Here is a 288,358-nt window from a genome sequence, read left to right on the forward strand (position 1 = left end):
GATTTTAATTGTCTTAGTGTCTTTGTTGTCTTAGTGCCTTAGTTGTCTTAGTGTCTTGGACTTTATCCAAATATTCATTCAGATTTGACTCCTCCTTGAAAATGCATATGCATAGAATAAAAGAGCAAATTTCTTTAAATATTTTTATAGGGCTATTATTCAAGGCATATTCTGTGGAGAGTGAGCGGACTCTGTATTCTGAAAGATGATATTTAAGATTTCATTATTTCATGTTTGACTAACATGTGATAAAACCAATTAGCATTATTCTATTTTCTAAGTGTCTTCTTGCCTACATGCTGAGTTAGAAGGGCAAGAAAGAAAAAGCTACGACGGAAACTGTTCTCAGAAATATTCTGCTACTGTGCCTACATATGTAGTCCTTTCTTAGCTGAAGAGTACACCTTACATAATTTTAAGTGGAGTAGACATTTAGCAAGTTTGTTGCTATTAAAACAACAAATGAGATAATTTTAATCAATAGGAGAATGTAGATGATGGATTTTGGGCTTTAAAGATCTTTTGTAGAAATATAAAATAGCATGATTATTATATTTATTTAAAATGTATTCATTTCGGTTAAAAACCATCTTAATTCAATGCTCGCACTCATTCTGAGTGCTATATCATGATTTTCCCATTATAGATAATTGAATAACACTAACTTATGACTTAAGCCCTTAAAGAAAATATTTTCAGTCTTAAAGTTAAGTACTTTGATGAGTTGAGAGAAGAAGGCTTCAGTCGTTCAAACTTCTCAGAGCTAAAGGAGGAAACATGTAACCAGCGCAAAGAAACTAAAAACCTTGAAAATGGAATGGATGAATGGATAACTAGAATAATCAATGCAGAGAAGACCTTAAAAGTATTTTAAAATATATTATATAACTTAATAAAATATTACCCTTTGTGGTGAAATCTATATATTTCTCTGTGGTTTAAGGTCAATATTTAGAAGACTCTTTTACTCAATAATATTGATGTTTATCATTGCTTGAAGGAGACTAAAGTAACAGTTGCAAGTCTGTCTTCTAAATTTGTAGTTTGTGAAGAAACATGGAAGGTAAGTACCAATGAGACTGAAGTATCTGTGCAAATTGAAGGAGATCATAATTTAAATGCCATGTATCACTCATCTTCAGTGAGAACACAGATAGATGAACAGATAGAGACACTACATATACTCTACAGATTCATGTATTCATGATCATTACTTACATATGGATATGTTTTACTTGGTACCTGCAAACAAGACAAATGCATTTTTATTTTTGTTCTTTCCTTCTTGTTCCTCTTCTATCCCATTTTCTCAGGAGCAGGAGAATAATTTAAACTGAATCCTCAGGCTCCAGCGTGTCATCCTCATTGGTCGATAAAATGCCCCTCTCCTATTTTATTCCACCCCTGTCTCTGATCTTTATTCACTTTCCTCTTCCCCTTTCCAAAGATACCATCCACAATGCATTTGATTTGCTTTCCAGAATATATCAAGTGACTAAAATTTATTTTCTTTTCTTTTTTTTTTTTTTTTTGAGACGGAGTCTCGCTCTGTCACCCAGGCTGGAGTGCAGTGGCCAGACCTCAGCTCACTGCAAGCTCCGCCTCCCGGGTTCACGCCATTCTCCTGCCTCAGCCTCCCAAGTAGCTGGGACTACAGGCGCCGCCACCTCGCCCGGCTAGTTTTTTGTATTTTTTTTTTTTTTTTTTTAGTAGAGACGGGGTTTCACCGTGTTAGCCAGGATGGTCTCGATCTCCTGACCTCGTGATCCGCCCGTCTCGGCCTCCCAAAGTGCTGGGATTACAGGCTTGAGCCACCGCGCCTGGCCTATTTTCATTTTTGAAGTTCAATTTTATTAAGAAGTTAGAAGTGTGAATGACCATGTCTAAACAAATGATTTGTTGCTCATTTTGATGAAACTAGCCTGTAGCTATCATCCAATTCAACATTTACCAAGGCCTTACTCAAAGAAATGCAGAAGCCACAATGTACTACTTTAGTCACTTTCCAGAAATTTTCTCCTTAATTTTCACTGTAATTATAATTCATTTTGATTATTCACATATTAGGGATGTGAAAACTGAAGCCCAGGATTGTTAAATAACTTTTTATAGTTAAATAAAGCAAAAGACAATAGTAGTGCTGAGTAATTTCATGATAAATTCTTTTCAAATGAATAAAATCTTTGCATGAATAAATAAACAAATGAATTTGACACATCAGTCCTTAAGAGGCTTATGTTCAACATCTGGGAAAATATTTACCACCTAAGGAAAGAACAATTGTGAAAGAACAATTGTGAACAATTGGAAAATTCAAGGCTGACTAATAGTAAAGGTCAAGGGTACTATTTAGATAATTAAGGATATATTGAATTCCCTAGGGTGAGATCATCTTGAACTGGAGTTTTCAAACGCAGGCATTTATAAGTTTGTGAATGAAGTCTTCGAGGTTAGGTTGGAAGCACATAGACACTATTAGAGAAGAGTAATACTGTTCGCTTGTTTGTTTTCTGCCGTGTTCAATATGCACAAAGCGAATACTGCTGATTGAAGCTCACTTGGTCCTAAGTCAGTAAAACGGATGGCAGGATAGCAAGCAAAACCTTTATGACTCACAATGCTAATTTCATAATCACTAGCAATAGCAACAGCTTCAGTGACTGGCGTTGACTACTAAGATGCGCAAAATGAACCATGGAGGCTGTTTTCTACACAGATGTGCTTTTTCTCTCCCTCACGTAACCATGGTCTAACAAAGTGAGATAACTCACTGTTTGACTGAACTTAACCTTTACTAACCATCCAATTATTCAAATTGTATAAAGGTATTTATACGAAAAATCTGTGCGCCAGGCTCTGGTATGGATAAAAATTAGTCCATTGAAACACCTCCCGACAAGTTTCCTACATTATTTCTGTACATTACTATGTTTGTATAAAACTCTTTATTAAAAGAAGAATGATAATATTGGTTTTGCTACATGTAGAGTTGAGTGAATTTATTTGTATAAATTGACAATTTATATAATATTGGAATATGCAATGAATAAACTGTATGCTTATAAATATGTAATTATTTATATATTTTAACCTTCACATACATGGTTAAAACCTTGTGGACATAACTTTATATCATTCCTCTCACCTATATCTTAATTATTATCAATGGTTTCATAACCCTTGATAAAGTGAAATAAACTTTTTCTAAAGATGTTAAATAGCATACCAGTTTAGAAATGGGATCTGGCATCAGAAAAAATGGGGCCTGAATTCCAGCTATGTTATGTACTAGCTTTGTTGGAATATGATACACTGTTTAATTTTTAACACATAAAAAAACAACAAAAAGTAAGAAGTTCATATTTTGGGGAGGAGGTTAAAAGAGATAATACATGTAAAGAAATGCATTATCACTTATCACACTATTTTATACAAAAAACTCAAAGATGATACCTACTAAAACTATTTTTATTATTATTCCATATATGTAGACTCTAGCTCATCCACAACCAATAGCCAAATAACAATTTACAGGAAGTGTTTGAAGTTGAAAAACACTATTTGGAAAATTCAGATCTTACAATCTGCATCTGAAATACAATGATATTAAAGTACAGACAAAAAAAATCAATTGCCCATTTCAATTTACTGTCTGAGACGTGGCCTAACTTAGTTAAAATGTAGTCAGACAGACAGACGAAATATGCACATTCATAGAAAAGTTATCATCTTGGTTTTGTATTATTCATCTCTCTCATTTGTTCTTTAGCACTTGACGTGCCTTTAATGCATTTTTAGCTGTGCATTTCATTAATTGAAATTTCAATAAATCTAAAGTTATCTAAAAAGACTGGAAGCTGCCAAATTTGTTTTTTTCTTTGAAAACTACATTGTGCAGTAATATTCATAGCTACACCCACTCTCCAGCAATTTTGAGTTGTGTGGAATGAGTCATACAGACATATGCATGTATATTTTTATCTGGTTAGAAAATGTCATGCCCATCGAATTTTCAGCCTTCCAAATACATGCATTTCTGGGCCTGAGTTATCTTTCTCACATGCATGGAATGCAAGATAGGAAATCCTATACTGTAATGTATGTAAGTCAATTTTTAAACCACCCAGTCAAACTTATTTGAAAAACACTCTTTTAAGAAAACTTACCCTAGTGTTTACAATTTGTTAAATATTATTTTTATAAAATGTAAAATTAAAAATAATGGCTCATTACTTAGAACACAAAATACAAAACTGCCTATTAATTGAGATATTTTGGTATCTGTATTTAATTTTATAAACCATGTAAAATAATAACAAATGTATGCAAAAATAGATATCTTATGTTTGGATTTTCTAAGAAAGTTAAATGAAGAAATAATCAGATTAACAATTTTGTTTGAGACGGAGTACCACTCTGTTGCCCAGGCTGGAGTGCAGTGGTGCCATCTCAGCTCACTTCAATCTTCGCCTCCAGGTTCAAGTGATTCTCCTGCCTCAGCCTCCAGAGCCGCTGAGATTACTGGCACGTCATCATGCCTGGCTAATTTTTGTATTTTTAGTAGAGGCAGGGTTTCACCTTGTTGACCAGGCTGGTTTCAAACACTTGACCTCAGGAGATCTGCCCGCCTCAGCCTCCCAAATGTGCTGGGATGACAGGCGCGAGCCACTGTGCCCAACCAATATTTTTGAGCAATAAATTGTTAAAGTTAAAAACTCTAAATTGGTTAATGAAATAACGTCAATTATGCAGTATTTTATTGTAGAGTACACAGCAGATTGATTTGACTTATATTTAGTCAAAGCAACTACTTATAGGTCAGTGTTGATTACTTTTATTTTTTGAAAATAACTACATACGATTAGCTTTCATTAAAGTTCGTGTGACATTTCCCCAGTCTTGATACTTCTTTTTTTTTTTTTTTTTTTTTTTTTTTGAGACGGAGTCTCGCTCTGTCACCCAGGCTGGAGTGCAGTGGCCGGATCTCAGCTCACTGCAAGCTCCGCCTCCCGGGTTCACGCCATTCTGCCGCCTCAGCCTCCGGAGTAGCTGGGACTACAGGCGCCCGCCACCTCACCCGGCTAGTTTTTTGTATTTTTTTTTTTTTTAGTAGAGACGGGGTTTCACCGTGTTAGCCAGGATGGTCTCGATCTCCTGACCTCGTGATCCGCCCGTCTCGGCCTCCCAAAGTGCTGGGATTACAGGCTTGAGCCACCGCGCCCGGCCGATACTTCTTAAAATCTGAGAAACACATACACTTTCGTTGAAGACCGGCTCACAGTTCACACTAACCCTTGAGTTATTTGAAGCAAACTGATGTCACTGATCTTGTTATAAGTTCTAATTGTCATAACCATGCTGATGTAAATCCCCCTTAACAAACAAATACAGCTTATTTCTTCAGACAGAATATCATCAAAACATAGTGAAAATAGAGTCTGTGCACCCACAAGCACATACTGTGTCCCCACCATCCCTTACTTTACCCCCATGCTCTAGACTAAAAGTCAAACTTTGTTGTCTGTGACTCAAGTTCCTTTGCAGTCTGGCCACAGTCACCTTCCCTGTCTGGTTCCTACTAGCCTGCAGGCATGACTCACCAAAACTCACTCAAACACTCAACACTTCCCAGCTTTTGCACATGTATAGCCCTTTGAAGCAAAGCAAAATTGTTAATTTGGCTGAAGTAATAGTTGTATGGATGGAAATGTGTGAAAGATAGGGCTGGAAAGATAAATTGCATCCAAAGTATAAAAGTTTTGACCCTTTGGCCATAAAATTTGTGTTGCTTTTATTAATCAATGCAAATATATTTATGATACTTTAATGAGGAGGTGACTTAGAGCTGTGCTGTAGGAATATCAGCTAGGCAGTAATATATGAGAAAGCTTAGATAGGATAAAAACGTGATAAAATACTGAATGAGGAGAATGAATTTCAATAGAAAGAAGGTGAAAGAGTACACGATAGTGGTGAGAGTATAAATTCATATTTCAGCTCCCCTGCATGCTAGATGCATGGATTTGGACAAATTATTCACTTGCTCTAAGCCTTTCCTCATTTGTAGAACGAAGATAATAAAGGTACTTCCCACATATTTGTATGGGAATGAAGGTTTAATGAAAATAAAAACCTACAAAGTATTTAACACAGCTCCTTGCTCATAGTAAGTGTCAAGGAATTTTACCTATTTCATCATTATTATTATATCAAATGGATTTGACATCATATTGACTCTGATTGACAAGACAAAGTAATTTTAAAATATTCTAAGATATCTAATCAGTACACTGAAGAGATATGCACTCCAATGTTAGTTGCAGCACCATTCACAATAACCAAGCTAATAAGCAGCCCAAGTATCCATCAACAGATGAATGGATAAAGAAAATATGTACATATACACAGAGGCATACTATTCAGCCATAAAAAAAGTATGACATCCTGTGATTTGCAACAATGTAGATGGAACTGGAGGTCATTATGTTAAGTGAAATAAGCCAGGCATGGAAAGACAAACTTCGCTTGATCTCACTTGTTTGTGGGAGTTAAAAATTAATACAACTGAACTCATGGGTTAGTAAATGGAAGGATGATTACCAGAGGCTGAGAAGGGTACTGGTGGTGGGATGGTTAATGGTTACAAAAAATAATGAAATAGAATGAACAAGGTTTAGTATTTGATAGCATAACAGGCAACATGCTATACTCATGTATAATTTATTATAGATTTAAAAATAACAAAAAGAGTCCAATTGGATTGTTTGTAAAACGAAGAAAGTATAAATACTTGAAGTGACAGATACTCCATTTACTCTGATGTGATTATTACATATGATATTCCTGTATCAGAATATGTCATGTATCCCACAAATATATATGCCTACTATGTACACAAAAAAAATTAAAATGATTTCTAAGGTTTCTAGCTTTAGTTCCTGGAATAAGAATGATCTCAATAGAATCATTTATGAGAATACAGGGGGAAAAGGAGCTGGAGAAGGGAAGATAATAAATAAGCTATTTTTTTTCCTTTACAGCTTTTATTTCAGGGGTTGGCAGAATGTCCAGGTAGGACACATCCAATAGGAAGTTAGAACTGTGCTCAGTAGTGAGCCTCCTGCTCACCACGGTATAAATAGACTATGACAAAATCTGATCAGGTAATTGTGCTTTGATTATTATTTAGTAGATAGTTTTCATTAAAATGACCATTACGGTCATATGGGAATTTATGTATATCTTTAACAAAATACAATCAAAGAGCTAAACTATTTTACAAACAAGTCTTGTAGTTTCACAGATTCTGAGTCATTTCCTACATTTATATAATCTTATTGTATGTTTATTTGAAAGAGGAATTCAGACATAATTTTGTTTATTTTCATCTGTAGAAAAATGTTTTAATTACCTCGGAACACTAAAGATGACTCAGGGAATCTCCCCATAATCAATCCAAGGAATTTTCCCAATGTTGATGACTCCAAAATTGAACTGTGTTGTTTGGTTCTAGCTGGGTTCTCAATGAAACTAACATTATTCCTATTTTGGTGATTTGCCAACACAGTCACTGTAACGTTTATTCTCAAAGTTCCCTACTTCCCTCAAACTCTCCATTCCATTATTTTGCCTGTCCATTTCAAATTGCCACATTTCCTATTTCTTATGAAAATTTAGTATGATTTCTCAATCTGGCCTGTTTTATGTAGGAAGATTGGTGTGATCTCTCTCATCTAACCAAATGTTTACCTTGCTTTAAGATAACTTTATGATTGTTTTTCTGTCCATTTATAAGGTACGTGTTTTGAAAATACACCGGTCCCATACTGAACTCCTTCAAGATCTGGCTTCCCAGTTATGTCTTCATTTTAGTGTCTTCAGTCTCATTGCCCCTGCCCTTAAACATATCACGTCTATGGTTTCTGAAACATTGTACAGTGAAAATGTATCATATAATTTAAAAATAATAAAATAATTTCCCCCAAGATTAAAATTGAAAGGATAACTTGGTAGTGAAGCAAAACAAACAAAAGTTATTCACATTAGCCTTCACCCCTACCCCTAGAAAAAAGTGTTTCTTCTTCCCCTTAACATCTCTTAACATCTTTATATTTTTTTAGGTTTTTGTTTTTTGCTTCATAAGATGCTTGTCCTATGATGCTTTGTGTTAATTTAATTTTACATTCTTTGTCTTGCTACATAGCAAGCACCTTGAAATCTGATTTCATTTTTCATACATTCTTATATAGGCATTGATTATAATATAAGGGTTGGATGAAAGGTGCTGGAAGCTTGTATGTGTTAAAATTTCTAGTTTTAAAAGAAAACGTGACGATGAAGGCTATACACACCACAATAGCTGAGATTTTTATGGTAACAAAGAACACAGCAATTCCCATCATCATATTTTTAGGCATGCTGGGGAAAGAAAGATAAATAACTCTTTATTCTTGTTTGAGTCCTGTCATCTGATTATGTATGCCTTCTGATTTAATCATTCCATAAATACATCAAGATAGGGCTGGGAATTCGCCCCTCCTCCCTATCACCATTATAGATTGAATTTTTACCATTAAAAATAATTTCTTTTGGGCTGGGTGTGGTGGCTCATGCCTGTTATCCCAGTGCTTGGGGAGTCTGACATGGGTGGATCACCTGAGGTCAAAAGTTTGAGACCAGCCTGGCCAACATGGTGAAACCACATATCTACTAAAAATACAAAAATTAGCCGGGTGTGGTGGCGTGTGCCTGTAGTCCCAGCTACTCAGGAGGCTGAGGCAGGAGAATTGCTTGAACAAGGGAGGTGGAGGTTGAATTGAGCCAAGATCACTCCATTGCACTCCAGCCTGGGCAACAGAGTGAGACTTTGTCTCACAATAAATAAATAATACATACATACATACATACATACATACATACATAAAATAATAATTTCTTTTGGAGAAGAGGAAATGGAGGGATTTCTGTTCGGTGGGTATGGAGTTTCAGTCATGAATGATGGAAAAGCTCTAGAGATCAGCTGTACAAAACTGTGTTTACAGTTAATATTATGCTATACACTTATAATTTTGTTAACATGGTAGATCACTTAGATGTTTTTAATACAATAAAAAATAGTTTTTAAAAACATGTAGGTCTTTTAATTTTCACAATTTACTTATGAAATGCAAATGACCCTAAAATGTAGTGCATTCTATCTGCAGTAAATTATATTAGTGCTCAAAATGTGGTCCAAAGAATTGTGTTCATCTGTGAACTAGTTGTTATGGATCTGTGATAAGTAAAAAATTGAGAGTAAGTGCTTAGACATTTTTACAGTAATTTACATTGTCATATTTTCAAATTTTATTCAGTAACAGTGTCACTCTGCAATACATTAGAGGTAAAAAGAAAAAAGAAGTGGTCTTTCCTCACAGATAATTTCGGAAGCAGCACCCTACAGTACTCTCACTGGGGACTTGGTCCCAAGCCCCTGTAATGCTAAAAATTTTGTATATAATTTGATTTTTAAAGGATTCTTAGTACAAGAAAATGGAAATAATTACTTTCTATAATGGAGAACATCTTTGTGGATTTCAATGCCCCAGAAGATAGCATAAGCTGGAAACCTAAACAGATATAAAAGATGTAAATCATTTTAAAGTTGGTGGATCATTATGCTGTATCCAAGATTTTGATGAAGAGTGGTTCAGGATTATTGTCTACCTTTAGAGAAAATATGAGGGGTCATGGACTTCTTTGAGAAACTGGTGAGAAATATTGATTCTTCCTTAGAAAAAAAGTTGTAAAAGGTGCATATAGATAAATATCTGCATAATTTCCACAATGTTTGCTGTTTTAGTAGGGAATAGTTTGGTTAAAAGTAATGCCCAGGATGACTATTGGCATTCAGGTTTCTATCTAATGGGTGTTTGTTTGAACATTGAACTGGAATTATTTTTTCACTATACAGTAAATGTGATGAAACATGCTTGTTCTTGCTACAGCTTGATTAGACACATAGGTTGCTGCTTAGGGGAATGGAAAATGCAAATATAAGGGGTGAGAAAGCAAGAAGCCTTGCAAAGTGAGAGAAAACACCATTCAGCAAGAACTCATTATCAGCAAATATCTTAGAAAAAATTATCCTCTCTCCATAGGCTCTGCTCTTAATTTCTCCCATCTCCACCCATCAGTTAGACTCTGTCTTTCATTTGTACATAATAGCATCCCTTCCTTATAGCTTCATTTGCTTAGATGACCTTTACTCATTCTATATGACAGCATCATGATGATGGTGATGATGATAAAATTAACAATGATAATAATTGCTAGCATTCATTGAGTGTTTTATTTATTAGATAGCAGTCACTACACATAAACACATATGTATATAAAATTTATCTTTACCGCATGTTCTCACTCATAGGTGGGAACTGAACAATGAGATCACTTGGACTCGGGAAGGGGAACATCACACATCTGGGCCTATCATGGGGAGGGGGCAGGGGGGAGGGGGGAGGGATTGCATTGGGGAATTATACATGATATAAATGATGAATTGATGGGTGCTGACGAGTTGATGGGTGCAGCACACCAACATGGCATAAGTATACATATGTAACAAACCTGCATGTTATGCACATGTACCCTAGAACTTAAAGTATAATAAAAAAAAATTATCTTTACAACAGACCCATATGCAGGTTATCATTTTACAGATGAAGAAAGTATTGCACAGAAAAGTTAATTAATTTGCTCAATATCACACAGCTGTTAAGTGGTAGAAGTAAATCAGAGATAATCTTTACTGACAAGATTTTCAGGTGTTTTGATTGATGAGCGTTATTTCTGTTGTGTATAAGAAAATAAAGCAATGTTAAGTTTGACAACTTGAGGCAGATCCTGTAACAACAAATTAAGAGCAAAATTCAGTTAAAGTGGATAAAAAACCTAAATGTAACACCTGAAACCATAAAATTCCTAGAAGAAAATATATACAAAAAACTGCATGACACTGGTCTGAACAATTACTTTTTGTATATCCGAAAAAGATCAGGCTACCAAATGGGACTATATCAAACTAAAAAGCATAGTAAAGGATCAACAAAATGAAAAGACAGTGTACAGATTGGGAGAGAATATTAGAAAACCACATACCTGATAAAATGCTAATATCCAATATATACGAAGAACTTACACAACAGAAGAGAAAAAAAGTAACCTAATTAAAAAAAAAAAAGTCCAATGACCTGAATAAACATTTATCCAAAGAAGACATAAAAATGGCCAACAAGTATATGAAAACATGCTCCATCACCAGGGAAGTGAAAATTAAAACCCCTATGAAATATTACCTCACACCTACTAAGATGACTATTCTCAAAAATCAAGCAATAACAAGTTTTCATGAAAGTATGAAGAAAAGGGAACCTTGCATACCATTGATGAGAATGTAAATTTGTGCAACCATTATGGAAAACAGTATGAAAGGTCTTAAGAACATTAAAGAGAGAACTGCCACATGACTCAGTAATTCTTCCTTTGTGTATGTCCCAAAGGAAATGAAATCACCACATCATAAAGCTATCTGCTGTTCTGTGTATATACTCAATGAACATGAAATCATCATCTTATAGAGATATTTGCACTTCTTTGTTGATTGTAGCATTATTCACAGTAGCCAAGATATAGAGACAACATGTCAATTGATAAATTAACAAAGAAACTGTGATATTATATATATATGTATAATGGAGTATTATATAGCCTTAATAAAGAAGATCCTGCCATTTGCCACAACATGGATGAACTTTCATTACGCTAAGTGAAATAAGCCAGATTCAGAAAAAATTCTACATAATCTCACTTATGTGTAGATCTTAAAAAATAGCTAAGTACACAGAAATAGAGAATGAAGTGGTAGTTACCAGGGATGAGGTAAGAGGGAATGGGGAGATGCAGGTCAAGAAATGCAAAGCTACAGGAATATAGGAAAAATAAATCTAGAGATCTAACAGAGAATGTGAGGACTATAGTTAATGATATAGTATTTAACTGAGTATTTTTACTAAAAGAGTAGATTGTAGGTATGTTTGCCCAAAAAACAAGAAGGGTAACTACAAGACATAACTAATATTTTAATTGCTTGAATATAATAGCCATTTCACTATGTATAAAGATACCAAAACATTATGTTTTACTCCTTAAACATATAGGACACATAAAAACAATGGAATGCGGGACCATCTGTCATTGATCCCATTTTTCTCTTGCACCAACTGGAAACTCTTAGTTTGTGATTGAGCATGAACCTCAACCACAACAACGATTATTTCCAAAAGGATAAAGCTGATCAATGTCTTGCATATTGATCTACATGTTATCAAATAACTTGCACTGGGTTTCCTTCTTGTACTGAATTGTCAACTCATTTAGATCAATTTAATTTTACTTAGTGATAGCCTTGCTTAATGATGCAAATTGTAAATATAACCTTTTTCTCATGACAACAGTGCTGCAGTGACCTATTCACAAGCACCCTGCTGCCAATCCTTCCCTTCTAATTCCACATACAGACACAAGGTTTCACTTACAAGAAGATTACTTTCACCCTTGTGCTTCCCTGCTCAAAACCTTCAATTATTTTCTCGTTTTCAGGATCAAGGTCAGATTTCTTAACCTGGTGTCCAAGGCTTTCCACAGTCAGTTCAACCTTGTGTGCTCCACTTATATCTGGTTTTTCTCTTGCATCATCCTTCTGTTTTATGATCTCTGTACATTTCTTTCTTAATTCAACATTGTACCATGCAGAGTTAAAGAATAACATTGAAAATTATTTCCTCTTCCTTTCAGAATCTCCGTATTTTCTAATAGTCCTAATATATATTCGACCATCTTGTCCTCCACTTGTTTAACAGTCCTAATATAAACCCCATTATCTGTGAGTGTTCCAGGTTATGCTGACTTTTTCCCTTCTTAGATTGTGGAATTCATTTTTGACATCATTTATTTGGCATTTGGTTTTATACTATCGATAGCATTCTTTCTTCTTCTTTTTTTTTTTTCTTTACTCGTGCCTTCTTTTCTTAATTTGACGGTCAGTGTCATGAGGGCAGAGAACATATCTTAGACTCCTGCTGTATTTCATATGATCCATACTTTCAATAATGAATGCCTGATAAATAACTGTTGAAAGTATACACTTATGCTGTTGGGGTGAATGTTTGGTGAGAAGTTCCCAGAGCAGCACATTATTCCAGACAGGAAACTTGCCAGGCTGAGTCATTCAGCAGCTGCAACATGTTTGCAATTTATTTTCTTATCTGGGTGTGAGAATTAGGAATAAAAATGTCTCAGTTTGAAGTGTAGTGAATAAGCTTGGGTTTTGTACCTGTTGCAATTAAATAATTTATTTTTTTAAAACTATTGCTGTATATGATTCTTCCTTTTGATTTTAAAGCAAAGATTTAAAATTTCCCATACCTTGCTAGCTGAAACTGGGTTATGTTCTCACACCAAGACCAATAAATGGAAGGAAGGATTAGATCCCTAAAGATGTAATGTATAACAATGTGACTATGATTAACAAGACTTTATTGATACTTAAAATTTGCTAAGAGAGTAGAGTTTAAGTGTTTTCATACCCCCAAAAATTGATACTATCTGTTGTGATGAATATGTTAATTAACTTGATTGTGGTGATTATTTCACAATGTATATGTGTATCAAATTGTCAAATTGTAGGCCTTAAATATATAAAATTCTAATTGTCAAATATACCTTAATAACATTAAAAAAAAAAAAAAAAAAAAAAAGAATTCTTGTTACCTGAGGTGGCAGGATAGATATCAGAACAAAACAGACTCTTCAGTAGGTTAAAGGGGAAATGACTGCTTTCAAAATAACCAAACCAATTTTAACCAATCCAACATTAGCCAATAACCCTCCTCAAAAAGGTAGGCAATACTCTCACCCCTCCTATTTGTTTCCAAAGGACTGAATAAGGAAAAGCATTTCCTGACTCTGGGGGATATCATCCAGCTGATTAGTGGTTGGAATCTTCTGCCAGGACATTTTAATAGTTTTAACGACTGTAAAATATATATATTGTTTGCATTAAAATATTGGCTGTGACTAAGCCCAGAGATTTCTCTATGATACCTTTTAAAAATTAGACTAGATGCCTTCATAAGCCAACTGGTAAAGGAGAGAGATCAGTTATCCTCACCACCCCTTTTTGCTCCTTTCTTTTACCTAACCAGGTCACTTGAAATCTTTCTCCAGTGACCCAGAGCTATGTCAAAACCTGCTCTTGGATGCGTTCTCTTGCCAGTCAGTTACACTGGAAGGGAATTTGTTCACGTGTTAGGTTTACCTTACACAAATGGATTAAAAATAAATGGTAGACATAAGGATGTTTTGGTTTTGTGTGCCAAAATTGTAGATATCAGCTACAGAGTGTGTATAGTAATTTAAGTGATGCTAGGAGTTTTCTGGCATCAAAAGCAATTGAACATACGTTTGAAGCTGTGAAAACATATTTCAATTAACCAGGTAGTGTGCGTATGTGGGCGTGTGTGTGTGCGTGTGTGTATGCATGTATATGTGTGTACGCATGTATGTGTTTTGAGCTAGAATGAAGGAAACACTTTTGAGATGCATATTTTATATTGTAAATCTAATTAGGCTTATATATACTATTGCCATCCATCAGCTTATAGAAGTTTTACATCAAATGCATGCAATATTTTCTACATAGAGAAAATAAACAGTATGGTGTTTTAAGCCACTTGGAAATAATTTTGTTTCTAATCAACTGCTTCTGAAAAATATTTTCTCAAGGATTACAAAAAAGTAATGTGACTAAAATATTTTCCCTCTTCATTATTTTCTTCTTAAAATCTGTTTCCGTCCTATGATCTGCTTACTTGAGCTCAGTGCTATACATACAACATCCACAGTCACTACAGTTTTCAAAATTGCCTATATACATTTTATGTGAACATATCTTTAAAATTTAAACTCAGTTTATGTCAGATGTATGATCATGTATTCTACCTAACTACATTATTCTTTTTCTCCATTTCCTTTGGATAGACATATAAGAAAACTACTTGTGTCAAATCTGTCAAGGAGAAGCAATACTAATTAAAGTAAGATTTTCAATGGAATATAAATAATTATTTCTAAGAATAAATTATGATTTCTTCATCAAGTCAACTTATAATAGGTTTAACAACATATGAATTTTAGCCAAAATACTAACTTGACACAAGAATGCTTTGTGAAGCTTTCTCCAACACAGTTACATCTAGCACAGTATAACCATTTTCTAATTTGGATTTCTACAAAGTATTTATGCGGCTGGTGCTTCAATCATTTTACTTACCACAGTGCACTACATTTATTTCTGCATTTTCTTAAACTACAAATATTGGAAACTTAGGGATCATTTCCAAATTATCTCTGTGTGTCCAATATTCAGCGAAGTGCCAAGCTCACCTAAGTGCTCAATTCCCATTAGAAATGCCTTGCTCATTTCTGGCTCTTTTGTTTGAACTATGCTGGGTACTCAGAATTGAAGTAATGCTGAACTGCCCATGTGAGGGGATAGCAGTAAGAAGTCAAGGCCACCTTGTTCATGTTTTACTCCTCTTTTTGGTCTCAGACATTATCAGAGTGCTTTCATACTTTTCCTTATATCTGAATTCATTCATTTAAAATATATTTATTAGATGTCTCCTATATTCTCTTCACTACTGCAGGCTCTGGGATCCATCAGTGAATGAAACAGACAAAATACTGCTCTCATAGAGCTTACATTAGTAGGTAGACAGCAGAAGAATGATCAAATAGATACAAAATATAATGTCAGGTAGTGATAAGTATCATGATGAAAAATAAAAAGGGATAGAGAGTTTCCAGAGATGTTATTTTTAGATAAAGTGGTCATCACTCTGAAGTGATAATAGCTGATCAGAGACAGTGTATATCTAGTGATTGAATGTTACAAGCATAGAATGGCAAGGTCAGGGGCCAAGACAGAGCATGTGTGGTATGACTAACACACAACAAAAAGAATCATGTGGTTGTAGCATAGTAGCAGAAGGAAGTATGGTAGAAAGAAGAAGTGGATGTTTGATATTGTGGGATCTTGCAGGAGTATTGTAGGACTCTGATATTGTAGGGCCTTGATATTATTGTGACATATACACACATAATTATGTATTGACATATTTGCATGTTATTTTAATATAAGAAACTACTTATGTTTGAATAAAGAACGGACAAGATATGATTTATCTTTGAAAGGATTATTCTGACTTTGTGAATTATAAACTGAAGAATAGCAAGAGTAAAAGCAAACAGCCTAATTAGAAGGCAGTTGCCCCAATCTAAGAATGAAATGATTATAATGTGGATTAGGATAGTAATTGTTAAATTACTAAGTAAGAAATGGTTAGTTCCTAGATTTATTTTAAGGTGAGCTAATGGGAAATGTGAATGGATTATATGGAGGAGATGGAGGTTGAGGAAAGTAAAGAATGGCTCCATAAAATTTGGTCTGAGCTACTAATAGAAAAAATAGCATTATTTAGAGAGTTAGGAAGGGTTAGTTAGGGTTAGTTAGTAGGGTATGCAGGAGGAAGGCAGGGAGGAGTTGGTTTTAAAGTACAGCAAGAATCATAAATTCATCTTGGGAGAGTCTCTTAGTCCATTTTGTGTTAGTATAACAAGATATATGAAACTGGATGATTTATAAATAACATAAGTGTATTTCTCACAGTTCTGGAGGCTGGTATGTCCAAGATCAAGGTGTCAGCATCTGGTGAGACCATCTTGCTGCATCCTTAAACCATGAAAGGTGTAAGGGCAGGAGATAACTGAACACTGCATGAAGCCTTTTCTATAAAGGCATTAACTCCATTAAGCAGCGAGGAACTCTCATCACCTGGTCTTCTCGTAAAGGCCCCTCCTCTTAATATCACCACATTGACAACATCTGCATTTTTGAGGGGACATTCAAACCATAACAAAGATTTATTTTAAGTTTATGATGCTTATCAGACAACTAACTGGAATATCCTAGATTTCAGAAAAAAAATGGGAGAGGCTGGAGGTTAAAATTTGGGAGTTATTAGTGACTTCAAGCCATGGAATCAGATGGACTCACCTAGGAACTAATTATAGGAAGAAAAGTGGGGGAGACAAGAGAATGGAGAAATGAAGTACTCCAACATTTATGGGTCAGAAAGAGGAAGATAATCCAGTAAAAGGAACTGAGAGGAAGAGAAGAAAAAAGAAAAAGAAAGAATAGAAAAAAAGCATTATCTAGTTAGAACCTGCTTTTCTTTTTGCTTTGAATGTTTTCTTCTCATTTTCTATACATCTCCAAAAGTGAGATTGATCCTGTGATTCAACCTACGTATTAAAATTATCCAGGCAGGGCATGGTGGTTCATGCCTGTAATCCCACACTTTGGGAGGCCAAGGCTGACAGATCACTTGAGGCCAGGAGTCTGAAATCAGCCTGGCCAACATGGTGAAGCTCTGTCTCTACTAAAAATACAAAAGTTAGCCGAGTGTGGTGGCATGTGCCTGTAGTTCCAGCTACTTGCGAGGCTGAGGCAGGAGAATCGGTTGAACCCAGGAAGCGGAGGTTGCAGTGAGCCTAGATTGCAGCACTGCACTCCAGCCTGGGTGACAGAGTGAGACTTCATTTCAAAAATAAGTAAGTAAGTAAGGAAGGAAGTAAATACATTTGTTCAAACTGTGGCCAACACATCCAGTTTCCCCAGTGTGTAAAGTGATGTCTAAAGTATCCATCATGGGTCATGCCATCCCTGATTCCATCCGTCAGTTAGCTATCTCAGCTGACAGTTAGCCCCTTATTTTACTACAGAACCCTAGAAAGGAGCTGTAGGGTGGAGGCCCAGATGCTTGGATTACGTCCATTACATTTATTCAGACCCAGACTCTGAAGAACATTTTATCTTATTAAGGTCAATTTTGCTAAAATTTATAAATGTTTTGAAAGTAATTACAGTAAATGCCTTCTTATTTGGCCTCTTAACAAGTAGCTAAGAATGTTTCCCATCGTTTTCTTAAAATATAATGACTAATATCCATAGATACCAAATGCTCCCATACATACATAGGCTTCTCTTCCACTGTATCTAGAATGTTTTCAACATTTTTTGTTCCCCTACCCATTTGTGCCAATTGTACTAATCAGGGCAATACTCAACTTAATGAAATACTTGTAAACTGGTAAAATATGAAAACAAAATTAGTTGCTTTGCTAAATATTGATGAATGTGAGTTATTATATACTAAAATAATTTTGACAATTTTGTGTTGTAGAAACAACTAAAAACTACAGTGAAATTGTAAAAATTTGTAAAGAATTTGTAACTAAGTTATGAATCTAGATTTCTCCACTTGCCTCTTTAAGCACCCATGTAATGGGAGGAAGAAAGGGAAGAAGGAAGGAAAGGAGTGAGGAAAGAAGGAAGGAAAGGAGGGAGGGAAGAAGGCAGGGAAAGAAGGCAGGCAGGCAAAAAGAAATACATAAAGAAAGAAGAGAGAAGAATTTTGAAAAAAAAAAAGTGAACTGTAAGATGATGCATTTTGGATATGATTCATGTAAAAGAGATAATTTAAAACTTCAGTCAAGCCCAAAGAAAACATTACATGTTGGCATTTCTATATCAAAATATTGGCAAATAAATGGATACACATGTGATTTAAGTTAAAATGAAAATATTTATGTATTGTAAGTATCATTTTTATTGGATGCACCGTAAAATCGATTTTGATGTCAACCACTGTTTTTCTTATTACTTTGGTATTTATGAATATGTATTTATTGTGGCTCAGAAGAATTGATTAGTTTTATTTTAAAATGGCCAAAGTTCCTGCAAAACAACCCAAGCAAAGTGCCTATATCTTTTCAAAATAGCTTAGTATCATGATATAATTTAAGAATCAGCTGATCTGCATATTTTGAAACTTCCTTACTATTCTCGATATTACATATTTAATTAAACTTTAAAATTAAATTTAAAAATATGGCATATTTAACAAATTTGACTTTAATAGTATAAAATCAACATCACTTATCAGTGTCCTATTTAACTTTGAAAACTATAATAAAAATAACGTAATTCAAAATGCTTATTTGGAAAACAAAATGAAACAGCTGAATCTTCTAAGAAAAGAAAGGGAAAATAAATTTAGAAGAAAAAAATAACAGAAATGACAGAGAGGACTATGAAGCAGAAGGTCTCTTTCCAGTGTCATTTTCAAATTCTCGGAATAAAATGGATGTACATTTTGTCATGTAGAGAATTGTGTGGCTTTCTATTTCTTCTTAGTATGAGTATCTGTGTTAACTGACTTCTACATGATTTAATAAAAAGAGAACACCCCAGTTCTCAGCTTAGTTTTACCATAAGCTCCCTATGAGATAGTCACACTTTTCAAACATTTACCCCAAGCCAGGCACTATGCTTCCCATTTAATCCTCTTAATAATCCTTCCAGGTAAATTTTGTCAGTCTTTTTTAAACATAGAAATACAAGCTTAGAAATGGACTAACCACACAATCAATGGTGAAGCAAGGGTGCCCGCAAATCTCTGCCTGATGACAAAGGCTATATGTTTAACGCCACCCCTTACTGTCTCACCTCACTCATTCATGTGTCCGTTTCTTCTTCTTCTTTTTTTTTTTTTTTTTTTTTGTTATACTTTAAGTTCTAGGGTAACATGCACAACGTGCAGGTTTGTTACATATGTATACATGTGCCATATTGGTGTGCTGCACACATTAACTCGTCATTTACATTAGGTATATCTCCTAATGCTATCCCTCCTCCCTCCCCTCACCCCATGACAGGCCCCGGTGTGTGATGTTCCCCTTCCTGTGTCCAAGTGTTCTCATTGATCAATTCCCAACTATGAGTGAGAACATCTTGCCATAGTTTGCTGAGAAGGATGGTTTCCAGCTGCAACTGTGTCCCTACAAAGGACATGAACTCATCCTTTGTTATGGCTGCATAGTATTCCATGGTGTACATGTGCCACATTTTCTTAATCCAGTCTGTCATTGATGGACATTTGGGTTGGTTCCAAGTCTTTGCTATTGTGACTAGTGCTACAATAAATGTAAGTGTGTATGTGGCTTTATAGCAGCATGATTTATAATCCTTTGGGTATATACCAGTAATGGGATGGCTGGTTCAAATGGTATTTCTGGTTCTAGATCCTTGAGGAATTGCCACACTGTCTCCACAATGGTCGAACTAGTTTACAGCACCACCAACAGTGTAAAATTGTTCATATTTCTCCACATCCTCTCCAGCACCTGTTGTTTCCTGATTTTTTAGTGATCGCCATTCTAACTGGTGTGAGATTGTGTCTCATTATGGTTTTGATTTGCATTTCTCTGATGGCCAGTGATGATGAGCATTTTTTCATGTGTTTATTGGCTGCATAAATGTCTGCTTTTGAGAAGTGTCTGTTCATATCCTTCACCCACTTTTTGATGGGGTTGTTTCTTTTTTTCTTGTAAATTTGTTGCAGTTTTTTGTAGGTTCTGGATATTAGCCCTTTGTCAGATGGGTAGATTGCAAACATTTTCTCCCATTCTGTAGGTTGCCTGTTCACTCTGATGGTAGTTTCTTTTGCTGTGCAGAAGCTCTTTAGTTTAATTAGATCCCATTTGTCAATTTTGGCTTTAGTTGCCATTGCTTTTGGTGTTTTAGATATGAAGTCCTTGTCCGTACCTATGTCCTGAATGGTATTGTCTAGGTTTTCTTCTAGGGTTTTTATGGTTTTAGGTCTAACATTTAAGTCTCTAATCCATCTTGAATTTATTTTTGTATAAGGTGTAAGGAAGGGATCCAATTTCAGCTTTCTACATATGGCTAGCCAGTTTTCCCAGCACCATTTATTAAATAGGGAATCCTTTCCCCATTGCTTGTTTTTGTCAGGTTTGTCAAAGATCAAATGGATGTAGATGTGTGGTATTCTTTCTGATGGCTCTGTTCTGTTCCATTGGTCTATATCTCTGTTTTGGTGCCAGCACCATGCTATTTTGGTTACTGTAGCCTTGTAGTATAGTTTGAAGTCAGGTAGCGTGATGCCTCCAGCTTTGTTCTTTTGACTTAGGATTGTCTTGGCAATGCGGGCTCTTTTTTGGTTCCATATGAACTTTAAAGCAGTTTTTTCCAATTCTGTGAAGATACTCATTGGTAGCTTGATGGGGATGGCATTGAATCTATAAATTACATTAGGCAGTATGGCCATTTTCATGATATTGGTTCTTCCTATCCATGAGCATGGAATGTTCTTCCATTTGTTTGTGTCCTCTTTTATTTCATTGAGCAGTGGTTTGTAGCTCTCTTTGAAGAGGTCCTTCACATCCCTTGTAAGTTGGATTCTTAAGTGTTTTGTTCTATTTGAAGCAATTGTGAATGGGAGTTCATTCATGATTTGGCTCTCTGTTCATCTGTTATTGGTGTATAAGAATGCTTGTGATTTTTGCACATTGATTTTGTATCCTGAGACTTTGCTGAAGTTGCTTATCAGCTTAAGGAGATCTTGGGCTGAGACGATGGGGTTTTTTAAATGTACAATCATGTCATCTGCAAACAGGGACAATTTGACTTCCTCTTTTCCTAATTGAATACCCTTTATATCTTTCTCCTGCCTGATTACCCTGGCCAGAACTTCCAATACTATGTTGAATAGTAGTGGTGAGAGAGGGCATCCCTGTCTTGTGCCAGTTTTCAAAGGGAATGCTTCCACTTTTTGCCCATTCGGTATGACATTGGCTGTGGGTTTGCCATAAATAGTTCTTATTATTTTGAGATACGTCCCATCAATACCGAATTTATTGAGAGTTTTATTTATTTATTTATTTTTTGCATGAAGAGCTGAGAATTTTGTTGGAGGCCTTTTCTGCATCTATTGAGATAATCATGTGGTTTTTGTCTTTGGTTCTGTTTACATGCTGGATTAAGTTTATCAATTTGCATACGTTGAATCAGCCTTGCATCCCAGGGATGAAGCCCACTTGATCATGGTGGATAAGCTTTTTGATGTGCTGCTGGATTCGGTTTGCCAGTATTTTATTGAGGATTTTTGCATCGATGTTCATCAGGGATATTGTTTTAAAAGTCTCTTTTTTTGTTGTGTCTCTGCCAGGCTTTGGTATCAGGATGATGTTGGCCTCATAAAATGAGTTAGGGAGGATTCCCTCTTTTTCTATTGATTGGAATAGTTTTAGAAGGAATGGTACCATCTCCTCCTTGTACCTCTAGTAGAATTTGGCTGTGAATCTGTCTGGTCCTGGACTTTTTTTGGTTGGTAGGCTATTAATTATTGCCTCAATTTCAGAGCCTGTTATTGGTCTATTCAGGGATTCAACTTCTTCCTGGTTTAGTCTTGGGAGAGTGTAAGTGTCCAGGAATTTATCCATTTCTTCTAGGTTTTCTAGTTTATTTGTGTAGAGCTGTTTATAGTATTCTCTGATGGTAGTTTGTATTTCTGTGGGGTCAGTGGTGATATCCCCTTTATCATTTTTTATTGCATCTATTTGATTCTTCTCTCTTTTCTTCTTTACTAGTCTTGCTAGTGGTCTATCAGTCTTGTTGATCTTTTCGAAAAACCAACTCCTGGATTCATTGATTTTTTGAAAGGTTTTTTTGTGTCTCTATCTCCTTCAGTTCTGCTTTGATCTTAATTATTTCTTGCTTTCTACTAGCTCTTGGATGTATTTGCTCTTGCTTCTCTAGTTCTTTTAATTGTGATGATAGAGTATCCATTTTAGATCTTTCCTGCTTTCTCTTGTGGGCATTTAGTGCTATAAATTTCCCTCTACACACTGCTTTAAATGTGTCCCAGAGATTCTGGTGTGTTGTATCTTTGTTCTCATTGTTTTCAAAGAACATCTTTATTTCTGCCTTCATTTCATTATGTACCCAGTAGTCATTCAGGAGCAAGTTGTTTAGTTTCCATGTAGCTGAGTGGTTTTGAGTGAGTTTCTTAATCCTGAGTTCTATTTTGATTGCACTGTGGTCTGAGAGACAGTTTGTTATAATTTCTGCTCTTTTATCTTTGCTAAGTAGTGCTTTACTTCCAACTATGTGGTCAATTTTGGAATAAGTGCGATGTGGTGCTGAGAAGAATGTATATTCTGTTGATTTGGGGTGGAGAGTTCTGTAGATGTCTATTAGGTCCGCTTGGTGCAGAGTTGAGTTCAATTCCTGGATATCCTTGTTAAATTTCTGTCTTGTTGATCTGTCTAATGTTGACAGTGGGGTATTAAGGTCTCCCATTATTATTGTATGGGAGTATAAGTCTCTTTGTAAGTCTCTAAGGACTTGGTTTATGAATCTGGGTGCTCCTGTATTGGGTGCATATATATTTAGGATAGTTAGCTTTTCTTCTTGAATTGATTCCTTTACCATTATGTAATGGCCTTCTTTGTCTCTTTTGATCTTTGTTGGTTTAAAGTTTGTTTTATCAAAGACTGCAATTGCTACCCCTGCCTTTTTTTGTTTTCCATTTGCTTGATAGATCTTCTTCCATCCCTTTATTTTGAGCCTATGTGTGTCTCTGCACGTGAGGTGAGTCTCCTGAATACAGCACACTGATGGGTCTTGACTCTTTATGCAATTTGCCAGTCTGTGTCCTTTAATTGTACCATTTAACCCATTTACATTTAAGGTGAATATTGTTATGTGTGAATTTATTCTTATCATTATGATGTTAGCTGGTTATTTTGCTCGTTAGTTGATGCAGTTTCTTCCTAGCATTGATGGTCTTTACATTTTGGCATGTGTTTGCAGTGTCTGGTGTTGGTTGCTCCTTTCCATGTTTAGTGCTTCCTTCAGGAGCTCTTGTAGGGCAGGCCTGCTGGTGACAAAATCTCTCAGCATTTGCTTGTCTGTAAAGGATTTTATTTCTCCTTCACTTATGAAACTTAGTTTGGCTTGATATGAAATTCTGGGTTGAAAATTCTTTTCTTTAAGAATGTTTAACATTGGCCCCAACTCTCTTCTGGCTTATAGAGTTTCTGTAGAGAGATTCATGGTTAGTCTGATGGGTTTCCCTTTGTGGGTAACTAGACCCTTCTCTATGGTTGCCCTTAATATTTTTTTCCCTTCATTTCAACTTTGGTGAATCTGACAATTATGTGTCTTGGAGTTGCTCTAATTGACGAGTATCTTTGTGGTGTTCTCTATATTTCCTGAATTTGAATGTTGGCCTGCCTTGCTAGGTTGGGGAAGTTCTCCTAGATAATGTCCTGAAGAGTGTTTTCCAACTCTTTTCCATTCTATCCGTCCCTTCAGGTACACCAATCAGATGTAGATTTGGCCTTTTCACATAGTTCTATATTTCTTAGAGGTTTTGTTCATTTATTTTTACTCTTTTTTCTCTACACTTGTCTTCTCGCTTCATTTCATTCATTTGATCTTTAATCACTGATACCCTTTCTTGCACTTGATCGAAATGGTTACTGAAGCTTGTGCATTTGCCATGTAGTTCTCATGCCATGGTTTTCAGCTCTATCAGATCATCTAAGGACTTCTCTGCGTCGATTATTCTAGTTAACCATTCATCTAATCTTTTTTCAAGGTTTTTAGCTTCTTTTCGATGGGTTTGAACTTCCTCCTTTAGTTTGGAGAAGGTTGATCGTCTGAAGCCTTCTTCTCTCAACTCTTCAAAGTCATTCTCTGTCCAACTTTGTTCCATTGCTGGTGAGGAACTATGTTCCTTTGGAGAGGGAGAGGCACTCTGATTTTTAGAATTTTCGGCTTTTCTACTCTGTCTTTTCTCCATCTTTGTTTTTTTATCTCCCTTTGGTCTTTGATGATGGTGGCGTACAGATGGGGTTTTGGTGTGGATGTCCTTTCTGTTTGTTACTTTTCCTTCTAACAGTCAGGACCCTCAGCTACAGGTCTGTTTGAGTTTGCTGGAGGTCCATTCCAGACCCTGTTTGCCTGGGTATCAACAGCAGAGGCTGCAGAAGAGTGAATATTGCCACACAACAAACATCGCTGCCTGACGATTCCTCTGGGAGCTTCGTCTCAGAGGGGTATCCAGCCATGTGATGTGTCAGTCTGCCCCTACTGGGGGGTGCCTCCCTGTTAGGCTGCTGGGTGTTCAGGGACCCACTTGAGGAGGCATTTTGTCCGTTCTCAGATCTCAAACTCTGTGCTGGGAGTACCACTACCCTCTTCAAAGCTGTCAGACAGGGACATTTAAATCTGCAGATGTTTCTGCTGCCTTTTGTTTGGCTATGCCCTGTCCCCAGAGGTGGAGTCTACAGAGGCAGGCAGGCCTCCTTGAGCTATGTTCCAGCTTCCAGGCTGCTTTGTTTACCTACTCAAGCCTCAGCAATGGCGGGTGCCCCTCCCCCAGCTTCGCTGCTGCATTGCAGTTAGATCTCAGATTGCTCTGCTAGCAATGAGGGAGCTCTGTGGGTGTGGGACCTTCCGAGCCAGGTGCGGGATATAATCTCCTGGTGTGCCATTTGCTAAGACCCTCGGAAAAGTGCAGTATTAGGGTGGGAATGACCCGATATTCCAGGTGCTGTGTGTCACAGTTTCCCATGGCTAGGAAAAGGAATGCCCTTACCCCTTGCACTTGCTGGGTGAGGCAATGCCTCGCCCTGCTTTGGCTTTTGCTCAGTGGGCTGCACCCACTGTCCTGCACTGACTGTCCAGCATGCCCCAGTGATATGAATCTGGTACCTCAGTTGGAAATGCAGAAATCACCTGTCTTCTGTGTCTCTCATGCTGGGAACTGTAGTTTGGAGCAGTTCCTATTTGGCCATCTTGGAACCACCCCCCCTCCCCCATTTCTTCTTTCACGAATTGAAGACAGAGACAATTGCCTTCCCAGGAGTAGGTCCAATCCAAATGTCACGCAGTGTTTATTGTTAATAACATCTCTCAGAGAATATTAGAAAACATTAGGAAAACTGGGAAGAGGTGCTTTCCCTAGAAACATGGAATCATGTTCAGTCCTGAAGCTAGGCCAGTGCTTCTAGTCGGCCCTGTCCTGCTAAGCCACGCTCTAAGCCAGGGCTCCTTTAGGCTACACAAATTGTCTTACATTATTCTACTGCTTAGAAGTGGCTCAAATAGTTAGCAGATTAACTTTTCAAACAATTTACTTTTGCATAATGGAAGAACCAGAAGTTGCATAAGTTCCAGTTCTGATTTTAACAGGGGCCAGAGGACTGATGGCCAGTGACCAGCTATCAGCAAGCATGCCTGCTTCAGATACTTGCCCAACTCAGGAGAATTGTCTAATGACAGGAAATGATAAAACAAATACTGCAGAGAGTCACTGTATTGTCTTTTAGGTCAAAGGTAGGAATTCCCTTTGAGAATAAATTTTGAACACCTGCCTGAGTATTAATATGTGACCTCAATGATGAGACATACATAGTATTCCTTAGAAAAAATACTGGATTTATTTGAAAAAAAAATTTGAATGCAACATAAGGAAACCATAGTGCCTTTTCTAATGAAGTTTAACAAATCAGTTTTAAAAATTTGTCACTAAACTAAATAGTTCATGATTATATTAGCAGCAGAAACATCAAGGGATTAGAAATTAGAATGGATGGCCGGATAGAAAGTGGCTTAGGGGTAATTATTAATTGACATTTCACTGAACAAGATTAAGATGATGGTCCCCAAGAGTGAGTTTTAGGGCAACCAGTGTGAACAGTAATGGTATGTAATTGATTCCCAGGAAGAGACTTCAGATATTTGTTAGAAGCGTTTTCTTCAGGAAACCTAAGAATACAGTAAATCTTTATAAATATTTTTTATCAAACATAGTGTGTTAGTTTTCACTCAATGAGCAGAGAGGCTAGAAGAAGATAGGGGATAAACAAGAAACATACTAAATAAATAATTTTAAAAAGTGAAGAAGTATATGTTCAAATTACCAGATTGGTGTGCTTGATTTCACAGTGTCAACAGATGATATTTCTTCTAGTTTCCCACAGTGTCCTAAATGAGAACGTTTTCCAAGCTATCTAAAAATTAGGTCCTTCAAATTTAAAATTCAAGTCCAATCACAAAAGAAAATGAAAACAATATTTAGAGGTGAGCCTTTATGATATTTCTGACTCATGAAAGTGCTGTGATAAAGCTGTGAAAGAAGATGCTCCAGCTCTGAAATTCTCTAGTGGTGATGTTCTACAAGATTTTATTAGGAAAACATGTAACTCGGCAAGCAAGTTTAGGAATCTGTATTTTTGTGTCTCTTTTGGACACTCACGATGCACAAAATCATGCTATAAAGAAAATGGTCTAGCCTTGTTGGGTTTGGTATTTCCTGTATTTTTCTTCCCTTCAGTAGACTACATGTTTTGTTTTTCTAATGGAAATTAAATAACAGCTTTCTGAATATTTAGGGATGAAGTGGTGATGTTTTAAGGATAAATCGTTATATGTCTTACTGTGTACTTGTCTGTAAGCACTAATTACGTGGGTAGCAAATATTTTTGCCTATCTCTTCATTTATTGTAGTATGTTTGGCATCTAGTAGACTACCTAGCATGTAACAGATGGTCAATAAATAGCTGTCAAACTAAATGAAATGGGGAAAGTTATTACTTGATTGATATTTAGTCAGATATGTGGTCCTATTAATGAATTATTTACATGTAACACACACAAACATACACACAAGTACTCACACATGGAGCTGAGATTTCAATTGTAAGTTAGAGTTTACAAAATAGTCTCATGCATTAAATTTAAAAGTGTGTGCTCATATTTTATTTCCATAAATACCTGTGAAATAACTTCTATTCAACAGAGTACTGGAGAAGATGGTTTGCTTTCCAGCAAAACTTGCATTTTTTTACTTGTAATATTATGAAAGTAAAGTAGTTGCTGGAAAGTGACTAAGTAGAAATGATTTCTCAGTCTCCCTCCATCCCTTATATTTTGATGTGACTATTTTTCACCAATGTAATATGAGTGGATGTGAGACCTATCACTTCTGAACCAAAGCTTTTTTTTTTTTTCTTTTTCTTTCTTTTTTTTTTTTTTTTGAGATGGAGTCTCGCTCTGTCGCCCAGGCTGGAGTGCAGTGGCGCAATCTCCACTCACTGCAAACTCCGCCACCTCCCGAGTTCACGCCATTCTCCTGCCTCAGCCTCCAGAGAAGCTGGGACTACAGGTGCCCGCCGCCACGCCAGGCTAATTTTTTTGTATTTTCAGTAGAAACGGGGTTTCACCGTGTTTCCCAGGATGATCTCGATCTCCTGACCTCGTGATCTGCCTGCCTCGGCCTCCCAAAGTGCTGGGATTACAGGCATGAGCCTCCGTGCCCGGCCTGAACCAAAGCTTTTAAGTAACGTGTGTCCTTCTCTGTGTTCCCATTCCCCTTCTGCTACTGCATAAAATAGGCAAAACTGCCATGTGGGGAAAACTTGAGTCCATGTATTGTGTGGAGTAAGGTTGATTACCAGCCTAGAGAAACCACATTAGGCTGTTAAGTGTGCAAGAGAAAATAAATTGTTGGGGTAAGCTATTGATACTGGCTTTATTACAGCAGCTAGTGTTACTCTGACTAATTAAAAACAGATAGCACAGGGATAGTTTAACATATGCAAGCCAATAATTGTGAAACATTACATATGCAGAATTAAAAACAAAAATCACATGATCATCTCAATAGACGCAGAAAAGGCATTTGAGAAAATCCAGCAATCCTCTATAGCTAAAACCCTCAGTAAAATTAGCATGGAAGGGACATACCTCAATGTAATAAAACCCGTCTATGACAAACCCACAGCCAACATAACACTGACGGGGAAAAGTTGAAAGCATTTTCCCCCATAACTGGAACAAGACAAGGATGCCCATTCTCACCACTTCTATTCAATATAGTTCTGGAAGTCCCCTAGTCAGAGCAATCAGACAAGAGAAAGAAATAAAGGGCATCCACATCAATAAAGAGTGAGTCAAAGTGTCACTGTTTGCTGATGATATGATTGTTTAATCTAGAAAATCCTAGACTTCTCCAGAAAGCTCCTAGAACTGATAAATGAATTCAGCAAAATTTTAGGATACAAAATTAATGAACACAAATCAGTAGCTCTGCTATAAGCCAATAGCAACCAAGCTGAGAATCCAATCAAGAACTCAATCCCTTTTAAAATAGCTGTAGATAAATAAATAAAATACTTAGGAATATATTTAAACAAGGAGGCAAAAGACCTCTACAAGAAAAGCTACAAAACATGGCTGAAAGAAATCATAGATGACGCAAACAAATAGAAACACATCCCATGCTCATGGATGGGTAGAGTCAATATTGTGAAAATCACCATACTGCCCAAAGCAATCTACGAAGTCAGTGCAATTCCCATCAGAATATCACCATCATTCTACACAGAGCTAGGAAAAACAATCTTAAAATTCACATGGAACCAAAAAGAGCCTGCATAGCCAAAGCAAGACTAAACAAAAAGAACAAATATGGAAGCATCACATTATCTGATTTCAAACTATACTATAACGCCATAGTCACCAAAACAGCATGCTACTAGTATAAAAATAGGCACATAGACTAATGGAACAGAAGAGAGAACCCAGAAATAAAGCAATATACTTATAGCCAGTTGATCTTTGACATAGCAAACAAAAATATAAAAAAAAATTGTTGAATAGAGAAGAGGACACCCTATTCAACAAATGATACTGGAATAGTAGGCTGGCCCCATGTAGGAGAATAAAACTGGATCCTCGTCTCTCACCTTATACAAAAGTTGACTCAAAATGGATCAAGGACTTAAATCTAAGACCTGAAACTGTAAAAATTCTAGAAGATAACATCAGAAAAACCCTTCTAGACATTGGCTTGGGCCAAGACTTCATGACCAAGAACCCAAAAGCAAATACAGCAAAAACAAATGCAACAAAAACAAATAGATGGAAATTAATTAAACTAAAAGCCTTCTATACAGCAAAAGAAACTATTAGCAGAGTAAACAGACAACCCACAGAGTGTAAGAAAATCTTCAAAATCTATACATTTGACAGAGGACCAATATCCAGAATCTACAAGGAACTCAAACAAATTAGCTACAAGAAAAGAATCTCATCAAAAACTGGGCTAACAACATGAACAGAGAATTATCAAAAGAAGATATACAAATGGCCAACAAACACATGAAAACATACTCAACATCACTAATAATCAGGGAACTGCAAATCAAAACAACAATGTGATACCATCTTACTCCTGCAAGAAAGGCCATTAAAAAAAAAAAAAAAAAAAGATGTTGGTAGGGATGTGGTAAAAAGGGAAAACTTTTACACTGCTGGTGGAAATGTAAACTAGTACAACCACTATGGAAAACAATGTGGCAACTCCCTAAACAACTAAAAGTAGAACTACCATTAAATCCAGCAATCCCACTACTGGGCATCTACCCAGAAGAAAATAAGTCATTATACAAAAAAGATACTTGCACACTTATGTTTATAGCAGCACAATTTGCAATTGCTAAAATATGGAACCAGACCAAATGCCCATCAATCAAAGAGTGAACAAAAAACGTGGTATATGTATGTATGTGTGTATATATATATATGTGTGTGTGTATACACATATGTAATATATATGTAATATATATGATATATATCAAAAATATGTGTGCGTATGTATGATGTCATGTATGATAGAATATATATGTATGTGTATATATATATATATATATATATATAGTGTGTGTGTGTGTGTGTGTGTGTATATGTATGGTAGAATACTACTCGGTCATAAAAAGGAATCAAATAATGGCATTTGCAGCAACCTGGATGGAATTGGAGACCATTATTCTAAGTGAAGTAACTCAGGAATGTAAAGCCAAACATCCTATGTTCTCACTCATTCATAAGTGGCAGCTGAGCTATAAGGATTCAAAGGCATAAGAATGATACAATGAACTTTGGGGACTTGGGGAAAAGGGTGGGAAGGATGAGGGATAAAATACTGCAAATTGGGCATGGTGTATGCTGCTCAGGTGATGGATGCACCAGATTCTCAGAAATCACCACTAAAGAACCTATTCGTGTAACCAAAACCACCTGTTTTCCAAGAACCTATGGAAATAAAAATAAAAGAAACTGAAATTTAAAAACCTCTTTCACATTGTATAAGCCATAAAAGACTCATAAGTTTGATTACATTTTAAAAGACTTTTATGTGTTGAAATAAAATAAAGACAAAGGCAAAAGACATAAAGAAACCAACAAAAGTGAATCCCACAAATGTGTTGAACTAAAGGAGGCAGACACAAGAAAATGAAGCAGTATGACTTCATTTTTATAACTACAATAAAAGCAACACTAATATGTGTTGTTAGAAATATCAAGGAGTTGGGTTAGAATGGAAACCCAAGAGGTGATTATGGGGTGCTAGCAATTTTCTGCCTTTTGTTAAAATGCTGGTTACAAGGGTGTGTTTAATCTGTGAAAAGTCAGGAAGTTGTATACACTTTTATGTGTATATATGAGTTACTGTACCATACTCAGTGTTTTAAATATTAAAAATAAAACAATGGTTTACTTAAGGGTATTTTACTGATTTGGGGGTTTTTCTAATGTGCTATAATTATGTAAATATTATAAGAAGAACCTAAGTGATGTTACATGGGACCTCTTTGTGCTACTTTTGTAACTACTTGTGAATCTGTAATTACCTTAATTAAAATTTTATTTAAATAGAAAAAAATTAAAACATGAAAAAAAGCTAGTGCTATTATAGCGTATTAGAGAAATTGAAATGGGAAAAAAGTCAAATGACTTAACTAATATTAGTGAGTGAAACGCCAAAATGTCAAATCCAGGTCCTTTCATTATAAAGCCAAAGTTCTTCTGAATGCTTCATGCTGCCTCTCAGTCAGATATTCATCTGGGGTGGCCAGGCAGAGTTATTGATGGAAGAGCTTATCCTTTCCAAAGTACCTTGCATTTGTGAAGTTGCTTTCACAATTCAACATGAGGGTAATATTTTAATGATGATAATAATAATATCATCAATAATAATTTTGGTACTTTTTAGTTGATAAAATATTTTCTTAGATATCTCATTTAGTCCTCATAATAATTCTGCATGCTATATAGATTTGCCATATGTCTGTTATAGGTGATAAAACTGAACCTCAGATAAATATATTTGTCCAAATTCATATCATCCAGTTTAGAACAGTAGAATGAAGACTCCGGAAAAAAAGATCTTCAGGGGGAATAAAAAGAGGTAAAGAGAGAGGCTGTCTCAGGATTTCCAATATAATAAATGCTTGGAAGAATATTTGAGAATATAATCAAGAAAATGAGAGGTAATTAAAACATGAGGTGAAAATAAAATACTTAAAAGAAGAAAAATGGAAAAGAATTACTCTGCTTAGCTCTCTAGTTCAAAATATATACCTAACCATAATCATGTATGCACTATTTATTCATTAAAATATAAATAGAAATAAAACCATATAGGGCCTATGAGATAGATTAGTAGGGCAGAGTTGTAAAAGAACTAAATCTTCCTCCAAAATAGCAGAGACTCTGAGGATAATATTTAAAATAAATGAGCAAAGGGATATCAATGTATGTATGTTTTTTTTTTTTTTTTTTTGAGGCGGAGTCTCGCTCTGTCGCCCGGACTGGAGTGCAGTGGCCAGATCTCCACTCACTGCAAGCTCCGCCTCCCGGTTTTACGCCATTCTCCTGCCTCAGCCTCCCGAGTAGCTGGGACTACAGGCGCCCGCCACCTCGCCCGGCTAGTTTTTGTATTTTTAGTAGAGACGGGGTTTCACCGTGTTAGCCAGGATGGTCTCGATCTCCTGACCTCGTGATCCGCCCGTCTCGGCCTCCCAAAGTGCTGGGATTACAGTGTATGTTGTTTTTATAGAAGGAGGTAACTGCTAGACAAAATGGTTAAGAGAGTTAAAAGTTGTTACCTCTGAGGTGGTGCAACTAAGCGGTGAGAAGCAGGGTTTAGGTTTTTGGTTTAGCTTTCTGTGATACTTGGGTTTTTGATTATACACAACTACTGCTCTGATTAGAAATGACATTTAAATGGCTATAAAAAGTCAAATGCTTAATACTATTGAGAATGATATATATAGACATGGTGTCTACTCTTTATCCCCTGAGGGCGAGGTCAGCTGTTAGCTCAGTTCCCATGCGGCTGGGGATGAAAGTGGAAGCTTCCACACAGAGATGCAGGATTACAGGGAAGAGACTATAGGGAAACATGAATGAACCCAGAGGGAATATTTAGGAGCAATTACCATCATCCAAGTCAGGGAGTTTAGGCCTGAAGTAGTTGTTGTGGTAGAGTCAATGAGAATGGGAAGGATTCTGCTATGTTTTGAAGGTAGAAACAAAGGATTTGGAGATTGATTTGATATTGAGTGTAATAATAAAAGGTAGTAAACAAGGACTTTAAAGTTCGGGTCTGAACAATGTGAAGAATGAAATTGCTATTTTATGGATATGAAAAAGAACACGTGAGGAAGATTTGGGAGATGGAAATCAATATTTCAATATTAGACATGATAAATTTGTTATACCTATTAAACCTCCGATATGGTTTGGATTAGTGTTCCTACCCAACTCTTAATTCACATGAGAGGAGGAGGCTGCTGGGAGATGATTAGATCTTGGGGGCAGATTTTCCCCTTGCTGTTCTTGTAATAGTGAGTGAGTTCTCACGAGATCTGATTCTTCAAAAGTGTGTGGCACCTCCCCTCCCTTAACTCTCCTGCTCCACTATGATAAGACGTGCTTGCTTGCCTTTCGCCATGATTGTCATAAGTTTCCTAAGACCTGCCAGTCATGCTTCTTGTTAAACCTGCAGAACTGTGAGTCAATTAAACCTCTTGTCTTCATAAATTACTCAGTCCCACGTGGTTCTTCATTGCCATGTGAGAACAGAATAATACAAACTCCAACTGGAAATGCCATGTAACACTTAGATATATGAGTCTGTAATTCAGGAATACTTCTAAAATGGAGCTATTGCCAGGAGTATTAGCATATAGATGGTATTTAAAGCTGTGAATGGATGAGGTCACTTAAGGAGTGAGCACAGAGAGTGAAGGAATCCAGTCTGAGGATGGAGTCTTATTTTCTCGGAAGGTTAGAAGTAGGGAAGATGAGAAGGAGCCAGCAAAGGTGACAAAGAAGGAATGGCTAGAGAAGTAGGATAACTAAACAAAGTGGGGTGTCCACGTAGTTAAGTGAGAATAGTTATTCAGGGAGGTAAGAATGAACAACTGTTTCAAACACTCTTGAGGACTTAAATGAAGACTGAAAATAAATGATACTTGCAGTACAGCAACATGAAGATTACATAGCATTTTAGATTTGTTAGTGGGAGCATGTGAAAACTCTCTCATCCGTTTTGCTTCTCATTTCCCTGGAGAACAAGAAGCAAAATAATCAGCAGAGTGAGGCAAGGAGAAGTTGTGGATACTTGATGAGAGAGAAGAGGTGTGAAATAACCATCTAGCAGAGTGAGAGAGAGAAAGCTGCCTACAGAAATATGGTAGGAATTCCCTGAAGTGATAAGGTCATGATACTATGTATTCTGTCTAGCCACATGCTGCTGTTCCCCAGATTGTCAGATTTGGCTTCAAACAGTATTGGTGTTTTCCTAAATTAGTCTGACAAAGTAAGAGAGGAATAAGGGAGAAGGGGTCTCTTCAGGGAGCGATTATGATTATTGGAATCTGGATGAGGTAAAAAAAAAGACAAGAGCATGGTCAATGATGCTCATAGTTAATAGGGTCTCACGTATTCATGGAATTATGGAAACTGAAATCCTAGAAAAAAGGGTAAAAAGATAGAATATAGAAACAACAAGAAGGGATAAGCGGTGATGTATTCAAGCAATTAACTTCAAAAAGATGAGATAATGAGGTAGAAGGAAAGGACAATGAATGGTCTCAATGCCACAATGGGCAATAAGTAAGAGACCGACCTACCTTTCCTTCAACATCCATGACATCTGAGTGCTCCATGGGATGGATACAAGAGAAAAAATGGCCAGTTTAGGAGGGGCATAAGACATTTAGTCTTCTGCATGGATGAACAAAATTCAGAGTAACTGACAAGAGAAATCACGCACATATATCTTAGAATATATGTTTGAAATTGGGATTTAAGTATACAATATGTCACACTTTTTAAAAATTGTATAAATATATATAATAATTTTTTCTAGAAATAAACACTTCTAAAGATGTTTTTCTGATTTTTCTTCTATGTAATCTATATAATTCTTAATAATATAGTCATATCACTATATAATCTATATATGTATCTGCATATCTATGCATTTGTTTTCTTCTATTATTTTATTAAAAAAATAATAAAAGAGAAGCAACAAAAGTCCCAGGAAGCATTAATATTAAGCATACCACTCTTTGTTTGTCATGGCTACATTTTCTCTGAATTTCTTTAACTTAAATCTTACCCGTTAGCATAAGTTTAACATACTCTTTCTATCATTTAAATATTCACCACTCAGCATTTTGGAAATGACTTCGTAGTATTTTGTTAGCAATAACTTTCTTTGGCTCTTTTGCCAACTAGTTGATATCCAGATGCTCGTAAGCACAATAATGTGTTGGCATAAACTAATTATCTGCCATGTGCAACTATTTATACGTCCTCACTACATTAGTAAGATATGAAAGCGATTTACAATTTCCTTTAAATAGTCACATGCACCTGCAGGCAGTTTTGGTTCAATAACACAGAAATGAGTGATAAAGATATGTTCTTTACGGCTTTGAGAGTTCAAATGACTGCGAATAAAACATTTCCTTTCCCTTTGCAGCGTTGCAAATACTGTGACTTTTTTCATTTTCTTTCTTTTTTTTAATCCTTAATTAATTCTGGAGTGTTACATCTTGGAAGCAAAGAAATTGGAGTTCTACAAACTTACAGAATTTAGACTGGGTAGATTGTGACATTAGTATTTTAAAAATCATTTTGAGAGAGGTGGGAAACATGTGAGGTTCACGATTTGACAGTGGCTGAGATGAGGGGAATGCATAGAAGGACGTCGCTATTGGACACATTCCATCAGCCCTATTCAGACAGGATTTGAATCCTGTCTCTGCAGGGCCAACTTATTTATTAAGCACAGTAGGCATAATGCCAAGATCTCATGATTTTGGGGGGTCTCACAAAATATTTTAATTTTAATTTATTTTGAATTCAAGAAAAAAATTGAATATAATAATAACACATATGTAAAACTAAATCCAGCCTGGGATATAATTGTCTTCATACTTAGGCAGTTATAAAATACAATTTTTTTTTTTCAATGAAGAAAGGGGCCCACAAAGACAAAAGTGCCTAGAGCTCATGAAAGTGATAATGCTGCTCTGAGTGGGCTCAGTTGTCTTGAGTGAATAACTTGGAATAACTTAAACAGCTTGAACCTTTCTCTTTTAATCTTTAAAGCAGAGATAATATCTGAGAGAGCTGTTACAAGAAATCCATGAGACACTGTATGTAGAGTTCTCTGTAGAATGTCTGCATAGAGTAAGGGCTTAATAAATGTGAGTTATTGTTAAGCTTTGCTAAAAATGGAGACTTTGGTACTATTACCACAGTCAAAGTGGCTTAAGGAGTTCTTTCTTTCCTTTTCTCATATCCCTAAAATGACATTCTTTGCTACATTGCTACTTGATGAAACTGATGGTAAGGTTTGGTGAATTCAATCAGGAACAGTTCCTTGTAAAGATTATTGATGGCTTTATAAATTTACTGCTGATCTTAACCACTCAGGCATTAAACTGAAATATCTTGGGCAACAACCAGATTCCTCGGTTTATGTAGAGCTTATGTACCTTGTGTACATTTACATTTATTTTTCATTTGAGTATTTACAAATGAGTAGAAAACTATGTTGTTGACCATATTCTTAAATATGGAACTATAGACAATCTGTCTTAATTTGAGAAAAAGAATGCTTATAAACACTTTTACCATGAAAATTTTGGTAGAATTCCTATGAAAAATAACTAAATAAACAAAAATAAAGTCTTAGTATCACTCTTTCCCTGGCACCCAGTAATAATACCCAGGGTTTCAGTCACATATAAAGAACTGGAATTAGGACAGGTGTGATGATTAGGGGTAACCCCAGAGCTTTGGGAGGCTGAGATGGGAGGATCCCTTCAGCTCAGGAGTTCGATACCTTCCTGGGCAACATAGTGAGACCTCACCTCTAAAAAAATTTTAAAAATTAGCTGAGTTTGGTGGCACATGGCTGTAACCCCAGCTACTTGGTTGACACAGGAAGATCACCTGAGCCCAGGAGGTTGAGACTGCAGTAAGCTATGATCACACAACTGCACTCCAACCTCAGTGACAGAGCAAGGCCCTGTCTCAAAACAACAGCAACAACAACTACTGGTATTGTTTCCAATTTTTTCTGCTGATTTTAGAAAACGACAATGTGGGGTGAGGTGACAGAGGATCCTGAGCATTATGTAGTCGGATATAAATGTAAATCTATAAGTGGAAACAATGTAGACCTTCCCAAGGTCAGATGGTCTGCTTGATTTTATATTCTTGCAATGTTATAGCCTTCCCAGCCCTGGTTATTAACTCATTAATCTTGCTCTCTGCCCCCAGTAGAGAATCTAATGGAATCTGTTGATTCCTTGGCTAGTAGCATAGACTTGTTAACCTTTCAGCTGTCTCTTGAGCTGTAATTTGTGGCTCTAAAACTGTGATATTTCTGTCAGCAAACAGAGAGGGTCTTTAGGAACTATATTAATTTAATCAAATTTAACAATCAGCCTGTCGTACAGCATCTTGCCCTGAAGTCTGTTTTTCCCCAAACCCTGTGTGGAATATAATCACCTTGCTGGTTGGAACCAGTTTCTGACAGACTCTGGCAACTTACAGGTGGATCCTAGTGAATTTTCCTCATTACATTGCTAAAATATCCACCCCACAGGAGTTATAGCTTTATTACCATAACATGCAACTTATGTACTGGCAAAATGACTCACAACATCTGTACAACTGGGACCCCTACTCTCCCTTATCTACATGTGATGATGTATTCTCTTCCCTGTAATATAATCCCATAAAATCTTTTGTTTCTTTCCCTCAGGAAAACACTGCTTTGGAGAATACTCTCAATGTCCTCTTCCTTAACACTCCTATTGATGAAAACTTGTGTTCTCATGATCAGTCATTTTTTTTTTTTTTTTTTTACTCACCAGGTGAATGAAATATGTTTTTTTTTACTGGTAACACTCCCATTTCAGTCCTATTCATGCTAGTAGGTGCCATTGAAACTTCCCCCACAAGGTTAACAAGAATTGCCTGCTGGGTTCAACACAGAAGGCAGAGTTGCAATGAGCCAAGGTTGCACCACTGTACTGCAGCCTGCATGATAGAGTGAAACTCTGTCTCAAAACAAAAAACAAAATTGCATGCTGGGTTCTGGACATAAATATAGTTAATCATAATGGCATATTAATCAGGCAGCACTCTGGTCCACCTCCTTGTTGCTAAAAGTCACGTAGCACTAGATACTGACCATTTATATCCCCCTTGTTCCTACAGATAAGAATTTGAAAATGAGGGTCTTAAAAGTGCTTAAGACTTGATTTGCATTCTCATTGTTTCTATAGATGGAATCTCTGACATTGGACTCATAAGGCTTTTAAGGGTTGCTTAGAATGATTTTCAGGACTAGAATTCCACTAATCAGTTTGAAGACCTCTACAGAGGCGTAAGAGCAGCATGAGAATACAGCTTCTTCATCTCTCATCTCCCTGTCCCATGACTTCATCATGCACTCTTAGACCAATCAATGATCTCCACACTTCAGTCTAACACCCTTAGAAACCTTAACCCCAAGTTCCTTTGGGAGATGGATTTGAGGATTCTTCCTATCTCCTCATTCAGTGACCTACAATTAATCCTCTTTCTCTGCTGCAACCCAGTGTCTCAGTGTATTGACTTGCTATGTATATCAGTCCATAAGCCTATTACAGTCACATCTTAGTGGTGATCCTACTAAGAGGCACCCCTTGTCAGTATCTGCCCATGGCTAGTGCCCCTTCCATTTTGGAGGGCCCAGAGATAAGCTCAAGTAGCTGTTTGGCTCCTTTAAGCCAGGGGCCATCTCTGGAGCCTTCCTTGCCAGTGGAGCATTGCCAACATTTGGCACATAAGCTTGCTTACAGGAGATAAATGGTTTCTAAGTCTGAAAGATGTCTTCTGAATCTGGTGAGTAATCTCAAGTGCAATGAACACCCCTTTTCCCTTCTCCTGATATGTTGACCTTTTCAGAGGTCTGTTACCTGTTATAAGGTCCTGTTGACTCTCCTTAGCCTGTAGGAAGACCCCTGTTTAAGAGGACTTTCTCCAACTGAAAAGATAATAAAGAGCACTGTTTGGAGGAAGTACTCCTGAATGCTTTGAGTCTCAGTTCTGAATCTGGTTTTAGAATTCAGACTTGTGGCCGGGCGCGGTGGCTCAAGCCTGTAATCCCAGCACTTTGGGAGGCCGAGACGGGCGGATCACGAGGTCAGGAGATCGAGGCCATCCTGGCTAACACGGTGAAACCCCGTCTCTACTAAAATTACAAAAACTAGCCGGGCGAGGTGGCGGGCGCCTGTAGTCCCAGCTACTCCGGAGGCTGAGGCAGGAGAATGGCGTGAACCCGGGAGGCGGAGCTTGCAGTGAGCTGAGATCCGGCCACTGCACTCCAGCCTGGGCGGCAGAGCGAGACTCCACCTCAAAAAAAAAAAAAAAAAAAAAAAAATTCAGACTTGTAAGAACACATGCCTAGTCTTGTTCCATTTATGTGTGGGGAGTCCTGAAGGAGTCACTAGCAAATGCTCAACAGGCCTGAGTTGTTGGCAACCATTTTGTCTCTTTTTCTAGGTTAAAACTCAGATACCGAGAGGAGTGACTGGTATTGTGTCTTTGTTACATCTATAATTTTGTCTTGGCTGCTATGAGAAATGATAAGTTGATTTTTCTAAGCAAGCTATTGGGCTGTGTATTACAAAATTGGACATCCTTCACCTAAAAATCCATGAAAAAGAAGAAAATGATTTACATTTGTAATGCAGCCTGGTCCCAGTACTTATTAGAATATGGGGAAAGATGGCCAGAAATGGTTCCTTTGGTTACAGTACCTTCTTTCAGCTAGACTTGTTCTTTAAAAAGAAGACAAGCAGCCGGGCGCGGTGGCTCAAGCCTGTAATCCCAGCACTTTGGGAGGCCGAGACGGGCGGATCACGAGGTCAGGAGATCGAGACCATCCTGGCGAACACAGTGAAACCCCGTCTCTACTACAAAATACAAAAAACTAGCTGGGCGAGGTGGCGGGCGCCTGTAGTCCCAGCCACTCGGGAGGCTGAGGCAGGAGAATGGCGTGAACCTGGGAGGCGCAGCTTGCAGTGAGCTGAGATCTGGCCACTGCAGTCCAGCCTGGGCGACAGAGCGAGACTACGTCTCAAAAAAAAAAAAAAAAAAAAGAAGACAAGCAAGATGAAGTCTCTCATGAATATAGTGTTTTATATTGCTTTGGAAAAACAGGCAATAAAGAAAAAAATGTAAAATTCAGATATCAGAGAATGTTAATAAACCTGTACTAGCAGAGTCCCAGTAAAGAGATGGTGATACTTTGCTAATTTAGTTAAATAAGTGGTCAACTCCACTTCCCCTACTATATGGGGGAGCCCTGACCACATCACCAGCTCCTGAACCATAGTTCCTGCCTCCAAGAGGCCAGAAATGAGGAGGATACAGGAGTGGTCATTTCTTACACCTATCAGGGAACCCTTCAGCCAGGGTGCCACTTCAGCTTCAGTAGAGGAATTCTGCCTTTGGCAGCTACTTATGGGAGGTGTTGATGTCCATGTGGGGAAACCTATGGGGCTGATTTCCATATACTCTTTGTTCTCTACTTCTGACTTATTCATTTTGAAAAACAATATGCCCACTTATTGTTTTCATTTAAATTTCCAATTCATAACCCCACCTGGGCCAATGCTCAAAGCTTGTGAAATATACTTCTAATATTTGAGGAGTAGAGAATGGTCTTAGAAAGGCTAGAGATGAAGCAGATCATTTGCATATTGACTTCCTTGATAACCCTGGTATAGGCAGCATCCCAGATTTCAGTGCCTATAGTCAACCCTGTTGGAGTGTTAACACTGGAGACAAGCCTAAGATTGAGCATTATCGTGATTGCACTCTGGCTAGACTCCATGAAGAGGCACTGAAGCAAAGAAGTCTTAACAAAGATCAAGAAGTAATGCAAAAGCCCAATGAAAGTCCCTCCAAGTTCCTGGGATGCATTTTTAAAGTGTTCAGGCAATACACACATGTTGACCTCACTGTTCCAGAACATTTAAACATAATAAACATAACATTTATTAGCCAGAGTGCTTCCAATATTCTGAGAAAGTTGCAAAATGTCAAAGGGGCATTGGGCATGTCTTTGTCTCAATCAGTGGGGATTTCTTTCAAAGTATTTACCAGCACTGACCAGGTTCAGAAGCAGAAAGAGCTTCAAAGAATCCAGCAAGTCACCTTACTGACAGCTGCTCTAACCCAAGGAACTCTTTACCATGTCAAGGACCCTGCTTGGGCACCCCACTTAAGAGAAGACCCGATTTTCCCCATGCTTCCAATAAGAAGGTGCACTCCACTGCAGATCCTGACCAATGTGCTTATCGCAGACAGGAGGATCACTGGAAAAAAGATTGTCCAAACCACAAAGGGGCAAATACTGAGAGAAATCAACCTCTCATTCACCAAATGCATTTCCTGCTACCTTCAGGCAAGGGACTTGAGGCTGTGAACTTTGTTGATGAGGGACAGGTATTACAGGACCGTGGGAGCGCCTTCTGATCCAACCAACAACTTTCAGTTTTCCCACACAGAGTGTTTCCCAGGTTGTTATGACAGTGGAAAATAGACTTCCTAGTAGATACTGGAGCTACTTAATTGGTATTAAATACAAACCTGTCCAAACTGTCTTCAGAAACCACAAAAGTGACAGGAGTCACAGGGAGGACCCTATAAAGACCACTTCAATCCCTAGATTGCCAACATAGTTTCTTATATATGCCTAAATGCCCCATTCCTCTCTTGGGACCTGATCTCTTGACTAAACTGAATGCAAAGGTTGCCATTTCCTTAGATGACTGAATATCAGCATGTCCCCATATGAAGTTTGCACCTAGCAAGCTGAATTGTTACAAGAAGCTCATAAACCTGAAGAATTGCTACAAAGGGTGAGCCACCATACTTGAGCCAATGGGAGACAAGAGAGGGATAAGTCCAAAATTCCAGTACAGGTTAATGTATGTGTAGAAATGGCACGCCAAATCTAAAATAATATCCCTGAGGAAAAAAGCACAATAAGATACTGAATCTTTGTTACCCATTTTCCTCCAATTTAGGCTCATTACACCTTTCTGGTCCTCATATTACACACCTACCTTGGTGGTCCGGAGGCCTGGGACTAAGGAATATAGGGTTGTTCAGAACTTGAGAGCCACTAACCAAATTGCAAAGGACATTCACCCCATGGTTCCAAATCCTTATACACTATTCACAACTTTAACTGGTGAACCTTGCTGGTTTACAGTCTCAGATCTGAAAGATGCTTTCTTTTTCATTCCTTTGAGTTTAGAGTCACAGAATTGTTTGCTTTTGAATGAGAGGTTCCAGATACTAAGGAAAAACAGCAGTACTGTTGGACAGCTCTCCAAGCCTTTAAAAACTCTCTAATCATCTTTGGGGAAATTCTTACTAAGCACCTTCAGGACCTTCAGCTAAAACATGGGACTCTACTCTAATATGTTAATGACGTATTAGTTGCTGGTACAAACAAGGAGACTTCTAACCAGAGCACCATATTAACTTTAAATTTTCTGGCCAAAGAGGGATATGAAGCATGCAAGAAAAGGCAAAATGTTACAATCCTCAGTTAAACACTTTGGGGCTAATCTTTTGCAGGGACAGAGAAATCTGCTCCTTGACTGGAAGTAAGCTCTTTCTAGAGCTGCCAGGCCTATGACATGGCAGCAACTAAGGAGTATTTTAGACCTGGCTGGATTATGCCATATTTGGATCCCCAACTTCAGACTCATAGCAAATTTGTTGCATATTTTTTTCTTTTTGTATTTACTTTAAGTTCTAGGGTACGTGTGCGGAACATGTAGGTTTGTTACATAGGTATACATGTGCCATGTTGTTTTGCTGAAACCATCAATTCGTCATTTACATTAGGTATTTCTCCTAATGCTATCCCTCCCCCAGCCCCCTACCCCATGACAGGCCCTGGTGTGTGATGTTCCCCACCCTGTGTCCATGTGTTTTCATTGTTCAACTCCTACCTATGAGTGAGAACAAGGGATGTCTGGTTTTCTGTCCTTGTGATAGTTTGCTTAGAATGATGATTTCCACCTTCATCCGTGTCCCTGCAAAGGACATGAACTCATCCTTTTGTATGGCTGCATAGTATTCCATGGGGGTATATATGCCATATTTTCTTAATCCAGTCTATTTTTGATGGACATTTGGGTTCATTCCAAGTCTTTGCTATTGTAAATAGTGTGGCAATAAACATACGTGTGCATGTGTCTTTATGGCAGCATGATTTATAATCCTTTGGGTATATACCCAGCAATGGGATCACTGGGTTAGTATTTCTAGTTCTAGATCCTTGAGGAATCGCCACACTGACTTCCACAATGATTGAACTAATTTACACTCCCACCACAGCATAAAAGCATTCCTATTTCTGTGCATCCTCTGTATCTGTTGTTTTCTGACTTCTTAATGATCGCCATGCTAAGTGGCATGAGATGGTATCTCGTTGTGGCTTTGATCTGCATTTCTCTGATGGCAGGTGATGATGAGCATTTTTTCATATGTCTGTTGGCTGCATAAATGTCATCGTTTGAGAAGTGTCTGTTCATATTTTTTGTCCACTTTTTGATGGGGTTGTTTGTTTTTTTCTTGTAAATATGTTTAAGTTCTTTGTAGATTCTGGATATTAGCCATTTATCAGATGGATAGATTGCAAAAATGTTCTCCCATTCTGTAGGTTGCCTGTTCACTCTGATGATAGTTTATTTTGCTGTGCAGAAGTTCTTTCATTTAATTAGATCCCATTTGTCAATTTTGGATTTTGTTGCCATTGCTTTTAGTGTCTTAGTGATGAAGACTTTGCCCATGCCTATGTCCTGAATGGTATTGCCTAGGGTTTCTTCTGGGGTTTTTATGGTTTTAGGTCTAACATTTAAGTCTTTAATCCATCTTAAATAAATTTGTGTATAAGGTGTAAGGAAGGGATCCAGTTTCAGCTTTCTACATATGGCTAGCCAGTTTTCCAAGTACCATTTATTAAATAGGGAATCCTTTCCCCATTGCTTGTTTTTGTCAGGTTTGTCAAAGATCAGGTGGTTATTTCTGAGGCTTCTATTATTTCTGAGGCCTCTGTTTTGTTCCACTGGTCTATATATCTGTTTTGGTAAAAGTACCATGCTGTTTTGATTAGTGTAGACTTGTAGTAAGTTTGAAATCAGGTAGTGTGATGCCTCCAGCTTTGTTATTTTTGCTTAGGATTGTCCTACCTATGTGGGCTGTTTTTTGGTTCCATATGAATTTTAAGTAGTTTTTTCCAATTATGTGAAGAAAGTCAGTGGTAGCTTGATGGGGATGGCATTAAATCTATAAATTACCTTGGGCAGTATGGCCATATTTTCACGATATTGATTCTTCCTATTCATGAGCATGGACTGTTCTTCTATTTGTGTCTTTTATTTCATTAAGAAGTGGTTTTTAGTTCTGCTTGAAGTGGTCCTTCACATCCCTTGTAAGTTGGATTCTTACGTATTTTATTCCCTTTGTAGTAATTGTGAATGGGAGTTCACTCATGATTTGGCTCTCTGTTTGTCTATTATTGATGTATAGGAATGCTTGTGATTTTTGCACATTGATTTTGTATGCTGAGACTTTGCTGAAGTTGCTTATCAGCTTAAGGAGGTTTTAGGCTGAGACAATGGGGTTTTCTAAATATACAATTATGTCATCTGCAAGCAGAGACAATTTGACTTCCTCTTTTTCTAATTGAATACCCTTTATTTCTTTCTCTTGCCTGACTGCTCTGGCCAGAACTTCCAAAGCTATGTTGAATAGGAGTGGTGAGAGAGGGTATCCTTGTCTTGTGCCAGTTTTCAAAGGGAATGCTTCCAGTTTTTGCCCATTCAGTATGCTATTGACTGTGGGTTTGTCATAAATAGCTCTTATTATTCTGAGATATGTTTCATCAATACCTAGTCTATTGAGAGTTTTTTGCCTGAAGGGCTGTTGAATTTTGTCGAAGGCCTTTTCTGCATCTATTGAGATAATCATGTGGTTTTTGTCATTTGTTCTGTTTATGTGATGGATTACATTTATTGATTTGCATATGTTGAACCAGACTTGCATCCCAGGGATGAAGCTGAATTGATCATGGTGGATAAGCTTTTTGATGTGCTGCTGGATTCGGTTTGCCAGTATTTTATTGAGGATTTTTGTATCAATGTTCATCAGGGATATTGTCCTAAAATTCTCTTTTTTTGTTATGTCTCTGCCAGGCTTTGGTAGCAGGATGATGCTGACCTCATAAAATGAATTAGGGAGGATTCATCTTTTTCCATTGATTGGAATAGTTTCAGAAGGAATAGTACCAGCTCCTCTTTGTATCTCTGGTAGAAGTCAGCCGTGAATTCGTCTGGACCTGGAATTTTTTTGGTTGGTAGGCTATTAATTATTGCCTCAATTTTGGAATCTGTTATTGGTCTATTCAAAGATTCAACTTCTTCCTGGTTAGTCTTGGGAGGCTGTATGTATCCAAGAATTTATTCATTTCTTCTAGGTTTTCTAGTTTATTTGCATAGAGGTGTTTCTTAGGTCCACTTGGTCCAAAGCTGACTTCAAGTCCTGGATATCCTTTTTAACCTTCTCTCTCGTTGATCTGTCTAATATTGGCATTGTGGTGTTAAAGTCTCCCATTATTATTTTGTTGGAGTCTAAGTCTCCTTTTAGGTCTCTAACAACTTGCTTTATGAATATGGGTGCTCCTGTATTGGGTGCATTTTTATTTAGGATAGTTAGCTCTGCTTACTGAGTTGATCCCTTTACCATTATGTAATGGCCTTCTTTGTCTCTTTTGATCTGTGTTGGTTAAAGTCTGTTTTATCAGAGACTAGGATTGCAACCCTTGCTTTTTTTTGCTTTCCTTTTTCTTGGTAGATCTTCCTCCATCCCTTTATTTTGAGCCTATGTGCATCTTTGCACATGAGATGAATCTCCTGAATACAGCACATTGAAGGGTCTTGCCTCTTTATCCAATTTGCCAGTCTGTGTCTTTCAACTGGGGTATTTAGCCCATTTACATTTAAGGTTAATATTGTTATGTTTGAATTTGATCTCATTATTATGATGTTAGCTGGTTATTTTGCCTGTTAATTGATGCAGTTTCTTAATAGCATCTATGGTCTGTATGATTTGGCATGTTTTTGCAGTGGCTGGTACCGGTTGTTCCTTTCCATGTTTAGTGCTTCCTTCAGGAGGTCTTGTAGGCAGGCCTGGTGGTGACAAAATCTCTCAGCATTTGCTTGTCTGTAAAGGATTTTATTTCTCCTTCACTTATGAAGCTTAGTTTGGCTGGCTATGAGATTCTGGGTTGAAAATCATTTTCTTTAAGAATGTTTAATACTGGCCCCCAGTCTCTTCTGGCTTGTAGGGTTTCTGCTGAGGGATCCACTGTTAGTCTGATGGGCTTTCTTGTGTAGGTAATCCAACCTTTCTCTCTGGCTGCCCTTAACATTTTTTTCCTTCATTTCAACCTTGGTGAATCCGACAATTACGTGTCTTGGGATTGCTCTTCTTGAGGAGTATCTTTGCAGTGTTCTCTGTATTTCCTGCATTTGAATGTTGGCCTGCCTTGGTAGGTTGGGGAAGTTCTCCTGGATGATATCCTGAAGAGTGTTTTCTAACTTGCTTCCATTCTCCCCGTCACTTTCTGGTACACCAATCAAATGTATATTTGGTCTTTTCACATACTCCCATATTTCTTCGAGGCTTTGTTCATTTCTTTTCACTCTTTTTTTTTTTTCTCTAATCTTGTCTTCTAACTTTATTTCATTAATTTGATCTTCAATCACTGATATCTTTTCTTCTGCTTGATCGAATTGGCTACTGAAGCTTGTGCATGTGTCATGAAGTTCTCATGCTGTGGTTTTCAGCTCCATCAAGTAATTTAAGGTCTTATCTACACTGTTCTAGTTAGCCATTCGTCTAACCTTTTTTCAAGGTTTTTAGCTTCCTTACATTGGATTAGAACATGCTCCTTTAGCTCAGAGAAGTTTGTTATTACCAACCTTCTGAAGCCTACTTCTGTCAACTCATCAAACTCATTCTCCATCCAGTTTTGTTTCCTTGGTGAGGAGCTGCGATCCTCTGGAGGAGAAGAGGCACTCTGGTTTTTGGAATTTTCTGCTTTTCCACTCTGGTTTATCCCCATTTTTGTGGTTTTGTCTACCTTTGTTCTTAGATTTTGATGAACTACAGATGGAGTTTTGGTGTGGATTACCTTTTTGTTGATGTTGATGCTATTCCTTTCTGTTTGTTAGTTTTCCTTCTAACAGTCAGGCCCCTCAGCTGCAGGTCTGTTGGAGTTTGCTGGAGGTCCACTCCAGTCCCTGTTTGCCTGGGTATCACAGAAGAGCCTGCAGAACAGAAAATATTGCTGCCTGATCCTTCCTCTGGAAGCTTCATTCCAGAAGGGCATCCACCTGTTTGAGGTTTCTGTCGGCCCCTACTAGGAGGTGGCTCCCAGTCAGGCTACATGGGGGGTCAGGGACCCGCTTGAGGACGCAGCCTGTCTGTTCTCAGAGCTCAAACATGGTGCTGAGAGAACCACTGCTCTCTTCAGATCTGTCAGACAGGGATGTTTAAGTCTGCAGAAGCTGTCTGCTACCTTTTGTTCTGCTATGCCCTGTCCCCAGAGGTGGAATCTAGAGAGGCAGTAGGCCTTGCTGAGTTGCGGTGGACTCCACCCAGTTTGAGCTTCCTGGTTGTTTTGTTTACACTGTGAGCTACTCAGGCCTCAGAAATGGCAGATGCCCCTCCCCGCCGTCAAACTGCAGTGTCACAGGTTGATCTCAGACTGCTGCACTAGCAGTAAGCAAGGCTCCAAGGGTGTGGGATCTGCCGAGCCAGGCATGGGAGGATATCTACTGTCTGCCAGTTGCTAAGACCATGGGAAAAGCACTGTATTTGGTCAGGAGTGTATCATTTGTCCAGGTACCGTCTGTCACAGCTTCCCTTGGCTAGGGAAGAGAAATCTCCTGACCCCTTGCACATCCCGGGTAAGGTGATGACCCGCCCTGGTTCAGCTCGCCCTCTGTGGCCTGCACCCAGTGAGATGAACCAGGTACCTTAGTAGGAAATGCAGAAATCACCTGTCTTCTGCATCGATCTTGCTGGGAGCTGCAGACCAGAGCTGTTCCTATTCAGCTATCTTGGAAACGACCACAAGATGCCTTAAAGGGGGCATATGATAACCCAGACTCCAAGATGTGCTTATTTCACATTGAACGCCTGTATCAAAATATCTCATGTACCCCATAAAAATATACACCTACTGTGTACCCCCCAAAAATTAAAAAAATATGTATAAAAAGGGAATACAACAAACAGTTCGAATGGACTGGGAATTGACAAAAGGATTTTTTGACCATTAAAGAAAAGTTGATAACACCTCCGGTATTAGGACTCCCCATTATGAGGAAGCCCTTTGATCTATTTTTGCATGAAAGACAAGGAACGGATTTGGGAATAATAATCCAGGATTTCGGGAACATCAAGAGGCCAGTCTATACTTCTCAAAGCAAAATAGGTACTGTCACAAGGGGATGGTCATCTTGCCTTAGGGTTATTGCTGCCACCTGTGATTTTCTTTAGGAAGCAGAAAAATTTACTCTGGCCCAGCCAACTACAGTGCACACACCCCACTATGTATTTCCTTTACTGTAACAAGAGGAGGCTATTGGCTGATCTCTAGAAGCCTATGTCCACAGTATGCTATTGTCCTGAATAACCTAAATGTGATATTGAGAGCTTCTGTTACTTAAAATTCTGCCACCTTGCTTCCTCAGATGGCATCTAAACCTATGCATGACTGCTTACAAATTATCCAACAAGTTAATTCTAGCTGGCCAGATTTTATTGACATACAATTGGAAGATCCAGATGTGGAGATTTTCACAGATGGAAGGAGCTTTATGGATCAGGAAGAAAAAAAAAGGCCGAGTATGCTGTGGTGATACACCGACAAGTTTTGGAAGCTGAGGCACTTCCCCCAGAACATTAGCACAGAAAGCAAAACTCATTACCCTCACCCACATCCTCCAACTAGTTAAAGACTCACAAATGACTATCTACAGAGATTCCAGGTATGCCTTCTCTGTTATCCATGCTCATGGGGTTATTTGGGAAAAAAATAGGGTTTTTTAACTTCTGGTAACAAGAAATTAAATATGCTAAAGATATTTTAGCTCTGCTAGAGGCAGTCATGGTCTCCAAAGAAGTGACTGCAGTTCATTGCCCTGGGCATCAACAGACAGACAGTTTGGTGGCAAAAGGCAACAATCAGTTAGACAAGTCTGCAAAGACAGCAGCAAGAGAAAAGGTCCTCCAAACTTTACTAATGCCATTAACACCTGGAATAATCCTTGACCTTGAACTACCTACATACTTAGAAGAGGAGGACCTAAAAGACCACTCGACTGGGGTTTAGACCCCAGTTGAAAAACACAGGATGGATGGATGCATAACCAAGAGGGGATATTCCTAGTATCTGAATGCCTCATGGATGGCATTGTTGGACACACTCAGGGAACCACTCAGTATAGGTGGGATGCCCTTCTCCATTAGAGTCAGAGATATATTGTTCACCCACGTATGCATAAGATTTTTCAAATGGTCATACAGAAGTTTCTCTCCTGGGCCTGGAACACCCAAAAGCTGGTCCTCCACCTATGATACAAAGGGTCCAGGAACAGAGTGAAGGGCCAACTTGGGACTGGTAGATTGACTTCACCATGATGCTGAGCGTGGCAGGAAACTTCAAATATCTGCTCATGTTTGTAGATTCTTTTTCAGGATAGATTGAGGCATTCCATTGCAGAACAGGTAAGACATTTGAAGTCACTAAGGCTCTGCTTTAAAAACAATCATCCTTCAGTTTGGCTTGCCCATTTCTAATCAGAGTGACAACGGTGCCACTTTTGTGGCCAAAGTCACTAAGGATGTCTCTCAAGTCCTTGGTATAACATGGAAATTCCACACAGCCTGGAGGCCCCACAAGGAAGAGTGAAAAAATGAATCATGCCCTGAGAAAAGGCTTTAGTTAAGATTTGTCAGGAAACCAACTTGACCTGGGATAAGGCTTTGCCTATTTCCCTGCTCAGAGTAAGAGTGGCTCTTAAAAGCAGGCTCAAATTTAGTCCTTTTGAAATACTATATGGGATGCCCTTCCCATGCTCCACCCTTTGAATAAAAGACAACAACATACATAAAAAGGAGTGAGACACTGCCAGGTGTGTGCAATCCTGAGGCCTGATTCTACCTATCATTCATAAATTTGCTTCTAGCAGACTGCTGTTTCCTACAGATGTGCCCTTTCATCACAGTCAGCCTGGAGATTGGGTGTTATTGAAGACCTGGAAAGCCAGAATCCTGACAACTAGGTAAAGCCTCAGTAGAACAGATCACATGAAGTCTTGCTGGATATTCACTACTCCATAAAGCTCATGGGGATTAGACCTTGGGTTCAGCACAGCCTCATCTGACTCAACAACCAAAGTGCAGCCTGATTAATGCTTAATTATAACTACTTTTTTATGCCCAGAATCCAGCATGTAATTCTTGTAAACTCTATGGGGGTGGTTTCACCATGGTGAGCTTTCTTTGGGGAAAGATGCTAAACCTTAAAATATCTCTGGCTCTGACTTGGGTCAGAGCCAAGCTCTGAGCCTACCAGAAACCAGGCTCAAGAGTTTCTTTCCATATTACCTACAAGTGTTCTAGAAATAAAACACCTTTTCTGCTCCATGCCATTTCTTCCTGTGACGTAAATTTTACTTTCCAAGGGAGGCCTTGTCTAAACTGAAAAACTTAGGTTCAGGTGTGAGTGCACCTTTCCTTTCTGCACTAGCTTCAGCCAACTTGTGTCACTATTGCTACCTTTAGTCCTGTCACAACTAAAGCCCTAGCAACACTTCCTTAAATACCAGCTGCTCTTTCCTTGTTTTCTCATTTTCAGACTCTACAGATCCTGTGAACAGTTCTAGATCACCCAACTATGCAAAACCAATTTGATCCTTTAGTGAATGTCAGGTTCTTCTGGTAAACATGAGTAACCACCACTGATTAGAGGTAGTCTCTATCCTACAATCTCTTCACTAGATGTTAACTCACAATGAAAGCAGGTCTCAGGCGAAAATCTTCCAAGCAGAATACATTTATTAACAAGCAGGTATAATCACGGAACTTCTTAGATTGGGAAAAGTTCCATTCATTTGCCCTTAGTTCCATGGAACAGCATCTTCCATGAAATATTTACTTTGAGTGTTACAAAAGAGAGTCTGATGGCAAGATCAGCTGGTCTTGTAATTGGATCCAGTGGCAAGATGTCTCCAGGTCAATGTCTCTAGGGTTGACTTGTGGCACTCTGGGCATTGCTAAACTTGCTGTTTGTAGACCTTATTCATGCAAGGAGTTTGGGTCCTCTTAAAGTCTTCCTAGCTTCCGATCCCATTACTATTACCACCAAAAGGTTACTTATTATAGGTCTTATGCTAATTAATAAGCCGAAAACAGGTTGATTTATGCTGAAAAATTTCTTAGGTTAATTAACTAAATATTAGTTAAATTTAAATTGTTTATATACATATGTCTACTACTTATACTAAAATGTCTACAGTTTGTTGCACCCAGAAAATATCATAAACAAACCAGCTGGTGGTGGTGTTAGAGTGTTTGAGAGGGTGCCTCAGTGAGCTCCTAAGTAACTTGTAAATTCAATGGTTTCTTGAAGTTAGTCAGCTTTATGGCTCAGACATAGCCCTAGGTAGAAATAGATGGCAGGATTGGTTTCGACGCCAAAGTCCCTTAAAAAACTTCAGGCCATGATTTTCTAATGTCAGTGTTCTTCTTTATCCATCAGACTTTAGTCCTATATCCTAGCTAAATAATAATAGATCATTCTATTTTAAGCAGAGATACTAAGGCAAGATTTGATGGATGTCAGTTTCTGAACACTGGCAATAACCTACATGCAGTTTTATCCTTTGACGCTAATAGCCCACTGGCCTCTATCATTACCACCTACATTGAATGGCTCATGCCTGTAATCCCATCACTTTGGGAGGCTGAGTGGGTCGATCACGTGGTCAGGAGTTAAAGACCATCCTGGCCAAGATGGTGAAACCCCATCTTTACTAAAAGTACAAAAATTAGCCAGACATGGTGGTGGGTGCCTGTAATCTCAGCTACTCGGGAAGCTAAGACAAAGAATTGCTTGAACCCGTGAGGCACAGGTTGCAATGAGCCGAAATTGCACCACTGCGCTCCAGCCTGGGAGACAGAGTAAGGCCTGGACTCAAAAAAAAAAAAAAAAAATCTTCCTTATTGTGAACCAAATACATAATTTCCTTTTGTTCCTTTTGGTGGCCTACCTTGATTGAATTTCTCTCCCACTTTTTTACCAACACAAAATATGTCCTCTTCCCATAAGTGTAGAGAGGCAGTGACATTGTCTTCAGCTCCTTGTTCTCCATAGGCTCTTTATGACAGTAGCAATAATCCAAATAATTGGACTATAGATTTAATTCTAGGGATAGGAGATGTTAGCTTTGAAAGTAACAATATACATCACATTCTGAGTTTGTTATACATTTATTCTTTCTTTTTTTTAAACAATGATTTATTGCATGCTTACAATGAATCAGGCAATGCACTAATTCAAGGATGCACAATGTTAAGTAAAAATAAGCGGGAGACCTGAACTCATGGAATATATAGCACTGTTGGTTAACAGATGTTAATAAAATAATCACACACGATGATTAAAAAATGGAGACAAGATATCTTAAAAAAAAAAAGCACATTTAACAAGGGAATATAAGAGAGACTGGGGTGGTGAGGTTACTGTGTCAGGGAAGGCTTAAGGAAGTGCTTCCTATTTTTTTCTAAGAGGAATGGATAGGTGCAAATCAGGTAAAGGAGGTAGGAGGCTTCCGTCAGAGGGAACATGTGCTATGATGCCCTATGGCAGGAAAAGAAATACCATTAGGGAGTCTGGCACATTTCAGGTACTGAAAGAAGGCTGGTGTTCGTGGAGCAAGGAAAATAATGGCTCAAGACCAGATAGGAGCCAAGGCATACAAAACACTAGCCATATAAAGAATCTAGTCTTGAATTTAGGAGAAATAGAAAGTGTTTGAAGAATTTTAAATTATGCAGTGACATGATCAGCTCTGTATTGCAGCAAGATCACACAGCCTACTGCATTGAGGCCAGGCTAGAAAGGGTCAAAATGGAGAAGGTGAGAACAGGTGAGCTACTATAAATGACCTTTAAGAACTTTTTGACACAGTCTTTCATTCATTTGTTAATTTACTCACATTTATTCACTTGCCTATTGTACTTTCTATTAATGATTATTGAGCACTTACTGTCTGGAAAGTGCTGTGAGGAATATAAGGAGAGAGAAACAGTGTCTGCTCCCACAAGGGCTTATTAAAGACAAGTATATTTTTCTTCTCACAATTTGAATGTTAAATTGTCTCAATGGTTTGATGTTGATTGACTAGGTAAAAGCAGTTTAAACCCATAAATTTTTGCTCCAGTGAATTGTGCAATGAAAACAAAATAGTCCATATTAAACCTGTAACTAACTGGCCTTTTCTACTTTGTCAAAAATCTCTGAAAACGGCCTCAAAGTTTTCATTATATTTTTAGGTCAGAGCCAATTTCTTTTGTTTTTCTTTATGTAGTGAAAACATGAAGATGCTTTCCTAACATGCATTTCTACTCAGAACTGTTCTTTTTTTTTAAATTGTCTCTCTTTCACTTTAACATCTAGCAGCTGCTGTCACATCAGTCCTCTTTTCCTTATCCCTTCTTTTTAAATCATTTTCTTTCCCATTTCTAATACCTGTCAGATGATTTGATAATCAGAGTTCCTGTTGGAACTCAATGAATATCATCCACCTACCCAATGTCTGTGCCACTGTAAGGAAGAATGAAACAGAGATTTAGAAGAAATGTTTGTCAGGAACAATCTCAGAATTTTTCTCAACCCCTCTGGGTGTTTAAGTGGAGGAGAAATAAAGATAAAAACAGTTAATAAATGGGAAAAACAAGTATAAAGACAACTAAAGACCAATGAAATCATTTAATTTAGGCTTAGACAAAAAGGTATTTATGGGCTGTGATTTTTGAATCTTTTAAAAAATCTTCTTTGCCAGAAAAGATTTTATATGTCACTTCACCAATCGATATTTGGTATCAAAACAAGACAAAAAAACAAAACAAAACAAACAAACAAAAAAACCCTTGCTGTTCTCTTCATATTTCAGCAGTAAGGATAGATCAAGTTATTCTGTAGTAGATACTACTCCAAATTTTAGAGGCTTAAAGCAGCAAATATGTATTTCTTGTCCATGCTATACGTTCGGTGCCAGTCAGTTAAGAGTTCTGACCTTTGTCATCCTCATTCAAGGACGCACTGAGGGACCACCACTATTCGGAGCATCATTGGTAATAACCAGATAACAGGGAAGGAGTAAACATGGTGAATCAGACACTCATTTGTCCAGTTTCCTTCTGGAAATGGCCTAAGTCTGTTTAGTTCCCCATATCATTGGTCAGAGCAATTTTCATTGGCAACTCTAATTTCAAGGAAAGTGAGAAAATTTGATCTGTTCATACATCTGTGCTGGAAACTGGCAATAGTTGTTGGACAGCACTAATGTCCATCATTAGCCTTTTTAAAAACATCTCTTTCCCCACCAAAATGTTTTGGAATAGTTTGTTATTTTGTTTGTTGTCCCATTTAAGGATAATTTATTAACTCTTAATTCATAATGCAGAAAATTTTTATATTTCTCTTTTCCAACTGAATACATACTGGATATGCAGAAGTCACAGGAAAAGGAAGGGCAACTTTTAACCGTATTTGACTATAGGGCATGGGTAGGAAGGGCAGCCGGACGCCTCCACATTGACAAATGAATTTAGCTCTCTAGGTGTTACAGATTTGGGCTTCATTTAAACATGTGGTTTTACAAAAATATTTCAGGCAAATCAATAGCCAATTCAAAAAAATAAAGCCCCACTTGACTTTTCAATTCAATTAATATAATAGATCAATACCATACATTTGAGAGGATGTAATAGTATTGCTTATACAGAGGACTTTACCCAGAAACACAGGCAGGGATGCCCATCCATGTGCAGCATAAGCACTCACATTCTCATCTGCTTAAATAGACACTGTCTTCTTATCTGTATGCACTCTTACAAACACACGTTTTTCCATATGCCAAAAGACAAGTGCATACACAAATGCAGATATATGCTATGTAGGAATACTAATGAGAAAGAGGGAGGAAAAGGGGACATTAGAGAACTAACGAAAGATGGAAACAGTCCAAGCTGGAATAAAAAGGAGGGCATAGGATGCTAAAAGGAGGACAGGAGGAAAAAAAAGAGCAGAAAAAAATGGGGGAATGAGGGAAACAATGTATTCACGAGAAAAAATAATCTAATGCAGCATAAGAGAATGTAGGTATATGTGCTGGGTTCTGACAGGTCATTCTCTGAAGGTGGGAGCTTGAATGTGGGTGGGAAAGAGTGGATGGGAACATGTTCACACTCACGGGAAAAGATAAGAGCCAAAAGATTCAACAAATTCAAGGGCTGTGCATGCAACAAATCTCATCAACTGAATGTGGAGGCAGTGATCTAACAGCTTTCAAATACTTCAGTAACACCAGCAAACACTGTGTAGTGTTGTCTATGATTCATGCGTTGTTCTGTGCACATATATCAACTCATAAAATACCTGTGATGACCAAGAGTAGTAGGTTCTACAAATACTTTTGTTCTTCAGGTAAGAAAACTAAGACAAGATAAGGCTAAGGAATTTGTCAAAGGTTGTATAGTGAGTAAGTAGTAGGATTAGGATTTAGAACCAGAGTCTGAGTTCTTAACCTCAACTCTCTGTAACATCTCATTCCTCTGAAGGAAGGATTATGATTCCATATACATATTGTTTTAGTTCATTTTGCATTGTTGTAAAGAAATACATAAACCTGGATAATTTATAAGAAAATAAGTTTATTTGGCCTATGGTTCTTTAGGTGCTGTACAAAAAGCAGGGGACCAGCATCTGCCTCTGGTGAAGGCTTCAGGCTGCTTTGGCTCATGGCAGAAGGCATAGGACAGAAGGCATCACATGGAAAGACAAAGAAAGAAAAAGAGAGAGGAGGTGGTGCCAGGATCTTTTAACAATCAGATCTCAAGGGAGCTAATAGAGGAAGAACTCATTCATTACTCAGGGAGGGCACAAAGCCCTTCTTAAAGGACCTGCCCCCATAACCCAAATACCTCCCACTAAACCCCACTTCCAATACTGAGGATCAAATTTTAACATGAGATTTAAAGGGGACAAATATCCAAACTATATCACTTATGAAGGTACAGATGCTCATGTCCTCAAGAATTTCCTGAAAGATGACATATGCTTGATTCGCCTGTGCATGTAGAAGGTAAAGATAGCTTAGATGAGTCTCCTTCTGCTTTTAAATAGCTCACAGTTCAATAGGGTGAGTGCTATGATCTGAATGTTTGTGTTCTCCCCAAATTCATGTGTTGAAATCCTAATCCCTGTGGTATTAGGAGATGAGGCCTTTTGGGAGATGCTTAGGTCCTGAGAGCAGAGCCCTAATTAATGAGATTGGTGTCCTTATAAAAGAGACTCCAGAGAGCTACCTTCCCTTTTCTACCATGTGAAGACACGGCAAGGGGGTACCACCTATGAACAAGAAAGCATGCCTTCACAAGACACGGAATCTTGCAGTGCCTGAATCTTGGAGTTCTTGACTTTCGGAATTGCACAAAGTAAATTTATGTTGTTTAAAAGCCACACATTTTATGGTATTTTGTTATAGCAGCCCCAAATGACTAAGACAGTGTGATAGAAAAGTTAATAAATAAGTTCAGTTGAATATTTAGGCTTAATATTAAATGCCTGTGCTAAGTTCAGCAGGAGTACAAAGTAAGGCATGGTAATTTTATCTGGAAGAAGAAGTAGTTTACAGGGCTGAAACTTGGAGTGTTCTTCAGGTAGATAGGGCGAACACGGCATTCCAGTAGGAAAAGACAGTGAGAAACAAAACCATAGAGGCATAAAACCACTGGCTCTTGAGAGAAATGCAAAGTTATGTTTGCAGGAAGCATAGAGGAAAGAATGATGCTTGAAAAATGAATGCTGGTTATGGATGTGTGTGCATGTGTGTGTATGTGCACATACATGCGTGGATGTGTGTGTAACAAGGAGTGTGCAGAGAGAGCAGAGTTGAGGCTGGAGGTATAAGCTATAATTTGAACTCAGATGTGATATGCAAAAGAGTTTGCACCTTATACTGTTTTCAAGAAAACATTTCAGATGACTGAGTGACACTATCAAAATCAGTTGTAGAAATATTTTTGTTGTTCCAGTGGAAGACAGATTGGAGAAAACGGAGATCAGAGGCAGATAAACTAATTAGTAGGCTACTGTATATTAATATTCCAATATTCCAAGTGAGGATAGAGATAAGGCTATGGAATTGGTAATGAACAGAAAGGTTCAGATAATGGATAGATAGGAGGTACTTTCTCAGCAATAGTAAATGTGTGTGTGTGAGTGTGTGTGTGTGTTTGTGTGTACGGTACTGGCGGGTGGTTGAGAAAGAGTCTACACTAAATATCTCCCAGTGTTCAGGATTTCAGTAGAGGAAAGGTGATAAGATAGAGAACACTAGAGTAGATACCTTTTGAGGAAAAAAGGTATCTAAGCACTGATAGTCAGTGATGGACAGAGATAGAGCTCTAAGAGGTAACAGCATATGTCATAGTTAAGACTGCCCAAGGTCAGGCTCTGGAACCAAGGCTCCCAATTTGTATTCCAAAGTGCTTAACTTTACAAAGATCAGCAATTATTTATTGAGCATCTATGAGCAAGCCACTCTCTCAAATACGAAATGTCTCTACCAAAGAGGAATGATCTATATTTAAAGTCATTTGATATCTATAATTAATTTGCTATAGCATTATTCACTTTTTCTTAGAAATAATTGGTTTCTATTTTCTCTTTCATTTTGCACTGATTGACCATAAAATGCCCATAGCCTGATTATATTTTTCATTTATTTCTTCACTATATATACCCTCTGTTCCTCTTAAGATGCAAGAGTTTTGATGCTATAAATAATGATATTGGAATAATCCTTCAGTTGGACCAATCTTATCCCACCTGAGGTGTTTATAAATGTGTTCCAATTAAGTCCTGGACTCTCTCTGTTTTCTGATTTTGTTGTTATTGTTGTTGCCTTTGTCTGAATAACTGCTCATGATAAGGTGTTATTACATAGAGTATAGTAGTTATGAAAACTCTGGAGCCATATTGCCAGGGCTCTACTCCTTCTGCCAGCCAGCACTGTGAGATCTTGAGTCAGCTTAATATTTCTGTGTCTAAACCTTCTTATCAGTGAAATGTAAATAATAATAACTTCCTACTTTTGAAGATTAAATGAGTTAATACAAAACATTTAGAATGGGATCTAAGCTGTTATACCAATGAAGACATTACAGGTCTTCTTTTATTCTTGTCATTACTATGAATATTATTTAAAGGACATGTTTCACAGGAAAAGCTGCTGATCATGTAGCAGCTTATACTTCATTAACAAGCATAGTTTTCAATGAGGACATTTTTGGTTTGAATTAGTAGAGTTTTATCTTTGTTTTAGGAAGCAATTCATTAACCTAAAAATAAATTATACCTATAATTTCACAAAAGGAAAGCAAAATAATTTTCTTACAAATAGTTCTTATGTGTGTCATGATGTAAATTGTTTTAAAAATCTCAGAAATCACCAGGATATCCTGAATGCTTTGATATATTCAATTTGCAAGTTGGATGAGAATTTGTAAAATTACTTGATAAACAGAGTTACTAATTCTATTTGCAAAAGGTAATGTGCATAGTTTATCCAAGCAAGTATACACGATATATTTAGCTCTAATGAAATATGACCTAGATCCATGAATGTAAGAGAGTAGTTTTGGTATTATTTGTTTGTGAAACTAGTTACTTCCACTTCACAGCTGTTTCTTCTTTTAGAACCTTCGTGCCTAAGCCTCCATCTAAATGGAGGGAATAATATATGGGAAAAATAGTTCCTGACCCAGTTCTGATTTTGAATTGATAATTGTCAACTAATAATTTGCACCAGTTTTGTTTTGTTTTGTCTTTTGGTAATGTGGTGAATATGTGAGAACTGACATATACTCCAGGTCCATTTTGAAATTAGTAAATCATTCAATGGGAAAAAGTAGAAGATAATATTTAATTGTTTGAAAACAGAATAATCTGTGATTCAGTTCCTAATTTTTCATAAATTTGTATTCTCGTTCAAATGAATGAATCACAAAAGAATGTATGTACTTAAAATATACATAAATTTATTATATGAAATATGTACTGAGAGTTTAAAAGTTAAATATAGTGAGATGCTATTCTTGTTGAAGTAATTATGATATTGCTCTTCAAAGCATGTAAAGATCATCATGATTCAATTCATGTAGTAGTAAAATTAAATGTATTTTGTAGAATTGTGATATTTAAATGCTCTTATTAAAATATTCATGTCTATTTTTATTAGTTCTGATATATGTTTATCTATCTACAGATATATTAGTATATTTGCATATATGTATGTATGCATATAAGTGTACAAAAATATAGGTGTATTATATATACATATGTAATATATACTTATATACACATATCAGTCTATAGGAAGCTTAAAGATTAAGTCTTCAATAGGGCATATAAAGTAGTAGCTCTCTATAGCAGTAATGCTAGGCTGAGCTCTAAAAATGGAAGCTGTACAAAATATCTGTTCAAGAACATGAGCAGTTTTTATAACAAATCTTAAAATTGTACAATATTGTGAGATGTCAGCTCATAAGAAATCAGACAAAACCAAGATCTCCCAATTCTTCAGTTTTCTTTTATTCATTGTCTTTATGTGGAAATTTCCTTAGGGATTTCATTGTTGGGGTTGGAGAATATGTAAAAAGTGACCACCTCCACCCACCAACCTAATTTGTTGATCAGTAATTCAAACTGGTCTGAAACAGAAGATTTTGTGCTGCCCAAATGGGAATGGATTTACTGGCAGCCAATTAGTTGTCAATTCTTCCTCAGGATTGGTTGCCTTAGGACATGCTCTAAAAGGAGTGGGTAGGAAGAGCTTAGTCAGGACCCACACAGGCTGTCTCAGATCTCAGGCAGTTAACCTGCACTCTATCACAAAGAGCAGAGAATAAAATCTGGTTGTTTGTCAGACGTTTGAGGAAGCTGGATAATCCACCAAATTTCCAGAGAAATTTGTCTGGGCTAGTAATACAACAAAATAACAGCGTAGATATGGCTAAACAGTAGAAACCTGCTGCCCACAAGCAGCTTTTCTAGTTCCATTTCCTTTAATATGCTTTGAAGTTTAAGTTACACCTATCCAACATTTAAAATTGTAGAACATTTTGTGAGAACTGAAAATCAAGGTTGTATAATGAAAAAATTTAAATTTAGTTTTTACTTTGGGTCTTTCTCCAGTAAACGCATCTCTAAATCTGTGCGATGTAGTAACATACACTTACAGAACAAAAATCAAAATGGTGAAAATCATTCAAAGCAGCTTGAACTTTGTGAAGTGTCATGCAAGAGGGTCATATGTCACTGAAATTACACATTTAATAAGGGTGCTAAAGGGAAAAGCTAATTTCTCAGAACAAACCATTCCCATTTAGATAAATGTTGAATGAAAAAAATTAAAACTAACATTTATAATTTGATATTAGAATTCAGGAGAAGACCATATAAGTATTAGAATAATATATGAATATATTTACAAAAATTGTGACATTCATTAAAGAAAAATTTTGTTGGAGAATAGCAATTAAGGCTGGGAAGAACCATACACTGCTTAACTTCCATTATCAAAATATCAACAATTTATTAATAATACAAATGGAGAAGTGATAGAGATCTTAATGAAGACTGACTCACAGAAATGGAAAATAGGAAAATACAGCAGGAAGTGAACTGTTCATGTCAAGTATAAGACACTTAAGGTTCTCTGGCTGCAAGGTTTTAAATGGCATGCTTTTTATCTTTGTGAATTTCAATTAGACTCTGCAATGGGCAAGTCAGGAAAGGAATATTAATGATGGAGGAGAGAGCTGGGTGGTGTTCCATTCTTCACAGAGCAAGCTAAATAAGAGAGCAAATGTTTGTTTAGGTTGTAACATATTAAATGCTCATGGAGAAAGTGGTGATTAATAGGTTAAAAAGGACAGCTGGAAATATTTACAATGTAAAGATTTTACTCTCCTCCCATAATCTTCAAAGCAAAGCTAAAATTTACTGTAGATTAGCAGTGCCTGTAAGAAAAACTGCTCCATCTAGGAAAAACATCTGAATTTTTGGTGCATAACTAACAAAATTGAAGTGTTTGGCACATATTGACTCTGAATGTAAAATGACAGAAACATATCAGCATATTTAACTCTCTCTCTCTCTCTCTTTTTTTTTTTTTTCCTTTAAAGTGTCTAACGTTTATAACAACTTCTGGAGGAGATAAACACTGATTCTGCTTTGCCTTAGTAGAATGTGCATAACATTCTGTCTTATGTGCAGTACAAAAAGGAAAATGTCTCTCTCTCTCTTTTTTTTTTCTGTTCAAGTTGCACGTTTGGATTTTGTCACCTCATATAAAATAGAACAGAAATAAGATAGATCAAACACACAATGCTGAAAGTGTAAGATGGGACTGGAATTCCAAGTCCCTTTGCCAGTGAAAAGCCCTAAAGGGGGAAAACCTCAAACCTTGTTACTTTTCCTTCCCCCTGGGGAATGAGTTGCAGAGGTAGTAGAAACGCAGCAGGTCCCTTTATGCTCCGGGGTAATGTAAACTTTTGGAGCTGTTGATTGAGTTTGATCACATGCTAGGGAGGGCGCCTGTGATAAGAGGTTGGAAAAGGATTGCTGGAAGTGAGCGGGAGGTTTCCCAAGGTGTGTGTGTAATCTGCAAATGGACTTTACTGACTGGCTCAAGGGAATTCTCCAGCTCTCAGAGCTTTCAGGGGAAATCGGTCTTGATTACAGGAGTGTGAAGGAATGAATGATATATCAGGAGGGTTCAGAAACTTCCTGCTGTCTGATTTCACGCAACATGCTTTGAACTTGGTCCTGCGTGGATCCGCTGATGACTAAGTAAAGGCGTGATTAGTCCCCTTGCCCTCCAGCGGGAGCAGAACCTCTTTACCTCTTAGCAGCCACGTCGCTCCACAGCAGGGTGATGTTGGGGGACGGGCGGCAGGGCGCGGCCCCAGGGATCTAGGGCATCACAGCCATACTGCATTTCCGACTTCACACCAACACCCACCAGCAGCCCTGCCAGGAACCTTGGGGGCTCTCGGGAGCCCCAGAAAGCAACCTCGGGGAGCAGCCCGGGGCGGCGCGTGGGCTCCGCTCCTCCTCCGGCGCGGCGTGGGCGAGGGGAGCTGCGCTCCGAGCGCACCCAGGCACCCGACGCCGCCCGGGTCTGCGGCGCTGCTAGTGCCAGGCGGGCGACGGTCAGTTACCAGGAATCGAGGCGGGGGAGTGGGTGTGTAAGGGGGGGTCCCTGCGTTCCCGGGAACCTCCTTATCCCTGCTACCCGGCCTGACTCCTCCTCCTCCAGGCACGGGGCTCGTGCCCGCCACCGCCGGCGCGCACCGCGCCTCCGCCCGCGTCCCCCCAATTCCCCCCCCGCCCCAGCTCCTGTCATCATTTTCCCCCTCCTACTCTTCCTCCTCCTCCTCTTCCTCCTCCTCCGCCCATACCGCCACTACGAACGCCTTTGCCTCCTTCTACACATCGCGCCGCCGCCGCCGCTCCTAGCGCTCCTCTCCGGCTTCTACCAGCCCATCGCTCCACTCTCGCTTGGCTGCTGCAGTCTCTCTCTCTCTCTCTCTCTCTCTCTCTCTCCTCTCTCTCTCTCTCAAGTTTCCTATCTCGTCAAGATCAGGGCAAAAGGAAGAAAACACCGAATTCTGCTTGCCATTTCAGGTAGGGTCGCACACGTTGGTCCTGATAGAGACTCTTTCCTGTTTGTCTTTGCCTCGCGTGCATGCCTCATCTCCCCCACCCCACTTTCAGAGGCTCCCTGGAAACGGAGGAGGCTCAATTCCCGCACCTCCCTCCTCCCCAGCGCACTTAAAAAATAATTTCGATACTTATCAACAGAAGCATATTTGCAACTACAATAAAATCCAGGACACCTGCCCAGCAGCACGTTAGCCTGGCTCTTTTATAGTCTTCAACTTTGCACACTGTGATTACCGCTGCCTGCCTGCCTGGTGGTTTGCTGCCTGAGCCTCACGCTCCTTCTCTTATTGTGATCGTTGGCTCCGGAGCAGCTGTCAAACGCGTCGTTTCGCAGCACTTGATCCGAACCTGGCTGCCTCCAAGACTTGGTCTTGGGCAACCGTGGGTGGACAAGGAGGGATATTATTTTATTTTATTTTGTTAAGGGGAGTGAAGAAACGAAAACATGAGGATTGCAGTTCACTGTAATGAAAAGAATAATTGCAAAAGTGGGCTGCCTGCCCCTAGCTTTTCCCGCTGTGGTTGCGGAGGTGGTCTTGGTTGAGGGGGTTGTGGCGTGAAGTACCCATCTCTCCTCTCCTTTCCTCCCCTCCCCTCCAACCCATTCCCTTTCCAGCTGCTATGTCAGTTTAAAGTCCAGGGTGTTATTATTACATGTGTGCGCAAAACAGTGTTTGCTGACGATGAGGTTGGGGGACATTCCTGGCAGAGAGATGTCTGATTACTTGGTCATCTTGCTGTTAAAGAAAGAAAGAAAGAAAGAAAGAAAGAAAGAAAGAAAGAGAAAGAAAGAAAGAAAGAAAAAAAGAAAGAAAGAAAGAAAGAAAGAAAGAAAGAAAGAAAGAAAGAAAGAAAGAGAGAAAGAAAGAAAGAAAGAAAGAAAAAGGAAAAGGGTGGGGGTGGGGGTCGATAAAAAAGAAATCTCAATCATCAAGTCCCACACACTGTCCAGGAAGTAATCTCCGTAGCTTTAACACGAATCCCTAACTAAAAGGATATTCTTTGGGGTTACTTGGATAGTGGAACTGAAGGCAATTTTAAGTGTATTTTGTTTTTCCTTTCATGGCTTTGTAAAGAGCGGCGGTGATGAAGACAAAATTGAACATTTACAACATGCAGTTGCTGCTTTTTGTTTTCTTGGTGTGGGACCCTGCCAGGTGAGATATTTATTGTATTTGACTATTTTAATTCAGGGTAAAGATGTGTTTCTTGTATGCCATTAATGCTTTTGAAAATCAAGGGTGTTTTAAAGAATTATTTCTCAGAAAGGGGGTGTATGGGGAAAGTGAACTACGAAGTAGTAGATTATAAAAACTTCACTGCTTCTCGTTCTTAGTGATAAGATCCAAAAACAAACAGAAGCATTTTCCATGCAGAACATTCACAGAAGAAAAGAAAATCCTTTCAATGGCATATTCCTACAAGGAATTGAAGGAATTGAGTATAGGCACTTATAATATAACACCAGGATTCGGTAAGGAAGCCAAGTTTTCCTTCAAGCTGACAGAAAAGTACCAGCTAAGTGATTTGAGTGTTAGCTATTTTTTTGTTTTCCTTTTTCTTTTCTTTCTTTCTTTCTTTTTTAATGGTATGGCTCCTTTAGTCACCATAGAAAACTCAAATGATGTGTGAGTCTTAAACCTCTAGATGGAGGTAGAATGCAACTTCACAATCACAAACAATAAAACAAAAGCTAGATTTATTAATCATCAACTTTTTGCATTATTAAGATTTTTTTCTCAAATGCTTACAATCAGGAGTACTAATTTAAAATATGTAATGAATTTTCTTTTGCCTATACTATAAAAACATGAAATTAATTTTTATTGCTTTCAGTAACTTCATTTTATTTGTAGTCTTTCCTGATTTTCATCATCAATGGGCATCTTTTCTTTAATGCCTTTAGGATATGATTCTCAAAATACCAGAAGACCTAAGATACAAGTTTTAAACGAATGTTCTTGTAACTATTTTTAAAAAACTAGTAAGTCTTTATTATACCTTTATTTATCTTTTAATTTTTTATTTTATTGTCCAAGTAATGGTCAAAGTATGAAAACATTTCTTAGAATTGAGATGCCATCTATCTCGTAAAGCCTTGTTTTTATTTGGAAAATATCTACTAATTTAATGACTGAATATTGATTTGAGAAAGAAAATACAAAATGTGATTAAAAAACACTTTCAAGGGAAAATCTCTATGTGGAACTTTATGAAAATCTTACTTATTGGTTTTAAAATTAGCTTAAGTAGGCAATACAGAAACTTTTGAGGCTAGAGGGTATAAAGTGATATGCTTTTTTAATTTGTAGATGTTTATCTTCATTTCAATATTTTAATATTTTCACTGCTTTTAAGACAACATTTGTTTGAGGTTGGTTACCAGTTTTTGATGTGTTGTGACTACTTATAGCTACTAGCTCTGTTATTATTTAAATGCAAATGGACACTTTCGATAATATTTTATACAATGCACCTTGATCAGAGTGTAATTACATATTACTTTTATTTTAAAAGAGTGGACAATCCATGATCAATTAATAATCACTGAAAATTTCAGTGTTTAACCATATTTCTCTCAACTAGTTTTCTGTTCTATATTTGACCAGTAATGCTTATGCCAGTCTTGTATTCTATTATATAAATGATTCCTTTTTGGGGCCAGTAATTTAAATATCTGATTCATTCTGAGGAAAAAAAAAGACAATGAAAATGGACATTCTGTTTTATACATTTAGTTGCTTCTGCAACAAATTGCTGCATGTCATAGAATCAGGGTTTGGCTTTATGATGGAGAAATAATGGAGAAAATCACAATTTCTAAAGCTTTTCTGGTGATATTTTGAGACCATTTGTTCTTTCTACAAATTTATCACCAAAATCAAATAACTAGGCATTTTAATCTTTACAATATTGCTCTTCTCAGAGACCAATCAGGAAGAACTAGGCTCTAAGGATCTCTGCAGCTGTGTATGTGTTGCTGATGCTTTCAGAGCCCACCTCCACCGCCTGGCTACATAGAGCCTGGCACATAGCCAGTGGAGTTTCCCTGATGTCTATATTGCACTTGGCCATTGGGTGGAGGTATACCCAAAGTAAGGAAAAAATCCTGATTTAAAAGAGAAAAAGACATACAAAAAAGAAAGACTCTTATGAGAGAGATAGAAAATATATTTACCTTCAAAAAGCAATTTATTTTCCAATTAATATTGAAAACAGTTATTTCACGAGTCTGATTACCGGAATTTTCTAACTGTAGAATAGCAATGCTAATAGTGTTTGCATGTGTTAATCTACAGTCATAACATATCCCAGGAGATGGATTTAGAAAGAAAATGAATAGTCCACACAAATGTTAAAGGGGTAAGAATCTCAAATAATGTTAACATCAAACTTCTGATATTCTACTGTTTAGAATCTATTTCAATTTCGTGTTTACCTTGTTTGCAGACATACCAGTATTTATAGAAGTTAACACACACACACACACACACACAAAAGGAGGAAAACAGGTAGTACTAATAGCCCAAGGAATGTTAAAATTTAAATTAAGGAAGACAAGCAGGTTGGCATTTGCAAAACACACACACACACACACACACACACACACACACACACATATATATATATATATATAAGCTTTTAAAATTATCTGTTTAGGTTGGTGCTGGCTAACATCCAAGAAGATGAGGCTAAAAATAACATTACCATCTTTACAAGAATTCTTGACAGACTTCTGGATGGTTACGATAATCGGCTTAGACCAGGACTGGGAGGTAAAAATAGTTTTCCTTTTTTAAAACTCTCATAAAATAATGCCTTTAAAAGTTAAGGGTAATATTCCTATTTTAATACATTTTATATATGAATGCATCACTGTGTATATAAAATTATAGAAAATAGAAAGTAAGATATATGAAAAAAGATTATCTGTGATTCCTTTTATACATACATAATGTGTTTAACATATGTTTCATAGAATGACTAAAGTCATATGGAGCCCAGGCTTTCTGCATGAATAGTCTTTAAATTAACTTATTTTAAATGGCTAACTTTCTTACACTTAGAGTATGTTAAAATCTAGCATTATTGAGCAGATATACATATGAAAGTATATTTCATATGTAAAGAAAGTATATTTACTTTCTTTGATCATATTTTCATATCAGCTCAGATACACAGAAACAAGGAACATAAAAAATATAAGAATATAGTGGTTGTATTTTAACAAATACACTTTTTAGCATTCTATGATGATGCTTCTTTACACTTGCATGTGATATTTCTAAAATATGCACAAGTTTGTTGTTCTTGAAACTTTCAAAGACATTTCAGATATATATTAGACATAAGTCTAAATTTTTAGATTGTGGCACAGTTTGATTTCAAATTTAAACATTAATTTTTTATTCAGAAAAATGTATTTTTACTCAAAAAGGGAAAGAAAATTTGGCTTGGATAATATGTTAAGTTTTAATGATCATATTTATCACTTGTTGGTTTCATAATCATTAAGATGTTTGGTTTCACAGTTAATTCAAAATTAAGACAAATTAGTTGAACAGTTGATAGTAATCGAAGATTTATACAGTTAATCTGGTTATTGCAAGTTTTGGTGACTTTGCAATCCTTAGTTGCTGGAAAAGATTTGTGTATATATATATTTGTCAACTGTATGGTTTGGATTGTCCATGGGTAAGAAAAAAGTTGGAAGAGGCCCAACTGGTTCAATAATATGCCATTTAATTTCTATTAGTTTTTTTACTTGAATCCCTGAGTGATATCTTACATTTTAAAAGAGAAATCCCAGAGAGGAATAATGTTCACAGACATGACACATTGTATCCTGAAGGAAGGATTCAGTTGCTTAATATATGCTTAGTTTCTAGTAGGAAAAATAAAAAGGAAAAGAATATCTGATTAGTAATTAATATGCCTAATAAACATGAATATAAGGATTACTATCCATGTTAACATATGTGACAATGAACTATTGACCAAACTTGTATAAGAGAAGTAAGCCTAGTAAGTTAGAAGTAAGGCTCTCATAATTCACAATCGTGGTTTAAGAGGTAGTTTGCACTAAGGCAGATTTTTTTCCGAAGGCATAGATTGTATTATTTTAAAATAAATCATCTGCTGTCAAATTTTAAAATATCCAAGTTAGCCTGTAGCCTTTGTCTCTTTGAATTTTTAAGAGGAGTATTTATCCTCTGGGTATATGGTTGGGTAGTAGAAACTACCTGTTTGAGGACTTAGGTATTGCCACTGATCTCCTTATATTTCTTTTGTAAAATCTTGCATCATTTTTATTTCCAATGCTTGCATTCAAATAGAGATTTACATTACCTTGTTAGTTGGGTTAATACAATACACTAAGTGGCTTTTCTTGAGTTATTCTCTTCCTTCCTCAATCCTCTGACATTGAACATATGCTAATATCTCACAGGTCAGTCTTCTTTTAGCTTTATACTCCTTTTCATATGTCACTCTCTTCTCTTGATCGAGTGCCAACGGTGGCTCCCCATTTCCTTTGGTTGATGGTGGTGAGGGATAGTGGAAGGAACATATTCCTTGGAGGAAGACAGGTCTAGACTGGAATTCTGCTCCATTCATACACAGAACTGTGCCTTGGCCATATCAACTCTGTTTCTGTGGCTGTGATATAGTTACCTTTAGAGTTGTTGAGTTGATTATATAAACAAAAAGTGTACACAAAGCATGTGCTACATATTGGCAGTTCAATGATATCAATTCTTTCTCTCCTCCCTTAGATTGCTAATTTAACAAGGATTTCCGTAGGCTACTTCTCTGGTTTCATTTACCACTTTACCCCACCTCCCATTCTTCCTGTCCTTCAAACACGTCTATTTATTTTCTCTTGATAATTCATTCTCATCTATTCCCTTGGCTTTTAGTCATATGATCTCCTCTGACTGGAATGATTTTTTCCTCATCCCCTCTGCTGATCTAAACCCTACCTTTCCTATGAAAATCATCTTAACACCAGTCCTTTTTAGTAAAGATCTTTCTTAACTGAATTGAAGCACCCAGATTAAATTTTCTCTTAATTTTTTTTAACCAGTCATTGGCACTATGTCTACTGATACATATTATGTGCTATCATATATGATATATTACCATTTTATGTTTCGCTTGTTACCTTATTAAGATTTGAAGCTCATTGAGTCAAGATATTGTAAAATAAATCCTCTTTTCTCAGCAGCTAAATATTGATTTGCATATTGTGGTCATAAAATAAATGTTGATGCTTGATTAACTTTTCTGTGACCAGCTCATTGTCCGGAAAATGGGACTACCTATATCTGGCTGGCCTTTTAGTTAGGAATGTTGAGGTTGTAAGTTGAGTATCGCTCTGCAGAAGAGCAGTGCCACTTAATGAAGAGAACCTTGCTTTAGACTGGAGATTTAGCAAAATCCTGGCTCTGGGGCTAAGCAGTTGTGTGACCTTTCAATCCTAGCCTCTCTGGATCTATATTTGTCATCTGTGAAACAGTATTTCTAATGACATTCTTAAATTTTTTATGAATTTTAAATATGACATATGCAATGAATTTAGCATAGAGACCGGCATTTAGTGGACAGTTAATAAATGATAATAACTAAAAGACTTTGAATAACTTTCTAAATGTACTGTTGCAAGTTTAAATTATTATCATCATTACTTCTGCATCCAACATTTTCAGTCTGAATGCACACATGTCATTTCAAATAGAAAGCTCAGGGAAATTACCTGTATCATTATTTCCCAGAAATGAATAATAAGGAAAAATGGGCTCAATTCGATTTTAATGTATCAAACTGAACTTCTCTATTGATCGATAATCTAGTTAATTAATCTCAGTTACTATTTTCTTTCCTTTATAACTATGACATAAATGAGTACATAGAAAAGAGGAACCAGTTTTGAACTATGAGTTAGAAAAAATGTTCTTTTCACCTGGCTCTATCATTACCAGCTCTTATTCTAGACATTTTGAGCCTGGATATTTTCTTTGGGAAAATGGGAATAATAGAATTTTATTCTAAGAGGAGGACAGTCCATTGTGATTCATTTATATGACAAAAATTATATAATGATTGAGTAAAATTTCTTAAGGTATTTAATGATTAATAATAGATCCCTTTAAAATTTTAAGTCAGATCATGCCCCTCAACAGCTCAGATCCTTGCAATGGTGTCCTATTCATTCAGAATAAAAGCTGAATTTCTTGTGGTGGCCTGCAAGGCCTTGCAAAGTTTTTCTCCCCATTCTTTCTTTAACCTCACTTCACACAACTCTCTTGCTAACATTGCTTCAGTCACATTGGCTTCCTTCCTGCTCTTTGAACACACTGAGATACTCTGTGGAGCCTTTTCTCTGGTTGTCTTCTCTTCTCTGGTGTATCCACTGGTCTCATCTTCTCAAGAGGTCAACGCTGACCAATCTAATGAAACTCCAACCTGTCTACCCATCAACAATCCTGATCCTCTTTGCCCAATTCCATTTTTTGTTTGTGCTTCTTTAGCACTATATATACACAAATATATATATATATATATATATATACACATATAGTTTATTTATTGCCATTATATTAATTGCACGTTTTTATCTCTTTTGCTAGAATATTTGCTCTATGATGTCAGGGATTTTTTGCTTGTTTAGTAGCTTGATTCACTGATATATCTATCCTAAGCATCTGGAACCATGCCTGGCACATAGTGAGCACTCAACAAGATATCTCTTGAATGACTTTCCATTTTATTAGTTGATTTCATTTTTGTTTTCAATGTGCCACCATGAAAATGATCAACTATAGAGTTTACTTCATCCTTAAAATCAATGGAATGATTATTTAATTACTACACCAACCTCTCACTATTAACACCAACATATTTTAAGTTGATTTCTTGGTGAATTGGGATAATTATTATACCAATTACTCAAACTCCTGACTTACAGTACCTGTGATTCTGCCACAAACTGTGTGATTTTGAGTGATTCATTTTTCCTATCTATGACTTAATTTACTCGCCTGTGAAGTGGGAGGAGAAGTTCCACTTATTCTATTTATATCTCACAGGGGTAGTATATGGCTCAAGAACATTGAAATTATTAAGAAAGTGCAATGTGACATAAAATTGATAGGTATTAGCATTTTTAGGTATAGCAGAGGAGAATTCTTCAAGGAGAATATTATGTTAGAAAGCAATATTATTTGAAAAACACGTCAACAAAATATTGGTAGATATGCGTTTGGTAGTCTCACTTCATTGTGGGCCTGAAAATTTGACCTGGCATTGTCTCAAAATCTTATCTAACAAGAACGTAGATGCAGATTAGCCAGAACTAATAATTGTATCAAGTCTTCTCTTTGTCTTCAATTTAGTCATTAGAACTAACAAGTTGGGGTACCTCCCATGGATTTTTATATTTCAGAGGAGGCTTTCACACTGTTAAATGAATAAAAGGAGCAACATTTGTTTTTTTGGGGTCAATTTTATAAGGTCATTGGAAAACTGGATGTGAAGACAGACCTCATATATTTACGAAAGCTGACGTCCGCATGCTCAAGAGTAAAACTATTAGCTATGACCAGCCTTGGAATCTAAATTATAGATTCAGTCTGGAAAATCTAGATGGAGTGCCATGCTTAACTGCACATTGAAAAGCTGTTTTGAAGAGTTTGGCTAGTTAGAACCACCCTCCCCCAACCTGGTACTTTTGTTTCATACTCTGAAACCTTGAAGATGCTTTATGCTTAAAAACCATGAAAAACGTGAGGTCTGAACACAGCCTTAGTGTCTGATGGTCAGTTTTCAACTTCACTCTTGGATATTTATCCTCAGGCTGTGGAGAGATATATGATAAAATATTTCCGTTGATGTTATTACTCCTCAAATTTATAAAAAATGAAATAGAAACTATTTTTTTATTATTTTATTTATTTATTTCTTTATTTTTGAGACGGAGTCTCGCTCTGTCTCCCGGGCTGGAGTGCAGTGGCCGGATCTCAGCTCACTGCAAGCTCCGCCTCCCGGGTTGACGCCATTCTCCTGCCTCAGCCTCCCGAGTAGCTGGGACTACAGGCGCCCGCCACCTCGCCCAGCTAGCTTGTTGTATTTTTTAGTAGAGACGGGGTTTCACCATGTTAGCCAGGATGGTCTCGAACTCCTGACCTCGTGATCCGCCCGTCTCGGCCTCCCAAAGTGCTGGGATTACAGGCTTGAGCTACCGCGCCCGGCCGAAATAGAAACTATTGAGTGGGAAAAAGTTAATACTGAAAAATCTGATCTCTCCCAGAACCTAAGAGGAATTCTGACCTCAAAAGAGCATTGTATTACTTCATAAGGTAATGGTTAAGATCAGTGCCTGCTTTTTAATTCTGTTCCTATTGTATATACCCATATAACTTTCAGCACATTGCTTAACCTCTCCTTGATTTGGTTTCTTTATTTGTACAATTACAAGGCTTATTGGTTTTTTGAGGGCTTATTTTACTTTTTACAACTAATCCCTTTGGATAGTGGCTGGCAAACAGAGTAAAAACTCAATACATGTTGAAATTATTATCGTTATTGTTGGTTCTACTACCACTTCTACTAGAAATGAAATAGAATATATCAACCCATGTCACATTTAATTTATAAAAGCTTTGACTTCTGAAACACGATAAACTTGGAGCACACAGGATCCAGCTTTAAAGAAAGAAGTTATTTGTGTGTTTCTTATGCATTCAGTCTTATTGTGGGCACATCTTTGTACATGAACAAAATCCCTGAAAACAAAACCAATGAAAAAGATAATGTATTTATCTTTCATGATTACTATCATGACATATAACAATTTGGCATCATCAATTCAAGATAATGAATTTGCCTAAAGAAGCAAAGGTGTATTTACAGAATAAAAGCTCATCATATGATATAAATGATGATTTTAGGGACACATTATAAAATTGAAAGCATAGTCACCACCCTAACCTGGGATGTACCAGACACTTCAACAGCAAAACCTCTGAGTCTTGAAACTTTAGAGTATATATCCTAATGCTTGATCACATCATACTTATCTTTATGATTATGGGGGTGGAGACATCAAGAGGGAGAGAACATGCCGAAAGTGTTTTGAGATCTCAGTATATAAAACTGAGGAGGCGAGGGGAAGATAGGGAAAGGTAGGTTGCAAGATGGTTGGAAATAAGAGATCGAGCTGAGCTGTTAAGTAGTTCTAGTCTCAGATGAAGGCAGAGTAAACTCCAGATGTTAAAGCTTCTGCTTCTTTGAAAAACTGTGATGTTTGGCATTCTCCTCAATCAGGCAGCTGCAGTCAAGGCTGATGCTCCTTCAGAAGCATGAGGCAGCTGAGAATCTAGTCTCCCTGCCTTTCAGACTCAGATTCCTGGGGTCTCCTAAAGTTTACTGAGTAGGATAACCTTCAGAATAAGCCTTCTGCATAAGAAGATTTCAGAGCCCTTTCATGCTCCGCAGGAGAGCCAGCCACTAGACTGCCCAAAGGTCACAGGGAACACTGCACTTTATTATTTCATGAGTGAGAAAATGAATAAATTGGGATGATTTCACACAAGTGTGTAAACAGCTTTTGATAAAAGTGTAAATGACTGATATCAAGTCGTTTGTCATTTTCTATTTATTTAAATTTACTTTGTGGGAGGCATGAAACATGTAATGGCTGCCTGAAGTGGGATGCCATTGGGGAGGCTGGAGACTTGTGGTCACAGCTTTCAAAGTCAATTTCCTGAATTGTGTCTGGGGGCTATCCCACTTCTCTCCATATGGCATGAAAATAGCATGCTGATGGACTTTTAACACAGTGCATGCTAGGTTAAACTAGAAACATATTAATGTTAGGTACAGCTTTTTGTGATGCTTTTTAATATTTTGAGGCATGACTAACAAGCATCTTAGTGTTTCTGTACACCCTCACTAACACTGTGTGTTGCTTGCCCATTCTTTGTTGCAGAATGAGACTAAGATAGACTTCTTAGGAAGTAATTACGGTGAGGTAGTTTTGCAGAATTTTGTCTCAGTTGGTTGTTTTAACCAGATATATAGCATGTGATTGTTTTATAGGAAAGGCAGACTGAATATATGAGAGCACTGGATGCATTATATTGGATAGTAGCACTTTCTCTCCATAGAGCAAGTGTCAGGCAAAGTTTAAGGTGATGTCAGTAAAGTGCATGGCCCAGAGAATATTACCTATTTTTTTGAGACAGAATCTTGCTATGTTGCCCAGGCTGGAATACCGTGGACTCAGTCTTAGCCCACTGTGGCCTCCACCTCCCAGGTTCAAGTGATCCTCCTGCCTCAGTCCCCTGAGTAGCTAGGACCGCAGGTGTGTGCCACCACACCCAGCTAATTTTTAAATTTTTTGTAGACACAGGGTCTCACTATGTCTGGTCTTGAACTCTTGGCTTCAAGTGATCCTCCTACTTGGGCCTCCCAAAGTGCTGGGATAATAGGCATGACCCATTGTGCCTGGCCACTACCCATGTTTTAATGAACTAACACTAGGGCTTTGTTTTCATCCGAAAACATTTTTGGTTAATAGCAGTTGGTTTTTTCAACCATCACTGTTGTGAAGGTGTTGTCCTCAGTCATAATTTTGAGGGATGCTTATTTTGGCTGTTTCAGGCACAAGCATGCCTCACTCGCTGTATTTTTTGCCTGTAGCACTTCAGCTCAGATGCAGTCAGTTTTTCTTTCTCTCCCCCTTAATACACAGTGGATAAATTGGACCATAAGCATGACTGATCCATTTGTTTTAGTGTTCTATTTTGATTGCTACAGATAAATCACCTTGTAGAAATCTATATTGGTAGTGAAGATAGTGAAATGAACAGATTGGCCAGTAAACATTTCATTACTTCTCAATGCGTTAACACAGAAAGAGTCAAATTAAATTATTCTAGTATTTCGTTCCTTAAAATGTGTATTGAAAGTGTGTGATATGCCAGCCATTCTACTCTGCAGGATATAAAGACATACAAGGTGTGGTGTTGGTCTTCCTGGAAATGAAGTCTCTCATGGGGAGATGAGCCATATACCCTGTCATTCTCAAAATAGCTTGAAACCACACAACACATGGTCCATTATAAGAATACTCTATTGAAGTTTAGAGAAGTAGGAAATGATTTTTGCTTGTACCATTTAACTGGAGTTAGCCAAGTTTTGTAGCTGTAAGTATAGCCATTCATTCAACTGTTTCTTACTAAGGGCTTAGGATTTGCTGGGTACTATTTTAAATGCTAGAAATACTATCATGAACAAGACCCAGTCTGCATAAATTCATATCACATCATATTTTGGCTTGTTCTGGCTTTCATGTGTTCTAGGCACTGGTTTCTTCTTTCTCTTCTTAATTAAGAATTCTGTATAACTACTCTGTTTTCTTTATTGAACTTTAAGTATTCTGTCATAAAGGGAAGAGTGATTTCTGGTATATTTACTGTGAGGCGGAGAATTATGATATCTATAGAAGACAGTAAGACTCAGAGAGCACATTTTTCTATGTCTGTAGCAGGGATGTCGAGGGTGTTTAAGTGTGGCATTCTCAAAAGTACTAAGACAGTGTTAATTTCAATAGAAACTTCCATATACTACTCAGTTATCTTCTTTAGAAAAACTTATTTGTTTTGAGCTACAGGTGAAAGAAAGAAAACTAGACATGAACAACAAAATGCAAAACTTATGAAGAGTTATGTAATGAGAATTATGTTTATTTCTTCTAAATTTTTAGTGTTGTTAACACAGAATTCTGGAATTTTTTGTTTTTCAGTTAAAATACCCTCAACCCATGAGGTACAGATCTTATCATTTACAAATAAGGTATTAAAAAACTAAAATTAATGTTTAAATATTAAATGATTATATACAGAAGCTCATCAAATTAGGGATATCAACTTATCACCATATACAGATCCCTTCAAATTCTCCACTCGATTTTGCAGTTTGAGTAATTAGCATTAGTGGTAGTTTTGGTATCTTTGTGTTTTTTGTACTTAAAAAGGTACAATAGTACCTTTTTAAGGTGTAATCTTAATTTGATATATGAGTTAAATCTATTTCACCTTCTCTATATTTCTTGTTGTTTATTTCAGTATTAAAACATGTTAAAAAGTAAAAATAGTTTCACATAATTTTTTAAAAATATCATTCTGTGATTTAATAAATATTTTTATTAACATTCACATTGTCACAAGCTTATTAGGGGAATGAATGTAAAATGTTTCAGGGATATGTGTGATGCCTTTTTTTGTATAAAAGCATATCGTTTTCTTAGAGAATGTGATCAATTAGGGCATTAATAATTTGATTTAAAACATCATACAAAGTAAGATGTTCCTTCTGATATATATATAAATATTCATATAGTATCCATCAAAAAATATACTAAAAATAAGGTTGTAATATTTTTAAATGTTTGGTGGAGATGTAGCAAAATCTAATAGCTTGATGACTATTTGAGGAATATACTGAAATACATGAATATTTCAATATAATGGGTAATACAATTGGATTTTGTTTATGAGCAGAGGAGTAGAGTTACATCTCAAGGTTAAGGAAAGTTGAAGAAGGGATAAAAATTATAAATATCTCCAAGTAGTATTACAAAATGCATTATTTAGGATATGTTTTTTAATGGGACCTAACATATTTTAGTAAGTATTGCATAGGCATTTGGTTTCAATTAAGTTGGCAAAAGGATTGGATGCTTTTAAAATTAGGTATGTTAAAAACTTTCCAGGACAGAAGATAACTCCAGACTTGAACTGGAGGAGTTTAGAGGAGGAAGACAAATGTCACGGGGGACTTTTAGAAAGAGATGGAAGATTTCCTGTTTACTCTTAATTACTTGTGAAGATTTTAGATTTTGTAGCAAAAGATGCTGAGTTACTAGGATTTTTTGGTTGGAGAGTTCAAATTTTTTCAATTACATGCATTTTTAAGGGTCATTACAATAGAATTCCATAAGTTAGCAATAGTCAGAGAATCAGGGTAAACAGAGCAAATTCATTGTTGTTACTGTGATTATATAGAGAAACTTCAAAATTTTCAAGAAAAAAATAGTGGGCTAAAATGCTACTTAGGTTTGCAAAGAAGATTAAAATTTGGATACCACAAGAGAGTACTTCCTAATTAAAAGAAAATGGAATTGCAAGGCTGGTGTTCAGGTCAGGTAGGGGGGAATATGGGAGGATAGATTTAATTAGTTATCTAGGGCATGTAAGGGTAATCACTGAAGCAAAAAATGGGAAACTGATGATTCATGGTTAGTAGAATTGCAAAAGAATTGTCCAACACATATTCGAGTAAAAGAAACTTCAGAATCTTAAGAGACTAAATGGGGCAGGTTTACATTGTAAAAATATTATAAAAGAATTAGAGTTAATGTAGAGTCACTTTTAAGGAAGCAGAGGATTTCTAAGACAACAGTAATTAAAACTGAGGATCCTTTTATCATTTTGAGTAGTTTTGGCTTAGTGGCAATTATAGAGTTGCAGGATCAGAGATAACTAACAAGAAAACCATATATAGAACCATGTTATTAGTAATAATTATATTAAAATATGTCACCATTTAAAAAGATTAAATGTCATAAGTTGACTTCTTATTATTCAGGCACATACATCAGAATAACAGTTATCTGAACTCTTAAGGGAGAAAAGACAATGTAGTAGTGAGGAGAATATTCATGCTGTAACAGATTCATTTCAACTTTCATACTTTCAAGCTTCCCTGATAATCTGCAGGGTTATAGGAGGTATTTTTGGCTGCTGCCAAATTGATGGCACAATTCATATCTTTAACAGGGAGGGTCATTTAGGATTTACATTATGATCTGTGAAATATAGGGGTGATGAAAATTTCCATGGAATACAGTTGCTGACTCAGGATGAGGACATTTACAATCAGATGCTTATTACACAGATGTTGACTGCGTTTGCCATTCTTTTTTAGCTGCTACCTCACCCATTCTGGTCTTTGTCATTTTTGGTGACAGCTTCTAATACAGTCATCTCAGCCTCAGATATCTGACTGCCACCAGTTCCAGGGGGCAGCTGCAATTTCTGACTGTGTTGCCACTGCGTTGGAACAGCTGGGATGTTAAGCAAAATCTATCAACACAAGGAAATTGGGCAGGTGCACATTTAAGTGACTGGATCTGAAAGTTAGTGGGGTGAAAGCAGATGTCTCTTCATCAAATCCCTTCCCTTTAGGGAACAGTTTGTGGCCTCTTATATCTGTAATTTTCCCCACCCGCTTAGAGAGGGCGGTGTAACACTTTACATACTTCTGTCTGAAGACGTTGGAAAAGGATATAATAATCTCAAGTGACTTTTCATACTACAAATTTAATGCCAATTGGAAACAGGAAACGTTGCTCTCTAGCATTGGAATAAAATTATCAAATATAGGTAAGAGAAGAATTATCGTAGTAGCCTTCATCAGTTAGGGCTGTGTTTGCCTGAGTGTAATAGGAAATTCCACCTACAGTGACTTCAGTGGGGGTTAATTTTTCTCACGAACAAGAATTTTACAGATAGGTGGCTCCTAGCACTGAGTTCTTAAAAAAGGTGGCTTAAATAACCTAGACTCTTTATTTTTTCATCACCTTTCTTAGTGTTTCCTTTTCTTTATGCTTGTCACCTCATGATCTCAAGATGACTGCTGCAGCTCCAACTATCCTATCTATGATTAAGGCCAGAATAAAAGGAAGGAATGGAATCATCTGTTCCTTATGTCAGAAAAATAAGACTTCCAGGCACTTGCAGCTGATTTCTGCCTTTATCTTCATAGCTCTTTTCAGCTAGGAGGACATCTGGGGAAATTAGTGTCCTGCTTCGCATTGGGCACATTTCTACCCTAAATAAAATTGGATTTATTAGAAAGGAGAAGGATGTATTTGATCAGTAAGCTACTGGCAATGCCTGTCACATCTGCTAACTCTCTAATAGAAGTTACTTATTCTCTCTGTGCCTCCATTTCCCGCTTTGTAAAGTGTGCATATGAATAACCTGGTTGGTGATTATTAACATGCATATGTTGATTCAATACACTTATGTGGAACTCAAGATGCTGCATTTCTATCAAGCTCCTAGGTGATCCCAGTGCTGCTGTTCTGTGTGCCACACTTTGTGCAGCAAGGAAGTGATTAGCTCAGGCTACCATGTCGTACAACCCCAGGGGAAATTCATAAAGAATATAATGTAGTGAAGAGAAGGGGCCCTTTAAGTGCTCACTAAATATTATTATGATATCAATTTTTTGACACTTAGAGATTTATACTTTTTATTTCTAAATGTTGGTGGTGATAAACTTTATTTTTAGCAGAGTATAATCATAAACACATTTATTTTGTATACTTTTACAAAATTATTGGTAAATATAAGACTGACCCTTAATTTAGGTGGATAGGCTGTGTAATATTAAATATAATTTCTCTATCCAGTCATGACTGCACTTTACTTATATCATCCTCTATGAGTAAAAAGACATATCTATATCTGTATATAGGTATGTAGAAAAAATTAAAACTAGTCTGCAATAATGCTCAGTAATATTTGAACCTTGCTTTATAAAAACTGTATTGGATACTGCAGTTAATGAGTTGTGGGAAGAAAAAATCGAAATGAAGGATTTGAACAAAATCTGCATAAAAAATTGATTATAAAAATAACTAATTTAAATCTGAATATGGTATTATGATAAAAAAAATTACCACACATAAAGTTTTGGCAGAAATATAATAGTACTCTCAATTTAAATTATTTTATGTTCTATTTAACATGTTCTAAATTTTCCCTTTGGAGAGAGAAAATGGGTGATGTTCTTTAAAACAATATTATATATGATTTGTATCAGAGCCTGACAAAGACCACTTTATAAATCTGGAGGATCCTGAATTGGTGAAAAATATAGTACTTTAATTTTACAGACTTGCTAAGAGAAGAAAGAGCCTTTAATTTGATCAGAGGATTTTGTGATGGCAAAGCTCTGTGCTAGAGTACAAAACAAACGCTAGTTTGTATATAAATTTTTTTTTTTTATATAAAAGCTGTGTGACCGTGGACCAGTATTATCTCTGTGACTCAGTTTCTGGAACATGAGTATGAGGGGACTATAGTTCAATAACCTACAATGTCCCTTCGATCTAAAATTTCTCGTGTGGTTTTGTGAGTGTGTGTGTGTGGGGGGGGAGCTTGTTTCAAGGCAAATAGAGTAGAGAATAGCGTTTTGGAACAGAAATCTAAACCAATTTTTTTTTTTTTTTGTAGAGAAATAGACAGAGTATAGAGTTGAATACAAGCTAGCAGAATAAGGCTGCAAACCTCTAAAGTCTGTCCAGCCTGGAAGGACACAAAGGCTGCTTTGGTTTTCTGACTCCTAGCAACTAGGAGTTTGTACAAAATTAGGTACTCCCATTGCATGAAAATCCCAATTAAGAGCTTCTTTTAAACCTGAGTAAGGTTTGATTAGGAAGTGACTGGTGTAAGTAAGATAGTAATAAATGCATTAAATTATATTTCTCAACTGTTTATGCTTCTAAATGTTGCTCTATATTCTTTATACATGGCATGTGAATGGCAACATCTTTTCAAATTCTCTGTCCTGTTGGACTTCATAGATCTATCTCCACTTGATACTCCTCTTTCTTGTTTTGTTTTTGTTTTTCCCCCTTTTCTATTCTTTATTAGGCTTTTTTTTCCCCTTTGGTTTCTCTTTATCTTCTCTCCTCTGAAGTATATAGGTGCATTCCAATGTTCTATACTTTTAACTCTTACCTTTCACTTTAATGATTTTCCCAGAACAGTTTAATTCAATTTCATGGCCTTAAATATTAACCTATATGTAGTTTATTCACAAATTTTAATTTCTATCCCTGATGTTTTTTTTTCTTTTTCTTTCTTTTTTTTTTTTTTTCTGCTTTGCTTATTTTCGCTCAGATGAACTCCTCTCTATGATTATCCACTACTTTCATGATTCAGGGCACTTAAGGTAGCTCCTGTAGCCAATGGCCTCTGTTCACTTTTTTTGGCTCCATCTCTTACTACTTGTCACTAATTTTGTTTGTGGTGGTCCAGATTCACTGAATTAAGTTCATTTTTTTGTTTTAGTAAAATTTAAAAATAGACTTTGGACCACTAGCCTGTGAGTCATTATGTAGTCTATTGCTTCTATTAGGAACCACATTTTCCTATTTTTAGGTTTTAGATAGATGTCACTACCATCTAGAAGCCTTAAATGACTACCATCCACTTAAATACACACATTTCCTTTGGAACAAATCTACCGTTACTATATTTAATATAACTCTAACATGCAGTTTTGTAATTCTATCATACACCTATTGGAATCTAAGATCTCTAAATACAAAGACTTATGACTCTTTGCCTGTTGATTTATCCACAATACTATATGTAGTATTGTTAGGATATAACAGTAATCATATATGTTGAATAGATAGACAAATGATGAACCGTGCCTTTTCTTACATGGATTTCTCAAATTCAGTTTCTAGGAACTAAACTCATAATTCTGCCACCTAAAACTGTTTTTTCAGCCTGTAGTTCTCTTGCATGGCTAATGGTATCTGTATTTGTCAAGCTACAATAACTAAAAATCCATCTGAAAATGATTTTTCAAATTCTCTTCACTCCTATCCAGTTTCTTGCTTCTAATCTCCATCCTCTAATCCACAGGTATCAACATAATGTATTGGCCTATTCTTGTTTTTAAATAAATAATTAACTTAAAACATTTGGAATCCAATAAAATGTGAACTTCTGTCTTCTCTTTTAAAGATGACAAATCTGGTGACCCCAAGCTGAAATTTCCGATGACAGTAGCTCATTGAAATTCGGTAATAGCTTCCCTGATTACAGGGGTGTGCCCTTTAGATTTAGCCAGAGATCCATCCAGTGTATGTCACTCAGTCGAGTAAATTGCTTGACCAGGAAATATTGTGCTGCCCCAAGGAAACGTTTGAGTATATTAACCTAGCCCTACCCTATTTTCCATATTGCCAGATTTCTAACTTTTAGTTAGATTTGATTATGTAGTTATTTTGCTCAACATCTTTAATAGCTTTCTTCTTTCCCAGTTTCCAGAGTGGAATCTCCAGTCTGTGTAACATAGCCTTCAAGAGCCAGAACAAAGGGACCCAAACTCAAATGCTCTCCATGGGCAGAACAAATAAAGGAATGAGTGGAGCATAATGGAGATTGAAGAATTGGAGAGCACATTTCTTGTACGAAGGGTGTTGAGTTTTATCTGATTATTGCCATATAAGTGTTTAAAATCAGAGTTGCCAAATATTCCAATTATTTTTCAAAAGTTGTTGAAGATCTCCATTTTTATAGAAAGTTTTCTTAAGTCTTAAAGGTCAACCAATTTTCATTTAAATCAAAGTAAACAAATTCTGTGCTTCCCAAACAAATCACACTTGAGTATTAGTTTGCAGTCTCTGGCCCTAAACCAATACTTCTCATAAAAGGTATGAAAAAATCAGTCAGAAAACTTGTTAAGTGCAAATTTAACAAATCTTCAAAGACTCATTCAGTTTTGGTTTGGTCTCAGAACTATATTTCATCAAATGTTCTTGATTCTGATGCACGTGGTCCAAACACTGGACTGAGTCATCTGTTTTCAAGGTTCTGGTTAAAAATGATGGTTTCTTGCTTCTTTCTCTCATAGTTCTTTATTTGAACTCTTAAGTTAAAAGGGAAAAATAAATGTGTATAGTAAGATTGGTCTGTTACCAGATGAGTCTAGCTAGCATTTTCCTCAAAACCTCAAAGAGAGGCCTTTGCCCCCATTGTTCTGAGCTGGCTATCAGTGTTATAAGGTCAGAGTCCTACTTTTGTTTAGTGATTGGATTAGTCAGAATTAACTGACTTACGTTTCAGTAATAACTATCCAGTTTTATCTCTCTCTCATGTATCTTGTTCACAATCCAACCTTGTCCACTGAGGTTGGATGGCATGTACGAATGGGCTCTCTTTTATATCGTCCCCACTTATGGTCTCAGGCTGATGGACCTCCACTATCTAAAACATTGCTAGCCACTGTGTCCAAGGGAAAGATGTAGCTAGGTGCATACTGTCATTTAAAGTTTCTGCCCATATGTGACACAATGTCCTTCTGCCCACAGTCCATCGTTCAAAGGAAGCTGTATAAACATGTTTAACTTCAAGGGGACAGGAAAGTGCAACCCTACCATTTACTCAGAAGTAGAAGAACTAGCAATATTTTGCAAGTAGCTTAATGACTACCACACTTGGCAGGTAGAACCCATTTCTCAGGGTGCAAGTCATCTTCCATAGTGACTGATTATACAAACTGTTTGGTGACACAGGTCATATCTCATTTTAAGATAAATAATTCTGCAACTATGTTTTGTCTGTAGCATGCATAGAATATTTATGAAGTTAACTATTATATAAAATTAATTATTATGAAGGTATGATGTTAATAACAATGCTTTTTTGGATATAGTCAACTTTATATACCTTCTCTTTTCTTGGTGTTAGAAGTCAGTGCTGTATGCTCTTTATCCCAAGCTCTCAGGAATAAAGAACTTTGCCATTTGTGCTGTGAAGAGATAGTTCCAGTTGAAGATATTTAAAAAGAGATAGTCTTTGAAATGTTAGTCTGAAATTTCAACCTCTGTGACACTAATTGCCAGGGAGAATGGAGTTAGATAGGTAAGGAACAGAGACCATGTATGGTTTGCTACTGTGTCCTTAGTGCCTGGCACAGTATGTAGAATTCACCATTTGTCAACTGATTATGTATGTGAATCCAACACTCATGTATGTAAAAACAGACATATCTGTACCTTGGAGAGCTACTTTTTTTGGGTTCTCAGAAACATTTTTGACATTCAACAATCAATTTTGTCTATATATTTTAGTGATTTAGACTTCTGACATTGCTAAAAATGAGTCATCCTTTTCAGAAACAATGTTTGTTGCTTGATAGGTGGGTTAAATTGGTCTGCTGAACCTTAAATTCAGTAGTATATAAAATTAGAACCATTGGGTTGAACTTGGATTTAATATAGTGAAATGAAATAATTCAGTAGCTCTTGCTGTTACTGCATTTCAGACCATCTGAGCAGTGATCATGAACAAAGGCTCTATGGTTTCAGTTGTCTGTAATGCTTACAGCACTGCCTTCTAACTCCACAACAAAAGTTTTGGAAGAGACACTAGATGCACATGATAGAGATAAAAACAAAACTATAAAGATGTATTTTAAATGACTGAGAAGCATAAGCCTAAAATGTCTCTCTATTTTGAGATTTTGCAAAACTGTTATTAGTTTCACACAAACCATTTACATTTTTTCAGTTGTCTTGCAGAGGCTGTTAGTGAAAAGTTGTAAGATAATGGAATCATACTAAATTATAATTTCTAACAGGTTTTGAGATTGAGGTGCCATGCTAAGTACTTTACATATCATTTAATACTCATTATCACTCCCATGAGATAGATACATTGATGACCCCTACCTTATAAGCAAGGAAATGAGAGCCACAAACCAATTACTTGCCTTTGGTCACCTAATTATTTTGTGATGGCATGGATGTTCAATTCAATATAATTTTCTCAAGAGCCTTTCTCCAGAGTCTCATCGATCAGGAATTAAGCACCTTCAAATCCAACAAAGGTGGGGTCAAAGAGTATATGTATGCTTTGGAGGAGGTCACTGTTTGTTACATTTGTGTAATCATTAGCTTCTGGATAAGTACCTCTGGAAGGGGAAGGATGGTGTGCAGTTTCATTCTTCTATTTGTTTAAGTGTTCTCATTATTGCATTTCTTGGTCATCCTGACTTTGACATGTATCCAGACTTGAAAATAGATTTAGACATGAAGGATCAGAAAGGACAGTACAGTGGTTAGCAGAAAATCTATTAGGGCATTGTGAATTAAAGCCAAAATCTGTTATTCTCACTACTGATTTTACTCCCTTACTGTGTGAATCAGAGCTTTTGCTATTATTATGCTGGAGAATAGCTAATGAGAGGGAGATAAGAAGACCATGTGATCTAGATAGATAATCTCAGCATTTCTTGGTACATAGTACATTGGTACTTGGGTTATTTGTAAAATTAGTAATACAATGATGCAATTGTTCATATAAATTTCTACCATGCTAAGCTTATTATAAGTGATATTGAAGGAATATGGTACATGAAGAAAGTATAAGTATATGAAAGGCAAATAGATGAAGGCATATTAAATGCAAGAGCCCTCTTTCCAGATGCATTTGGTTACAACTGCTTCATTTCCCTTTGTTCCATTTGACCCATGTACATCTTATGAGACACAATATAGTGTACTTTGGAAAAGACCAGGCTTTGGAGCTTGAAAAACCAGGTTTTGTATTCTGGTTTGAGCAAGTTCTTACCATGTGCTTTCTGTACACATGAGTTGCCTTCTTCCTGCCTCAGTTTCTTCATCAGTAAAATAAGTATAAAATAATTAACATTTATAGCAAGTTTACAAATATTAATGAAATTATTTGTAATATTCCTGTAAAAGTACCCACCACATGTTGGGTGTTCATTAGTGGCCAGTTTCACATGTGCTCTTTGATTTTTGCAAACATGTGATAATGTGGAGATTTGTTCATAATTTAGGAAATAATGAGTGAAAATGAGAGATCCTTTAAAAATAGTACATGAGATAGTTATTTGTACTAAGAGAATTCATGGAGTTTGATAATCTTTATTTAACTGTGTGTCCTAGGGTTACATGTGATTGAACTTCTCCTTTGTGGGATGCCCTTTGAGTAGAAGTTTATTGCAAAATTATCCAATAGAATTTTTAAATTGCATGATATTTCTTGTCATACACTGGAATTAAATGAGAAGGAATTGTTGGATTTTGAGATTACATATATGAAAGTATAGAACCAAACAGGAGAATAAGGTGTTTCTGAGAAAACCTGAGCAGTTGAATAAATGATAGCTTAACTTCATCTGGCTTTTCTTTAGAAACTTAGACTTCCATAAATATGTTTTATTTCCCTTGTATAAATATTAGACATTAGTGATCTAATTACTTGTTAGATTTATAATCGTGATTACTTATGATTTCTTCAAAACTTAAAAAAGGTAACCTTTTAAAATGATTGAAAGTGTTATGCAATAGACAATTTTTCAAACATTTACTGAAATGAGTAGGAGATAGAATTCTAGGTTATCCCCAAATTTCATGTCATATGTTTTACATGCTCTGTATAATTTCTGGAACTGTGACTGTGATTTCAGTCTGATGATTAGGTTTTGCTATATGGTACAGTTGACTTTAGGAAAGGGAGATTATCTGGGTGGGTCTGACCTAAACACATGAGCCTTTATAATCTAAATCAAGAAGTCAGAGACAGAAAAGTCCTGGATATTTAAAACACGAGGGAGATTCTTCATTGCTGGAGGGGGCCACATGACAAAGAACACAACAGCCTCTTGGAGATGAGACTTGACAGCCAGCAGGGAAAATGGAAACCTTAATTCTACAGCTGCAAGGAATAGATCTGAAAGAGCCAAAATCTGAAAGAGCTTAGTACTGCTTCTTCCCCAGAGGTTCCAGAAAGGAGCACAGCACACCAATACCTTGATTTCAGCCATGTGAGAACCTGAACAGAGAACCAAAATATAGCATGCTGGACTTCTGACCTACAGAACTATGTGCTAATCAATGGGTATTCTTTTACATTGTTAAGTTTGTAATAATTTGTTACACAATAGAAAACTAGTATATCTACTATTACTTTTTTTTTTTTTTTTGAGACGGAGTCTCACTGTGTTGCCCAGGCTGGAGTGCAGTGGCACGATCTCGACTCACTGCAAGCTCCACCTCCCGGGTTCCTGCCATTCTCCTGCCTCAGCCTCCCAGTAGCTGGGACTACAGGCGCCCGCCACCTCGCCCGGCTAGTTTTTTGTATTTTTAGTAGAGATGGGGTTTCACCGTGTTAGCCAGGAGGGTCTCGATCTCCTGACCTCGTGATCCGCCCGTCTCGGCCTCCCAAAGTGCTGGGATTACAGGCTTGAGCCACCGCGCCCGGCACTAATTTTTAAAAATACATTTTTTTCAGTGTTTAACCTGTGCTAGGTATACTGTACTTTACACCCACCATCTCATTTAATTATTTTAAAGTACTGTAAGATAGGCATTATAAGCCACATTTAACAGATAAGAATATTGAAGCACATACAAGTTAAATAATAAGCATAGGGTCACAAATTATTAGTGTATAACTCTGAATTGAATTTAGATCTCTTTGATTCCAAGGCTTGGGATCTTACATGCTCCTTTATTATGTAGGAATAGATATTTCATGAAGATGATAACATGCCATTTACAGAATATGATATGGCATTGATGTGACTTTACCTACAAAATATCTTATTTCTGAGTCTTCAGCAAGAGAAAAAGCAATTTTATTTTTATGTGACAAGATTACTAGTTGTGGATATTACATTTTTAATCAATTAAATGTAAGTGTGTTCTTCCTTTAAAATTGCTGTGGAAAAGTTTAATTATTTCCAACAGGATTTATGGCTATCAGTTTTATGTTGAAGTTGTCATTAACTGAATAAAACTACACATTCCAAAATGATTAACTCTTAAAGTGAATTACTGGTACATTCATAATGTTTAGTTTTATTTTTATCATCCTTGCTCATATTGAATAAATGCCCTTTAAAACCATTTTAAGATTGTTAACGTTCTTGTATCTTTATTAAAATTCTTATTAAACATTCTCAAAATGTTAACATTATAGATAAAAGGCTAAACTATTACACCTTAGATTTTATATAATAAAGTTTATTTTTCCTTAAGCCTTTTATTGCAAAATTGTTCTTTAAACTAAAAGTCATTATGTATTCTCAAATAGACCACTATCTTGTCTTATGTTTTAGTAGTATTAGTATGTTGCTGCCTCTTTCTTCTCTGAGGACCTCCTCTCTTTCCCTTTCAATCCATGTGGCTATCTCTTGCTCTCATTTTTATTCTTGGTGCTCTCCTCCTTTACTATGGATTTAGCTGCCCTTCTGTGTACCTGATTCCAAAGTCTTTCTTAGTCTGGAGACTACCTTTGCGGGTGTTAATATCTCCTAGTTCTATCCATTAATGCTTAATTGTCACCTGTCTCCACTAACTCTTAATACTCACCTGGCCACTTTATTTCTTCTCTGGCTTATTGAAATACATCATTCACTTATTCCCTACTTTCAATATTTCTTTCTTATCTGTCTTATCCATGTCCCATGTATTCATATTTTTTAAGAAACATGATTTAGTGTATGTCTTGCAGGGAATGGATATATCACTTGTTAGACTAGATGAAGTCAGAGAAAGAAAAATCAAGATTCAAAGGATATTAACATAGGCAAGGGGGTAGAAACTTTAATTTTATTTAAATAAGAAAGATTTGAATTATATTTACTATTGTATATGCTATGATTACCTGAGTAGATTGTACATTTTGTTAGTAGAGATACAAAGTCTTCTTGTTTTATCTCTACAGCACTTGGCACAGCATCCTGCATATAATATCACCCAATAAATGTTTAATAATTGAATACACCAGTTTAACTTTACTGTCTTTTGCTATTTTGCAAACCATTGCTTTACTGAATGTAAATCAGCTAAGAATTTCTTTCTTAATAATGACTAGCAACCATATGGCAGCTGCTTAAAGCCTGTCATTAAAAGTTTAGAGACATAATCTCAAATCATTTACTTAGTTCTTTTTGTGGTTTTGTTATTGCCATTTCATTTAAATATTTTTGAAGCTAATTCTATTTCCAACTTGAGTTTTTCTTATTGAATGAAATGTAAGTTAACATCTCCATATAAAACAGTGTATTTAAATTTATTTTTAGTTTTTGTGGTTTTTTTTGACTTGATTGAAATATAATTTGTACTAGTCTGTTTTCATGCTGCGATAAAGACATACCTGGGACTGGGCAATTTACAAAAGAAAGAGGTTTAATGGACTTACAGTTCCACATGGCTGGGGAGGCCTCATAATCATGGTGGAAGACAAAGAGGATTAAGTCACGTCTTACGTGGATGGCAGCAGGCAGAGGGAGAACTTGTGCACGGAAACTCCTGCTTTTAAAACCATCAGATCTCATGAGACTTACTCACAGTCATGAGAACAGCATGGGAAAAACCTACACTCATGATTCAGTTACCTCCAACTGCATTCCTCCCACACAGCCAAACCATGTCATTTCACCCCAGACCCTCCCAAATCTCATGTCCTTACATTTCAAAACCAATTATGCCTTCCCAACAGTCCCCCAAAGTCTTTACTGATTTCACCAGTATCTCAAAAGTCTGCGACAAGTCCATTCCTCCTATGAGCCTGTAAAATCAAAAGCAAGTTAGTTACTTCCTAGATACAATAGTGGGTACAGGCATTGCATAAATACAGCCATTCTAAATTGGAGAAATTGGCCAAAACAAAAGAGCTACAGGCCCCATGCAAGTCTGAAATCTAGTGGGGCAATTGGATCTTAAAGCTTCAAAATTATCTCCTTTGACTCTACGTGTCACATCCAGGTCATGCTGATGCAAGAGGTGGGCTTCTGTGGCCTTGGGCAGCTTGGCCCCTGTGGTCTTGCAGGGTATAACCCCCCTCCTGGCTGCTTTCACAGGCTAGTGTTGAGTGTTTGCAACTTTTTCAGTTGCATGGTACAGGCTGTTTCTGGATCTACCATTCTGGGATCTGGAGGATGGTGACCCTCTTCTCACAGCTCCACCAGGTGGTGCCCCAGTAGGGACTCTGTATGGGGGCTCTGACCCCACATTTCCCTTCCACACTGCTCTGGCAGAGGTTCTCCATGAGGGCCCTGCCCTGCAGCAAACTTTTGCCTGGACATCTAGGCATTTCCATACATCCTCTGAAATCTAGGCAGAAGTTCCCAAACTTCAGTTCTTGACTTCTTTGCACCCATAGACTCAGCACCATGTGGAAGCTGCCAAGGCTTGGGGTTTCCACCCTCTGAAGCAACAGCCTGAGCTATAACTTGGCTTCTTTTCGTCATAGCTGGATCAGTTGGGATGCAGGGCACCAAGTCCCTAGACTGCACACAGCAGGGGGACCCTCAGCCAGGTCCATGAAACCATTTTTCCCTCCAGAACTTCTAGGCCTGTGATGTTAGGGGCTCCCAGAAAGGTTTCTGCCATGCCCAGGAGACATTGTCCCCATTGTCCTGTGATTAACATTCGGCTCCTATAGAAATTACTAATGCAAATTTCTATAGGTGTCTTGAATTTCTCCTCAGAAAATGGGATTTTCTTTTCTATTGCATTGTCAGGCTGCAAATTTTTCAAACTTTTATGCTCTGTTTTCATTTTAAAACTGAATGCCTTTAACAGCACTCAAGTCACCTTTTGGATTTGCTGCTTAGAAATTTCTTCTGCCAAATATCCTAAATAATCCTTCTCAAGGTCAGAGTGCCATAAATCTCTAGGGTAGGGGCAAAATGCCACCAGTCTCTTTGCTAAAACATAACAAGAGTCATCTTTTCTCCAGTTCCAACAAGTTCCTTATCTCCATCTGAGACCACCTCAGCCTGGATTTCATTGTCTGTATCATTATCAGCATTTTATTCAAAGCCATCCAACAAGTCTCTAGGTAGTTCCAAATATTCCCATATTTTCCTGTCTTCTTCTGAGCCCTCCAAACTCTTCCAACCTCTGCCTGTTACCCAGTTCCAAAGTCATTTCCACATTTTTGGGTATCTTTTAAGGACCGCTCCACTCTACTAGTACCAATTTACTGTATTTGTCCATGTTCACACTGCTGATAAAGACGTACCCAAGACTCAGCAATTTACAAAAGAAAGAGGCTTAATGGGCTTACTATTTCCCATGGCTGGGGAAACCTCACAATCATGGTGAAAAGCAAGGAGGAGCAAGTCACGTCTTACATGGATGGCACCAGGCAGAGAGAGAGCTTGTGCAGGGAAACTCCTGTTTTTAAAACCATCAGATCTCTTGAGACTTATTCACTATCATGAGAACAGGATGAGAAAGACCCACCCTCATGATTCAATTACTTCCCACTGGGTTCCTCCCAAAAAAACTGGGAATTGTGGGAGTTACAGTTCAAGATGAGCTTTTGGGGAGGAAACAGCCAAACCATATCATAATTAATACACAAAAATTAAACATATTTTATATATACATTTTTATCAATTTGGTCTTATGCATATACTTGTGATGCCATCACCACAATCAAAATGGTAAATGAGCTTTAAGAAATGCTGGCTTTAAGGCCGGGCGCGGTGACTCAAGCCTGTAATCCCAGCACTTTGGGAGGCGGAGACGGGCGGATCACGAGGTCAGGAGATCGAGACCATCCTGGCTAACACGGTGAAACCCCGTCTCTACTAAAAATACAAAAAAAAACTAGCCGGGCGAGGTGGCGGGCGCCTGTAGTCCCAGCTACTCGGGAGGCTGAGGCAGGAGAATGGCGTAAACCTGGGAGACGGAGCTTGCAGTGAGCTGAGATCCGGCCACTGCACTCCAGTCCGGGCGACAGAGCGAGACTCCGCCTCAAAAAAAAAAAAAAAAAAGAAATGCTGGCTTTAATATTATTTAAATTCCTGGATAAATCATATTTTCAAAGAGCCAGGAGGAATTAATATATAGTTTCATTGCTCCCTAGATAGTAGCACAGAAGGAGTAATCCCCTTTTTACTAGTTGGTTTCCTTCTCCTTTCCTGTCTCTTTTAGGAACGTGAGTGGAGCTATCACTGCTTTTACAATTCTTTAAGTTTTGATTTATTTTGCATTGTAATGTAAAAATAAAAATCACTATGAAATAATTAACTTCTCTCCTAAAGGTAATTGTTATTGAAAAACATATAGAGTACTGAACAATAGAGAGCTCACTAAAGATATTTCCATTATTAGTTGGTACAGGCAATTGTAGATATGTTGTTGTGGTTACACATTTCTGAGCAAAGAAAGATATGGTACTTGTCAATTATCTTACCTTTGACAGTTTTAGAAGGGGCTGACAGTACCTTCTCTTGAGTTCTACAAAGTTAACTATAATGATTATAATGAAGATGGGCTCTAAAGTGTCAGAGAATGTGAAGTCCTATAAAGATTATTTAAGAATATTTCCTTAAATTTAGGGTAAGTGATTTTCATTAGACTTTACAATGTAAGTAGACTGTGTTGGATAGTGTTAGGCTCCATAATGATTTAGTTTAAGAATATCTCCCTAAATTTGGAGTGATTTTTATTAGATTTTACAATATATTTGGAAAATTTTGGTAAACTTTGGCAGACCAATGTCAGACTTTAGGTCCAGAAGAATATTTTTGGTTAACAGTTCTGCTACTTACTGTCTTTATGACCACATGTACATTATATTTAAACTCTCCAAGTTTTGATGTCATGTCTGAAAGTGCAAATAAAATTACAGATCTCAATATTTGGTATAACAGGTGTGTGTTTATGATGGTGGAATGAGTGGACGAAGATATGATCTGTATTTGAAAGTTATCAATTTCCTGTGAAGGTAATTCATCGTTCCTTATGTATAGAACATTAATGTGGCTGAGATGAATGGCTTGATCACAGATGGTTAGTCAGGTATCCAAATGGACAAATTCTACCAAATGGCCAAGTTAGTGCAAAAGATCGTCATAATTGGCATACATGTGGATAAAAGGACTCTCTGATAGAAGATTGCTCAGAGATATTTAATCTGAAATGAATCCTAGATTAATTGCATCAGAGACAGTGGCTAGGTATCAATCTAAGGCCAAGAGCGTGTTAGTTCAACCATTTCCATACAAGAACTAACACAGCAAACATATGATCCTTGAATTTCTAACCATCCAATGCATGCAGTTAAAATAATGATTATTCTTAAAGAGGTGCAAATTCTGTGTGACAACATCCTTGTTGACTTCATAAATTATTTAGAGTCCTACCATCTATAAGAAGACAAAAGAAAATAATTTTTCAATATTGCCCATCAGAATTCAGTTAACAATATGATATACTATATGAAACATCAGTATTGCAAAATAAAACAAAATGAAAGCCCTTTGCTTTCAAAGTCAGAAAATAATTCTACTGACACAGTATAGCAGGTTAAATAACAGTATCCTTTAAGGAGCTGAGTTCAGCATTAGAGAGTGGAATTTAGAAATCAGAAGATGTAACATATTTTTATGTAAAGAATCATCATTGCCTCATGGGACATCCTGAAGCTCAGAGATAATCACAGAGAAAAAAAACTACGTTAATAACACAAGTTGTTTGGTTAGAGCTGGCATTGCTTCCCTCAATGAAGCAAAGATCATCATTGTCATTATCATCATCATCTTCATCACCTGTTGAGTACTTACTATGTCCAGGAAACACTGTAAGCGTGTCTCCTATACTAAGCCATTTTATACTCATACTAACATTATGTCCTAGGATTATTTCAATTTTACTGTATGAAAGCTTCACAGCCGGGTGTGGTGGCTCACGCCTGTAATCCCAGCACTTTGGGAGGCCGAGGTGAGTGGATCACGAAGTCAAGAGATCGAAATCATCCTGCCAACATGGCAAAACCCTGTCTCTACTAAAAATACAAAAATTAGGTGGGCGTAGTGGAACATGCCTGTAGTTCCAGCTACTCGGGAGGCTGAGGCAGGAGAATCACATGAACCCGGGCGGCAGAGGTTGCAGTGAGCTGAGATTGCACCACTGCACTCTAGCCTGGCAACAGAGCAAGATTTTGTCAAAATAAATAAATAAATAAATAATAATAGTAATAAAGAAAGAGGCCGGGCGCGGTAGCTCAAGCCTGTAATCCCAGCACTTTGGGAGGCCGAGACTGGCGGATCAGGAGGTCAGGAGATGGAGACCATCCTGGCTAACATGGTGAAACCCCGTCTCTACTAAAAACACACAAAAAAATTAGCCAGGCGAGGTCGCGGGCGCCTGTGGTCCCAGCTACTCAGGAGGCTGAGGCAGGAGAATGGCGTGAACCTGGGAGGCGGAGGTTGCAGTGAGCTGAGATCCGGCCACTGCACTCCAGCCTGGGCCACAGAGCAAGACCCCGTCTCAAAAAAATAAATAAATAAATAAAAGAAATAAAAATAAAAATAAAAAAAAGAAAGAAAGAAAATAAAAAATAAAAATGTTTCACAAAGGCAGACATTTTAGTCTATTTGTTTACTGTGTATTCTTAGACCCTAGAACAGTTCCTGGCACGTTGCATTTGCTCATTAAATATTATTTGAATACATGATTGAGGAAACTGAGGGACTAAAGTTAAATAAATTGCCCAAGGTTATACACATAGTAAGTGACAGAATTCACATTCAAATTGAGTTATTTTCACTCCACATAGATCTAATAAAACGAAATGCAACATACTAGATAAGAAGCATGCCTAATTGCTCCTCTGTAGCTGTTTAGGGCTTATGGGGCCTATAATAAGACCCTTTTTCTCCTCCTGAACCCCAAACCAAATAAAAAGTAGACATAGAAAGAAGACTTCCAGAGATCACGTTATCAGTTTTATTACTAACAGGCTAGATTGGAGAATGTGGCTTAGATGTATGGTCAGAGTAAGAGTCGGGCTCCTTAATATTTCACTTTAGGAGTACTGGGGCCTGCAGAGAGACAAACATATTCCTGATCACTGTGTGGTGTATGTAGAGCCCCAATAGCACAGCCAGAAAGGAGAAAGGGATACTCTTTCTGACCTATGTCCAGATGGCAGGCTTGTGTCCAAACTTGTGTGCTTATCACAGAAAGCAAAAAAAAAAAGAAGAAGAAGAAGAAGAAGAAGAAGAAAAGAAAAGAAAAAAACCCCAGAAGATAGGATACAGCTCTTCTGGACAGGGGGATCTTAAATCAGAGAAAGTGGCAAAGCTGATCATGTTAGCTTTCTTTTCCCAAACCCTCTAGTCACAAAAGTTACTATTTCTCCCTCAGGAGAGGTATTTATGGGTAGTGAATAGGGCTGGATACGTTACTTCAAAAATGTTCTCTCTAGGGAGGGAAATGTCCAGTGAAATGTGAGAAAAGAGGTATAAGTGTTATTCCAGCAGTAGATCAAACTTCCACAGAGCAGCAGTTATGTCTTGTTCATTATGCTCATCTCAGAAAATAGAATATACCAATCTTGAGGCCATTAGATTAGTTACTGATTGTCCTGCGATAATGTCTGCAGACCCAGGCTTCATGTGAATCTCAGAAGTGATTTTGATATGCGGAGTCTTGGTTTCTCAAAGGCATACTTATTCTGATGCAGCTGTCATGCACCCTGTAATTGCTTGATAAACATCAAAGAGAGGAGCTGTTAGATACTATACATTTGGGAAGCTGTAAAACAGTGGCTTTTTTTTTTTTTTTTTTTTTTTCTCAGTGAGTCTACCATATTCCCAGATTATTGCAAGTCTGTTTTCTTCCTGGGCAGGGGTGTGGAGAGACTGCAGCAAACAGATTCTTAAATGGGAGATTCAGAGAAAATCAGAAAATTGACAAGTAGATTGGCTTTGGTAAATCCATAGAGGGAAGCTAGACAGAAGGATAAAATTAAAGGTCTTGGGAAAAGGGATTAAAAGCAGAGCAAAAGAAAGTTGATTTTGATTTTCTGAGATGTCCAGCATTATCAAAGTTTTCTGAGGAGCACAATGGGGCAATGGTTGAAGATATTTAAGAGTTTAAGGAGTGAAAATTAACATGGGCAGGGGCATTGTGTGCCACAGTCCCCTTAATGATTAACAGGGGTATAGTGTTGACACCTTATGTGCATTAAGAAATACCACATTTCACCAAGTTCTGTGAAGATGGATATGAGTCTACGTGCCTCTTGAAGAGGTACTACATTTGCCATTATGAGAATAAGGACTAAGAAATGTAAACAAGAGTGTTTTAACTACATTTTGTTTCAAGTGGTCTAATATGTAACCTGATGAAGTGTCTAGTTAGAAAGACCCTTAACAAGTCTTACTAATGAACTGCCATTTTAATCAACCCAGTGATATTTTAAGGTAATACAGAAAATTATAAATAAATGAAAGCAAGATGGAAAACATACAGCGGATTAGGCTGTGATGTATTTTCTTCTAGCTCTGATAATGTTGTGCTTAGCATAGCCCTGATTATTTGGGGGTTCCTGGGCTTGGCAGAATCTTCGGCAAAGGAGAATCAGAAATGCTACATATTGAAATGAGCTACCCTGCAGGAAGTGCTAAAGTGAATGCTTTGCACTTGTAACAACTCTTCTCTAGTTTTCTTTGATTTAATAATAACTTTGATTTAAAGGGAAATTTGAGAATCCATTTAAGAAAAGTTATTTGCAGTTAAAGGGTCTACTGGGGGAAAGATGGAGCATAGCCTGACCCCAAAGGATATATTATCCCTTTACTGAGTTTGCAAAGGAAAGGACAACTGCTGTTTAAGGCACCATTTAGAAACACAAGCTGTTGGAGTATTTTTAAAGCATGATGGATGTTTAATTCTAAAAAATATTGTTTAGTACACTGAAATGCAAGGAGTCTGTTGACTGCTTATATATTCCTCTATGTTTATACCACAAGACGTGAACAATTACAGTTATAAGGACTATTCAGGTTAAGAAAATGCTGGCAAAAAAATAAAGTAAGACATTGGGATTGAATCATTTAATATAAATTTTTAGCACTGATATGACTCACCAGGAAAATGAGAAAGAAAGTGAAGTGTTGACGTGGGTGGAGGGTGCCTCGGAAGGGAGTAGACAAGGATATTTTTATCAGAATGCACATATTAAGAGTCTACTCAGTTCATGGCTGCCTGTGAGGTCTGTATAAAGTGACTTAGTATGTATAATTATATCCAGATCTCTTCTTCTCTCATGGAAGTTTAGAATCTAAGACACAGGTGGAGCCAGCCATGACACAGATGGGGCAAAACTGGATGACAAATTCAAGCTTAAAATAATGTAATGTGTACAAAAAGAGTGGCAAGCGGATACGCTGGCACCACGAGTGAGGGAAGTTAAAGGATTTCCTTGCTTTATCAAGCTGGGACTAAGTGTTAGCATTCTTGAAATTGTGGGTGATTTCAAGAGGAACCAAGAAAGTAAGTAACTGAAGGTCAGCTGATTCCAAACAAGCAGCTTAAAGGATTTTTTTAAAAAACCACCTGGCTGACTTTAAAATGATGAATTTACCAATACTTTGGTTTTTGTGTTATTTGGCGGTCAAGAACAGAGATCAATCATTAGAGATACTAAGAAGCAATCTCCAAAAGAGAAATGAGAATCAGACTCTGATGAGATGAATGAAAAGGATAACCAATTCAAATTCACTGTCATTGTCTGTGTTTTTCCTGCCTTTTTCTATAGATATTATAAGCCAGTGTCTTGTTTTGAAAAATTTTCTAAATTAGGATTAGATTCTGGAATAACATATATTTTGATAATTACGTTATGCTTCTCAGTCCAGAATGCTTAAATCCGTTCCTACACATCACAGAAACTCATAATTATGCAGAACTGTATAGTAAAACAAGTTGCTACTTTCAACATGTCGCAGCAGTTAACATCCAATCCAAGCTTTAGAAGTGAATATGAGTTTCAATATTGGCTCTGTCACTTACCTGCTGTGTAACCTTGGGCAAGTTACAAACTTTTCTAAATGTTGGCTTCTGCATTTGCCAAGAAGAGGAGTAATACCTTACCTCATAGGGTTTATGAGACAAAATAAAATAATGTGTGCAAAATACTTCGCAAAGCACTGGCAGGTAGAATGCAGTCAGTAAAGGACACTTTTTTTTTTATTAATTCTTCATAAATTTATTTATTTAATGCATATTTATTGAGGGTCAAGTATGTGCTAGCAATTGTTCTGATCCATTGAAATTTATCAGTGAACAAATGAAATTCGTGTCCCTGTGAATTTACATTTTAGTGAATGGAGTGGAAATAAGTAACAAACATAGTGAAGAGGTAAAATATATAGTATGTCAGGAAGTGACAAATGCTATGGAGAAAATAAAAATAAATAAAATAGCAGGGAGATAAGAAGTGGGATAACTGGGCGCAAGATGAACAATTTTTTAAGTTTATATGAGGCTGTTAATATTAGTTTGATTGTGATGTTGAGATTTTGATGAGGGCTTATAGAAATTTGAAGGAGTCAGCTATATGGATGCCTGAAAAAAGGAGCATTCTACAATATGGAAGAGTGCATTCAGTTCAAAAGATGTGAAATAGGAGTGTGCCCAGGAAAAGGAGGCAAAGACACAGAGGGTGAGATTAGCAGATGAAGTCAGATATGTAACAGAGAAGACAGCTCAGACTACTTATGGCCTTGCTGGCCATTGTAAAAGCTTTGGCTTTTACTTCTGAGTAACATCAGAAATTGTTGCAAAGTTCTAGGCAGAGCCATGGCATGATTTGATTTTCTTATATCTTATAAGACCCAGTCTCTTTGCAGTGGTGAGGGTAGACTGTCTGGGCAAGGACATTGATTAAGAGGGCACTGCTTTTATCTAGGTGAGAGACAGTGGTGGCTTGGACCAGGGTAGGAGCAGTAGAATTCTTGACAGGTGATAGGTATCTGGACATACTTTGATGATGGAGTCAGCAGGATTTCCGATGGATTGGATTTGGGCATGAAAGAGGAAAGTCAAGGATAATTATAAGACTTTGGCTTAAGCATCAGGAAGGATTATCATAAATACGATTATTTTTATTGTATAATTTGTGGCTTCGTGTTTTCCACACTAAAAAGAGAACAGTGAACACACTTGTACTTCTTTATATTCTCCATATAACTTATTAAAAATGATAGGCACAAAATTGGTGCTGAGTAAACAATAGCTGAAATTTTAAAGGTTATGGAGACAACTCTACTGCTGAGAGAAAACAGTAAGATGTGAAAAGACAGTGAAGCCTTCCAGAGAGAATTTTTTTTTCCTTTACAGCTGGGTTAAACTTACTCTGGTCTTGAATTTTCATTTCCCATTAAATTGTCTGATCCAAGCACTTTACCATAGACATTCTCCAAAATCAATATGGATGCCCACATCCTTCTTGATTGCAGAAAATGGTCTCCCCTTTTAAGAGCCTTAGAAGTGATGTAACCTCATTGTTCTCTGGCTACATAGAGACAAGTACTCTACAGTCAATGGAAATGGACAGTGCATACAATCACCTGACAAAATAAGCCCCAAAAGATATGTCTAAAATTTTTCTTATGTGGACAGAAGTGGATCTCAGTTCTTTTCTTTATGTGGTAATATATCCTTAGGAACTGAAGAGAATTGCCACAATTCTTTCAGGAAATTATGCATTTCATTTTTGTATTGGATTTATATTCTTGTGAACATTTACAGATGGAATACATAAAAACATTCACACCAAGAGGAGAAGCAGACAATATTATTTCTCAGAGGACCAGAGGAAAAATAAATTATGTAGTTTACTTATAATTTTTTTTCATAATCTGTGAGTCACAAATATAAACAGAATGTGGAGGCTCAACAGTTATAAACAGAGTTCAGAAATGTCATGCCAATTTCAAACAGGAGAACTTGGGTAAGGAGTATCATGGAATACCCTGATTTAGTTGTAACTGTACCTGAGAGTACGAACTGGATGTGTTTTCATTACATGAAGTGTAAAGCCTCATTTATAGTGATTCTCTGCCCTTAGAGCAAAAATCTAACCGTCCCACGTTCTGAGTTCAGTGAAGGCAAACATGGAGTGAATTCTTTGATCTATTAGCTGGGGTTGTACCATAGGTGCCTTTAAAAACTGCCTGGAGAGCTGAAACAGCAGCTTAAAAGACTACCAGGAATGGCAGGAACAAGTAAGAGTGGACAGGTTAAAAAAAGAAAACAAACAAACAAACAAACAAACAAAAAACAGTTTTTGGTAAAACCCCAAATGTATCGACCTGCAAGTTTATATAACAAATACTTTTATAAGAAGAAATGGTGGAAATTGAATTTAGGGTAGGAAATAAATGATGAACTCTTCCTAACAGTGTATCAAAAGAGATAAAAGAATGGATAAAATTTGACTGAAAATGAAGAAAGAATAAAGGAACTTGAATGTTTACTTTAAAATGTTTCCTATGGATATGATCATGCTGTGAAATTAGAGATATGTTTTAGACTAATAAATAGTAAATACAACTTTTTATTTTAGACGTAGTCTATAATCATTTTTCTTGGAAGATTATTTTCTTTTCTATGTCTTCAATGTTGTTACCCATTCATATATCTTTAAAAAATTTTGTCTGTAGAAAATATATTTCTTGCCTCTACTTTTTTTTAGCAGGAAATGTCTAAAAATATTTTATTGTCTGAAAAAGGTATGGACTAAATTAGGATTCGGTGACAGATTTAGAATAAAGTAAAAGTGTTGTAAATTGCAAAGAATGCTGAGTTTGAGAACTTCCATTAAATTAAAAAGAATATTTTATGATCAGATCTAGGTGTAGCCTCCAAGACAATTTTGAAGAACCATTGGAACATTCTATCATTATCTTAATTTCATAGTTATCTTTCTTTCATCCTTTCATCTCTCTCCCCTGTCTAGTGAATTTCTTTTGTTAAATTTCTTCTACCAATTTCTGCCCTCACTTTGAGCTCCAAATTCTATACTGCATCTATTTTCTAAGTAAGCTCTAGATCTCCTAGAATTTCATCAAAGTAATATGAATACTTATCATAAGTGTTAATATTCACTATGGTTAATAGACCCCCTCTTTCTTTTTTTTTAAGCCTCCAACAATGAGACCATGTAATGAAAAAGTGATAGAAGGTAAAGGCTCCTAAAGCAGAAAAAAAAAATAACAAAACGACACATGCATTATAGATATAAGGATGGTCTGGAAAGTCTTTTTCTGGGAAGCTTCTCTGGCTCCCCAGCTTTGAGTTCAGAACCATGTGCCTCCCCTTTCCCTATCTCCTACCTCCTACACCACACCACTGCACTTTTGAATATTTTTATGATTTATGCACACTTCATGGATATAATCTGTCTACTTGTTTCTTTTTCCTTCATGACTATGGTATCTACATACTATGTTTTGTATTTGTCTTTTATCTAAGTATATTAAATAGTATAATAGACACTCAATTTTTTTAAATTTTTTTTTGGAAGGAGGAAAAACAAGAATGAAATAAGAAAGGATGTAAGAAAGAGCATTCATTTATCCATTTATCAGTGTCTTCATGTAGCCCTCTTTGGAAGTTTCGGATTTAAGATAAAGTGGTATAACTATTTTAATTTAAGTTTGAGGCAGTTCAACCTCAAAATTAAGATCTAGATATGATAGAGACATATATAGATAGATGCATGTATATTTATATACATGTATGTATGTGAATATACATAATATATGTATGATCTATGATATAGACCAAAGATGATATATACATAAATCTATGCATATCATATATATAATGAGATGAAAATTTTAAATGTTATGTTTTCATAACTAGCATTGACTACTTAACTGGACTGTAAGTTTCTTTAGTATTATGTCTATATTATAATCTCCAAAACATTTAACATGAGGCTGTCCCATGAAGACTGTGTAGCACATATATATGGTTTGACTATACTGGGACTACTCAAGATACTGGTATAAACTAAATAAAAATCCTTTTACTGGTTGTGTTTGTGGTTTGGATTTTATTACTGCAGTGATTAGGAGAATGGGATTTCATATCAGAGTAAAATATTTCAATGCAACTCCATCTCATGGAATTGAATTTGGATGATGGTAAAATGAATATAATGACAGTTCATGGGGGATCATAAAGATAAATTTTGATCATATATAAATATAATCTAGTTCAGTAACACAGTAAATGCTTAATAGGTGAATAGGTGGTAAATTCCTTTTACTATCACACATTTGGAATTCAAGAGATATGACAAGTACTTAACTGTTGCTACTTAAATTTCTAAAAGTTCTTAATTACATGTTAAGTATGGAGTAATCATAATATTTTCCAATATATATACATTCAAGAAACAGCATCCAGTAATATGTGGTAAAGTTAATTACTTTAGTAGATTTCATTTTTGCTTTTATACTATTTTAAGCTAAATTTATTTTTAAGAAGAAAGTTATACTATCATCAAATTAGAATATCAATAAGCTCTGTGTTATAAGTACTGAGTTTCCTTTTGAGACTAATCCAGGAGATCCAGGGAAAGATAGCAAGGGTTTGTACTATTGCCAACAAGGCTCTGAATGCATTTTACTTTGGAATGATGTAGATGAAAAATATTGGATTGTTGAAAGTGAAAACTGAACTCTACTTGAAACAAAAGCAACCGATCTTAAAACCTACGTTTTTTAGCATCTAAATCTAAAACATTGCTTTAAATGTTTTCCCATATATGATTAATGTAATTCAGCAATGTACCATCATAACAATTTTCCTACATGTAAATTATACCAATTATCTATAAGTTATAAATTTAACTTATTTCATATTTAAGTGTGATAGGATTTGTATAGCCTTATACTTGATTATAATATGCTATCCAAGAAGAAGGAGATAAAAACAAATTTCCTACATAAAAACCATATTTCAAATATAATATAACTACAGGCATACCTTAGAGATATTCCAGGTTCAGTTCCAGACTACCTGAATAAAGCTAATATCTCAATAAAATGAGTCACATAAACTTTTGCTTCCCAGTGCATATAGAAATATGTTTACACTACACTATGGTCCATTGTATGAAACAGCATTATGTCTAAAACATGTACATTAACTAAATATACTTTATTGCTAAAAAATGCTAACCATCATCTGAGCCTTCAGCAAATTACAATCTTTTTGTGGGTGGAGGGTCTTGCGTGAATGTTATTGGTTGCTGGCTCATCAGGGTGGTGGTTGCTGAACAGTGGGGTAGCTGTGGCAGTTTCTTAAAGTAAACGATGAAGTTTGCCACATTGATGAACTCTTCCTTTCTTTTTTAAAAAAAATTATTATTATTATTATACTTTAAGTTCTAGGGTACATGTGCATAACGTGCAGGTTTGTTACATATGTATACTTGTGCCATGTTGGTGTGCTGCACCCATCAACTCGTCAGCACCCATCAACTCGTCATTTACATCAGGTATAACTCCCAATGCAATCCTTCCCCCCTCCCCCCTCCCCCCTCCCCGTGATAGGCCCCGGTGTGTGATGTTCCCCTTCCCGAGTCCAAGTGATCTCATTGTTCAGTTCCCACCTATGAGTGAGAACATGCGGTGTTTGGTTTCCTGTTCTTGTGATAGTTTGCTAAGAATGATGGTTTCCAGCTACATCCATGTCCCTACAAAGGACACAAACTCATCCTTTTTTATGGCTGCATAGTATTCCATGGTGTATATGTGCCACATTTTCTTTCACAAAGAATTTCTCTGCAGCATGTGATGCTGTTTGATAACATCTTACTAACAGTAGAATTTCTGTCAAAATTGCAATGAGTCCTCTCAAACTTTGCTGCTGTTTTATCAGCTAAGTTTACATAATATTATATATTATTTGTCACCATTTCAACCATGTTTACAGCATCTTCACCAGGAGTATATTACATCTCAAGAAACCACTTTCTTTGCTCATCTATTAGAGCAAACTCTTCATTAAAGCTTTTATCATGGGATTGCCACAATTCTGTCCCCCTTTAGTCTTTACTTTTTTTTTTTTTTTTTTTTTTGAGACGGAGTCTCACTCTGTCACCCAGGCTGGAGTACAGTGGCCGGATCTCAGCTCACTGCAAGCTCCGCCTCCCGGGCTTACGCCATTCTCCTGCCTCAGCCTCCCAAGTAGCTGGGACTACAGGCGCCTGCCACCTCGCCCGGCTAGTTTTTTGTATTTTTTAGTAGAGACGGGGTTTCACCGTGTTAGCCAGGATGGTCTCGATCTCCTGACGTCGTGATCCGCCCGTCTCGGCCTCCCAAAGTGCTGGGATTACAGGCTTGAGCCACCGCGCCCGGCCTAGTCTTTACTTTTAACACTTGTTCTTTTGCTATTTCTCCACTGAAGTCTTGAACCCCTCATAGTCACCTCTGAAGACTGGACTCAGGTTTTCTTAAACCTGTTAATGTTGATATCTTGACCTCCTCCCATTAATCATAAGTGTGCTGAATGACATCTCAAATGGGGAACCTTTTCCAGAAGATTTTCAATGTACTTTCCCCAGATTCTTTCAAGGAATTACTATCTATGTCAGCGATAGCCTTACAAAATGTGTCACTTAAGTAATAAGAATTAAAAGTCAGAATTACATGCTGTGTTAAGCAGACATGAAAACAACATTAATCTACTTGTACATCTTCATCAGCACTCTTGTGTGACTAGGTGTATAGTCACTGAGCAGTAATGCTTTGAAAGGAATCTTTCTTTTTGAACAGTATGTCTCAATAGTAGTCTTAAAATATTCAGTAAAACATTCTATAAACAGATATGCTATCATTAAGACTTTGTTATTCCATTTATAGAGCAGGGGAAGAATAGATTTAAGAGCCCTGAGATTTTTGAGATAGTAAATGAGCATTGGTTTCAACTTAAAGTCACCAGCTGCATTAGCCTCTATCAAGAATCTGTCTATTCTTTGAAGCCAGATATTTATTTCTCCTCTCTAGCTGTAAAAGTCCTAGATGGTATCTTCTACCAATCTAAGACAGTTTTGTGTAAATTTAAAATCTGTTGTTTAGTGTAGCTGCCTTCATCAGTGATCTTAGCTAGATCTTTAGGGTAACTTGCTGCAGCTTCTATGTTAGCACTTGCTGCTTCGCCTTGTACTTTTATTTTATGAAGGCTGTTTCTTTGCTTAAACTTCACAAACCAACTTCTGCTAACTTGATTTTTTTTTTTCTGCAGCTTCATCTTTCTCAGCCTTCATAGAATTAAAGAACGTTAGGGCCTTGCTCTGGATTAGCCTTTGGATTAAGGGAATGTTGTGGCTGCTTTGAACTATTCAGCCCACTAAAATATTCTCCATATCAGCAATAAGACTGTTTCACTTTCTTTTTATTTGTTTGTTCACTGGAGTAGCATTTTAAATTTCCTTCAAGAATATTTCCTTTGCAGTCACAACTTGGCTAACTGGTACAAGAGTCCTAGCTTTCAATCTCTCTTGGCTTTTGATACGACTTTCTCACTAAGCTCAAGCATTTCTGGCTTTTGATTTAAAGTGAGATGTGTGACTTTTCCCTTGAACATTTTGAGTCTATTGTAGGGTTATTAATTGGCCCAATTTTAAATATAAGAATATGATTTTTTGTCTCTGAGAATGGGGAGGTCTGAAGAGAGGAAGAGAGACCTAAGAATAGCTTGCCAGCTATTCCTGACTGTGGAGCAGTCAGAACACACACAACATTCATGAATTAAGTTTGTCTTCTTATATGGGTGTGGCTTGTGGTGCTCTAAAACCATTACAATGGTAATATCAAAGATCACTGATTATAGATGACAATGACAGATATAATATTAATAAAAAAAATTTGAAGTAATATGAGAATGACCAAAATGTGACCCAGAGACACGAAGTGAGCACATACTATTGGAAAAATTTTTTTTTTTTTTTTTTTTTTTTTGAGGCAGAGTCTCGCTCTGTTGCCCAGACTGGAGTGCAGTGGCGCAATCTCGGCTCACTGCAAGCTCCGCCTCCCGGGTTCACGCCATTCTCCTGCCTCAGCCTCCCGAGTAGCTGGGACTACAGGCGCCCGCCACCTCGCCTGGCTAGTTTTTTGTATTTTTAGTAGAGACGGGGTTTCACCATGTTAGCCAGGATGGTCTCGATCTCCTGACCTCGTAAAAATTATGCCAGTAGACTTGCTGGACACAGGGTTGCCACAAACCTTCATTTAGTTATGTCACACTCTCTGTGAAGTATAATAAAACCAAGTATGGCTGTAGATGATAGAAAATAGTGAAAGATAAAGTGGTTTTTCTCTAGGGTTGCTTTGTGTATTCCTTGATTATCTAGGATGCTATATATATCTATGATGCTATATATGTGTGTGTATATATATCTACGATGCTATATATGTGTGTGTATATATATACACACATATATGTGCAGAACCGTATGGAACAAAGTACTAGGAGATATGGGTGGTGAATAGAAAGGAGGACTACATGCCATTTAATATCTTCTCATGCATTGAATGTTACAATGTGAATTATTTTATTTGAAGAAACAACACAATTATTTTATTTGAAGAAACAACACAAATCCCAGAATCCAACAGTAAGACTAATTAAATATCTGAGGGATGGCAAGGATAACTCCACAGAGGAAGGATGATTTGAGCTGATTTTTTAAGAACAAAGGTTAAATGAGGAGATATTTTATGTATGAGAAAGAACAAAGGTATGTACTTTGTTTTTACTTGTATGTACTTGTATTTTGTGTACAAAGAAACAAAGGTATGAAGGAGAATAACATGGAATTTGGTGTGGCTAAGCCACACAATACAGAATATCATTGGATTAGGAAGTGAACATGAACAAAGACCCATCATGAGAAGTTTTATGTTCCATGCTAAGGTAGCTGAACCTTAGGCAAAGAAGAGCCATTGAGAAAATTTTGATTAGAAAAGTGATGCCACAAGATTTCTGATTGGGAAGGAACAGTTGGGACAACATAATGAAAGGTGAAGGAACTGGCAGGACTAGAGGCAGGAAAACCCTTAAGAGGTCATTCCAGAGGTCACTGCCAGTAGAGATGGGGAGGAAAGAAAAATTCGAGAAAAATATAAAAAATTTAACCAGCAGAACCTGGTCAAAAATTAAGATGTAGAATATGAATCAGAAGCTCAGATTGAGTCTAAAAGTTTGACAATTGCCTCAATTATGGTGCCTTTTACCAAGACTGAAAATAAAGGAGGCGGAATTTTAAATGTTTGAAAGGCAAGGCATTAACACACATTTGAAATTATTGGGGTTGTACTTTCAATGTTTTTTCTTTTCTATTACACTGAATTCTTTCCTTCTACAAAAAGTAAAGAAATAACAGAAAATTATTTTGCAAAGTAAGCAGAAATATTGTTGTCAACGGTAGTATTGTGTTGGGCTGATAGAAATGTAAAAAAATCAATTAGCATGCTTTATCTTATGAACTCTTTTGTAATAAAAATATGGCAACAATTTTTAGTCCCTTACTATTAGTAATATACATGAATTGAGTTTCTTAATACATTAAGAGTTTTCACTTTATGTTGATTTATAAACAACATCTTACAAAGATAAAAGTTTGTCCCATTACATATTGACTTTTAAAGTTCTTTCTCATTACTATGGCTATTAGAAACAACATGTAAATTTGTAACAGCAAAGTTTTAATTTTTACATTCTCCTAACTCAGCTGTTACACTGGTTTCTATCAGTACTTTAGAGAACAGCATGAGATTTCAGAATGGTGACTAATAAACTACAAATTACTAACTAACCTGGGAATATTAGCCCTATATTATCCAGTGCTCTGACTAAAGTATGGACTCGTAATGTTCTTGCATACTCCATGTGCTCTGATTTCCATCTTTAACAGCTTAAGATAAAGTGGGATTCTATTCTTACTAGGAGAATGCAGTGTATAATAGAAGTTGTGTCTTTGAGAACATCTTCACATCTTCACTCTTCCTTACCCTTGTCAGAGGCCCAGACTGAGCATGCAGCAATTGCTTGATGAAAGGTTGCCTTGAGAAATGTAAATAACTGAAGGAACCACACATAGCTTCCCCTTGGAAACATTCTCTCCCTTGCCTGTCAGGTTGGGGATGTCTCCAAGTTGTACTTTGTAAGCTCTTGGTAGATATTTGTTAATTGAACCAAATAATCCCACTAAATAGAAGCAAATCAGCGTGCATTCAGTCTCTGCTTCCCTTTCCCAGTTGAATTTTTTCATTGGTGCTTTGATGAGAGAGAGAGAGGTCTTCAGCTCCCTTCCTGGAATAAGCTGAATCACTAGATATTGAAGAAAGACATTTCAAAGAAAGAAGGCACTCTAAATCTTCTACCTAGGTGATGGTTTAAAAGCTGAAACAGTCCCCAAATGTATTGGTGATATATAGACCTTGCATTCATTCTCATGTTATATTTATTTGTAATTAAAAACCAGAGACTATCATGATGAGATGTCTTTAGTTTCTCCTTCATGAATTTTTTGTATCCTGTCTACAAGTGTACAGGCAGTCTTTAAAAAAAAAAGTAATTGGCAAATAATAACTGTATATATTTATCCCTTACACTGTGATGTTTTGATACATGTATACATTGTGGAATGAGCTAATCAGGATAATTAACATATGCATCACCTCACATACTTATTATTTCTTTGTAGCAAGAGTATTTAAAATCCACTCTTAGTAATGTTGAAATATAAAATACATAATTATTAATTATAGTGTCCTTGCTCTCCAATAGATCACCAGAAGTTATTCCTCCTGTCTAACTGAAACTCTGTACCCTTTAACCATCATTTTCCCATTTCCTGCCTCTTCTCCCCATCCTCAGCCTCTGGTAACCACCATTTTACTCTTTTATTCTATGATATAGACTTTTTTAGATTCCACTTGTGAGATCATGCAGTATTCGTTTTTCTGTAGCTGGCTTATTTTACTTAGCATAATGTCTTCTAGATTCATCCATGTTATTGCAAATGACAGAATGTTGTTCTTTTTAAAGGTTGTGTAGAATTCTGTTGTGTATATATACCACATTTAAAAAAATTATTTCTCCATTGGTGCACATTTAGGTTGTTTCCTTATGTTGGCTATTATGAATAGTGCTGCAGTAAACATGGGGTGCAAATATCTCTTCAACATGCTGATTTCAGTTTCTTTGGGTATACTTAAAAGTGTGGTTGCTGGATCATATGATAATTCTGTTTGTAGTTTTTTGAGTAACCCCCATACTGTCTTCCTTAATGACTGTACTAATTTACTTTCCTAGAAATAGTGTACAAGGGTTCCTTTTTCTCTACATCTTCATCACTTCTTGTTATCTTTTATATTTTTGATGATAGGCATTTTAACAGGTGTGAGGTGATATCTCATTATGGATTTAATTTGAATTTCCTGATGATTAGTTATGTACAGCATTTTTCAAATATATCTGTTAACCATTTGTATACTTGTTTTGAAAAGCATCTATTCGGGTCTTTTGCCATACCCTTTTAAACAATTGTTTTCCTATTATTGGGTAGTTTGAGTTTCTTTTGTAGTGTAGATATGAGCTTCTTATCTGACTTATGATTTGTAAATATTTTCTCCCAGTCTGTGTTTTTTTCTGTTCCATCTATTAATTGTTTCCCTTGCAGTGCAAAATTTTTTTAGTTTGAAGCAATTCTATTTTTTATTTTTGCTTTTGTTGACTGTGCTTCTGCATCATATCTAACAAATCATGGCCCAGACCAATATTGTATAGCTTTCCCTTATGTTTTTATTAGTTTGATAGTTTAGAGTCTTATATTTAAGTCTTTAATCAGTTGTGGGTTGAGTCTTGTATCAGGGATAAGGAAAGGGTCCAATTTCATTCTTCTGCAAGTTGATAGCCAGTTTTTCCAATATCATTTATTGAGGAGTCTGTCCTTTCCCCAAAGTGTGTTCTTGAAACCTTTGTTCAAAATCAATTGACCGTGGATATGTGGGTTTATTTCTGTGCTTTCCATCCTATTCCATTGGTTGATATGTGTAGTTTTAAGCCAGTACTATGTTGTTTTGGTTACTATAACTTTATAATGTATTTTGAAGTCAGGTAGTGTGATGTCTCCAGTTTTCTTTCTTTTGCTTAAAATTGCTTTTGCTATTCAAGATATTTTGTCATTTTATTCACATTTTAAGATTTTTTTTTCTATTTCTGTGAAGAACAACATTGAACATTTGATAGGAATTGCATTGAATCTGTAGATCACTTTTGATGGCATGGATATTTTGACAATATTAAATCTTCCAACTCATGAACATAAGGTATCTTTTCATATATGTGTCATTTTCAATTTATTTCAACAATATTTTATAGTTCTCATTGGTCTTTTAACTCCTTGGTTAAATTTACTGCTAATTATTTTTATGCTATTCTAAATAGGATTCAGATTCTTCATTGTTAGTGTATAGAAATGCTACTGATTTTGTAGGTTAATTTTGTAGTTTGAAACTTTAATTTATTTATCAGCTCTGACAGTTTTTTTTTGATGTATTATTTATGGCCTTCTATATATAAGATCATATTATCAGTGAACAGAGAAAATTTCACTTCTTCTTTTCCTACTTGGATGTCTTTTCTTTTTTTAAGGTCTTCCTTAATTGCTCTGGTTAGGACTTCCAGTGCTGTTGAATAGAAACGGTAATTGTGCACATACCACAAGAACAAGGCATTCTTGTTCAGGATTCTCAAATAGTCTATACTTTAAAAATAAATGTAATGTAATTATTTGGGAAAAGCAAATGTAATAAAAGAAAACTACAACAACAAATATAATACATAAATATGCAACATGTTTTAAAAGCACCAGAATCTTACACTAAGAGAGCATGTAATATATTAAACATGAGTTTATATTTCACTTTTCCAAATCATTGTAATTTATCAAAGACAAAACTTAGAACTATAATAAAACATGATTATACTTAAACAAAATACATGCCCTTTATTATTGTTCTTAACTCTTCCTGCCTTTATGGATCCTTTGTTGACCATCCAAATACAGTACTGTATTGTTTGAGTCATCCTTTTTATCAAATGTATGTTGTCTGCCCACTGGTAGTAGGATACTAGTTAAGGGGCAAGAGTTCCTTAGTGGTAGAATGGAGACAATTTTATTATCTAATTTAATGTTTTTAACTTTTACTAAAGAACACTAAGTACCATATACACAGAAGTCACTTAATAAGTATTTGTTGACTTTAATTCAATTGATGGATGACAAGTGGCACATGTAGGTGTTATGGGAATCATCCCAGAAAGCAAAATGTCTTTGTTGTTGCTGAGAGCATAAGTCAAAGCACAGCAATGACTAACTCATCTTAAAATGTGTGCATGACATTCTAGTTATGATACAAGATGATCAAAATTATTAGCATAGTGATGTTGAAGGAATGTCATCTACAGCCTGATTTACTTTCAGTATTTTACATTCATGTCTTTACTGATATAGCTGTTAATATCTAAATTACAAGAATGAAGACAGTATAACTTATTGCTTGGATGGTTAGCACCAGTGAATATAATTGATATTTCTCTTGTGTCTGTAACTATTGTCATTTTTCCTTCTTAAGGTAAGCAAATGATGTTTGTAGTTGCCTCTCATTTTCCCCAGAAGCAGACTCTAAAACACGGATTTGTTTGGGAAATGATATCAGGAGGGCCTAGAAGAGGGAGTGGCAAAGTGAGCAAGTAAGGAAAGAAAGCCAATGCAAGGTATCCTAATGAGCAGCTTACTGCTCAGGACAACTGTGGTTTAGTACCACTGTGGACTCTTGGGGATTAACGTGGAACATGCCTTAGAGTTGTCTCTACTTACGGGGAGAGAAAGCTGAGTTACTCTTCTCCCATCTCCCATTAGTCACTGATTGCTAGTTGCTCTCAAGAACATAAACTCTGTACACTTCCAGGCTACCCTCACCACCAGAAAAAGCCCTCAGTCAGAGCATCACAGCTGCAGTAGAATGCCATTGTATGTATAGGAATTGTAATTGTCAAGGGAATATGAACAAGGAGCTGACACTAAATACTAAATTGGTCTTACGTGGTGTATTAGTCCATTTTCACACTGCGATGAAGACATATCAAGACTGGGTAGTTTATAAAGAACAGAGGTTTAATTGACTCACAGTTCCACAGGGCTGGGGAGGTCTCAGGAAACTTACAATCATAGGAGAAGGGGAAGAGGCATATCTTACGTGGTAGCAGGTGAGAGTGCAAACAAGCCAAGGGGGAAGAGCCACTTATAAAACCATTGGATCTCGTGAGAACTCACTCACTATCATGAGAACAGCATAGGGGAAACCACTTCCACGCTGAAATTGCCTCCCACTAGGTCCCACCCTTGACACGTGGGGATTATGGGGATTACAATTCAAGATGAGATTTGGGTGGGGACACAGAGCCAACCCATATCATATGGATATACAATATTTCATATTTTATTAATAGGATTGCCTAAACTATAAAACTTTTGACCTAGAATCATTATTTATTATAAGAATGATGTACATATATTTGGCAGCTAACTAGAAATTTATCTCCAGGAACATCTTCAACTTTCTTAACACTAGATTTAAAAATCTATTTCCATTTGTTTAAATACACTTCTTACTCTTTCCTGATAAAATCAAGGATGTTCTCTCTTCCCTCCTCCTTCCGTGTATTAATTGCCAATCCCTTTTAGTTAATGTCCTGGCTACATGCTAGAAAATTTTACTCTGTCATTGATCTTTTCTCTCTCCGGTATATTCAGTTTCTCCCTTTCAACTACAGTCTTCCCCATCTGCCTTGCCATATGTTCAACTATCTTCTGCCTTAAACAAGCAAAATAAAAAGCTGTCTCTTTTCCTCCACCTTGCCCTTTTGCTAGAGTTCTCTTACCCTTCACAGTCAAACTTCTCAAGGATTGTTTAATATCTCTTTAGTCTTTCCGTCTTCTCTAATATCTCTCACACCATGTTGGCTTCTGCATATTCTTTACTCCACTAGTGACTTTAAGATCTCTAAACCCAGCAAATATTCCAGGCCTCAGACCACTGGATCTCTCAGCAGCATCAACTGTACATCACTGTTTCCTTCCTAGGAACGTGAATTGCCTTTGTAGCACTCATCTGTAGTGTTTGAGATACTGTATTCTCCTCTACTTTTGATTTCACTATCTATCTGTATACTATTTTCTAGCCTAATTTTCTGGCTTCCTTTCATTTATAAACTGTTTAAATGTTGGGATTGCACCCTTTTTTATTTCTGGGTATGTATTTCAATATTAAGTATATTCATTTACTTTTTGGACTCCAATTATAATAGTAATGCTAATAATAGCTAGCATTATGGAACATTATTATCTGGCATTGTTCTATACTCCTTTCAAGCCTTAATCCTCACAGGAACCCAGTGAGGTGGCTTCTTTTACTTTTCTTGCTTTAGAGATAAAGAAACTTAGGTGCACAGAGGTTAACTAAGTTGCCCAGTTACTATTCAGTGGAACCATGGACTCTGGAGTATGCATTCACAGCCTGGAACTCCCCAATTAAATACAGATATACATAGACGGCAAAATCTTTTATATTACCTTATATGTGTCAGCTATAAGTGATTTTATAAAGTAACTCATTTAATCTTTATAACAAGACCATAAGGTAGGTATAGTTATTATCTATGTTGAATTATACATATTATGCAGATCAAACTTGTTGTCCAAGATCACACAATTACAAAGCGTGCATGTTAGCTGTGCCTGTTTCTTCAGATTCACCTTGTACTATGCTTCTACTCCCTTTCTGTTCTCTTTCTGTACTTTTTTTCATTTCCTCATGAGATCCAACTATATTTTATATCACTGTCTTTGAATCTGCAGTTTCCCCTATGCTGGGTTAGGCTTAATATTCTCTTATGTGTTTCACTCAAGCTTACACATTTTTAAAAGATCTTTATAATGCACCATTTTATATCACTGAAATATAATTTGTTTAAGGAATCCTACCCTTCCTCTACCCCAAATTGAGTCAGGCTAAATGGTTGGTTCCCTCAACAAATGTTAATTCAGAGCCTACTGCTTTCCAGAATTGTTATGTGTTCTCGGAAAATATCAGTAGAAAAAACTATCTTTGTTTTCTTAGAGTTTTTATTTTAAAATATGTATGTAATATGTAAGAAAACTATAGGAAATGTTGAAAATTAAAGCTATTGTGGAAAAAGTGGGGAAAAACAGGGCAAGTTAAGGGAGATCTAAAGTATTGGGGATAGAGAGATGGTAAAATTTGAGTTACAATGTCCGTTTCGGGCTTATTGGAAGAAAGTGATCTTTCAGCAAAGTCTTAAATAAGTTAATATTTTTGAAATGCTTAGAAAATGTCAGACATGTAGTCAACCCTATATAAATATTTGTTAAACATGAGTAAACAGCCAGGGCTCTGTGGCTTATACCTGTAATCTCAGCATTTTTGGAGGCCAAGGTGGGAGGATTACTTGAAGCCGGGAGTTCAAGTCCAGCTTGGGCAAAAAAGCCAGTCCCTGTTTCTAAAATAAAATAAATAAATAAAAATTAGCTAGGTGTGGTGGTGTGCACCTGTAGTCCCAGCTACCCAGGAGGTTGAGATGGGAGGCTCACTTGAGCCCAGGATTTGGAGACTGCAGTGAGCTATGATGTTGTGATCATACCACTGCACTCCAGCCTACGCACCAGAGTAAGACTTTTTCTCTAAAAATAAATTAAAACTGTAAGGTGAGAGAGTAATCTATGCATCTGTGACAAGGCCTACTAGGCAGAAGAAAATGTCTGTGAAATATCAGGCATGTTTGATGAACAGTCAAGAGATCAGTGAGGCAGCAGTTAGTGAGGGCAATAGCAGAGAAGAAACAAAGTAACAGGCTGTGGTTATGAAGTGTTGTGTGGGACACGAATATAAGGCCACAGCTTTTAATACTTGGAGTGAGATATAGAGGCATTCAGGAGTTTTGTGAAGAGAGCTGGCACAATCTGATTTCTGATTTAAGAAGAGACTGTGGAAAAATACTTATGGAATGGAAAAGTAAGGACCTCCAAAAGCCTGTTCCTCCATAAAAGCAACAAGAACAGTGGCAGAAATTATATAATCAACCTTTTCAGTAGTCTTGAAATTAACCAAAGTCTTGCAACAATTTGAGGAGCATTTACAAGAAAAATGTCTGAAGCTTGTTAAACACATTGAGCTTTGTGTCATTTTAACTTTCATTGTTTCATATTCTTTTCTGTATTCTCCATGCTCAACTTGAAAATCAAGTCTTACAACTCTGTTATTTGTGAAAAGTGGCAGTGTAGCAGCCATTGGATTTGACAGCATTGGGTTGGAGCTTCCCCAAAAGTCCCATCACCAGCAAACTGTCACTATTTGACCCGTCTGTCCACTCTCAGGGCTCATTTTTATATGACTTGACTTAGCTTGCTCTTGTGGACAGCTCTATTTCCAGGACATTTGATGAAAACAATTAGCAGGTATTGTTTAATGTCACAGTAATTTTAACAGAGATATAAGCTGGGGTTAACCAGAAGCTGGGCAAAATCTAAAGAAAAACTGAGCACTGAGATGACAATAGGGGGCTTTACAACCTCAAACCTATTCCTGGGAATCTAGAAAACCTTGCAGAAGTGCCTGAGAATGACTTAAAATGGCCTTAATCTTTAATGTCGGATGGCCTTGAGATTCTGCAAAAGCAGGAAGTGAAGGCTAAGGCAGAGTTGTAAACTGAGTGCTGGAGTGTTAAAGATATTAATTCCCCCTAGTCCTTTCACTCCACAGAACCTTTGTGCAAAGGCTGGGAAACTTATTGGTTCAAAGCATTTAAGAAAATCACTGTGCTATTATTTGCTGGACACTAAGCTAATTGAGCAGAGACTTCAATGGCTGCAACAGACAAAGAATACAGGCTTTACAGAAATAGTCCTATAAAGTCACTAAACAAAAAAATAGCAACAGAAACAAACAGCAACACATACATACACACGCACATGCACATGTACATACCACACACCTGGAAGAGTGGAAGAATTCCTTATCTTTAGAGTTATCATATAGTATTTAAAGTTTTAAATTTTCAACAGAAAACTATGACCCATGAATAAAAACAGGAAAATATGCTCCATATACAGAAAAAACAGGAGTCAATGTAAGTTGTCCTTCAGGAAACTTAGATAATTACTAGTCAACAAGTTTAAATGATCTTTTCAATGAACTAAAGGAACCAATGTCTAAAGAATAAATGAAAAGTATAAAAACAATATCTCACTAAAAGAGAATAATGACAAAGAGATAGACATCATATATTTTTAAAGGATCTCATAGAAACCCAGGATATAAAAACCAGCTGAAATAAAACCTTTGCTAGAGGGATTCAGTAAAAAATTGGTACAGTCAGAAGAATCAATAAATCTGAAAAAGGTTAATTGAGATATTATTCATTCCAAGGAACAGAAGAAAAAAAAAACACAAGAAGAGAGGTATACAGCCATAAACATCTAGAGAACACATAAAACATACCAACATTTGCATAATAGAATTTCTAGAAGGAAAGGAAAGAAAGGACAGAAAGAATATTTAAAGAAATAATGGTTGGGAAGTTCCCCAATTGGTGAGAAACATTATTCTGTACATTCAGGAAGCTCAACAAAATCAAAAGATAAACTGAAAGATGTATCTACAAAATACTAGCAAATTAAATTCAGCAACATGTAAAAAATTATACACTGAACCAAGTTATATTTATGCCAGGAATGCAAAGTTACTTTAACACATAAAAATACATTGCTATAATAAACAATATCACAGAAAAAGGGCAAATGCTTCATAATCATCTGCATAGGTGCAAAACAATAATTTGACAAAATCCAACACTCATTCACGACAAAAAATTTTACAAATTTGGAGTAGAATAGAATAGAATAGAATAGAATAGAATAGAATAGAAGGGATTTAATTTATAATAAAAATTTCAAAATAGGCAGATCCATAGAAACAGAAACTGAATTAGTAGTTGCCAGAGCTTATGAGAAGGGAGAATGGGGAAAGACTGCAAATGGATACGGGATTTGTTTGTGGTAATAAAAATGTTTTAAGTTTAGAGAGTAATATGGTATAACTTTGTGATGATACCAAAATCCACTAAATTGTATTAGAAGGGGGTATTTCATATTATATACATTATATCTGAATAAATCTATTATTTTATTTTTTAAAAAAAGAGGCTTTAGGGGTGAATGAGTGCAAGCAGTATTCCCAGAGACAGATGATGGTAGCTTTAAGAGTCATAACAACGGAGGAGGTAATAAGTCTTTGGATTATACCTATCTTTGAGAGGAGATTTACTGTTGAAAAGAGAGAAGCTGTGAATAAAACCAGTAATTGTGACCTAAGAGTTAGAATAAATAAAATACAATAGGGAAGGCTGTAAGTGCCGTGATTTTGGAGAGGAAAATTAGTTTTGTTTGAGAAATGATAAGTTTAAAAACTCTATTAGGCAGCCAAGTGGAGATGCCAAGTAAACAGTTGTATATAGAAGTCTGTATTTTGGAAGAAAGTTCTAGACTGCAAATAGAAATTTAGAAGTCCTTGACTACATGAAATAAATCATCAAAGAAGTGTAAATACAGAACACCAAAAACTTAAATTTGAGGCATTCCATTATTATTAGGTTAGGAGTTAGGAGTGAGTGAAGGATTTAGGGGAAAAGTAACCAGTAAGGTTGGAATAAAATAAAGTGATTACGATGTCCTGGAGAAGAAGTGAAGGAAATATTTCCAGGAGTAGTTCCCTTATGTATGCTCTCATAGCATATATCATGTCTGCAATTGTATATTTATTTGATTTTTGCATAGTATCTCTCTTCATTAAGCTATAATAAGCTTCATTATGATAGCAGAGGTTATGTCTACTCTAAATAACTGTGAACTAAGAGTAAGAATTTATTTAGTTAACCAAGATTTGCTAAGAACATATACTGTGTCAGGGGCTATTCTGTGCTGTGGCTTTATTTTTCTGAGCAAACAAAATCCAGTCTTCATGGAACTTAATTTCTATTGGGAGGATATAGACAAATATTATTTCACAGAACTTTCTGTGATAATGGAAATGTTCAACTCTTCTATCCAGCTACTATGCTACTCTATGTGGATGTTACTATACATAGCCACATATGGATAAAATATAACCAGTGTACTAAGGAACAAAATTTTAAATGTTATTTAATTTTATTTAATTAAAATTTAATTTAAATGGCCACATGTGTCTCATGTCTACCATATGAGTAGATATATATAACAAAGAGAAAACAATATTAAGTAAATGAACCTATAGAGCTAGGGAGATATTTGGAGTGGTTGTAGTTTAAGATAGAATGACAATTTTATTCACTCACTCACTCACTCACTTACTCATTGCTATGTTCAGTTGTGTGGAGACCTATATACCCATCTACAGTGAACAACAGGAAACAATAAACCTGATTAGCCTTATAGATGGTGGAGAAAAACTTTCATCTTGTCTTAACTGCCTGATCTATATTTTGAAACTGCAGTAGCTTTAAATCAGAAAACTGGTCCAATCTTTCTACTTCTCAGTAGCTGTCTATTTACACTTTCAGACTCCAAGAAAATAGTAAGACTAGAAGGTCAGAAATGGATATGAGACATTAGCCACAGAAAATAATACCCTGAGAATTAATCCAAAAAAAAAGTCTATGGATAGGAACAGAGAGGAAAGAATCTTTTTTTATGGAAAATTGCAACTTTCCAAGATGTTCAATCTTAAATGCCTACAAAAGTCAAATAATTGACACACATATAGACCACAGAGAATCAGATAATTCACTTCCCATTTATTGTGAATACCTCACTTTGGGAAGCGATATATTGAATTTATTCCCTGAATTTATTCTTAAATTTAAAAAGACAAGTTTTTAAAAATAATAATGAATGCATGATTTTTCTTTTCACTATTATTTAACATAATTATTAAAGATTGGCTAATGCAGCAACCTAAAATAAAAGTAAGGGTAGAATAAAAGAGGTTGGGGTTATTTTCCTAAATATGCAGATGATTGCGTACTTAGAAACTTTACTGGCTCATTGCATGTGAATCAAATTATAATTAGTTTTCTTGGATTCTACATCATTGATGTGGAGAACATTTTCCTAGAGGAGTTATTTTCCATTCCTAGAATGGCATCATTACTGACTAGATCAAATGATAAATAGTCAATATGAGTTCACTTCTTCTTTCATATGATGCACACAAAAACTTTCAGAAGGCCGGGCGCGGTGGCTCAAGCCTGTAATCCCAGCACTTTGGGAGGCCGAGACGGGCGGATCACGAGGTCAGGAGATCGAGACCATCCTGGCTAACACGGTGAAACCCCGTCTCTACTAAAAATACAAAAAACTAGCTGGGCGAGGTGGCGGGCGCCTGTGGTCCCAGCTACTCGGGAGGCTGAGGCAGGAGAATGGCGTGAACCCGGGAGGCGGAGCTTGCAGTGAGCTGAGATCCGGCCACTGCACTCCAGACCGGGCGACAGAGCAAGACTCCGTCTCAAAAAAAAAAAAAAAAAAAAAAACTCTCAGAAATATCTTTATGATTCTCTTTTCAACTCTACATATATACTATTACCACTCTCTTCAGAAAATCAGTTTTAAAATGGTGTGTATGTGTGTGTCCATGGTGGAAGAGAAAGAGAAGGAGGATCTGGTACAAAGAATATACATATCAAATGTCCAGCAATCATTTACAAAAAGATAGGATTTTACTGTTGCCAAATCTTAGAAATTTTTGTTTGGAAAATTTGCTTGCTATTGTGTGTTATATTATCTAGTACAGTTCAACCACTATTGTGTTTGTCAAAATCTTTTTTGACAAGCTTTTAAAAAGAATATTTTCCACTTACTGTCTTCATGTCCTTACCCTCCGTTTACTTTCCAAACCTCTTCATTTGTTTTATGCCTTTATAGTTTTACTGAACCTACTCCTTTCCAGGCTCCACACATCCTCTAACAGTCAAACCAAAGGGCCTATTCCTGCAATATTACTTCAAAACAAACAAATTTTTCCCTTGACTTCTACCATTTCCTAATATTGATCGCATTTTTTTTCTTTGGTCTTAACAATGGCATTATGTTCCACACTGAATATGTTGTCTTCAGTCTACTTTGTCTTGGCTTGCCCTATATAAAGGTAATATAATATATCTGGTAACAGCCCTAGCCACAAAATTCTCCAAGTCAAAGTCCTTCAGTGAATCCCTTGCTGCCATGTATATAGAGACAATATTCATATTACTGTGGCATGTCAGGTCTGTTTGATACAACTCTGCCTTTCTTTACAACCTCATCACATCCTCTGTACATGCATGTTAACCATGTTTATGAGTGAAAGTTAACTGTTTGTGGGACTTGACTTTTGCACAAAGGAGTTTCCCTGCCTTGAATCAGGACCACTGAAAATTACAAAAGAGTGAAACCTCCATGTTTTTCTCCAACATGCTTCTATGGGCATTGAGATATTATCTTTTTGGTTTGGTTGCAGCAGATGTTTCTTGGATTACAATTTCTTAAGTGTTTCTTTTTCTATTATGTTGTGAATCTTTCACAGGTAGATGTTTTGCTTTACTCACTTTTTATCCCCAACCATCTATTTTAAGTGAATCTTGTAAAATAAATCATAATCGAGCATTAATTTTGTTCTTTCATAGTTTTGTAAAGATTTTATAAAAAAGTTTTTATTGTTATTCTATGCTGCATTTCTGAGCAAAAAGCAATTTTTCGTTAATGAAACCCTTCTTGAAATTACTTATATGTGCATTTTGGATATCCTTTCAAGCCACTTTTTTTTGTGTGTGTGAATCAGTTTAAAAAACTCAGAGAAGTACACAGAAGAGTAAGATTAACAATGACCACCACCATCATATCTTAAGATTTTGTCAAAATTGTTTAGGATTAATTTTAAAAGAATGAAATATTAGGAATGCATTATGTGTTCCTTAGTACATGTCTGCAGGCTGTTCCTTGTCCTCTTTCACCATCTTGAATTTGATGATTGCTCTAAGGACTATACGTTCTTCTAGGTATGCCACATGCATTACTTATTTTTCCTAAAGTACCTGTTATCAACCTTGTGTTTTGCCTCTGGAGAAATCTATAAGAATATCCTTTTACTTTTGCATATTACTCTTGGTATTTCTCATGTCAAGTATTTAGCTGGCAAACCATTATTCTGAGGTAACTAATGGTGGCTATTTCTGCTAGGAGCTGCTTAACTGTTCAGACTTCAATTTTGGTTTGCAGTGAATCAGTGCTGTCTTCAAGTACATTCTTTCCCTTTGCTCCGCTTTGTTACTGCACTGGAAGCCTATTACTTAGACTCTCGACCTGCCTTTGTCAATGGAAAGTTTGGGCTCTGCCTTCACAAATGACGGGCATCCTTTCCTCAACTAGCAGCAGCTGTGCATGATCACTTTTAATGTTGATGAAATATTTTGGAAAAAGATTGATGTTCTACATTAATTAAAATGAGAAATAATTTGTTCAAACATACAACACGTAACATGTGATATACATTGTAGTAAGCACTCATGACATAATAGTGAACAGAAATGGTGCAGTCCCCTTCTTTGTGGAGCTTAAACCTTGGATGGGGAGATAGACCAAACACAAAACTGAAAGGAAGAAGAATATATTAAGGCATTAAAAAATGGCAAGGTTAAAAGTTCCCATAAAAAGAAAGTGTCAGAGAGCAAAAATGAGAGAAGAGGGCTTTATAGGGGATTATTAACTCCTACTCTGAAGAGAGAGCATTTAAACTGAGACTTAAATGAAGAGTAACAATTAACCAAAGAGAAAATGAGAGATAATAGCCATTTTGAAGGCTCTGAGTCAGAACAGATCTTGGTGTGTCAACTAAGAGTGATCAGGGCCAGGCACATGCCTGTAATCCTAGTGCTTTGGGAGGCCCAGAGGGTGGATCACTTGAGGTCAGGAGTTTGAGACCAGCCTGGCCAACATGGTGAAACCCTGTCTCTACTAAAAATACAAAAACTAGCCGGGCATGGTGGTGAGCACCTATAGTCCCAGCTACTTGAGAGGCTGAGGCAGGAAAATCACTTGCACCCTGGAGGCGGAGGTTGCAGTGAGCTGAGATCACACCACTGCACTCCAGCCTGGGCAACAAGAGCGAAACTCCATCTAAAAAACAAAAACAAACAAACCAACAAAAATAGTGATCAAGACTGAAGAGTGAATCATGGTACCTAAAATGCACAGAGACTCAGGTTGCCACCAGACTATAAATTCACTTGTTTACTCTGTAACATACATCTTTTCAATGGATCAGAATTTGTAACAGGCATTAATAGCACAATTCCACCCTGTTCCAAAACCACATGGGAAAACAAACACAAGCAGACGATACTATAAAATGTCTTGACAAATCAGAGTCACAAGATTAGAATAACCTGTATTCTACAGGAAATAGCCTACATTCATATAATCTCCCTAGCCTCCTTTCCCTTCCATTCCTTTCTTTTCCCTTTTCCTTTGTTCACTTCCCTTTCCTTGTCTATGGAAAGCCAAAATATAACCAAAGATTGAGTTTTGATCATAGAATTCTAGAGGATTGTGTTAGATGTATCAAATATCTATACTCATTACACTAAAATATTTCATTAGCCCATGTTGGCTGTTTACAGCTCGGTGCATCCATCTATATTGAAATCTAAAAAAAAGAAAAAGAAAAAAAAAGAAAACTCATTGCTAAGAATACCTTTCCCTTAGACACTATTGGATGTTCATGGTCAGTGTTTGGCTTGCTGATTTTCCTTTTTCTGAACTTCCATAGCAGGACAATATCTCCCCAATGCATACATTATTTAGCTATGCTTATGAAGTCAGTAATCCATGAAACCATTTCTTTTTCTGAAAATAACTTTTTATATCTATGTTCTGAGTCTTAGATGTTTCTCTCACTGCTTAGAGTTTTGAGACTAACCTTATTTTTCATGTCAGTTCTTAGCTGACACCTCCTTATAATCACTAGGTACTGATACCCCTTTACCCTTTACTTGCCATTTGGCATATAGAGAATGTTATTCATATCATTAGCATCAATACATTCACACATTTTTGTAATTTCTTGGACTCTACTACTTAAACTAAGGAGAATCATTTCACTTTCTTCTCTTAGGGTAAAAGCTGCCTTCACATTTTAATTTCTCTTCTCTGGAACATTTTAGGTCAACAGCTATTACAAAGTTTTATCTAGTTACTAATTGAATAAATGTAATAGTGTGACTAATTTGGTGTGGGTAAAAGGAAAAAAAAATGTTGGTTCTCATTTCCACAATTGCTTTCTAGTATATATAAATTCAAGAACAGGACCAGCTACATAATTTGTGATGCCCAGTCCAAAATGAAAATACGGGACGCTTTGTTTAAAAAATAATTAAGATTTTTAAAGAAAGCACAAATAGACCATTAAATTACGCATGAGATTCTTCTGAACTCAGGATCCTATGGGACTTTTTATACCCAGAAAGCTGCTCCTGAGCTGGTCTTTGGGGTGCATTGCATCTGAAATTATTTCATAAGTTTATTTTCAAATGCTTTTATAATAGAACTTCAAAAATACAGTTTTAGGGATGAAATAGTATATACAACAAAGTGTAATGAACATATTTATTTGGAGCACTATAACTATGCCTTTGGCACGGAGTATTCTGGTGAATAGAAACATGCGTTTAATAAGAAACTACTCTTAGTTTTAAGTTTATCATTGACTATGGTATGACGCTTTGATTTAGCTTGAGTACTCAGAAACTAGATTGCTTGGGTTATAAATCATTACTCTATCTACTCTATTAGCTGTGGGTCTTTGGCAAGTTTGCTTACCTTTCTTTGAATCATTGTACACATGCATAGGGATAACAGAGAATCTACCACATACGTTTGACATGCAGATTATGATATTTCAGGTGCTTTAAAGAATACCTGGTATGTAGTAGGCATTCAAAGTCTACCCTGTTTTATCAATAGCCTTTCTATTTTTTATTCTTGCCTTAATGGATACAAAATCCCAGACATAGTTTACTCTCTTTGATGGTTGTAAATTAGTGTCTAGTATAATACGAAAAACAATTCATGTTATTGTTTACGTGATAGCTAATGAATAAGACATTTCTCTCATGATGATAAACATTAATGATCTGTTTTTTTTTTCTACTACAAGAGCAGTGAAAAGATTTTTTGTTTTTTGATCTTTTCTTTGACCTTTTCCCCATCACCATTTGGCTTATTTAAAATAAAAGATCTAAATTACCTAGTTGAGAGAGCACTCCAGTTAATTGTATTACAGTTATGATGTTACATAACTTTAGAATCCAATTTAGTTCAGTCTTAGCATTTCAGATATTCTTAAATACATTTAAAAGCAAGCTTGTTTGAAAGTAATCTGTTTTTTTATGTCACTGAATGATAAAGCTTTTTTGTATTAATTGGAATTATGTTTATTTATAATTACCAAGCTGTTTTGTGCTGTATGGAGAAGATGTACTGATTTACAATCGGCAAATTGAATCTTTACCATCATGAGATACTGAAATATTTAGTTGAAACATCAAATTTAGAATTATATCAAACAATACCATACTTTATTTTTAGTACTGATAACATATTTATTATAAACTGTTTCACTTATGATATTTCCTAAGAAACTATTCATTTTGAGCAATATAAATGAGGATGTGCTAATCAGATATGGTTTCCAAGTAAGAATGTCATAATACTTCTATGCATTTTGCAGTTAGGATGGTAAAAACCAATGAAATAACTGAGCATTATAGTCATTATGGTTGCGAAAGTTGACAAGAAAGTAAAACCCAGTACTCCCAAATTTATGATACAGCTTTCAAACCATACCGTGTACTCAAACCCTTCTCTCTCCTGTGGCTCTTATTATATAATATCTATATTCAATCTCTTTTCTTATATCAGACAGTATTACTGAAGTCTTCACTAACATCTACGTGACCAGTTTTGGCCCTGTCTCAGATACAGATATGGTGAGTTTTTCATTAAATAGTATTTTTACTTCACATAATGGGGAGTGGGGGTAATTTCAAATGAAGTAGCATTTTTAGTGTTACAGAATTATGTATATGTCTCATGTCTATTTAATCTACCCAAATGCATAGATAGTTAAAGATGTTTGGATCTGTGGTTTCCATTTCCAACTTCAGTGTTTGGATTAGTCCTGTGTATTTTATGTGATTTTCAAAACATGTCTACCTAACTACAGTGTGATAAACAATTATTTAAATAAAATTAATTGTATTAAGAAGAAAAATTTTCTAGGAGGATTAAGGCAGAATTGCGAACTTCCATAAGGAATGTGAATATAGTTTCATAGATAAAGACTTCTTACAGAACGAGGTCATGGTCAGTGTTACACATTTAAAAACAACAACAACAACAACAAAACCCTCTGATTGGTATTGAGCAAACTGATTGCCTCGTTATGCTATCTATATACATACCATACATACAATCTGCACACATAGTAGGTATACATAAATCAACCTAAAAAATTAAAATGTTAGTACTTTTGGATTCTATGGAACTGGTGTTATTTATTTTTTCTTTAAAATGAGACAGGCCTGGTGTGGTGGCTCACAACTGTAACTTCAGCACTTTGGAAGACCGAGGTGGGAGGACTGCTTGATCCCAGGAGTTTGAAATTAGCTTGAGCAACATAGAGAAACCCCATGTTTACCAAAAAATATAAAAAATAGCAGGGTGTGATGGTACATGCCTGTGGTCAGAAGGCTGGTGTGGGAGGATCACTTGAGCCCAGGAGGTCGAGGTTGCAGTGAGCTGTGATCGTGCCACTGCGTGACAGAGTGAGACCCTGTCTCCAATCAATTAAAATACAATAAAATGAGATAGGTAAGCAAGGAAAATTGATTTGATGTGTTAGGTACTGATGGGCTAGAATCACCAAAGATGAATTATTGATGAAGCATTAAAAATTTAATGATAAGTCCTTCACTTTTACTGCTAACTATAGTGCTCTGCAATAGACATTTTTGATGAAAGAGTTTTTCATTCATAATAACTTGTCAGATTCCAGCACGTCAACTGACATTTGTCTTACTTTATATTCCTTTGATGTGCATGTCTCTTGTCCCCTGCTACCTCCCTGCCAAATCTGTGGCTCATTCACCCCTCAGGCATCCTTCTCTCTAGGACTTCATGATTCTTTAGACATTCATCTTCCTTATGACCCAGGCACCGAGAATTAGAGAAGTCCTTGTCCCTTTTTGCTCAGTATTCGCCACTGTGTCATTTCTCCTCAAATTCTTCCCTTTCTCTGATAACTCAGGGGGAAAATGGATAAGTTTGGACATTTTCTACCTGGATAAACTAACAAAACAAAAAGTATTCCACTTTTTCAGGCTTTCATAAACATTACCAGCTAATTTATCAGGAGCTCCCTAAGTTTCCATTAGGAACATAAATTCCACTTTTATGGCAAAAAATATGCTGTTTATTCCATCAGCACCACATCTCTGACCTCAGAGACCTTTTCTTTTATTGACCTGGGTGGCTGAACATGTAAGGCTCCATGTGGTTGAGGGGTGATCCCCACCTTTGGGGAAGTGGTTGATATTAAATGTTGGCAGTCCATTAAAATTCTTTAAAATGGGAATGTCATGATTTAAGTGCTTTTATTTTTCTCCTTCAATTCTGGGTCTTAGGTACAATTCTGGTACAAGAGGAAAAAATCCTATTCTTCAGCATAACTCTCGTTTTCCCCTTGCATTATTGTATATTTTGACCTGAAATATTAATCTGCCTCTTTCCATGGGTCAATTTAAGTGGACATATCCTTATAATGATGACAAAGACTATTTATTTTTAGTAAGAGTGTGCATTCCAAATGTTATTGTTTGGCTATAAACATAATTTTGTCCTAGTAAGTACTCTTTGTCTTAGTGCAGATTGTCTTAAATGCTCCCAAATATTAGAGAGACACAGTGCAAATAAATACCTAACTTCTATCAAAAATCAAGTAAAGTCAGAATTTTGTTAACTACTACATTGAGAAATTAGCATATTATATAAATTATGACTCTTACATATGGTTAATTTGTGTCTTATTATCAGCCAAAGCAGAAAGACAAATGATATGACTTCCAAATATCAGTACATTTTCAATATTGTAGATTTGTTTCATGTTGTAAATTTCAATAGTAGGAGTTACTGCATTGAAATTTTAGCTTTTTTTTTTTTGCAAAGTGAATCATTTTAGCTAAAACATCTCTCTCTCTCTCTATATATATATATATATATATGCATATATACATACATAAATGCAAACATGTATGTTTCTAGCAATACATGTTTGATTTTTGGGGATTTTACACAAACTCACATCATACTTGTTTGCCAAAATGTACAAAGTCATTTGTTTTCCAGTGGCAATAATGGATTAGATTAATTTTCTACCTCTCCTTGTTGTGACCATTCTTTGGGATCACTAACATATTCAAAAAATTGGTAGTTGACGTTAGATATATAGTCATTAGCAATGGAACACATTTAGCTCCTTTATGTCTGAATTGAACTAAAAGCAGTTGTGTTTCATCAGTAAATTGAACCCGAGAACTTTAAAATTTTTTAGCAGTCTCAAGATAATGCTTTCTTATTTGGGGGGATTCTACCACAAGTTATAGTAAACATTAAAATATACTCACACTACCAATATAGGTTGCATTGAGTGGAATTTCAGTTGATAACATTTAAAGAAAAAATCACTTACTTTGATTTTTTAGTTTTCTTTTTATATTTCAGAATACATGTGTGTGTGAGTAAGTGTGTGTATGCACGCCCAAATATAGATGTATTCTCAAAAATGGAATGCATATTCAGCATCTTAGTACGTTTTTGAAAATCTTGAAGGCCCTAGACATTTTCTCTAGTAATACATTTCCCTTAATGCATCTAGCCTAAAAAATTTCTGTGAGATTGCTCTGCTCTTGTCAGATTTTCTACTTTATTTCTGTCTTTATTTACCTCATTTAGTCAGGCTTGCCAACAGTTGTTTTAGAGGAAGTCTAGTTAATCACAAACCTACCAATGGGAGCATACTATGTAAACACAGTCCAGTCATAAAACATCATAGGGAAAATCTGATATAAAGAATTATTAACTAATAAAAGGCAGTTAAATTCGTTTTAAAATGTGGATAAAAGAAGATGCCAAGCAATACAGAATTAACAAATGCAGACAGAACATTTACTTCTAGGGTTGCAGTGTCACCACTTCTAGAATCAGGAAGAAACTGAGGACTTGAAAGGGCACCCTTTCCCCCTAAGATCTGTGAATTCTGACCTCACTGGAGGGGTGCTGCTGCCACAGGAACATGCAGCTACTGGTGGTGAAGAAATATGTGAGGGTATATGCTGAAGCTGGTCTACAAAAATATGCTGCATGGGCTGAAAACTCACAGCATGTCAGTCCTTTGAAGCTGTGCCAAAAAAATGACAATGCACGTGACCCAGAAAGAAACCAAGAAAGAAAAGCTCCCTTCTCTTTTGACTACATTGGAGTGTCCCTCCAGCACCCTCTATTGACAAAGACTGACATTGTGTGAGCTGGAGAGGAGCAGTATTTATAGGATCCATCAGGTATCACAAAGGAAATGAAAGAAGGGTGGATTTGGAGTTGAGAGGCAATACACAGATAGCTGAAATATGAATAATGTGTAATACAGGGAAGATGTTAATTGAGGACCAGGAGATAGTTTGATCACTGAACAGGTACTGTTGATATTTGTCTAAATCTAGAGAAGAAAGATGCAACTGGGAAAAATTAAAGTTGAATAACCTATAGACACAAGTAACACAGACACATACAAATGCATCCTTTTACTCACATTGTAAGTCTATTGGGGAAGATGGTGCTCAATTAAAAAAATATATATATATATACATTTTATGAAGAGAAACAATTTGGTCTTCATGATGATCAAAATGAATGATTTCCATGTTGATACTATTTTTACTGGAAATCAAGATAAGTAAGGAGGCAAAGTTTGAATTTATGTTTAGTATGGATGGAGCAATAAATAGCTTGAGCAATGAGACGTGGCTGTGACACTCTAAATAAAAAAGAATGTTATGATGGGAAGGGAAAACGTAGACATAGTATTACCTACAAGTCAAAGTGGATGTGGCGATATCTAATGAATATCTTACATAAGCAATTTATTAATAAAGAACAAAAGGAAAGAACAAATTTAGTTTTACTTTTAGTAGCTTAGCATATACACTTTTATTTCTAATCAGTGAGCATAGTCAGTAGCAAAACCTAAATTCCTAATTTCTTTTATTCAGGTCAGTGATGTAGATTTGTTATGACATTAGCCTGAGAGAAAAAAAGCAGCATAGCAAAAAGAATTAAGAACCAAAAAAATATGCAAACACACACACACACACACACACACACACACACACATTGCTTTCTTGGAATCATTAACTAGTGTAATTGTCCCCAAAATGTTGTAGATCTAAATTATAATTAAAGATTATACTTACAGTTTCTGCAACTAAGTTAAAAATATTTTATTTCAACATTTTGAAATTCATAAGGAGGTAATTAATTTTTGAAATGTGCTAGTAGCTGACAATTGACCAAGATTGTAGTAGGCATGTATATTTTAGCACTTTCTAACTTACTGTACTGTTTTTTCCCTTTTTCCTTGGTTTCTATAGGATGTCTTTTCTTATATTAGTAAACATTTTCACTGTATGTGCATATTATTAAGGTATAAGTGATATGATTACCAATTATTTAACCTAAACCTAGACTAAGAACCTCAGTTCAAATGATTGTCTATTGTGAAGTATTAGGGTTAGAGCTTGGACAATGGAAACTTTGAAGTAATCTTGAGATATCTGATACAGAGTTTACCATTAGGCTAAGAAGCAGGCAGTGTGGTAAATATGACCTTGGTTTATTGATTATGTTGATTTCTCCAGATAATATTTTTCTTCTCTATAAAAACACAGAGTGCATTATCTCTTAGAATCTCCAGAAGGTACTGGGATATTATATAGTTCAGTAGTTAACATCAAGGAAGTTTAGAGAGTTGTGAGATTTAATATCTGGTCAAAATTGACACTGAACTTAATCTGTTACTCTTTATCAGAGGTTGTCATTTGTAAATGTGGTTCATTAAGAAAACCTGTGATGAACATGGCAAACTCTTTGTATCAAAAGTAAATTAATAATGTTTACTCCCTTTAAAGTCAGCATCTAGAAGCTGGTTGCTGTAAGGTTATTGACATTTTGGAAAGTTAGAAAATAGACACTGGGAACATTCATTCGTTCATCAAATATTTTTCAGCACCCTCCTAGAATTTATGATAATATTCCCCAAAATGTGATTTACAGGTACTTGGATTGTAACCATCTGAATTATTTTTTAAAATAGTTGTTTCCTGGGATCTTCCTATGATCTATAGACTAATATTTACTATTTGTAGAACATGAAAGTCTGTATTTTAACATGATAAGGTATTCAACTTTATGCTAAAGGAAGCACAAATCTATTATAAGACTGATGAAGAGGTGGAGGAAGGTAGAGGGTATGTGGCAGAGTAAGAGTTCTATGGTTCAATAATTTATATTATAGGATTGGGAAAAGGAAGACTAGTTAGAAAGCTGTTTTATTACAGGCAAGAGATTAATGTGGATTGGCCCAGGGCAGTGGAACTGAAGATGGAGAGCATTGAAAAGAATAAAAAGTTCTTTGTGGGCTAGAATTGTTGATCTGTTGGATGTAGGGGTGGAAGAAGTATAGAATGACATCTTGAGGAATTGGGTGAAAAGTGGTACTGTTCACTGGGATATGGAACACAGTAGGAGAAGTTTTGTTTGTTTTTGTTTTGTTGCTGGGGGATGAACATTTATGTTTTACACATGTTAAGTTTGAAATTTTAATTGGAGATGTCTAGGTAGCAGGCATAGATCTGGAGCCCAACAGAGAAGCTTGGAGTATAGATAGCTTGGGGGCCATATAATGGTGGTTGAAACCATAGACATATATAAAATTTTACAAGGAAAGAGATTAGAGTGAAGTGGCCATTTTACTTTCACAGAAACTCTAGAACACCAATATTTAAAGGACAGAAAGAAGACAAAAAATGGAAGAGGAGACTGAGAAGGAGCAACTGTGGGTATCTGTCAAAATGAAGGGTGGTCCCATTTTCTGAGCTAAACTGTGCTTTGATCCAAAAAAAAAAAAAAAAAAAAAAAAAAAAAAAAAAAAAAAAAGCAGAGACCACTGTCTTATTCCTTATCAGATGCAGTGCTGTGCTCTCGTCAGATATGTGTGCTACAGCCCTCTGCCAAAATGGGATTCTGTAGAGTTAAGGTGAGATGGCTTATTTCGTAGCTGGGTAACTGTATAAACCCATGTATTTTGTGTACAGTAAAACATCACCTAAGGGGTGGGGAAACAGTTCCAGAAGGGTACAGGTAAAAGTAGTTTGACTCCATTCATTACCTTTCTTGGAGAAGGAGGGTTGTAGGAACTTAGTGCATCCAGTCATAGCTCTCTTGGTTTTCTAAGGTCACAAAGTAGTATTCCCTACCACTCTCCCCATTCTTTTGTAAAAACTAAATAAGATTTATTCCTATCAAACTATCAATATAATTTTTAACATAATTAGAAAACAAATTCAAATATTCCAAAATTCACAGGGAGCCAAAGAAAGAGCCTGAATAGCCAAAGCAAACCTATGCAAAAGAACAAAGCTGGAGGCATCACACTACCCAGATTCAAACTACCCTACAAGGCTACAGTAACCAAAACAGCATGGTACTGGTACAAAAACATGTAGATCAATGGAACAGGCTAAAGAACCCAGAAATAAAGCCACACACTTACAGCTAGCTGATCTTTGACAAAGTCAACAAAAGCAAGCAATGGGGAAAGGACTCCTTATTCAATAAGTGGTGCTAGGATAACTGGCTAGCCATATGCAGAAGATTCAGACTGGACCCTTCTTTTCACAATATACAAAAATCAACTCAAGATGGATTAAAGACTTAAATGTAAGACCCAAAACTATAAGAATCCTAGAAGAAAACTTAGGAAATGCCATTCTGAACCTAGGCATTGACAACAATTTCGTGTGGTAGTCCCTAAAAGCAATTATAATAAAAACAAAAATAGACGACTGGGACCTAACTAAACTAAAAAGCTTCTTCATGGGAAAAGGAACTATTAACAGAGAAAACAGACAACCTACAGAATAGGAGAAATTATTTTTGAACTATACATCCGACAAAGGTCTAATATCCAGAACTATAAAGAATTTAAGTGAAAAACAAACATTCCCATTTAAAAATGGAAAAATGACATGAAAGGACATTTCTTAAAATGACACACATGTAGGCAACAAGCATATGAAAAATGTTCAGCATCATTAATCATTAGAGAAATGCAAATCAAAACCACAATGAGGGACCGTCTCACCTCAGTCAGATGGCAATTATAAAATGTAAAAAAAATAACATGTTGGCAGAGTTGCGGAGAAAAGGGAGTGCTTACACACTGCTGGTGGGAATGTAAATTAGGTTAGTTGCTGTGGAAAGCAGTTTGGAGATTTCAGAAAGAACATAAAGCAGAACTACTATATGACCCAGTAAGCTTATTACTATATACTATATGCTTATTACTATTCTACTTTTTAGCAGAATATCAATTGTTCTACCAAAAAGACATATGCACTTGTATGTTCATTGCAGCACTATTCACAATAGCAAATACATGGAATCAACCTAGATACTCATCAGTGGTGGACTGCATAAAGAAAATGTGGTCTATATACACCTTGGAAAACTATGCAGCCATAAAAAATAATGAAATTATGTCCTTTGCAGTAACATGGATGCAACTGGAGGTCATTTTCCTAAACAAATCAATACAGGAACAGAAATCCAAATATATGTTTTCACTTGTAAGTGGGAGCTAAACATCAAGTACACATAGACACAAAGATAGGAACAATAGACACTGAAGCTTATTTGAGGGAGAGGGAGGGGGAGGGTTGAAAAACTACCTATGGATACTATGTTCACTACCCGGGTGGCAAAATAATTTGTACATCATACCACAGCAACATGCAAACTAGTCGTGTAACAAACCTGCACAGATACCCTCTGAACCAAAAATAAATGTTGACAAAAGAAAAAAATAATAATAAACAACTGTGATTTCTGAACATGAAGTGATTTTTTTAAATAAAAATTTCAGGGGTTGTGTGTTTTTTGTCCTAGGTTTCAAGTTTCGAGACTGTCTTTGGGAAAGCCACAAAGAACTTGTATGCCTAGATTAAGATTAATAAATATTATCCATTGGTCCTACTACCGTATATTTTCTAGGGGATATCAGTACATGTAGATAGCTGACAGGCATCGAAGGTCTCACATCCCATGATGAGGATTTTAGCAATGGTTTCTCAGAGTACCAGGAAAATGTGACTTTAAGAATACCAGTACAAGAGAGCATTACAAAAGTAGGGAGCGAACATTGTGTCATCTATTGTGGTAAAACCAAGAAAAGGTTTTTAAATATGTCATTAGATTAAAAACAGAAGTATTTGCTGATTGTGGTAAAAGCAACCAGATTGCGGTGGGTGGAGGCAAGTGGGAGGTGAGGAAATGGAGAAAGAGTGGAGGTAACATTTTTAAGCAGCGTGGTTGAAGAGAGGAGGCGAGACGGAGGGCAGTAGCTGTACGGCATTATAACTATCAGTGGACTTTTATTTTTAAAGAAGGCATTGAACTTCTCACTGTTCCCTGAACATGTCATTATATTTAACAACTCTCTGGCCATGCACATGATTTTTCCTGTTCTTGTTATGCTTACCTCCTTCTTTGCCAACTGGAGGTATTTTATTTAGTCAAAACCAAGTTCAAATTTCATTTGTTCTCTGATTTCTTTCTAGGTTATTCCAAGTCATCAGTCCTCTTTATCCCCGTGCTCCCCCACATGACGTTCATAGTATTTTTTAAATGACATTGTACATAGGCTTATGAAAATCTTCCTGACTTTTTTATTTTTATTTTTTATGGCAGTCTGAGATACTAGAAGGCATAACTTGTGTCTGTACATTTCAACAAGATTTCCTAAGTATACACTCAGTGCTTCTCACCATGATAGGAACTGAAATATGTAAGTGTAGCCCTCAAATTGCTCACAGGATATTGGAGGACAGCTAAGGAAAATAGTTCATTTTACAACAGTACAGTAATGCTTTCATTGAAGTATTTATGGATTAATGTCTTATCAGAGGGGATGTGGGAGGTAGATATAGAGTTTGGTACGGATTTTAGGGAAAAAAAGATAGCTAAGAAGAACACATAAGGATTGACTAGCTACACAATGGAGAAGTGTGTTTAAGCACAAATTGAAAGAGCTTGTTTAGTAAAATGTGAAAGTTCAGTATAACTGGAGCCCAGAATACTCTTAGGAATTCTGGGAGAGATGAGGCTAGAAAAGTATTCCGAGCCAGACCATAAAGGCCATAAAGACTAAGAAGATCATAATCACCCTCCAAGAAGTTATAGTGATACACCCAGATGATACTTTAAAACATGATGCTTTCTGTTACCAGACAACTTATAATTGCATGGCTTTTTTGGTATGTGTTGACTTTCTTTAAAATATCGCTATTATACTATATACGTTCTGTAAAAGGTAATTATTAATATTTTAAAATAACTATTATAGTTAAAATACAGCTATTCTATAAAATATAACTATTTATATAATTATAAAGTATATTGGTGATTAGTTTAATATAGTTACCTAGATGCACACATGCAAACACACGAACAAAAGTAACTTGACACCTGTGAATTTAAGGATTAGCTTGTTGTTTGCAGATTGCTGCCATAAGACATCTGAGAGCTTTTCTGCCATCTGCCTCTGCTAATGATGCCTTTCTTCTTATGTCTCATCAGAAACCTTATGGCTCAGTATCCTTCATACTACATTAAATTTACAATGACTCCCCTTATTCATTTATTCATGGGCAAAGTATTGTTTATTTCCTATGTTCCAAGTAGTTTTTTAGATGCTGGTGACATAGCATTGAAGAAGGTGGTCACGAGGTCACGATCCTTGTTCTCAGTGTGGAATAAAAGTTGTCTAGATGTAGGGAGGGGATAGAGAAGACTGATCAACAGAGGTTAGTGAGTTTGCATAGGAAAATGCAGCATGATAAATCAGAGGCCTGACACGTACTTACGTCATAATTGTGGCAGCATAGAGGGACGCCTGTGTTGGGGTGTGGGTGTGTGGATGTGGTGGGGGATGATTGTAGGCAAGGCTAGAGGGGTAGAGAGGAAGAGATCGTGCAGGGCCTTGGAGGCTGTGAGAGTGTTTGTACTTCATCCCAAGGGCTTTAGAGATTCAGGAGACTGAAATCAGCAAGATTTTATTCTTTCAAACTCTCTTCCTCACATTATGGCAATGCTTCAGTGCATACTATAGCTTAACGAGTCCAGTCCAGACTAATTTCAGCATCAGTCTCTTAGGCCATCTAGATGTTCTCTCCTTTTCCATGCATTTTTTACAGGTAAGGGATGTACTGTGGGGACAGGCTAAGATCCACTCTTCCTCTTCTTTTTCTGTGTTTTTCAAAGCTGTTGCAAGGGTAAAGGAGAGTAGTAAAAGGTGAATATACCTTTTTACTGAACTGGTTCTATTGTAGTTCTCTGTTAGCAATATATGCTATTTGTATGGTTGGTAGATGAATACTGGGTCTCCCATGGAGCATACTTGTGCTGTCTTCTCAGTGACCTCCTTATTGCAGTCACCAAAACACAGGTGGCTTCTTCTCCAATGGCATTCTCTGTGGTACCCTGTGTGGCCCCCACCTCTGGAACTTTATGACCTTTAATTGCTGGGTGTCTCTACCTTGTCTGGCCACCCTTTTGTTGAGTATGGGGAGAGGGAGAAGGATCTTTTGAAGATGATTTATGCCAGAATATCATCCTTGGTGTCCAAACCATTTTCTGAGAACTTTGCAAATATTATCTCACTAAATCCTTACAAGAGTCCTAGGAAGTAAGTTCTATTTTTCTTACCATTTTACAGATAAGTCAACTGATATAAAGAAAGGCTAGCCACCCTGCTCAAAGTCAGGTACCATGATCTATCCAACTTGAGAACTTGTGCTTTTAACATCTATTTCTTCTTACTTAATATGCATCACTATTATTATTTGATTTTGTGTTTGAGTTAGTTTTAATTGTGCAAAGAAGATTTTTCATTATGCACATTTAAGATGTACATTATATTTCAATGCACTTATAATAGTTAGTGGCTACTACAGTCAAGTAAAATTAACATACCTATCCTCTTGCATAGTTTCCTTTTTCTTTTTTACAGTAAGAGCACTTACATTTCCAGTATACAATAATTATAGTCCTTATGTTTCACCTTAGATCTGTAGACATTTGTACTATGTATCTAAGCTTTATGCCCTTTAATTGACACCTCCCTGTTTTTTTCCCTCTTCACATCTCACCCCAGTAACTGCTATCATTTTATTCTATGTATTTAACCAACCAACCTACCTTTCTCCCTTCCCTTTTTCCATATATAAGTGAGATCATGCAGTATTTTCCTTCTGTGTCTGACTTATCTTACTTAGTATAATGCCCTCCATGTTTATCTACATTGTTGCAAATGACGGAGTCTCCTTCTCTAAAACTGAATAGAATTTAATTGTACATATATACCATATATAAATAATTTATTTATGCATTGACAGACACTTAGATTGTTTTTGTATATTGGGTATTGTGAATAATGCTACAATGAGCATGTGAATGCCAATATCTTTAAAGGTCATTATTTCATTTCCCTTGGGTATATACCTAACAAAAAGATTCCTGGGCCATATAGTAATTCTACTTTTAACATTTTGAGGAATATCAATATTGTTTTTCCTAATGGATGCACCAATTTACATCCCCACTAACAGTGTACACAGATTCCCTTTTATCCACACCCTGGCCAACACTTGTTGTCTCTTATCTTTTTGATAATAACCGTCCTAACAGGTGTGAGATGATACTGATTTTAATTTGTAATTATTTGATGATTAGTGATGTTGAGCACCTCTTTATATAATTATTGACCATTTTTGTGTTTTTATTGGAGAACTGTTGATTCAGATTCTTTGCCCATAGGTTGTTCTCCTACTACTGAGTTGTGTGAATTCCTTATGTATTTTGGATATTAACGTCTTATCAAATATGTAATCTGCAAGTATTTTCTCCCAATCCATAAGACTACCTTTATACTTTGTTGAATGTTTCCTTTGCTGTACAGAAGATTTCTAGTTTGATGTATGCCAACTTGTTTGTTTTTGCATTTGCTGCCTGAGCTTTTGGAGTGATGTTCAAAACACTCAATGCCAAGATCAATGTCAAACAGCCTATCTTCTCTTCTAGGAGTTTTATTAGTTTCAGGTCTTACATTTAGGCCTTTAGTCTGCCTTGAGTTGATTTTTGTGTATGGGATAAGATAGATGTCCAATTTAATAATAGTGTGTATGGCTCTTCAGTTTTTCCAACATCAGGCTTTGAAGAAAATATCCTTTTCAGAGATTCCAAAACTCCAGTCTCAGCCCTATAACTTAGTTCTTCCTGTAACTTCTCATAAGCCATGAGTAATGTCTATTTATTGATCTATGAAAGAAGAAAATTTTATTCTGACATTCTGCCTTCAAGTGTTGTTTTATGTATGGTATAATGAAAAGACCATGGTATTTAGAAACACAGAATTTGAGACCAAATTTTTCCTCTCTGTCTTTTTTTTAAGTAAATATTGCTTTTGAAGTATTTTCCACTTGTGAAATTGGGATAATTTTGCATATGCAATAAAGTTGTTATGAATTTTAAATGACACATATTATATCAAAGTAAATCACTGTCTACTATAACTATTAATCATATTTAATACTTTTATTAGATATAATTATTTTCTGTTAGAATATGAATCTTTAGCATCATTTTCTAATTTGTTAGTGAAATTTACCTGGCCCCTGGTTCCAAAAAGAATGTCCAAACATCTTACCTCCACAATGTTTTGAATGTGCAGTAGCTATGTTGTTCTGCAACTGTAGTTTATGTGAACTTCTTTGCATAATAAGGCTTGTACTAATTGAGTTTATTGGCCCTTTGCTGATCTGTTCTTAAGATTCTCATTTTTCTTTACAATTTTTTGCAATGCAAATACTGTGCTAAATTTGTTGTCTAGCCCCCTTTGATTACCAACTGAAAGTATTTGAGCTTCATTATTCTTGCATATTCCAAGGGTGATAATTTTTACATTGTTTATAGATCTGCTTCATAGACTACATGTTCTTCATTATAGAAGAAACACACTGATTGGAATTTACTCAAGGGAGACTAGCCTTTATTAACCACAAGAGTATAATGTAGTAAGTTTTACTATTTTAAAATAAATATAGAAAATCAAAGTAAATGAGAAATCACTCCAGGAGCAGTCCTACAATTTAGTTGTGTTTTAGTGAGTGGATAAGATTCTTCAGGAATTGGCTGCAAGTATTGATTTATAATTAATGTAGTCAGGCAGTAAACAATATGGTGCCTTCATTAAGTAAATGTGTCCTTAAAATCAAGTTTATATGATAAACTGTGCAATGGCTTATAGAGAGTGATTTCCTTGTTTCCAGGACAAATTATGGATATAACACTTAAGGAGTTTACTGTATAAATGGAGATTTTTAGTAGTGGCAAAAACATTTGACTGGAAACTGCATCTTTGTCTGGGTTTGGTCACTAACAAACTTGAAAACAGAAAATTCATTGAATTTTTCTATAATCCCATCTGTGAGAGTAGGAAATTTGATTAAATTTCCTGTTAGGAATTTTTGAAATCTTGGAGTGTACGGATTTCTCAACTCTTTAGTGTCACCCAACAGTCAGTCTCACTTCTCCTGTGTATAAGCCATAGGATACATGCAAGCTGATCTATCCTTGTGATTTTTTGTTTCTTATTAAATTTGCACTTTAGTTGTATGTGTATTCTCCAATGCATTGTGTAATTCAGTCTTTTATTATTAATTTCTTTTAGAATCTCAGTTCATGAATCTAAGCCTTTAAGTTTGTATGAAGGAGTTAGACCATTTTTTAAATTTTTTTGGTAATTTTCTTATAAAACACAAATCAAGTAATAACTCTGTTAGTATGTACTCATGAAAAATCTGAAGTTAATTTTAAATGCACTTTTCAAGAATATTCTTTTCAAATACTTAGAGTGTGCATTTTACAAGCATTTAAGGGAATCACATGAAAATTATTTGGAAATCTTGTAGTTAGTGGCTATGCAATGAACATTATGTTATTGAAATGAATTCTTTCCCTGTCTTTTTAATCTAGAAAGCAAAACATACAAAAACTAGTTAATCAGCTATATTTATGTATCTATATATCTATACCTATATTTTACACTAATATATAAAAATATAAAATATGGACTAAAGTGAACTTTTAAAAATAAATATTTATTTTAAGGAATAATTATATTTATCAAAGAAATACATTTATTTTTGTTCCCACTTAAAATTTTTATATTTCTAGTAATTAATGTTTAAGTGCAGTTTATTGTTTTTAATATTTTTCTTAAATACATTATGTTGTAGCAATTAAAAGATATGATTCTAAATTTATGTCACATTAATACTTGCGTTTACAACTATTATAGATTCAACTTTAAGAAGTATGTCATTGACTATTGGTTACTGAATTATGATGCTCATATTTAAAAATCCATCCATCAACTTTTGATATTTTTCCTTGTGTTCTGGATTATTAGTTTTTAAAATGATGGTCTGATGCTATCATGGACCAGTATTTTAAATTACAACATGTGCTTAAAACGAAACTTATTGCTATAAACAGTGGGTGTAAACCCATATTTTAAATAGCCTCACTGATAATTATAAATATTTTTTGGAGTTTTTTTAGAGTTTGTTTACTGTTTTTTTAACCTGGCTCCTATAGAGCTCATATTAGACAGAGTGTTGTATTTCTTTTTCTTGTTTTCCACTTTAGTTTGTATAATTATTACTTTCTTCCATGGTGTTTTATGAGTAGTCTTCTGAAGCCAATTGCCTATTTTCATTAGAGCTAATTTAATCAAAAGTAAGTATTGTAAATTCACCTAACTAGACACAATCACACTACACTGATAACAAATGCATTCACTCCCCCATTTCCTGTTGCTGCTTCTCTTCCCATAGAATGCCTTATAAACATGACCTTAATTTACTTATTTACATTCTTACTCTTAATAACGTTTATATATGTTCCATATATTATCTTTTATAAAAGTTTCATTTACTTTTTATATTTACAGTGATATATAAAAATCGAGATTCTAATATTTTCTTCCTGCACCCAAATGGATATACACACTTTATTTTGTAAGCCGTTGTCCTAAGCTGATTACCCTGCTTCCACTTAAAGGTTTGCTCTTTTCTTAGGTAAATACAGTTGATAATAGTCATATTTACTAAGTTATAACCAACCTGCCTCCCTGAGATTAGACTCATGTGACTTTCATTGAAATTTCAGATGACCTCAAACTCTTTATTCATTCACCAACATCTTTTACTTTTCTCTTACAGAGGCCTAGTGTGTTCGGTTGCAATGATGAAATATTGGCTCAAGTTCTTTGCCCCTTCCTATAGCCATGTTTTCCCATCTCAATTTGTAGTGTCTTCTCACTGAGAGTTGGGGTTACCTACTATACCAATTATCCATCAATTTAACTATGTAAATTGCTTTAGCCACTGGGCTGTTAAAACATATCACACAAGCACTAACTTGGAGCGGGCTTGTGCATTGGAGTTTGTTTTTTTGTACTTCTGTCATTGTCGAGAGAAAGAAAAGCCAGGTTAGCCCAGTGGTTTGTGAGGCAGGACAAGAGACAGTTCTTGCTGAGCTGAGTTGCTCCAGCAGCCCTACATAGTGACAGCCTAGATCAGCCAATGGCCACCTAACGCAGAGAACTATGAGCAAGCTCAGCTAAGGTCAACTTGAGCTCAGGTGAGATCAACCAACTTCCAGCTTCATGACTTCTAAACTAATAATAAATGGTTGTTATTTTAAGCACCTGCATTTTCTTTGTGTGTGTGTGTGTGTGTGTGTGTGTGTGTGTGTGTGTGTTAAATACAACAATAGCTAACCTGTATTAGCTAGTCTCTAGGTTTTTACTGGTAAAACTAGATTTCCTTTACTGGCATTTAAATGCAAGAGTGGAGGCGAGAACTCTACTCTTCATTCACTTGTACCCTGTGTTCACTCCTCAACTCATTGCATTCTGCCTTCTACACTCTCTACTTCTAAGCTGTTATTACCTTTTAGTAATGTTTGATATTGTTGATTTCTATATATTTTTTACATTTTCTTTTAGTTTGATACTTTTCTTTCCTTATACTTTGTGTGTGCTTTAGTGTGTGTTCTTTTATTATTTCTTTTAATTTTCTAGAGTTCTTACTTTATTTTTGTTGGTTGATCATGTAAAGTCCAATATGTTATCTCTTTTGTCCTTATGATTTTAATTCACTGCTAAAAACAATACAGCCTGGAAACATGTCCAATATTAGTAATCACAATAGGCATAAATGAACTGAATTATCATGACAAGATGAAAATGGTCAGGTTCAACAACAAACAAACTCTTAAATGTTCAATGAATTGCAAAAAATTATTTTATAATGCCTGATATCTTATTGCAACTGCAGTAAAATCAAACATTAATGATGAAATATAAATGAAAGAAGCCAATACATTTGGAAATATAAAAACACAGTTAAAAATGTTTTCTATGTAAAGAAAAAGAAAAGCCACGATGGAAATTATAAAATAGCTTCAATTGGACAATAAAGAGAATATTGTTAATTAAACCTTATATACAATTATTATAATAATGGCTTTAGAATTGAACTATGGATAGGTACATAATAAAAACAAAATAGAAATCAGAAACAGACCCATACCCATATGGATACTGTATATATTATAGAAATGTCATTGCATATGTATAGGGAAAAAATAAACCGTCAATAAATGGTGCTAATAAAACTAGTTTTCTATTATTAGAAAAAAAAGTTGGACCTTGATCTCATATCATATACAATAATACAAGATGGATTTAAGGCCTTCATGTAAAAGGCAGAGCTTTTATATCCATTGAAGAAACATGGGAATATGTTTGTGATATTTTGGATATCTTTAGTGTGATTCTTGTTAAGTTGTATATTCTTTAAGAAAGTGTTAGTATAGAAACTATATAAATAATTATCATAACTTTGTAAGAAAATGACAGACAACCTAAAAGGAAACTGAGTAGATTAAGTGAACAGACAATTTATAGAAGAGAAAACTAGAATTTTTAACAAACATGAACATATATTATTTGTTACTAATTAACAGAGAAATCCACATGATTACACCATGTGGTGAAATAAGAAAAAAAGGATAAGGAAAAATGATGATGATATTGTGAAGTTTGTCTTCCAATATAACGCTATAAAGCAGTGAAAATAAATCAGAGGGCTAGATATATTGCCATGAGTAAATCTCAGCAAAGTAGCTAAAAGATGCAAGTATCAGAAAAATATACAAGGTATGATATACATGTATACCAATGTTTAAAATGCGACTCTCTCTCTCTCTCTCTCCACACTAAATGTGAAAGTACATGTATGGGAATGGTATACACTAAACTTAAGATACTTATTTCCTCGGGGACAAGGGGACTGTGATTGAGAAGGGATAAACAGAAGAGGAAGGTCTTCAATAATATTTGTGATGACATTTCTGCTAGGTGATGGTTACAAGTTGTTTGTAATTTTTTTTTTTTTTTTTTTGAGACGGAGTCTTGCTCTGTCGCCCAGGCTGGAGTGACCGTGGCCGGATCTCAGCTCACTGCAAGCTCCGCCTCCCGGGTTTACGCCATTCTCCTGCCTCAGCCTCCCGAGTAGCCGGGACTACAGGCGCCTGCCACCTCGCCCGGCTAGTTTTTTTTTTGTATTTTTTTTAGTAGAGACGGGATTTCACCGTGTTAGCCAGGATGGTCTCGATCTCCTGACCTCGTGATCCGCCCGTCTCGGCCTCCCAAAGTGCTGGAATTACAGGCTTGAGCCACTGCGCCCGGCCCTGTAATATTCTTTACACTCTTCTGTATGTCTGAGAAACAAAAAGAAAATAAGCACAAATGAAAGCCATGGTTCCTTTCTTGAGGATTTATAAGCTGTTTGGGAGGCAGAGAAGCAAATGTATAATTGCAATAGATGATCTTGAAAGAATGAAGAGCCCTATGGAAATACAAAGAGAGCTGGTTATGTTTTTTTTTTGCAGGTGTTCAAGGGCCTGAGGCAGGTGGAGGACTTGCTCTATTAGAGGAATGACAAGGAGTGGGGATTGTTGCAGTTGCCTAGAGCATAACATGAGTTTGCATGGTGAGGGTGGGAGAAAAAGACTCAAACTACGTTAGATAGATTGGCAGGGCACACCTTGGGACACTGTGAGAACTCAAAGATGAATAATAATTCTGGAAAGAATTTTTAAGAAACAAATAATTCTACAAGTAAAAGCAAACAACCTGATTAAAAAGTGGGCAAAAGACATGAACACACACAGCTCAAAAGAAGACATACAAGCAGCCAACAAACAGATGAAAAAATGCTTCACATCACCAATCATCAGAGAAACGGAAATCAAAACCACAATGAGATACTATCTTCTATCAGTCTTAATGGCCATTATTAAAATGTTAGAAAAAACAAACAAACAGATGCAGACTAAAGTGAATACTTACACGTTGTTGCTGGGAATGTAAATTAGTTCAGCCACTGTTGAAAGTAGTCTGGAGATTTCTCAAAGAACTTGAAACAGACCCACCATGCAACCCAGCAATCCCATTACTGGTTATATATCTCAAAAGAAAGTGAATCGTTTTACCAAAGAGACACATGCATGCATATGTTCATTGCAGCACTATTCACAATAGAAAAGACATGGAATTAATTTAGATGCCCATCAGTGACAGATTGGATAAAGAAAATTTGGTTCATGCACACTATGGGATGTTAGGAAGCCTTAAAAGAACAAAATCATTGCTTTGCAGCAACATGGATGCAGCTGGAAGCCATTATACTAAGTAAATCGATGCAGTAACAGAAAACCAAATAAAGCGTGTTCTCACTTGTAAGTGGGAGCTAAACGTTGGGTACTCATGGACATAAAGATGACAGCAATAGACACTGGGGACTAGAGCGGGGAGAGAGGGAGGAGGACAAGGGTTGGAAAATTAACTATTGGGTAATATGCTAACTCTCTGGATGACAATGTCCCAAACTTCAGCATCACAAAATATACTCATGTAACAAACCTGCACATATGCCCCCATATCTAAAATAAAAGTTGAAGTTATTAAAAACAAAAATAAATTAGTAAAATATGTCATTAAAAATGTAAAAAAAAAAAAATCACCTGCAACTTTCTGTTTGTAAACTCTAAGTATTTCCTGTGTGGTTGACCTCCAGAAAATGACTGTCGTATCAACAGCTTCTGAAACAGATAAAACATACCCTCATCTTATGGAAATGATATAGATTTTAAAGTCTTATAAAAAGTTTTAAAATTCATTAATTTTGCCTAGAAAAGTAAGCAAGAATCATATGTAGTCACGTTAGGCTAGTATTTGAGGAATCCCAGCTAAAAAAGAAATACTACATGAAACTTAGAGTGCAAAGACTCATCTCTTTGTTCATTATTTTTTAATTTTAGAGTTTCATTTAATGTTTAGAGTTAAACATTAAAAAAGATAACTAGATGATAGTGAGTGTGGATAAGATTATGGAATATTCCTTTAAGGATTAACAGCCCAGAACCTCTGTTCATTTCCTTCTCACATGCCATTACCTAGGATTTTCACTTGTTAGTATCATCACAGTTTCAAGTTTTGAGGGATCACTGGGATTCATGTATTTGATTCAGATTTGTACAAATGATTTTCTATTTTATAAGTGTATGGCCTTTTTAATCTGTTCTTTTCTGCAAACATTAATTTAGTAAAATTGGCATCGCTGCATTGTTTATTTTCAAATATGTAATGACTATCGTTTTGTGCTCAAAGGACAGTTTCTGAACTTCCAATCTCAGGTGTGTAATTGAACATTTTAATTATTTATAGCATGTTTATACAAACATATATTGGCAAAAAAATTAACATCCAGTGGATTGTAAATAGTATTTACAATCGTGCATTGTGTATCTCATTTAAAATGTATACGTTACCTTAAGAAAGATAGGGTAAAGGTAGAGACAGAGGTAAGGAGAGAGAGAGAGAAAGAGAGTTTCATCTAAGTTAAAATTTGGAGAAAAATAATAGAGGACCTGATCACTACTGGGTCTGTAACAATATTTTAAAGTACATTTTAACATGAGGGAGTTTCCCTGCAAGATAATCATAATTGAAGTATTCTAAAAACTTGTAAAGTGCTTGTATTATAACTAATTTCATAAATAAACTTTATTGAAATTATCTCCTAAGACAGTCTTGCTAACGTTATCATGTTCTCACCATTTTTTAGGATTAAAAAATAAATATGATAATTTACAGTTTCTTTGGCAACAGGAGATGATGATTCATACAGATCTGACAGTGTGCTTGAGTGTTGTGGGTTTTTTTTTCTTTTTAATTTTTAAAAATGTTATTTATTTATTTATTTATTTGCTACTAGGAAAGCTGCCTACTCATTTTTTCTTGAAATAGGCTACTTAAAATAAATCAACCAGACCTTGCCCAAGCTTATCCCCTCTCCAAGCAGTTGTAAACTACAGGATGCAGTGGAGCAGTTTGACTGAGACCTTGTTCAACTAAAAGAGGCCAAAGTGATATTTTTTTCTTTTCAGAGGAATATATAGCTAATAGTATACACAGACATACTTTATCCCATTGTATGTGGCAACATGTATTGATAAGACAAAGGAGTAATTTTTCTGATTAAAAATGTTTTTCTTTCAATATAGCTCGCTCTCTGTTTAAATTAATTAGAATATTATTTTGTTGGAAATTTATAGTGTCTTGTGTGTACAACATTTACTATTTTCAAAGAAATTATATTTTTTATTTCAGGAATATACAATTGATGTTTTCTTTCGACAAAAATGGAAAGATGAACGTTTAAAATTTAAAGGTCCTATGAACATCCTTCGACTAAACAATTTAATGGCTAGCAAAATCTGGACTCCAGATACCTTTTTTCACAATGGGAAAAAATCAGTAGCTCATAATATGACAATGCCAAATAAGTTACTTCGAATTCAGGATGATGGGACTCTGCTGTATACAATGAGGTATGTTTTTAGATTTGATTTGATGCATTTATATACTAAGAAACTTCCATGTGTTAAACAACCAGTCAATCTAGCTGCCAGGTATTAGCAAAAGTTGAGTGTTTTCTACCAGATTATTGAAGTACCCATAATATGCTTTGCAAATGTTTTGATTTAAAAAAACTATATAAAATAGTATTTATGAGTTTGAGTCTCATCTTAGTTCTTTAAATGTTAAGAATTGCCTTTATTATTATGAATTGATGTTTTTGGTTATTCTTCACATGTTTTTATTAAGAATAGTTTTAGTAATATGACTTGAATTTTATTTGTATCAACATACAGTTTTAATATCTTATCAGATATCCCATCAAAATGTTTGTTATTTCATAGTAAGACTTTATTTATTTATTCATTTATTCATTTATTGAGACGGAGACTTTCTCTGTCGCCCAAGCTGGAGTGCAGTGGTGCAATCTTGACCCACTTCAACCTCCGCTTCCTGGGTTGTAGTGATTCTCCCGTCTCAGCCTCCCAAATAGCTGATATTATAGGCACGTGTCACAATGCCGCGCTAAATTTTGTATTTTTAGTAGAGACAGTGTTTCTCCATGTTAGCCAGGCTGGCCCCAAATTCCTGGCCTCAGGTGATCCAACCACCTTGGCATCCCAAAGTGCTGGGATTACAGGCGTGAGCCTCCATGCTCAGGCTAATTTAATATTTTAATTTTCCTTATGAAGTTACTCCAAAGAAAAAATAACTATTTTAAATTCAGAGAGAAAGCTTTATTTAATAAGGCGTAATTACAAGTATATTGGATACTATAAACATGTACTAGATTGAACCATATGAAATTGCCATTTTGTAATTCAAAAAGTATCCGATAGCATTGTTTATATGATTTAAACTTTAATAAAATTTTCTTGCAGAATAGTTGTTGATCCTAAAACCTATTACATCTTAAGCATATTCATGAATTAATTTTGTAAAATAAGTTACTTGTATTATGTAAGAAAAAAATCACAAATCTAGTAAGATTATGTGGAATCTAAAGCTAAAATGTTTCATAAAAGATTTAAAACAGATATTTGACATCAGCGTTATATAGAGACAGAAACACATATTCCAGTTATTTGATGTGTTATTATTTCATAAGTGCTAGATTTCAGTTATGAAAGTTATTTAAAATGGGACAACAATATAGTCCTACGCTATTTTTGATCTTCAAAGAAAAATTTCTTGAGGACTCATCACTAAATTGTTCATTGCCTAAATGGAAGTGCTACTTAGTCTTTCTGCCTCTGTTTCTCTCTCTGGATCTTGCAATGTATTCAGATGCAATGCCCCTGTTGACTTTGTATGTTGATCATTTCTATGAACTAAGGCAATGAGTAAAACTTTAGGGTTTAAATAAAATGCAGGCACAGGACACATAGAACTTTGGAATATATTGTCTAAGGTGCTATTTAAACATTCTCTTAGAATTTAAGCCATAACGAATTGTGATCACATTTGTTTTGCTCATTATAACAGATTTCTCTATAAATTTTATTTAGTACCTGCTATATCCACTTTGTCTTTAAATGAAATGGAATAATTGGAAGTTTGAATTATATCATATTTTCTATGATTACTCTTTGTTGCAATCATGTAGATACAGAAACATATATATTTAACATTCGTAATTTGTGTTTATAATTTATCCAACAATCTAAACTTGATAAAGTTATTTCTAGGAAATACATCTGTGTATGTATTTATATCTAGAATTATGTGTATAACTGTGAATATATATGCAGTATACAGTATTAATTCAGAATTCACATATGTTGAAGGGAGCTCCTCTGAACTAATATTGAATCCTTTGATCAGTTTTGCTATATGTGTGTTGATGAGATAATGGAGACAATAGCTTTCTTTTAATGATAGAGTACTTTTTGTCCTTAAGATTTTAAGTGTTAATCATGAGCTTAATGAGAAAGAGCCCTTTAAAATGAATATGTCATTTCTTCACTTCTTAAGAAATTAAAATGGCTAAAGTATATTTTTAATTATTATTTTCATTTATAATAATAATTTGTATATGTCAGTGTCTTCTGGGGGATCGCCTAAACATGAATGAACAAAAGATTATTTAAATATTAATGAGCCTAATAAAATGCTGTGATGAAGACTCTACCTCTATCGAGTCTGTTGACAGTAACGACGAGTGATTTTTCTTGACTTACCAATATACTTAAACAAATAGTGGAATTTTGACTTTTAGGCTTACAGTTCAAGCTGAATGCCCAATGCACTTGGAGGATTTCCCAATGGATGCTCATTCATGTCCTCTGAAATTTGGCAGTTGTAAGTACAGGGATGAAGGTACATGTTTTGGGTCAATAATATCAGGGAAATTCAGCAGCACTGCTTAATTGTCTAGTTTTTTTTCCTCAAATTATGAGATGATCAACAATTGTCAATAAGATATGGAAGTAAAAGCCATGCTAATTTTCCTTAAGGAACATCTCTCAAATATTATTATAATTTAATCACGATGTTAAACAATTATAACCTATTTTTACTGCTAATACAGAATATAATGTGTTTTAGTACATGTGTAAAATTAGACCAGGAGTTCCTTGAAGTTTAGGACTGTAATTTACCTTCTTTTCCAAGTGCTAGAACATTAAAAACTCAAATGCTGCTTTTTTATCAACTAAGAATGAACTGGAAAGGATAGATTCTATTGTTTATTAAAGTGGCAATCAGCCTGTTGAAAATGACATGCACAGAAGCTTAGTCTGTGTCATTGTCTTCTACTGTAACTAATGGAAGGATTTCTTTTTTATCTCTTAAATTAATGGAGATAATGTAGCTGCATTGCTACATTCTGGCACCTTCTATGTACATAGGACATTTCAGAAAAGGGTTTGTGAAGTTAGCTCTTCTTTAGGTCAGAGGGGTTATATCTTGTATGTCAAGAAGATGCATTCATACTTCCAGAATAATTGAAAAGGCAGAAGGTCAAATCATCTCCCTAGTCCCACATGACATTCTGGATAGGTTCAGCATAAATCCATGAACAGAGCTGAGCAGCCTCTCTCTTGTGTGAGGGTGTCCTATTGCCTGACCTTTTTAGAGACTGATCTTTCTGGCACCCTCATCTTTGTCCCTTCTGAATACCTTTTGACTTTTTCTTCATTGTTGAGTAGAAATACAGTACTCTCACCTGATTAAAACTATGTATCACTGAATAGTGTGCCTTCTCATAAACTGTATTAAGCAAAAGAAAATGGAAGAATGGTGGCTCATATGAATGCAAAACCCTCTAATTATTTTGATGATCCTACTTTTGTGGTACAAGAATTGAAATCTTGTTTGTTCTTGCAAAAGGTGTCAGTTCTCAATTCTCAAATTTTCTTTGAGAATCTCCTCTTTATTTAACTACAAAGCCTTCTTTTATTGACATGGAAACCATAACTTCAGTACTGGCATTTCTTCCAACATTATTTAAGATAGTCAATCATTTTATACTATGTAAACATGATGCTGAGAAAACCACAGCAGATGCAGCAGAGAAAGACTTATTTCCATTACATAAGTGGCATTATAGAAAAAATTGAAAAGCCTTGATACCAAAGAAGAGATTAATTCAAGATGTAATCATGTTGTAAGAAGGACTTTTTTTTTTTTTAGTCGACAAGCTATTGTTATTAAGTCATCAAATATAAGTGATGTGATGGATGTCCCGATTCTGAAAATGAAATAAGCACACTTGAAAATATTTAAATAATATTTAAAAATCTCTTATACTGCATCTATGGAGTGCAGAAATATTGCATGCTTGAGAATATAGTTTTCTGTACCCAGAAGGAGCTATGAGCAACAAATGAAGTTTGCTGCTAGACATTTTTTGTTTAAGTAATTAGCACTAATTTTGTTTTCTTCACATTTATTTTCTGACACACTGAATAAACAATTTTATGTTATTTTATTGTCTTTGCCTGTAGTAGGTGCTTGATGCATAAGTATTAAAAGTATGAACACCAGTGTGGAATAATACACAAGCCAAGTCAAAGCTGACAATTTTGGCATAACAAAGTTTGGCAAAAGCAGCTGTGAATTTTTCTTCTATTCATTTATTCCTTCTTTACTTGAAAGCCCTCTTCTTCCCTACCCCCACTCCACAAAAAGATTGGATTTCAGGAACTTCGTCATTGTCCTCAATCAAAAGAAGCATTTTTTTCTGTGTGCTTACAATTTTAAATTCAGTCCTGTTTTGTTTTATTCCTATTGCTGCACATCTTTGAATTTTTCCTTGTTGTTTAACTTGATTTTAGAATTTCTGAATGAAAGTCTAGGGATAATCTATTCATTAAACCAAAAGAAGCTGTAAATTGTCTTTCAGATTAAAAATTGATAGGTAAAAATAATTTTGAAGTATTTTTCCTGGTTACCAAATATTAAGAATCAGTTGGTATACATCTGCTTAATGCAACATAGGACTCAAAAATGGGTTAATTAACACAAACAAGATTATTTAATGGTAGCTTAATTTAGAAGTGGAATTCCTAATGAATTTTGTAAAACTGTCTTTCTCTCCCTTGATACTTTACTGAGAAACATTATTATGACCTCTTGGCTTATATGTGTGTTTATGTATATAACTCCCTTTTTCTGGGAGAGGCTTTATTCTGCACTGCATAAATTTCTGCTGCATTATTTTCATCATACACAAAATCTCAAAACTATATTCTTATCTGACTAATGAAGTGCAGTAGCTGCTTTTTCAAAAGACATATGAAGAATCAGTCACTTTCCTTAATAAACTCTTGAGTTCTTCTGTAGAATTCCCTCTTCCATAGCAGTAAAGAACATAGTTAAAATATTATGACTTAATTTATTAATCTAGTGAGAGTGAATTGAGAATCTTTCTTCTGTGTGTCAGGCACTGTACCTGGTCCTGGAAGTACAAGCATGAATCAGAGTTGCTGCCTATCAGAATCTCATTAGTGCCTTTAAAATGTCATCTCTTTTATAAGGTTTCATTTTTTCTTATTTATGTTTAAAAGAAACATTATAATTCAAAAGTGATGTCATTCTACTTAAAAAAAAAACTTCATTATTAATTGACAACTACAGAGTATTGTGAGGCCCTTCCAACGTAAAGTAGATCATTTGATGGATCTTTTTGTTAAATTCTGTGCCATTTCAAATTTTATTGGAGAGTCAGAATATGTATTCATGGGGGAAATGAAACAAACCACTTGATCTACAAATGAGTTGCTAGTTATTCACATTAGTAATGTTGTTGTTTAATTTTCTCAGTGTAATCAATCATTAATGATTAATGAATTGAAATTACTTAATTAGAAAACTAAACCTTAGAATAATTAAAATTCATTCATATCAAATCATATGAACATTTATCTACTATTAAAAGTATATACATATATAAATATATACATATATATATACATTTTTAGAATCTTATTTCAAAAATTACTTCACCTAATATAATTTAATTGTGAATGTAGGTGACTATATACGTAGTGATAATGGTGTTTCACTGATACTGACATTTAGTAGCAACATTCAGAAAACCAGACAACATTGCCATTAGACAATGCCAAGTATGTCATTAGAAAACACAAACTCATATTCATTTACTCTATTGTTACTGATGGTTGAGTGGAAATTGATCTGCAATCACAGACTTTATATCAATTTCAGAACCAGAGTCACCACAGTATGGTGCTATTAAAGTTAGGAAAATTATAGATTGCAGAGAATGAGATTTCCAGTGTCCTAGAGAGCTGGAGGTATAACTATTGCCAGAGACAACTGGCCCTTTCTGTCCCTTAATTGGTAATGTGACTGTGATGTTGAGTTTTGCTCAAGAACTAGGGGTAACTATACTTCTAAACATTCTCATGAGTAAAAGTGCATAGAAGTGCTTCAGAAGGTCAGTAGTATAGAAAGAATTACCCGTTATTCAACTGTTGGGGGGACTCTGCCTATATGGAAAGGTTATCTGTTCCCCAGTGGTGCATGGAGAGGTAAGAAAATGCCACTGCCAGAGAAAGGCTAAGACCAGACATGTTGCCTGCAGGCCAGCTCTGAAGTCATCTTACTTCTGCTAAGTTCTTCATCCAAAAAATCAGGAAGTTATGTCTGATCTGGTTGCATTTTTTTCCTCTTCCTGGCAATCCATAGTTAAACTGGGATGCTATGAATGTGTAGTCTAGTGATATCTGTGTGCATTAACTCATTTTAAAATGAGCATGATTTTAAAAGGATTTGCAACTTGATGCAAGTATAGCATTATTATTTGTCTTATATGTTTTATAATAGTTACTTTTTATTCTAATGAAGTGCATTGTATCATGATAGCTAACTCATTTAACTCTTAACTAGGATACATTTATGTCCAAAACTCAATATAATTTTGAATTATGATTTTTATCTTATGAGTGATTGCTATTTATAAATAAGCTAAAGAGCTTATTTTACCACAGTGTCTTCATATGCTACCTTTGGCCTAAAGGAGATGTTCTAATCATCTCAGGGCCCAGGAATTGTAATAGACTCTAACAACAAATTTGCTCTTCACCTTTCAAAGTGGTTGCAATAAATATATTGTCAAGGTCGTGATCATCTGTTTTGGTCAGCTTCATAACTCTCATATTGAAGTAAATTCAGATGAGACATTTTTGCCCTAAATGTGACGTTTAAGTATTAATATTGAAAGTATATAGTGATTGCATGAAATACACAACCGTTTGTGTAGCACTAGATTGATGGTTCTTATGAAAATGCTTAAAGTATTTTTTTTCTGATTTCCTATAGATGCATATACAACTTCAGAGGTCACTTATATTTGGACTTACAATGCATCTGATTCAGTACAGGTTGCTCCTGATGGCTCTAGGTTAAATCAATATGATCTGCTGGGCCAATCAATTGGAAAGGAGACAATTAAATCTAGTACAGGTTAGTAAAATTCTTCTTAAAAAAAAGAATAATATTAATAGGTTAAAGGACTTAGAAGTATGTCAGATTGCTTAAAATCTTTTGCTCTTGAGGTCCAAGAGCTAGCAGCGTAGGATGTGCTTGGGAGCTTCTTAGACATTCGGAATCTTAGGCCCTACTCCTCATTAAATCAGAATCTACACTTTAACAAGATTCCAAGATTAATAGTTGCATTGAAGTTTGAGAAACACTGGCCTAAAATGCACTATGTATTTGCAACATATGTGTCTTCTCAAAGTAATGAATTTTAATTTTTACCTTTTGACAAATGATTTTTTTTTTTTTTTTTTTTTTGAGACAGAGTCTTGCTCTGTCACCAGGCTGGAGTGCAGTGGCGTGGTCTTGGCTCACTGCAACCTCCACCTCCTGGGTTCAAGTGATTCTCGTGCCTCAGCCTCCCGAGTAGCTGGGACCACAGACTCGCCACCACGCCCACCTAATTTTTGTATTTTTAGTAGAGATGGGGTTTCACTTTGTTGGCCAGGATGATCTCGATCTCCTGACCTCGTGATCATCCTGCCTCAGCCTCCCAAATTGCTGGGATTACAGACGTGAGTCAGTGTGCCCGACCAACAAGTGATAATTTCTTTAGTCTTCTATTTATTCACCCCTATTCTAGATAATTTACGATTATTCAACTTTTGATATTGATAATTGCTACAGGCCCATGTAGAAAGTTGATTCCCTCTCTGAGGGCCACCTTCATTTAAAAATATTAATAAATAAATAAAAATAAAAAGACAAAAAAACAGCTGTGTGGACTAATTATCAACATCTGGCAATAATTAAAACACAGGGAGCAGAAAGGAAGGTAGATATAAGGATTAGATAGAAGTGACTGAAGCAAATTAGCACAGACATATAATAGTGAAAAATTCAGAATTGGCGATAGGGTTAAAAGTGGGAAAATGAGGGCCAGAATATCAGTCTTGGAGATGTGGTCAGAGATCAATACTTTTGGAGCCAGAGAGCACTGAGTTAGAACAATCAAAACAGAGACTTGAGGTTTATACCAGCGGGAATGAGGGGCCTAACCAAGTGAAATAAACCATTGGCAGAGAGCATTTATGAATTCTGAATTCCTTTGGTCAATAAGCATGACTTAGAGAGGAAAACAAATACAAATTGAACGTCTCTAATTTGAAAATCTAAAATCCAAAATGCTCCAAAAAAAAAAAAAAAAACCTTTTGAGTGCTGACATGATACTCAAAGGAAACACTCATTAGAACATATTATATTTTATATATTTTGATTAAGGATGCTCAATTTGTAAGAAAGTAAATTTTCCAAACTCTGAAAACTCCAAACCCTGAAACACTTCTAGTTCCACGTATTTAACATAAGAGGTACTTAATCTATACCATATCATGGGATGTGCACTGCAGGTTTCTTGATACTAAAATTTTCTTTTAAACACTCATGCTATGCTAAGGAGGCTTTTAAAGGTGATATAAATTTCCTGACGTATATGTGATATATTTTTTTTTAAAATATCAGTTTTTTTCTACCTCTGATCCCTTCTATTTCTTAAATATTCAAACTATTGACTATTACTCCTTGAGCTTCTTAAATTTTTCTTCCAGGTGAATACACTGTAATGACAGCTCATTTCCACTTGAAAAGAAAAATTGGGTATTTTGTGATTCAGACATATCTGCCTTGCATCATGACTGTCATTCTCTCCCAAGTTTCATTCTGGCTTAACAGAGAGTCTGTGCCTGCAAGAACTGTGTTTGGTGAGTGAATATACACTTTCCAGTACAGCAAATTATGTTACATAGCACACTTTCAAAAACACTCCCTCTCTTGATCCTCAAACTAATTCTTTGTAGTATGTGGGGTGGGGGGTATTGTTTTTGCTTTGTAGCTGAGGAAGTAGGCTCAGAGTGGTAACATAGTGCTATGCTGTTAATAAGGGATATAAGGAAAAAAGAGTACTCAGATATTCTGGAAACACACTTAGACTTCTTTCTGTTAAATCATACTGCTGTTGAACATTTGTCCTTACTATATTTATATAGGGAGAATTTTCTTAGAAGTTTTGATTTACAGTCTCACTACCATATTTCTAGGCTTTCTATATTTTTCTGTTGTTTTTAGATGAGGAGTGATGATCTTACAACTTTAAGTTAGAAACAGAGGTAGAAAGGGAGTGAAGAAGGGAGACCTCATTCACTTTTGTTAGAGTGTTTGATTTTCTTGAATAAAACTAGGGAGGGGAATGTTTAAATTTAATGTATGGAATTCCATATAGCTAGACTTTATATATTTGTTTTGGTTTTGTTTTGCGATGACTAAATATATTAGTACTTTATATGAGACAGAGAGAAGCTGGTGCAATGCCTCATGCCTGTAGTCCTAGCAGGTTGGAGGCCAAGATGGGAGGATACCTTGAGCCCAGGAGTTGGAGACCATTCTGGGCAATATGGCAAGACCTTGTCTCTCTAAAAAAAAAAAAAAGTTAGCCAAGCTTGGTGGCACACCTATAGTTGCAACTACTTGGGAGGCTGAGACAGGAGGATCGCTTGAACGTGGGAGATTGAGGCTATAGTGAGCTGTGATCATGTGGTTGCACTCCAGCCTGAGTGACAGAGCAAGACTATGTCTCAAAAAGAAAAAAAAAAAAAAAGATTCCATGAGTTTATTTAATAACAAAGTTCATTTTCTTGATTGAAACCATGCAGAGGAATTTGGTTACTGTTTTTTGGATATATAGATATATAAATTGGGCCAAGCACGTTTTGTAGCAAAGTAGATTACCTTTGTGTGCTTGGTCCACTCTTTGATTTAGGAAAGTTTTATTGAGGACTTATTTTGTTAGATTCTGTACCAGGCCCTAGAGATGCAAATATGATAAAATATAGTCAGTGAATTCAATTACTTGGTGTAGTGGATGGCACCGTATAACCAAGAAGGGTAATAAGGTAAAGATCTTGTAAAAGAGGCATAGACAAGTTATCATAGAAAACAGCAACATGGATCCTTCCTAGAGCTGAGTAAGTGGCTGAGTTACCATTTGAACTGAGACTTGGAAGATGAGTAGGAGTTTCCCAGGCCGATGAGATGGGGCAAGAATCCTAGCTCAAAAGAATAGATTGTGCAGTGGCATTAAGGGATGAAAGACAATGGTATGTTCATTGAAAGGGAGCTGTTTCAGTGGCAGTGGAGATATAGATAGAAAATAGTTTGAGGCTTAGATGAGAAGGGACTTATAGGTCATCATAAGAAAATGTACTTTTATCTTAACAGGTTATACCAAGTCACTATGGTGTTTTGGACCATAACATGTCTAAAGCTGTCAGAACAATGCCTAGCATTTAATAAATGGTATATAATTGTTAGCTATTCTTTTTCAAAACCACTTTGTTGAGGTTGATTGACATGTAAAAATCTATACATATTTAATGTATACACCTCTTTCAATTTGGGGAATAGAATACATCTGTGAAACTATCACCACCATCAAAGGTATAGAAGTATTCATTACCTCCCCCAATTTTTCCCACCTCCTTTATTATTATTGAGTTGTGAGTTGTGTGGAGAGAGGGAGGGTAAGGATACTTAACATAAGATGTACTCTCATCGCAAATCTTAAGAAGACAATACATTGTTGTTAGCTGTAGCCACACGCTATATAGTAGATCTCCAGATCTAATTTATCTTGCTTAACTAAAGCTATTATTCTTATTATTAATCTGCTCCTATTTGTACTTTAGAAAGATATGACATCTTTGCAGAGGATGAATTGAAAGATAGAAATTACAAGTGGTAGGGGAAAAGTTAAGAGGCTACTAAAATAGTTCATGTGAGAAATTACTAGGTTATTTTAAAGGAAGACAGTAGAAAAAAAGGAAGAAAGAAAAGAATCAGAAGATGTTTGAGAGAGAGAATCAATGGATTCGGTGAAGATATATAACAATAATAGCAAAAAGAATAATTTGGGCTAACCTAGAATTTTTATTGGATAATTTAAGTGGATAATGTTGCTATTAATAAAAGAAAACATGAAGAGAGAGGGCAAATAGAAAAACTGATTGTAGTTTGAGTTATGTGTATTTTGATGTTCCTTATACTATCAATTTGATGTTCAGTAGACAATAGAAGTAAGTATCTGGAACACAGATGAATAGTAGAAACTATTGATAAATATGACAATCATTAGTGACAAGATGATAGAACTTGTAAGTCTAGAACTTATCTCCAAGAAAAATTAGGTGGGTGAATGTGAGATCAGAGGACGGAATCTTTAAAAATCCTAAAATTGCAGAATAAAAATGATCTAATTGGAATGACCAGAAAATAAGGAAGGAAACCAGAGGATGACAATTTTCTAAAAGGAAAAGATGTTAATTTCAACATCTCAAAATGCGTGCGCACGCGCGTGCACACACACACACACACACACACAGATCCATACTGAATATATGATATCAAATGTGCATCGATAAGTCTAAAATGTATTGAATCCATTTGACTAGTAGAAGGTTACTGATCTTCAGGAATTAAATTAGTCCAAAGTTGCTTTGGACTGAAATAGGATTGAAATTGAAATAAGAAATAAGAAAGGAAAAAAGCTGAGCATATAATCAATTTGGAAGAAGAAAGAGATTAAGACAACTATACAGACAGGTGAGTCATTGTCATCATTATTATTATTGATACATAATTATTAACATGAAAATTTGAACAACATGGGGAATTACTTTATAAGAAGCCACATGCTATGCATGTTGCATACTTCCTTACTTATTTTTTTTCCAACGAGGTAGATTATAATATCTCTTTTCTTAGGAGGAAAGAAATGAGACTCTAAAATTTTAGGTATCTTGTCTAAGACCTTAAAGCAGAGCTTTACTCCAAGGCTTAAGTTCCTTAAACTACATCTGCTGCTGTCATGACTCTCCTTTAAGTGGGAGAGATCAAGAAAGAGTAAGAAAATTGAACATTTGTATAGAAGAGGGAAGAATTTCAGATGAACAATTACCTAAAGAAAATACTTGCAATGTGGTTGGGTTGACCAAAAAAAAAAAAAAAAAAAAAAAATACCCAATTCTCCAACATGTAATAAGCAACGCAAAACAGACTTTGTTGGTACTTTCCTCTTTCCAATTTCTGTCTGGCTGTTTAACAAACACATATTTTTTTCAATCTTAGAAAAATGTTTTGTATTGTTACATTATTGGAGGAATAAGTTTGCTTAGAGACTATGTCACTAACTAGAAACATGATTCAAATGGTAAATAACCTCAAGGTATTATATTGAGTTAAAACTGCAACCTAGTTGTGTAAGATTAATAACAAAACCGTTTTGCAGACTAGATTTGATGGAAAAATTTTAGAAAGAACTACACAAACACAGCATGCATCAGAAATAAAGGAGTAAGAAGAGGAGTGAATGAAGAGGATAGTAAAAAGAGCAATTTTTAAAAAGTGAATGCACCTACATAAATTTCTTTTACATTTCAGGAATAAAAAATTTAAATCAGGATATGTCTGCCAAATCAAATTTAACTTAGGGTTACAAACATTTGTTTGTTATTACAATGTCACTCATGTTTCCTTTGTACTAATATTACACATGCTTATAATCTATTCCATTTTATTATAGAATATTTGAAGCATTTCACATGGTACTACATAAGTTGGTTATTTTCCAAATAAATGCTTTGTTCAATTTTTTGCCCAGTGAACAAGAAGGTGATATTTTCGTGACCTGTAATTGAATTATGTAGAATATAACTTTAATATTAATAATTAGGATATATGATTCTAATCATATATATGTATAATGTGTGATCTTTTAAAAACTGTACATTTAAGAAATAATATGTCCTCACTATATTTGGCAATTAAGCCTAGGCATTATACTAGAATTTTATAGAAAATTCCAAGATAATTATAGTCTACAATTTTAGTTGATACACAATTTTCAATGTGTGGTACATACAATATATTAATACACTAATATCCTCACTTGTTAGTGCCCTAAACATTTCTAAAAAAGCTCCCCTTTCCTTGTTCTCTTTTGGTGTTTTATAAATGCCTATATCATGGCACAAATTAAATTTCATTATGGTAATTCTCTTTACACGCATTTCTCATTCTCCAGACAGAGAGTTTCTACACACAGTTATTAACATAGAGCTTAGGACATTTTAAGAGCTATAAAATATATGATAAATAAATGACAGATAAGTTGGTGGAGGGACAATAAAGTGATCTATAGCAATGGATAATCTCTCCAAATTAAACTCTCCAAATGAACAATATCAAAAAATTAGAACAAGTTCAATTCTAAGCATCATCATATGTGTTTCCACTATTGTGAGGACAATAAAACAAAACAAAGCCGACATACACCCATGCATATTCAGAACTATAAAGATTGTCTCTGTAAGAAAAACACATGTTAAGAGTTTTAAAAGAACACATAGGAAATGTAAGCAAAGAACATTAATAAAATGATGAGCACAATTACAAAGAGATAATCTTAGAATAATAAAATTGAGAAATAAGAAAACAGAAGTGAAATAAAAATAATTACAATGCAAAAACAGCAATTACACATTCTTCTCAAATGAACATGAAACATATTTTAGAATAGGACTTATATTAGGTTATAAGGAATTCTCAATAAATGTTAAAAGGTTGAAATAATATGAAGCCTCTTCTCTCAACACATTGGAATAAGGCCAGAAGCAACTGTAGAATGAAAACTGGAAATTTTACCAATATGTGGAAATCAAGCAACACACTCTTAAACAACCAATGGATTAAATAATAAATCACATGGGAAATTATAAAACACTTTGAGGTAAATTAAAATGAAAACACAGCATACCAAAACTTACGAGATGCAGTGAAGTCAATGATCAAAGGAAAATTTGTAGCTATAAATGCTTACATTAAAAAATATGGAAGATCTCAAATAAATAGCTTTACACTCTAAGGGAATAAAAATATAAGGACAAACTAAACCCAAAGACATTAGAAGAAAAGAAATAATAAAGATTAGATCAGAGGTAAATGAAATCTAGAATTTAAAAAAATGGCATCAACAAGACCAAAAGTTGGTTCTTAGAAAATATCTGCAGAATTGACAAATGTTAAGTTAGATTGCCTCAGAAAAAGAGAGAAAAATCAAAAACTAAAATCAGAAAGTAGGGCATTACTAGGGATTATAAATAATGATATCACACCAACATGTTAGATAATTGTATTAGTCAGGTTCCCTAGAGGGACAGAACTGAGAGAGATATATGTATATATGTACATATGTGTATATACGTATATATGTATATATGTACATATGTGTATATGTGTATATGCACATATGTGTATATATGTTTATACATACATATGTGTATATATGTATATATGTATACATGCACGTGTGTATATATACATATATGCACATATGTACATATATACACATGTATATATGCATGTGCATATATACACATATACACATGTGTATATATACACATATACACATGTGTATATATACACACACATACATATATCAGTTTATTAAGTAGTATTAATTCACATGAACACAAGGTCCCACAATAGACCAACTGCAAGCTGAAGAACAAGGAGAGCCAGTCTGAGCCCCAAAGCTGAAGAACTTGGAGACTGATGTTTGAGGACAGGAAGCATCCAGCACAGGAGAAAGATGTAGGCTAGGAGGCTAAGCCAGTCTAATGTTTTCACGTTTTTTCTTTTTTTTTTTTTTTCCTGCTTTATATTCTGGCTGCACTGGCAGCTGGCTAGATGATTTCTACCCATATTAAGGGTGGGTCTGCCTCTCCCACTCCACTGAATCAAATGTTAATCTCCTTTGACAACACCCTCACAGACATTCCCAGGATCAGTACTTTGCATCCTTCAATGCAATCAAGTCGACAGTCAGTATTAACCATCACAAGTCCACCCCTTGTCAACTTGATCCCATACACATCTCCTGAGATCATACATAATCTTCAAATAACGACAAAAATAAGGTCATAATTACACCTAAGTTAATACAACTGTCTTTTGTACAACTGGAAATACACCAATCCCCAACCCAAATGTAAATACATCAAGTTAACAATATGAAGTCAGTAAATCTTGTGTCACATGATAAAGGAAAATCAGAACAAAAGGAAGGCATTTTCTTTGTACAGATGTATACATGCACAAACATTTTTAACAAAAGAAAGAGGAAATAGTCATAACAATGAATTCCTTCTATCTGCAACTGGTCAAGTGGTTATAGTTGGTATTGATGACTACCTTCTTCTACCACCCATTCTGTATTTCCTTTGCCTTCAGCAAGCACCTCAGCAGGTGCCTTTTTTTTTTTTTTTTTTTTTTTTCTGGTGGAGTAACCCAAACCTTCATTCCTGAAGTATCTGGGCCATTTGTAGTCCTGCCTGGATTGGATTGTTATAGTTTCCCATTAACCTTAATCACAGGGCATGGTAATACTAAGAGATGCCCTAATGGATCTGCTGTATTGCATGCTCTTCCTTACCTCTGTTATGGAGTAGTAGAATGATTTCATTTTGATAGGTCCCAGTCAATAACATAAGTCCCTTCTTAGTCTGTTGACTTAAAGATAGCAGGAACCCAAAGTGTCTAGGTGGCAATCTTAACTTTTAGTTTAAAGGAATCATTGATGTGTCCTCTGGTGCCATCATTCCTCCCTCTGGAACTAAGATCTCTAAGACAGCAGAATGTAATGTCGTAGGAACAAGAAGCAAAAATTTTGGTAGTGGATCACTAGGAGTGATGGTGAGTGGTGCCACTTCTACTTCCACCCCTTGATTCCTGGAACCATGAATCCTGGCCATGGGAAAAACAGTATCTTATATGAGATGCTCATTCAGAGCATACATGGTCTTCTGGAGAACTGTGCCTCAGCCCTGTAAAGTATTATCACCTAGTTGGTTTTGTAATTGTGATTTCAAAAGGTCATGTCACCGTTCTATCAATCCAGCTGCTTCAGGATGATGGGGAACATAGTATAACCAATGAATTCCATGAGCATGAGCCCACTGCCTCACTTATTTAGCCATAAAGCGAGTGTTTTGGTCACAGACAATGCTGTGTGGAATACCATAATGATGGATAAGGCATTCCATGAGTCCACAGATGATAGTCTTGGCAGAAGCATTGCGTGCAGGATAGGCAAACCCATATCAGGCATAAGTGTCCATTCAAGTGAGAACAAACCTCTGCCTTTTCCGTGATAGAAGAGGTCCACTATAATCAAACTGTCACCAGGTAGTTGGGCTGATCACCTCGAGGAATGGTGCCACATTTAGGGCTCAGTGTTGGTGTCTGCTGCTGGCAAATTGGGGACTCAGCAGTGACTGTAGCCGGGTCAGCCTTGGTGAGTGAAAGTCCATGTTGCTGAGCCCATGCATAAGCTCCATCCCTGCTGCCATGGCCACATTGTCCATAGGCCCATTGGGTAATGACAGGCGTGGCTGAGGAAAGAAGCTGGGTGATGTCCATAGACCAGATCATCATGTCCACTTCATTATTAAAATCCTCTTCTCCTGAGGTCACCCGTTGGTGAGCACTCACATGGGATAAAAATATCTTCACAGTTTTTAACCACTCAAAGGGGTCCATCTACATACCTCTTCCTCAAATTTCTTTGTCACCAATTTTCCAATCATGCTTCTTTCAAGTCCTTGACCATCCATCCAAACCATTAGCTACAGCCCATGAATCAGTATATAATCGCACATCTGGCCAGTTCTCCTTCAATGCAAAGTGAACAACCAGATGCACAGTTCAAAGCTGCCCACTGGAAAGATTTCCCTTCACTGCTGTCCTTCAGGGATGTCATAGAAAGGGGCTGTAGTGCTGTAGCTGTCCACTTTTGGGTGGTGCCTGAATATCATGCAGAACCCATCTGTGAACCAGGTTAAGTCTTCTCTTCCTTTGTCAACTGATCATAGGGAATTCCCCATGAGGCCACTGGTGCAAGCTGGGAGAGAGAAGGCAGGGTGGCAGGAGTGAAGACCATGGGCATTTGAGCCACTTCTTCATGTAATTTACTGGTGCCTTCAGGACCAGCTTGAGCCTGATCACATACATATCACTTCCATTTGATGATGGAGGGCTGCTGTGCATGACCCACTTTATGGCTAGATGGGTCAGAAAGCACCTAGTTCGTTATAGGCAGTTCAGTTTGCAAGCTGAATTGATGACCCATAGTCAAATGTTCATGTTCTACCAAAGCCCAGTAATGGGCCAAGAGCTGCCTCTCAAAGAGTAGTTATCTGCAGAAGATGGCAGGGACTTTGCTCCAAAATCTTAGAGGCCTCCCTTGTGATTCACCTATGGGGGCCTGCCAAGGACTCCAAGCAGCATCCCTATCTGCCTCTGATACCTCAAGCATCATTGGATCTACTAGGTCACATGGCCCAAGTGGCAGAGCAGCTTACACAGCAGCGTGGACCTGTTGCAGAGACTTCTTCTGTTCTGGATGTCTCTCAAAACTGGCAGCCTTTCAGGTCACTCAATAAATGGGATGGAGTGACACACCAAAATGAGGAATGTCTTGTCTCCGAAATCTAAATAGATCCACTGAGAATTGTGCCTCTTTCTTGGTTGTAGGAGGGGCCAAATGCAGCAACTTTTCCTTCACCTTAGAAGGAATATCTCGAAATACTGGACTCCTAGAAATTTTACTGAGGTAGAAGTGCCCTGAATTTTAGTCAGATTTAGTTTTCATCCTCTGGCACACATGCGTCTCACCAGTAAGTTCAGTGTGTTTGTTACTTCTTGCTTGCTGGTTGCAATTAGCATAGTGTAATCAATATAATGGACTAGTGTGATATCTTGTGGAAGCCAAAGTGACTAGTTTCTCCCTGAATAAGATTATGACACATAGCCAGAGAGTTGATATACCCAACGTAGGAAAGTAAAGGAGTGTTTCTGGCCTTGCCAGCTGAAGGCACATTGCTTCGGGAGGGCCTTACCGATAGGAAGGGAGAAAAAGGCATTTGCTGAGTCAATGGCTGCATACCAGGTACCATGAAGTGTGTTAATTTGTTCAAGCAATGAAACTGCATCTGGTACAGCAGCTGCAATTGGAGTCATCACTTGGTTAAGCTTATAATAATCCACTGTCATCTCCAAGATCCATCTGTCTTTTGCACAGGTCAAATAGAATAATTGAATGGGGATGTGGTGAGAGTCACCACCCCTGCTTTTTTCAAGTCCTTGATGGTGGCACTAATCTCTGCAGTTCCTCCAGGGATACAATATTGTTTTTGATTTACTATTTTTCTAGGTAAAGGCAGCTCTAATGGCTTACATTAGGCCTTTTCCACCATAATAGTGTTCACCCTACCAGTAAGGGAGCCAATGTGTGGGTTCTGTCAGCTGCAAAGTATGTCTGTGCCAATTATACATTCTGGCAGTGGGAAAATGACCACAGGATGAGTCCAGGGCCCCTCTGGACCCACTGTATGTCAGACCTCAGTTAAAACTCCATTAAGTCCCTGACCTCCATAAGCCGTTACTTTAACTGGAGGACCACGTGATGTTTTGGATCCACTGGAATCAACGTCAGCTCAGAGCCAGTGTCCAGTAGTCCCTGAAATGTCTGATTATTTGCCTTTCTCCAATGCACAGCTCCCTGGTAAAAGGTCAGAGGTGTCCTTGGGGAAGAATGGGAGAAACATTAATGGCATGAATTGTTGGTAGTGTGGTGGAGTCCTTTCTCAAAGGGACCCCCCCTTCATTCAAGGGGTTCTGGCTCTGGAAACTGGCTCAAGTCTGGAAACTGATTTAGGGGCCATTATTCTGTTTTTATAATTCCAAAATTAGTCTTCTGTCCATTCAACTCGAAAGTTTTCTGCTTATATAAACTAAATAGGAATATAAGCTAGATTGGAATGCAGTAGGCTTTCTGTAAATTTCACTTGTAGAAACATCATGATTAATTAGCCAGTGCCAGAGCTCTATACGATTCAGACTATTCTGATTGCTGTTGTGCCTCTGCTGTCAATTACGGTAGCTCCACTCATCTTTCCTTTGAGGGTTGAGTGCCACCACTTGGCCCCGCCAACTTGGGATCCAATTATTTCCATTATATTTAAATTTTGTAGTTGAGTGACTACAATTGTCACTGTTAGATCTGACATAGAGAGACAAGCAATTACAGGGCTCTTCAAAGATGGAGGTGCTACCCTCACAAATCTATTTTGCAAAGCACTGAGGGTACATCTTCTAGGCCCTCCCAGCTGGGATGAGTAGGTCTAAAGTGACTAATCTACTCCACCATCCCAATCTCCCTAAGCCTTTGGATCCCTTCCTCTGCATTAAACCAAGGGAGATCACGCATTTCCAGCTCACTCACAGCGGGCCATCTTTTAACTCATATTTCAGCTAAACAATCAAATAAACTTTTAGAACCTTTTTTAACTCCCTGAACTGCAACATTAAATGTAGAATCTTTACTTAGTGTGCCCAAATCAACAAATTCAGCCTGATCCAACTCTATGTTTCTTCCACCATTATCCCATTCATCAGTTTACAAGCTCAGTGTTCTCAGCTTCATCAGCGTCCTCCCACACATCTCCATTCCAAGTTGCAGTGTCCCATTCTTTTCTGATCAATGCCCTCACTAACAGCAGAAACCTGGCGTGGCTGTACATGCACCTCTCATTGCAGGTCAGTCACTTGCATGATAAGAGCTTGTATCTGATTTTTCACTATTTCAGCTCTTTGGCTACAGGAGATAAGACTCTCACTCAGGGCAATCTTAGTGGATTTGAGGCTCAGTATCTGCTTCTGAAGCCCAGAGTTAGAATCCTTGAGTTCATCATTTGTTTTTCATCACTTTTTCCAGTGAACTTAGGAGCAAACAACCAACTTCTTTATGTTTCTTTGTTCTCCACATTCAGTCAAAGGTATTACGTACAGAGTCCCTGAACTCCTTTCCTCTCTCTAGCCATGAATCAGGAGTGTCAAATGCATTTATTTGGCATAACTCTCTAAACAGTTCATACCAAGGATCATCAGTGTTCTCCATACTATTCGAAGTACAGTTCTTAGCATTTTGGCGTCTAATTATATTAAACAGTAAACTTCAGAAATCCCAAAACCATTGAAAGAACTCCATCCTTAATATTTTATTCCTCTATAAACACTTCTGGCACAAAAGTCTGTATTAGTCAGGGTTCTCTAGAGAGACAGAACTAATAGGAGCTATATATATACACATATATATGAATACATGTACACACATATATATGAATATATATATATGAATATATATGTATATTCATTAATAGTATTAACTCACATGATCACAAGGTCACACAATAGGCTGTCTGCAAGCTGAGGAGCAATGAAGCCAGTCTGAGACCCAAAGCTGAAGAACTTGGAGTACGAAGTTTGAGGGCAGACAGCATTCAGCATGGGCGAAATATTTAGGCTAGGAGGCTAAACCAGGGTAACCTTTTCACGTTTTTCTGCCTACTTTTTAATATGGCCATGCTGGCAACTGATTAGATGTTGCCTACCTAGATTAACAGTGGGTCTGCCTTTCCCAGCCCACTGCCTCAAATGTTAGTCTCCTTTGGCAGCACCCTCGCAGACACACCCAGGATCAATACTGTGCATCCTTCAATCCAGTCAAGTTGAAGCTCAGTATCAGCCATCACAATAACCTGGACACATTCCTAGAAAAATACATTCCCAATAATGGACACATTCCTAGAAAAATACAAATTAACAATCCTGACAAAAAAGAAAAATAGGAAAACTCAACAGACCTATTATAAGTGAATAATTTCCATAAGTAAGCAAAAACCTTCCAACAACAACAAGTCTAGCACCAGAGGGCTAATATTTGTTTAATTCTACCAAATACGTTTAGAAGAATTAACACCAATTATCTCCAAACTCCTCCAAATAATTGAAGATTAAATAACACTTCCCAACACATTCTGTGTGGTCAGAATTACCATCATACCAAAGTCAGACAAAGATACCTCAAGAAAACTATATGTTTATATCTGTTATGAATAGAGATGCAAAAATCCTTAACAAAACACAAGCAATGTAAACCCAACCACACATGAAAAGATTATCCACCAAGACCTGTGGAACTTAGATAAACAAGGATGGGTCAACATAAGAAAGGCAATCAATATACTATACCCCATTAATGTAATATTTCAAAGGGGATAACAAATGCCAAAAAAACACAAAACTCCTATTTTATGAGGAATTTGTCACATAGTCACAAGTTAATTTAGAGAAGTGACATTTCTGAAATGTCACTTACCTCCCATTAATTTCCTTATGTTTTTCATTACTACGTAATTATTCCTTGAAATTGTATTCCTGTATTACATATATGCCAAAAGAAACCAAAGTAAAAATTACTTTTTTGCTTAAAAACAATTTTAACAATGTCGTAGAATGTGAGATCAATGCACAATAATCAGTTTGATTCTTTACATCAGAAGTGAAAAATTCAAAAGAAATTTAAGAAAATATCATTTATAATAATATCTCAAAGAATAAAATTCCTAAAACTAAATTTAACCAAAAAGATGAAAGACTTGTCCACTGAAAATTACAAATCATTGCTAAAAGAAAATGTAAAAGATGTAATTAAATAGAAAGACATTCTATGTTCAGGGATTGGAAGATTTAATACTGTTAAAATAGCAATAATCTCAAAATGATCTACATATTCAATTCAATATTTGTAGAAAATTCAGTGGCTTTTTTTTTCAGAAATTCAAAAACTGGTTCTCAAGTTTATATGGAATCAAAAGGAGCCTGAAAAAAACAAAACAATATTGAAGATTTGAAACAAAACTGGTATACTCACATTTTCCAGTTTGGCAACCTACTACAAAGCTGCAGTAATCAAAACAGCCTGGTGCTGGCATAAGAACAGACACGTAGATCAATAGAATAGAATTGAGAGCCCAGAAACAAACCCAAACATACGGACAATTGATTTTCTTAGTTTTTAATGTAACTTTAATTTAAGTTCAGGGAGATAGTGCAGATGTGTTATATAGGTACACTTGTGTCATGGGGGTTTGTTGTGCAGATTATTTCATTACCCAGGCATTAAGCCTAGTACCTATTAGCTGTTTTTTCTTGTTCCTCTCCCTCCTTCCACCCTCTACCCTTGGAAAGGCCCTAGTGTGTGTTATTCCTCCCTATGTGTCCATGTGTCCATGTGACCGCATCATTTAGCTCCCACTTGTAAGTGAGACCATGCAGTGTTTAGTTTTCTATTCTTGCATTAATTTGCTAAGAATAATGACCTCCTTATCCCCCCATGTTCCTGCAAAGGACATGATCTCATTCTTTTTTTATAGTTGTGTAGTATTCCATGGTGTATATTTACCACATTTTTTTAGTCTACCATTGGTGGGCGTTTAAGTTGATTCTATGTCTTTGTTATTATTACTAGTGCTGCAATGAACATATACAGGCATGTGTCTTTACAATAGAATAATTTATATTCCTTTGGGTATATACCCAGTAATGAGCTTGCTAGGTCAAATGGTATTTCTGTTTTTAGGACTTTAAGGAATCACCACACTGTCTTCCACAATGGTTGAACTAATTTACACTCACACCAACAGTGCATAAGCTTTCCTTTTTCTCCATATCCTGCCAGCATCTGTTATTTTTTTTTCTTTTTAATAGTAGCCATTTTGACTGGTATCAGATGGTATCTCATTGTGATTTTGATTTTCATTTCTCTAATCATCAATGATGTTGAGTTTTTTTCATATGATTGTTGGCTACATGTTTGCCTTCCTTCAAAAAGTGGTCTGTTCATGTTTTTTGTCCACTTTCATTGTTTTTTTTCCTTGTAAATTTGTTTAAGTTCCTTATAGATGTTAGATGTTAGACCTTTTTCAGATGCATAGTTTGCAAAAATTTTCTCCCCTTCTGTAAGTTTTCTTTTCACTCCATTGATAGTTTTCTTTACTGCGAAGATGCTTTTTAGTTTAACTGGATTCCATTTGTCAATTTTTACTTTTGTTGCAATTGCTTTTATTGTCTTCATCATGAACTCTTTGCCTGTTCTTATGTCCAGAATGGTATTGCCTAGATTGTCTTCCAGGCATTTTATAGTTTTGGGTTTTCAATTTAAGTCTTTGATCCATCTTGAGTTCATTTTTGTGTGTAGTATAAGAAAGGGATACAGTTTCAATCCTCTGCATATGGCTAGCCTTTACCCTAACACAATTTATTTAATGGGGGATCCTTTTCTCAGTACTTGTTTTTGTCAGGTTTGTCAAAGATCAAGTCGTTGTAAGTATGAAGCCTGTTTGCAGTTGACATCATCCTATACCTGAAAAACTTCATAGCCTCAGCTCAAAAGCTCCTTAAGCTAATAAACAACTTCAGCAAATTCTCAGGATACAAAATTAATGTGCAAAAATCACTAACATTTCTATACGCCAACAACAGTCAAGCCGAGAGCCAAATCAGGAACATATTCCCATTGAAAATTGCCCAAGATTGCTTTGGGTAGTATGGTCATTGATATGGTTTGGCTGTGTCCCCTTTCAAATTTCATCTTGAATTGTAACTCCCACAATTCCCATGTGTCATGAGAGGAAATCAGTGTGAGGTGATTGAATTATGGGGGTGGGTCTTTCTCGTGCTGTTCTCATGATAGTGAATAAGTCTCATGAGATCTGACAGTTTTATAAGGAGGTGTTTCCCTGCATAAGTTCCCTCTTTGCCTACTGTTATCCATGTAAGATGTGACTTGCTTCTCCATGCCTTCCACCATGATGGTGAGGCCTTTCCAAACATGTGGAACTGTAAGTCCATTAAACCTCTTTATTTTGTAGATTGCCCAGTCTCAGATATATCTTTATCAACAGTGTGAAAATAGACTAATACAGCTATTTTACCGATATTGATTCTTCCTATCCATGAGCATGGATAGCTGGGAATAAAACTTAAATTCATGTCGAACCAAAGAAAAGCCTGAAAAGCCAGGTAAATCCTAAACAAGAAGAACAAAGCTGGAGGAATCTCGCTACCTACCAATTGATTTTCAACAGGGTTGTTAAAATTATTCAATAGGGACAGAATAATCTCTTTATCAAATGGTACTGTTATAGCTGGATAACTGCCACATTCAAAAGAATGAAGTTGGACCTCTTACCTCACTTAAGAAACAACAATTAACTCAAATAGATCAGAAATATATGACATCTCAACATAGCACCTAAAATATAAAACTATTAGGAAAAAAAGATAAGGATAAATCTTCATGACCTTGTATTTAGCAATGAAAGAATTCTTAGATTTAACATCAAAAGCACAAACAGCAATAAATAAATAAATGTTTTTTATCATGAAAATTTTTTGTGTAACAAAGAACATTAACATTATTGAGTCTGTGAAAAGACAGTTTACAAAATATGAAAATCTATTTGCAAATCTTATATCTGATTAGGGTTTAATATCTGGAAGGTATAATTAACTCATAAACAAAAATATAAACAATTAAATCTAAAAACTGAGCAAAGACTTGAAAAGACTTTTCACCAAAGGAAGTATAAAACTGGCACACGAGTACATGAAATGATGTACAATAATACTGGTCATTAAGGAATTACAAGTAAAAACCACAGTGTGATACCTTTCATAAACACTAGATTGGCTATATAATTATTTTAAAAATATATAGTAATCATTGTCAAGGATGTAGAAAAATAGGAATTCTTGTATATTGCTGGTGATAATTTAAAATGTTGCATCCACTGTGAGCAAGTTTGGTGGCTCTTTACAAAGTTAAACAAAGAATTACTGTATGACCCTGCAATTCTACCTCTATATATAGATCCAAGAGTAATAAAAATATATGTTCACACAGAAACATGTACATGGATGTTTACAGCAGCATTATTCTCAATGGTCAAAAGGTGGACACAATCCAAATTTTCATTAACAGATGAATGTACAAAATATAGTATATACTTACAATAGGATATGATTTATCCATAATGAGAATCAAGTGCTGATATGTGCTACAGTCTGGATGAACCTTAGAAATTCTATGATTAGTGAAAGAAGCCAGACAAAAATGGTCATATATAATATGATTCCTTTGTATGAAATATCCAGATGGAAAAACCCATACAGACAGAAATGGTTCAGTGGTTGCCAGTGGATAGCAATGGAATAAGTGGAGTGATTACTTAATAGACACAGAGTATCCTTCTGGGATAATAAAAAAAAATGGTTTGAAACTAGAGAAAGATATTGGTTGTGGAACATTGTGAATGCATAAATGGCATTGAATTTTATAATTTAATTGTGTGTCATATGAATCTCTCCTCTGTAAAAAAAAATTTAAAAGTCATGAGATTAAAATATAGCACTGAATTTATATTCCAAGGGTATCCCAGGAATAAGAAGAATCTTCTCAAATATCTACTAAAAACTTTGCAAGTTATTGCACCAAAACCAAAAGCATAGGTATGGCCAAACGTGAAAAGAAATGTTTTATGCAGATGACTTAAAAAAACAAGATTGCATGATTTTCAGAGCACAAATAATACAGAAAAATAATTTCAGGGAATAGTTATATAGTAATAAAAAACAGAGAGGAAATAAGTGGGACAGAAGTGTCATTTTAGAAAGACTTAAATTAATTTGCGACTATATGACAAATCTCTAATAAAATAATGAATTATTTGTTTAATAAAGGTTATGAGGAAAATTAAATACTGCATTGAGGTAAAGACAGAAATTTCCTAGTATAAGTCAAATAGGTGTATATTTCAAAGGGAGCCAACAGAAGACTCTACTCATCCTAGTACAGAGGTGATATAAATAGATGAATAGATATTTAACTTACAACCAGCAGAAGGTGTTTAGTGTCAAGGCTGCCAGGTTTAGCTATAACAAATATACAAATGTTTCTAAAGAATGATGATAAATATACATAAAATAAAAAATCCAGACTGTTTGAATGTGCAAATTTTATATGAGTTCTTTACAATATCACTTTAAGGATTCAAAAATCATACTTTATGTAAGTTGAGGTTGTCAGTTGGTAAAAGTATTCTACAAGTTATTCTGTGTAAAGCTAGTACTAAATATTCTGTCTGAGTGTATGTGTATGCATGTGTATATTGGAGGGGCAAGTCAAAGATAAACAAAAATGGTAAGACTTGCCTGGAATGAGGCTTGAAAGCTATCCAGCCTCCTTATTCTACACCTTCATTTCATCCTTCGCTGTTTTCTGAGTTTTTTTGTTGTTGTTGTTTGGTTTTTTTTGAAGGTGAGCATTATCATTGGATTATTGCATAGCAGTTACTTAAGCAAAGTTTCTACCTTCTTTAAATTTCTCACTTTAAATTGACAGGTTTGTAAACCCTCTCCCTAATGAGAGATAATTAAATCTTCTGCACTCCCCCTAAGTCCAAAGCTTTATATAGTGGGTAATCCACACAAGTTTTAATAAAATACTACTATTTAATTTTTAAATTAATTTTAATGAATTCTTAAAAAATTAATATGCTCTACAAGACAGATTTCAAATTTTTCAACCTCTGAGGTCTTTATGTCCTTCATGCTCTGAATAGAATAATAAAATGGAGCAAATAAGACAGTAGGCAGATAAGTTAAAATTAGAATGTGTATGCCTTGATATTAGAGACTTTGCTCCATTATATTGAGTTTTAGCTATTTGTTTTCTGACATATTTCATTTATCTCATGAATATTTGGAGCCAGCCTGATTTCTTTCAAAGATACTCTTGTATTTTGCAACAGTAAAACCCTCCTTTGACTTTCTCTGTTTATCCAATTCATTCAATAGCAACAGATACCTACTAAGCACCTATTTATATCCTTGAACAAAAAGTAAGCCCAACTCCCTTCATGGTGACATATTTGCTCTCTGTCGACAATGTAAGAAAGCACTTAGGAAAACTTATACCTTACGTGTTCTGCTTTTGGGGTTCCTGAGACTAGACAATGCATTAATGGTATACAAACCTCATTTCGTTATACGTACATACAGCTTACTTTGTGAAGTTATGGCTTCTGAACTTTTTAAAGAATTTTACATAAAAAACATAATTGTGATGAATTTGCCAAGTATTATCTCTATATTTGAAGCAAAATCATTTATTAAGATTTGGATAAGTTTATATGAATTATGAACTTGTATTTTTTCTTAATATTATATTCAGGATATAACAGAGGGTTTTTTTGTTGTTGTTGTTTTGTTTTTTCTATTAAGTACTAAAATCAGGCCGGGCTTGGTGGCTCACACCTGTAATCCCAGCACTTTGGGAGGCTGAGACGGGCAGATCATGAGATCAGGAGATCAAGACCATTCTGGCTAACACGGTGAAACTCTGTCTCTACTAAAAATATAAAAAATTAGTTGGGTGTGGTGGCGGGCACCTGTAGTCCCAGCTACTCGGGAGGCTGAGGCAGGAGAAAGGCGTGAACCTGGGAGGTGGAGCTTGCCAGGAGCTCAGATCATGCCACTGCACTCCAGCCTGGGCGACAGGGCGAGACTCCGTCTCAAAATAAATAAATAAATAAATAAATAAATAAATAAATAAATAAAAGAAATAAAATAAGAATAACAGATGTCGGTTAGGCTGTAGGTTTTTGGTGAGTACAGAGTTCAAATGCATTTTGTTTCATACAAAATTCAAGGTATATTCAAAGACATTAGCTACTAGTCTTATTTAAATTTTAGAGTAATTAAAACTCCAAAAGGAGTTTGGATTAATCATTTTTCTCCTTAGTTCTACAGATAGCCCTGATTCATTTTGATGTTTTATACCAGAAAACCCAAATATAGTGGTTTGAATGCATAATACTTTTCTTTTCCCATGTGGAAGAAGTCCACAAGTAGCTGGTCCAAGGCTAGTATGGCAGCACCATGGGCATCAGGCATTCAGTGTCTATTTTTCTGTTTTGATATCCTTACTTTATGGTTATGCTTAATTCGTGGGTTAAAATGGCTGTTGATTTTTATTATACTCATATTACAGGAAAGAGGAAGTTATTATGCTCATATTACAGGAAAGAGGAAGAATAAAATGAGGAAGGGTAAAAGACTTCTTCTGCTCTCAGTTTGCCATAAAGTGAGCTTTCCAGGTGTCCCTCTTAATAATTTCTATGTGTCATTAGCCTAGTGTGGTCTTACAAATGGAGAATCTGAGAAATTGCTATCTTAAATAAATTCAGTTTTCTACTATCATGGGTTGACCATCTGTCAGACTGATAGCCAGTGGTTTCTGCCACAATAAAAATAAGTTGTTATGAAGGCCATAAGTTGATTAAGAGCACATACTTGGCAGCCAAGCAGTCAGAGTATCTTGGTTCAAAACCTGGCCTTTTTACTACCAAACTATGTTGCATCTGGCAAATTTCTTAACCCCTCTGTACTTTAGTTTCATCTCTTTGTAAAACTGGGTTAGTAATAATAACTTTCTTATAAGGTAGTTTAGGGAATTAAAACATATACTTGTGTGTACATACTCACATTTATTCATATATGGAACACTTAGTGGAATATTGGGCATATAGAAATGCTATGTAAGCATTTGCTATTATTATTACTATTTATTATCTGATGCTAATTCTCTACTTCATGTCAAAAACTTGTTTAAAGGATGGTCTGATTTTGTTTTAGTGTGAATAACAGTAATCCTTTCGCAAAATGGCCTGTTTCAGAAACTATGGACCTCTATAAACTTCTGGGAAAAACAGATCTGGGCAAGAATCCAGCTTCTTTGACATCGTATTATTAGTGTTTGGTTTTGGTTGAAGGGAATTTCAGAATCTTTGTCATTCTGTTATTTAAGCAAATTATGCTAGTGTGGGTTCAGTTGTAGTGGAATAAAATCCATGTAAAGTTGTCTTATACTTCTCTGTTCATTTTATTCTTATTAGTCACAAGTTTGTCTAAGTATGTACAAGAAACACCATCTCAGATACGTCTCCCAACCCAAAGTCCTATTCTTGGGTCTCGTTGGTTAGACATAGGTCACATGCTCTTCCCTGATACAATCGTCATGGCCAGTTATACACTTATTAGCAAGGCTTGGGTCACAGGTCACTCCTTGAGCCAGTGAGAATTGTCAAATTCACCCTGAAGATGAAAGAGGAATATTCTTCCAATGGAAAGGAGAATAAGAGATTGTCATTAGAAGGATTATCACACACCCTCACTCTGCTATTTGTATATATTTTCTTTGATGATGACCTTGATTTGTACTTCACTGAGAAAATTGAAGCAACTAGAAGAGAACCTCCTTCAAAGCCCACAGCCTCGTGTATCCAAGTTCCTGCGCCTACATACTCTGCCTAATCGTGTTTCTGCATATTGCCAACCCTTCCACCTGTGCACCAGAATGCATTCTTTCTCTCCTGCTTGAGAGCATTATTCCAGGAATGCACCTCTCTCTTCCTAATGTCATCAGTGTCTTTGATTTTTTACTTGATCATCTCTAGAAGAAAGACAAATATGGCATTAATTACCCAATCCTTAAATTCCCTTGACTCTTCTAATGCCCTAGCTAACACCTCATTTCTTTGTCTTCCTTTTAAGCTGATTTACTTGAAGTAATTTACTGTTTTTACTGTCCTCAAAGTTTCTCCTTCCATGAGCTTTCAAATCTACCTAATCAAGCTTTTGCCTCTACTACTCTAACATCATCCTGGCAAGGTCTGCCACACTGCTGAATTTGGTCACTGTAGTGGCCAAATCTCAGGCCAACTTACTTGACATAACAGTGGCCTTTGACAGAGTACATTCCTTCCGCTAAATGAGAAATATAATGTCTTGGAGATAATTTAATTTCTTTATTCTGTTTCTAGGACAACCACACTCCCTAGATTCACCCCCCACTTTTCCTGCCTTCTTAGTCTCCTTTGCTGGTCCCTACATTTGCCCAGAGCCCCTAAATATTGGAGTTGATCAGGGCTCAAAATTTAGCCTTTATTTTTCTGTCTATACTCTCTACTTTGGAGATCTCGGCCTTTATTGTGACTTTCTACTATTTATGTGTGATAATTACCAAACTTAGAACTTTGGTACAGAGCTCCTCCCTTAACCCCAAATACATACATCCAATTGCCTTCCTTATGTCTTCATTTGTATGTCCAATAAACAAACTCAATCTGCACAAAACTGAACTTTCAAACTTCCTCCCCTAAAAATCTGTTTTACTTGTAGCCTTGCTCATACCCTAGACTGAACCACTATCATATCTCCTTTGGATTACTGCATGTCTGTCTTAGCCTGCTCAGACTATTAACAAATACCATAGATAGGGTGGCTTAAAAAACAGAAACTTAATCTTCTCTTAGTTCTGGAGACCGGAAGTCAATGATCAAGGTTCAGCAAGATTGGTTTCTGGTGAGGGCTATCTTTTCAGCTTATGGATGGTCACCATCTCTCAATGTTGTCATATGGCTTTTCTTTAGTCTATGTGCAGGAAGAGAGTGAGTGAGCTGTCTGGCATCCCTTCTTGTAACCGCACTAATCTCATTTTGATCAGGACTCCACCACTATGACAAATTCTTCTATAAATTTATGACCATATTTAACCTCAATTACTCCCCTAAAGGATCCATCTCTAGAAATAGCCACATGAGGAGTTAAAACTTTAACATATGGGCCCGGCGCGGTGGCTCAAGCCTGTAATCCCAGCACTTTGGGAGGCCGAGGCAGGCGGATCACTAGGTCAGGAAATCGAGACCATCCTGGCTAACCCGGTGAAACTCCGTCTCTACTAAAAAAATACAAAAAACTAGCCGGGCGAGGTGGCGGGCGCCTGTAGTCCCAGCTACTCAGGAGGCTGAGGCAGGAGAATGGCGTGAACCCGGGAGGCGGAGCTTGCGTGAGCTGAGATCTGGCCACTGCACTCCAGCCTGGGCGACAGAGCGAGACTCCGTCTCAAAAACAAAACAAAACAAAACAAAACAAAAAAAACTTTAACATATGAATTTGGAGGTAACACAGTCAATCAGTCCACAGTACTACACTAGACTCTTAATCGACTTTTGCTTCCACCTTTATGGAACTCTATGCCCAACATAGCGGTCAGAAGGATCCTTTCAAAATGTAGGTCAGATCAATGTCATACCTGTGCTCCAAACTTTATTGGCTCTCCAATATACTCAAGGTAAAAGCCAAAGACCCTTCAGAAATCAGTAAGTCCTTAGGTGACATAAACTCCCTTCCCCTCCGAGTTGAACTTCTGCTACCCTTCCTACCCCTCACTCTCTCTCTAACATCCACACTGGTTTTCTTTTATTCCACGATCATGCCAGACATTCACCTATCAGCTTTGTTTCCTTGTGCCTCCACCTTTCTTTTCCCAGGTATCTGTGTGACTCACTCCTTCACCTCCTCAGTGCTTTTCTCAATTATCATCTTCTCAAAGAGACCTATTTTCCAGACTGACTTAACATTGCAAACTGTCTCACCATTTCTGACTCTTCTGCTCCCCTGGCCCTACTCTATTTTTGTACTCCATTGCATAGATCATCTTCCAACATGATATAAAGATATATATTCTGTTTAATTTCTGTTTTTCCCACTCTATTTTAAATTTCAGGAGGCAGGTATTTTTATCTCTTTTTTAAAAAACTCATAAGCCTAGAAGAATGTCTGGCATATAGTAGGTAACTAATAAATATTTGTTAATCGCATAGATTAATGCATGCTGGATAAGAAAAAAAATTCCATTCCAATACTTACACAATCTGTAAGTATTATTTATATAATCTATAAGTAGTGGGATGCAATTTCCATTTCCACTATAATCCACTATAGATTATAGTATAGTTTTCTGCATAATAGCAATCATGAATTGGATTATTTAAAGGGGAAGACAGTAGTGAACAGAAACTATATTAGAATAGTCCAAATAATGAATCTGTAAAACTGTGAAGTATATATTTGAATGTATGAATATGTGAATATATATAAAGATATATTTCCATATACAATTTTTTATGACATATCAATATGACTCTGTTTAATATAACTGTTTATATGAAATAACAGAGTTTTGATGCAAAAAAGAAAAAAATAATAAAAGAAAAAGAGATGAAAAGGGATTATCCATTGCCAGATTTTGTCATATAAAACTACAGTGCTTAAAAATTTTATATAGGTGTGAGACAATAAGTAGGTGGAAACTGATTTTAGATAGTCCTGTACAGAAGTAATAGATACAGACAGATATATAGAAAAATAAATATAAATTGGCTTATACATTCATACATAGATGATAAATAAGTAAGTAAACACCTACATTCATCAATTCAACAGGAGTTAAGTCAGCAAGAGCAAATCCATATAAATGAAAAGTGTACATCAGGTAGTTAGCCATAGGAAATCAGAGTGCTGTGTCAAAAAGAAATGTTAATAGATATCGGACAGAAAATAAATTAAATTTATTTATTGCAATAAATTCGCCGACTGTGAAGTTTATGGGAAACACAGCGCACAAAGCTGCTGTCACTCTGACACTAACTGTAACTTCTGGGAGTTCCCAAAACCAGTTTCTGTTTTGATAATTCACTTTATTGTACATATAATATATATTATAAAATGAAATATTAAATATATAATTACTCAATTATCATCTTATGTTATCAATATATCTGCTTCCTTCATACCTTTATTGATACTGTTACTCTTTTATTTCCCATCTCTTATTTTTACCTTCCCTTCATTCTATTTCCCTCACCGTTGCCTAATTCTCGACTCTTAACATTTAATTTTACTCTGGAGCATTCCTTTTTCCTCCCAATTAGTTATTCAAAGCTAGAAATACTTGTTTTCAGTGCAAGTGGTGAGTGAAAGCCATGCTCCTTCACATAGTCCTTGAAATCTATAAGGAAATGGGTTAATATCCTCATTATATGAAACACAGCTATATATTGTATGTGATCAGAAAAACTGGTAGAAGAAAAAGAACATTTCTTTACAACTTTTGGGAAACCATCTTGTGGGCAGAAAGTCCCATAATAATGATATTATTGTACCATAAAGAGAGTCATAATCTGAAGTAAGCAATATAGAGTTAAACTTTTAATAATAAGACAAATAGCCCTATCAAGCACTTACTACCTGGTTGAAAGAATATTGCACTAGGAATGAAGGAAGCTTATGTCAGGTTCTGACCTCACATTTAGCTTGAGTAAGTTATATTACCTCTCTAAACTCTAGATTTTCTCTACTACAAATTGATATAAGTATATGCTATCTACCCCATAGGGATCCTAAGAGGCTCCATGGAACAATATGTGTAACGGGTATCTTAAATTTAAAGTCAACATATGTCTTTGTTTTTAGTTTTTTTGTTTTGTTTTGTTTTTTAATTCAACAAACAGAAAGTTTGGATATTTTCTGAGAACCAAGGACACTGTAGAATATACTATGTATTCAAGTATTGTGTGATTGTGTATAAGTGTGTGTGTATGTTTTTCTTGAATTAAAATTTCTTTATCCTGGGCTTTTAATCTTCAGAACTACAAAGTTTCTACTACTTTCCATATTTGTATACAAAACTACTTCTTACATTTTTTATATTTGACTATCTACTGAATATGATAGAGTTATATGAGACATGAAAACTGTCTAGCTAGATAGATAAGTAGATATAGATTATATACACAAAAATACATGTGTGAATTTGCATATGTATATATGCTAATCTTTTTCATTGATTAAAAAATAGGCAATGAAAAATCAGAAGACTTGCTAAAGCAGGGACTCATATACTTGCACTGGCAACCTTCAGCTGGGACTGAATAGCAGCAGCCATGATTAGACATGTGCTCTCTAGCTTACTGTAGCCCTTTCCACAGTGCTGCCCACATTACCAGTTTATTTTTCCTGCCCAGTCCCTGTGGACATTTGAATTTGCAGCCCATGGATCAGGGCATGCGGAGAAAGGAAAGGACATTCTGTAAGAACTGATCAAAACAAACTAATGCCAAGAGAGAGACAATCAGAAAGTCACATGAGTTGAGTACAGTTTCAGGTTGTCCAAACTAAAGAGTTGAGGCAGTCTTAGACGCAGATATAGATGTTTTTAATTGGAAAAGTAAGTGAGAAGGTGGCAGCAGGAGTAGAATGCCTGGGTGGTAGCAGGATAGAAAATCAATGAGCACATAGCCTGTACAGGGCAGAAACTCATTCCAAATCCATCTTCCATAAGTCATGGGCTGGGAGTGCTAACAGGAGGCACACCTGGCATCCCAGAATTGACTTTGGCACAAGGCAGCACTTGATAATCAGATACAAGCTGCCAGCCCACCAGCAGCCCTCCTCCCTGCTGTTGTCAGAGTCTCATTCCAGTGAGCTTACTGCCATTTAGGAAAGTGACTGAAGCAAAATACATTAATAAGCCATGGCAAGGAAAATTAGAGAGCCTTGATTATTATAGTCTAGAGGCAGCTTGAGAAGTCGTTTCAGGAATATAGGTGGCCTGACTTGATTGATAACATGGATTATTATCTCCTCACAGTAAGGACACAGAAGGGAATTAAAAGTATGTTTTTTTTGATGATTTCTTTTTAATTTTTAGATTTTGACCAGGACATGCAGATATCACTTTAATGCAGATATGACCATTTAAGTCATGACAGCAGGAAACCCACTCCTACTTCCCACACCAAAATTTATATAGTAATAATGATGAAAAAAATAAAAGTAGCATTTATTGAATACCCTGTATATACCATATACTCTGTTAGACATTTCAGATTAACTCATTATTTAATTCTGAAAAAAATATCCCCAGTTAGGAAAGTGACATTATCCCCATTTTTCAGACAAAAACATTGAGACCCACAGGTGTTAAAATACTACTCTGTTATCAAAGAGCAGGTCAGTATCAAAGAGAAAATTTGACCTTAGGTCTCCCTGACTCTAATGCTTTCACTTTTTCTATTACATAATTATGACATCAAACTACTTTGTCTTTTTTGGGGGGAGGGGGAGGGGGCCTGAAGTCACTAAGTCAGTAATACCCTCGGTGACTTCTTTATATTTCTGTTTGAGAATCAGGATTACTAAATCTCCATCAGAACGTGAGGTGAACTTTCAGATTTGAATTATCCTAATTAATTGTTATCTGTCAGCAGTGGCTTATTTAAAGATTTCAGATTCTTTTCCCTGTAGTAGAAATTGTTACTATCAGATGATACTACAGCAACTAATTCTATAAAGTGGCCTTTCCAAGTTCAGTCTTGCCCAGGTGTCATATTTTATAATTTTAAGAGAAATTAATCTAGTTAACTCATGTCTAGGTTAATTTTGCTCAAAAATGTCCATGTCCCTGTAATCTGAGGTGAAGAATTTACTGCTTTTGACTACATTAAGTAAACCCATTTTTCCATATTGTACTCTTTCTTGGAACTCATCTGTGACAGCTTTATAACTTCATTTAATATATGAAGCAGGTTGCAAGGGTTTCAGGAGAATAGGTTTTTTTGTTCTTGTTTTCTTTGGATTTGATTATTTTTGGTAAACGTAATGTTTATTTTCTTCATTTAAGTTTTAAGAAATGTGGAAAATATAAACCATGTTACTCTGATTATTCCATTTTCTGTAAGGCTTAGGTTATCACTAGATAGTAAAATATTTACTTTCACTATAGCAAAATTTTGAGTGCATTTTCATTGTTTGTTTCATAACTCCCAAATAAATAATAAAAGCTATCCTTTATTTTCAAATAGGTTTTTGTATTTCAAAAGAATAATTTCCAGTTGGGTGAATTTTTGTAATAAAAATTCTCTAATGATGTACTATTTATCAAAAATAACATATCTTCTCAATTAAATCACCTCAAGGAGTTATAATAAATCATTAAAACTATTAAGGTAGGACCAGTCACCCTGCATTTTATGGCAATGAAACTTACAAGAGTGAAATAGAAAAATAATTTGGTAACAATGGGGGGTTTATATAGGATAGGGTTTTTGATGGTCTTCTGTTATTTTATTGTCTGCTTTTCATTATTATGAATATGTTATTTTAAACTCATGAAATTGGAATATAATAGTGGTTCTTATAGTCACATCAGGTCGAACCTCTTCTATAGATAGAAGGGCACAGGTACAGGAATCCCAGAGTGATACACCTGGTCTGCCATCTTTGTCCATATTTAGATCCACCCTTACCTTAATGCAGAACCTCTAGGTCATAACTGGTTTCAGTGGATGTAAACCACAATAGATTTCTTGGAAATCACCTCTCAAATGTAGTAGATTATGATTTGATGGATTATTCTTGCAAGAGATTGGTTAAGATTAAGTCATAAAACGTTAAAAAAAGCCTGCTAAATCAGTTTTATAACATCACTATCAAATTACACCTAATTAAGGAGGTGAATCATATCCTTTTAAAAATCTAGGAACAGAGTAGTTTGATCTTAAGATGGTGGGTTTAATGAGATCAGAAATAGGTGAATCCACTCTGAAGAGATTTTGTGCTCTATTGGAACAATGAAAGAATGAAGGGGAATCCAGCTCAAGGTTTTCCTTTCTTTTTCCATGAGAGCCTCATTACATTCTTTCCCAAGGTGGGAAATGAATTAACTAAAATAAAACTGCCCAGTGCTTCCTAGGCATCCATTTAAGCAGTGCAATTTCCAAGTGTCTTTTGATTTTTCTTAAACCACCACTAGATGGGACTCTTGCATCCTTGGTTTTGGTTTCTTAGCGTCTTTATCTACAATTTGGGGATATAATTAACTCAGAAATAACAGGGTAGCTATAGGATTCTCTGCTTGACAATTTCTACATGGGGCCTCTGCATACATCATTTAATCTTTGGAAGTACGTAAGACACATATTCTAATTCCCATTTTAGAGATAAAGTCACTGAGGCTCAGAAAGAAAGTAGAGAGGGGAGAATTTAACATTTGTTGGGCAAGTCTGTATTTAAGACATGTATGTTCATAGGTTTTCTTTCCAACAATTCCCAAAATATCATTTTCCTTTTGCAGATGGAGGAAGATCTGCAGTTTAACAAAGTCACATAGCTGCTGTGGCAGAAGCAGAATTCAAACTCTTGCCTGCTTTCAGGGACCATTTTTCTCTATGTATAGCCACTTCTCAAGCAATTTAAACACTTTAATGTATGGTGTAACTTTAAAATTCATAAAATCTTAGGGACTTCACCAGCAAAATGCAAGGGTTAGATTAATTTTATTGAAAAATACAAAATTTAGACATAAGTGTCTTTGAAAAAAATCTCATTTACAGATTCAGCAATATAATTTAGTAGTAAAGAGTGTGGACTTCTGAGTTAGGTTGCCTGGGTTTGTATCTCATCCCTACTACTTGCTAGCAGTATGATCTTCAGTAAGGTGCTATACCTCATGTAAACTCAATTTCCTCATCTGTAAATGAGAATAATAATTACATGGTTACTTACATGGTTGTTATATGAGCTACATAAATTAACATATAGAAATGTTCTTAGAATAAGATCTGTCCAATAGTAAGTGCTTCTAAGTGATGATTATATATTCAGTCCAGAATAGTGTAATATGAGATTTATGTGCAAAATGCATCAATTTATATAATTCAAAATTATGTTTATATTACAATATTGTGATTAAACTTCTGTTTCATTCAAAATTTACTATATTCTTAATTTGTGTATTCCTCCTTATACAATCTGTAAGTGTGATCCACTTGTGTTACTATTCACAATTTTTTAAATCAATTCTTTCATTTAATGAACCAGGTGATAGTGAGTATTTACCTTTGTCTGAATCTGTGTTAGGTGGCAAATTTTCTTTTGTTTGTTTTTTAAAAAGCACAGGCGCACAATCAGCTCAGAATGTGGAGGGATAAGCAGGGATGTAAACAAATATTTGAAGTGAAGTATCATAAGTGCTAGGAAAGAAATAGTCCAAAATAAGCTAAGAGTAAAAAGAAAGGAAACACTGATATCAGAGGAGTCAGAGAAGCTCACTGGGAAGAAGAATCAAGTCAAGCTTTGCAAATTAGCCTAACGGAAAGGCCATATTCTAAGCAGAAGGTATACAATTATCAAGAGCAACATGGAGCATGTGGAGAACAACAAATTGTGGACTGATGTATGTCTGGCCTGGGGTTCAATTGTTTATCAGCATGGTTAGATAGAGTCCAGTTCATGTGCAGCCTTTTTTCTCATTCTAAGGCCATGGAAACTACTTCAAGGGTGTTTTAGCCAGAGAGTAAAATGGGTACATTTGAGTTTGAGGAAGACTGCTATGGGAAGTATTGTATAAAATAGATTGCAATGGGGTGAAAGTGGATACAAGACGACTAGTAGGAGCTGATTGATATCTTTCAGGTGAGAAATAATGAAGGTCTAAAATAGGATCATGCATGTTCAGAGGGAGGGAGTTATAGATATTGGAGACAGTAGGGAGGTAGGATATGTAGGACATTGAGAATCTGAAGGAGAGAGAAATGTAGATGTGGGCTTTGTAGAATACACGCAGCCCTCTGTGTTCATGGGCTCCACATCCATGGATTTAACTAACCATGGATTGAAATATTAGGGAAAAATGCATAGTTGTGCCCTTAATAGACAAATACAGCCATCTTTCTTGTCATTATTCTCTAAACAATACCATATAACAACTATTTGCTTAGAATTTACATTGTATTAGATATTATAAGTAATCAACAGATGATTTAAAGTACAAGGAAGGGTGTACATAGGTTATATGCAGACATGCAATTTTCTGTGGGGACTGTAGCATCTGTGGATTTTGGAATCCACAGGGGGTCCTGGAACCAATTCCCCATAGCTACTGAGGAATGACTATACTCCTTGATTTCTAGTTGAGTTACCAGCTAAAATCCAACGATTTTTCCTACATTAGAGAGTTATGAAAGACGCAATAGGTTTTGAGTTAGACTATAGATTCACTTGCTAATGTTTAAATTTTAAGACTTCTATGGGACCCATTTCTCTTGGTATAGTGTAAAGATTTTCTCTGGTTTTCCATCTCTAGTCTAACATTCCTTCAGCCTATTCTACACATTGTGACAAGAGTAATTTCCTGAAAACTCAAACCTAGTTATGTAACCCTCTCCTGCATGAAAACTTTCAGTGACTCTATTGTGTCTATTGATTAAAACCCTTACCATGGTTTATAAAACCTTCATGAGGCCTCCCCAGTTTAATCTGTTATAATTACTCATTTTGCTATGTTAACCTATGTTTAACCTAGGGATATGTTTTATTTTGTGTTGCTTTGCCTTGAACATATTCCTCAGACTTTTTCAAGTCTCCTTTTGTACATCAATTCCTCCAGGAAGCCTTGTCTGATTCCAGAGTCTTCACTACTTCTTAGGTATCTTAGAGCACCTCATGCTTTATGACTTTTTATACTTACCATGTAACATGCCTGTCAGTCATCTCCATCTTCCTGTAGGTTATATTCTCCATGAGCATAAAATTTATGTTTTTCATATACTCATGTCTAACAAAGTGACTGACACATAGTAGGCTGGATACATTTTTAATTAATAAATGATGTCATATGGAAGGTTTAATAAATGTTGATTGAATCCATGTGGACATATTCAGAGGAAGTGAGATACTTGGCTCTGGAAGTCATGAGATACATGCTTGAACGTCTTAATCATCTGGGAGCAGGTTGGAAAATGAGAATAAATTAAATTGCCACGGGAGAGTAGTAAAGGAAGAAGAGTAGAAGGACAGTACTGAACCTTGCGGATTACCAACAACTAAATGAGTAGTGTTAAAGAGAATAAAAATAATACCACACATCTACAGCCATCTGATCTTTGACAAACCTGAGAGAAACAAGAAATGGGGAAAGAATTCCCTATTTAATAAATGGTGCTGGGAAAATTGGCTAGCCATAAGTAGAAAGCTGAAACTGGATCCTTTCCTTACCCCTTATACGAAGATTAATTCAAGATGGATTAGAGACTTAAATGTTAGACCTAATACCATAAAACCCTAGAAGAAAATCTAGGTAGTACCATTCAAGACATAGGCATGGGCAAGGACTTCATGTCTAAAACACCAAAAGCAACGGCAGCAAAAGCCAAATTGACAAATGGGATCTAATTAAACTAAAGAGCTTCTGCACAGCAAAAGAAACTACCATCAGAGTGAACAGGCAACCTACAGAATGGGAGAAAATTTTTGCAATCTACTCATCTGACAAAGGGTTAATATCCACAACCTACAAAGAACTCAAACAAATATACAAGAAAAAAACAAACAACCCCATCAAAAAGTGGGCGAAGGATATGAACAGACATTTCTCAAAAGAAGACATTCATACAGCCAACAGACACATGAAAAAATGCTCATCATCACTGGCCATCAGAGAAATGCAAATCAAAACCACAATGAGATACTATCTCACACCAGTTAGAATGGCAATCATTAAAAAGTCAGGAAACAACAGGTGTTGGAGAGGATGTGGAGAAATAGGAACACTTTTACACTGTTGGTGGGATTGTAAACTAGTTCAACCATTATGGAAAACAATATGCCAATTCCTCAAGGATCTAGAACTAGATGTACCATATGACCCAGCCATCCCACTACAGGGTATATACCCAAAGGATTATAAATCATGCTGCTATAAAGACACATGCACACGTATGTTTATTGCGGCACTATTCACAATAGCAAAGACTTGGAATCAACCCAAATGTCCATCTGTGACAGACTGGATTAAGAAAACGTGGTACATATACACCATGGAATACTATGCAGCCATCAAAAAGGATGAGTTTGCGTCCTTTGTAGGGACATGGATGCAGCTGGAAACCATCATTCTTAGCAAACTATCACAAGAAGAGAAAACCAAACACCGCATGTTCTCACTCATAGGTGGGAACTGAACAATGAGATCACTTGGACTCGGGAAGGGGAACATCACACACTGGGGCCTATCATGGGGAGGGGGGAGGGGGGAGGGACTGCATTGGGAGTTATACATGATATAAATGAATTGATGGGTGCTGACGAGTTGATAAATAATTTTAAAAAAAAAGAAATGCTCAAAAGATAAAGTGTGTACAGAATAGTAGTGGCCTTAGAATTTCTATTTTGATGAGAGCAAACTGTTTGGAAGTGGGGATTTGGAATTATCTTGAAGCTGCACTTGCATAGCACGCATATTATAACAGGTTGAAGGAGGACAATATATGATATATGTTGAGTTTTGTTTGTTAGATAGTTTGAAATTTTAGAGGGTGATTATAGAACATTTCTTTCTTCCTCTCTCTGAAATTTGAGCTAATTGTTGAAGTGAGTGCCTAGATCAATAACATTCCTTCTGTCAGAGATTATTTCTGTCTCCCAATAACTTACAGAAAAATATAATTCCAGATTCGAGCTGTGTGTGTCAAATCAAGACTACATTTTTCTGCTCCCCCACTTATGGCTATAGGAGCTAAGAGATATGAGTAAAGTTCTCAAAGAAATATGAGTAAATATTAGTTGTATAATTTTCAGTTTGTGACCTAAATCTTAGGGAGATGCCCTTAATCTCGGGAACATCCCCTTAAAATGAATAGATATGCTTCTCCTTCCCTCTTCCACTTTCTGTGTGCTGGAAGGCAGTCTAGTGTTGGCAAGCCTTCCTGAACCTCAAGAACATGGCCAAAACCTTAAATATGGCAGAGGTATAAGAAATGAAAAGCCTAGGTCTCTGATACTAAGACTATTCTATGCTTGGATGTCTTGTGCCACAATTGTTAAATGACAGATAGCGGAGGAGAAAATTTATTTTCATCTTATCTTGTTTGTTTTCTTACGTTCTCACTCCAGAGAATGGTGAATGGTGTTTAGTTGGTGCTTAGCTTAATATGTTCCTAAAACTTAAATTATTTTCCAAAACTTACCTCTCTCTCATACACACACACACACACACACACACACACACACACACGGAGTGAATGGTCCATATAGAAAGAGACTGTCTAAATATATCTGGAGTGAACAGTGTGTATACACAAACACACATACACATCTAGAGAGAGAGAGAGAGAGAGAGAGAGAGAGAGAAACAGAGAGAGAGAGAGAGTAGAAAGTGAGAATAAAGAAGAAATATTTGAGGTAATAATGGCCAAGAACTTTCCAAATAAAACCACAGATCCAGAAAGCTCAGAGAACACTAAGAAGGATAAATTTTAAAAATGAAATACAACAACAAGAATCACACCTAGTCTTATCACATTCATACTGCTGTACACCAAAGACAGAGAAAATCTTTAAAACAACTAGGGAAGGAAAAACAATACTACCTTAACTAAAAATAAATAATAGCCAAAGTAATATTTTAAATAAGAAATACTGATCATGCCACTACACTGTTTAAATTTCTGTCAGGGGGTGGGGTGCTAGGGGAGCAATAGCATTAGGAGAGATACCTAATGTAGATGATGGGTTGATGGGTGCAGCAAACCACCATGGCCTGTGTGTACCTATGTAACAAACCTGCACGTTCTGCACATGTACCCCAGAACTTAAATTATAATTTTAAAAAATAGTTTCCCATTGCTCTTGAAAGTAAGTTATATTACCTTAGCATAGTCAAAAAGGCTTTGAATAGTCTGACTCCTGCTTCCTCTTCTGGCCTCTTCTTCTTTCCTGAAACCCTTATTTCTTGCCTTCCTGCCTTATAGCTTTCTCTCTATTCCTCCTAAATGCCCTGGGCTTCACCATGTTCCTGGGATTTTCTGTGAACGCTCTTTTCTAGTTTAGGATTATTTTTCCTTTTCTGGGTACCCTGTTAACCTAGTCCCCATTTCTTAAGGGAAGCCCTACCCAACATCTGTTTCAAGGTGGGCTGCTCTATTATAGGTCATCTTAAACCTTGTCCAGTTGTGATGTTGGCTTCTTTTGTACTTTTATTTTTTAATATCTCTTAGAGAGCTCATCTGGCTTTGCCAACACTCTATTCACAGCTTCACAGTGCTCAGCACAAAGTAGGGACTAAATTTATGCTTACTTCATAAAAGAAAGTATAGGTTTCTTGCAATTATCCTAAAAAATAAATATTTATTGATTACAGATTACTGGTGGGGTGGTTTCAATAAATATTTATTAATTTATTAAAAAAATGAAACACTACCCTCAACTAAGCACTCTTTTACATTTTAGGGAGAAGACACACAGGCTCTAATACATATAATTTATTGAGGTATACAGTTGTGCCAACTAACAGAATATTGAAAAGGACAATATAACAAAGATATGCTTCAGACGTGGTTGTGTGTTCCTTTAGGAAAGAGATTCTACAGATTGCAAAATCTGAGCTATATATACTGCAGCATTAGCAGAATGGACACTAGGGTGCAGCAACCTTTGCAATTTTGTTAGTTGGTGTATTCTCAGTTTTTACAAGAGTACCTGATGTTTAGTAGGCACTTAATAATAATTTATAAAGTAAAGAAATAGAAGGTAGCTAAATACAAAAGAGGTAAACAAGTGGCAGTGAAAAGACTCCAGGTAGAGAAAACAGCATGTACAATTCCCTAGACTGACAAAATTTTTATATCTCTGCAGCTTCATGTTGATGCCAATATGAAAATGGCATCATTTAGATTGTGAAGTCTTTCATTGAGAGAAGGACTTCAGGAAGAAAATGAGGAGGGGAATACGAGTTTTGGATGAATTAAATCGTGATATATTTAGGCAAATAGAACAATTTCAATTCCTTCAACAGTGTTGTCCACAGTATTATTACAGCCTTTGAAACATTTTCTTCTAGATCATAATTTTTTCTTTATTCTCACCAATATTAAAGATGTGAGTTTGAGTTAAGCTTTTCGACAAAATATGTCATCCAAATTCTAATTTCTCTCTCTAGCACATAGAAATTCCAATGATTTTATCATTCAGATGCAATATGGTTCTGAGTTAAAAATTATAGCCTTTTATAGTACACTTAAATTGTATTTGTAAATGTTTATTTTATTTCATTTGGGAAACAGGGTATTTAACAAAATGTCAAAGCTTTTTGCACCTGAGAGTGCACTTTCTACTAATGCTGCAGTATGCATAGCTCAGGTTTTGCAGTCTGTAGAACTTCTTTCTAGAGGCACATACGACCTGGTCTTGTGCATACCTTTGTTATATTCTGTACTTTCAATTTTTATCCATTGGCCTGAAGCAGGGGAAACCCAACACATGTTATCAGAGTATCTTTTGTTTCTGCCATTCCTAGCAGTTACCAGCAGGTGGTATCAAACAATTTTACATGTGTTGTAGTGCAGCCTTTCCTGCCTGTTTGGTTTCTGAGACTTTTCCTTCTTAACTTCCACCCCACACCCCAACCACAAATACACAGGAGGATTTTGTTTTATTTTGTCTTTCTGATTTAAATCTACCTTTGCTTTCAGAGTGGTATTTTTGCATACATGCATTGAAGTATTTATTTATTTTTTATAGTAGGGGCACAGCTTTACATGAAGAAACTCATTTGGTCTTAGTAACAACACTATTAGAAAGCGCTATTGGTGATCTTTATGTTAGAAATGGGGAAGCTGCTGCAGCAGTGTCAGTTTCTGTGCTAAACTACCTACCTTGGTTTGACTTTCTTCTCAGCGTGTATTTTCACCCAACACCCTTTGCTTGGACATCATTTGTTCACCTAGTATGAGTTAAAACATCGATTATCTAACGTTTTTGGCCTATACCTTGATATAAAAATATTATATAAAATAAACCAAGTGTAAAAGTGCTATAAGTTAGGTATTGTCTATGCATAGGGAATCCTCACATATATTTCACATATTATAGAGAATTTTAGTGCTAAAAACACTTTAAGTTACTTACCTTTTTTATTCTTAACTGACAAAAAAGCCTCCCAGATAAGTGAATTGTAGAGATCTCACAGAGGTGATAAAAAAGAAACAGTCTGTTAAAGAAATGCTGAGGAAACATTTAGAGAGTACCCAAATAGGTGCAGAAAAATGCACATTGTTGGTAGACAGGTACAGGGAAGGTGTGTGAGCTTTCCAGGTAAGTGCACTGTCTCTTTGTTTAATGTCCAGTAGTCTTTGTTTATAGTGTCATGAGACCAGGCTACGACAAAGCAGTAAACAGAAAAGGTGGCATTTGAGAATCATATTTTTTCCAGTAAAAAGACAAAAAGAAAGGGAAGAAAGGAAGGAAGGAGGAGGGGATCTAGAGACAAAGTTAATAACATTATTGCCAAATTTCCAAAATCAGAAGAAAGAAAATATAATTTAGATATAGGGAAGATTGCCTTACGGTAGATTTGTATTAAAATTGCTGTAATGTTTTATTGCCTAGAATGAATAGACCAAAATCTAATTTTAAACTGTTAGGGTAGACTTAGAAACAAAATTCAACTTATGGTTTGCCATCATTTGGACTTGCATTTTGTTGTAAATGTTTTCTGTTTTTTTATAAAAGTTAATCAGTATTAGTGCATCCATCAGATATTCCAAAAATTCACATTTGAATTAGAAGTGATAGATGCCATCAACTATCCCTGCTTTAAATTAAAATTGTTATATTATTTTTATCACAAATACAAAGCAGTTTCACTGCAGAAAAAGAAAATAATATAATCTCAGTATTAATTTTCACAAATAGCTAATATTACCATCTTAAATTGTATCATTAGAGATTTTATGTTTTAATTTTATTCCTGGTATTTCATTTTAAAATAGCAAAAAAAATGTAAAACAAAAAAAAGTCAGCCACAAGTCCATTTTAATTTTCTCCATTCAATCTAAATACCACATTCTTCCCCAAAATGGTAACTGTAGGTGTTTCTTTTCTGATCTTTTTTGCTACACTTGTACAGTTACATGTATATTGATATATAAATCTAGCTGTGTATATTTTCATTCAAATGGAATTATGAAACTTTTAATGCAGAATATTTGTAGTCAATATATAGCACTATTCTTTGTGATATTGTCATGGTATTTATAATGAAGGTATTCAACAAATTTTCAGACTACTTCTGTATCAGTTAATAGACCAATTTGCCACTCTGGCTTTTATAAGTAGTGTTCATAGAAGAGTCTTGCATATCATTTATCTCTATACTTTCTTTTTTGTTACCTATTGACACATTATAATTGTACATATAAATATGGATTACAAAATGCTGTTATGATTTTTAATACAATGTGGAAAGATTAAACTCAGCTAATTAATATATCTATCACCTCTAACATTTAACATTTTGTAATGAGAATATTAGAAATATTCTCTTAGTGAAATAGAAGTTACCGAACTTAATTAGTAGCTATATTTGCCATACTCTGCAACTGTTCTCAAAACAAACATGAAAATTATTCTTCCTATCTGAGGCTTTGTACCCTTTGGTTATCATCTCCCCATTCCATTTTCCTGACCTCACAGCTTCTAGTAACTACCATTCTTCTCACTGCTTCTGTGAGTTCAATTGTTTTAGATTTTACCTATAAGTGAGAACATGCTGCTTTTGTCTTTCTGTGTTTGACTTATTTAACTCAGCATATTATTCTCCAATTCTATTCATGTTGCCTTAAATGGCAGAGTTTCTTCTTTTTCGGAGGCCTAATACTCTTCCGTTGTACATATATACCACATTTTCTTTCTTAATTCATCCTTTGGAAGACACTTAGATTGATCCCGTAAGTTGGCTATTGTAAGTAGTGTTGTAATGAACATGGAAGTGCAGACGTCACTTCAATATATTGATCTCAAGTCTTTGGGGTAAATTCGCAGAATGGGATTGCTGGATCATACGGTAATTTCATTTTCTGTTTTTTGAAAAATTCCCATACTGTTTTCCATAATAGTTATACTAATTCGCATAGTTCACATTCCAACCAAGAATGTGCAATATACATCTTTGCCAACACTTGTTCTCTTTTGTCCCTTTGATAATAGTCATTCTAAAATACGTGAAGCGATATTCATTATAGTTTTAATTGATATCCTCTAATGTTTAGTGATGTTGGCCATTTTTTTCACGTATCTGTTAACTATTTATGTCTTCCCTTGAGGAATATGTTTTCAAGTCCCTTGCCTGTTTCTCAATTTGATTACTTATTTTATTTCTATAGAGGTGTTTGAGTTTTTTATATACCTTGTAAAATAAGCACTTTTCAGATTTGTGGCTCGCAAATGTTTTCTACCAATCCCAGATTTTTATCATTCTGTTAATTTTGTTTAATATATGGAAACTCTTAATCTTGATGTAATCTTACTCGTTTATCTTTGTTTTTGTTGCCTATGTTTTCACAGTCAAACCTAAAAAATCATTACCCAAACTAATGTCATATGCCTTTTTCTCTATCTTTTATTCTAGTAGTTTTAGAGTTTCATGTAGCTCTAGGGTTTTGTTATTGTTGTTGTTGTTGTTTTCTGTCAAATCAGCAAGGTACATTTTTTCAGAATGGCAGTACAGGTTGACTATTCCTTATCCAAAATGTTTGGGACCAGAAGTCTTTTGGATATTCTTGGATTTTGGAACATTTGTAGAATACACACTAGTTCAGCATCCATAATCTGAAAAATCTGAAATCTACAATGTCATCTTGGCACTTGAAACATTTCAGATTTTGGAGAATATTAAATCTGAGATTTTTGCCTGAGGGATTGTCAATCTGTTATAACAAAAGTAGGAAGAATAAAAATAGCTAACAATTACATATTCTGTCTACCCATTAGATGACCCACTAAGCTATTAAAACAGAGTCTTTGGTAGTCCCTAAGTAAAAAGAACACAGACTTCATAGAATTAGTTAAGAAAAGCTAATAAACAAACAATAAGTTTGTCAACAATAACAACAAACCCGAGAGAAGGGTCAGAGTCTGATTTCCAGATTTGCCACATTACTATATTCCTAATGTCCAATTTTCAAAAAAGAATATGAGACATACAAAGTAAAGAGAAACTATAACCCATTTTCAGGAAAAAAAAATTCGTTAGAAATTCTACCTGAGGAAGCTCAGACATTTTACTAACCACACAAAGTCTTTAACTATGCTAACTATGATAAAACAGCTAAAGAAGACCATGTCCAAAGAACTAAAGGAAAGTATAATAATGATATTTCAAACACTTTATCAATAAAATAATATAAATTATTTAAAATTGAAACAATTAGAAATTCTGTAGTTCAAATTATCATAACTGAAATAAAAAATTCACTAGAGAGGCTTACCAGCAGATTCAAACAGTCCAAAAAGAAAAATCAGTTACCTCAATGATAAGTCAATTAAGATTGTTGAATACGAGGAACAGAAAGAGAAAAGAATGAGGAAAATTAATCAAAGTCTGTAAGACCTGTTGTATGTCATCAAGCATATCAACACATGAATCTTTTGTAGTCACAGAACAAGAGTAGAGAAAGAAGGTAAAAAAAGAATATTTGTGCCATGCATGGTGGCTCACACCTGTAATTCCAGCACTTTGGGAGGCCAAGGCAGGTGGATCATCTGAGGTCAGGAGTTCAAGACCAGCCTGAACAACATGGTGAAGCACTGTCTCTACCAAAAATAAAAATAAATTAGCTGTATGTGGTGGAGCATGCCTGTAATCCCAACTACTCAGGAGGCTGAGGCAGGAGAATTGCTTGAACCTGGGAGGCAAAGGTTGCAGTGAGACAAGACCATGTCACTGACCTCTAGCCTGGATGACAGACTGAGACGCCACTTCAAAAAAAAAAAAAAAATTTGAAGACGTGATGGCTACAACCTTTCAAACTTGATGAAAACCTTCTATCAACACATCCAAGAAGCTCAATGAACTAGAAATAAAGGAAATTCGAAGACATCATAACTGGATATATCATAATGAAACTTTGGAATGCCAAAGGCCAATAGAGAACCTTGAAACAAGCAAATGTTACAAGCAAAGTAACACCTCATATAAAAGGGATTCTAAATATGATTAGCACCTAACAAATAATCAAAAACCATGGAGACCAGAGGCCATGGGAAGATATTTGAAAATAAAAATATTCAACCTAGAATTATTCATCAAAACTAAGATAAAATATTAAACATTAAATAAAAAAGTGTTTTATATTTATTTATATTTAAATTTATACATTTATTTTATATTTATTTTAAGTATTAATAATTAAATAAAAAATTTAATATTTTATTAAAATAAAATATTTAAAATATTAAAAGTTTAATATGAAAATAACATATTTAAAATATTAAAAATAAATACAACTAGACAGAATATCAGCAAAATATAGAAGACTTGAATAGAGAATACACCAACTACACCTAACGTACTCTGGTCATAAAAAAGCAGAATGCACATATTTCTCAAGTGGGCATGAAGCATTCTCTAGGAAGATAATGCATTAGACCATTAAACAAGTCTCAAGAAATTCAAAGATTGAATTATTACAAAGTATGTTCTGACACTACAATAGAATAGAATTAGAAATCAATAAAAAAGTAAATTTGGGAAATTTATAGTATGTAAACATTAAACAAGACATTTCTAAATAACCATGAAATCAAAGAAGAAATCACAAGAGGTTTTAGAAAATATTTTAAGATTGAATGGAAACAAAAAATAACGTATGTTATGGAAAATGACAAAAGCTTGTTCTTAGAGAGAAATTTGTATATCTAACCACTTATGTTACAAAGAGAAAAAAAAAATTCTCAAATCAATAACTTAACCATCTTCCTTGAATGGTAGAAAAGCGAAACCCAAAGCAAGGGGAAGAAAAATAAATGTTAGAGTAGAGATAAATTGTAGAGAGAACAGAAATAACAAATAGAAACAATTACCACATAACCATAAGTTGGTTTTTGAACAGATCGATAACACTGAGTTACTTTTAGCTACAATGACCAAGAAAAAAAGAGACAAAAATCAAATTACTAAAATTAAGCAAGAAGAAAGGACATCACTTCTGACCATAGAGAAAAAGAAATTTATATAACATATATATGTGGCAAGGCACAGTGACTCATGCCTGTAATCACAGCACTTTGGGAGGCCGAGGCGGGTGGATCACTCACTTGAGGCCAGGATTTTGAGACCAGCCAGGCCAACATGACAAAACCCGTCTCTACTAAAAATATGAAAATTAACTGGGCATGGTGACATGCTCCTGTAATCCCAGCTATTCAGGACGCTGAGGCACAAGAATCGTTTGAACCCAGGAGGTGTAGGTTTCAGTGAGCTAAGATCACATTACTGCATTTCAGCCTGGGTGAAATGTCAAGCAAGACTGACTCAATCTCTCTCTCTCTCTCTCTCTCTCTCTCTCTCTCTCTCTCTCTCTCTGTCTCTCTCTCTCTCTCTCTCTCTCTCTCTCTCTCTCTCTCTCTCTATATATATATATATATATATATCTGCATCTATATCTATATCTATATATAAATTCTGGTAACAATTGTATGCCAAAAATTTAGACAATCTATATTAACTATAACAATTCCTAGCAATGACACATGACTAAAATTAACTCAAGATTCTGAATAAACCTATGACAAATAAAACTATGAATTTAGCAAACTAAATATTCCAATTGAGAAAACCTCAAGGTCAAATGGCTTCACTGGTGAATTCTCCCAAACATGTAAAGAATTAACAACAAATTTTCTCAAAATATTCCAGAAAATACATGAGAAGGAACCATTTCCTGACTCATTTTATAAGGCTGTATTACCAAGATACCAAACTAGAGAAAGAAATCACAATTAAAAGCCTACAGATCCATATTCCTTTTAAATATAGATGCAGATGCCCTCAATAAAATACTAGCAAACTAAAATCAGCCGTATTTTAAAAGGATTACATAGCATGACAAAGTGGGATTTATCCCAGAAATGCAAGGTTAGGCCAGCATACAAAAATCAAATCAATATAATATAACATATTTATGGAAAATAAAAAAATAAAAATGCAAACAATCATACCTGTAGGTGAAGGATTAAAGTTTCTCCCTAACATCAGAAATAAGACACAGATATCTGCTGTCACCAATTCTATTCAACTTTATACTACACGTTCTAGCTAGGGCAATTAGGCAAGAAAAACAAATAAAATACACAGATTGGAAAGGAAGAAGTAAAACTCTCTCTTGTCTGCATGATCTTATTTATAGAAGACCCTTAACGAACCACGTCAAAATTGTCACAGCTATTAAATTCAGCAAAGGTGCAGGGTACAAAATCAACATACAAAAAGTCAGTTGTGTTTTTGTACATAAGCAATGAACAGTCTGAACAGAAAGTTAAGAAAGCCATTCCATTTACATTAGCATCCAAACAAATACAATATCTACAAATAAATTTAACCAAGAAGATGAAAGACTTATATATCGAAAACTATAGAATGTTGCTGTATGAAATTAAAGAAGCCCTAAATAAATGGAAATGTTTATTACAGAGAAATAGAGAGAGACAGAGAGAGACAGGAGAGAGAGAGAGAGAGAGAGAGAAAGAATGATCTAGTGGAAATATATCCTGTGTTCAAAGACTGAAAGACTTAATATCATTAAAATGACATTACTACCAAAATATCATGTGCAGATTCAATTAAATATCTATTAAAATTCCAATGACCTTTTTACAAAACTGAACAAAATGATGGTAACAACATACAGAAATGTGAGGGATCCTGAATAGCCAAAACAATCTTGAAGAAAACTAAGACTGATGAATAGGAATAAGAAGGGACTCAAGCTTCTCGATTTCAAAAGTTAGAGTCATCAAAACGGTGTAAAACTTGACTAAGGATATATATGTAGATCAATGGTATAACATTTGGAGTACAGAGATATCCCACATATCTATGGTCAATTGATTCTCAACAAAGTGTCCAAGATAATTTAATGGGGAAACAAAGGTCTTTTTTCACACATGGTGCTGGGACAACGGGCTATCTACGTGCAAAAGAATGAATTTGGACATCTACCTTACACCACACACAAAAATGAACTGAAAATGGAGCAAAGACTCACTGGTAAGACCTAAAACTCTAAAACTGATAAGAAATAGAGGGCTAATTCTTCATGACCTTGCATTAGACGACAGTTTCTTAGGTATGACACAAATTTGTAATGCCCTATATCTTCCACAATATCAGGAGAGTATCAATTTTTAAAAATTTTACTAACATTTTGATAATATTGCTTTTAAAAAGCAACTTTTTTTGTATTACCTTTACTATTGCTGCTGATTTGTTATTTTCATTTCCTATATTAAGCGTATATACATATATGTACATATACATGTACATATGTATATATGTATGTATATACATGTGTATCTGTCTTATATTCTATTCTTTTGTATGAAAGTCTCAAAGGAAAGCAACGTATTCATCAAAACCTTTCACAATTTAGCGTGTGCAAACATAATATGTTTCTGTAAATGTGGTTTTTAATAACTCAGCAGCTGGTGAAATAAAGTTCCTTTTTTCTTTCATTCTTACTGTTACAATCATAGGGTATTTCTAGATGCATTTACTCATGCTTTACTGGAATTATTGCTATTTTAAATTGCTAACTGTATTGTAAATGAATGAAAATACTGCTTTATCCTAAAGGAAAATAAAATACAAAGAACCTTCAAATATGAATGAACATTTCTTTAACATTTTCTTATTTTCTTTTAATTTAATGTACCTCCAGTGCACATAATTAAACTTATATTGGATCCCTGAAAAAACAGGTTATTGTAGTGGACATTCTGAGGACTTATAATGCAATTTACCTCCTGAATTATTGCCTTATTTTCTCTTATCAATTGTGACTTCCCTTACCACTGTCAGAAAAGCTATATGTTAAAAGGAAAGGAAATATATTATTTTAAAACCAAGAAAATTACAAAATAATTAATTATATTTTATGAGTTTTTGTTTTTAGTGGTTTGGTTTATATTTTATGGATTCTAAGTTATGTTGCAAAAGAAAATTATGTCCTTATAATGCTGAGCAATCCAGAATTATTGATTTAATACTGAAATAGCCAGGCTTGAAGTTTCTTCCTTCCTTCCTTCCTTCCTTCCTTCCTTCCTTCCTTCCTTCCTTCCTTCCTTCCTCTGTCTTTCTTTCTTTCTTTTTTCTTTCTCTTTCTGTTTCTCTCTCTCTCTGTCTCTCTTTTTTTTTTTTTTTTTTTTTGGAGACGAAGTTTTGCTCTGTCAACCAGGCTGGAGTGCAGTGGTGTGATCTCAGCTCACTACAACCTCTGCCGGTTTAAGCAACTCCCTACCTCAGCCTCCAGAGTAGATGGGATTACAGACACCCGCCACCATGCCAGGCTAATTTTTGTATTTTTAAAAGAGATGGGGTTTCACCATCTTGGCCAGGCTGGTCTTGAACTCCTGACCTTCTGACCCACCCACCTCAGCCTCTCAAAGTGCTGGAATTACAGGCGTGAGCCACCGCGCTGAGCCTCTTGAAGTATTTTTAAATCACTGTTCCTTCATGATTACTTCTGTGGGTTAATGGTCCATTGCTTAACGTGATTAAAATAAATGATGAACAAATTAATGTGAGGGTTTTATAAGATTTAAAAAATATATATTAATTGGCAATGGGCCCATTTAAAGTGCCTGCTTTTCCTTGTAGGTAATGCTACTTCAGTATTCCCAGTCTTTTTAACTTCAATAGTACTTAGGAAGAGGAAAAGTGATTTTTATACAGAACAAAAATGGAAACCGAAAATATTTTGAGAGTCATTACATGAAGAAATATCATACCTATTTCAGATAATTAACTTTACACTGTATTCTAGCATTTATTCATTTATTTATTATTTTTTAGTGGATAAGAGTAGCAAAAGCTTTGGGCGATGGGGGCAGAAAGAAAAGCTACTTCCGTGCTGTCCTGCCAGTAACTATTGATGTTTTTGGTTCCTATCTTTTCGTTTGCAGGAGTAACAACTGTCCTAACAATGACAACTCTAAGCATCAGTGCTCGGAATTCTCTCCCCAAAGTGGCTTATGCGACTGCCATGGACTGGTTTATTGCTGTTTGTTATGCATTTGTGTTCTCTGCCCTAATTGAATTTGCAACTGTTAATTACTTCACCAAAAGAGGATGGGCTTGGGATGGGAAGAGTGTAGTAAATGACAAGGTAAGTGAGAGCTTCCGTGTTATCATTATTAAGAAAATACCCTAATGAATTCAGCTTGTAACAGATATGTTTCTAAAAATTGGCATTAAAGATATCCATATATATATGAATTTAAATCACATCAATTTCTTGTAAAGTGTTCTCGCCTGAAATCCTTTAGGAGCACTTGTAGTAGTAATACTTCCATTAAAACCACTCCATAGCATCTGTTGAGCTGTATGTGTCAGGCACTGTGCTAAGTGTTTTACCTATGCTCTCTCACATAATCTTTATAGCATCTTTATGACTAGACTGCCTTCTTATTCTCATTTTTACTCATGAAGAGTCTGAAACAGTAAAGCTATTTACTTGCCCAAGCTTACACAAATTGTTAGTAAATATACTTGAACCCCGATATACCTGTCTGACTGTGAAGTTCGTGGTTTTAACACCACACTGGATTATTATAAAGAGATTGGAAAAAGAAAATGGACATTAGTTTTACTTATTATAGAATTCCAGGCTCTATGAATTGAGTCCTCTTCACCTCTTCCAATCTCTGTTGATTGATTGTAAAAGCCCATGTATCATTTTAAAAAAAAATTTTTCCCATGTTGTATGGAATAAATATGTCAGTACTGAAATGCCTAGGAATTTTAAATTCCTCATATGGTCTAAAGGGGAAAAGTTATTTGTTTTTAAGATTAACTTCTTTTGAGATTATTGCTGTCCATATTCAGTTTTCAAGTACTGAATCTAATTAGAGATTTGTGCATTGATATAACAGCTGTTTCCTTTCATACTCTGTAGATTATGTATCTGCCTTAACAGGAGGCTTAGAATGTATCATAATCATCTATATTCTTAATAATGGTAAAATGTTGTATTCAGAGAATTTCTTTAACATTGTATCAACCTAAATGCTTCTTTTATTAAATTTGGATTAACCTACTTGCAGATTTGATTTCTTTTCCAGTTATTTGAATATATTTTTTCATTTCTATGACAATATTACAGTTAAAATATATAAGCAGTAACTATTATAGTTTAAAAGTCTTGGTCTTTTTCCTTAATTTTCTAAGCCATAGAAATTTTAATAAGGCTGATGGTTTATTTCATTTTATAAGTTGTATTTTCCGTACTAACAGAGCCAACAAATAAATATTAAAAGGAATCTGGTCAATTTTGCATACTTAACTTCTGGGCTGTTTCAGCATTTCCATTACATTTTAGTATTGATTTATGTTTTCATTGCCCATATGGTTTACTGCTTTTTCATGGTATCTATGCAATTATTTTTTAAGGTATATTGGTTACATATGCACTTTCATACTAATTTTTTGGAGATAAAATATTAGACCTTTGTTAATATGTCGCAAAAGACAAATGTTTTGTGCCATGAATTCCCATATGTAAATTTATTGATATATTATTTTAATATTAGAGAGTACCAAATTGACATTATGAAATGATATGCCTTCTCAACTCTTTACCTTGGAAAGCAGAAGTACCTCTAAATGTGAAAAACAAATAATTGATAATGCCTTGTAAAAGCAATAGCTTACTCCGTGTGAATAGTGGATTTAAGTCTACTCATATGCCAAATTACACATAGCCAGGATAAATCTATGTCAAAATCACTGAGATTCCAACCTAATTTTCAGGAAAAGAATTAACATTGTTTATGTTATTTTAGTTCTTGTGGTTGACTTCAAGAAAACAATATATCAGGCATTGCTTGTTCTTGTTTCCTTTTCCATAGCTAGAGTGCCCAGCACAGTGTCTGGTCCTTACCAGGCATTTCATAAATATTTATTGTATAAAAGAATGAATGAGTTTGTGATCTTAAATCTGACTATGTAATACCAGTGGGAGGACTTCTTTGCCTTCATGGAAAGTTTTGTAAAAAAAAAAAAAAAAAAAAATATATATATATATATAATGAATTTATCAGTGGGTTTTCTCTCCAATTTCATGATTCAGATGAGTTTGAGAGTTGTTTCATAAACCTACCTTCGGACTAAGAACTAAAATGTCATTAAAACTAAAAGGAAATCCAGAAGAGTGCCCTAAAGTAGCTTATCTGCTTTTACCTTAATATTCCTTAGACTTAATTTTTAAATAGAAAATTATAATTTTCTTTAAATACAGAGATTTTGTGCACAGGCTGTTTGTAGTGCCCTTTCTGACTAACCAGGCTTATGGAAGTCCTTTTTTGTGTGACATTAGTAAACATGAGCAAATGCGGTTATCTGTCAACCCAATGAGCAAATGAAAAGTTCTTTGAAAATTCATAAAATACCAAATATCAATTTCCCCCATAAGAATAATGATTCAGCTACATATTGATATTGTATGTTTTAAGAAAAAGACATATATCTTTAACCTGTTTACATGTGATGGCACACTCAACATATTACATGTAGAATGTGCACTGATACTTAAATTTAGGTTTTATTTTTTTTTTATTTTTTTTATTTTTTTTTATTTTTTATTTTTTATTTTTTATTTTTTATTATACTTTAAGTTCTAGGGTACATGTGCATAACGTTTATATCATGTATAACTCCCCAAAGCAATCCCTCCCTCCTCCCCCCTCCCCATGATAGGCCCCAGTGTGTGATGTTCCCCTTCCCGAGTCCAAGTGATCTCATTGTTCAGTTCCCACCTATGAGTGAGAACATGCGGTGTTTGGTTTTCTCTTCTTGTGATAGTTTGCTAAGAATGATGGTTTCCAGCTGCATCCATGTCCCTACAAAGGACGCAAACTCATCCTTTTTGATGGCTGCATAGTATTCCATGGTGTATATGTGCCACATTTTCTTAATCCAGACTGTCACAGATGGACATTTGGGTTGATTCCAAGTCTTTGCTATTGTGAATAGTGCCGCAATAAATTTAGGTTTTATAAATAAATAAACACTCTCAGTAATATTCAAGCTACGTTTGAGCTCTATATTAAAAGGCAAAGTTACCTTGCTCTGTAGGCTTGGGCAGGACTTTATACTACTTTTAGCCTCAGTTGTGAAATTAGGCAAGAAAACCTTATCAGTAGAAAAATACAGTGCTGGATCAGATTATCAAACTCCAAATTGTTATGCCTTTCCATATATAAAGGTGTCTATTTATGCTCTTATGGAACCCTTTTTCATATCCGATGTTTTTCCTTTTCTCCTTTTGCTCAATACAAATTCTTTCACTCAGCTCTTAATTTGATCTCTTTCATTCTTGCTTTCTCAAACCTGTTCCATTAGTTATTGTTTTCTTATTTTATGTCTTCAAAGCCATCTTATTATTTTCAACTGCCTCCTTTCTTTCAGCTTATGAAGATGCTTAATATGCTTAATTTACCAAGATGAAAACTTTTTCCAATCCTATGCCACTTTCTTCCCACATCCTCAGTTTCTCACCTGTTTTCTATATTCAAACTTTTTTAAAGCTTTGCTTGCAATGTTATCACTTTCAACTTAATTCTCGACCAACTATAATCTAATTTCCTTTTCATTTACTATCTTGTAGCTGAAGAGCACTAATAACCTCCATACTTTAAGATCTGAAAATAATTTTCCTATTTTTCTCAAGGAATCCCCATTAATTTGTTTTTTACTGTTATGCTCCAGAATCGTTCTTCAGGCCCAGCACAGAAACTTTTTCTCTTCTTTTCCTTCTTAAATCAAACTTCATAGGATCAGCTTTCCTCCCTCACATCCTGGCAGCTGCCACTGTTCATTTTCTGTTTTTTGATTCTCTGCCAGGGTTCAGAGTGGACCCAGCTTCCTTGGCATCCGTTCTTGTTTATCCCTAAAGACAGTTAATTCTGCTTTCTTTAATGCTGTTTTTGTTTTCAGTATTCACTGTGTGATTCTCACTTTAAGGGTTTTACTGACAATGCTTTCATGAATATCTGCAACACTAAGCATACTGTCCCCCCATTTGCCATCCTCAGCACAAATATCAATTCCTCAGGAAATTTCTGAGCCCTCCCCTCCCCTGCCCTTGTAAATGATGAGGCCTCCATTATAAGTGTGTACAGTACTCTGTTCTTTTGCATTAGAGCCTTTATTGTAGTTTGTAATTGCATGTTTCTGTCTCAGCTCCTTCACTGATTATGAAAATGACCATTTTTGTTTGATACATCACTTCTTTCTGGCATTTTGTACAGGCTATTACATGTGTTAGGTGCTCAGTAAATATGGTATGATTTAAAGAGGTATTACCCAATCAAAATTTAAAACCCTTGCCTTCATTTCACTATTCAAAGTCATTATCAATAACTATACACCATACCTTTAAACTTACAAGATAGTATATCTAACCTCTTCCTGGAATATTTCTACCTGAATATAGCATCTCAATCTCAATCTCAACATGAATATAACAATATATGTTTTAGAAAGGATACAAGAAAATTGATTTTATATCTTTCCACTGCCCATACCTGGTATCAGTAATTGGTACTTCAGTTAATGCCACAACCTAATCTTATAAGCCAGCAACTTGGAAGTATCGCTCAACATCTAGTCAGTCAATAAATCTTGTCCATTATTTTCCTTACATATCTTAGACCATATTTTCACCATATCTCATACTTTTTTATAGTTTTTGTCACTCCTTTATATTTTTAATCGTTTCTTCTTCTTATCTATCTCTATATTACTGTCAGAGTTATTCTAAATCAAAAAATCAGATCATTTAACTAACTCTTCAGTTCTTTAATGAATTATTAAAGACAGGTATTCAAGGAGCTAAGCTAATATGGCCCAAGTATATAGTTTTCTCTTATGTTTGTTTTTATGATGAATAATAAGGAAGATTTTTATTGTGTTTTTACTTCTATGTGTCTGGAATATTTCTATTTTAGAAATGAAAATTGGTCAATAAAGTTACTTGGTCAGAATCACACATCTAATAGGTAGTGAATCCAGGATTGAGGATAGATCTAAGTTTCATAGTCATATTATTTCTCTAACCATTACTAGCCACCATCATTTCCCCAAACATCCATGCCTCTGCACAGCTCCATAACATTAGACCTCCTGACCCCTCTTGCAATAATACGTCCTCTTCTTCTGCTAACTGACAAACTCCTATTATTTGTTAAGATCTATCTGATTTTACATAATATGAATACTTTTCAGACTAATGTATTTAACTCCTCTCATTCCCCAAATTGTGTTTTGACACCACTTGGTATGAATTATTTTTACAACATCTCATTACATTATAGTTGTATTGCAAATAAGTCTGTTTCTTGCACTAGTTTACAAGGTCTGAGTGGACAATGTTTTGCCTTATTCATCATCGTATCTGCTGTTACTTAGCACAGTATTTAGTACATATTTTGTTGAGGTGATAAAAAATGTATTTACTTTAATTCCTTGATTTTGCTTTCAAGTCTAAAGCTGAGTCAGTGAGTCCAAACTGGCTAAGGAAAGTATAGAAAACACTAGATAATAAATTACTCAAAACGTAGACCTAGGAACAAAATATCCAAACAGTTATGGAATGTGCTATTGTTTTGAGTCATTTTATTTAATTCATAGAAAACATCCCATTTTCAAGTGTATTTATTTATTTATTTGTATTCATAACGTCTTGCCTTGTTCCAAAGTATTTCAGGCAGTTTATCAAAAGAATGCATTCACTTAAATTATAATTGAATAAAATAGAAATAAAATTAGAAAATCAAGGTGAAAGAAAATAGACTCAAATACATTCATCTTTGGGCTAGCACATTAGTTGCAGTCAATAGCGATAGTAGTTAAACTTCAAATTCTCAGCTTCTTGGTGACCAAAGTGACACCTTGGGGGAGGGAAGAGTTATTTTTCTTTGGATATATAAATTTTATCAGAGAAAAACTTTTCCTTACTCTGAAATTGCCTTTTGAAAAAAAAGATCATGTTGGCTTTTTTTTTTTTTTTTTTTAATTAGGGGAAGCTGGGTACTGTAGCAAGTGATGTCAAATTTTTCCCAATAAACGCAATAATGGATTTCATATTGATGTTTCTTTTAGTCCCCTTCAATAAAAGCTGAAGGCATTATATTAACATACAACTCAGTGAAAGCAATTCTTCAACGAGCTAAGCTAATATATTCCAAGTATATAGCTTTCTCATGGCCCAGTTTATTCCAAGAAAGGACTTTAGAGTACTTAGAGAAGTGGATGGACTGTTTAACCTTCAGAGAATCTTCTGTAAGTATCACTTTTCTCAGTCAGGATGATTAGTAGACAGTTAACAATAGCATTATCTGACCAATGAGCATGTTGTTATTTTACAAGTAATGGGCTTTCTAGTAGCCGCAATAACTGTAAAAAGGCAACATGAGATGGTAGAAAAAGCATGGATTTATACTTTGGAGACCTGATTTTTTTCTCCAAAGCCTATTATTTTTAGTGTTTGAATGAGAGCCCCATTTCTTTACTGTAAGGAACAGTCCCTAAGATTCTTTCTGACTCCAAACTATGTAATTGTTATTTTCATTCAAAGGCCAGATCACTTTACTCATAGGTGTTTATATGTTAGCTAGAACATTGGCTGAAGTTACTAGCAAATTATTTTTTCTACCACTCATAGGAAGTCAAGATTGTTTTGATACAATGGTGTAAGACATTTTAATTTCTGTAATCCGGATTTTTCCAGACTTAATATTTTAAATATATATCCAAAGACTGCAATAAAGTGATACACTCAAAATATACTTAAGCCTGTTTAATGCCATTTTAAAATGGAAAATCAACTTGTGTGGGTTATATTTTTTTCATTCCACTTCATTGACAACTGAACATTCAACAAACTGTATAACAGCATAGTTTACTCTACCCCCACCCAGATAATACATAATATATAATATTATATATATAGTTTTGTTTATAAATCAAATCTTCACCTTCTGATATGGGTCTAAATCACAAATAAAACAGCTTCTACAAGCTTTGATTTTTAAAATTGAGCCTGTTTTATTATTTCCCAGTCTTACACATCTGTAGATGGTGAAATTGAAGACATTCAGGAGACTTACATAATAGAATTGAAGAATAAGCTTTTGAATTCTGTATCAATTGATCCAATAAAGTATTTATTATAGTCTATATAACATATTATCTTAAGTTATACTTTATATGTTATATATACATTTTTTATCATAGTAAGCATTTTAGTTACATGCCACTTATTTATCATTAAGCAAATGTTTCTGAACCTGCTCTGAGCCAGGAACTATGCTAGGAGCTCTGCAGTACACAGTCTGTGACTTCAAAGAGCTTGCAATGAAGTGAAACGAAAACAAAAGTGAAAAAGATACATACATGTTTCATTGTAGAGGCAAGCACCAGGGTCCTGCAGAAAGGCATGAAATGGCAAGGAAGTGCAGGCAGTAGAAAGTGTTATCTCGGTCAATATGACTCAGAGCTGAATCAGTGTTAGCCTGGTGATAGCAAGGAGGTAACCAAGGGACAATGTGGAGTTAATTATCAGTTCTGGCTGAATTCTGTCACCAGTAGCAGGTTAGGGGTAAAAGTGAGTGTACAGATTTCGGCAAGAAGTGAGAGTGGATGGAAGCTGAGTGCATTTCTGGACTTTTTTTTGTTTTGTTTTAATTACCTGTGGGACATGTAGGTAGAGAAGTCTAGTGAAAATGGTTAAGAATTCTGGAGAGATATTGTATCAGTCATTCATGCATAGATTTCAAAAGCCATGAGAATTACTTACAATTAATAGAAAATAGTGTCAGTTTGCCTTCATGATCTCTAGCCTCCTTCCCACTGATCCCATTCTCAACTTGTAACATTACCTTTTTTGAAAATGGACTTCTGAAACACAGTGTATACTTTTGGCTATACCTGGCCTTATTCTCAAAAATGATACGAAGTGGCCTATCTTGGTGCCTTAAAGTAGAAATACAGCATGAGATTAGACAATAGGAAGTTAGGCAGTCAGAACTATCAGAACTTTTCTAGTTCTCAAAAGAAACAAAAATTTTTGTATAGGAACATGAGCATAAAAAATTCATTTATGAAAATGAGTACTGTTTTTAATTATTAACACAAAGGTTTTCATTGGATTATTTCTCTTCAGGTTCTGAGTGTAAGCTAAAAGTTACATTAAATAAAGCAGAATCAGTCATGTGGCCCAAGGATTCAGCCTGCTTTAGAAGATCTTAGAATTCTAAGTCAGCTATGAATTCAACAGTATTTTTTTCTCCATAAACATGGTTTTAATTTTAAATAAAGAGAAACAATCTGCTTCACTATAGATTTGCAGTTATTACTTTCAAATGGACTGAGGGGAGTTATTTTCCCCTTTAAAATAAGGCTTTGTAAAATTCTGAGCCAGAAAAGCTTTGCTGTGCTGTGGCTAGGAATTCAGAAGATGAAGCACCATAGGAATGCCCTGCCCTTCATTCAGTGAATTGGTAAGAAATTACAGGTGCCAATAACCGGGTTCTTAACTAAAAATGGAACTTATAGCTGTTGTACTTTGCTTAGTTGGTCCTGAAAATGGTAGTTTCCAAGTTACAAGAGAACCAAAACCATTACCTTTTTAGGTTCTGAGCCCTACTCTGAAGTTTATGCTGATTCAGAGATTAAAGCCATACTTTAAACAAGTGAGAAAATAAGGTGAATTTTGTTATTTATAGCTGTCAGTAAAAATTACAAACATAACTTGGAACAAGTTTTAACACTGCTTATTAAAGAGTCCACAGTGTTAGCATGGAACAAAAAATGCCAACATACAAATATGCAGGGTTGATACTTGGCTGGTATGTGCTGCTTCTCATTTCTGATTGGTCAGAGTATCTGTTCAGATTGATTAGTCCCTCTGCTCTAGAGTTTTACAAAGATTTTGTACCTGTATTTCTTGTGCATGTATGTGCAATTGAAGGGTATTCAAGTGGGGGGAAAGAAAATATTGGTTAAAATAAGTATAGGTTTTCTAGTTGGAGACTGCTGTTGCAACAAAAGACATTTATATCTTATGTTTCTTTGTCTGCATGTCTAAATCCTACACCATAGTTCCTCATCCAACATAAATGTCCTACTTCCATCAAACTTTCCTTGAGTTCTTCAATAAAATATTTGTCTTCCTCTACCTAACACATAATAAATTATATTGCCTTTACATCTTGTATACCAATAATCACTGTCTGGCTTGTAATAGTTATGAGTTGCAGTCCACTAGGAGAATATGTGTTTCTCGATGTGGTTAGAATAATACATTCATCCATTCGCTTATTACAACAGTTTGATATACTTTTAGTATCATTATCTTCCTCTTGTCAAGTTACAAGCTGAAGAAAAATATTAAGGACATTTCTCAAGGCCCAGATTCTTTATATGTGCAACTTGATATCATTTTAAATGATGTTTCAATTTGGTTCAAATAATAATATAAACACTATATATTATATACATTATAAGTTGAAAAATCCTTTTTGAAGATTGACCTGTTGGTATAAACCTCAACAAGACTATTTTAGGAAAAAGCATACTCCCATGTCTCAAAAAGCTTACTCAGACAGAAAATCATATGGCATGGTGTTTAAAAGCAGAGGTTTAGAAGTCAGATACATCTAAGTTTGAGTGCTTTTTCAGCCATTTAATAGGCAGAGACCCAGTCAAGTCATAAAACTTTTTCAGCCTTCATTTTTTTTTTTTTTTATTTTTTATTATACTTTAAGTTCTAGGGTACATGTGCATAACGTTTATATCATGTATAACTCCCCAATGCAATCCCTCCCTCCTCCCCCCTCCCCATGATAGGCCCCAGTGTGTGATGTTCCCCTTCCCGAGTCCAAGTGATCTCATTGTTCAGTTCCCACCTATGAGTGAGAACATGCGGTGTTTGGTTTTCTCTTCTTGTGATAGTTTGCTAAGAATGATGGTTTCCAGCTGCATCCATGTCCCTACAAAGGACGCAAACTCATCCTTTTTGATGGCTGCATAGTATTCCATGGTGTATATGTGCCACATTTTCTTAATCCAGTCTGTCACAGATGGACATTTGGGTTGATTCCAAGTCTTTGCTATTGTGAATAGTGCCGCAATAAACATACGTGTGCATGTGTCTTTGTAGTAGAGTAATTTATAATCCTTTGGGTATATACCCAGTAGTGGGATGGCTGGGTCATATGGTACATCTAGTTCTAGATCCTTGAGGAATCGCCATACTGTTTTCCATAATGGTTGAACTAGTTTACAATCCCACCAACAGTGTAAAAGTGTTCCTATTTCTCCACATCCTCTCCAACATCTATTGTTTCCTGACTTCTTAATGATTGCCATTCTAACTGGTGTGAGATGGTATCTCATTGTGGTTTTGATTTGCATTTCTCTGATGGCGAGTGATGACGAGCATTTTTTCATGTGTCTGTTGGCTGTATGGATGTCTTCTTTTGAGAAATGTCTGTTCATATCCTTTCCCCACTTTTTGATGGGGTTGTTTGTTTTTTTCTTGTATATTTGTTTGAGTTCTTTGTAGATTCTGGATATTAGCCCTTTGTCAGATGAGTAGGTTGCAAAAATTTTCTCCCATTCTGTAGGTTGCCTGTTCACTCTGATGGTAGTTTCTTTTGCTGTGCAAAAGCTCTTTAGTTTAATGAGATCCCATTTGTCAATTTTGGCTTTTGCTGCCGTTGCTTTTGGTGTTTTAGACATGAAGTCCTTGCCCATGCCTATGTCCTGAATGGTACTACCTAGATTTTCTTCTAGGGTTTTTATGGTATTAGGTCTAACATTTAAGTCTCTAATCCATCTTGAATTAATTTTCGTATAAGGGGTAAGGAAAGGATCCAGTTTCAGCTTTCTACTTGTGGCTAGCCAATTTTCCCAGCACCATTTATTAAATAGGGAATCCTTTCCCCATTTCTTGTTTTTGTCAGGTTTGTCAAAGATCAGATGGCTGTAGATGTGTGGTATTATTTCTGAGGACTCTGTTCTGTTCCACTGGTCTATTTCTCTGTTGTGGTACCAGTACCATGCTGTTTTGGTTACTGTAGCCTTGTAGTATAGTTTGAAGTCAGGTAGCGTGACGCCTCCAGCTTTGTCCTTTTGACCTAGGATTGTCTTGGCAATGCGGGCTCTTTTTTGGTTCCATATGAACTTTAAAGCAGTTTTTTCCAATTCTGTGAAGAAACTCATTGGTAGCTTGATGGGGATGGCATTGAATCTATAAATAACCTTGGGCAGTATGGCCATTTTCACGATATTGATTCTTCCTATCCATGAGCATGGCTTCATCCCTGGGATGCAAGGCTGGTTCAACATTCGCAAATCAATAAACGTAATCCAGCATATAAACAGAACCAAAGACAAGAACCACATGATTATCTCAATAGATGCAGAAAAGGCTTTTGACAAAATTCAACAGCCCTTTATGCTAAAAACGCTCAATAAATTCGGTATTGATGGAACGTACCTCAAAATAATAAGAGCTATTTACGACAAACCCACAGCTAATATCATACTGAATGGGCAAAAACTGGAAAAATTCCCTTTGAAAACTGGCACAAGACAGGGATGCCCTCTCTCACCACTCCTATTCAACATAGTGTTGGAAGTTCTGGCTAGGGCAATCAGGCAAGAGAAAGAAATCAAGGGTATCCAGTTAGGAAAAGAAGAAGTCCAATTGTCCCTGTTTGCAGATGACATGATTGTATATTTAGAAAAACCCAGCCTTCATTTTTGAACTTATATCATGGGGTTAATAAGGGAACTTCCTATCCCGTAGTGAGGTTTGTCAGAGATGTCACCTTGGCTAGCAATCAACCTAATACATTCTAGTGCTCAAATAGTGTTACTCATACTTTCCTTATCAGTTTTTCACTTGGACATTATCCTCTATTTGTAACACTGGAAATAATTGCATCATTACTGAAGAAAAGGTGTTTTGTAGCTTTTATAAAGTTACAAATGGTGATCTCTCATCCTTCCTTCTTTCATAACTAAGCCAGATCTGGAAGAATGTCAGTAGGGGAAAGAGGAGAGGGAGAAACTCAGGCCAGTGAAAGATGGGTAATCCATGACTGTTTTTAGAACCTCCTGGGCTTTCAGAGCTCCTTTTGTAACTTATTTGAACACTTTGAAAGCTCTTAATTAAAATAACTAAGAGTCAAAATATGATTGTCGACCAATTTGTCCTCTATATCTGTTGCTTTACACATTGCTCACTATTTTGGCTAAGTCACTGCTGTCTCAATTTACTTTGTATTTAAGTAACTAACAATATATTTACATTAGTAAAGAAACAGAAAAATACTATTTATATTTTCATTTTATTAAATGAATTATATATTATTTCACTGACGTATTATGTGGTTAACTTGTGAAAGGCTTCATGCTAATTGCTAAGATGACAAAGGTGAACAAGACAGAAGCAGCACCAGCCTTCATTGAAAGAGAAAGCAAGATGTCAATCGAATAATCACATGACTAAGAAATAACACATTTTGGAAAATGTTATAATGGAAACAAATTAGGGTGTTATGAATGAGTATATATGGGGAGCAAAGTTATGTTTAGTTAGGGTAGCCTTAAGGAAGTCCTTTCTAAGGAAATGGCATTTAAACCAAGACCAAAATAAGAGTAAGAATTGGTGGTCATGTGAAAAATGGGTTGGGGAGAAGGTATTCCAGGTTTTCAAAACTGAGGTCTTCTGTGCTGGGAAACTATCATGGTGAAAAGCACGGCGCCAAAGCAAGAAAGTATTTTGAAAACTGAGGTTATTTCAGGGGAACCAGTAGGTAATGAACAAAAGAAAGAAGCCATTGTAAAAAATGTTGTTTCCATTCTAAGTTCCATGAAATAGTGTTTAAGGGAAGTAAGCATAGAAGTTAAATGATCCGATTTATGTCTTACAAAAAGATCCCTTTGGCTTTAATATGTCTAATGGTTGGACAAAATCAAGCCAAGCTAGTACACAAGGTCCAGGCAGGAGATAATAGTGACTCAGACCAGAGTTTGTGATAACGGAACTAGAGATTATAGAGAGAAACCGGATGAGCTAAGCAAAAACCAAGACTTTGTATTTTATTCTTCTTCTATGTTTCTAGGATTTGTTGCACTGCCATCTTCATAAGGTTATGATTTCCCATTTTCTGAGTAAAGCATTGCTGTATGACTTTGACGTGAGGTGGGAGGGAATCCTTTTATGAAGCTAGAAATGTGGGATCATTCATTGTAGATTATCATTCCTCTTGTTAAAATATTTCTACATTTCAGTTATTCAGTTATTCATTTGACAAATGCTTGACTGGCTCATGAGAAGAGAAAAGTTATATTGGTTTTTAAACTTGTATTTTTCCATTGTTTATTTTCCATGTCAACCCACAACCAAAATGATTCTCCAGGAAAGTGGTACCATTAATTTTACTCTGGAGGTTTTCTCACCCTAATGGATTTTTAATTTAATAAACACCTTTATTTATTTTCCTAATTTCTGGATTTTTCTAATGCATGATCATTTGTATTAAGATACTTTCCTTCAGAATTTGAAGTGGACTTTAGAAAATGTTAAGTTGCAAACAACTCACACTCTGTTAATTTTTGTATTTTTCAACAGAAAAAAGAAAAGGCTTCTGTTATGATACAGAACAATGCTTATGCAGTGGCTGTTGCCAATTATGCCCCGAATCTTTCAAAAGATCCAGTTCTTTCCACCATCTCCAAGAGCGCAACCACGCCAGAACCCAACAAGAAGCCAGAAAACAAGTCAGCTGAAGCCAAGAAAACTTTTAACAGTGTTAGCAAAATTGACAGAATGTCCAGAATAGTTTTTCCAGTTTTGTTTGGTACATTTAATTTAGTTTACTGGGCTACATATTTAAACAGAGAACCTGTATTAGGGGTCAGTCCTTGAATTGAGACCCATGTTATATTTGGGATGTATAGCAACATTAAATTTGGTTTGTTTTGCTATGTACAGTCTGACTAATAACTGCTAATTTGTGATCCAACATGTACAGTATGTATATAGTGACATAGTTTACCAGTAGACCTTTAATGGAGACATGCATTTGCTAACTCATGGAACTGCAGATGGAAAACACTCCATGACAAAACAGCCATTGCCTTTTTAAAAGATTTACCCTAGGACCTGATTTAAAGTGAATTTCAGATGACCTGATTTATTTCCTATTCTTCTAATAGAGATGAAAATGGGGATCCTGTACGACCTTTTGTGGACCCTTTTGGTTTAGCTCTTAAATAGGAGTATCTTCTACTGTTGCTTGATTATGATGGAAGATAACATTGTCATTCCTAGGTGAATTATTTGAAGTAACAAACATTGTATCTGCAACATCAGCTCCGTTCATGAATGCTCAGAGTCCCTGCTACTGTAGCTGGAAGCTTGGCACACATAAGAAAAACCAGAGATTTGAAATCAGCTTTTAATTGGTCTGTATAGTATCTATAGCCATGAACATATTACAGCATGACAAGCTCAAATAATTTTGAGTCAGCCCAATAGGATGTTAATTATGCCTACGATTTAGTAACTATTGGAGTGTCATGGTCATTACACTTTTAGTTTCGAGTTTATTTGAAAGTAATAATTGAAATCCTACAATTAATTTTAATCATTGGAAGCTACCTTAATTTTAAAAAAAGAAAATAAATGTGTCTTAATCTTTCCAGGTATGTGTTGTATTGAAATTGGTCAGCTAAATTTTACTGGTGCTGGAGACTGGAAAAAGCATCCAGTTTGGTTGCTGCAGAGCAGCATGCATATTGGATTAGAAAATTGTGCCAAAAACTCCCACTGATGAGCATTCATAGGTGCCCCGCACTATGGCAAGCACTTACATGATACTCCTCTTTCCTGTTTACTGCAAATTCTGCCTTAAGGCTTCTTTTCAAGACTCAGAAGCCACTAATTATAAAGGAAAGAGCAGTTAATTGGCACATTTTTCTCTTGTGAAAGCAGTTCTTTCAGATAAGAATTAATGAAAATCTGCTTTTGTAAATTGCAACTTTAAATTTCACTGACTCAAATTTACAACAGCTTTGTATACCAGAAGAGGTTTTGGTAAGGGTTGAACATTTTTACACTGCAGTTTAAAATATTGCCAATAGATTGTGGATTATTTCACGCGCACAAACATAAACACACACACACACACACACACACACACACACCTTAATTAGAAACCACAACTTTAAATTTTATATAATTACTAGCTATTAATGGGTAAAATTCATTTTTCTTTTAATATTTTAAAATATTATTTATGCCCCTGAAATATGCTAATACAAGTTAAAAATTGCATATTGTGCCTAGATTCAAAGTTTTTGCCTAACCTCAGATACTTTTGATTGACATGTACATTAGCAGTTATTAGTTGACTTTTACCAATATATGCACCTTTACGATGGTGTTTTTGTAGAAACATAAGTAGTCAAATAGTAACATTTATTGCAGTTTTGTACAGTATTTGAGCATAGTGCATAAATAGGTATACTAATAAAATCAATAAAAGGAGTACCTATGGAAATAAGGAAAATCTCAACAAAAATTGCTATTCCTTTGCCTCATTTTTTAAATTTACTTTGTTTCAACGTGATTCTATTATATGCTTTGCATGATTGTATAAAACCAAGGTCACAAATGCAACTTATTAAGGGAATTTGCCAAGAAGACAGCGTTAACATTAAAAATTCCCTCACAAAAGGTAATCTATAATCCTTCATAAACTAAAATTGTTACATGAGCCAATAAATGTATTTATTTAATTCCCTTCCAGTAACACCTTCTTTGTCACCTAGTTTTAAAATGTGCACTTTATTCATACATTGAAATAGAAGATATCCTGTTTTCTTATACTTTTAAATATAGCATAGCTCTTCTGTATAGTTTAGGGATGTGTGCAATTGTATGAGAAAGTACACAATGCTAAAAGGCAAACAATGAAACTGCTCTATATGGTACGCATTATTAGATATTTTAAGAATATTTTGCTTGTAAAGTCCACATCGCCCCCTTAATGTCTGACTATAAGTTATAAATTTATAAATATGTGTATATGTAAAAACCGTTGTAAATAACAGTTTCTGTATGACCACAGAAAAGACTCATCTGTACTTTGGGCAAAGAGCTGCTACTATATTGATGGCACCAGTATTATTAGCACTTGTGGCAGATTGAACAGGAAACTTATTGCTGTTATTCTTTTTTTAAATTTCAGTTAAAATTTTATTTGAATGCAATGACATTCTGGTAGTTTGGATTTTTCAGTGATGGGGATCAGAATTCTCTGTTATTTCTTTAAACTTTGGTGTACGTTTTACGTATTTCTTCTTCTTTCAATGTTTAAATAAATCAAAAGGAGCTTCTGCTCTTGTGGGGAGACTAGGGATGCTCCGTGGAAATTGCTTTTAAATTATAGAACAAGATTCTTAACAATTATTCTCCTTTCCATGAACCAATGCAAAAACAAATTTAAAAGGATATTAATTTATCACAATAAGGCCAATTTTTCAGGAATTACATTTTATATATACTAACACTGATTTCTTTGGCCCATAAGATTATACCTATTTTATGCAGTTGTACAATTACATAAAGATTTATGGTATGTATAAAATGTAGATAACTACATGTACATATATAGAGATATAATCTCATTATTTTATAGCTACTACTCTGATTTAACTAATATTTATTCAAAAATATTTTTTACTTCCTCTGCCATGCCTTGTAATTGGTGTTGATATCACTCATATCATACCCACTGAATTTAGTTGAAATTTTAAGTGCATCTCATTCTTATAATGACTTGAAATTAAAGACTATATAAAACATGTAAATTAATTTAGTACTGGGAGTTCTTTAATGATGCCACTAATGTGCTAAGATGGGTGGCTGTTTTCCTCTTTTCTCCTGTTTATGTTCCTATATGTTTGATTATAAAATGGAACAAATATAACCATTTAATAATTTTTTAAAACTTTAGTGATTTCATTAAGTGCCAATCTTAATGTTTAGAAATGTTTTCAGGGATCTGTCTGTTTTGAATTTATCTCAGGTTTGGATAAGTGATCCCCTTGAGCCATGTTTCTCTCTTTTTTTTTTTTCTTAAATAGTTCATAGTTTATTTTTAAAAACAACGCAGAATCTATTATTTTACTCTCATTATTTCATATGTATAATTTGCATTTATGTGGCTCTTTTTGAATTCCTGGTTGAGGGACACAAACCCTACCATGATATAATCGTGGATTCTAGAAGAGCACCAAAGCTTTATAGGTACTTTACTTTGGCATGGCCTGTCATCATTCCAATGAAAGAAGAGAGGAAGTAGCTCAAGTCACCTCCTGCACTGTCACGGTTCTTCGGCATCCATTAATAATTTGTTTAATATATTCTATGCCTGATGCCCTCAGACACATGTCTGTGAAACACAGACATATTTATTATCTACTTGGAAATATCAGGTTATGTTAATAGATTTACTAAACAGATTATTCTGGTTATTAGTCTCCTGGCACACCTACATTCATCTGCATATTTTTGAAGCAATGGCCAAATTTTTTATTATATGAAAAGACTCAGAATTTTAAGGGGATCAGTACCTGACCCACTGCTATCCTATAGTGCCATTTATTTTCCTTTTAATTGAGGTACCATAGGCACCTCGTGCTTCCCTTTTATTAATTTAAACTACCCAGAAGTGTAAAATTTTAACTGGGGAGGGGTGCAGTTATTTTTAACATCTGCATCCTTGAGAAATGTGGACACCATACCAAAACCACTTGTAACAGTGTGGAGAAGACAAGTTATATTTTTATTCACTGAATTCATGCTTTAAAAATTAAAGTAAATATTTAATATAATTATTTAATATTCATAATATTTTCCTATTAAAACTTATGTTAGTTATTATTATTTTCCATCAGTATTTAAGAGCTCAGAATTATTGGAAAGAAGAACCCACAGGAAACGTGAGGTTGTTGTTAATTAAACCAAGTAAGCATTTTTCCCTTTTTAACTTCTGAGAAAATAGATAAATTTTACATATGTAGACACACAAATATTCTAAGAGCTATTATTCTATTGTAGATAAATTATACAAAAGTAGACAAACAAAAATTTTAAGACTCATTATTCTATCATAGTGAGCATCATAACGAAAATACTAGAGAAAGTTCATGTGAAAGCCATTTGGGAAGGTAACAAATTATTCAATATCTACTTATAAATATATATCATAATTTTGTTTTTTGCTAAAATTCTTAATTATCAACATATCTAGATCACTGTGTCTTCAATCTTGTTAAGATGAAATATTCTATTTTTGTTTGTTTATATATGAAGAAAAACTTATACAGATAATTATACATCCCACCTCAAACTACTCAATGATACATTTAATACATAACATTACTTAATATTGCCAATAGGAAAGATTAATTAACAGGTTTATGTTTCAGCTTACGGTAATGTTCCCAAAGATCTTTTTAATAAGGTCTTAGCTGTGTGTGTCAGTGATGTGTGTGTGTTTGTGAGTGTATATGTGTGTAATTCCTAGGTATGTTTGGAATAATATTTTAAGAAATTTGAATAAATTTATGAAATCTAAACAATTTGTTTTATTGATGGATCCTATCACAAATTCAGCTCTTACTAAACTAGCAGTTAACTTACACAATAGAATACCTTTTTCAGTAAATCCATAACAAACTTATTAATTAGAATTAGGTTTGAGCTATACATATGGCTAAAAATATCTTTTCTATGTGGGTGTAAACATTTTTGAATGTATTTCTAGTTTTTTTTTTTTTTTTGAGAAAGACTGAATTCAAAATGATCTTGCAATTCTGCTTCATGAGATAGAATAGAAACATCTTTGAATGCCAAATTTCTCAATGGAGTTTTGTGTAAGCTCTTTTAAAAGTTAAATATCTAGTTATTTACAAATACAAAGTTATGTATATTAATTACTGGTTTGTTTCATACCTTACTTTTTTGAATTGGAATGGTTGTCTTACAGAGAGCGTATCACATACTAGTCAATGTTCTAAGATTTTTATGCATATTAGTTCATTCAGTCCTCACAACAGCCATCATCACTGTGTGATTCTTGAAGCTCTGGAAATCTAGAATTTCTGTATAGTACACCAACATACCAGTTTATGTATATTATAGGAAGAGTAAACAAAACAAACAAAAACCCCCAAATTTGCATTTTTTCTTTGCTTTAATTCAAATTTATATTTATGCCTTTTGGGGAATATTCATTCAATAAGGAAGCCATTACATGGTTTTCTACACAACAAGACAAACAATAAGTAAAAAAGAAACAATAAACAATAAAACTGTACTGTACAGTAAGCAATACCCATTTTTGTGACACTAGCTATTTACTAACATTCGTGCAATTTAGTTTCTGGGAATATATTGCAGTTTTCTTTTTTGGTTCACAAGTAATGATCATGTATTAAAAATGATTAATGTTGATTAAGCAAAACTAAGCACTTCCTTCATTTTTTTTTTTCTAGTTTTGCCAGTTTTATTTGTGGTTGGAGAGATTTGTTTTCATTTGCCATATTGTTGATTTCATAACATTTAATCCCATTGGACTTGAAGAATTATGTATTGATTTCATCAAACACTTTGTTGTAAGCTACAGTTTATAGAATGAGGCCTGAATTGATTCCAATGGATGCCTTTGGTGGGATTGTAATTGTTCAATTAGCTTACTAGGTTTGAAAATGTCAGTTTTCCATGCTTCTTTTTAGAAAACTTTACCATAACATGATGCCAAAATGCTAACTATATTGCATTGGCTATATATATGTATTATTGGCTATACATGAATATTTCCAACAAAGTTTATTTGTAAAAACAACTGATTCTAAGAAATCAAGAGTTAGTTGCAGAATTACTTTAGAAATAGTACTGATAGATTTGTTCACAATTTATTTTTAACATATTTGACATAGTCATTGAAGCAATTGATTGTGCTTTAAATTGATCATAATGTGTAAAAATGTGTAATGTATAATTAGAAAGATATAAGTAAAACTCAATTATTGAGTCACAATTTTCATGAATTAAACTTTACCATCCACAGATAAGTCCTTATTGCTTGTTAATCTGGGATGCCTGCACTACACTTGATTTTAAAATTGTTGGTCTTCTATACATTTTCAAGATTTTCCTGAGCAGATACAAATTCAGGTTTTGATGTGCTTCAAACTGAGGAACATCACCTTTCATTAAATGTGTACAGTAGTTGTGATGTGAGTGAAAACTTTAAAAAATGTCATATTATTGCTATATTTGAATACAAAATAAAAGGAATAAAGTATTTTCCCTTTGCTACAAATTAATAATACAATCACATGTATAGAGAATGTGAGGAACCTCCAACACCAAACTTTGATATTCACATTATGTGAAATTCGAAATTTTCTGGGTGACAGTATACTTATTGGTAGGTTTTCTGGTTCAAGAAAATAACTCAAAAACTAACAATATTTGTAATTGTGACCTTGTTGTAATTGGGAAAAGCCACTAGTTGATCATATGACCTTTATTGAATATGTCATGCTTGCTGTTTAAAAAATTCCTAACTAATCACATGTAAATTAATGCTAAACAACTTTTTTGTATTAAAAAGAATTTAAATATGTTTGATCTGCAAATTGTGTTTTTTATACTCTATTACATATTTGCTTACAATAATTGAATTTATTGTGAATGTGGCTTTTATATATTGGGATATAAAATGATATTTTGTAATAGCAGTTTTAAAAGTTGTCAGTTTCTTCAACTTCTCTTTAAGATAAAAAGCTGTAGGGTGACAGAAAAAGCATAAACATACCCTGAAATTTGGGGAGGAATCATATATTGCTAATGTTCATCTCTTCAACACTTTAAGAAAGTGAAAAGCATAAGAAAAGCCCAGAAAATTGGCTACCTGCTATTATATAAAAGTGTCACATTTACATGAAACTATTAAATAAATAATATTTTCTTTTATTTAAGGTAGATTTAAGTTCGGCATTATCTCTGTAAACCCCCACATCTTGTAGTTTTCTTGTTTGACTTACTTTCTAAATTTAATGCAATATTATTTAAAAGAGTTCCTCTTTTGACTATTACTACTATTGTTAATGGTACCATTATAAATATTAACTCTGGGAAGTTTTCAAATGTAGATAGGAAAATAGAAAAATGGAAAACAGATATAAGTGGTAAAAACATGGAATCCCTCAGATATCCCTTGAGAGACTGTGGAATTATATCCAATTTTCTTGGTTTAGAAAATCAGGGATATGGGTATGTTTAATTTTTTTTTAATTCTCTCCCTCAATTAACAGTTAATGTATTAGAAATTAATTGAGCTTCATTTACCTGGAAAATTCACTTCTGTAGAACATCTTATTCTCTTAATAGCTTGAAATTTTGTAACATTTCTTCTATTAACCAATAACAATTTCTAACTGACTTCTTAAGAAGTAGAATAGCCGGGCGCGGTGGCTCAAGCCTGTAATCCCAGCACTTTGGGAGGCCGAGATGGGCGGATCACTAGGTCAGGAGATCGAGACTATCCTGGCTAACACGGTGAAACCCCGTCTCTACTAAAAAATACAAAAAATTAGCCGGGCGAGGTGGCGGGCACCTGTAGTCCCAGCTACTCAAGAGGCTGAGGGAGGAGAATGGCATGAACCCGAGAGGCGGAGCTTGCAGTGAGCCGAGATTGCGCCACTGCACTCCAGCCTGGGCGACAGAGCGAGACTCTGTCTAAAAAAAAAAAAAAAAAAAAAATGTAGAATAATCAGAAGATGTAAACTAATAGTTGAAGTATATCAGTTTTAAACTGTCCATGGACTTACTGTTTGAAACTAGTTTTACTCCCAAAGTAAAATATACATGAAATTTCAGATAAATGGAAAAATGAAAGTTTTAAAGGTCATCATGTCTATCACTTAAATCAGGCTGTCTATAACCACAGTTTATAGAACGTTTTCATAAGAAGTATATACAGAGGTCACCCTAAGCTGTATCTGAAAATTCCATCCATTTCGGAAAACTGAATCTGTACACCAGGAGAAAAATGTCTATAATTCTATAACTCTTGTTTTGTTAACTTTTCCTCATACTAATCATTGCATTTGTCTTTCAGTATTCTGGTATACTATGTAGTACTTGTATTGAACTTCATGCCACTTGTCAGTAACTTTAGGAAGTGTTGAAGATAGAGTTACTGAAAATCATGTTTTGTTTTCTGAGAGTCAATATATTAGACATGACTCCTTTGACTAAGAGCACGAACAACTCCAAACTCGTTGAAACACAGAAGGAATTTAGGGAAAGGATTGAAGATGTCTCATTCAATTGCAATTAAGCATTAAAACTCCTGACCTCAGACTGGGTGCAGTGGTTCAGGCCTGTAATCTCAGCACTTTGGGAGGCCAAGGTGGATCACTGGAGGCCAGAAGTTTGAGACGAGCCTGAGCAACATACTGAGACCCCATCTCTAATTTTTTTTTTTTTTTTTTTTTAATTAACTGGATGTGGTGGCAGGCACCTGTAGTCCCAGCTACTTGAGAGGCTGAAGCGGGAGGATACCTGGAGCTTAGGTGTTTGGGGCTGAAGTGGGCTGTGATCCTGGCATTATTACTCCCAAGTAGGGGATACAAGTAAGACCCTGTTCCTAAGAAACAAAAACAAAGAAAAAAAAAAACTTACGGAACTCAGAAATGTTCGGAATTAGGCTATGGATTCTATTAATGTGATGAAATAACAACACTCATTGTCTGCGTAGCTCAGTTCAAATACTGGTGTAAAATAATCTGATAGGGACAATTTGTTCCAATCAGCTATATTATCTTGAATAACAAATACAAGCACAATTGCTGGGTCACCCCTCATCAGTGGAGAGAGTGAAGGTTCTGCATACACTTCAAAACATAGGCCGTTGCAATCAAATAATGTTTTTCTATTTTGAAAAATTACAAAAATGAAAATGGAATTTAAAAATATGTAAAAAATGAGAAAAAATAGACCCTCTCAGTACTAATATAATTATATTTTCTGATTGACACAAATCAACTACATAAGGATGTTATAATTTATTATTGAATTGTCAGTATTTATGTGTCTGCATTATGTATGTGTGTATGTATGTATGTATGTATGTATTTATCTATCTATTTATTTATTTATGTTGATACACAATCTCACTCTGTCACCAGGCTGGAGTGCAGTGCTGTGATCTCATCTCACTACAACTTTCACCTCCCAGGTTCAAGCGATTCTCCTGCCTCAGTCTCCTCATAGCTGGGACTACAGGTGCATGCCTCCACACCTGGCATTTTTTTTTTTTTTTTTTTTTGAGACAGAGTCTCGCTCTGTCGCCCGGGCTGGAGTGCAGTGGCCGGATCTCAGCTCACTGCAAGCTCCGCCTCCCGGGTTTACGCCATTCTCCTGCCTCAGCCTCCCAAGTAGCTGGGACTACAGGCGCCAGCCACCTCGCCCGGCTAGCTTTTTGTATTTTTTTAGTAGAGACGGGGTTTCACCGTGTTAGCCAGGATGGTCTCGAACTCCTGACATCGTGATTCGCCCGTCTCGGCCTCCCAAAGTGCTGGGATTACAGGCTTGAGCCACCGCGCCTGGCCTTTTTTTTTTTTTTTTTTGTATTTTTAGTAGAGATGGGGTTTCACCATGTTGGCCAGATGGGTCTCGAACTCCTGTCCACAAGTGATCCTCTTGCCTTGGCCTCCCGAAGTGCTGGGATTTCAGGCGTAAACTGTGCCTGACTTGCATAATGTTTTTAACATAAAAATAAATACAACTATCATGAAGAAGATCAAAAAACATATGCACATTAAAGATTTTGTTATATACATTTCTATTATCAAAGTTACTTGGGCTTAGCTTACACTGGGATGACAGGCCATTTATATCCACAATTGCCTCTATCAGCACAGTCTCTCAAGAAGTTTGGAGGAGACTGGTGGCCCAGGCAAGTGGAGTCATGATTTGGACATGGGTTCCTACAGGGCAAAATTGAAACTGTGTTGCCTATTCTACAGAATCCAGGAATGGAAAGAGACTAAAACTTAATATCAGACAGAAATTATCTGGCAAGGAATATTCCAGGAAAATTGCTATCAACATGTCCAAATGACACGAACATGGCCAAAACAAGAAGATGAGAAGAAGAAACAGACCTGGAATGGAATTGAAACGTGTTATAAATAATGAAAATAGAGTCTTTATTGAGGACTAAGAATGAAACTAGAATATCTACCTGTCTTCACTACCCACTATCCTCATAATACATGCTGGGTAACACTAACATCAGGTAAAGTAAGTAAGATGAAGCAAAAGTTATGAGAAGTGAATGTAATTTTATTTGAGTCATAAAGTAGCAGAAGATAGTGACCAATAATTAACCAAGATTTGAGTAAATAGAAGTAGCAATCAAGATTTGATGATTTGATCTCATATGTTTTCAAAAACTAGAGTTTCCCATTTACCCTCACTATTAATTTATACCTCTAATGTACATTCTGCATATTATTGTTTATTCAGAGGTTACAATTAGGATACATTTTATGCCATATAAGAAATTTTAATACAAGAATAGTGATCACATGTAATATAACATAAACTTAACTGATTGGCATATTTCACAATAGTACAGTGCTACTTATTGAAAGCATGATTTTATAATTTCACTTTCTGCTAAGTGAATAAAATTAGTTTTATTCATTATTAATGGCTTGTTATTAAACATACAATATTACAGTTTCTATAGTATGAAACCTCATCTCTTAGTACTTTAAAATTGATGAAGCTACAGCTGATATTTTAATAACAGCAGTACTAAAACCTTAGATAATAATTTATGTGTTTTGAGCACACCATAGACAAACTATTATAAAACTTTAAAACTTGTGCTTGATTGCCTGTTCACTGATCTCCTGTGTTGCTCACACTTACTTAGCGATTGCTTTCTCCATTCGTCTATAATATTCTTAATGGGAGGGATTATGCCTATCGCTTTCAAATATTTTGATTGAAATTTACTGGGATTCTGTGAATCTGGGCATTGGTTTATCAGTTTTGGAACGTTCTTAGTCACTATCTCTTTAAATAACATTACTTCTCCCTACTCTCTCTGTCCTATCTTTCTGTAATACCAATTACATATCTTTAGATCTTCCTATTCAGCCCTGCATGTCTTTTAACTTCTCTTTTATGTTCCGATGTCTTTGGTCTGTATTCTAGATAATTTCTTTTAAGCACTGGATATAAAACCAGCCTAAAATCATATTTTCAATTTTGAATTTTTAATCCAGAGTCTGACCATTAAATTACACACTGGTTCTGTAATTCTCTTGCTTTGAAAAAATTGATTTGAATATAAAATATTTATATAATTAATAAGACTCTGTGAAAATCATTCTTTAGCCCATGGGGAACCTCCAGGCTAATATTCAGTGATCTGAAATTCTTACAATTGACTTCAACCAACTCATAAAAGATGAACACCCTCCATATTCCTGTACATTTTTCTTCTAAAATTTTGAGGGACAATTCCAATTACTTAAAAACTAAAATGTAAATTAATTTATATAAATTTGACTCTTTTGAATAGGCATCCTATCCAAGCACTGAATTTTAAAATCATTTTATAAGGTTATTATCAATAAGATCTCTATAAACATTGTGCCCATTTGTTTGCACAATTATGAAATGGCACAATTATGAAATGGACACAGTGTTTATAGAGATCCTACTGATAATAGTCTTAATTAAATGCTGTATAAGACAAATTGATCAGATATAATTTCAGCTTCTGTCTGTCAGATCAGGTAAGCCATTAAAGTGTCACATACGTATTCATAGAAAAATTCACCAGAAGCCAAGATGGTATATAAACCAGGGATAGGTTTTAAGAAACACTTCTCCATGAGTGTCACATTTTTGCACAACTTGTCAGCAAAAGGAGTGACTGCCTTTGTTCCAGGCTTACTTTTCAAATATGTTTGTAGAGCAAGCAGCCTTGAGAGAAAAATATAGCAGCAAATTTTGCTCATTTATACTCTAGTATGATAAAGATATTGTGTCTCTCTGTGGCAAAGACCAGGCAAGTTTATCACCTTTCACAAAAGTTTCAGTTTCCCTAATCATGATTCTCTCTCGTAATGTAATTCATTATGTGTGTAGGTATCTGCTGAATATACTTTTATTGCCCTACAGGAATTGAGACTTAGACTATGGGTGCAAACATGATGATAATCTGGCTATTGTTATTACTGTTAGTAATAAGTCTCCGATCCCGGAGTTTCATGACTTCCGCCAGTGTGCAGAACACTGTGCCTGGTTAACTTTTTAGCTTGCATGTGAGGTAAAATCTTGAACTTCACAGTTCTTACAAATCACCACTACCACAACAATAATGGTAAAAATAATAATAACAATATTTATGAACAGAAAAGAAAGTACACCATACCTTCCATCTTTCAAGGCATTTTAAGTATATTAATTTATTTTATCTTTATAATAAAGTTATTAAATTAATACTATTATGCAGATAAGGAAACTGAGGCAGATATGTTTATTAATTTGCCAAAGATCAAACAGCTAATATATGATAGAAGTTAGATTCAAACATAGATCACATATCTCCAGTCTATGACTTCAAACAACTTTGTATAGTTGCTTATTCAGGTAACCCTTTCACTATTGCCTATCATAGACCATCCATGCTCCATCTTATAATGCTAGTAAAAACATTGCCAACTAAAAACTGAACCAGGTAACTTAACTCCAAACTCCAATTTTCTTAAGAAGTGATTATTTTCAAACATTCTTGTTACCAATTACTTTTTTAGTCAGTATTCATATGCACATCAAACAAAATCCACTATATTTTAAGCAGAAGTAGACTTCTTATAGAATATGAGTTACATACATATTTATTTAACATTTATAAAAAAGATCTACATTAAAAAAAAGTCTCTCAAAGATGTGCTGCAAAATATCTACCAAGGGTAATACCTCTTCTGCAGTCAGGAGACCACAGGTGTCAGACCAACATCACTGCCACAATAGATCTTCATAACCAGGTAAGTAACTCTGTGTTATGTCAGGATGGACAAGCACACCATGTTAGCCATAATCCAAATGAACAAAATGTATGCCCATGCTCTACGTTTCAAGTACTATGAAGCTAGAAGTGTGAGAACTCTGTTAATACTACTGCAAAAAACCTCCAGCTATCCTAAACTATCCTTCAGTAAAATAAATAGCAGAAGTAGGAGATTTTCTTCCTTTTCTTGGTTTCTGCTTTTCAAATCTTGTGTTAGTTTATCTGTTTGGCTGAATCGAAATCAAATCCAGAACTCTAGTTACATAGGAATCTGAAAAATGATATTAAGCTTCTGGGTGTCACAGAAATAATCTATATTCAGAATCTGGGGGCGTAGGAGCTGAGAACCATTCCAGCAAATTCTTTCTTGTGCATTGATTTTTAACATAGTAGAAATAAGATCTATTCCAAATAAACTATACAACTCAAAAAATCTCAATGATATTCAACAGATCTTTTTTAAAATTAAGTGGCTATTAAGCAGCAATAAAAAGTATTTCAATGAGATCTCTACTCATTTCATGATGTCATCCTGCTATTCCTAATTTTGGGGAGGTGGGTTTGAAGCTACCTTTTGAGGCCATGAATATAAATTGGAATGAATAAGACAGTGATTAGAGATTATGTATGCCAGGTCCCTGAGGCAGGGACAAGAACATTTACTTGCCATGTTGTGGAAAGACTAGGAAAGAAAGAATGATTATAGAAAATGGAATCTGGTGAGAAAATATAATATATGATAAGAATCAGTACAATTTCAAATTGTTTTTTTCTTTTTCCAGTGACAGTTGTATAGATCTAGAATAAAGACTAGATTGAAAAACCTGGGCTAGTCAGTCCATGCTTTCTGTTCTTGCGCGACCTGCTTCCCAGTCGGCAGTGTGCTGTATTCTTCTTAATGAAGCCCAAGTATTCTGTATTGCTTGCCCTATAATTTTCTGGACAGAGTGAGCTGTTGTCTCTGCCAAGAGAGAACTACACACTCCATTATCTTTTCAATAGGCCTGAAAATTATTTGTTTAAAAATCTTTCCCACTGTCACTTTTAGAAGTGTTTGCAAAAGTAATTGTTATAGATTTCCCTCTAATTATAATTTCAGAGTTGCTTCACATTCATTCTCTCCTATATCTCACCGAGAAACGCAACTTAAAGTTTGAAAATTACCTGTCTTTCATGGCTCTGTTTCTTACCCAAGAGTTGTCCCTTCTTTATTCATCAATATTTTGTTTCACAAAATGCATTCAATTATTCCCTTGTCATTCTTATGAGAGCACTGTGCAATGAATCTCCCAGGAACAGATTGTACCATGCCCTTAATTTCTCTCTTCACTACCCACAAAATCACCATATAACACTACCAGAAATTTATCTACCACAGCATTTCATTGTTGATATCTTTTAGCTTGAGGAATGCTATAATTTAGCGATATTTTATGGCCACGTCTGCCCAGTAACCATTTTTAAAGCATTTCTTCATTTAGTGCCCTAAAGAGTTCTACAATTTCAAGAGTGTTACAGAGATTCAGTTGTATTCAGTAGATAGACAACTCACATTTTAAAAAATTCTAGCCCAGGTTTTTCAATCTAGTCTTTATTCTAGATCTATACAACTGTCACTGGAAAAAGAAAAAAACAATTTGAAATTGTACTGATTCTTATCATATATTATATTTTCTCACCAGATTCCATTTTCTATAATCATTCTTTCTTTCCTAGTCTTTCCACAACATGGCAAGTAAATGTTCTTGTCCCTGCCTCAGGGACCTGGCATACATAATCTCTAATCACTGTCTTATTCATTCCAATTTATATTCATGGCCTCAAAAGGTAGCTTCAAACCCACCTCCCCAAAATTAGGAATAGCAGGATGACATCATGAAATGAGTAGAGATCTCATTGAAATACTTTTTATTGCTGCTTAATAGCCACTTAATTTTAAAAAAAGATCTGTTGAATATCATTGAGATTTTTTGAGTTGTATAGTTTATTTGGAATAGATCTTATTTCTACTATGTTAAAAATCAATGCACAAGAAAGAATTTGCTGGAATGGTTCTCAGCTCCTACGCCCCCAGATTCTGAATATAGATTATTTCTGTGACACCCAGAAGCTTAATATCATTTTTCAGATTCCTATGTAACTAGAGTTCTGGATTTGATTTCGATTCAGCCAAACAGATAAACTAACACAAGATTTGAAAAGCAGAAACCAAGAAAAGGAAGAAAATCTCCTACTTCTGCTATTTATTTTACTGAAGGATAGTTTAGGATAGCTGGAGGTTTTTTGCAGTAGTATTAACAGAGTTCTCACACTTCTAGCTTCATAGTACTTGAAACGTAGAGCATGGGCATACATTTTGTTCATTTGGATTATGGCTAACATGGTGTGCTTGTCCATCCTGACATAACACAGAGTTACTTACCTGGTTATGAAGATCTATTGTGGCAGTGATGTTGGTCTGACACCTGTGGTCTCCTGACTGCAGAAGAGGTATTACCCTTGGTAGATATTTTGCAGCACATCTTTGAGAGACTTTTTTTTAATGTAGATCTTTTTTATAAATGTTAAATAAATATGTATGTAACTCATATTCTATAAGAAGTCTACTTCTGCTTAAAATATAGTGGATTTTGTTTGATGTGCATATGAATACTGACTAAAAAAGTAATTGGTAACAAGAATGTTTGAAAATAATCACTTCTTAAGAAAATTGGAGTTTGGAGTTAAGTTACCTGGTTCAGTTTTTAGTTGGCAATGTTTTTACTAGCATTATAAGATGGAGCATGGATGGTCTATGATAGGCAATAGTGAAAGGGTTACCTGAATAAGCAACTATACAAAGTTGTTTGAAGTCATAGACTGGAGATATGTGATCTATGTTTGAATCTAACTTCTATCATATATTAGCTGTTTGATCTTTGGCAAATTAATAAACATATCTGCCTCAGTTTCCTTATCTGCATAATAGTATTAATTAATAACTTTATTATAAAGATAAAATAAATTAATATACTTAAAATGCCTTGAAAGATGGAAGGTATGGTGTACTTTCTTTTCTGTTCATAAATATTGTTATTATTATTTTTACCATTATTGTTGTGGTAGTGGTGATTTGTAAGAACTGTGAAGTTCAAGATTTTACCTCACATGCAAGCTAAAAAGTTAACCAGGCACAGTGTTCTGCACACTGGCGGAAGTCATGAAACTCCGGGATCGGAGACTTATTACTAACAGTAATAACAATAGCCAGATTATCATCATGTTTGCACCCATAGTCTAAGTCTCAATTCCTGTAGGGCAATAAAAGTATATTCAGCAGATACCTACACACATAATGAATTACATTACGAGAGAGAATCATGATTAGGGAAACTGAAACTTTTGTGAAAGGTGATAAACTTGCCTGGTCTTTGCCACAGAGAGACACAATATCTTTATCATACTAGAGTATAAATGAGCAAAATTTGCTGCTATATTTTTCTCTCAAGGCTGCTTGCTCTACAAACATATTTGAAAAGTAAGCCTGGAACAAAGGCAGTCACTCCTTTTGCTGACAAGTTGTGCAAAAATGTGACACTCATGGAGAAGTGTTTCTTAAAACCTATCCCTGGTTTATATACCATCTTGGCTTCTGGTGAATTTTTCTATGAATACGTATGTGACACTTTAATGGCTTACCTGATCTGACAGACAGAAGCTGAAATTATATCTGATCAATTTGTCTTATACAGCATTTAATTAAGACTATTATCAGTAGGATCTCTATAAACACTGTGTCCATTTCATAATTGTGCCATTTCATAATTGTGCAAACAAATGGGCACAATGTTTATAGAGATCTTATTGATAATAACCTTATAAAATGATTTTAAAATTCAGTGCTTGGATAGGATGCCTATTCAAAAGAGTCAAATTATATAAATTAATTTACATTTTAGTTTTTAAGTAATTGGAATTGTCCCTCAAAATTTTAGAAGAAAAATGTACAGGAATATGGAGGGTGTTCATCTTTGAATAAAGAAGGGACAACTCTTGGGTAAGAAACAGAGCCATGAAAGACAGGTAATTTTCAAACTTTAAGTTGCGTTTCTCGGTGAGATATAGGAGAGAATGAATGTGAAGCAACTCTGAAATTATAATTAGAGGGAAATCTATAACAATTACTTTTGCAAACACTTCTAAAAGTGACAGTGGGAAAGATTTTTAAACAAATAATTTTCAGGCCTATTGAAAAGATAATGGAGTGTGTAGTTCTCTCTTGGCAGAGACAACAGCTCACTCTGTCCAGAAAATTATAGGGCAAGCAATACAGAATACTTGGGCTTCATTAAGAAGAATACAGCACACTGCCGACTGGGAAGCAGGTCGCGCAAGAACAGAAAGCATGGAAAAGCACCCACATCTTGCCTATTTGGCATTTCATTCAAATATCGTTGTAAATGTTTTAAATTATTCTCTCATCTCATTTTCTGTAGGAAAAAAAATTCTGCTTTTGTAATGAGTCCAGCTGTTCATGAAAATTAAGAATAATGGGATAAGTGGGTATGCATATTTAAAGCTAACATACAAAAAAGTTATTTATGGTAAAGCAATTGCAGAATGAAAGTCAAGAAAAATGGGATTTGTCTTGCTGAGCTTCTAGCCAAGCAGATCATGACGGCATGTGTGTCTAATTTTTTTGTGATTCTAATTAGTATTCTTAGGCTCTTCTAAGAATTACATAGTAAATTCACATATGGCACACTGAACTTCTCAGTTGAAAGGCATTTGACTAAGCACATTATTGACTTAATATTACATTTTAGGTCTTGCAATTTTTGCATATATTAAAAATTTAAGAACTTAATTAAATATGAACTTCAACCTCTAGGAGCTAAATCCTAAAGTCAAAAAAAGAAGTTGTAAAGTCATATATAAAAGATAAAATATTTTCCAGGTCTGATACACCAGAATATAAATTGATTCCAAATTTTAACATTTTAAAATAGAAAATTCAAATTGGAAGTGTTTTTGATCAGTCATAGAAATATAAAGTATCTAGTTTCTTAGAAACAAATATCTGTGCTACACATCCAAGCTCTACTAAAAAAAGAAAAGGAGTTAGCAAACGCATCAGACTATCCTGGTCCCTGAATATTGAAAATATCATTCCTGTTGTCAGATAGTTGCATCAGGCAAAAAAAAAAAAAAAAAAAAAAAAGCCTAATTTAGATTATTATTCAATTCATCATATTCCTTTGTTCTGATTATTTACACATGAGAGAATTCATTGTTTGAATTTGGCTTCCTAGTTAGGTCTCCCAACATTTAGTTAATGTGCTGGATATATGGAGTAGAAATGTCCTTGCCTCTATAATAGTTCTTTGTTACTACAGATTAGTGTTATGGTATTCTGGATTTTTACATATCAATTTCATACTCTGATTACTATGAGTCTACATTAATAGAGGAAACTGCCACTGGTCTACTAACAATGTCTTAGTTCTAAACCTGATATTGAATTTGGGCAAATTCAGCAAAATCACAAGAGGAATTCTGAGAGTTGTTTTGGAGGAAAGCTGCTAAATTTTTCTCCATTTCTGTATCACTGTGTCAGGAAGACAAAAGTTATTCCTTATTTCCACAGGACATATTTTCTTGCACTGATTAACCACAATATAGTCACTGCCCATTTTTATTTTCTCAGTATATTTAATGCAGTTTATATTTATTATCATCTCCTCTGTGAATTTTCTATGAATACTTCTGGTCTGTGAGTAAACCATAAGTTTTTCATGGTCAAAGAGTACAGATTGTACATTTATTTTTTACATTTCATAATAAACACAGAATTTTAAACACAGTTTTTAAATTAAAATTTGATTGGTCACTGTTGATGCAATCATCTATTTGTAAGTATAATTAAGCCTCCAATTAATGTCTATATATTTTTACAGTCATATTTTTTCTCTAATATTTATGCTGTCACTTCTTTAGTCCCTTTAAAGTATTTTCTTAGCTCCTATCATGTACCTCTCTTTTATTACATTTTGACAGGCATTCTATCATTGTTCTTAAGGAAAGTTTTGCTTCATATGCTGCATGCCCTGTGTGAATTACCAGTGGTCTCCTTCTGAGATGACCAGGACAATATTCTGTGAGGTGATAACCTCTCTCACAGACTGAAGTCCAGAAAGCAAAATAGTTGTTAAAGAGGCGCCTCTATGTGTACTATTTATCCAGGCTTCTGTGACTGAGTTGGGGATATAGGATCACATGGTAGAGACACGGGTGTATTTTAGGACCAGGTCAAATAAATGGAGAGATCAATCCCTTCATAGCAAAAATAAAAGATGAAACTGAGAAAAATAAAATGAACAAAAAATGTTGAAAATTATAACAATGAAAGACAAATTTCCTTGGAGTTGATGTGATAGTTAATTTTATATGTGTCAATTTGCTGTGTTAAGGAATGCCCCGATAGCTGGTAAATCATCATTTCTGGGTATGTCTTTGAGGGCATTTCTGGAAGAGAGTAGCATTTGAATTGATTGTGTCAGTAAAAATATTAGTAAAAATAAATAGAATTTGGCAGAGCAGATTGCACACCTGTAATCTCAGTGTTTTGGGAAGCCAGGACAGGAGGATTGTTTGAGTTCAGGAGTTTGAAACCAGCCTGGGCAAGATGGTGAGGTCCAAATCTCTACAAAGAAAATGAATTGAAAGAAACAGACCAAATAGGATCTATCTATCTATCTATCTATTATCTATCTATCTATCTATCTATCTATGTATTGAGCTATATATCTATGTATTGATCTAAGATATAGCTACAAGATAGATAGATGGATGGATAGATAGATAGATAGATAGATAGATAGATAGAACATTTATTATGGAAATTGGCTTGAGTGATTAAGGAGGCCAAGGAGTCCAAAGATATCCAATGGACAAGCTGAATAGCCAGGAAAGTTAGTGTAATTCAGTTAGAACTTGAAGGCCTGAGAACCAGAGGAAGTGATCGAGTAACTTCTGGTCTGGTTCCAAAAGGCTATAATTCAGGGGCTCTGATGTCTGGAAGCAGGAAAAAATAAATGTCCTGGCTCAAGAAGAGAGAGAATTTGGCCTCTCTCTATTCAGGCTCTTAAGGGTTTGCATAATGCTCACCAGTATTGATGAAGGCAAATCTTCTTTACGTAGTCTCTTGATTCAAATGCTTATGTCTGCAGAAAACACCCTCACAGACACACCCAGAAATAATATTTCACCAGTTATCCAGGCATCCATTAACCTAATGAAATTGACACATGAAATTGACACATGAAATCAACCATCACATATCCAACCCTTGTTAAGTTGGCACCCATGTACATCTCCTTAAACATACTTAATCTCTAAGTAAAGAGGATAACAAGGTCACAATTTTACCTACAATGGTACCACTGTCCTGCATACAATTGAGGAGAAACTAATTTCTTTCAGAATAGATGGTCAAGTTTTTAAGTGATATTTACTCTTCTGCTATTCCAAAGTTTAAATACTATGTTGTAAAATGAATAATATGTAAATACTGATATAAATTTAATATGTCACCTTATAAGATAGGGAATAAGAGAAAAAAAGCCAAATATTTGCTTAAATATGTTTATATATACACAATTATATTTGTAACAAAATAAGGACATGCCCATGAAATATCATAATTCTGGATTCTCTAAAGTATCATGTGGTCTTATCTGATCCCCATCCTGAACACTCAGTTGTGTTAATTAGCTAGTATTTTCAAGTACCTTCCTCTAGTATCCATTCTGTAGTCTCCTTTCCTTCAGAAAGAACTTTATCTTATCATGGTTCTTTATTTAGCAAAGTCACCCAAACTTTTATTACTGAAGAGTTTGGGACATTCATAGTCCTGCCTGGACTGGGTTGTTTTATACTGACCTTAATCACAGGGCATAGAGGAGACCCAAAAAGGATCTCATGTATTCCAGACATACTTTTTCTTACATTCATTGTGGAGTAGAAGTCCAATTTCCCCTTGAACACTCGCATCAATCAGTACAGTCGACACCTTAATTTCCTTCTTGGCCAGTTGACTTATAGGCATGAGGAGACTAAAATGATTAGATGGCAGTCTTAACATCCATTTCAATGGAATCATTGTCGTGTTTCCTGATGGAAATATTTCTCCCTCTGTATCTAGACCTCCAGGCCAGGAGACCATAAACCTGTGGGAAGAAGCAGTGAAAATTTTGCTAGTGGATCATTAGAGGTAATGGTGAAAAGCACCACTTCATTTTCAGCCCTTGATTCCTGGAAACATGAATCCTGGCTGCTGGAAAAAGAGTGGCATGTAGTGGACATGGATTCAGAGCATACATAGTCTTCTGTAGAACCTTGTCTCAGTCTTGCAAGGTATTGCCCCCTGGGTGACATTGTAACTGAGTCTTCAAAATGCTGTTCCACCCTTCTTTCAAACTCTATGCTTATGGATGGAGGAGAACATGGTAACACTAGTGATTCCATGAGCATGGGCCCTCTGCCACACTTCTTTTGCTGTGAAGCGAGTTCGCTGATCAGAAGCAATGCTGCATGAAATGCCACAACAGTGAATAAGGCGTTCTGCAAGCCTTTGGATAGTATTTTTGGCAAAATCATTGTGTACAATGAAGACAAATTTATATCCAGCGTGTCTATTCCCGTGATGAGTGGAATTCAGAGTAAGTGTCTATTCCAGTGATAAAGTGTCTTCCCCTCCCTGGATGAATATGATTCAATGTAATTGACCTGGCACCAGCTCCAATGTAATCAGCCAATATAAAATGGTATCATATGGTGGGTTCAATGTTGGTGTCAGTGACTGGCACACTGGGCTCACAAAGCTGGTCACAGACAGGTCAGTCTTGGTGAATGGAATTTCATCTTACCAAATCCATGCATAACCACCATTTCTGCCACTATGCCCACTTTGTTTATGATACCATTAGACAATGATAGAAGGGACTGGGGAAAAAGTTGACTAGTATCTACATAACAGGCCCTTCTATCCACTTGATTATTAAAATCCTACTCTGCTGAGGACATCCTTTGGTGAACATTTGTGGATGTGGACTCAGGCATCCTCATGTTTTTGCCCATTCATAGTGGTCTATCCACATACCTCTTTCTCAAATTTCCTTGTCACAAATTTTCCAATTATATTCCCTCAAAAGTCCCTGACCATCTAGCCATACCATTGGCTACAGTCCATGAATTGGTATATAATCACAAGTCTGGCCATTTCTCCTTCCAAACAAAGTCCACAACCAGTTGTACTGTCCAAATTTCTACCAATGGAGATGATTTTTCTTCACCACCATACTTCAAGGATGTCCCACAGAGGGGCTGTAATGCTGTAGCTGTGCCTAGGTCTTCCTTTCCCCTGTCAGGTGATTGAAATAATTCTCCATGAGGCTAGGAGAGAGAAGTCAGTGTAGCAGAAGTGGGGACTATGGACACATAGGTCACTTCCTCATGTAACTTACTTGAGCTTGGAGGGCCAGCTCAGGCCTGATCATGTATACTCCACTTTTATTTGAATATGGAGTGTTGCTGTGCATGCCCACATTTATGGCTTCATTGGTCAGGTAATAATCAGTTCATGACAGGCAGCTCAGGTCACATGATAAGTTGATGGCCCATGATCAGTTTTTGGTTTCTACTATTGCCCAGTAAGAGGCCAAGAGCTGTCTCTCAAAAGGTGAATAGTTATCTGAGGATGATGGCAAAGCCTCACTCCAAAATCCTAAAGGCCTTCATGTTAACTTACCCTTGGGGATCTGCTATAGGCACCTAACAGCATCCCTATTTGCCATTGACACTGCAAGCACCATTGGATCTGCTAGAGCATATGGCTCAAATGGCAAAGCATCTTGCAAAGCAACTTGAACCTGTTGTAGCATCTTCATTTGTTCTGAACCACATTAAAAACTAGTAACTCACTTGGTAAACTGGCTGAAGTAATACACTCAAATGAAGGATATGTTTCATCCAAAATTCAAATAGGCTCACAGCATTGGACCCCTTTCTTGGCTGTAGGAGGGGCCAGATGCAACAATGTATCCTTCGTTTTAGAGGACTATATTGATATGTCCCATACCACTAGGACCCTAGAAATTTCACTGAGATAGAAGACCCTGGATTTTATTTGGATTTACTTTCTACACTTTGACACTCAAATACATGTGCAGTAACTCCCGAGTAGTTGCTACTTCTCAGTTGCTAAGTCCAATCAGCATAATGTCATCAATGTAGTAGACCAGCATGATATATTGTGCAAAGAAAAGGCAATCAAGATCCCTATGGAAGAAATTGTCATACATGGCTGGAGAGTTGACATACCCCTGAGGTAGGGGGACAGTGAGGGTAGACTTCTGGCCTTCCCACCTGAAAGCAACTACTTCTGGTAGACTTTATTGACTGGTATGCAGAAAAAAACACCAACAAAACACTTTCCAGATTAATGCTACATACCAGGTACCCGGGGTTATGTTAATTTCTTCAATCAGTTAAACCGCATCTGGTACAGAAGCTTCACTTGGAGTCTTAACTCCATGTAGTTAAGCTTATAATAATCCACTGTCATTTTCTAATATCCTTCTGTGTTCTGCACAGGCCAAATGGAGGAGTTAAATGGGAATGTGGTGGGAAATAGCACCCCTGCACCTTTCGAGTTTTTGATGGTGGCACTAATCTCTGCTGTTCCTTCAGGAATGTGGTGTTACTGTTTCACTAGGTATAGGCAGTTCTAATGCCTATCGTTTGGCATTTCTCACCATCATAACCTCATCTCACAGGTCAGGGAACCAATGTGGGGATTCTTCCAGCTGTAAACTATGTGTATTCCAGTTGTGCACCTGGAACTGGGAAAATAACCACAGGCTGGGTTTGGGGTCCACACTGAAAAATTGTCCTGAGATAAAAACTCCATTGATCCCCTGGCCTTCATAAGGATCTACTCTGATTAGTAGACCACAGTGACATTCTGGGTCTCCTGGAATTAATGCCAGTTAAGAGCCAGTGTTGGTGGTCCCTGAAGAGTCTGATTATTTCATTTCCCCAGTGCATGGTTATCTTGACAAAAGGATGTAGGTCCCTCTGGGGAAGGATGGGTGTAATATTAGCAGTATACATTCTTGGTAGTATTTGAGAGTCCTTCCTTCAGGGGACCTGGCCCCCATTCATTCACAGGGCTTGGAGGTCTGTTAATTGATTTAAGTACGGGAATTTGAGGGAATTTGAGGAGCCATGACCCTATGTTTTTATGATTTAAGTTAGATTTTTGTTCATTTGACTTGGAAAATTATCTGCTTATATAGAGCAAGTAAGAGTTTAGTGAGCATCCTAGCAATTTTATTCCTAGGAACACCAGAAGCCTGCAAGGGTCTAAATATTCTGATTGGTGCTTTGACTCTGCTGTCCATTATCATAGCTATGCCCTTCTTGCCAGTTGGCTTCTGCCACCCTAGGAACCAATTACTACCATTGCATTTAGATTTTCCAGTTGATTGTCTATGGTTCCCATTGTAAGGTCTGAACTACAGAGAAGAGGAATCACTGAGATCTTCAAAGATGCTGGGGCTTCCCTCATGAATTTATTTCTCAAAATATTGTTGAAAGATAGGACTTCTGAACCCATCTAGTGTGAGTGAGTAGGTCTTAAATGATATATCCTCTCTGACATTCCATTCTCTTTAAGTCTGAACCATTTCCTCTACATAAAACCAAGGGAGATCAGGCATTTCCAATTTACTCACAGTGATGTGCTCTTTAATCCATGTTTTAGTCAGTCAACCAACCAAACAGTTAAAAACCTTTCTAACACCTTGAGTGCAACATTAAATACAGCATCTCTGCTATTAGGCCTATATTAATAAATTTGGCCTGATTCACCTTAATGTCCTTCCACCTTTATCCTACAGTTTTGATATCCATTAGCATACATATTCTCTGGATTTCTGCTGTTATAAATTAGAAAACTCAAGTAGTTCTTCTGGAGAGTAGCATATCTCCTCAGGGGTCACACTTTGTGCCTCAATTCTAGGGGCCTGCTGGGGCATGAGTCTAGTTATGATTGTAGAAGTAAAGAGTGACGGTAGGGTTGGGTCCTGAGGAGAATCAGCAGGGACTTGCATGACCACTGTTTCAGGGAAGACCACAACCTTTCCCTCAGGCAATGCAAGCTGAATTCCCTCATAAGAAAATGGAAAGGCTTATTTCAATATGGCAGGGATGCTGCTGCCACTGGAGATAGGAAGGCTGCTTTTGCTGGGGTTAGAAAGCCTACTTCTACTAGTCGTGGAGAGACCACTTCCACTGCCAAAGAAGACTCATTGGAATTCAGATGCTAAATGTTCCCAGCTTCATTAAAGTCTCCCCACATGTCCTATCTCAACTTATAGGATCCCATGCTTTCCTAATCCATGTTGTCACCTTATCAGGAAACACCTAGTAAGGCTGGGAGTTCAACCTGCCTTGTAATTCAGCCAATCACAGTATGAGGTCCTACATTTGATTTTCAGCTCTTGCAGCCCTCCAGCAGTAGGAGATAACACTCTTCCTCAGGGCACACCTAGAAGCTCTTAAATCATTGATGTGGCTCTTGAGTTTGTAATTCAAATCACTGAACTTATTTTTTTATTTCATCACTTTGTCCAGTGACATTAGGAACAAGCAACCAGTGTCATTATATTTCTTAAATTTCCAAAATGTTAGAAAGTGTCATATACATAATTTCTTACCTCCTTGCTTATTATAAGTGGTTAATTAAGAGTATCCAATGCAGACATTGTGCATATTAAACCGTGGACTGTCAGTGCTCTCTTTAGTACTAGAAATTGAGTCATTGATATCTTCAAATATAATCAGAGTAAAGATCCAATTCTAGAACCCCTAAATAATTCAGAAAACTCATTCTTAAAATTATGTTCCTCTAGAACCAATTTCATTACCAAAATCTGTTCAACTCAGGGTTATCAAGAGAAATTGAACAAATAGAAAATATATATGGAGAGATATATAGGTAGATGATGAGATATGGGTACATTTATTAAGAAGTTGACTCACATGATTAATGAAACAAAGAAGTTCCATGTTACATAGTCTGCAAACTGGAGAATCAGCAGAACTGCTGGTGTAATTCACTCCGTATCTGAAGGCCTGAAAATAAGGACAGCTGATGCTGTAACTTCTACTTTGAAGCCAAAGGCCTGAGAACTGGTGAGTGTGGTGGAGGACTGGGGAAGTGAGGTTGGCATAAGTTACAGAATCTGGAGTCTGAAGGCCAGAGAACCAGGAGCTTCAAAGGGCAGAAGAAAATGTTCCAGCTCAAAAAGAAAATGTTCCAGCTCAAGAAATGTTCCTCCTCAATCTTTTTGCTCTGTTCAGGTCATTAAGGTATTGAGTAATGCCCACCCACATTGGTGAAAGCAAATCTTCTTTACTCAGTCTGAGGTGGGTGGATCACAAGGTCAGAGTTCGAGACCAGCCTGATCAACATAGTGAAACCCCATCTCTAATAAAAATGCAAAAAAATTAGCTGGATATGGTGGTGGGCACCTGTAATCCCAGCTACTCAGGAGGCTGAGGCAGTAGAATTGTTTGAACCCAGGAGGCTGAGGTTGCAGTGAGCTGAGATCATGCCACTGCACTCCAGCCCAGGTGACAGTGTGAGACTCTAAAAAGAAGAAAAACAAACAAACAAACAAAAAAAACCTTTTCTAAAAATACCTTCCCAGACATACCCAGGAATAATGTTCAGCGAGCTGTCTGAGCATCTATTAGCGCATTTAAGTTGATACATAGAATTAACCATTGCATTCACTCTCACCAATACAGGTTAGCACGATCCAGTCTATTGAGGGCCTAAATAGAACAAAAAGCCAGAAGAAGGTAGAATTCACTCTTTCTGTTTGAGTTGGGATATCTATCTTCTCTTGCCTTTTGGCATCAGCACTCCTGGAAATCCAGTCTTCATACTCCAACTGGAGCTTACACAGTCAATCTCCTTTTTGGAACTTGGACCAGAATTTACACCATTGGTTCCCATTACATCATTGTTTTTCAGTTTTGTACCCCAAATCGCTGGAGTATATATATATATACACACACGAGTATCCTAATATCCTAATGGTTCTGTTTTCTGGAGAACTCTGACTAATATAGTTTAGATACCTAGAAATTAATTTAAAATGTAATACAAAGTTCATATGGAACCAAAAAAGACCCCACATTGCCAAGACAATCCTAAGTCAAAAGAACAAAGCTGGAGGCGTCACGCTACCTGACTTCAAACTATACTACAAGGCTACAGTAACCAAAACAGCATGGTACTGGTACCAAAACAGAGATCTAGACCAATGGAACAGAACAGAGTCCTCAGAAATAATACCACATATCTACAGCCATCTGATCTTTGACAAACCTGAGAGAAACAAGAAATGGGGAAAGGATTCCCTATTTAATAAATGGTGCTGGGAAAATTGGCTAGCCATAAGTAGAAAGCTGAAACTGGATCCTTTCCTTACTCCTTATACGAAAATTAATTCAAGATAGATTAGAGACTTAAATGTTAGACCTAATACCATAAAAACCCTAGAAGAAAACCTAGGTAGTACCATTCAGGACATAGGCATGGGCAAGGACCTCATGTCTAAAACACCAAAAGCAACGGCAGCAAAAGCCAAAATTGACAAATGGGATCTAATTAAACTAAGGAGCTTCTGCACAGCAAAAGAAACTACCATCAGAGTGAACAGGCAACCTACAGAATGGGAGAAAATTTTTGCAATCTACTCATCTGGCAAAGGGCTAATATCCAGAACCTATAAAGAACTCAAACAAATATACAAGAAAAAAAACAAACAACCCCATCAAAAAGTGGGGAAAGGATATGAACAGACATTTCTCAAAAGAAGACATTCATACAGCCAACAGACACATGAAAAAATGCTCATCATCACTCGCCATCAGAGAAATGCAAATCAAAACCACAATGAGATACCATCTCACACCAATTAGAATGGCAATCATTAAAAAGTCAGGAAACAACAGGTGCTGGAGGGGATGTGGAGAAATAGGAACACTTTTACACTGTTGGTGGGATTGTAAACTAGTTCAACCATTATGGAAAACAGTATGGCAATTCCTCAAGGATCTAGAACTAGATGTACCATATGACCCAGCCATCCCACTACTGGGTATATACCCAAAGGATTATAAATCATGCTGCTATAAAGACACATGCACACGTATGTTTATTGCGGCACTATTCACAATAGCAAAGATTTGAAATCAACCTAAATGTCCATCTGTGACAGACTGGATTAAGAAAATGTGGCACATATATACCATGGAATACTATGCAGCCATAAAAAAGGATGAGTTTGCATCCTTTATGGGGACATGGATGCAGCTGGAAATCATCATTCTCAGCTTTTTTCTTTATGATCAAAATTACTTTGGTAATTTGGGGTATTTTGCAGTTTCATAAAAATTTTAGAAATATTTTGTCTATTGCCTTTGGGAATTTGAGAAGGATTACATTGAACCTGTATATTGCTTTTGCTAGTATGGACATTTTAACAATATTTATCATACCAACCCATTAACAAGGTATATCTTTCCACTTATTTATGTCTGCTTTAATTTTTCATTAGTGTTTTGTAGTTACCAGTGTACATGTCTTTCCTTGCTTTGTGTAAGTTTATTTCTAAGTAATTTATTCTTTTTGATGTTATGGTAAATGAAATTGTTTTATTAATTTTATTTTCTCACAATTTGTTGTTAGTGTATAGAAATGCAACTAATTTAGCCATTTCTTCAAAGAAGTCATACAAGTGGCCAGCAAATGAAAAGTACTCAACATCAGGGAAATGAAAATCAAAACAAAAATGAGATACTACTTCACATCTCTTATAATGGCTGTTATGAAAAAAAACAAAAACAAAAACAAAAATATAACTAATATTGGTGAGAATGTGTTGAAAAGGGAAACTCTGGACAACATGATGGGGATGTAAATTGGTGCAGCCAGTGTGAAAAACAGTATGGTGGTTGCTCAAAAAATTAAGAACAGAACTACCACATGATCCAGCAATCCCACTTTTGGTTACATATTTAAAGGAATTGAAATCAGAATCTTAAAAAGATTATCTGCATCCCCAAATTCATTGCAGCATTACAATAGCCAAGAAATCTTTGATACTAAATGTCAACTGATAGACAAATGAATTAAGAAAATGAAACATTATTCAGCTTTAAATTAAGAAAATCCTGGCATTTGTGACAACGTGGATGAACCTACAGGACATTATGCTAAGTGAAATAAGCCAAACAAAGAATGACAAATGGTATATGATACCACTTATATGATAAATATAAAACAGTCAGATTTAAGCAGAGAGTGGACATGGTTTCTAGGGGGAGAGGAAAACAGGGACGTGTTATTCAAAGGGTACAAAGTTTCAGTTATACAAAATGAGTAAGTTCTAGGAATCTACTGTACAGCATAGTGATTGTAATTAATAATACATCATTATTTACTTAAAAATGTGCTGGCCAGACAGTGGTGGCTCACATCTATAATCCCAGCACTTTGGGAGGTGGAGGTGGGCAGATCACTTGAGCTCAAGAGTTCAAGGCCAGATCGGCCAATATGGTGAAACCCCATCTCTACTAAAAATACAAAAATTAGCCAGGCATGGTGGCATGTATCTGTTTTCCCAGCTACTCAGGAAGTTGAGGTGGGAGAATCTCTTGAACCTGAGAGGCGAAGGTTGCAATGAGCCAAGGTCTCACCACTGCACTCCTGCCTGGGCGACAGAGTGAGACTCTGTCTCAAAAAAAAATGCGAAGCAGTTATTGCTTATGTTAAGTGTTCTTCTCACATGCAGAAAAATAATATATAAAGAGGGTGGGAAGAAACTTTGGAGGTGATGGATAGCTTTCTGGCATAAATTGTGGTAGTGATTTCAAGAGTATATGCTTATCTCCAAACATATTAAGTTGTATATATTACATGTGCCCAGTATTTTTGTATTTAAATCATACTTCAATAAGTTGTTTTCTTAATAAGTCATTTGCGGATTTTAAATGCCAAACGGGGAGCTAAATAACCAGATATATTTAAATCAGCATGTGGGTAGTGAGTGGATTAGAATTATGCTGTAAACATTGTATATCTGGATTGCACAAAACATTTGGGCATCCTGTACATGATATTGTAAGTAAGCTAAGGAAATAAATTTTGATACAGTTTCAAGGGCAGAACACCTGTCCTTAAAGTCAAAGAATACTAACTTTAACAATTGAGGTCAACCTGTTGAAATCTAGAGTATGCAGCAGAAACTAGATGTTGGACTCTGATTGTATTACATATCTGATGCCCTAGCAAAAATGCTATATTACAAAATGTTTACAAATATTTATTTTACAACACTGCAAAAAGAGGAAAAATAGGAAAATATTATCCACAACTTTAGTGGTTAGAGATGAGTACTATTTATAGTTTAGTGTGTTTCTAGTAAAATTTAGTCTTGTAAAATTTAAAAGTTTATTCTTTTAATGTTTTACCTTTAATATATCTTTTATGTACTAAATTGTATATAGTGAGTTTTACATTTGCTTTTCCTTGATGGCAAAGATAATGCACGATCTTTGCAAAAAATTGGTATAAATAAGTCAATAGATAAAGAATGGAGAGAAGGAAAAAAGGGAGGGAGAGAGAAAGAGAGTAAGAGAGAGAGAAAGGCAGAGAGAGTAGAGAGAAGGAGAAAGATAAAGAAAAATCAAAAGCTACTTAAAATATTCCCAAATTTACCACATTTATCATTATGGTATATTTATTTAATATATTCATATAAATATTTATTCTCAGATAAACGTCATTATTAGGATGATCTCAACAGACTATCAGCAGTTATTGGTTTGGATGATAATAAAACCTTGCAAAGTATTATAAAGTAAAGTATGTAGTATGTAGCCCAAGAAGCCCACTTTCTATTCATGAGAAAGTGAAACTGATGAAGATTTCAATAAATTATTTCTAGATTTCTATGCTTGGGCCCACATGTTGAAAGAGAACATCTTTGAATAACTTTGATCTCAAAATAATCTTCTCCGAGAGGTTGTATTTCTTGATGGTTTTGAACCTTTGAACCTTTTTGGTTTGCAGTTGTACTGTTTACATTTGACTGCATACTCTGACTTAAAATGAACTTTGACAAGTTACTTAATTTCTCTGTGCATCAGTGTCTTCCTTAATATTCTCTGGATGTGTGTCCCCTCCAAATCTCATGTTGAAACGTGATCCTCAATGTTGGAGGTGGGGCCTGGTGGGAAGTATTGGTTCATGGGGGCGGACGCCTCATGAATGACTTAGCACCAACCCCTTGGTAATAAGTGATTTTTTTGTTCAGTTAGTTCCCTGGAGATTTGTTTGTCTAAAAGATTTGAAGGCTTCTCTCTCTCTCTCTCTCTTTTATCCTCCCACTCTTACCATGTGACAAGCCTGCTGCCCCTTCACTTTCCTCCATGATTATAAGCTTCCTAAAACCTCACTAGGAGCACATGCCAGTGCTATGCTTCCTGTACAACCTGCAGAACCATGAACAAATTAACCCTATATACCCAGTCTTAATTATTCTTTTATAGCAATACAAAAATGGATTAATACTCTTGTCTTCAAAATGGACTTAATAATTGTTATGAACTGAATATGTATGTCCCCACAAAATTTATATGTTGAAATCCTAATTCCCAGTGTGATGGTATTGGGAGGTGGGATCTTTGGGAGGTGATTCGATCTTGAGGGTGGGGCCCTGAATAGTGGGATTGGTGCTCTTATAAAGGGGTACCTGAAGAACTCCCTGCTCCCCATCACGTGAGAATATAATAAGAAGATAGGCACCTGCAAACCAAAGAGGAAACCCTCCTCAGGGAGGATATCTGCTAGACTTACCAGCCTGCTGTGAGAAACAGATTATTTTAAGTTTATGGTACTTTGTTATAGCAGCCTAGACTAAGACAGAAATATTGCCTAGTGCCTTGTGTTATTGTAAGAATTTTACAAATAATGAATGTGAGAAACAGATAATGAATGTGTCAAACATTATGTCTGACAAATAATTTGTGTTAAATGAATAATAGTTATTATTATTTAAAACTTAATTTCCAGGCATTTCTCTGTTAGCTGGAATAAGTTTTTCAAGCAGTATGCATTGGTGATACAAATTCTGCTTTGTTACTTTTAAACTTTTTATTTATTGTAATTATTTATTAAAGACAATCTCACTGAGTATAAACTTTCTTGGTCATAAATTTTCCTTTTAGGCTTTCATAGGGCCTATACCTTTATTTTCAGTCACCTAGTGTTATAGAGGAGAAAACTAAGATTATGCTACTATCCAATCCTTCATTATTTGGATATGTAAAGATATTTTAAAAAAATAAAATACTTTCCCAGATTAGTTATTGGCACAGACTACTTTTTGCTGGCTTTGCTTAGAAAGTGGTGAATATTTCTATCTTTATGTTAAAATTAAAAATAATAACAATGATATACTTCCAAAACCTTCTTTTCTGATGTGGCAATGTTTCTCAACATTGAAGTAAAATAGAGCTACCCAGTTCTAGAAGTTTCCTACATACAGTTGCACATTATGCCCTTAATTCCATTCTCTGTTCACTTCGTTTTTGGTGTAATCCACTTCTCAAATCTATAGCTAAAGTCATTTTATGCCCCTAATTTTAGAATACTTTTCTGTATCTAGTTGGTCTTTATATACTATTGTGCTCTTGGCTTGAAATATCTACTTACCCACCTCAGCTACATGGATTTATGATGCTCCTAACAGAGTGCTCTGCTATTACTAGTCATGTGATCTTGAGTAACTGATTTAACTTGTCTGGTTCAAGTTTCTTCATCATTAACTGAGGATAGTATCTATCCTTGTAAGTACCTAATTCATGGAGCTGCTGACAGCACTAAATTATATAACATACAGTGCCTGGTACATACTGATGGCTCAATGAATGACAAAAATTATTGGCGTTCTTGTGTCCATCATCATTTTAAATCCAATCACCAGAAGCTACTGTTATCACAAGTCCTTCTTTCTTTGCTCACGTCACTTAATTTGGGGGAATTAAATTTTTCAAGGTACAAGGCATTCGTGTCATTTCCATTTCCCAGGTCGTTAACAACTTTCTGGGGGAGTTGTTTTTCATAACCGATAATATTAGTATGGACTTTTCATTTCTAATTCAGAGGAGATATCAGTGCTGAAAAAAAAAAAAAAAAAGTCTTGCTTATACTTTAAAGTGGGCAAACTTGTATAAATGTTCCATGTTTCATTTTTAAAGTTCCATCATCTTTGCAATTAGCAAAATTTCCTCACAGAAACTAGCAACAGGTTAACTGTTAGATCTTTTTTATTATGTGTATTTTTTTCTGTGTGCAAATTTGTTAATATTTAAATTAAAACATGGAGAAGTTGTGTCAGGATGTGTTAGAATCATGTATAATAGAGTTGATGTGTCTACTGCTAATCTTGTTCATAGATGTCTTTGCTAGGGTTTCTATGACAAAGTATCATAGGCTAGGTGCCTTAGAAACAATAAAAATTTATATTTCATACTTCTGAAGGCAGAAGGTTTCAGATCTGTTTGCCGGCATTGTCAAGTTCTGTGAAGGTCCTCTTTCTGTTTAATAGATAGCCGTCTTCTCATCGGGTCCTCACATGGAAGAAGGTCGGGGGGAGGGGGGGCAGTGTTAGCCAGCTCTCTGAGGTTTCTTTTATAAGGCACAACTCCCTTTCATGAGGGCTCCATCTTCATGGCCTAATCACCTCCCAAAGGTCCCGCCTCCAAATCCCACCACATCGACTCTTATGCCTCAACACATCAACTTGGTTGGGACATAAAAATTCAGTCTACAGTAATAGGAAACTCTCTCTGTCTCTCTCTCTGCTCATATCCAATTCCACTTTGATCACAGGGTGAAGCTGACTCAGTCTGCCATGACGCTTTACCAGGTTACTCATCTACATGTTTGTAGGCATTTGGGAAGAGCCTTGATCACCAAATGGTGATCAAGCCTGTGGTTGGCTGTCCACAGGCTTCCATTCCCAGGTTCTGGTTTGGGAATGGATTTCTCACACATTTTGGCTGAGTCAGTTCCTCATTCTGCTCTCAGGTCTTCCTGATAGAAAAGTCTTCACTTTTATCAGCCTTCCCACACAGCTCACCAGGATCCAGATTACTTTCTTTCTTTCTTTGTTTTCTTTCCATGTTTATTTTATTTTTTCTTCCCTTCCTCACAGTTCAATTCTTATGAAAAATGACTAACATTTATTGACCTAGATTGACTTTGATGGGCACTACACAAAGAATTTTACATGAATCTATTCACATGTGTATTTTACCAATAAGAAGCCTGGATACAGTGTAGTTAAGTCAAGTAACTTTCCCAGTATTATACAACCAGGGAGAGATAGAGCAAGGGATGTGAACACCAGCTTTACAGTTATGCACCACTTATTGTCTCCTGAGGGCATAAAATCTTGCTTGTATACATGTATAGTAGTACATGTATTTAATTTTATTGTTTATTTAAATTTATCACAATTTAAATTTATTGTGATAGCTTGTTCTTTTTAATTTTATGTTATTTCTTGAGTCAGGATCTCACTGTGTTGCTCAGGCTGGTCTTGAACTCCTGGACTCATGCAATCTTGCCTTTTTAGCCTCCTGAGTAGCTGGGATTACAGGCCTGGCCACTGAGCCCGACCCCCGTTGTTATTGCTTCTGAAGTAAATATCTAAAGCTGAATAATACGTATTCTTACTTGGAGTAGCGAAAAAAACCCTGCAGAATTATAGCAAAAACATCTGGAAGAATACTTCAAGTTAAAACTCAACCACAATTTATTATCATTCTCACAAATTGTACAAGATTCTTTTAAAATAGTTTGATGTATGAGATATTCTGAATTTTGCTGATTTGTCCAAGTTCTGAGTAAAAGGTAATATTTGTTCCATCTTCTTCTTTAATAAAACTTTAATAAATTGCTCATCTTCAGTGAAGCAAACTCATTTGGCTGTATTATTGGAAACTGTTTTAAATATACTGGTATTATTAAAATGTTTTTGCTCTTAGATGTAGTTTTTTATTAGATTCTTATGATTTAATTGCATATATATATATGGAGGTCAAGGAAATCTGGGAACAAAGAATGATATGATGATCTAATGTTCTGTTTTATAACCTTAATATTATCATACAGTGTGACAGAAAAATTTTCAGTACACTGTAAGAATGATTTTTAAGTTAGAGGGACAAAATTGAGTAAAAAGAAGTAACTAATAAGGGCATTTATGACTCCATTGAGGTGTATGACTCACCCACCTTCTCAAAGGGGTCTATATAACTCTGCATCTTCACTTTTTTAGAGCTTTGTCATTTGTCATTATGCCATGAAATGACATAAGCTGATCTGTGGCTTTGTGAAGACAATGACAATAATTGTCTTGGCATCCTTATTTGTGATCAATAAACTTTGATATGGGTAACATTAAGCTCCTTATTACAAAACAGTCCCAAAGTGCCTATCTTCAAGGCCATCAGTAGCAAATGCCAGTTGAGAAGGCCAGACTCACTAAGGAGAATCATCTTAGAATGCTGTTGTCCTTTCATAACATTTTACACCTTTTAGTCTCTGGGAGATATGGTCTGTGTAAGTTATGTGACCAGTCCCCATTATTTAGTATCCAGGTGAGTGCTTTACAAATAATTTGTGTTAGTCAATAACAGTGATAAAGTTTAGGCAAATGTGATACATATATATATATATATATATATATATATGTGTGTGTGTGTGTGTGTGTGTGTGTATTATATGTGTGTGTGTATGTATTTTGTGTGTGTCTGTGATCAATGTCTCAATTTAACAAAAAGAATTTGCCTGAGTATCCTATGTTTGACTTCCAGAGTTCTTCAGTGATATGAAGTGTTTTAGTATTTATTTTATCCGCCAGTAAGATTCATTATCTTGTTTTGTTTCATTTTGTTTTCTGTTAAGAAGCCCTTTCAAAGTGAACGGCATTTAATGTCTCATGAAAATTCACACACTTAGCACCATAAAAATCCATGAGCAGCAGAACCACCCATTCAGAAAGGTAACTTAAGCACTGATCTTCTGGGAGTTCACACCCACACTATTTGTAGAAGAGAAAGTTTGCAGTCACTGATGTCTCTATTCTTTTTCTGCTTTCACATTAAATCCTTGTCAATTATTGTGTCTATAATATTGGAAAACTGTTATATGTCCAGTTAACAAAAAAAGTTGCTTCTTTCTCTCGAGGATCACTTGAACCTTTCCATTTTTCTTTACCACTTAATGCCTCCTCTTTCACTGTCAGGTGCCCATCTCCTTCCCTTTCCAGTCCTATAGACCTTCTATTACCCCAGCAGAGTGGTCTTTCTAAATTTCAAATCTGATCATGTCACGGTACTGCTTAATGACTATTTTGCAAGGATAAAATTCAAGCTGAAAATATTAGCTTGAATATTTCCATTCATAATAGGATCATATCCTAAATTATGTGACCCTATTTTTTGGCCATTTTTTAACTGACCTTTTCTTTCAAGCGTTTTAGCCTCCATCCACAGTGGATTCTTCCTAACCTCCAAATGGTTGTATGCATTCCTTCTTTGTAACTTTGTATATGTTCCTTATTCTCCTAGCATGTGCCCTGCTTTCCATCGCTACCTGCTGAATATCCTTTCAGCTTTCAAGACACAGTTTTACTTGCAGTTTTTTTTCTGTGAATTATTTTTATATTTTCTCAGAGTTATTCTGACTTTGAGCCTCCTTAGAACTTTAAACTAAGCAATTTATTATGTTTAATGTGCATTAGAACAATACCTATTGAATTAGAATACATTCTTTTTAAGTCTGACTACAGTAGATCCTTTAGGCTCTGTCCAATGTTTCTTAATAGCCTATGGGTACCTGTGATTTCTTTAGCTCATTTAAAATCATGCCTTTAATAAATTTTAAAGTGCACAATTCTTCAAGAGCTATACATTATATTGACGTGGTGACTTTTTTTTTTTTTTTACTTTTATCTCTAATGAAAACAATAAGGAGGTTAAAACTTGTCTGTTTCAACCCTCCTAATTCCACTTGGAATAAAATTAACACCCACAATCATATATTACAATTTATGCACTTTCCTTGTCTGCAGACTTCCAGCCACCTGAAATTATGTTCATAACCCATCCAATTTAAATCACTTGGCAATGTGAATGAATCCCACCTGGGAAATATGAAAGAGCCGTAGATACCCATTAATAATTGCAATCTCAGCCAAGCTTAACCACCTCTGCACATTAAATAGCACTCTTTGAAAATGACTTCTGACATGCAGCTGTTTGAAATCTTATGAGCCATTTTGCATGAAAAAAATTCAGAAACATAGATTTTCTATGTTATTTTATGTTTCTGTTAAGATTGCCTTTTAAAAAATAGCCAAATGAAGATAAAAGTGAAATGGTTTAAAAATGTTTGAAGAGGCACAAAACTTTTAACATTGAAGTCAGCAAGATATCACTGAAGAGGTCAAATATATTAGATGGAGATGTGGAGAAAAATGTTAAAATACTTTACTATGGTTTATTAATAAGCCATTCAAAGATTTTAAGAATAAAATCATTGAAAATTATAAGAAAAAGGTAACATATACACCTAAATGGTTTTCCTTCTTATATATATATATATTTGGATCCTTAGTTCTGATACCAAAGATAAACCAGATGGTAAGAGTTTAGATAGTAGAGGATACAATTTCCTCTAAGAAAATACATGAAAAAATATATTGAACTCTAACAGATTGGTGAATTTCATGTAAGAGTTTTTATACTTTTATTAGCATTGTTCATGCTTATACTTATTTTTAGAATAATTCCTCATGCAATAGTAGTTCCAATTAATTTAGGACCACCTTATGTATAGCCATTGGGAATGTGTCTCTCTGAAGACCATTTTATTTTATTTTTTGAAATGTTTTAAAATTTTCCATTAAATAATACTGATTTCATTTGTAATTACATGGACAATTTGTCTCAAATTTTCAGCATCTTGTTTTTACCAAGGAGGGGGGAAAATAATAAGTATTAGGCTGAGCACAGAGTATTAAGGAGAAGTTTACAAATCTTGAATTCAATCATTCTACTCTAAGATAACGATCTTCAGATTCTCCACATTCTTGCCCAAGTACTTCTACAACATTCTTTTTTTTTTTTTTTTTTTTAATATACTTTAAGTTCTAGGGTACATGTGCATAACGTGCAGGTTTGTTACATATGTATACTTGTGCCATGTTGGTGTGCTGCACCCATCAACTCGTCAGCACCCATCAACTCGTCATTTACATCAGGTATAACTCCCAATGCAATCCCTCCCCCCTCCCCCCTCCCCGTGATAGGCCCGGGTGTGTGATGCTCCCCTTCCCGAGTAAAAGTGATCTCATTGTTCAGTTCCCACCTATGAGTGAGAACATGTGGTGTTTGGTTTTCTGTTCTTGCGATAGTTTGCTAAGAATGATGGTTTCCAGCTGCATCCATGTCCCTACAAAGGACTCAAACTCATCCTTTTTTTGAACTTCCTTAAAGACCCAAAGCTGCTTGTCCTGATTTTTATTTATTTATTTATTTGTTTGTTTGTTTATTTATTTTAGGAAAGGAGTCCCACTATGTTGCCGAGGCTGGCTTCAAAACTCCTAGGCTCAAGAGATTCTCTTGCCTCAGCCTTCTGAGTAGCTGGAACTGCAGACACTTGCCCACTCATTCAGTTTTTCTGAGCTCATTATTTTCTAACTTCTTATATACTTTTCCAACTTCTTATATGCTTTTCCTTTTAAACTGATCTGGGTCTTGTGCTTCATTTATTATAATTGATCTCTGGCAAATACTCTCAGCTTTTTCCTATATTTTCTTTTCTTAATTCTCTCAGAGTAAAACTCATATCTGGATGACTCCAACTAGCTGCCTTCTCTCTACTTCAATCTGAACATCTGAACCACAATCTAGATAAGTTACACCACCTGGCAAATTGCTGCAACTTCAAATCACTGTCACCACTGCCAGAGTTCACTTAGAATTCTCTGTCAATTCTAGCTTGTTCCCTAATAAGCTTATTTTCTAAAGTAATCATTTCTCCTCTCTGATAAGAGCTTCAACATCTGTCTTCTTCCCAATTCATTCTCCATTGATGATTCACCTTATTTTTGATTGAAAGAAGTAGAAGATATGTCTTGGAAGAGTCTTTTCTTCCCACAAAATAACTCTATCAACTACAAGCAGGTTTGGATCCAAGTTAACAGTGACTAAAAATAACAGTGGCTTAAAGTAAGTTTTAAATATTTAAATTTACATTCTTTCAGGTCTGAAACCAGGCAATCCAGGGCTGATACAAGCACTTTGCTTTACAGGTGTATAGGCCTTCATTTTGTTCTAATCTATTGTTGACCCTTTCTTAGCCTCCACTCCCAAAGGCACTTTATGGACTAAGATGGCTCCTTCATCCCCAGCCATCAGATTTGCATCTAGCCAGAAAGAAAGTATAAAGGACCAAGTAAAAGTGACATGTGGCATGTGTCAGTTGTCTTATAAGGAAGACTCAGCTTTCATATCAATGGCCAGAACTTAATCACATGGACAAAACTAGCTGGCAGAGAGGTTGAAGAATCTAACTATTATTGTTGGCAACCATGTACCCAGTCAATAAATCAATAAATAAGGATTATATTACTACAGAAATCTAACAGGAAGTTTGCCAGTTTTATTACTCTTTTCCAAGAACAGCTACTTTTGGGTTTGGGTGATGTAGATATAGTCGTTGCTTTTAATTTTGTCATTTTCATTATTATTCCATAGATCCTCAGGTTTTGGGTTTTTGATCTTTTACGACCTTCTACATTCAAATATTGAAATCTTTAATTTTTAAGCTTTTTATTCTTCTAATATAAACAAAATATTGCCTTCACTGCACCCCACAATTTTTTTGTGTATGCTTATTTATTTATTTAAATTTGTATAAATGTCAGGAATTCAAGTGCAATTTTGTTACATGGACATATTGCAAAGTGGTGAGGTCTGGGTTTTTAGTGTAACCATGATCCAAATATTTTATATTTTGTTCACTAACTAATTTCTCACCTCTCATCTGTCTCCCACCCTGCTACCTCACCATCATTTTGAGTCATCAGTGTCTATTATTTCATACTCTATGTCCATGTGTAAACTTTATTTAGCTCCTACATATGAGAGAGAACATGCAATATTTGACTTCCTGTTTCTGAGTTTCACTTAAGATAATGGTCCCCAGTTCTATCCATGTTCCTGAAAAATACATAATTTCATTCTTTTTTTATGGCTAAACCCACACACACCGTATTTCTTTATTCATTCCCCAGTCAATGGGCACTTAGGCTTATTCCATATCTTTGCTATTATGATATGAATAGTGCTGTGATCAACATACAAGTGCAGGTATCTTTTTGATATAATGATTTATTTTCCTTTGGGTAGATATGCAATAGTGGGATTGCTGGATTGAGCGGTAGTTCCATTTTTAAGTCTTTGAAAACTCTCCATAGAGATTGTACTAATTTACATTTCTCCTAGTAGTTTATAAATATTTTATTTTCTCTACATCTTTGCCAGCATGTTATTTTTGACTTTTTAATAATCATTCTGATTGGTGCAAAATTATATCTCATTGGGATTTTAATTTGCATGTATGTGATCATTTGTGATGTCGAGCATTTTTTTTCACATGCTTGTTGGTCATTTGTATGTCTTCTTCTAAAAAAATATTTATTCATGCCTTTTGTCCACTTTTTAACATGGTAATTTTTGTTTCTGTTGTTGAATTGTTTGAATTCCTTGTAAATTCTCTTTTCTTTTACATTCTTTTTCAAGTGGGCAGCTATTTCTTCTGTAATCTTAAATATTTCTCTTCCTAATTAATTTCCTCTTTTTACTATATTCTGTGGTATTTCTTTAAATATAATCCTGTTGTAGTAACTTTTCCAAAATTATAAATACATTATTCTTACTTTAGCCATTCATTTTTTTCCTTTAAAATTGTCATCAAATCTTTGATAATTTTCCCAATGTTGTCTGGCTTACACTGTTTGGTAGACAGTCCAATTTCAATATTATTGGATTTTTTTTATAATATACTTTTTGTGTTTGATGTTCTGTAATTTACAAAGATATTTTTTCCCCATCCTGCTTAATATATCTGGTTCTTTCTGTCTCTATGGATTTATGTCCTTCACCATTCTAGAGTACATCCAGTCATATTCTCTTCAAAGCTCAGGTCTCTTCGATTTTTGCTAATCTCATTTCTAAATGTCTAATTAGATTTATATTGGAATACTGTACTTTATCATTTATATTGATTTACCCATTTTTTTCTTAATAATTTTCTTCTCTTTGCCCTCTACATTGCATTCTGAATACTTTCTTTGGATTTGCTTTCTGTTTCACTATATTTTTCCTCAGCTTTATCTAATCTGTTAAATTTATCTACTGATGTTTTTAATTTAAATATTTATGTTTTATGTTTCTAAAATTCTCTATGATTCATTTTTATATCTCCTTGGAAATTATTACACTCACTACTTTCCTAGTCACTTCTCTTTAATTTGATCTTTCATTTTTAATAAAATGTTTTCCACATAATTACTTTATTATTTATCTTACATTCTAATATCTGAAGTGTTTTTGATAATCTAAATTGGTTAGGGATGTCTGTTTGTTTTATTTCTCTGACTCTAATAGCTCCATTTTTTTTATATGCTTGGTCATATTTGATTATAAATGCACATCTTTTCATCTCAATTTGTGGGAATTCTGTTGGCTTATTTAGGTATTCTTTATTCCAGAGAAAATTTGTATTTCGTTTTGCATGATTCCAGGGGTATTATTTTCCTGAGATGGTTTTGGTCTTCTTTTTTTTTTTTTTTTTTTTTAAGGAGGCTAATTATAGGATACTCTGGCTTATGGTCACGACTTTAACTTAAGTTCAAGATTGAGTCTTTAAGCTGATGTTAGTATTTGCTTCAAGTCCCCACATTTTACAGCTTGCTAGTAATTGTGGCTTGGTTTGTGTTTGTTTTCCACTTAACAGAAGATGTTCCATAGATATGGTATTTCCTTCTTGGTAGCCCAGTAATTCATTACAATGATGTTTAACATGGAATCTAGTTATATTATGTTAGGATTCCCTTCAAATTCCCACCCTATTATATTTTCAGGCAACGTCTTTCCATAATGCATTTGTTGTCTTTATTGTGATTGATTTATTTATTTCATGGTTCATATGTTATTTGGGAAGACTTATGGTTTTAGCATCTAAAAATATTCAACAATTACTTAAAATATAGTATACAGAGCATATAGTCTCCAATATACTATGCTATACTGGTTGTTTATTCTTTAACTTGTAAATAAAAATTTCAATCATAGCAGTGTTCATTAATATTCACTGACAGCAAGAATAAAGTGTGAATCTTCACATGGCTAAAGGAAATTTTTCCTCATTTTGGAAATTAAATTAAAAAAATAATTTAATGGGAAGGCACTTTGGGCAGCCAAACTTTCATATAAATATATTTTGTAAATCATATGTTTCAGAACAAATTTTGGTTCATTTTTTAGGTTATAGTTTATATATCAAAATGCTTACTAATATGAAATGTGAGTGTATATGAGTATGCATGTATGAAACTCTGAACTATGTATTCACCTCATTTAATTTCCACTCCAAATTTGTACATACATTTTAATGATGCCATTTTATAGATGAAGATACTTCTGCTCAGAGAATTTAAGTAACTTGCTTAAACTCGAGCACATGCTGTGCCTAAACTTATTTTTCCGTTCCCAGATGAGTCAACTTCTCATTGAATCATTACAAAGCTCATTTTTTTCATTCCATAAAATATTTTTGTCCTGATTTCACCAATCAAACTGGACCTTTAAATCTCACTTCCCTATATTATCTGTTTTGTCTGTATTGCTTGGCTTATTTATAATTTTGGAGACATACATAAAAATAACAAAATTATATAAAGTCATTTTTAATTTTTTTGTGAGTCAATAATCTGTCAAATGAAGTAAAGCATAATAGTATTGTTACTGACAGAAAATTAATCATCATTTTTATATTTGTTCACATCTGTGTCAACTGGGATTTTACAAAATAATTTAAATTGGGCATTGCTTTGGTAGATTACCGAAGTACCATCCAATATTAGATATCAAGATTGAATAACAAGACTCTTTTTGATAAAAGTTAATTTATCTCACAAACTATTTTCATCTAAATAACTCAAATTGCAAATTATAATCTATTTTCTTTCTTTCCCTAAAGAACAAGTGGAATTAATTGGTCAAGCCAATAAAAGTTAAAAGGAAATGTTTTTATTTTCCATTTATTAAAATTAATTCATATGACTATAAACAGTATGTTTTAGAAAAACTTAAGTGATACAAGTATTATAAGAATATGAAAATGAAGTTATATAGGAAATTTAGTTTAAAGATGAAAAAATATTTGAAAAGTCAATATTGTATTAAGAAACACGTATATGTTACACGGCTACATTGGAAACTATTATATCCATTTTATTTTCTTCACTTAAATTTTAACCTTTGCTTCTGATAAAATTAAAGTAACAGTGATGTGATTTGCCCTCACATCCGAAAAATTCCTTCCCTGCCAAAAAAAATCAGACAAGGGGCATGAAGTGGCATTTTTGACACTAGACCTCAGGCCACAGATGACAGAGATCCTTTAAAGGCAAGAAAAAAAATGAAGTGAGTACTATAGTTTTGAGAGAGTTTCTAGGCTGTAGTCATAGAAACACAACTGAAGCAGAGGCTAAATTGTTTGAGTTTAGAAGATAGAGCTGAGAGTCCAGAGAAACCAAGCCAGCTATAGGTCATAGACAGATGATATGGTTTCTCTATGTCATCACTCAAATTCTCATCTTGAGTTGCAGCTCCCGTAATCCCCACATGTCATAGGGGGACCTGGTGCCAGGAGGTGGGGGGTTTCCTGTGCTCTTCTCATAATAGTGAATACGTCATGAGGTCTAATGGTTTTATAAAGGGCAGCTCCCCTGCGCACACCGTCTTGCCTGCCACCATGTAAGACCTGCCTTGCTCTTCCTTCACCTTCTGCCATGATTGTGAGGCCTCACCAGCCACTTGGATCTGAATCTATTAAACCTCTTTTTAACATAAATTATTCAGTCTCAGGTATGTCCTTATAGCAGTGTGAGAACAGACTAATACAATAGATCACCAGAAAAGAGAGAATTGTACACAGAGAGAGAACCCGGGAAATATGCAGATGGTTTTCCTTGAGTTTTCTGAAAGTTATTCATCAGAGCAAACATCAGAGGAAGCTACTCTCATCTTGGAAGAGAACTTTCAAAATGGACAGAGGAAATATTAGCCATTCCTCAAATAGGGCTGGTATTAATGCTTATTCCTGTGAGCCAGACTCATGAAACTCATAATACATAGGGCATTGAGTAGAGAACTTAGGAAGCTTTTGCTCAAGTAGTGTAGAATAATTAACCAGACACTCAGCTCCATTCCAGAACTACCTAAAAATCATAGAAGCAAAGCATGAAAAAAATCAGTGTTTCCAAGTAACAAACTGCATGCCAAAACAAAGCTCAAGAACTTATAGGAATGAAAATGTATCTAGCACTCAATACGGTAAAATCCACAATGTTTGACATATAGTCAAGTATGACTCAAGGCAGAAAAACACAGCACAAAATGGCAGGAAGGACCAGTCAATAATCACTGACATGGCCTTTAGATTAACAGAAAATGATACTGAAATAGCTATTATAACTGTATTACATATGTTTAAATAAATAGGTAAATAGAGACATAGAAAATATAGATAAGATACAATCAAACTTCCAGAAAAAAAAACTATAATGACTCAGGGGATAAAAATGCTAAATGGAATTAATGGCAGATTAGACATGACAGAAGAAAAGCTTACTAAATTTGAAGAGAGCAGTAGAAACTATTCAAAATGAAACAGGAAAAAATATGTTTTTATTTTGTGCAATAGAGGATGGAGTTTCTCTTACCTGAGATGGGAATAAAGGAGTATAGCCTGCTGGGTTTTTTTTTTTTCCTTCAGATATGTTTAGTTTTGAAAGCTGCTAGATGTGTAAGTAGAGATATCACACAGGAAGTTATAAAATTATATATGATCTAGTGTCCTGCAGAGAGGTCTCAGATGAAAATATTAATTTGGGTATTGTCAGCATATAGATGGAGTCTCCTTGGGGCTGGATTCAGACAGAAAACATAAAATTCTCCAACTGGGAACAGTCATATATTAAGAGTTTGGTGAGAAGGAGCACAGACAACAAAAGAAAATGAAAAGAAATTTTGGAGGGGCAGTAAAATCAAGAGTGTGGTGTTCTGAAAGTTAGGTGTATGTAGAAAATTTATCAAGGATAAAGGTGAGCACTTACCTTGGTTAAATGCTACAGAATGGTCTAATATAATGAAGACTGAAAGCGACCACTAGATGTAGCCAAGTGAAGGTCATTGGTATACTTGACAAGAGTAGTTTCTGAAGAGTGGAAAAGTCAAAGCCAGATAAGTAAATTTAAGAGAGAAGGATTGACAAAGAAATTGGATACTCAGAAGGTAAAGATTCTTCAGTTTGTTTCATAGAAGTCTGAGTAAATGGGACAGCACATAGTCAGAAAATAAAAGAGAAGGCTTTTTAAAAAACGGGAAAAATTTCACCATGTTTATATGCTAATATAAGTGTGTTCAGCTACATGGAACCAGGGACAGTGTAGATCGTAGTTTGGATTTAACTAGGTTGTGCCCTGCAACGAAGGAGTGTGCAGAAATGATCAGGGATAAGAGTGACATCCGTTACTTATTTGTGGAATTGTACTTTTTTCCTTTTTATACTTCCCAATTTTTCAATTGGCAATCTACCAGAGTTGTTACAAATTAGAACTTTTTTGTGAGAAAGTTCTGAGTTTAAATCTATTCCCATTGCAAATGTGTGTAATGCTGGGTAAATTAATTAGCCTCCCTATTCCTCAGACTCCTCCTCTATAACATATTCTTAATAATGTTATCTATCTCATATGATTATTAGAGAATTAAATGAAGCAATGTTCATAAAACATAATGCAGTGTCTTGAACACAGCACATAGTAAAATCACAATTACTGCTGACAATTTTAGAGTTATTACATTTATGGTCCATTACTCACTCATTTTTGACATAATTGTATTCTTCTTAATAATTTAAATGATGTACTTGTAATTTAAGAATTGGCCTTTTGCCTACCATTTGTGTTTTTGGTATTTCCCCCATTTTTTTTTAAATTTTTGTATTACACTACTTCGAATGCATTTAAGTTTTATGTCATTAAACCTACTGATGTTAATTTGATGTACTTCTGCAGCTTTTGAACTTAGAAACAGTTGTCTCATAGAAGAATCAAACTATCACATACGTATTTCTTTGTAACCCCTTCTCTATTTAACCATTCAATCAATTTGGGAATTCTTCATGGTGACCAATATCTATGATAGGCCATCCATCTTCAGTTTTTCTGTGACCTACACCAATGGTCTCCAACATTTTTGGCTCCAGAGACCAGTTTTGTGGAAGACAATTTTTCCACAGATGTTGGGTGGTAGATGCTTTTGGGGTGAAACTGTTCCACATTAGATCATCAAGCATTAGATTGTCATAAGGAGCACAGAACCTAGATCCCTCACACATGCAGTTCACAATAGAGTTTGAGCTCCTATCAGAATCTAATGCCGCAGCTGATCTGCCAGGAGGCAGAGCTCAGGCATAATGATTTCCTGCTGGCCACTCACCTCCTGCTGTGCAGTCTGTTTCCTAACAGGTCAGGGAACTGTAATAGTCCTGGCCCAGGATTTGGGGACCCCTGACCTACACAACCTCCTTTTCTTGAATTCATGAGACAGCACATTGTGTTAATTCATTCACTTGACACGTTTTTATTGAGCACATATTAGATATTGGGTAAGATGCTAGATCCTAGAGATAGACTGGCAAATGAGACAGATATCACCTTTTCCTTCATGTAGTTTAACAAGAAAAGCTAAAACTAACAAACATTGTTAAAATTGTGATTGGAATGGCATGAAGGGAACACAAAAGAATAGCTGAATATGGAAAATATAACAGGAGAAAACTACTTCTTAAAATCTGGTCAAAATCTTATTCTAAAAGATGATGCTGATGAAAACACTGGAAGCATGAGAAGAAACTTTATGGTGACAATAGCTATCCATTCCTCACAGAATAGCATGTAAAAAGTTGGAATGGGACTGAGTTATTCAAGAAAGAAACTGCAATAACTATAGTAGGGTAAGAAGGGATGTGATATAGTTAGAGTCAGGAGACAGATCTTGCACAACATAGATCATAAGAAGTAATTATAATAACACTGCATAATAAATCCTTAACAAATAGATGAACAGCTAAAATGTACTGCTGTGCTCTTGAAATTTGCATCACATAACCAAATTGATTTTCATGAATTGCTGTTGAAGCCTGGCTGGCTTGTTGGAAATCATTTTTATATTAAATAAAAATGGCCTTTTGATTTTTATAATCATTCCATTTGAAATTAATGTTTCCCAGAGGTACTGCTATTATTGTTATGATGATAGAAAGTGTCTTTCAAATCTAATACTATACATTATGTACAATATAAAAGGTAGATTTTGAAGACAGTAAATGATTCTGATCAAGATATAAGCTGGACGGAATTCTCACATATCTTTCTTTAGCAATTCACTACTTCCAGAAATAAAAGTTACAGAACAATGAAAGGTGGTTTCATTTAGAATGATAAAGGACCTGTGTGAAAGAGATCCTTTATATAATTTTCAGTTTTGCTCAAGAAAACATCTTTCCAGAGATGCTGACTTTTCAGAATTCATGAAAGATATTGAATGTTATGAACTACTTTTATTGATAGGATTTTACTCATCCTAAAGTTACTACTACTAACAGCATTTATTGGATGAATACTATGTGCTGGACAGTGCCTACAAGAACTTTTTCAGTATTAACTCCTTTATTTATCATAGTAACCCTATGAGAGGTATGTCATCACTGTTCTTTTTCAAGAAAGAACACCAAAATTCACATGAATTAAGTTACTTTCTGACATTTTTAAAGCTAGTAAACATTAAATTTGGGATTTAAAACCAATTTGATAATAATAGCTACAGCTTAATCTTTCTACTAGAATCCATTTATATACAACTTTTAATTTTTCTTCCTCCTGTTTTAGTAATCTTTGATCCATTTTAAATAATCATGTAGGATCACTATTATCTGTCTAAAATCTTTATGACAAAACATTAAGTTGCAGAAAGTTTTTTAATGTTGTCCATTTATATTAAATTAACAGTAAATGTAAACAGTCATTTTAATCATGTTGTTACTGTAAGAGCCTTTTAAGGAAGAGTATATATTAGGCATTTTTACTCTGTCCTCATCACTCTGCCCTTGGGGTGGAAGGTGAGGAACAGTGTTCAGAAAAAGACTCCTCAAGGCAAAGAACATCTAGACTAAGAACTGAATGATGAGAATGTGTTGGGAAGGAAACAAAAAGATTCTTCAGAAACACGGTATGTCAAGCATGTGAGTGGAAAGGAGTCACAGGAGTACCATGGAGCTGAAGTATGAATTGTTGATGTGATGGGGATTTTATGTTGAAGAGATAAGGAAGGGTCAAGTCAGAGAATCATGGAAGCTAACATAAGAAGTGTGGACTTTAACTGCTTTGGAGAAACAGTAAAGACTTACTTACGGTAATAATATTTTCAGAGTTTCATTTTAGAATCACCCTGACTACAGTGGGGGGTAATGGAAAATAGGGAAATAAAAGGACAACTAGGGGTATTGTTGCAGTGATCCTAGCAACAAACGATGTAATCTCAACTAGGTGCAGGAAATGTGGGCATACACAGATTTGAAAGCCATTTAGGAGGACTGAATAAATAAAACCCAGTGATCAATTAGATGTAAACCACAAAGGAAGAAACAAGATTTTAAGATTATGTCTATGCTTCTGGTTTCAGAAACAGGATGAATAACATAGGACACCAGTAACTAAATAAGAGAGCATAGGCAGACACATGTTTTGCTGGAGTGGGGAAAGGAAGATGACAAGTTTATCTTTCCTGAATTTGAGATAGCTCTCTTAGATCTGAAGATCCTTACAGTGATCCGAGGTAGTCCTAAAGACTTGAGAATAATCAGAAAATCAGTGATTCATGAAGCATTGGGGTGGATGTTTCTGAGACAAGGGAATTCTTAGGTGCTAACATGTAGGAACATTGGCATTTATAAAAAGAACATAATTATTGATGTCTCCAAATAATATGAAAAAGAAGATCAGGGTTATTATTTTTGTTAAAAATTTACTATTAATAAGAAACCTTTAAAATATTAACATTATTTCACTTCCCAAACATTCCTGAGTTGACCTTTGTTGCTAGGTTAATTGACTGGTCCTTGAGTTATGCTATTCCAATATGCTCATCTTATTAGTCCGAAATTAAAAATTGGTTTGAATCCCTGTTCCATTACAGTCAAGAAAATCAAGTTCTTGTATTTTGACTTCAGTTGAATTGCAGGCTCAAGATACCTAAAGAGCAAGTCTATTTAGTAGGAAATAATTCAAAGAAAAATATTGTACTGTACAGGTGTTGTGGAAATGTATGATTCCTTATTATTTAAAAACTTTGAAAACTTGAGAGCACAAAAACTATTTTATCTCTTCAGAAATGATATTATTATGGTTTTAGAAATTAAAAGATAAAATAGTGTTCTGGTTCTCACTTTATATTTATTAATTCATTTACCCACTTTTTTAAAAAAAGGAACAGTGCATGATTTTCAGTTGTATTTGATATACATAAACAATGCATATTTATGGATATTTATTTATTTTAATTCTCTTGCAAGGCAATGAATAATTGCATGATGTTTTTTAGATACTATTTAATAGCACCAGTAATTCTTCCTCTCTTCCATTAGTACAAGTAATCAACAAACGATTATACATATGGAATTTCTAGCACTGTATGTTTTAAGTCAATAACCTTATAGTAGAACAAATAAATACCATGCTTCTGAGAATTCTGATCATTCTGTTGTAGGATGCTTCCTTAGTTCACCTAGACGGGGTCCTTGTCCATCCCACGGCCACAAAAATTTAAGCTCAAAGAAGGTTTAAAGGGTGAGTAAAGCAGGGTTTTATTGGGTGAAAAGGAAAAAGGTGACGGCCTTTTTTTTTTTTTGAGACGGAGTCTTGCTCTGAAACAGGGACTTTTTTAGGCCAGAGTCCCTGTTAGAGTGCTTCCCACCTACAGCTTGAATTCCAAGTTCCCACATAGGAAGAAAAGAGGCTAGTCTCCTCCCTGCTGCAAATGTCCTGAAGTTCCCGAGGCTCCACCTCATTGGGCAGGCTGGTTGGAGTTTCTCCAGGAAACCCCTCCCACCTGGCGGTCTGAATTCTTTGGCTCTCTGCAAGTCATCTATTTTACAACAATTGAAAATATAAGTAAAGAAAATAATTGGAGAACTGCATGACATTTTCACCTGTATTTTTCCGAAATGACGGTAATTTTAGTCTGTAATTACAAGTCATTGCTAGAATTTTATTTTGAGTCGGCCTCATTTTTATAAATCTTGACAGCCTGAGGTACAGATCCATCTTTATGGCTGAATATAAACATAAATCTTGCAGTGATGGAAAACTGTTAGGAGCAAAAAGTGTCATGTTTTATTTGTGCCCTAGATTTCATTTTTTCAAAGGTCCCACATTCTGTTGGTTTGTTGAGCAGGAGTACAGAATAAAATGTGAAATGTTTATGTGTGATCATTCATTTTGCTTTCTATCTCTAATCTACTAACACCTTGAACACTGGTTATTTTGCCCTTTTCAAGTAACTGTAGGCTATAAAAAACATCCTACTCAGGTGTTAAAGAAAAGTCCTGTTACTGGAGATCTAGTGTATATATGCTGCAGCATGCCACTAATTACATCATTGAATCATTGGAACAACTTTTCTAGGTAGGAAAAATTGTGCCATTTTACAGATCAGGAAAGTGAGGCCCAGGTGGTTTATATAATAGCTAAAAATATCATAGTTGTTAAAGGGTAGAGGTAGAAGTCAAAATCTCTCTGGTTCTAAGACCACATTACTCCAATTTTCTTTTAGTTTGAAATTTTATGGGTAATGTTTGTGCATAGTATTTCAGAAACATTTAATAATAATAATAATAATCAGTACATACATGATGCTTATTATGTGGCAAGCATGAATTAAGTACTTTACATAAATTAACTCACAGAAACCCTATGGAGTAGATCCCATTACTATTTCCTTTTATAGTTAAGGAAGAGAGTTTAAGTAATTTGCCAAAAGCCATCTAGCTAAAAATTTCAGAACTGAGATTCAATCTCATTGAATTATTTTAGGAGCATGATCCACTTTAAGAATAAATCTGGACACAATATTTTGAAAACAATTCCATGAATTTCTGAATTACTGAAGTTGACCAAGAACTGTATCCTTACAGGAGTCCATCAATCCTGAGGTTGGAAGATAAGCCTTAAACTAAATTTTAAAAAGCTATAAATACATCCAGTGCAGGATATACAGTGTATTATAACATTTATTATAAATAATTATAAAGAATAAATGCAATAGAGAAAGGAAGCAAAGAAATGTCAATTTAAAACTACAAGCTTGCAGCAGTAATGGAGAGAATTTTTTCCTTTTAAGTTAACTGTATTTTTGTTGAAGCAACATTTCTATGATAGCCCTAATTTGGCTTTAAAAAAGTGGGATCAGAGGAGATTAAGAGAAAAGGAGTTCCTCTTCTCTGACTGAACCAAGAAGACAATCATCTGAAGATAAAAGAAGGGTTTTGGGTGTCCAACTGAGTGGATGAAGAGACATTAGTTTATCTGAATTATAAAGGAGAAATATTCTCAGCAGGCTGGAAGACTTAGACCATCTCAACTGGCATCTGTGTTTTCATTGGAAGCCGTAATATGGATGGACTTTCTAATTCAGAGGCAACACATCTTGTCAGAAGTCTTCATCTGATTGAACATTAGTGATAGCAAGCCAGGAAGTAGTTTGAATAATGTAAATGTGTAGTTTTATTTCTTGTCACATGTGTTTAAGGATTTAACTGTTAAGTTTCCCTTTAATCATGATGCATGATCTTGGATTCTTTACAATCCCCATCAGGCTAGAGAAAATTCATTCTACACATGTCATGTATAATACTGCATTTTTGAATAAGATGTTAGAACAAGCCCTTTAACAGTTAAGCAATTTTGAAGTTGAATACCTTGGAGAAGTTTTATGATTAATTGTTGAAAGTTGAAATAGAGCACTGTACAACAAAATTTTGATTTTCACATGTAAAAATATTGGTTTTTCAAGATTCATTCTGCTATTTGCAATCAATTTGCTTGTACTGCATATGTTTTAAATAATGCATGAAGTTGTTAATAGTTTTTAGGAATATTTATAAAGTATATGTTTTCAAATTAAAAAAATTCAATATCAGAAAAATAATGATTAATTAGCTAGTGGTCTATTACACTCCATACCCAAATATGTACCAAGAGTATAATGGATGAAATAATTGTGGCAGAGTCATATAATGGAACATCATACAGCTGTGTACAGATTGAGAATAAACAAAATCACATGTAACACTATAGATAAATATGTACAATTTCGTTAGTTAAAAATTGATAAAACTAATCTGTTTATTTAAATTAATTAACACATGGGGTTATAAATTAGAGGGAGTTATGAGGGAGTTTTCTTGGATGCTAATAATATTCTCTTTGGCTGATGGTTACACAATTGTGTTCAATTTGCAAAAGTTCATTTAGTTGTACACTTGTGATTTATGCTTTTCTGTGTGTGTATTCTTCAAAAAACAGTTTATATTTACTTTCGAAAATATATGTTAATATAAACACAAGTATATATGTATACACATGTATTAAAAACAACACCTTGAATATCTGTATATTACTTTTAAAAGTTTACAAATGATAACTGATGAGTTTTAAGAAATATGCTTGCCAGTAAGTAAGTACTAAATGCTCACCAAAGGTATAATTACTGATGAACTCTTTTATTTTTGTAAATATTCTATACCTAAGTAATATTTTTTCTCCAAAGTGCTTCAGAATAATTAATTTTTAACTGATTACTTCCAGCTCTATTTGCTATTCTAGAAATGAAAACAATATGTTCAGATATACTTTTAGTTGAAGAGACATTGATAATATATGCCTTGAGTTGGTAACAAAAGATATCTCCAATTAGTTACTCATGACTATCAATAATTTACTAAGATGTAGGCTAATTTCATTATTTTAGACTATTTTTCTAAAGCCTTTTTGAAAAAAAAATATGTCATTACATACTATGTATTTTTAAAGCTCCATAAATCCTTTTTAGTATAAAATGAATTAAAAATAAACAAATCTATAGAGTTCTGCAATGACATGGTTACAAGTGAGAATTTTCCTCAATTTGTTTCTGAGATCTTTAATGTCTAGGAAAGTTTCTTCATCATTTTGTAATCACCTCCCATACCTAAAATAATACTCTGTTTTTGAAAGATTTCTATAAATAATTGACGGTGAGTGGATGAATGCTGTTGGACCTTCCATTTTGTTTGTAAGTGTTTATCCTGATAGAATTAAATGATCCACGCTTGTATTATTTATGTTCTATGGCGATTGGATAGGAAGGACTGAATGAAGTTACAAAGGAAATACAGAACAGAAAGAATACCCAACCTAAAGATGCTGACACCCCATTTGGTGCTGAATAAATGGTTTTCACTCTGGATTTACTTTATTTTTACTTTCAGATCATCTTCATTTTGGCAACTTTCTCAGGTTTGGCTGAAGAAATATCTTTAGAACTTATTTTCGAATCTCATTACTACTTCATTTCATACCATCAATGATAAAAATGAGCCTAGTTTGGGTTTTGTTTCTAGTTCATTCTGTCCATTAGCAAAAATATGTAGATTGGAGAAACCAAGAATAAACTTAACCTATATGTCCAGATAATCCAGGGAAATAAAAAATAAAATAACCATACACTTACACATAGTTTACAATTTTTCAGTATATTTTAGGATAAAAATATATTTCTGGCATGAAAAAATAATCACCTAAATGTAGCAGTCTCCTCACTATCCTAATAAGTATCAAGCACTTTAAAAGTATATAAATTTAAAAATTAATCTGCTTTTAGATATTATTATAAGGTTTGTCTGAGTTGAACTGTCTCCCTTAAAAAAGATATGTCATAGTCCAACTCTCTACCCCCAAAGGCCACCAAAGAAAGTCCTTATAAAGTGACCTTATTTGGAAAAAGTGATGGTTGCATATGTAATAAGTTAAGATGAGGTCATACTGGAGTAGACTGTGACCTTAATCCAATAGACAAGTACCTTGTAAGAAGAGGAGAGAGAGAAATATAGAGAACACCATGGGAAGAAGCAGGTGCAGAGGTAAGGCAGTGATAGGAAGAGAGAGGCAGAGCTTGCTCTTATGCTACCACAGTGCAGTGCCTAAGACTTACTTGAAGCTGGAAGAGGAACAGAAAGATTCTCTCCTAGAAGGTTTGGAGGGAGCATGGCCCCACCAACATCTTGGATTTCAGGTTAACTAGCATTCAGAATTGTAAGAGAATAAGCCATTCAGTGTATGATACTCTATTATGGCAGTCCTAAGAAACTCTTGCAAACAACATGTTAAAAACTATCATCAATGATCTGAAGAAAACACTCTTGAGACATATGCCAAATACAACATGGACAAGTTTGTAGGCTAGCAGTGGGAGTTCTGGTTAGTGGCATTACGGAGGACACTTTTGTGGTCGTTAAAAACTCACACTTGAGAATCATTTTTAATTTATTCTGATATTGATACTTTGAGCTTCATCAATTTATATTACCCTTTAGAGTCTTATTTTTCTCATAATAAAAAGGAATCTAAATATTTGTACTGCATAGCTTCTAAAGATTAAATGAGTTAAATGTGAGAAATCCTTTAAAAGGGGCCTGACAATTTGAAAATGCTTGACAAGGATTCATTACTCATTTCATTGTGTTTTTCTTTATTCCTCATCTTTTATGAAAAATTGTATAACACTTTTGTAAAAATAATAGTTATTGCCAAAATTATATAAAAAAGAAGAAGAAAGAGTATTAGAAAATCTCCAACACTTATTGATAACTTACAATGTGTCAAGCACCATGTCAAGTATCATACATGCATTATCTTATCTCCTTTAGGCTTCAGGTGTATTATAAGATGTGTATTATTTCAAGTCACACACTACATATAAGGCTTATGAGGTTCAATAATGTGAAATACATTAACCAAAGACCTGAGGTTGGGAAATGACAGAATAAATCTAAGTCATTAAACCTTCAAAAGACATTTTGTTAATTACTACATATATTACCTGTTGGATCCCTCATCAGTCCCTCTCTACCACCAAATAATACAGTCTGTATCAACAGATTATGCTCTGTGTGTTGTTAACAGGGTTGGTGTAGTCAAATTTGGTTTGCTGTTCTTTTAAATTGTGATATTCAAGTTAGAAAAGAGGAACTGTCTCACTTCTCTTTGCCAGAAATCCTAACTTATAGCCTATGGTTTGAATCCTCTGTAACACTCATTCTTTTTATTAACTTCTTATATCATCACATTGCCTTTGTATAAGATACCAGCTTTTAGATAGGGATGTGTACAAGCTGTAAATATTGACTGAACTTCATTTCATAGTCCAAATTAGAGAAGTATAAAATGATCTCACGCTGAATATCACAAACATCCCTTGTAAAGTTTAACTGGAGTCTTTTATGCAATATTTTCATTTAACATAATCAGATATGAGCTTTAATCTTTAAGTCTCCATTTATTATGCCAATATGTAAGACTGTGATCCCAGGAGTTTAGAGGTAGTTTAAAGGCAAAAAATAATTTTACTATTACGTAGACATATTTATCTTAGCCACAAATATTGTGAATTACTTTTTTTCCTACTTTTTCTTTTCTGGTAATCCAATTTTATCTGTTGTTATGTCTCTTTGGCAATAAATGATCTTGTAATTATAAAATGGCTTTCCAGCAAGTGTTGGAAGATTTGTTTTTCCTAGAGGAAGATTTTCATTGTAAGAGCGTGTCTCTGAAGAATTAGATGTTTTAGAACTTATTAGACTACTTCCTGATTTTTGTTTACATCACTTTTTTAGATGTTGCAGAAAATAGTTAACCTCTTCATATCTTCTTTTCCTTAGTTAAAAATACTTATTCTTTTCTTTGTATAACAACTGTTAAGATGAATACATCAAAAATGACTGAAACACAAGAGAAATTTATTTCTTGCTCACATAAAAAGTTTACAAATGAGTGTTTCTGATCAATAAGTGGCTCTACACAAGATGATTTAGGGTCTAGGCCCTTTCACCTGTGGCTCCACCATCTCCAATGTATGGCTTTTGGGTTTGCAGTATTAACCTTCATCAGTTTGATAGCTGACACAACACTGTTGCAAGTTGCACATATGAGATACTTATGGTCAGTTCAGAAAGTGATATATAACCTGTTTTGCTTAAGTTCCATTGGTTAGCAATATGTCAAAATTGTCAAATCTGTGTGCAAGTAAGCTGGAAAATGTAGTCTAACAGTGTGCATGAAAAGCAATTTAAAAAGTGTGGTGACTAGCTTTGCCAATCACTCTCACATTCTTTTTTTGTTTTTGAGATGGAGTTTCACTCTTGTTGCCCAGGCTGGAGTGCAATGGCGCAATCTCAGCTCACTGTAACTTCTGCCTCCTGGGTTCAAGTAATTCTCCTGCCTCGGCCTCCTGAGTAGCTAGGATTACAGGCATGCACCACCATGCCCAGCTAATTTTGTATTTTTAGTAGAGATGGTGTTTCTCCACTTTGGTCAGGCTGGTCTCAAACTCTCAACCTCAGGTGATCCACCCGCCTCGGCCTCTCGAAGTGCTGGGATTACAGGTGTGAGCAACTGTGCCCAGCCCACTCTCACACTCTTGAACTCTAACTATAGTGCAAATGGTAAACAGCAAAGGATTTGATGAGGATTATCTTTACTACTATACCTAGAGAAAGAATACTTATCCATACATAACAAGCCAATGAAATGGGAAATTTGCAGCAATCAAAACATTCCAAGTGAGTCACATCCACATCTACTGCTAGCAAAAACCATTGTAAGGGAGAATAGTTTTGTCTTCTTTCTCTTTCTTTCTTTCTTTTCTTTCTTTCTTTCTTTCTTTCTTTCTTTCTTTCTTTCTTTCTTTCTTTCTTTCTTTCTTTCTTCCTTCTTTCTTTCTTTCTTTCTTTTTCTTTCTTTCTTTTTTTCTTGAGAGGCTCTTGACCTGAGAGATAAAAGAAATTGTGATGAAGGAAAAATCAGTCAGCTATTACCTTCTTTTTTCCCCCCACATTTCAAAAGCAGTCTTTTTGCTTTAAAGTTGAGATACTGAGTGCTTATTTTGAATGACACATGTGAACGGATCAGAAAAGCTGAAGAGAATTGTATGCTACACCCTGTAGTTACTCCTGGAGTATTCCATATACATCTTTTTCCTTTAACAGTCAATTTAAGATTTAGAACTTGCTAAAGAAAACATTTTTAAGACCTAACATGAGAGGGGACAGTATAAGGCATTATTTTTTAACACCATATGTATCACCAATTATGGAGTCTTTAGAGGGAAAAATATTAAAAAAATGTATATAATAAGGCTTCTTCCTTGTAGCCTCTTAAATCATTCACCCACAGATACCCATATACATGCATTCCCACACATAAAGTTTGCTTAAGAAAGATCATTATCTACTTATGTAGTTATTGAGTTTTATAAATAATGCACTTTTCTTAAAACAAAGTGTAAGCAAAGCAAACCATCTGGCATCTTTAAACCACTTATAGAGGCAATAAAAACCTAGAGTCTGTTATTCAAGCAAATGCATCTGATTGCAGTCGATTCCAGGAAATTCCATCCCTACAACATTGCAGAATCACAGCCAACATGGTGTTCCACAGTTGCTAGGTAGCAGCAGTTACAAGCAAACTGATCCCACAGCTCTTCAGACGCAAAGGACAGTTAACTTTCAGGCTTGGGCCATTTTACACAACTGCAGAGGATCTGGTAATTGTTTACCCCTGCAATCTCACTTTATAATATCAAACCTCACATTTATACCATGAATCTTATTCAAAGTATTTTTTCTAATGATATTTTTTTCTCCTTGAGATATTCTTTTCCTTTCAATCTTTTCATGTGTAATTTCTTTTGGCCATTCAGATCTCATCTCCTGCATAATTGTATTGGAAAGGTCTTTCCTGAACACTATCTGTAATATTTTGCCTTTCATCCCTACCCTCCTTTAATCACTGTCTATGAAATCATTCTGTTTTGTTTTCTTCATGGTGCTTAAACTGCCTGAAGTTGTCTTATTCCCATTATTTTTTTTCTTTTTCTTTTTCTTTTTTTTTTTTTTTTTTGAGATGGAGCCTTGCTCCATTGCCAGGGTAGAGTTCAGTGGCACGATCTTGGCTCACTGCAACCTCCACCTCTCAATTTCAAGCAATTCTCCTGCCTCAGTTTCCCAAGTAGCTGGGACTACAGAAGCGTGCTACCACGCCCAGTTAATTTTTGTATTTTTAGTAGAGATGGGGTTTCACCATGTTGGCCAGGATGATCTTGATCTCTTGACCTCGTGATCTACCTGCCTTGGCCACCCAAAGTTCTGGGATTACAGGCCTGAGCCATCACATCCGGCCATTTGTATCTTATTCTTGTCTTTGTATTCTATACTTGACTAGGAATGTGAACTTGTTTATCTTGTTTCTTGTTCTAGACCCAAGACCAATGCTTGACATATGATAAGTACACAGTCAATATTTGTTAAATGAAGAAGACAGTAGGTGATAAGTGAGTTAGAGAAGCTGATGTTAGCTCTTCTAAGTATGAGGGTGATTTGGAGATTGATTAATAAATTGCATATTTTCTCTGAAATAAACCGGTTAAAAGACTGTGAGACTCTCATCAAAGCTAAATGAATATGTAAGGCACCAACCTAATATCTTTGTATGGTGGCTTACCAAGGAAACTGTCTTTTCTTTAATATTCTTACTTTTCTGACCCTGGTAGAATTATCTTTATATCTCAGACATCTCTGAATTATCTTGTGGATACTAGTTAACAGCATTGGCTAATCAGAATAATGCATAAGTTAATTAATTCTTCATGAATGTCATTATGTCACATGGAATAATGAAGCTTTGTAATTATCAATGATAGCAATAATAATTTATATATGTCTAAAATTGAATTAATAATGAACAATAATCATTATTGATTTAGTATACTTTGTAAACAAAGTGTTATAGTCCTTATTTACACATGAGAACTTTGAGATTTAATGAGGTTAAATACTCTGTAGAAGACTGTACAACTGATAATGGTGAGGCCAGTTTGTCACCACAAGTTTTACTGGTGTTAAGGTTTTTGTGTCTTAATCACATTGTTTGATTGTCATTAAAAGTACCAACATCAAATGTTTATCTAGTCTTATTATGTCACACAGAGCTGAAATATGAACCCAAAAGTCTAGTTTCAGAGCCCATGCTTTTAACTAACATCCAAAGATATTTTGTATCTGATTTTAAGTGTCTACTCTCATTCTCACTAGAAATATATTGATCTTAGTACAGTTAATCTTTTTGCATACATACTTTTAAGACTGAGTTAAACATGATTATCTAATCAAGAAGTCTTTTAAAGTTCATTCAAGCAAATTTTGAAAACATATAAAAATGACAGATTGGGGATTATAAATCTAATTCATGATTATTGTAAAAAGATTTTTCTAAAAAAAAAGAAACAGAAGAAAGTAAAAGTCACGTATAATCCCTCCTCTAATCTATTATCAATCAATCTTTGGATTAGGAAACAAAACTGCACTGAATGGTAAGAGAGATGAAAATTTAAAGACTATCCAAACCAATCAAAAGGAGTTTTGGTCATCAGAAAAACCACTGAAGCCCCTTATTTTTCATGTGGTGTTATAAGGAGAAATCATCAAAATATGCATAGAAACCACCACATAGCCAGGTCACTTAAGCTTTTGGCACCTCAGGTACTCCTTTAAAATATAAGATTAATAAGCCCTTGCTTACCTGCTTCAGGGATGTTTAAGGATAAATTAGATTATGATGTAAAAAAAAAAATAGATGAAGAAAGTAATGCATGCAATGATAAAGGATTCAAACAGGTTAAAATAATTTTAATTATAGCCCAGAGTATCAATCTCATGTTCCAAAGTAAAATTGTCTAGGTCGGTCTCAGGTCCAGAAGGTTAAAACTGGTCCCCTGCCATTTGGCCCTTCATAGGTTCTTGCACAATATGAGAGCTTACTTCCTCAAGGCCAGCAGAAAAATCCCTGCTGCTTTGTGTCTCTTCTTTCAGGAAAGATCTGGGCCTCTTTGAAAAGGCTCACTTTAATAGGTTGGGACAGGCTTTTCTCTTTTGATTAACTCAAAATCAACTGAATAGAGACCTTAATTACACTGGCAAAATCCACTAATCTTTGCCATATTCTACTGGTTAGAAGCAAATTATAAACTCTGTGCACGCTAAAGAGGAGGGCATTGTATTAATATAAACTTGTGGTCATCAGGGGTAAAATTTGGGGGGTCTTTTAGAATTCTGTCTGCCACAGATTCCTCAGTGTGATGCTTCCATTTAAATCTGCTTATGATTTTTTTTCTATAGATATTCTAAATCTTTAAGTAAATAATTTTAGCAATTGTTTCATTTCTACTTTTTGGGTTTCTGTTTTCTTCAGTAAAGCTTTCTACATTCTAATATGAGAGCAAGATATATGTTTAGTATTTTTTCATGCTTTTAAAGCTTTGTTTTCTTTTTGTCAGTCATGTTTGCATAATTTTTTGCATTAATTCTCTGTCACATCTGGAATTTTGTTGTTGTCATTGTTGTTAAATGATGTTGCTACTTGTCCCAGTGCTATTTATGGAATAATCTATTTTTACTCTAATTTAAAATGCTACCTTTAGTATATAATAAATGCTGTGAGTAGTTCATTCTCTTGCTAAATCTTGATCCTATTTCATGCCTCTGTCTACTCTTTTCTGTATCAGAAAAAAATCATTTTTTAATTCTGTGGCCTTTTACATCCATCTACTCTCTTCGAATAGTATCTACTGGTTTCAATTATAATATTCAGAATTTTCTTGGATAAACACAAATTAAATATTTATTTTCTATATTTATTTAGAAGTTAAATTAACTAAAATATTATTTTCCTAACTAAAAATGCTATTGATAATTTTAATAGAATCATAATATTATATATTAATTTATGAATAACATACTATAATAATTATATTGTTTATTTCATCAATGAATAAAAGATTTACCTTAGTTAACTTTTACTTCTCTTAGTACATTTGCTTTTAGAGATGTTTCTGTATTTGATTAAGTAGATGTCTTAAACTTTACTTTCTTGTTTGATTTTTCCAGATGGAATATCCTCTTATACTCTCTAGTCGTTTATTATTTCTATTGATTTTTGTAAAATAACTTTGTGACAAAAACCATTATTTAAATATCTTACTGATTTTAATAGTTATTCATTATTTATTTTAAAGTTTCTAAATATATAATTAAATAAACTGAAAATAATGATATTTTTGCCTCTTTTTCAATTTTATTTTACAAATGACAATAAATACTGAAAAGTATAACCAGTAAAATATTAAGTAATGACAATGATAGTGAGTGTTCTATTTTTACTTTTTCTTTAACTTTTATTTTACATTCAAGGGATCATGTGTTCAATATGCAAGTTTATTATGTAGGTAAACGTGTGCCATGGTGGCTTACTGTAGAGATTATCCCATCACCTGGGTATGAAGCCCAGCATCCGTTAGCTATTTTTCCTGATGTTCTCCCCCAACCCCATGGGTTCCTGGTGTGTGTTGTTCCCTGCCATGTGCCCGTGTGTTCTCATCATTCAGCTCCCACTTATAAGTGAGAAAATGCAGTATTTGGTTTTCTGTTCTTGTGTTGGTTTGCTGAGGTTAATGACTTCCAGCTCTATCCATGTCCCTGCAAAGAACATGATCTTGTTCTTTTTCATGGCTGCAGAGTAATCCATATGTATATGAGCCACGTTTTCTTTATCCAGTCTATAATTGGTTGGCATTTGAATTGATTCTGGGTCTTGTGCCGGCTATTGTGAAGAGTGCTGCAATGAACATACACATGCATGTATCTTTATCACAGAATAATTTGTACTCATTTTGGGTATATATCCAGTAATAGGATTGCTGGGTCAAATGGTATTTATGCCTCTAGGTCACTAAGGAATGACCACAATATCTTCTACAATGGTTGAACTAATTTACACTCCTACCAACAATGTAAATGCATTTATTTTTTTTTTCTTTGTAACCTCACAAGTGTCTGTTGTTTTTTGACTTGTTAATGATAGCCATTCTGACTAGCATGAGATGGTTTTCATTGTGGTTTTGATTTCCATTTTTCTAATGACCACTGATGTTGAGTTTTTTCCATATGTTTCTTGGCCACATGCATGCCTTCTTTTGAGAAGGGTCTGTTCATGTCCTTTTCCCACTTTTTAACGAGATTTTTTTTTTTTTTTCTCTTGTAAATTTAAGTTCCTTGTAGATTCTGGATATTAAACCTTTGTCAGATGGATAGATTGTAACAATTTTCTCCCATGCTGTGGGTAGTCTGTTTACTCTGATGATAGTTTCTTTTGCTGTGCAGGAGCTCTTTAGTTTAATTACATCCCATCTGCCAATTTTTGTTTTTGTTGCAATGGCTTTTAGAGTTTTTGTCATAAAATCTTTGCCCTTGCCTATGACTTGAATGGTATTGCCTGGATTTTCTTCTAGGGTTTTTATATTGTTTATAGTTTTATAGTTTGGGTTTTAGCTTTTAATCCATCTTGATTTAATTTTTAGATATGGTGTAAGAGGGGGTCAATTTTCTGCATATGACTAGCCAGTTCTCTCAACACCAGTTATTAAATAGAGAATTATTTCTGTTTTGCTTGTTTTTATCAGGTTTATTGAAGATCACATGGTTTTAGGTGTTTGGTCCCATTCCTGAGTTCTCTATTCTATTTCATTGATCTATGTGTTTGTTCTTCTACCAGTACTGTGCTATTTTTTTTACTGCAGGCTTGTTGTATAGTTTGAAGTCATGATGCCTCTAACTTTGTTCTTTTTGTTTAGAATGGACTTGGCCATTTGGACTCTTTTTTTGGCTCCATATGACCTTTAAAATAGTTTCTTTTCTAATTCAATGAAGAACGTCAATGGTAGTTTAACAGGAATAGCACTGAATGCATAAATTACTTTGGGCAGCATGACCATTTTCACGATATTGATTCTCCCTATCCATGAACATAGAAATGTTTCCCCATTTGTTTGTATCCTCTCTGATTTGAGGATTGGTTTGTAGTCCCCTTTGAAGAGGTCCTTCACTTCCATTGTTAGCTCTATTCCTGTGTATTCTATTCTTTTGTCAGCAATTGTGAATGGGAGTTCATTCATGATTTGGCATTTGTTTGTGTATAGGAATGCTAGCGATTTTTGCACGTTGATTTTATATCCTGAGACTTTGGTGAAGTTGCTTATCTGCTTAAGAAGCTCTTGAGTTGAAATGATGGGATTTTCTAGATATAGAATAAGTTAATCTGTAAACAAAGATGATTTGACCTCCTCACTTCCTATTTGAATACCTTTTATACTTTTTCTCTTTGTCTTGCATGATTGAAATGGCCAGAATTTCCAATACTACATTGAATAGGAGTGGAGAGACAGGGTATCCTTGTCGTGTGCCAGTTTTCAAGGGGAATGCTTCCAGCTTTTGCCCATTCAGAATGATATTGGCTGTTGGTGTGTCATATATGGTTCTTATTATTTTGAGATATTCCTTCAATACCTAGCTTATTGAGAGTTTTAAACATAAAGGGATGTTGAATTTTATCAAGAAATTTTCTGCATCTATTGAAATAACCATGTGGATTTTGACTTTAGTTCTGTTTATGTAATGAATCACATTTATTGATTTGCATAGTTGAATCAACCTTGCATCCCAGGGATGAAGCCAACTTGATCATGGCTGGTAAGCTTTGATGTCCTGGTAGATTTAGTTTACCAGTATTTTATTGAGAATTTTTGCATTGATGTCATCAAAAATATTGGCTTGAAGTTTTCTTTTTTTTGTTATATCTCTGTCAGGTTTTGGTATCAGGATGATGCTGGGCTCATACTGAGTTAGGGTGATGTTCCTCGTCTTCCATCTTTTGGAATAGTTTCAGTAGAGAGGGTATCAGCTCTTATTTGTACCTCTGCTAGAATTCCACATTGAATCTATTTGGTCCTGTTTTTTTTTTTTTTTTTTTTTTTGGTTGCTAGGCTATTTACTACTGCCTCAATTTCTGAATACGTTTTTGGTGTATTCGTAGATTCCATTTCTTCCTGCTTCAGTCTTGGGAAAATGTATATGTCTGAGAATTTATTGATTTCTTCTTGATTTTCTAGTTTCTGTACATAGAGCTCTTTACAGTATTCTCTAATGGTTGTTTGTGTTTCTGTGTGGTCAGTAGTAATATCCCCTTATCATTTCTGATTGTGTTTATTAGATTCTTCTCTTTTGTCTTCTTTAGTTGCATGGCTAGTGGTATATTTTATTAATATTTTCACAAAAAAACGAGCTTTTGCATTTAATTTTTGAAGGATTTTTATGTCTCTGTCTCGTTCAGTTCACCTCTGATCTTGGTTATTTTTTGTCTTCTACAATTTTTGAGGTTTGTTTGCTCTTGGATCTCTAGTTCTTTTAGTGGAGATGTTAGATTATTTATTTAAGATCTTTCTAGGTTTTTGATGTGGGCATTTAGTGCTGTAAATTTCCCTCTTAACACTGCTATAGCTGTGTCCCAGAAATTCTGGTATGTTATCTCTTTGATCTGATTAGTTTGAAATGACTTATTTGATTTCCATCTTAATTTCATTATTTACCCATGAGTCATTTAACAGTAGATTGTTCAATTTTTATGTAGTTGAGTGAATTTCTTAGACTTGATTTCTAATTTAAGTGGGCTGTTGACCGAGAGACTGTTCGTCATGATTTCATTTTGTTTGCCTTGGCTGAGGAGTGTATTACTTCAGATTATGTGATCGATTTTAGAGTAAGTACCATGTGGCAATGAGAAGAATGTATACTCTGTTGTTTTTGTATGTAGAGTTCTTTAGATATGAATAAGATCCACTAGATCAAGAGGGGAGTTCAGGTCCTGAGTATCTTTGTTAATTTTCTCTCATGAAGATCTATCTAATATTGTCAATGGGGTGTTAAAGTCTTCCATTACACGTGGGAATTATGGGAATTACAATTCAACATGGAATTTGGGTGGGGATACAGCCAAACCATACCATTCCACCCCTGACCCTTCCCAGTGCCCATGTCCTCACATTTCAAAACCAATAATGCCTTCTCAACAGTCCCTCAGAGTCTTAACTCATTTCAGCATTACCTCAAAAGTCTGCAGTCCAAAGTCTTATCTGAGACAAGGCAATTTCCTTTCACATATGATCCTGTAAAATAAAAAGCAAGTTAGTTACTTCTTAGGTACAATGGGGTATAGGCATTGGGTAAATACAGCCATTCCAAATGGGAGAAATTGGCCAAAACAAAGGGGGCTATAGACCTCATGCAAGTCCAAAATCTAGCAGGCAGTCAAATTTTAAATAAGGTCCTTTGACTCCATGTCTTACATCCAGGTCATGCCGATGCAAAAGATGGGATGCCATAGTGTTTGACAGCTTCTCTCCTGTGACTTTGCAGGGTACAGCCTCCCTCCTGGCTGCTTTCATGGGCTGACATTGAGTGTCTTCAGGTTTTCCAGGAGCATGGTGCAAGCTTTCAGTGGATCTACCATTCTGAGGTCTGGAGGACAGTAGCCCTCTTCTCACAGCTCCACTAGGTGGTGTCCCAGTAGGGACTCTATGGGAGAGCTCCCACCCCACATATCCCTTTTGCACTGTCCTAGCAGGGGTTCTATGTGAAGGTCCCACCCCTACAACAAACTTCTGCCTGGGCATCCAGGTATTTCTATATATCCTCTGAAATCTAGGTGGAGGTTCCCAAGCCACAATTCTTGACTTCAGTGCACATAAATGATCAACATCACATGGAAACTGCCAAGACTTGGGGCTTGGACCTTCTGTAGCCACAGCTTAAGATCTACATTGGCCCCTTACAGCCATGGATGGAGTGGCTGGGACACAGAACATCAAGTCCCAAGGCTGCACACAGCAAGGGGACACTGGGCCCAGCACAAGTAACCATTTTTTCCTCCTAGGCCTGTGATAGGAAGGGCTGTAGTGAATATCTATGACATGCTCTGGAGACATTTTTCCCATTGTTTTATGGATTAACATTTGGCTCCTCGTTACTTATATAAATTTCTGCAACTGGCTTGAATTTCTCCTCAGAAATTGGGATGTTCTTGTCTATCACATTGTCAGGTGGCAAGTTCTCTGAACTTTTAAGTTATGCTTCCCTTATAAAACTGAATGTATTTAAAGGCACTCAAGTCACTTTTTTTTTGTTTTATTTTGTGTCCATAAATAAAGTTTTATTGGAATACACACACACAACAAATTTCTTTCTATTTCTAATTCCTTGAGATTTGTGTAATGAATGATTGTTGAATCTTATTGAATGCTTTTCTGCATGTATTGAGATGATGATGTATTTTTTATCCTTCATTCTGTTAATGTGGCATGTCACCTTTACTAATGATGATGCTGATCATGATGATGATGATAATGATGATGATGATGATTATACTTTAAGTTCTAGGGTACAAGTGCACAAAGTGCAGGTTTGTTACATATGTATACATATGCCATGTTGGTGTGCTGCACCAATTAACTCGTGACTCTTCATTTACATTAGGTACATCTCCTAATGCTATCCCTTCCCCCTACCCCCATCTCACGACAGGCCCTGGTGTGTGATATTCCCCTTCCTGTGTCCAATTGTTCTCATTGTTCAATTTCCACCTATGAATGAGAACATGCAGTGTTTGGTTTTCTGTTCTTGTGATAGTTTGCTGAGAATGATGGTTTCCAGCTTCATCCATGTCCCTACAAAGTACATGAACTTATCCTTTTGTATGGCTGCATAGTATTCCATGGTGTATATGTGCCACATTTTCTTAATCCAGTCTATCATTGATGGACATTTGGGTTGCTTTCCAGTCTTTGATATTGTGAATAGTGCTGCAATAAACATACGTGTGTATGTGTCTTTATAGCAGCATGATTTAAAATCCTTTGGGTATATACCCAGTAATGGGATGGCTGGGTCAAATGGTATTTCTAGTTTTATATCCTTGAGGAATCGCCACACTATCTTCCACAATGGTTGAAATAGTTTATAGTCCCACCAACAGTGTGAAAGTGTTCCTATTTCTCCACATCCTCTCCAGCATCTGTTGTTTCCTGACTTTAATGATCACCATTCTAACTAGTGTGAGATGGTATCTCATTGTGGATTTCATTTGCATTTCTCTGATGGCGAGTGATGATGAGCATTTTTTCATGCGTCTATTGGCAAGGTAAATGTCTTCTTTTGAGAAGTGTTTTTTCATACCCTTTGCCCACTTTTTGATGGGGTTGTTTGTTTTTTTTTTCTTGTAAATTTGTTTGAGTTCTTGTAGGTTCTGGATATTAGCCCTTTGTCACATGTGTAGATTGCAAACATTTTCTCTCATTCTGTAGGTTGCCTGTTCACTCTGATGGTAGTTTCTTTTGCTATGCAGAAGCTCTTTAGTTTACTTATATCCCATTTGTCAATTTTGGCTTTTGTTGCCATTGCTTTTGGTGTTTCAGACGTGAAGTCCTTGCCTGTGCCTATATCCTGAATCGTATTGCCTAGGTTTTCTTCTAGGGTTTTCATGGTTTCAGGTCTAACATTTAAGTATTTAATCCATCTTGAATTAATTTTTGTATAAAGTGTAAGGAAGAGATCCAGTTTCAGCTTTCTACATATGGCTAGCCAGTTTTCCCAAAACCATTTATTAAATAGGAAATCCTTTCCCTATTTCATGTTTTTGTCAGATTTGTCAAACATCAGATGTTTGTAGATGTGTGGTATTATTTCTGAGGGCTCTGTTCTGTTCCATTGGTCTATATCTCTGTTTTGGTACCAGTACCATGCTGTTTTGGTTACTGTAGCCTTGTAGTATAGTTTGAAGTCAGGTAGCGTGACGCCTCCAGCTTTGTTCTTTTGACTTAGGATTGTCTTGGCAATGCGGGCTCTTTTTTGGTTCCATGTGAACATTAAAGCAGTTTATTCCAATTCTGTGAAGAAAGTCATTGGTACCTTGATGGGGATGGCATTGAATCTGTAAATTACCCTGGGCAGTATGGCCATTTTCACCATATTCATTCTTCCTATCCATGAGCATGGTATGTTCTTCCATTTGTTAGTGTCCTCTTTTATTTCACTGAGCAGTGGTTTGTAGTTCTCCTTGAAGAGGTCCTTTACATCCCTTGTAAGTTGGATTCCTAGGTATTTTATTCTCTTTGAAGCAATTGTGAATGGGAGTTCATTCATGATTTGGCTCTCTTTCTGATATTGGTGTATAAGAATGATTGTGGGCTGGGCGCGGTGGCTCAAGCCTGTAATCCCAGCACTTTGGGAGGCCGAGATGGGCGGATCACAAAGTCAGGAGATCGAGACCATCCTAGCTAACATAGTGAAACCCTGTCTCTACTAAAAAATGCAAAAAAACTAGCCAGGCGAGTTGGCGGGCGACTGTAGTCCCAGCTACTCAGGAGGCTGAGGCAGGACAATGGCATGAACCCGAAAGACGGAGCTTGCAGTGAGCTGAGATCTGGCCACTGCACTCCAGTTTGGGTGACAGAGCGAGACTCTGTCTCAAAAAAAAAAAAAAAAAAAGAATGATTGTGATTTTTGCACATTGATTTTGTATCGTGGGACTTTGCTGAAGTTGCTTGTCAGCTTACGGAGATTTTGGGTTGAGATGATGGGATTTTCTAAATATACAATCATGTCATCTGCAAACAGGGACAATTTGACTTCCTCTTTTCCTAATTGAATACCCTTTAGTTCTTTCTTCTGCCTGATGGCCTGGCTAGAACTTCCAACACTATGTTGAATAGTAGTGGTGAGAGAGGGCATCCTTGTCTTTTGCCAGTTTTCAAAGGGAATGCTCCCAGTTTTTGCCCATTCAGTATGATATTGGCTGTTGGTTTGTCATAAATAGCTCTTATTATTTTGAGATATGTTCCATCAATACCAAATTTATTGAGAGTTTTTAGCATGAAAGGCTGTTGAATTTTGTCAAAGACCTTTTCTGCATCTATTGAGGTAATCATGTGGTTTTTTATCTTTGGTTTGTTTATATGCTGGATTACGTTTATTGATTTGCATATGTTGAACCAGCCTTGTATCCTAGGACTGAAGCCTACTCGATCACAGTGGATAAGCCTTTTGATGTATTGCTGGATTTGTTTTGCCAGTATTTTATTAAGGATTTTCGCATCAATGTTCGTCAGGGATGCTGGTCTAAAATTCTCTTTTTTTGTTGTGTCTCTGCCAGGTTTTGGTATCAGGATGATGCTGGCCTCGTAAAATGAGTTAGGGAGGATTCCCTCTTTTTCTATTGATTGGAATAGTTTCAAAAAGAATGGTACCAACTCCTCCTTGTACGTCTGTTAGAATTCGACTGTGAATCTGTCTGGTGCTAGACTTTTTTTGGTTGGTAGGCTATTAATTATTGCCTCAATTTCAGAGACTGTTGTTGGCCTATTCAGGTATTCAACTTCTCCCTAGTTTCATCTTGGGAGAGTGTATGTGTCCAGGAATTTATCCATTTCTTCTAGGTTTTCTGGTTTATTTGCATAGAAGTGTTTATAGTATTCTCTGATGGTAGTTTGTATTTCTGTGACATCAGTGGTGATATCCCTTTACCATTTTTTGTTGCATCTATTTGATTCTTCCCTCTGCTCTGATCTTAGTTACTCTTTCTTGCCTTCTGCTAGCTTTTGAATGTGTTTGCTCTTGCTTCTCTAGTCATTTTAATTGTGATGTTAGGTTGTTAATTTTAGATCTTTCCTGCTTTCTCTTGTGGACATTTAGTGCTATAAATTTCCCTCTATACACTGCTTTAAATGTGTACCAGAGATTCTGGTATGCTGTATCTTTGTTCTCATTGGATTCAAAGAACATCTTTATTTCTGCCTTCATTTTGTTATGTGCCCAGTAGTCATTCAGGAGCAGATTGTTCAGTTTCCATGTAGTTGAGCGGTTTTGAGAGAGTTTCTTAATCCTGAGTTCTAGTTTGATTGTACTGTGGCCTGAGAGACAGTTTGTTATAATTTATATTCTTTTACATTTGCTGAGGAGTGCTTTACTTCCAACTATGTAGTCAATTTTGGAATAAGTGTGATGTGGTGCTGAAAAGAAGGTATATTCTGTTGACTTGGGGTGGAGACTTTTGTAGATATCTATTAAGTCTGCTTGGTGCAAAGTTGAGTTCAATTCCTGGATATCCTTGTTAACTTTCTGTCTCTTTGATCTGTCTAATGTTGACAGTGGGGTGTTAAAGTCTCCCATTACTATTGTATGGGAGTCTAAGTCTCTTTATAAGTCTCTAAGGACTTGCTTTATGAATCTGGGTGCTCCTGCATTGGGTGCATATATATTTAGGACAGTTAGCTCTTCTTGTTGAATTGATCCTTTTACCATTATATAATGGCCTTCTTTGCCTCTTTTGATCTTTGTTGGTTTAAAGTCTCTTTTCATCAGAGACTAGGATTGCAACCCTTGCCTTTTTTTTTTGTTTTCCATTTGCTTGGTAGATCTTCCTCCGTCCCTTTATTTTGAGCCTATGTGTGTCTCGGTACGTGAGATGTGTCTCCTGAATACAGCACACTGATGGGTCTTGACTCTTTATCCAATTTGTCAGTCTGTGTCTTTTAATTGGAGCATTTAGACATTTACATTTGAGGTTTATATTGTTATGTGTGAACTTGATCCTGTCATTATGATTTTAGCTCATTATTTTGCTCATTAGCTGATGCACTTTCTTCCTAGCATCGATGGTCTTTATATTTTGGCATGTTTTTGCAGTGTCTGGTACCGGTTGTTCCTTTCCATGTTTAGTACTTCCTTCAGGAACTCTTGTAGGGCAGGCCTGGTGGTGACAAAATCTCTCAGCATTTGTGTGTCCGTAAAGGATTTTATTTCTCCTTCACTTACGAAATTTAGTTTGTCTGGATATGAAATTCTGGGTTGAAAATTCTTTTCTTTAGGAATGTTGAATATTGGACCCCACTCTCTTCTGGCTTGTAGAGTTTCTGCTGAGAGATCTGCTGTTACTCTGTTGGGCTTCCTTGTGTAGGTGAGCCAACCTTTCTCTCTGGCTGCCCTTAACATTTTTTCCTTCATTTCAACTTTGGTGAATCTGTCAATTATGTGTCTTGGAGTTGCTCTTCTCAAGGGGTATCTTTGTGGCATTCTCTGTATTTCCTGAAATTGAATGTTGGCCTGCCTTGCTAAGTTTGGGAAATTCTCCTGGAAAATATCCTGCAGAGTGTTTTCCAACTTGGTTCCACTCTCCCTGTCACTTTCAGGTACCAATCAGATATAGATTTGGTCTTTTCACATAGTCCCATATTTCTTGGAGGTTTTGTTCATTTCCTTTTACTCTTTTTTTCTCTAAACTTTCTTCTTTCTTCATTTCATTCATTTGATCTTTAATCACTGATACCCTTTCTTCCAGTTGATCAAATCAGTTACTGAAACTTATGCATTCATCATGTAGTTCTCGTGCCATGGTTTTCAGTTCCATCAGGTCATTTAAGGACTTCTCTTCATTGGTTATTCTAGTTAGCCATTCATCTAATCTTTTATCAGGTTTGTAACTTCTTTGTGATGTGTTTGAACTTCCTCCTTTAGCTCTGAGAAGTTTGATCATCTGAAGCCTTCTTCTCTCAACTTATCAAAGTCATTCTCCACCCAGCTTTGTTCTGTTGCTTGTGAGGAGCTGCAATCCTTTCGAGGGGGAGGGATGGTCTGATTTTTATAATTTTCAGCTTTTCTGCTCTGTTTTTTCCCCATCTTTGTGATTTTACCTACCTTTGCTCTTTGATGATGGTTATGTACAGATGCAGTTTTGGCGTGGATGTCCTTTCTGCTTGTTAGTTTTCCTTCAAGCTGTCAGGACCCTCAGCTGCAGGTCTGTTGGAGTTTGTTGGAGGTCCACTCCAGACCCTGTATGCCTGGATATCAGCAGCAGAGGCTGAAGAAGAGTGAATATTGCTGAAGAGCAAATGTTGCTTCCTGATCATTCATCTGGATGCTTTGTCTCAGAGGGGTACCTGGTCATGTGAGGTGTCATTCTGCCCCTACTGGGCGATGCCTCCAAGATGGGCTACTTGGAGTTCAGGGACCCACTTAAGGAGGCAGTCTGTCCATTCTCAGATGTCAAAATCTGTGCTGGGAGAACCAGTACTCTCTTCAAAGCTGTCAGACAGGGACAGTTAAATCTGCATAGGTTTTCTGCTGCCTTTCATTCACCTGTGCCCTGCCCCACGAGGTGGAGTCTACAGAGGCAGGCAGGCTTCCTTGAGCTATGGTGGGCTCCACCCAGTTGGAGCTTCCTGGCCATTTTGTTTACTTACTCAAGCCTCATCAAGGACGTGCACCCCTCTCCCAGACTCACTGCCACCTTGGAGTAAGATCTCAGACTGCTGTGCTAGCAATGTGTGAGGCTCCATGGGCATAGGACCTTCTGAGCCAGGCACAGGATATAATCTCCTGGTGTACCATTTTCTAAGACCCTAGGGAAAAGCTCTGTATTAGGGTGGGAGTGACCCAATTTTCCAGGTGCTGCCTCTCACGGTTTCCCTTGGCTAGGGAAGGGAATTCCCTTACCCCTTGACCTTCCCGGGTAAGGCGATGCCTCGTCCTGCTTTGGCTCCCACTCGCTGGGCTGCACCCACCATC

The 288,358-nt window shown here is 35.5% G+C and overlaps 1 protein-coding gene across 4 annotated transcripts; it reads left to right on the forward strand.

The window, feature by feature from the left end:
- The first annotated feature begins 63,234 nt into the window (after nucleotides 1–63,234).
- GABRA2 (gamma-aminobutyric acid type A receptor subunit alpha2) lies at nucleotides 63,235–221,522 on the forward strand. 4 transcript variants are annotated; one of them, XM_033214771.1, is made up of 11 exons: nucleotides 63,235–63,536; nucleotides 64,652–64,732; nucleotides 67,236–67,351; nucleotides 125,324–125,391; nucleotides 146,592–146,812; nucleotides 149,059–149,141; nucleotides 153,627–153,770; nucleotides 155,394–155,546; nucleotides 200,713–200,915; nucleotides 206,909–207,088; nucleotides 214,452–221,522. In XM_033214771.1, exons 2-11 carry the CDS (start codon nucleotides 64,662–64,664, stop codon nucleotides 214,746–214,748), a joined length of 1,536 nt encoding a protein of 511 aa, XP_033070662.1. In that variant the 5' UTR covers nucleotides 63,235–63,536; nucleotides 64,652–64,661; the 3' UTR covers nucleotides 214,749–221,522. The 4 variants fall into 4 exon arrangements, with proteins under 4 accessions (XP_033070662.1, XP_033070661.1, XP_033070663.1 ...); XM_033214770.1 differs by lacking the exon at nucleotides 206,909–207,088; XM_033214772.1 differs by lacking the exons at nucleotides 63,235–63,536; nucleotides 64,652–64,732; nucleotides 125,324–125,391 and having other exon boundaries at nucleotides 67,262–67,351.
- The last annotated feature ends 66,836 nt before the right edge of the window (nucleotides 221,523–288,358 follow it).

The sequence above is a fragment of the Trachypithecus francoisi genome, unplaced genomic scaffold, assembly GCF_009764315.1.
Source record: "Trachypithecus francoisi isolate TF-2019V2 unplaced genomic scaffold, Tfra_2.0 Lachesis_group1, whole genome shotgun sequence".
Classification (NCBI taxonomy): domain Eukaryota; kingdom Metazoa; phylum Chordata; class Mammalia; order Primates; family Cercopithecidae; genus Trachypithecus; species Trachypithecus francoisi.

Coding starts and splice junctions, on each gene's coding strand:
- GABRA2 (XM_033214771.1), top strand. CDS start 64,662: ATGAAGACAAAATTGAACATTTACAACATGCAGTTGCTGCTTTTTGTT. Junction 155,547..200,712: donor GCCTGCAAGAACTGTGTTTG/GTGAGTGAATAT, acceptor TTTCGTTTGCAG/GAGTAACAACTGTCCTAACA. Junction 207,089..214,451: donor TAACCTTCAGAGAATCTTCT/GTAAGTATCACT, acceptor ATTTTTCAACAG/AAAAAAGAAAAGGCTTCTGT.